The sequence below is a fragment of the Dama dama genome, chromosome 29 (assembly GCF_033118175.1).
Source record: "Dama dama isolate Ldn47 chromosome 29, ASM3311817v1, whole genome shotgun sequence".
In the NCBI taxonomy this organism is placed as follows: Eukaryota; Metazoa; Chordata; class Mammalia; order Artiodactyla; family Cervidae; genus Dama; species Dama dama.
In genome coordinates this window covers 16475314-16763671 of record NC_083709.1, presented here as the reverse complement: position 1 = coordinate 16763671, position 288358 = coordinate 16475314, and the positions used below count along the sequence as shown (strand labels likewise).

The 288358-nt window shown below is 37.2% G+C and overlaps 2 protein-coding genes across 2 annotated transcripts; one reads left to right on the top strand and one right to left on the bottom strand.

Moving 5' to 3' along the window:
- Window positions 1-20624: 20624 nt before the first annotated feature.
- On the bottom strand, window positions 20625-22838 carry LOC133048447 (disintegrin and metalloproteinase domain-containing protein 29-like). Its single transcript, XM_061132110.1, has one exon. The coding sequence runs from the start codon at window positions 22836-22838 to the stop codon at window positions 20625-20627; it is 2214 nt and encodes a 737-aa protein (XP_060988093.1).
- Window positions 22839-95929: 73091 nt separating this feature from the next.
- GLRA3 (glycine receptor alpha 3) lies at window positions 95930-271709 on the top strand. The gene is made up of 9 exons (XM_061132544.1): window positions 95930-96000; window positions 132590-132717; window positions 146376-146443; window positions 190831-191054; window positions 204387-204469; window positions 237559-237696; window positions 239855-240069; window positions 257466-257609; window positions 271431-271709. The coding sequence occupies exons 1-9, from the start codon at window positions 95930-95932 to the stop codon at window positions 271707-271709; spliced, it is 1350 nt and encodes a 449-aa protein (XP_060988527.1).
- Window positions 271710-288358: the final 16649 nt, after the last annotated feature.

The window sequence follows — 288358 nt, the reverse complement described above, 5'->3', positions numbered from 1 at the left end:
TCGCATTCTGGGATTTCTGGCTCTAGGTGAGTGATCACACCATCGTGATTATCTGGGTCATGAAGATCTTTTTTTGTATAGTTCTTCTGTGTATTCTTGCCACCTCTTCTTAATATATTCTGCTTTTTCTTTTAATTCTGTCCAACTCTAAGGATCAAAGAATCAATTGTCTTACACATAGAGTAGTGGGGTCACTCAATAATAGGCAGTTTTATATTTGGGATGGGAGGACCATGGATTGTGACGGGTGTTGTTCAGTTACTTATTTTTTTTAGGAAAAATATTAAGGCAGTTTTATTGGATATTTTCAAAAGATCTCTGCAAAGTTTATGCCATTTTGGAATTTTCCTGTATAATTCTGAAATAAATATTTTCATCAAGCATACAGACTTTATTTATTAGAAGATGTCCCCTTCAACCAGGAGTGCTGTATTGACTGTACTAAGGTTTAGCTAGTTGAAGGACATTGGATACACATAAGCCTCGTTCAGACCCCAAGTCTCTCCCTACTCCTTGCTTGGCCCTGGGTAACTTACTATGCTTTTTTGTGTCTCAGATATGTTTGTATTTGATTATTCTCTTAAGAAGGATAACATGTTCAAATCATCTGGAAATATAAAATTGAAGGAAATCCAATTTGCTGAGAAAGTGAGAGTTAGAGATGGGATCACAGTGGCCTTCTTTATCTACAAAGTTCACTTCTCCAGATTAAACCAGTTGTGAATCAAAAATATGTAGGAAAAAAATCCAGAAAGTTCTGAAAAGCAAAACTTGAGCTGCACACTGACAGATATTTATGTAACATTTGCATCCTATCTAAAACTTTCTGCATAACATTTACTTCATATTAGTTTAAGTAACCTGGAGATGATTTGAAGTATATGGGAAGATGTTCACAGCAGCTTATATGCAAACACTACACCATTTTACATAAGGTCATGAGCATTTGTGGATTTTGGTATCCACAGGGGATTTTAAAACCACTCCCCCATGGATGATAAGGGACAACCATACACTGAAGGCCAAGTAAATGCAGAAAGGCAAGGAAAATCAGTCAGTCACTAAAAGAGGGAGGAAAATGTTGGGGCAGGTATGATTTTCTACAAGGGCGAAGGCATCTAAGTTCCCTCATTTTTAGGATTACAAGGCAACCAACTCCCAAGTTCAACCTTCCTATGTACAAATTTTATAAAAAGAATGTAGCCTACATGAAGAATACCTATGCATAAAGTTTTACAGGAATGACACAAATGTATTATCACATATTTGTAAAAATGAGGAAACTGGTACTTGCACGATGCCTGTCTGCCAACTCTGATGTTACATTCTTCCGTGAATAACATATTAATAAACCACATAATCTGCTTGCATTGTTCTACACACTTAGGAGACATGAAAGAACTAAATAAGCCTAAATAATCTGATGGTCTTGAGCACAAATTTAGACAGAGTGGTTGAGGCAAAGATACAGTAGGTATTTGTAACATTGCATTCACCATTTTACATATAAAATGTCCATTTTTATTTATCTAATGAATAGCCAACAGTCTTCGTCAAATCATTAAAGTACACAGACTGCCTGAAGTAATGATACCAAGAACAGCTGGACAAACTGGAAAAACAGAAGAAGTTGAAGTCACCTTTGAGGGTTGTAGAACACCCTGACCAAATATAGAGTTCATAGTAGGTCTTATAGTAATGCTAATTGCCTGATTCAGGACCTGTCATATCCTGGACTATGTGCCCATTTCTGCTCAATTTTTAAAAAAACCTTGGTTCTATGTTTGATTTCTTTTCTCTAGAATCAGTTTTCTTTTTCTCTTGGAATTTTATTTTCATGAAAAGAAACAGAAACCTCCTCCCTCCTCACACTTCTATCCTTATTCCTACCCAGTTCTATTAAACCTATCTGTCAACAATGTGAAGTCAGCAAAAAAGAAGATTTTTGTGTTTAGAATTCCTGTATGATACATGCACTAGTGTTCTGGTTGCAATTTGCTTGGATTGCCTAAGCCACTTTCAATCCACTAAACCAGTAGCTGTCTCATTGTACTTTTTCACTCTTACACCAACTAACTCTCAATCAATCCTATGGAAATGTCAGAGTTTGGATATCTGTCTGATTTACTGACTTATTAATCACTCAGTTGTGTCTGACCCTTTGCAACCACCTGGACTGTAGCCCACCTGTCCCTGGGGATTCTCCAGGCCAGAATACTGGAATGGGTTGTCATTTCCTCCTCCAGGGGATCTTCCCAACCCAGGGATCAAACCCAGGTCTCCCGCATTGCAGACAGATTCTTTGTAATTTTAGCCATATTTTCTGTGTAATTTTAGCCATATTTTCGTTTAAGCAAGCATGTGGACAACCCATACAACACTCAGGTTATTTTAGCCCTGCAACTCCTTTTCACCTCTGACATTATTTTATTAGCACCCATGACTGTATTGAGGCTTATATAAAAAATTAATTGTAAATATTACTCAATGTATTTATTTGCTCTTCAATCTTTCTAATTTTCTCCAAATTTTTTTTTTTTTCATTTTACTTTTAATTTTCATGGTTACCTCTAGGCTCCATCACTTTCAACCACTGTCACCTAAAATCCTCAGCTCAAACTAGATTAACCCTTTTTGCTTACTTTCCTTATTCCTACAACAAACTGTCAACACTGCTGAAAAATAGAGTGCTAGTGGGGGAATGCGTCAAAGGAGGAAACTACCAATTGGGATGACATAGTCTGATACTTTAGACTAAAGAATGAAGTAAAAAAAATATTTCAACTCTGTATGCCTGCAATAATTTGAGCTTTGTTTTTCACATTCTTCACTTTCTGATTCTAAATTCCTTCATCAATACAAAGGGCTTCCAGCTGAAAGCTCCATTTTCTTTGTGTTCTCAAGTTGTAACTATTACATTTCAAAACTGTTAGTTTTGACTGTAATTCCAATAATTCTGCATTTTGCGGTGTTTAATACAGGATCTGGTATGATACTTTGTGTTTGCTTTATTGCTGCAAATTCTTGGTGGGAGACTTGTTTCAGGCTAAACACTATTGTCACCATTAAAGTGACCTGAGTTCCTAGGGTACTTGGATACTTTTCTAGTACTAAATGGGAGGAATATTTCACAAAATCTTAAGAACCCAGGAGAAGAAAGCATGGTCACTAAATGAAATTTTCAAGGCTGGTATCTCTAAAAAGGTAAGTATAATCCTAACATGCTGGTTTATTCTCCATGTCTCTCTTGGTATATATTTTAGAATTGTTATGGAGTATGAATTACTGTGATTAAAAAATTAAGTATTCATGAGTAACAGAATACTGTCAAGCATGAACTTAAGCAGCATGATATCATCAGAATTTATTCCTAACATCTCACCTTACAAGCAGGTAACAGGAGAACAAACTCCAAAGAATATTTAAGCAATACTCCATTTCCCCCCATTACATTATTTATACAGTGAGTACAGAGGCCACACCTTCTGAGAGAATATAACATTATCATTAATGACGCACTGAGGTGTACAGTGGTACAGAGCCTGCCAAGTAGACTGTTGTATATCATTTTTTATAAATTCTTTTTGTCTCCTCACAGCTTGATCAAATTCATCTATCTTTTGTACCCCAATTACCACACCCTTTTTCACTTTCATTATAGCTTAATTCACTGTTATCCAGAATATGAATAACATAGTTTTGTGGCTCTCAACCAAACAAACCAGAGCAAAATATGAAATAATCAGTGCCATAGTTCCCTCTCACGATCTAAATACTTGGTAAGACTCGTGTTTGTGTGTTTTCAGACACACATAAACGCTGGTGCTACTGTCCTATACAGTCAAATTCTTTGCATGACTTACCAGATGAATTAGTATTTCCTGTGGTCTTTTCTAGCTATAGCCATGTCCATAGAGTTTGTAATGCTTATTTCTATGGACAGAGTTTTTTTTCAGACCTCATATGACAAAGAGAAATCTAAACCCCTTTCTGTTTTGTCTCTAATTTGATTGAATTCTAGATCTAGTTGCTCAGCAACAAGAGTCTCCTAGTTCTACAGATGGTGACAACTGGCTAAAGCCCATTCTCACTGTGGCTCCAACATCTCTTTCAAACTTTAATTCTAATTACTCTTCAGTATGAGTAAATTGGTATGTATTCCTGACTCTCAACCACTGAGCTCCAAACATACATTATAAGCACTTTAGTTTCAATAATTTGATCATTCCCCTACTTCTTTTTAGGTCACTGAATAACTCAGAGACACTTCATGTGTGCACATAATTAATCTCTTATGGAAACATTGTTATTAAAAAGGCAAGCTAAATTTAGAAGAAGAAAGAGTTGAGTAAGGGAACAATGTGGAATAAATTTAACATGCAAATTTACTAACTGGAAGTTAAAACTTGATGTCATAAATTAATGGTAAATAGCAGATTGGCTGGAGTAAACCAGGGAAGCAAGATTACTTATTGATAATCCTTGTGATTTTTATGCCTGGGACCCAGAGAATGTTGTTGGCAAGTCTACAAGTTTGGAGTCTGCTGGTTTCTTTCTGTTACCTTTCCACGTTAGGATGTCTATATCTGTACTATTTCCAATATTGGAAAATTTCACTTTCTCTCTGGCTTTCATCATAGCTACTTTTAAAAATGGCCAAATTGGCTGTGACTTTGTTCATCTATTATTTTACTAGGGCTGCTCTAACAATGTATGGCAAAATGAATGATATAACAGAAATTTATTGCCTTACAATTCTGGAGACGAGAAGTTCAGTATCAGTGAATACCAGTCCAGTATCAGTATCAATAGAACCACAAGGTTCTATTCCTTCTGAAGGCACTAGGGAAGGATCTATCCTACCCTTCTCTCACAGGTTCTGGAATTTCCCTGCCTTGAGGCTGCATAATTTAGTTTTCGTATGATGCTCTCTCCTGGTCCAAAACTATTTCTTTAACTAGGCAACCAGTCATATATTCAGTCTGTCAGCTTACAGCTATTCATCATATTCTCTTATAAGTCTTTGTATATCTGTGGAATCTATAGTTATTTCTCCTCTTTCCTTTTTTAAATTACGAAAGTGTGATAACACATTTACAGGAGACTTGGAAATGCAGAATAAAATTACATATAATTCCACTATATATTACAATTATTTTGTAAGTAGATAAATTAAGATTTATTAGTTGGAGTTTTGATATCAAACTCTCAAAAATTAATAGACTGAATATACAGAAAGGTAGAAGGATATAGTAGACATCAATAACACCATGAACCAATTCAACATAATTAAGATTTATACAATTTTCACACAACAGTAGGATACACACTCTATTCAAGTTCCCCCCATAGATTATAAACTAGGAGACACCGGATCTTATTCAGGGGCAAAAAACAAGGTGTAAAAAGTTCATGGTCTAAAGGTGTTGAAATCATATAGAGTTTGTTCTCTTTTCAAGAAATTATGTTAGAAATCAATATCAAAGGATATTTGAAAATAACCCACAAATTTTCAAGTGCAGTGTGACATTTACCAAGAGAGATCTTTGACTTAGCCATTGAAAGCCTCAATAAAGTTAGAAGACTGAAAAAATAGAGGGTGATGGCAAAGAAGAAAGCATTTAAATGAGAAATTAATATCAAAATGAGAAATTAATATCAAAGGCACTTAAAAAACCCCATGTATTTGGAAATTAAATGTCCACCTTTAAATAATAAGTGCACTTAAGAAGCCATAACAAGGAAAATCAGAAAATATTTCTAGCAGAATAAAAATGAAAGAACTATGGATGGAGGTTTGTAACATTGTATAGGAGGTGGTGAACAAAACAATTTCAAAGAAAAAGAAATGCACGAAGGCACGATGGCTGTCTGAGGAGGCCTTATGAATAACTGAGAAAGGAAGAGGAGCGAAAGCAAAGGAGATACAACCAGCTGAATGCAGAGTCCCAGAGAATAACAAGGGTAGATAAGAATACCTTCTTAAGTGAAGAATGCAAAGAAATAGAGGAAAGCGATAGAATGAGAAAGACTAGAATTCTCTTCAAGAAAATTGGAGATACCAAGGGAACATTTCATGCAAAGATGGGCTCAATAAAGGACAGAAATGGCAAGGACCTAGCAGAAGCAGAAAAGATTAAGAAGAGGTGGTAAGAATACACTGCTGCTGCTGCTGCTAAGTCGCTTCAGTCGTGTCCGACTCTGTGCGACCCCATAGGCGGCAGCCCACCAGGCTCCCCCGCCCCTGGGATTCTCCAGGCAAGAACACACAGAACTACACAAAAAGGTCTAGATGATCGGGATAACCATGATGGTGTGGTTACTTACCTAGAGAGCCAGACATCCTGGAGTGTGAAGTCAAGTGAACCTTAGGAAATATTACTATGAATAAAGCTGGTGGAAGTGACAGAATTCCAGCTGAGTTATTTAAAATCCTAAAAGCTGATGCTGTGAAAGTGCTGCACTCAATATATCAGCAAATTTGGAAAACTCAGCAGTGGCCACAGGACCGGAAAAGGTCAGTTTTCATTCCAGTCCCAAAGTAAGGCAATGTCAAAGAATGCTCAAACTACCGCACAATTGCACTCATTTCACATGCTAGCAAGGTATTGCTCAAAACCCTTCAAGCTAGGCTTCAACAGTATGGGAACTGAGAACTTTCAGATGTACAAACTGGATTTAGAAAAGGCAGAGGAACCAGAGATCAAATTGCTAACATCTGTTGGATTGTAGAAAAAGCAAGAGAATTTTAGAAAAACATCTGCTTCATTGACTATGCTAAAACCTTTGACAATGTGGATCATAGCAAACTGTGGAAAACTCTTAAAGAGATGGGAATAACAGAACACCTTATCTGTCCCAAGAAACCTGTATGCAGGTCAAGAAGAAACAGTTTGAACCCTACATGGACCAACTCTTTCCTAGCCTGTAGAATTTCTGCTGAGAAATCAGCTGATAACCCTCTGGTAGTTTCTTTGTAGGTTGCTACCCTTTTTCCCTGGCTGCCTTTGAATATTTTTCTTTGTCATTGACTTCGACAACTTTTAATCTGAGGTGACTTTGCCATTGATTATAACAGTTTTTAATGTAGTATTTCTTGAAGAAGATCTTTCGCATTGAGGTAATTAGCTGTTTTCTTATCCTCACAGACCTGTATATCCAGTTCCTTCCTCAGGATTAGGAAATTCTCAGTTTTTACTTCTTTAATCTCTCTGCTCTCTTCTCCCTCCCTTCTCCTTACATACTAATGTTGCCCTTCTTGAGAGAGTTTGATTGTTCTCATAGAATTTCTTCATGTTTTTTAGATCTTAATTCTCTCTACTCTCTGTATAATTTCTAGATTTCTATCTTTTTTTTTTCTTTTTTTTAGATTTCTATCTTTTAGCTCGTTATTCTCTCTTTCACATGGTCTGTGCTATTTCTAATGTTTTCTAATGCATTCTTTATTTTAAAAAGTTTGTTTACTTATTTATGGTCTTCACTGGGTTGTCACTGCTGCGTGTAGGCGTTCTCTAGTTGCAGGGAGCAGGGGCTCCTCTCTAGTTGCAATGCATGAATTGTCACTGAAGTGGCTTCTCTTGTGAGGCACAGGCTCTAGGGTGCGTGGGCTGCAGTAGTTGTGGCATATGGGCTTATTTGCTCCACTGCATGTGGGATCCTCTTAGACCAGAGTTTGAACCCATGTCCCTGCATTGGTAGGCTCTTAATCACTGGACCACCAGGGAAGGCCTCTAATGCATTCTTCATCTCACTTATTGAATTCTTCAGTTCCCAAATTTCTGTTTAGTTCTCTTTTATAGTTTGAGTCTCTTTAGTAAAGTATTCCTTCTGTTCAGTAATTTTATCCTTGAACAAAATTTTTGAGTTTTCTTGTAGCTGTATGATTTTTTTTTTTTTTGGTGACAGCTACTTTGAATTCTCTCTCAGACTGCAGTAGTCCATGAGTTTAAGCTTAAGTCTGGTTTCTGGAGAATTGTCATTTTCTTTCTGTGACACTGTGTTAGACAGGTTCTTCATGGTGCTTGATGAGTTGTTCTTCTGCCAGCACATGTGAAGTAGTGAACAAAGTTCTTCTAAAGGAAATCTTTTTTTTTTTTTTTAAACTTGCTGATACTGAGTCAACAGATTAGTAATTAGATGCCTTTTTGTTTTCTAATCGGTGGTGCTATTGAAGAATTGAAGAACTGATGCTTTTGAACTGTGGTGTTGGAGAAGACTCTTGAGAGTCCCTTGGACAGCAAGGAGAGCCAACCAGTCCATCCTAAAGGAAATCAGTCCTGAGTATTCATTGCAAGGACTGATGCTGAAGCTGAAACTCCAATACTTTGGCTACCTGATGTGAAGAACTGACTCATTTGAAAAGACCCTGATGCTGGGAAAGATTGAAAGCAGGAGGAGAAGGGGATGACAGAGGATGAGATGGTTGAATGGCATCACCGACTCAATAGATGTGAGTTTGAGTAAACTCTGGGAGTTGGTGATGGACAGGGAGGCCTGGCATATTGCAGTCTATGGGGTCACAAAGAGTCAGACACGACTGAGTGACTGAACTGAACTGAACTGTGCTATGTAGTACAAGCTTTTATTTTCTCTTAGCTGTGCTGCCTCTGGTTGTATTTTAGAATGGCATGTTTTCCCCTTGACCGGAGGGGCAGAGCTGCAGGCTCTGGTATCCCTGCTGTCAGCTTCCCCGTGGCTGCAGGCACCGGCCTGGCTGCACGCTGGGTGTGGTGTCTGCGGCTTGTCCTGGGGCTACTCAGCTCGCTGGGATTGTAGGCTCAGCCACCACTGCTGGGGGGCTGCGATTATAAGCACCACTCCCATTGTTCTGTGCTTCCAGGTCCTTTGTGTGGTCCAGGTCACCTACCTTTAGAAACACGATGTGTCGGATTTTCTCATAATGGGGTGTGGGGGGCAGAGGTGCCTTTGTTGAGTTATGGATATTTTATTGCTTGTAGACAGAAGAGGAAAGACAAAGGGGACGTCTCATGCCACCAAGATACTGATATTACTCCTGTATTTTCTTCATTTTGATGTAATTATAAGTGGTATTACTTCTTAATTTCTGTTTCTGATAGCTCATTATTACTGTATAGAAATACAACAGATTTCTCTATCTTAATTTTGTATTCTGCAAATTTACTCAATTCATTAGTCCTCATAGTTTTTTGATGGAGTCCTTAGGATTTCCTGTGTATAGTATCATATTACCTGTAAACGGTGATGGTTTACTTCTTCCTTTCCGATTTGGATGTCTTTTATTTCTTTGTCTTGCCTATTTTCTCTGGCTAGGACTTCCAATACTATGTTGAATAAAAGCAGTGAGTGTGGGCATTCTTGTCTTGTTTCTGATCTTAGAAGAAAAACTTTCAGCTATTCATTGTTGAGTGTGATTTTGGCTGTAACTTTGTCAAAAATGGCCTTTAATATGTTGAGGTACATTCCTCCTATACCCACTTTGTTGAGAGTTTTTATCATAAATTGACATTGAATTTTATCAATAAAATTTTATCAAATGCTTTTCTCACATCTTCTGAGAGGATTACATGATTTTTAAACTTTGTTTTGTTAACCTGGTATATCACACTGAGTGATTTGCAGATATTGAATCATACTTATATCCCTGTAATAAACTCCACTTTAATCTTGGTGTATGAGTCTTTTCATGTATTGTTGAATTTTGCTTGCTAATGTTTGTTTGCTTGTTTGTTGGCCTCACTACACGGCATATGGGATCCTAGTTCCCGAACGAGGGACTGAACCTGTGCCCCCTTCAGTGGACATTCAGAGTCCCAGCTGCTGGACCATTAGGGAAGTCCCACTTGCTAATACTTGGATGAGTAATTTTGCATCAATGACACCAAAGATACTGGAAATTTATATATATAGTAAGTTTATTATATATTATATATAATATATCTTATATATTATATCTATATAAACAGTCTCCTGAATTGCAGGCAGATTCTTTACCAACTGAGATATATACATATATATATATAGTACTGCCTTTGGTTTTGTTATCAGGATAGTATCAGTCTTGTGGAATGAGTTTGAAAATCTTTCTCTTCAGTTTTTTGGAATAGTTTGAGAAGTAGAGGTATTAATGCTTCTTAAAATGTTTGATGGAATTCACCTGTGAAATTATTAATATATAGTCCTGGACTTTTGTTTGTTGGGATTGTTTTGATTACTGATTCATTTTAGTTACTTGTATTTGGTCTATTTTTATTTCCTATTTCTTCCTGGTTCAGTTTTGGAGTTTTGTGTGTTTCTAGAAATTTATCTGTTTTTCCTAGGTTTTCCAATCTGTTGATGTATAACTGTTTGCAACAGTCTCTTATGATCATTTTATTTCTGTGGTATCAGCTATAACATCTCTTCATTTCTGATTTTATTTGAGCCCTTTATCTTTTTTTCTTTATGAGTCTGGATAGAGATTTGTCAATTTTGTTTATCTTTTCAGACAAAGGGCCAGCTCTTAAACCAGTTTCATTAATATTTTCTTTTTAGTGTCTATTTCTTTTATTTCTGCTTTGATTTTTATTATTTCCTTCCTTCTCCTAAATTTGGGCTTTGCTTATTTTTATTTTTAAATTTGTTTAAATCTAATGTTTGATTGTTTACTTGTGATTTTTCTTATTCTTTTGAGGTAGATCAATATCGCTCTAAACTTTCTCTTTAGAACCGCTTTTGCTGTGTCCCATTGATTTTTAGAAGATTGGATTTCCATTTTCATTTGTCTCAGGTATTTTTTATTTGGGTGCCCTAGGTGGGGTGGGTGCCACCTTGGAGGTGTCCAGACCTAGGTAAGGTTACCTGCCTTGGAAAATCAGAGCTGCTTTGGAGGCACCTTGACTAGCCTGGGCTGTCTGCTGTGTGGGGCTGAGCAGGAGTTTCTTTAGAGGTGGTGCCGGTTCCAGCTGCGGCCACCCACCGGAAATGGCGGGATAGGAGCCTCTTTGGCCACACCCTGTATGTGTCTGTGTGGATGCTGCTTTGAAGAGGTGGTGGTCAGGGCAGGGAAGTCTACGGTGGAACACCAGGGTAGAGTGGGCAGAGCTAGCAAGGTAGGTGATGAATGTCAAAAGTGGTGCCCGCCAGTGCCAGGTCATAATGGCTGTTTCTTGATCTCATGTTGAAGTTCCTGTATATTCCTAACAAGCCACCCTTGTCTCCTGACCACACTCTATTTTCCTGTCTCTCTCTCTTTTTATTTACCAGTATTTATTGTTGTGGTAACTCAGTAGCTAAGTTGTGTCCGACTCTGTTGCAATCCTGTGGACTGTAGCCTGTCAGGCACCTCTGTCCGTGGGACTTTTCCAGGCAAGCATACTGGAGTGGGTTGTCATTTGCTTCTCCAAGGGATCTTCCCAAGTAGTTAAAATATGCCAGACAGTATCCCTTCTTCACAAGACCCTTGTGATAATTAGATGTTACTGTTATAGAGTGCCTGGTGTATTGTAGGTACACAAAAATGACATTAATATTATTGACTTTTAAACATTTGCTTTACTTCTGAGGGGACCTGTGTTCAGTTGGTCCATGAATGGTGGATTAGAGTCTCTTTCTGGCCAGGAGTTGATACTGCCTAATGTTAGCTCTAGCAGATATGACAGGAACCACAATTACTTCTAGAAACAACAGTAAATACAACCAATTATTCCCATTTCTTGGCTCAAGAAGCACTATCTTTGTATAATAATAACCCTGCATGAGGCCTAGGACAATCTCTGTGAAATTTGACTCCTGAGGTTGAGAGGCAAAGTATTCACACAGGTAAAATCTCCTAAAGGATTGGATCAGTCTTTGTTGGTCAGTATTCACACAAATATCTTGTCTCTCTTCTGTGAATTCAGGAACAAGGGAAGGTATTTCTGGTAGCTTGAACTTTGTCCCTGTGACCACACTCTGTTTCAGTATGAGATCATCAAGGTCCTGGCATACCAGGACTTCCAGGTTTATGTTTTCATGCCTGATCTTTCACTTAATCTCTAGGATCATTTTGGCTGAATGTCTCACATCTCTTTTAAAATATTTGTTAGATGAAAAATAAAAAACACCCTAGTAAGTTAGAAAAATGAAGATGTCTCTCAAAAGATGAATGGATAAATACGATGTGGAGTATACGTACAATGGAAAATATTCAGACTTTAAAAGGAATAAAATTCTGACACATGCTACATGGGTAAACTGAAGTGAAATAGTTGCCCTTGCCTGAGGAGACAGATCCAAAAAATAATGCCAAAGCTGTGTCAAAGAGTGTACTGCCTATGTTTCTTCTAGATGTTTTATAGTTCCAGGTCTTATATTTAAGTCTTTAATCCATGTTGAGTTTATATTTATTTATAATGTGATAAAGTAGTCCAGTTTTTTTCTTTTGCATATAGCTTTCCAGTCTCCCCAACACCATTTATTGAAGGGGCTGTCTTTCCCCCATTGTATGACCTCCTTTGTCATGGATTAATTGCCTATATAAGTGTAGATTCTTTTCTGGGCTCTATATTCTGTTTCATTGATCTGTGTATCTGCTTTTGTGCCAGTACTATACTGTTTTGATTACCATAGTTTTGAGTATAGTTTAAAGTCATGGAGTGTGATAACGCCTGTTTTGTTCTTTTTTATGGTGGTTTTTGCTGTTTGGGATCATTCATATTTTCATACAGATTTTAGAATTATTTATGTGAAAAATTCCATTTGTATTTTGATAGGGATTACATTTAATCTCTAGATTGCTTTGGCGTGTATCATCATTTTAGCAATTTTAACTATTCCTTTTCTTAAAGTTCTTGCTAAAGTAATGGTATGTATTTCTTATGTTTTTAAAGATTTCACTGAAAAAGTTATTTGACTAATTCTCTGAAATGCTAATTAAACCTCTTTAATACTTTTATTTCTAATGTTGATTTGGTAGTTTGACTTGTACAATAAACTTGTCTATTTATCTAAATTGTCAAGTTTTCATTTTTTCATTATACATGTTCATTTGTGATGTCCCGTTCCTATTTATACTCATGATAACCTGTGCTTTTTCTTTATTTTCTTCATGAGTTTTGATATTTTAAGTTCATTTAATGAACCAAATTTTCTGCTTGCTGATTTTCTCCATGTGCATTTGCTTTAATTTCATTGATTCCTTCTCTTGGTTTCTTATGGCTTTCTAATTGCCTTAAATCTAAAGCGTTATTTTTCTAACTTCATGACATATAAAGTTAAATCAGTGCATCTTCAGTCTTTTCCTTTTTTTTTTCAACATATGTATATAAGCCTGTGAAAGTGAAAGTTGCTCAGTCATGTCTGACTCTTTGCGACCCCAAGGACCGTAGCCCACCAGTCTCCTCTGTCCATGGGATTTCCCATGCAAGAATAATGGAGTGGATTGCCATTTCCTTCTCCAGGGGATCTTCCCGGCCCAGGGATTAAACCTGCGTCTCCTGCTTGGCAGGTGGATCTGTACCAGTGAGCACCTGGGAAGCCTATTAAAAGGATTATACTAATTTAATTTGGTTAACTTGTGCAGGACATTTTTTAAAAGTTTTACACTCTATGTCTTTGCCTTTAAATTGTTTCTAATAAACTGCATAAAGCTAGATATTATACTTTATTCACTCTGAAATATGTCAGTCTTCTATTTGGTTGGTAGTGTAGTGGTTTAATCTCTAAGTCATGTCTGACTCTTTGTGACCCCATGGACTGTAGCTCGAAGCTCCTCTGTCCATGGGATTTCCCAGGCAAGAATATTGGAGTGGGTTGCCATTTCCTTCTCCATTTCTACTTGGTTAATGTGATCCATTTTACACAGATCTTATATCTACCAGTCATATATTTTTTTATTCCGCATGTCTGCATTATGTTTGTTTTCCCCTCATTTGCCTGTATTTCTAGAAACAAATGTCATTTATTATGCCTCTTGTTACTTCAGTGAATTTCTTAAGTGTGTAATCCTATTGTTTGAATGATTACCCTAGATTTGCAACATGCACCTGCAACATCATATAGTATAATCCACATCATTAAGTTACCTCTTCCAAGTACTGCTAGAGGCTTAGACCTTTTATCTCTATTTACATACCTCCCAACTTTTGTGACGAATATATTTGCACCTACCTGAACATTGAAGTTTCTTTCTGGTATCATGTTTCTTCTGACTGGAAAAACAAAAAACCCAAAAGTGGTATTTCTTTGAGTGCTAGCCTGCTGGCAATGATTTGTTTTCCAAAGGAAAGTTTTGTTCTTCATTATTGAACAGTATATTCACAAACAAAAGAATTCTAGTTTAGTAGCTTCCCAGGTGGCTCAGTGGTAAAGAATCTGCCTGCCAATGTAGGAGACACAGGAGATGCGGGTTCAATCCCAGTGTCGGGAAGATCCCTTGGAGGAGGAAATGGCAAGCCACTCCAGTATTCTTGCCAGGAGAACTTCATGGACAGAGGAGCTTGGTGGGCTACAGTCCATGGGGTTGCAGAGGATCAGACATGACTGGATGACAGCACAAGAGCACACACAACTGCAATTTACTGAGTAAATATGTTATTTCAGTGTCTTCTGCACTCAGTCATTTTTGTTGAAGTTAATCATCTATTTTATTGTCATTTCTTTTAAGATATGGATATTTTATCTCTGGCTGCTCTTAAGATTTCTCAGTGTCTCTTGTTCAACAGTTTTATTATGATATGGTTAGGTGTGTATTTCCATGTGCTTATTTCGCTTGAAGTTCATTGTTTTTCTTAAAGCAGTAGGTTAATATGTTTTCATACTTTGGGGCAATTCTCCTTCATTATATGTTTTTTATTACTCCAATTCTTTTTCCTCAAATGATACTCCTTTTTAATGTTTTCAGATGTATTGATATGTTTCACATATCATTTCTGCATTTTAATGCTTTTTTCTATGCTGTCACTGATTTATTTATTTATTTATTTATTTTTAGGTTTATCATTTATTTATTTATTTATTTTTTATTATTATTTTTTTTTCCAGTGGGTTTTGTCATACATTGATATGAATCAGCCATGGATTTACATGTATTCCCAATCCCGATCCCCCCTCCCACCTCCCTCTCCACCCGATTCCTCTGGGTCTTCCCAGTGCACCAGGCCGGAGCACTTGTCTCATGCATCCCACCTGGTCTGGTGATCTGTTTCACCATAGATAGTATACATGCTGTTCTTTTGAAATATCCCACCCTCACATTCTCCCACAAAGTTCAAAAGTCTGTTCTGTATTTCTGTGTCTCTTTTTCTGTTTTGCATATAGGGTTATCGTTATCACCTGTCTAAATTCCATATATATGTGTTAGTATGCTGTAATGTTCTTTATCTTTCTGGCTTACTTCACTCTGTATAATGGGCTCCAGCTTCATCCATCTCATTAGGACTGGTTCAAATGAATTCTTTTTAATGGCTGAGTAATACTCCATGGTGTATATGTACCACAGCTTCCTTATCCATTCATCTGCTGATGGGCATCTAGGTTGCTTCCATGTCCTGGCTATTATAAACAGTGCTGCGATGAACACTGGGGTGCACGTGTCTCTTTCAGATCTGGTTTCCTCAGTGTGTATGCCCAGAAGTGGGATTGCGGGGTCATATGGCAGTTCTATTTCCAGTTTTTTAAGAAATCTCCACACTGTTTTCTATAGCGGCTGTACTAGTTTGCATTCCCACCAACAGTGTAAGAGGATTCCCTTTTCTCCACACCCTCTCCAGCATTTATTGCTTGTAGACTTTTGGATAGCAGCCATCCTGACTGGCGTGTAATGGTACCTCATTGTGGTTTTGATTTGCATTTCTCTAATAATGAGTGATGTTGAGCATCTTTTCATGTGTTTGTTAGCCATCTGTATGTCTTCTTTGGAGGAATGTCTGTTTAGTTCTTTGGCCCATTTTTTGATTGGGTCATTTATTTTTCTGGAATTGAGCTGCAGGAGTTGCTTGTATATTTTTGAGATTAATCCTTTGTCTGTTTCTTCATTTGCTATTATTTTCTCCCAATCTGAGGGCTGTCTTTTCACCTTACTTATAGTTTCCTTTGTAGTGCAAAAGCTTTTAAGTTTCATTAGGTCCCATTTGTTTAGTTTTGCTTTTATTTCCAATATTCTGGGAGGTGGGTCATAGAGGATCTTGCTGTGATTTATGTTGGAGAGTGTTTTGCCTATGTTCTCCTCTAGGAGTTTTATCGTTTCTGGTCTTACATTTAGATCTTTAATCCATTTTGAGTTTATTTTTGTGTATGGTGTTAGAAAGTGTTCTAGTTTCATTCTTTTACAAGTGGTTGACCAGTTTTCCCAGCACCACTTGTTAAAGAGGTTGTCTTTTTTCCATTGTATATCCTTGCCTCCTTTGTCAAAGATAAGGTGTCCATAGGTGCGTGGATTTATCTCTGGGCTTTCTATTCTGTTCCATTGATCTGTATTTCTGTCTTTGTGCCAGTACCATACTGTCTTGATGACTGTGGCTTTGTAGCAGAGTCTGAAGTCAGGCAGGTTGATTCCTCCAGTTCCATTCTTCTTTCTCAAGATTACTTTGGCTATTCGAGGTTTTTTGTATTTCCATACAAATTGTGAAATTCTTTGGTCTAGCTCTGTGAAAAATACCGTTGGTAGCTTGATAGGGATTGCATTGAATCTATAGACTGCTTTGGGTAGAATAGCCATTTTGACAATATTAATTCTTCCAATCCATGAACACGGTATGTTTCTCCATCTATTTGTGTCCTCTTTGATTTCTTTCATCAGTGTTTTATAGTTTTCTATGTATAGGTCCTTTGTTTCTTTAGGTAGATATACTCCTAAGTATTTTATTCTTTTTGTTGCAATGGTGAATGGTATTGTTTCCTTAATTTCTCTTTCTGTTTTTTCATTGTTAGTATATAGGAATGCAATGGATTTCTGTGTGTTAATTTTATATCCTGCAACTTTACTATATTCATTGATTAGCTCTAGTAATTTTCTGGTAGAGTCTTTAGGGTTTTCTATATAGAGGATCATGTCATCTGCAAACAGTGAGAGTTTTACTTCTTCTTTTCCTATCTGGATTCCTTTTACTTCTTTTTCTGCTCTGATTGCTGTGGCCAGAACTTCCAACACTATGTTGAATAGTAGTGGTGAGAGTGGGCACCCTTGTCTTGTTCCTGATTTCAGGGGAAATGCCTTCAATTTTTCACCATTGAGGGTGATGCTTGCTGTGGGTTTGTCATATATAGCTTTTATTATGTTGAGGTATGTTCCTTCTATTATAGTTAACTAATTTAGGTAATTTTACAGTGCAGTCTATGATTCAAACTGTCCACTGATTTTCTGAATTTAGATATTTTTAAGCTCTAGCATATGTATGTAACAAGTCTGCATAGATGCCAATTTTCTGGCGAAATGAATCTACCTTCTTTCTGTTCATTTTTCTTCGTTTCTCTGAAAAAGTAGTCATAGGTATTTTTGTTCATTTTGCCTTTTCCACTCTTTGGATCATCCTTTAGCTGGCTTCTAACTTCTTTTTTGCTCTTTGTTGTTGTTTTCCCTTTATTATTGACCTTAATTTCTTCCTTTTATGTATGTAATAATGCTTTGTTATATGCTAGGAGGAGGGCATGGCAACCCACTTCAGTATTCTTGCCTGGAGAATTACATGGCCTATAGTGTTGCAAAGAGGCAGACACAACTGAGTGACTTTCACTTCACTTCACACATGTTCTATATATGAGGAGCCATAGGAGTTCAGAGTAGATGTACCTTCAACTTGAAAAGTTTATATATTTTCTTTGTTTGGAAGATAGGCTGAATGACTGATAATACAACAGAGAATTGACTTTGGTCAGAAATAAGTGTAGTTTTGGAAAGACATATAACTTTAATACAACAGAGAAGTGACTTTGGTCAGAAATAAGTGTAGTTTTGGAAAGACATATATACCTTACTATACTTTCTACTGGGAACCTATAAGCCTGTATTTTCTCAGCTGCAAAACCAATGGGTGACTATGTTCTAATACTCAAATCTTCAAAACTAAATTCTCTAGCTTATACTTCAAGCTCCTTCAAAATCAGCCAAATGTTTTAAAGGGAAGACCTTACATGTTCTTGAGTCAAACTCCCTTCCACTAGGTCTTTTCTCCCTAACTCTACAATAGACTGTAGATAACTCTGTCCTTAAAGACTTCAACCTATTGCCCAGCAAATGAATCTAAACTCAGCAAAAGTGGTGTGGGAAAAACTGATTTTGAATTTGATGCCCTTAAGTGCCTAATTTATCAATCTAGTGTATTCTACACACCAAGAATTTTTCAGGTTTCTTTTTCTTCAACAGAGGAATTACAACTGGGTAGGCCAAACTTGATCATTAATTGATATTCAAAACCATCATGTTACAGGGAACATTTATGTTACAGGGAAAAAAGTACTGACAGTTCAAATTGTTTTCTCTTCCTTGTAATTTTTAAATCTTCTAATCTTCATTTCCTCCACAGTTCTGTGATTTTTCAAAATATATGTCATTTTCAGATATGTACTTGGCATTGTACAGCTGTTATTTTCAGAAAACTTGTTTGTCTACAGAGACTTACCTAAAATGGAAAGTATCTATCTTACCCCATTTTATAATCAAAGAAACTCAGAAATTTAGAGACAACTGTTACCAGTTGTCTGGTAACAGTTACCAGACAAAAATTACCATTCTGTAATTTTAAAAATTTTGTTGGAAACTTGCAGTAAATTTCACTAATTTCCCCAAAATAGTTAAGGGCAGTGGTAAAGAAAAACTCAAGCAAACAAACAAAAAAAATGTATCTTTCTTCAGTCCCACTTTCTTCATTATACCAAGATGAGTTCAGTTCAGTTCAGTTCATTCACTTAGTTGTGTCCGACTCTTTGTGACCCCATGAACCGCAGCACTCCAGGCCTCCCTGTCCATCACCAACTCCCGGAGTCTACCTAAACCCGTGTCCATTGAGTTGGTGATGCCATCTAACCATCTCATCCTCTGTTGTCCCTTTCTCTTGCCCTCAATCTTTTCCAGCATCAGGGTCTTTTCAAATGAGTCAGCTCTTCACATGAGGTGGCCAAAGTATTGGAGTTTCAGCTTCAACATCAGTCCTTCCAATGAATACCCAGGACTGATCCCTTTTAGGATGGACTGGTTGGATCTCCTTGCAGTCCAAGGGACTCTCAAGAGTCTTCTCCAACACCACAATTCAAAAGCATCAATTCTTCTGCGCTCAGATTTCTTTATAGTCCAACTCTCACATCCATACATGACCACTGGAAAAATCATAGCCTTGACTAGATGGACCTTTGTTGGCAAAGTAATGTCTCTGCTTTTTAATATGCTGTCTAGGTTGGTCATAACTTTCCTTCCAAGGAGTAAGCATCTTTTAATTTCATGGCTGCAGTCACCATCTGCAGTGATTTTGGAGCCCAGAAAAATAAAGTCAGCCACTGTTTCCACCGTTTCCCTATCTATTTGCCATGAAGTGACGGGACCGGATGCCATGATCTTAGTTTTCCGAATGTTGAGTTTTAAACAAACCTTTTCACCCTCCTTTTTCACCTTCATCAAGAGGCTCTTTAGTTCCTCTTCACTTTCTGCCATAAGGGTGGTGCCATCTGTATATGTGAGGTTATTGATATTTCTCCCAGCAGTCTTGATTCTAGCTTGTGCTTCTTCCAGCCCAGCATTTCTCATGATGCATATAAGTTAAATAAGCAGGGTGACAATATACAGCCTTGACGTACTCCTTTTCCTATTTGGAACCAGTCTGTTGTTCCGTGTCCAGTTCTAACTGTTGCTTCCTGACCTGCATACAGGTTTCTCAAGAGTACCAAGATGAGTGCTATAACAGAATTCAATCAGAGAAGAATACTCAGTGATTTTAGGGGGTTAGAATTGAATATAAGAAATTAGGTATCAAAGCTACTTAGGAGCAGGTAAAGGGAGGCATTGTGCTAGTAACTGGTTAATAGCCATAAATACAAATTAAAGATGGTGATTTCATTCATGGAGCTGAAGAGTAAAGAGAAGAGGATGGGATACTTGAATCTAGAGTACTGTAGGACTGGCTCCATGGATCTCAACAATGAGACTCAAAGCTTTTCCTGCAGGTACTACTAGGCTAGTGCAAAGGATTTGAGACATTGGTAGAAAGATCAAAGACCTGGGGCTTAGTCCTAGCCAGCTCTGCTGGCTTGTTTTAGACCCACAGTGAGGTTGGTCTGGATTGAATTTTGTTTTTATTTTTCTTTTATTTTGGATTGAATTTTTAAAAAGGATATTGAAACTAAGTATAATTGCCAGTGTAAAATCTGTTATTGAGATAAGATTGACATACACAGATCACCCAGATTTCCAAGTCCCTGGCATTCACCCTACCACAGATCTGAGGGCTGATACCGCAGAAATGTGCTTCCTATGATGCAGAATACAAAATGGGAAGCAGCTTTGGAGCTGAAAAGCAGTAATGTAAAAACTGATAAACCACCCATGTGTCATGCCTTTTTCTAGAAAATATAAAGAAATAAATCTCAGGAAAAATAAAATTTCTAATTGTTTAAAATAAAGAAGAATAAGTAGAAACATTATAGGAGTTATGTTTTTAATGCATATCTATTCAGATACATTTTTTTGGTAGTAATTGTTTTTATTTCCCACGTTGACTCGGAGTTTTTTGCTTTGGATTTTCCTCTTGAGGCTGATTTTTTCTCTTTTTTTCCTTAGGCTTTTTCCTCATACAAAGCAACAGAAGACAACATAATAAAATTAACAATGAAATAAATAGTGCTATTGCCACGTAAATCTTGGGTATTTTCTTTCTCTTAGGGGGTGGGCCACTGTCAACACTACCTCCATCGCCTCGTTTTATGCAGTTGGGAGGGTCCCACTTATAGTTGCAGTGGCAGTGATGTTTATTGTTGCAGATCCCCCTCATGTTACAGAACGTAGGTGAACAATTACTATCCAAGCGAGAGATATGGACACATTTCCTTCCGATGCAGACATGCTCTGGGCCACACTCTGTGCCATCCCTCACTTCACCAATGTCAGGTATGCCCATCCCAAAATGGTAGTCTGTACCCCAGCAGGTGGCACTGTTAAAGCGAGTTCCGTGCATTGTAGAATGCTCTGTCAGAAGAGGAATTTCTGCCACATTATCACACTGAATTCTTCCACAGAAGATGTCCGACATATTGCATTTTAGATATGTAGGGCCTTCGGTTCCACAATTACCAAAACGGTCACCTTGAGTGTTTATTTGTCTGTAGCAACTGTCGTTTGCATTTTTTGCTGTTTGGCCAAAAATCTGCCTACAGTGTGCATTGCGATCATTACATCTCTTTTCATAGCAGTAGGAAATGTCATTACAGGGAATTCCATCCTCTACATATACATCATCTGGGCACATGTGGGATGATCCATTGCACCACTCTGGAAGATCACATTCATTGACCTCCTTTCTACACATTTCTCCTGATGGTAAGAACTTGCAGTCCTTGCAACAAAGCCCAAAAGCACAAACAGACCCAAAACTCAGACTGCAATTTGTCAGACAACAAGCGTCTTTTAAACACTGCTGTAAAGATCCACAGTCACACTCTTCTCCTTCTTCAACAACACCATTTCCACAGCGCTTCCTTGAAAATATGTCCTTTGTATATATAGTGTACCGCAAACACTTTGCCTTCTTTATAGCATATCCCCAAAAAAAAGAATAACTACAGTTGCTAAACTTGGCTATTGGTGGGTTGTCGTAACGCATTATACATCTATTGTAACCTGCTGAACACACACACAATATAGTATCGTGAGTCATTCCCAAATTATGACCTAAATGATGAGCCACTGCAATTCCAATAATGACCAAGGTTTTGTTTGCAAAAGTGACGGCTGCGCAACTGAAGTGTGGTCTGCACATTCCTCTGATAAAGCCTATACCACTTAGTCCTCTTAATGTCTTCTGCATAAAAATATGTGTAGTATCATGTGCTATGCGAGCGTCAATGTTATTAGCCTTCCAGACGCAAAAATCTCTCAGAGCTCTCTGTACAGCATCTATTTCAACAAGGTTTCTTTGAGTCCAGAACTCCAAACCAATTAGTAACACCTTCATACCCATTACCTGATAAATGGAATCCACTATGTTTACAATAGTAAATAAATCCTCTTTCACCTTTGAGACATTCTTTTTAAAATAATCATATAGGGTATAGTCCACCACCACTGCCATTTCAATAAAGAATGAATGGATCCACCAGCCTTCATAATTACTTTGTTTCAGAGTAAAATTACCAGTCTCTTGAAACTCAAATTGCTCTATAGGTTCCTCTTGCATAAAACCAGATTTCATGGTTGGTAACTGGGTCTCTTCACTCTCCATTTTATACACCAGGTGTTCAAATTTGGTAGAAAAAATCATGGGCTTAATTTCATAAACAACATTATTTATCTGTAATAATCCTCGAAAGCCACCAAAACAGGTACTGAGGGCAACAAGGGATTCTGGGTCCCCCTCCACATAACCATGATAGTAGCAGTCATTCTGGACAAAAGGTTGGTCCTTCAGGAGAGCACCCTCTTCTGAGTAGGTGAACACTGGGAGGTGTCTGGACAGCAGATGTTTCTTGACCTTCATGTGGAAAACGTGTCTCTGACCCCCTAAATGCAAGCTGTAAGACAGCCGACCTGGAGGCTTCATGCCTCTGCCAGTGCCAGTTATCTTCAAGGGAATTACCACTTCTGGGGGACTGTGATATTGAAGGTTCTCAGCCCGAGTGTGTCCTGTAAAAAACAGAAACACTCCAAGCCAGTGTAGCAGGGGTATGACCCTCATATACAGCAGAGATTTGATCACAGTCATTATGAAGCTACCATTATTGGTTCAGAGAGGAAGGCAGGCAGGGCTGGGAGTCACCGTTGGTCTGGCTCCTTATTCTGAACTGGTTATTGTGCAGAACTAATCATTAAGTCTTTGTCTTCTGCCAGAGTGGAACCATTAGAACATCAGCACTGTAAGTAAAACAAAATACAACATATGGATGGGGATGGTTAGAAATGGGCCTCAAAGAGAGAAAAGGAAACATATACAATAAAAGTGATTACTGTTTTGATCAAGGAATGACACTAGAAACTACACAGAATTTGTTTTTAAATATTTATAAGGCAGAGAGGCATTGGGGGAGTATATAAGGCTGAAAATTGGCCATAGATTTATAGTTATTAAACTTGGATGATGGGCAGTTAAGAATTCATTATACTGTTCTCTAAATATATGTATGTGTGTAAACATTTCCACAATAAATAGTTCAAAGAAAAATAATCTTAAGGATAAGGCGACCATAAGTCCTGGATTGCTGGAATTATCCTAATTTATATATGTTAAATTGATATAAGTAGTAATACCTGTTTTTTTCAGCCTCAAGCCATAAATTACTCAATTACCTAAGATACATATTAAAAACAACAATAGCGCAATAACTCTGCGAAAGTCTCCTGTTATTTTAAAATCTGTTCTATAGTACCTACCATTACCTCCCTACAAGAAAATGTTTAGTTTTCTTTCATCTTTCTTACATTAATCTCCTCATTAGACTTGTCACATTAGTAGTACTCAAGAGTATTATCTATGTCTTTCATAAATGTTAGTATCTCCTATAAAGTCTAACTAAATTCTTTATATAGTAAATAATGGTCAACTTGACTTTTATTGTTCCTTGGAGTTCTTACTGAAAAGGTATTTACACTTGATTACATTTTAATGTAGAACACTGTTCAATACCTGTAACCAATTTGCTTTTGGAACAAAGTGGTATAGGCCCACGTTTTTCTGCTTATTTTCTCTAAATACAACTAAATACTCTGGATATAATTAAATCGAAGACAAAAAATACCTCTGAAAGCTAAAAAGCAAAAGACAGACTGACTAGAGGTCTCCAGACTTGAGGAATGGCAACAGGGTGCCATAGCTCATATTTATCCCAAATAAGGTGCTAGAGAGGTCTTTAATACAGAATCACCATTAAGCATAGACAAAAGCAGGAAAAAAAGCCTCAAAAATAATTTTCTCCTTCTTGAAAAATGACAGAGAATTAAAAAACTCAACCAAGAACCAGTAAGATGCTCCAGCATCTACTCTTGAGCAAGTCACACGTGACTGATTCACCCAGAGTGACAACTTCAGATATTTGTAGGCCAACTCAAAACACATTCCATAATCAGAGAACTAGTGGACTGTTCAGTCCACTTACACTGGCAATATAAAGCCCTGGCAGGCCAGCCTAACCCTCATTCAACATCTAGGTAACAGATCTGCCTTCAGAGGCAGCAGCAAAATCCCAACAATTTGATCCAACCTCAGCTCAACACTATGGCAGAGAATGGAACCCTATATTAAACATAGCAGTATCATTCACAAAGCCTGAAATATCCCACCCCTTCACCAAATGACATAGGAGACATAGCCTATTGGCTTCTGTTCTTCACACCTCCAGATCTGAATATGGCCCAGTGACACCAGTTAAATCCAGAATGAAGCTTCATTAAAACTGCAAAGTCAAAGACAAGAAAATTTGAAAGTGGTAAAAGCAAACAACATGTTACACGCAAAAGAACCACCATAGAACTGTGAGTAGATACTTCAGCAGAAATCCTGCAGGTCTAGAGGGAGTGGGGTGATGTCAAAATGCTGAAAGAAAAAAACCTATCAACTAAGAATGCCATACTTGGCAAAACTGTCTTTGAAAAAAATAAAGAGGATACAAAGACATCACCAAACAGCAAACAAGAGCTGAAGGAGTTTATCACCGCTACAATCGCCTTACAAGCAGTGCTAACGGGAGTTTTTCAAGTTGAAAGAATGCTAAAGAACAACATGATAGTATAAAAAAGTATGAAATATACATATATATTTCATATAAAAACACATAAATGTAAACTCATCTATAACAAAACTAGAATACTTTATTACTTAATTATGGTGGGTGAACATATGGTGTTCATATGTTGGATATTCATACAGTGGGTGTTCTTATGGTGAACACTTTTAATTTTAGAATCAAAGTCAATCCCCTGGAGGAGGGCAAGGTAATTCAATCCAATATTCTTGCCTGGAGAATCCCGTGGACAGAGGAGCCTGGCAGACTACAATCCACAGGGTCACAAAGAGTCGGACACAACTGAAACAACTTAAAGTAAAAGATGAAAGAACTATAAGTAACTAAAACTAAAAAATACACAGTAAAAATTGATATCTAAGTTGTAACAACAATAACATAAAATGTGAGCTGAAGAGAAGTTATAGTATAGAGTTTTTGTATACAATTGCACTTAAAAACATTGTATACATTAACAGTGATATTTTATGTAAGCCCCAAGTTAACCACAAAAAAATATAGTTATAGAAGTTACACACATACACAAAAAAACCCAGAAAGGAATTACTATATGTAAAATACCAAAAAATCAACAAAATACGACATCAAAGGCAACAAGGGAGGAAGATAGATAAAAGAACAAGAAATATTAATAGAAAATAAAGAATAAAATGACAACATTAAATCATTCCTTATCAAATAATAACTGTAAATATAGATGGATTAGACTTTCCAATCAAAAGACAGAGTGACTGAATGGGTATAAAAAAATAAGACTCAGTTATATGCTGTCCAGTGGAAAAAACATTTACTTTAGACATAAGAAGACCTCAATCAAATCCCTTATGATTATACAGTGGAGTTACAGTGGAGGTGATGGATAGATTCAAGGGACTAGGTCTGGTAGACAGAGTGCCTGAAGAACTATGGATGGAGGTTTGCACCATTGTACAGTAGGTGGTGACTAAAACCATCCTCAAGGTAAAAAAAACACAAGGCGACAAAGTGGTTGTGTAAGGAGTGGTTGTATAAAGGCCTTACAAATAGCTGAGAAGAGAAGCTAAAGGCAAAGGAGAAAAGGAAAGATATACCTATCTGAATGCAGAGTTCTAAAGAATAGCAAGAAGAGATAGAAAGCCTTCTTAAGTGAAGAATGCAAAGGAATGGAGGAAAACAATAGTATGAAAGATTAGTGATCTTGTCAAGAAAATTAGAGATACCAAGGGAAAACTTCGTGCAAAGGTAGGCACAGTAAAGGACAGCAAGAACTTAATAGAAGCAGAAGAGATTAAGAAGAGGTGGCAAGAATACAGACAGAGCTGTAGAAAGAAGGTCTTAATGACCTGGATAACCTTGATGGTGTGGTCATTTACCTAGAGTCAGACCTCCTGGAATGTGAAGTCAAGTGGGCCTTAGGAAGCATTACTACTAACAAAGCTAGTGGAGGTGATGGAATTCCAGCTGAGCTATTTCTAATCATATAAGATGTTGCTGTGAAAGTGTTGCACTCAATATGTCAGCAAATTTGGAAAACTCAACAGTGGCCACAGGTCTGGAAAATATCAGTTTTCATTCCAATCCCAAAGAAGGGCAATGCCAAAGAATGTTCAAACCACTGTATAATTGCACTTATTTCACATGCTAGCAAGGCAATGCTCAAAATCCTTCAAGATAGGCTTCAACAATATGGGAACCAAGAACTTCCAGATGTACAAGCTGGATTTAGAAAAGGCAGAGTGACCAGAGATCAAATTGCCAACATCTTCTGGATCATGGAATAACCAAGGGAATTCCAAAATAATCTACTTCTGCTTCAGTGACTACACTAAAGCCTTTGACTATGTGGAGCACAGCAAACTGTGGAAAATTCTTAAAGAGATGGGAATACCAGGCTACCTTACCTGTCTCCTGAGAAACCTGTACACAGGTCAGGAAGAAACAGTTAGAACTGGACATGGAATAATAGACTGGTTCAAAATTGGGAAAGGAGTAGGTCAAGTATCATCATCCTGCTTATTTAATTTATATGCAGAGCACATCATGCAAAATGCAGGGCTGGATGAAGTACAAGGTGGAATCACTATTGCCAGGAGAACTATCAGCAACCTTAGATTTGCAGATGATACTACTTTAATGGAAGAAAGCAAAGAGGAACTAAAGAGCCTTTTGATGAAGGTGAAAGAGGAGAGTAAAAAGCCTGGCTTAAAATTCAACATTCAAAACACTAAGATTATGGCATTTAGTCCCATCACTTCATGGCAAATAGATGGGGAAAAAGTGGAAGCAGTGGCAGATTTCATTTTCTTGGGCTCCAAAATCACTGTGGATGGTGACTGCAGCCACAAAACTAAAACACGTTTGCTCCTTGGAAGAAAAGCTATGACCAACTTAGACAGTGTATTAAAAAGAAGAGACAACACTTTGGTGATAAAGGTCCATCTAAGTCAAAGCTATAGTTTTTCCAGTAGTCAGATATGAATGTGAGAGCTGGACAATAAGCTTGAGCACTGAAGAATTGATGCTTTTGAATCGTGGTGTTGGAGGAGACTCTTGAGAGTCCCTTGGACAACAAAATCAATCCAGTCAATCCTAAAGGAAATCAACCTTGGATCTTCATTAGAAGGATTGAGGCTAAAGCTGAAGTTTCAATACTTTGGCTACCTCATGTGAAGAGCAGACTTGTTAGAAAGATGCGGACGCTGGGAAAGATTGAGGGCAGGAGGAGAAAGGGGTGACAGGGGATGAGGTGGTTGGATACCATCACCAATTCAATGGACCTGAGTTTGAGCCAACTCTGGGAGATGGTGAGTAACAGGGAAGCCTGGTGCGCTGCAGTCATTGGTCACAAAGAGTCAGACATGACTTAGTGACTAAACAACTACAACAACAAAGCAACAAATAGTTAGTGGTAAAGGCTGTATAACTCTGAATATACTCAAAACCACTGTATCTTACACTTTAAAGGCTGAACTTAATGTATTTAAGGCTGAATTTACTTAATGTAAATTATATCACAATAGCACTATTATAATAAAGAGAAATGCAAGATGATGAACTTTATAAATATTTTATGACCCTAAAGAATGGTATGGTAGGCATGCATCTTCTTGATTTTCTGAAATTGAATGAATATCTCCAGGGTTTTTTCTTCCTTGTGTTAGAGAGAGAACTGTCGGCAACTCAGATTACACTCGGCCTTCTCAGTATTTTCTCTCAGCTTGAATTGATATTCAGAGGACTCAGTATTTTGCCCCCTTTCTTTTCTCTGGAACTTTCTCTCATTTCTAAGGGGCTTGTATGACTTCTAAGCACAGTGAGGAGGGAACAAAGACTCTGTTTTGTGAATGTGTTTTGTCCTTTGGTGGTTGCTATTCTCCTCATGCTCAGGCAGAGATCGCCTGGCATAACCCACTAACTCCAATCTGGCCACTAGTTTTATGAGTCAATGTGTTTTGTTCTCTTGATTCTTCTTCAGACCATATAGGATGTAACTGTGAGGATACCACATCTTTTTTATTTCATTCACCTGTCAATGAATGATGTTTGGGTTTTTTTCTATGTTTTGGCTATTGTAAATTGTGCTGCTATGAATATAGGAATGCATGTATCTTTTTGAATTATAGTTTTGTCTGAATATATGCCCAAAGTGGGATTGCCGGATCATATGGCAGCTCTGGGCTTCCTGGGTAGCGCTAGTGGTAAAGAACCTGCCTGCCAATGCAGGAGATATAAAGAGATGCAGGTTCCATCCTTGGGTCGGGAAGATCCCCTGGAGGAGGACATGGCAACCCACCACAATATTCTTGCCTGGAGAATCCCACGGACAGAGGAGCCTGGCAGGCTACAGTCCGTGGGGTCACAAAGAGCTGTATGTGACTGAAGCGACTTAGCATGTACGCATGGCAAGCCTATTTTTAGCTTTTTGAGGAATCTCCATACTGTTTTCCATAGTGGCTGCACCAATTTACATTCTCACCAACAGTGCAGAGGGTTCTCCTTTCTCTACACTCTCCAGTATTTGTTATTTGTAGACTTTTAAAATGATGGCCATTCTGGCTGGTGTGCGGTAGTAGCTCATTATAGTTTTGATTTGCATTTCTCTAAAAATTAGTGATATGAGTGTCTTTTCATGTGCCTATTGGCCATCTGTATGTCCTCTCTGAAGAAATGTCTGTTTAAATCTTCTGCCCATTTTTTTGATTGGGGTTGTTTGTTAGAAAATAGTTTTTAGACATAACGAAAGCTCGGTTGTAAAATAAAACAAAATAAAATAAATTGGAACTTAATGAAAGTAAAAGCATTTGCTCTAGAATATCTTAAGAGAATGAAAACGCATGTCACAGATTGGGAGAAAATATTTGCAAATAATTGTTAAAGGATTTGTAAAACAAACACCCCCCCCACCCCAGATTTAAAAAATATTCAAAATGTTTCAGCAGACATTCCACCAAAAAGATATAGAGATGGCAAACAAGCATATAAAGATAGTATCTTTATTCATTAGTAAATGCAGTGGAAAATGAGATTGTTTTCTTACTCTCTCGTTTTGATAGTTCATTGTTAGTATATAGAAATGCAACAGATTTTTGTGTATTGATTTTCTATCCTGAAAATTTACTAAATTTATTAGTTACAACAGTTTTTTGGTGGCGTACTTAGGATTTTTTATATATAATATGTTATCTGCAAATATGATAGTTTTCTTTTTTCCTTTCTTATTTGGATGCCTCATTTCTTTTCTTGCTTATTTGCTCCGGTTTAGACTTCTGGTACTAAGTTGAGTAAAGGTGGAAAGGCTAGATATCCTTGTCTTGTTCCTGATCTTAGTGAAAATACTTTTAGCTTTCAACTTTTTAACCTTTTTAACCTTGAGTGTGGGAAGAGCTATAGGCTTGTGATATATTGTGTTGAAGTGTGCCTTTATTGTGAAGAGTGTTCTCCATATACCCAATTTGTTGAGCATTTTTATCATGGATAGATGCTGAGTTTTGTCAAGGGATTTTTCTGCATCTATTAAGTTGATTGTATGATTATTGGCAATCATATTATTTTGTTATCAGTTATCATTGATTTTGTTAATGTGGTGTAAAAATACCAATTAATTTGTGTTTGTTGAATCACTCTTACATCCTGGAAATAAATTCGACTTGATCATGACTTATGATCCTTTTAATGTATTGCTAAATTCAGTTTGTCAATATTTTGTTGAGGATTTTGACATTTATCTTAAGCATGGATATTGACCTATTGGTCTAATATGTCATTTAAGTTCAATGTTTCCTTTTTGATTTTTGGCTTGGATGATCTACCCGTTGATAAAAGTGTGATGTTGGGGTCCTCTACTATTTTTGTGTTGCTCTTTTTTTCTCCCCTTAGGTCTATTAATGTTTGCTTTATACATTTATGTGTGTGCATATATATCTACAAATTTATATCCTCTTTGGATTGAAGCAAAGCTTCTGTCGGCTAAGGAACCTATGACTAGGAGGCAGTGTCACAAAGTGGGTATCAGTCTGCATCATTGTTGCTAGGTTGTAGCACTAGCACTTATGCTTACTAGATGTATTATTAAACTCTCACAGAGTTGGTTTCTTTTTTGTAAAATAGAAATGAAATGTGTACTTCCTGGGATGGTTTTGGTGGTTAAATGAGATAACTGAAGTTAAATAGTTTGGATAATGCCTACCGTGTTGAATATTTGATAAATAATAATTTTATTATTTTTAAATAAAACCTACAATGTTTTCACAAGTTTCCAGTTCATTATGCTTAATGATCTACAACAGATGTTTTCTTTTATACTAAACAGGAAATAATTTTCTGAAATGGATTTGGAGGGAAGTTGATTTTTGTTAAAGAGTGTCTCTGTTTGAAGCAGTGTTTCTATTGAGTGATTCCATATCTTTAGAAACATCTGCACCTTAATACTTTGATTCTGTTTGTTTTTCAGCAAGCAAGAAAACAGAAAATATGTACTGAGAATTTTCAGCTCTTTTCTAAACCTTTCAAAGTAATTTTTGTCATCAGTTTTCCTCTAATATTTTATCTTCTGTTTGGTTCACTTCTCTGCTTTTTTGGGAGCACAAGATTTTGCATAATGAACTGAACAGCCACTTCCGCTTTCCTTTGAAATGGATACTTTTACTGGTTCCTTTTTATTGGTGTAAGTACAAGAGGTGTGAAAACTCTTTCAGATTTAGTGATTTAAAACAAAATATTCCTGTGAACATTTGAGTTGAACAGTTTTAAAAGGGAAAACTGCATAAAGTATTCTGCCCCCCCCATCTCATTGTGAGGTATTTCCCTTCATCTTATTTTTAACTGAAGATCCATTTAGTTAATTCAATGATATATTTCTTAGCCTTGGAGACTTGAACATATGAAAGGAGCAAGATTGCCATGATTATTTTAATTGAACAAAAGAAAAAAAGCAAAACTGCTTTTTAGAACAGTTTTAGATTTACAGAAAAATTGTAAATATAGTACAGAGTTCCCATGTACGCTCATGCCCATTTTTCTCGTAAGTAACATCTTATATTAAATTTTCTATATTTTTATTATATTATATATATTTTATATAATTATATATTAATATATACTATAATTATATATTATATAATTATATATTATATTACCCTTTTCACAGTTAACAAACCAGTATTGACACATTATTAAAGCCCACATTTATTTCAGATTTCCTTATTTTCTACCTGATGTCTGTTTTTATTTCTGAGACTCCATCCTGGACACCACATTATAATAAGCCATTGTGTCGTCTCGGGTTCCTTTGGCTATGGCATTGTTGTTTTTGATGACCCTGACATTTTGGGGAGCTCTGGGCAGTTGTTTTGCAGAATACCCCTCAATGGAGGCTTATCTGATTCTTTAAAAATGATTAGATTGAGATGATAAGTTTTTGTAAGGAAGGTCACAGAGGTTAATTTCCATTTCTTCACATCATATCAGGGGTGCCTACTAACAACTGATATCACTGTTGATGTTGCTCATCTGGCTTGGTTGTTTTTGTTGCTCGTTGTTCAGTCACTAAGTAATGTCTGACTGTTTGAGACCCCCATGAACCGTAGGACACCAGGCTCCTCTGTCCTCCACTGTCTCCCAGATTTGCTCAAATTCATGCCCATTGAGTAGGTGATGCCATCTAACCATCTCATCCTCTGCTGCCCCCTTCTCCTTTTGCCTTCAATCTTTCCCAGCCTTTTCTGGCTTGATAGTGTTGTCTAATTTCTCTACTGTAAAGTTACTCTTTTTTCCATTTCTTCATATTGTACTCTTTGAAAAGATGTCATTTTGTGCAGCCCATATCTAAGGAATGGGGAATTATGCACTTATCCTAAATTCCTAACTCACACTAGTTCTTTTATTGCCTTTTTATTGCATTTTCCAGAATGTCTTGTAACTGAAATCATATTATGCAGCTTTTTCAGATTGTTTTCTTTCACTTAGCAGTATGCACTTAAAGTTCATGCATGTTTTTTGTTGTTGTTGTCGCTTCCTGTGTCTGTGTGTTTGCTCAGTCATGTCCAACTCTTTGTGACCCCATGGACTGTAGCCCTCCAGGGTCCTCTGTCCATGGGATTTCCCAGGCAAGACTACTGGAGCAGTTTGCCATTTCCTTTATAGTTCATTTCTTTTTATTACTGAATGTTATCCCAATGTGTTGATAAAATCAGCATGTTTATTTATTCACATATTGGAAGTCATTTGATTTCTTTTGGTTTTTGGTGATTGTGGATAAAGCTGATAATAAACATTTTTATTATCAAAAAAGTGTTTTAGTTTTGTACAAAACATAAGTTTTCAAATCATTTGCATAAATACTGAGGAGTATGATTGTTGGATTTTATGGTAAAACTATATTTAACTCTGCAGGAAACTTACAAGCCATCTTCTAAAGTGTTTGTACCATAGTGCTTCTACCAGTAATGAATGCGCTGCATCTTTAGCGGGAATTTTTATTGTACATTTTTTGGATCTTACTCATTCTAACAGATGTGTAGGAGTATTTCATTGTTGTTTTAATTTGCAATTTCCTAATGATAAATGATTTTGAGGATTCCTTCCTGTGTTTATTTTCCATTTACATATTTTCTTTGATAACGTGTTTGTTCAGATATTATTTCGCATTTCTAAGTTGAGTTGTTGGTATTATTATCATTGAGTTTTAAAGGTGATTTGTTTTATATTTTGGATCAGATACTCTATCATATTTATACTTTGCATATAATTTGTCCAGTCTATGACCACCTTTTAAATTTTCCTTACAATGTTTTCCACAGAGCAGAATTTTTAATTTAATAAAATCCAGTATATAATTTTTATTCTTTTATGAATCATACTATTGGTGTTAAACCTAAAAAATTTTTGTCAAAGCATTCAGACATTGTTTTATGTTTTCTTCTGGAAATTTTGCATTTGCATGATTTATATTTATGTCTAGGACCCATTTTGAGTTAATATTTATGAAAGTTATAAGACTGTGTCTTTGTTCAATATTCAATCATTTGTCAAAAGATTATCTTTCTCTGTTGACTTACTTTTATTACCTAGACAAAAATCAGGAGATTATATTTGTGTGGGTTTGTTTCTAGGCTCTCTATTTTGTTTCATTAATGTGCACACTTTCACCAGTGCCATGTTTTTTTTTCCTTTTTTAACTATAACTTTATACTGAACCAGATAGAATAGTCCTCCAACTTTATTGTTATTTAAAATTATATCGGTTATTCTAAGTCTTTGGCCTTTCCTTAAAACTTAGAACCTGTTGATAACTATCTATAAAATAGTTTCCTGGGTTTTTTATTGTAATTGTGTTGAATATATAGATCAATTTGAGAAGAACTGATACTTTAATAATATTTAGTGTTTCAATCCATAAACATATTTCTCTGTTTATATCGATATTCTTTGGTTTTTCAAATCAGAATTTTATAATTTTTTCACACTTAGATTCTGCATATATTTTGTTATACTCAAACTGATGTCTTTTATCCATCTTTTTGAACTATTGGCAAATTTTTATATTTCTAAATATTTGGAAATTTTCCAGCTCTTGTTCCATTTTGTTTTTTATTTATAGCTTAACTCTGGTGTGGTTTGAAAGCATGCTTTATTTGAGAAATTGGTAGTCAGAGAAACAGTAAAGTTATTGAAGATGTGAATGATCCTATAAAACATCTTGATCTGCCATTGCTAGGTCACTGTGCCCTATTTGTCTAAACCATACATTCTCTTCAAGTATGCATGGAGCATTCAGTAAATTATACCATAAGCAGTTAAACCAAAACTCAGTAGATTTCAAAACATTGAAATAGTTCAAAGTATGTTATCTAACATAACAGAATCAAATTTGAAGTTAGTACTAAGATATCTAGAAGAGCCTTTAACATTTGTAAACTGAGCCATACACTCCCATATCATCTATATGTTGGTAAAGAAATCTCAAGAAAAATTTAAAAACTGTTTCAAACTGAATGGTAATGAATAATAAAACATCTAAATTATGTAGTTTGTAGCTAAAGCAATGCTTTTATTAGGAAATATTAAACATATGCTATTAGAAAAATAGAAAATGCTATCATTAGAAATTTTCTAATAACAAGAAAGACAATCAGGGAAGAAAAAGAGCAAATTAAATCTAAAGCAGGCAGAAGGAAAGATATAATAAAGAGTAGAAACCAAGGAAACAGAAAATTAGCAAGGCACAATTTTCTTCATTGAAAAAACTAATAAAAATGATATGTCTCCAGTGAGAATAATCAGAAAAGAGAAAGCATACATTACCAATTTCAAGAAAGAAAAAAGTGCTATCACTTCAGATCCTACAGACATTATAGGGATAAAGGGGATATTATGAATAACTTCATGAACTGAATAATTTCCTTGAAAACATACAAGTTAGCAAAAGTAATCTAAGATTACATAGTAAATATCAATTGCCATTAATCTTTCAAAGAAATTGAATTTATAAATCTGCTCTGAGAAAATTTCAGGCACAGATGATGTCAGTGCTATGTTCTAAAATCATTTCAGGAAGAAATAATACCAGTGAAACTCCTTCTGCACAAGGAGGCCAGAATGACCATATCTCAACTTGCTTTATGAGGCAAACTTAACTCTGATATCAAAACTTTTCAAAGATATTAGATATCAGAAGTAAATTTATTAATTATTATCAGACCTAGCCTCAATCTGAACAAAATATTAGCAATCAAATCTATAAAGTGGTAGTATGGCATGTCCCAAAAGGAGTTTATTACAAGAATCAAATTAGCTTGCATTTGGAATGAATACATGTAATCACAGGAATAAAAATTTGCAACTATGTATGGCAACCACTTTTAATTAGATTTATTGTAGTGATTATTTTTTAGAGTTAGAACATTACTTTGCATACCTGAAACTAGTGTTTTGTGTCGACTAAATCTCAATTAAAAATAATAAAAATTTGCCTTGGGGTTTCCCTGATGTCTCAGTGGTAAAGAATCTGCCTGCCAATGCAGAGGGCATGGGTTTGATTCCTGATCTGAGAGGATCTCACATACTGTGGAACAACTAAGCCCATGAGCCACATCTACTGAGCCTGTGCTCTGGAGCCTGGGAACTGCAACCATCGAGCCCGCTTGCCAGCTACTAAAGCCTGAACACCCTAGAACGCATGCTTCATAACAAGAGAAGCCACCACAATGAGAAGCCAGTGTACCACAACTAGAGAGCAACCCTTGCTTGCTGCAACTAGAGATGAGCCCACACAGCAACGAAGACCCAGCACAGCCATAAACAAATGAATAAATAAAATTATTTTTAAAAGTCTGCCTTAATAATAAAAAATGTCAAGAATATAAAATTGAAAAGTATATGAGTATGACAATAACAAAATTTGTGCTCAGTTCAGTTCAGTTGCTCACTTGTTTCCAACTCTTTGTAATCCCACAGCCTGCAGCATGCCAGGCTTCCCTGTCCATCAGCAACTCCCGGAGCCTACTCAAACTCATGTCCATTGAGTAGGTGATGCCATCCAACCATCTCATCCTCTGTCATCCCCTTCTCCTCCCACCGTCAATCTTTCCCAGCATCAGGATCGTTTCAAATCAGTCAGTTCTTCGCATCAGGTGCTGGGTTTAGGCAATTTCCGGCTAGAGAATGAGTCAGAGGAACACTTGGGGAGAGTCTTGGTTGCTCTACGGTTTACATTAGTTTCTAATAAATAATTTCTAAAACACAATTGCTACTGCCACAGAGACACGTATATAGTTAGTATAATAAATAATAACTTTTATGACTTTGTCTTTTGATGTCACTCTGTTTATATCTTTTAGTGATTTGTGTAAGAGCACCATGTAACATATATTAATATGAAAAAGAGGTATTAAAAGTTACATGTATAATAATGTTAACACTATATAAAAGTGAATTTTCAAGACCATTAATGATTTCTCTTTAAAGTGGATTATGAAAGTCAAATATCCTATGTTTGAAAATGACATCTCATTATCATGAATGCTTTCCACCATTTTTAGTCTTATTTTAACCTCATTTTAATAGTTTTATTTTGAATAATGCCAGTATATTTACTTTGTAATTACCCCCACTGTTAAAAATAATAGGTTTCCTTCCAGAGCATTCTCATATATATTAATAAGTCTTCAAAGGAAAGATCCTCCTCAAGTTACACTGGGGTTATGTCCTTATAAACTCATTATTACTTGAAAATATGCATGTCAAAATGCATTTGATACGCCTGATGTACTAAGCATCACAGCTTAGCCCAGCCTGCCTTAAATATGCTCAGAGTACTTACATTAGACTACAGTGAGGGAAAATCATCTAACACAGTGCCTATTTGTGGAATATTTCATGTAATTTATTGAATTCTGCACTGATAGTGAAAAACAGAATGGGCATATGGATAGAGAATGGTGGTAAGTAGACTTAGGTATATTTCCCCTTGTGATTGCACTTTCCTGGTGGCTCAGACAGAGAGCCTGATGAACTATGGACGGAGGTTTGTGACATTGTACAGGAAACAGGGATCAAGACCATCCCCCATGGAAAAGAAATGCAAAAAGGCAAAACGGTTGTCTGAGGAGGCCTTACAAATAGCTGTGAAATGAAGAGAAGCGAAAATCAAAGGAGAAAAGAAAAGATATTCCCATTTGAATGCAGAGTTACAAAGAATAGCCAGGAGAGATAAGAAAGTCTTCCTCAGTGATCAATGCAAAGAAATAGAGGGAAACAACAGAATGGGAAAGACTAGAGATCTCTTTAAGAAAATTAGATATACCAAGGGAACATTTCATGCAAACATGGGCTCAATAAAGGACAGAAATGGTATGGACCTAACAGAAGCAGAAGATATTAAGAAGAAGTGGCAATAATACACAGAAGAACCGTACAAAAAGATCTTCATGACCCAGATAATCACAATGGTGTGATCACTTACCTAGAGCCAGACATCCTGGAATGTGAAGTCAAGAGGGCCTTAGAAAGCATCTCTACGAACAAAGCTAGTGGATGTGATGGAATTCCAGTTGAGCTATTTCAAATTCTGAAAGATGATGCTGTGAAAGTGCTGCACTCAATATGGCAGCAAATTTGGAAAACTCAGCAGTGGCCACAGGACTGGAAAAGGTCAGTTTTCATTCCAATCCCTAAGAAAGCCAATGCGAAAGAATGCTCAAACTACTGCACAATTGCACTCATCTCACACGCTAGTAAGGTAATGCTCAAAATTCTCCAAGCCAGGCTTCAGCAATACATGAACCGAGAACTTCCAGATGTTCAAGCTGGTTTTAGAAAAGGCAGAGGAACCAGAGATCAAATTGCCAATGTCTGCTGGATCATTGAAAAAGCAAGAGAGTTCCAGAGAAACATCTATTTCTGCTTTATTGACTATGCCAAAGCCTTTGACTGTGTGGATCACAGTAAACTGGTGAGAATTCTTAAAGAGATGGGAATACCAGACTACCTGACCTGCCTCTTGAGAAACCTGTATGCAGGTCAGGAAGCAACAGTTAGAACTGGACATGGACCAACAGACTGGTTCCAAATAGGAAAAGGAGTACGTCAAGGCGTACGTATATTGTCACCTTGCTTCTTTAACTTATATGCAGAGTACTTCATGAGAAATGCTGGGCTGAAAGAAGCACAGGCTGGAATCAAGATTGCCGGGAGGAATATCAATAACCTCAGATGCTCAGATGTCACCACTCTTATGGCAGAAAGTGAAGAGGAACTAAAAAGCCTCTTGATGAGAGTGAAAGAGGAGAGTAAAAAAGTTGGCTTAAAGCCTAACATTCAGAAAACTAAGATCATGGCATCTGGTCCCATCACCTCATGGGAAATAGATGGGGAGACAGTGGAAACAGTGTCAGACTTTATTTTTTTGGGCTCCAAAATCACTGCAGATGGTGACTGCAGCCATGAAATTAAAAGACGCTTACTCCTTGGAAGGAAAGTTATGACCAACCTAGATAGCATATTAAAAAGCAGAGACATTACTTTGCCAACAAAGGTCCGTCTGGTCAAGGCTATGGTTTTTCCAGTCGTCATGTATGGATATGAGACTTGGACTGTGAAGAAAGCTGAGTGCCGAAAAATTGATGCTTTTGAACTATGGTGTTGGAGAAGACTCTTGAGAGTCCCTTGGACTGCAAGGAGATCCAACCAGTCCATCCTGAAGGAGATAAGTCCTGGGTGTTCATTGGAAGGACTGATGCTGAAGCTGTAACTCCAATACTTTGGCCACCTCATGTGAAGAGTTGACTCATTGGAAAAGAGCCTGATGCTGGGAAGGATTGGAGGCAGGAGGAGAAGGGGACGACAGAGGATGAGATAGCTGGATGGCATCACCGACTCGATGGACATGAGTTTGAGTAAGCTCCAGGAGTTTGTGATGGACACGGAGACCTGGAGTGCTGCGATTCATGCGGTCGCAAAGAGTCGGACATGACTGAGCGACTGTACTGAACTGAACTGGTGGCTCAGATGGTGAAGAATCTGCCTGTACTGTGGGAGACCTGGGTTTGATCCCTGGGTTGGGAAGATCCCCTGGAGGAGGGCATGGCAACACACTCTAGCATTCTTGCCTGGAGAGTCCCCATGGATAGAGGAGCCTGGCGGGCTATAGTCCATAGGATCACAAAGAGTTGGACAGAACTGAGTGACTAAGAACATTCACATATACACACATACCCTTGTGACTGGGGCTTCTCTAGCGCCTCAAATGGTAAATAATTTGCCTGCAATGCTGGAGATCCAGGTTTGATCCCTGGGTTGGGAAGATCTGTTAGAGAAGGCATGGCAACCCACTCCAGCACTCTTGCCTGGAGAACCCCATGGACAGAGGAGCCTGGGGGGCTATAGTCCATGGGGTCACATAGAGTAGGATACAACTGAGTGCCACACACACAAACACACTCTTGTGATTGCGTGGCTGACAGGAAGCTGTGGCTGCCACTGCCCAGCATCACAATAAAGGATCAGACAAAATATCTAAAAAGATCAAAACTCTAAATTCAAATACAGTTTCTACTGAACGCATATGGCTTTCTCACTATTGGAAAGTTGAAAAATCCTAAGTCGAATCACTGTACTGGAATCGTCTGTACTTCATTGCTGGATTTCATTCATTCAGATTATTCTAGTAATGTTAGAAATGCCAGAGATATTTTTAGGGATTCAAGCACAATATTTTTCTTGTAAAATCACATAGATTCACTCTGAAAGGCCAATATCATATCTAAAGTTACTTTGCTCTGAACTACTAACTACCTGTCCAAATTAGTGACATTTTGGGCCAAGAGTTGGTGGCATTTTCTAGTTGGCCTTGACAAGTCTCTGAACCATAGCATGTAGAATTCACCCTATTTCTGATTGTTTTGTAAAACATGAAGAGGTTGTAGCAGAGGAAAAAAATCCAGAATTCTCCTTAGGTGATTAGGGTTTTGGTCCTAAAATCCAGGTCCAGATGATCTCACTCTAAAATTCATTTAACTAGCTCTTCTGCTGAGAGTGGAAACTGATGGGTGGCAATGGGTGCTAGGCGATGGCCTCACCTACACCCTTTAGGCAGACATCAGTGTAAAAAGGTAACATAGCCCTGTCCAGTTTTGGATAATAGCCAGTAGGCTTTTGTACTCCAAACTCATTATCAGCTGCTGGAGGGCACCCAGTGATTTTTGATCAAAATGCCTTTGTGGGTTTGTCCAGTAATATTTTAAATTTTGTGTACCACTTATTAACAAAAGTCAATGAAATAAATATCTCCTCACTAATGTTGAGTGAGTACAGTGACCAATTTATCCTAGATGTGTGGGTAATAAATATCATGTAAAAATTTTCAAAATTTTTATCTGAGGCTATAAGCAGCCACTCTAACTGTGGAAGGAGTAATTTCCATGTAATAAATGTTTTTTCTTACTCTGGACTAAAGGCTGACATTGTATAATATTTCATAAAATTCTCTTTGATATTCTCCAAAGACATGGTCTCTTTTAGTATTGTGAGGTTTGGGGTCTTAATAGTGATTGCCTGTTTGGCATAATGATCAACAAGGTCATTTCCTTTGGCTTGAGTATCTCTTTATGAATAGCCATCTAACCTGAAAATAGCCAATTCCTTAAAAAAAAAATTAGAGCTATTAAAATGTCCCTAATATGCTGACCATTCTAAATTAGGGTTCCTCCTTAGATTAAGCATCTCTATTCTAAAGCTTTTAGAAATAATAGACTATTTCCAAAGTGTTTCTGCCATTAGTGTGTGTATAAACACCCTACTTTTTTCATTTAGCCAGGAAGCTTATGGGGATCAAAACCAACTTTGTCATCTGGGCAAATTTTGCTTCTGGAAAGGGATCATATTCTAGTGGTGAGTTGAGATCTGTTATAATGTATCCTGCCTGATATTTTCTGGTTCCATTATTAACATATGATCTACAAATAAGATTAAATCTAGGTTCCCAGGCATGTTTTAATACAGCTATTAGGATTGTCTTGATAAATCTATCAGATATTTGAAAACCAGCACTTAGGGACTAATGAGCTTTCCTTCTGTGCAAGAAAAGTAGAATTTAAAGTATTACAATGATGAATGGAAATACAGTAAGTAATATAACTTGGTAGGAAATAGCCTTCCTACTGGTAAATATTGCATAGTTTTGGTAGACAGCAAAATTTAGCAGCTTAAACCATTAAGTTTAAGACAAACCCTAAAAGAAATTATGTTAGCAGAAGCCTCTAGATGTGGCATCTGTGGCAATCAGCTTTAAATTGAGTAGAACTTTGATACTGGGCTAATGGAAAACAGTTACCTGACACTGATCTGTGATAATTCCATAAAGTTGAGTCAGAACACTGAGGGCTTGTTCAGATCTCTCATGTATGAATAGGTAGCGAGATTAGTGACAAGGTAGGCCTATAGTGGGGCTTCCCTGGTGGCTCAGTGGTAAAGAATCTCCTTGCCAATGTAGTAGATGTGGGTTCATTCCCTGGGTTGGGAAGATCCCCTGGAGAAGGAACCCACTTCAGTGTTCTTGCCTGGAAAATTCCATGGACAGAGGAGCCTGGTGGGCTACATACAGTCCATGGGGTCGCAAAGGGTTGGATCCAACTTAGCCACTAAACAACAGCAACAAGGCCCTTTGTGAGAGGTTATTGAATTTTTTAAAGCACAAAATGCCTATTCATGTTTAAACTCCCAGGTAAGAGATTTGGTTAACAAAGATGTGGTTAAGTCATACAGTATTGGCAATTTCTGAAAATTGGTGTGGTAGGCAGAATGCTTGAAACAGCCTCCCAAATTTCCTGATATAACCCTGGTATAATCGTCTCCCCTGTGTGTAGATAAAGGCCTGTGAAAATGATAAATAGCACTTGTGTGATTAGATTTTGTTACATGGCAAAGGTGAAAATATTTTATGGGTATAACTGAGATCCCTAATTAGTTGACTGAGTGATTCAAAAGGGATATTATTTTGGGTAGGACTGACTTAATCAGATGAAAGCTGTAAAAGCAGGAAGCTTGCCTGCTGTCCTCAAAGAAAAAGAAACAGCCAGGTTGAAGGGCGCCAGTGGAGAGCACCAGTCTCTAGAGCTGAGGACATCAATGCTATAACCACAAAAAGCTAATGAGCTTGGAAGAGACCTTTCAACTCTAGATGGGACTACAATGTGGCTGATACCTTGATTTCAGCTGGTAAGACCCTGAGCAAAGCACTCATCTAAGCCATGCCTGGACTCCTGACACACGCGCATTGTGACATTATAAATGTATGCTGTTTTGAGCACCTAAGTGTGTGCTAATTTGCTGTTGCAATAGAAAATTCATACATTTGGGGACCCTTTGCCTGCTATAGCCAATGAGAGCCAGGAGTCATCTGATGATCTTTTAGTTACTAACTTGGAAAAATTCTGAATTGTTACAATTTTTTAGGAATGAGAAATGTACCTCCTTGATATAAATTATGCCCCAAGGAATATACTTTACTTTGATGAAATTTTGCTTCTCCTCAGAAAGTGTATAGCTTATTGGATATAAAACAATAGGCAGAGAGATAGAGTCAGTTCTAGAGCTCAGCTGAATGTGAGTCCAAAAAAGATGGTCAATATATAAGATAAAAACAAAATCTGGGAAAGTAACTCAGGTCTTGGTTGAGAACTTTACTGATTTTCCTGAGAGAGAGCAAAGAAATGACTGAATAAGAAAGATGTCAAATAGCTGTAAATTATGAACCAAAATAAAAGAATATTTGGGTTTTGTACTGTATGCATGTCAGGAAGCAACAGTTAGAACTGGACATGGAACGACAGACTGGATCCAAATAGGGAAAGGAGTACATCAAGGCTGTATGTTGTCACCCTGGTTATTTAACTTATATGCAGAGTACATCATGAGAAATGCTGGGCTGGATGAAGCATAAGCTGGATTCAAGATTGCCAGGAGAAATATCAATAACCTCAGATATGCAGATGAAACCACCCCTATGGCAGAAAGTGAAGAGGAACTAAAGAGCCTCTTGATGAAAGTGAAAGAGGAGAGTAACAAAGTTGGCTTAAAGCTCAACATTCAGAAAACTAAGATCATGGCATCTGGTCCCATCCCTTCATGGCAAATAGATGGAGAAACAGTGGAAACAGTGGCAGACTTTATTATTTTGGGTTCCAAAATCACTGCAGATTGTCATTGCAGCCATGAAATTAAAAGACGCTTACCCCTTGGAAAGTTATGACCAATGTAGACAGCATATTAAAAAGCAGAGACATTACTTTGCCAACAAAGATCCATCTATGGTTTTTCCAGTGGTCATGTATGGATGTGAGAGTTGGACTATAAAGCAAGCTGAGCACTGAAGAATTGGTGCTTTTGAACTGTGGTGTTGGAGAAGACTCTTGAGAGTCCCTTAGACAGCAAGGAGATCCAACCAGTCCATCCTAAAGGAATCAGTCCTGAATATTCATTGGAAGGACTGATGTTGAAGCTGAAACTCCAATCCTTTGGCCACCTGATGTGAAGAACTGACTCATTGGAAAAGACCCTGATCCAGGGAAAGATTGAAGGCGGGAGGAGAAGGGAACGACAGAGGATGAGATGGTTGGATGGCATCACTGACTCAAAGGACATGAGTTTGAGTAAGCTCCGGGAGTTGGTGATGGACAGGGAGGCCTGGCGTGCTGCAGTCCATGGGGAAGCAAAGAGTCGGACACGACTGAGTGACTGAACTGAACTGAACTGAATTGAACTATTAGGATGTAGGAATTGATTACTAGATTTCTACTCCTGAGATTTTGAAGAAATCATTATCCCTGCCTTTTGGATTTTTTTTTTTTTTCCTTTTCTTTCTTAGCTTAGAAAATAGAAACAAAGAGTTTCTATTTTCAAATAAATACAAAGAGTAATACAAGGTTAATGACATTTCTCTCTTTGGTTTTTACCTTGCTACTGATTTCAGTACTTCCTTTGGTTCTGGTTTTAGAGGGTGTGTTCCAAGCCTGGGGAGATGTCTGGGGAGTTCAGCTCAAATAATGTTGGAAAATCAGCATTATTTATGCCCAGAAGTATGATCATTCCTTAGACATGTAACTTCTATTAAGAGTACAGGTAAATCAATGTTTAAATTATCTATGACCTGATAATGATCAAGGAGTCCTCAGGAATGTCCAGGAATATGCCATCAGGAGAGCTTCTTTTTTGGATTAAATCCCCTACCCCACCCCATTTGATAGTGGGTGTGATGTCACAAGGAGAGAAGAATGTTTCTCTCTGAAAGGTCTGAGGGTGACAGCCTGGCCAGGCAAAGTGTTTGAAGGCTATTGAAAGTACCTATCACTTGATTGCTCTTGGCTCCCAGTGAGAGGTTTGATAAGAGTTTCAGGAAATATGACATGTCATGTGTTAGTTACTCAGTCATGTCCGACTCTTTGCGACCCCATGGACTGTAGCCCTCTAAGCTCCTCTGTCCATGGGATTCTCCAAGCAAGAATACTGGAGTGGGTAGCCATTCCCTTCTCCAGGAGATCTTCCTGACCCAGGGATCAAACGCAGATCTCCTGCACTGTAGGCAGATTCTTTACTGTCTGAGCTATAGGGAAGCCCTGTCATACAGCCCATCAATTCAAAATCTGCAAGGTTTTTCTTTAGTATTTAGAGAAACTGACCCTTGAAATAAAAGAAAATTGGTCAGTTGATTCCCCCTTGGAGAAGCTTCATTAATTGCCCCACTTTATTTTTTCTTTCTCTTTTGTGTCTTAGCTAAAAAAATCAGTGCAACTATTTTTCCAATATCCTTTCCATTAAAAATGTATACTATTGAGAAATTAAGGAAGAGTCTATGAGAAAGATTTTTCAAGGACACTCTCCGGCCTTTGATAAGCAGGATTTAATACAGCTTTACTGTCAAATTCTAGCTTTACTTTTTTCTTTATGAAATTTCACATTTTACTCTTTACTTTCCCTCACTTTTATTCCACTTTTATTTTTACTCAAGTCTTGTGAGTATGGTGGTTGCATGTTGGGATTTGGGGGTTGGGCAGGAAGGTACAGTCTCTGAAGTCATCCCAAGTTGCAGTCTTAGGCAGGTAAATGTAAACAGTGGGACCCAGATGTGAGGTCTGATTCACAAGTGATCCTGGCCCTCCTCCAGAGGGAATGCCAGCTTAGTGTTAGATATTCATTCACCCTTCACAGGGGACAGGGTTTTTTTTTTTCTCATTTTTCTCCTAAGTACAGTGTGTTCCCATCTGTGTACCTGGGCATCAGAGTTTGAGGACCTTGTGTATTAAGGCTTTATTTCCATAGGGCTGATAGAGAAGATGAGATTGGGTGGATGTTAGGTATTTGGTATTAGCATATTGGTTTCTGCCATTTCACACCCAGACAACACCTGGAGGGAAACTTTTTTAGGATTTTTTCCAGTTTTTCCTGCAAGTACTTGTGGGGTTCTTGGGTGTAAACTTGGAAGGAAAGTTATGACCAACCTAGACAGCATATTAGAAGCAGAGACATTACTTTGCCAACAAAAGGTCTGTCTAGTCAAGGCTGTGGTTTTTCCAGTGGTCATGTATGGATGTGAGAGTTGGACTGTGAAGAAAGCTGAGCGCAGAAGAATTGATGCTTTTGAACTGTGGTGTTGGAGAAGACTCTTGAGAGTCCCTTGGACTGCAAGGAGATCCAACCAGTCCATCCTAAACGAGATCAGTCCTGGGTGTTCATTGGAAGGACTGATGTTGAAGCTGAAACTCCAATACTTTGACTACCTCATGTGAAGAGTTGACTCATTGGAAAAGACCCTGATGCTGGGAAGGATTGAGGGCAGGAGGAGAAGGGGATGGCAGAGAATGAGATGGCTGGATGGCATCACTGACTCGGTGGACATGGGTTTGGGTGGACTCCAAGAGTTGGTGATGGACAGGGAGGCCTGGCGTGCTGTGATTCATGGGGTCGCGAAGAGTCGGACACGACTGAGCGACTGAACTGAATTGAACTGAACTGGGTGTAAACTTAATTTGTCTGTGTCTCTCTCAGGCTCACCTACTCTCAGACTTGAGCGATTCAACTCTGGTTGATTCTTCCTACCAGCTTATATACCACTCAGCATCGTATGTCTCAGGTGAGCAGATTGGTGGATGCTGCGTGCTTTCACATTCCTGTTTTTATTTTCAATTATTTTCCCATGGCAGTTTTTATTATCTAATTGAAGTTATTAATTTGCGTCTTCAAGGTTTTTTCCTATTGTGAGGGAGGGAGAAACCCTATTTCTCCAAACCTCTGAGAAGACATCAGAATGCAGCAACTGGTTTTTATGCAATTTTCCTTCTATTTGGGTTGAATCTAAAGCATTTTCCAATACTGTGTCTTAAACAAAGCCATTTTCTCTGGAAAGTCAGCTGACCACTAGCTGTGTGAAACTGTTTGGAGATTATAATCAGATAGTAAATTAGAAAATAATGCTGAGTTCTAAGTTCCTATTTTCATCTTTGCAGGAGAAAATAATGCTGAGTTCTAAGTTCCTATTTTCATCTTTGCAGGATTAGTGTAATCAATTTTTATGAAAAGAATGCTTAAAATAAAAAAAATTAACTTTTAAAAATTAATTATATGACTCATAACACTAATTTCAAAAGCAATTTATTTGTTTAGACAGAACCAGAAATTATAATTTTATACTTTAATTCTGTATCCCATATTTTGCAGTGGGTAATTTGTCAACAATGGCTCTATTTATGACAGCATAAGTTCATATAATATTATAAATCAACTTTTAAAATGAATGATACTGTAAAACCAGAGTTTAACCAAAATCCTAACCTTAATAATTCATGTTAATATCAGAGGGGAAAGTGTCATTTCAGATCAAAACACTTGGCAAGACACTGAGAGGTATTCCCACTAATTCTACCAGTGGATTTTATTTATATACATGTTTTTATATATATATAAATATCTATAGGTCTATAGCTCAGTCTCAACATATCTATCTGGATCTTTTTTATGGGTATTCTAAGGTTAAACAAAGCAAGTTATATTTCCCATTTCTTAAATAATTTGAAGTGTAAGAAGTCCTCAGAGGAACTAAACTCTGTCATCTTATTTCTCAAACTTGACTAGCCCACAAGCTTATCTAAAAAGTCAAAGAGTGTGTTGTGTGTGTGATCATGTTTATTATCAAACTATGTGCAATGTTGTTTTGTGAAGCTGGAAACTGTTTAAGAGGTCAAATATTTTAGTTAATACTGTTATGATATTAAAAGATAGGGTTTATATAAAGTATTATCCTTGTTATAATATTTGACCCAGAGTAACACTAAATTTATTTAACTGCTTATGATGTGTTATCCAACTAAATTTTAACAACTCCTCATTTAAATTCCAGATAAAAGATCCTGGATTTCTTTCTTGTTAAAAATTCACCAGTGGCTATCCTACAGGAAGAATGAGTAAAAAGCCTCCATAAAAACACATTTTTATTGTCACAATGCAACTGATGCACCAATGATCAGTTGTTATACTGACAAATACTACTCCCCCCAAAAGCCTCTTCTCAAACATTCAAATCCATCAAAAACAGAAAAAAGAAACCATTAATGTCCAGGATCATCACAAAAATGGCAAGACTTACAGTGAGGGGTGCATCATTTATTCTGTAGCTGCTCCAACAATTAACTCCTGTGACCCAATTTAACATTCCTCTCTCTCCTTCTCGACTGAGTTTCATCAGCTAATTCATGAGTCTGGTATTTAGCAAGGTCATTTCTCACAGGTCAACTCAGCTTCTACTTTATGGAGAAATTAGGATTGTTATAGAAAAAATTAATATCTAAATTTTTTCTTTTTTTACTTTCAAAACATTTTTGGGCATCTAGAAGAGAGGACTTCAAGTGGAGAAGAAGGGAATGGAATTAAAAATCAGAGGAGGGGTTGCATATAACAGTACAAAAGTCTCTGACCTGCCCCAAGCTGCCTCAGAAGTAGAAAAATCTGGTTATTGTCAGGGAGCCCCAATTCTTGAGTATGTGTACCATTAAATATGGTGCCAGGATTCTATTCCTGTAGACCTTTCGTTGTCAATCAAAAAGTGCCTGTTGTGTCCAGAGGCAAGGCAACCTTATATGAGTTATTTTTCCTTTTTATCTTCAAGTGTAAGCTTTATAAGAACAACTTTCTGGATATTGACCTTAGATTACCTAATGTAGCAACTTTCCCTTTTTTCCTATGTAGATAACTGAAAAATAAAGCTTATAGCCCCTAGGTAACAGAGAACAGGGCTTTGATCCTAGACAGTAAGTGGGAATACAGAGGAATAAACCCAAATATGACTTGATAGCACCAACCTGATCTATTGGTTGTGATTAAATCAACATGTTGGCACTTATTATACATGTATGTGTATATAATATTTATAATCCTCAAATTATAAGTTAAAGTTAAGAATTCATGTTGAGATAACAAAAATATTTTGGTCCTTATAGTAGAGGATCTCAAGAAGTATTTCAGGAACATAGTAATTAATGAAAACTTTGCTAGCATGAAAACTATAGTAGTTATTATAGAAAGGGTTTTTAGTTTGTAGTTATGAGATAAAATCACAAAAGATAATTATAGGTTTTTGTAAGAAAAAATTAAACAATTATACATTTATAATACAAAAGAGTAGTATTTATTGACACATTATTATCTGTTTAAATTTATTACCGTTATTAATTATAGTTGTTCAATAATTTATAGTATTGAAGAGTAATAATTTACATCATTTAGAATAATTTTCATGTATAAACAAAGAAAAACTTTCAAATTATAAGATGAGCTTATAAAATAGGCAGAGAAATGTAGAACATTTCAAAGTTGATCATTTTCTTCAGTATTAGAAATTATTTACAAGGTCTAATTCAAATGAGTTCTATGGGACAGCCATGCTTTCTATTTTATAAGAGTTTTCAAGGAAGAATTGTTCCTTAAACATCAGTAAGCTGAGTTTTATCATGTCAAAAAAGTACAATTATTACTAACCTAAAGCATTTACTTTCATTAAGTTTTTGAAAGTCTTATGTAATTCTTCTAAATAAATTTCCCATCCATAGCAAATATATTTTTTTCACTTATAATTTATGAGAAAATGTTATACAAGTTTTTAAGAGAATATTACAAAATAAACTCTAGATTTTCCCAACAGTACTAATCAAAATAAATCAACCAAAGCACTATAAGTCACAGAAACAAAATTGTGCCTTAAGCAGCATTCAATAATTAACAGGGCACTTAGTTTGGGTCTAGTGGTTTTCCTTCCTTTCTTCAATGTAAGTCTGAATTTGGCAATAAGCAGTTCATGATCAAAGCTGCAGTCAGCTCCCAGTCTTGTTTTTGCTGACTGTATAGAGCTTCTCCATCTTTGGCTGCAAAGAATATAATCAATCTGATTTCTGCATTCACCATCTGGTGATGTCCATGTATAGAGTCTTCTCTTGTGTTGTTGGAAGAGGGTGTTTGCTATGACCAGTGCGTTCTCTTGAAAAAACTCTGTTAGCCTTTGCCCTGCTTCATTCTGTACTCCAAGGCTGAATTTGCCTGTTACTCCAGATATTTCTTGACTTCCTACTTTTGCATTCCGGTCACCTATAACGAAAAGGACATCTTTTATGGGTGCTATTTTGAAAAGGTCTTGTAGGTCTTCATAGAGCCGTTGAACTTTAGCTTCTTCAGCATTACTGGTTGTGGCATAGACTTGGATTACCATGATATTGAATGATAGACAGCATATTAAAAAGCAGAGATATTACTTTGCCAACAAAAGTCCATCTAGCCAAAGCTATGGTTTTTCCTGTTGTCATGTATGGATGTGAGAGTTGGACTATAAAGAAAGCTGAGCACTGAAGAACAGATGCTTTTGAACTGTGGTGATGGAGAAGACTCTTGAGAGTCCATTTGACAGCAAGGAGATCCAACAAGTCCATCCTAAAGGAAATCAGTCCTGAATATTTTTTGGAAGGACTGATGCTGAAGCCGAAACTCCAATCCTTTGGCCACCTGATGCGAAAAACTGACTCATTTGAAAAGACCCTGATGTTGGGAAAGATTGAAGGTGGGAGGAGAAGGGAATGACAGAGGATGAGATGGTTGGATGGCATCACTGAATCAATGGACATGAGTTTGAGTAAACTCCAGGAGTTGGTGATGGACAAGGAAGCCTGGCGTGTTGCAGTCTATGGGGTTGCAGAGTCCAACACAACTGAGTGACTGAACTGAACTGAACTGATTCTCTTGTGAGGTAGATCCTATAATCCACATTTGATAGGTAAGGGATGAGTGGTTAAGAAATTTTCCCCAGGCAGGTGGCTCAGACGGTAAAGAATCTGCCTGCAATGCAAGAAACCTGGGTTCAATCCCTGGGTTGGGAAGAATCCCTGGAGAAGGAAATGACTACACACTCTGATATTCTTGTCTGAAGAATTCCATGGACAGAGGAGCCTGGTGGGCTACTGTCCATGGGGTTGCAGAGTCCATGTGACTGAGCTATTAATACTTGCACTTTCAGGATACTCACAGGTGCTTAATTAACTTTTCATTAGGCACAAGGAAGACAGGCTCTAGAGCCCATGTCCTCCCATCGTTTGCTGTGCTGCCCCTCAGGGCATGATGTGGGAGCCACATGCAGCCTGCAAACCCCACTCCCACCATCCATGATGTACTTACCTTATATAGGTTTGAATCATTTGATTGAAAAAACAAAGAGCTGATATAGGGACCTCGAATAAACAATAAGGGAATATTACATTTTTCTTGAAAAGTATTTTTGGTAGCTGCTGCTGCTGCTTCTTCTTCTGCCATACCACACAGCATGTGGGATCTTAGTTCCCCAACCTGCGATTGAACCCACACTCACTGCATTTGAAGTGTGTAGTCTTAGCCACTGGGCCACCAGGGAGGTCCCTTTAGTAACTTTCATAAACCCCTTCCTATTTTCCAGTTTGGACCTACCTGAGAATTAGAGAAATAGACTACATTTTACTCATTTGAGGATACTTTAAATGCCCTAAATGGTCAAGTCTTTCATCCAATACATGCTCCAGTATATACTTTTAAACAATTTCATCTCTTATTTCCCAATTTTTCTTCTTTTCACACTGAAGTCAACAAAGCTGTTTATTGTCTCTGAAGTTTACGAACCCATCTGTGCCTTCATGAATTATGTATTTCCTACTGTGAATGTCTTTTCTCTCAGTCACTTCCGGTTCAATTCTACACTGGCTGCCATAGCATCTATAAAATCTTAGCCACTGGAATTCTTATCTGCTGCTAAGTCACTTCAGTCATGTCCTACCCTGTGCGACCCCATAGACGTCAGCCCACCAGGCGCCCCTGTCCCTGGGATTCTCAAGGCAAGAACACTGGAGTGGGTTGCCATTTCCTTCTCCAATGCATGAAAGTGAAAAGTGAAAGTGAAGCCGCTCAGTCATGTCGGACTCCTAGCGACCCCATGGACTGCAGCCTACCAGGCTCCTCCTTCCATGGGATTTTCCAGGCAAGAGTACTGGAGTGGGGTGCCATTGCCTTCTCCGAGAATTCTTATCTGAGACACAGTAAAACAAGTTTTATACATATATATATATATATATATATATGTAAATATTATCCTTATATCTGTACTTCTGCCTAGCTATATTATGGGCAGTGTTAGTTGCTCAGTTGTGTCCAACTCTTTGCAACCCCATGGACTATAGTCCACCAGGATCCTCTGTCCATGGGATTTTCCAGGCAAGAATACTGGAGTGGGTTGGCATTCCCTTCTCCAGGGGATCCTCCTGAGCCAGGGATTGAACCTGGGTCTCCTGCATTGCAGGCGGATTCTTTACCTCTTGAGCCACCAGGGAAGCCCAGCTGTATTATAGAAAGGGAAAAATATTGTCCCAAATTGTTGTCTTTGCTTTCAGTACAACTTATTTGTTTTATATATACATATGTATACACTATGCATTAACACATATATGATATATACACATATGTTTTATATATATATATACACACATAGAACAGATAAACTATATATAATACACCTATTATACATACATATGTATATATTTTCAACACACTCATATAAACACACACACACATATCATAATCCTAACAAGTTCACAGTATTTCTGAAATGTAATAGTCCGCTCTTGCAAGCTGAGATGAGCCTTCCCAAGCACATCACTGATTGGACTGCTTTGCTTCTGGTGAGCTGCTGCTTCAGATTGCCTGGGTACCTCCAAATAATAGAGATCAAAAATTCCTTTCCAAAAACAGTCCCTCTCTCTAGTACCCCCAGACTCTCAAAAATGGTGAGCAAAGTACTTTCAAACATAGTGATGCTTTATCCTACTTTGTTATCCTTGATGAACTAAGAAAACTCTGCCTATAATGCAAGTAGAGGATAATGAATTAGAAGTTATGAGAGACACTCTATATACTCACTATTTAATATTTCTGAGTTTCCAGGACACTTCAGTTATTTTACATGATCTGATCTGATTAATTATTACCTGAAAACTAAAAATTCTACTTTTTTTTAAATTTTTCTCTGTCTTGTATCATCATCCCACAACTTATTTTATATAGCCTACTGACTCTTAGGGATAGATAAGTTCATTACTCTGTCATTTGTGCCATTTCTAGTTTTTAAAATGTCGCTGAGTAGGTTTAAAAGTAGTATTTAAGACACTACTTCAGTGTTTAAGTAGCAGCACACTACTCACTGTGTTTAAGACAGTCTGGTTCTCCCACTGACTTGCTGTGTTACCTCGGCAATTCACCTGACTCAGTATTACTCCAATCAACCAGACAGGAGATTTGGTGGGGGGAAGCCAAGGAGTAAGTGTTTCTTTCCTACTGCTTATTGGTGAGAGGAATCTTTAAAGATAAAAGATAAATAGTCTAAAAGTAAATTTTTATGTAAAAACAAAATAAAAAAAACCAAACATATAAATAGAGTGTAGAATAGAAATTAAAAGGTTAAATTAAGGTCAGTAAAGTATTATATGCATGCATGTGTGCTCGGTTGCTTTTATTGTGTCTGACTCTTTGTGATCCTATGGACTGTATTCCACCAGGCTCCTCTGTCCATGGGATTTTCCAGGCAAGAATACTGGAGTGGGTTGCCATTCCCTTCTCTAGGGGTTCTTCCCAACCCAGGGATTGAACTCTTGTCTCCTGCACTGCAGGCAGATTCTTTACTGACCGAGCCATCTGGGAAGCCCAATATATATATTTGCTCCCCAAATTAGAACAAATAAAATAATACCAGGTTTTCTTTTAACTGTGTCTATAACAAATGAGAAGGAAAAATAATTTCCTTGAAACAAGTAAATATTTTTATCTCTGACTCATAGTTAAGCATAATAGTAAAAAAAAATGCACTCGTTATATAGGAAAATGCTAGCAATTAAAATATAAAATAGATCTTTAGACATTATTACTTTAGATACATATGAATAAAAAGAAGATGTATATAAGTAAAAACCAGGTATTTCATATGCTCATAAAGACCACTACAAAGAAATGTCCCAATTGTTCTGATTATGGTCATCATCTTTGTCTATTTGGGCAGCTATCCCAAAATACCATAAACTGGGAAGCTTGTAAACAACAGAAATTTATTTCTTACAGATCCGGAGGCTGGAAGTCCAAGATCAGGGAGTCAACATGGTCACATTCTGGTGAGCACTCTTCTTCCTGTTTTACCATGAATGCCTCTTGGTTGTGTCTTCATAGGGTGTAAAGGGCTAGGGACATCTCTGAAGCCTCCTTTATCATTAGGGCAAAATCTATCCACAGGGCTATGCCCTAATAACTTAAGCACCTCCTACTGGCTCTGCCTCCTAACAACATTATCTTTGAGGTTTAGGATTTCAATGTATGAATTTTATGGCGACATGAACACTCAGACTATAGCAATCATATTAATTTAAAAAGATTTTTCACAAATAGAAAAGTAATTAAAATATCACACACACACTTCCTCTCTCTCTTTACAGTGCATAGAGTGCCAGACCCATTTTGGTTAAATTAAGCAGAAAATTTTGTAACACTTTGCTTAGTTTATTGGCGAGAATATTATGAACACTTGTTAAATGAGTGACATGCATTCATTGTTTTCTATTTCTGCATCACAAATTACCATAAATTAGTGTTCTCTGCTCAGAATCTCTGCAGACTGACAATAAGGCGTTTGCCAGGATTGGGTTCTCAGCTGGATGTAGGGGGTCCTTATCCAAACCATTCAAATGTGGATAGAATTTAGTTCGTTGCAGTTGCAGGACTGAGGTTCACTTTTCTTCCTTGCTGTTGGCTTGGGGTTGCTCTTGGTTTGTAGATGCTACCACTTGGGTCATGTGATCTAGCAGCTTCAGTGATGTTATACAGGAGTCAGTGAACTGTTTCTGCAGTCAGTCAGATGGTGAACATTTTAGGTTTTGAGGGCCCTTGGGCCCTGATGCCACTGCTAAACTCTGTTGATGTGTAACTATTCAACCCTGTTATTAAGCAGAATTACTTTACTCTATGGTTGTAGTGCAGCCACAGCCACAGACAATACATAAATGATATGGCTGTGTCCCCATACAATTTGAATTATAAAAATGGGCCCCGAGTCAGATCCGGCCCATGGGCTATAATATGCTGGGGCTTCCTAGGTGGCTTAGTGGTAGAGAATTCACCTGCCAATACAGGAGACTTGAGTCTGATCCCTGGGTCAGGAAGACCCTCCAGAGAAGGAAATGGCAATCCATTTCAGTAGTTTTGCCTGGGAAATCCTATGGACAGAGGAGGCTGGTGGACTACAGTTCGTGGAGTCACACAGAGACGGACGTGACTGAGCACATAGTTGATTCACAATATTGTCTTAGTACATGTTGTCGGATGTACAGCAAAGTGATTCAGTTGTACGTACTCAGGGAAGAGTTTTTAAAGGCAACGTTTGGAGTGAGAGTTGAGGAATGTGTGATCAGCTCATGGACATTCTTCTGATTGGTTGGTGGTGAAGTAACAGGGTGGTGTTTAGAGAACTTTAATCATTGACTTTCTGGTTCCAACCAGTCTGAGACCTTCATGCTTGTGATCTGCATGTAGTCACCATCCCCAACCAGGTGAGGGTCTTAGTTTCACAGAACAACTCAAAGATCTGCATCACATTGTTGCTATATCCCTTTAGGAGGAACTAAGAGTCATGTGACTATTGTTTAAGCTTCTGTTATGTCTCTTGCTTGACTGCTTTCCTTTGTTTCTGCCTTTTCCACTTTTATAATCATCTAGTGTTTGAGTCTGCTCTTTGAAGCTCTGGGAAAACCAAATAAGAAGTGAAGGATACAGAGGGGTTTATACCTAAGTGTATATGTGTGTTAAGTTGCTCAGTCATGTCCATTTCTTTGCAACCCCATGGACTGTAGCCCGCCAGGCTCCTCCGTCCATGGCGATCTCCAGCCAAGATTACTGGAGTGGATTGCCATGCCCTCCTCCAAGGGATCTTCCCAACCCCCAGTGATCGAACCAGAGTCTCTTATGTGTCCTGCATTTCAGGTGGGTTCTTTACCACTAGCGCCACCTGAGAAGCCCTAGGAAGGCTCCATAATGTTCTGCTCAGTTTCATAGTGAATTTGATATCCTTTATTCAAGGGAAAACAATCCATGGATTTGATGAGCACTGCTGCTGCTGCGTCGCTTCAGTCGTGTCTGACCCTGTGCGATCCCATAAATGGCAGCCCACCAGGCTCCCCCTTCCCTGGGATTCTCAAGGCAAGAACACTGGAGTGGGTTGCCATTTCCTTCTCCAATGTGTGAAAGTGAAAAGTGAAAGTGAAGTTGCTCAGTCATGTCTGACTCGTAGCGACCTGATGGACTGCAGCCTACCAGGCTTCTCCGTCCATGGGATTTTCCAGGCAAGAGTACTGGAGTGGGGTGCCATCACCATCTCCATTGGATGAGTACAGTGTCTCACAAATAGTGGAGCACTTCCCAATGGACATGTTAGCCAAATTTCAGAAACAGAGACCTGATAGAAATTAAAATATTTGGGGCTTATCTAGGACTGTCGTGTGGGGAAACACAGATTCTAGGACTTGAATTGTGTTCCCTCGGACTACAAAATGGGGGAGGCTTATAAAGGCAAAAAAGTTGCAAAGTTATATTTAATTACATGACTTGTTCATCAAGAATTATAATTGGAGCTGGCAAGAATTGGGATGCTTGTTAAGTAAGGATTGGTTGGGATCCAGCTGTATAGTTACAAGCGAGACCTTAGGACCACAAGGTCGAAGCTGGCCGGTGTTCTGAATACAGTTCGCGAAATCCTTGGACCCGGAACAGTTCAAAGAAAGTTCAAGTTCTCGTGGTGCAGAGACATGTTTGAGACCAGATCCTCTATTTTTGTGTACCTGAACTGTGATTACTCCATTATGATTTAAATTTGTCATCGAATATTTGGGAAGAGTAAGTTTTATAAAATTTTGGAAATAGCCATTTGGAAACAGGGCGTGATTGGCTTGGAGGTCAGGAGTTTCCTTAAAAGTTGGCAGGTCAGTTGGGGAATAAGGAAAGGGGATTTGATTTAAGTTGATTGGCTGGGGTTGTATATCCAACCTTATTTAGAACCAGGAAATCTTTACAGATTATTGGCAATCGAGAATCAGCTGCCTGGATACACATACTACGTTTCTGGTCAAGCGGACCATTTACAGGGACACTAAATTTATCTAAATTTCAGTTTTCTGACATAGTACACAGGTAGCAGCAGCTCCATCTTGGACTTAACTTATTTCAACACTAGGTTCTCAGTATACATGGAGTGTCTTGTAGTGAGTAAAACAGACATTAAGGACCAAAACAGTCAAATATTATAAATTGTCCTTAAGTGGTCTTACAGAAAACATGAGTACTAAGAGAGAAATAATGAGAACTAATTTAAAACCAGGTTTCTGGGCAAAAGTATCACTGACAAAATGTTAAGAAATATGAAAAATTAGAGGATGGGAGAAAAAGGAAGTAAGGGAAAAAAAGGAAGTAAGGAAAAAAGGTCTTAAGGTTCAGAAGAGCTTGGTACATTCAAGGAATTGAAAGAAGGCTAAAATAAATTATCAGTATGCAGAGATAGGAGGGAAATTTGAGATAAGAGAGGTGGGCATGAGACAGATTTCAGTCTCATGTAGGGCATCCTTCTTAACCAGGGCAACAGTGCCCCCAAGGGGACAAAAATTGGTTTTGGGTCAGGAAGGAGATGAATCTTACTCTATGAAACACAGATACTTACTGTAAATTAATAGGTATAGATTATATCTATGGTGTTATGATTTAATGTAGAGGCCATGATTAGGAAAAAAGTGTCTTAAATAAAAACTTTCTAAGGACTGAAAATGAGTATAAGTTTGAGAACCATCAACTTAGGGCAGCACCAGTCCTATAAGAAATAATTCTCCAATTTTAGTGGCCTAACAGCAGTACATTTCTCACTAATATGTTCATGTGACTTTGCTTTCTTCCACTTGATGATTCAAGCACACACTGCTTCTAAATTTTGGTTCAGACAGTTCCCAACGCCTTAAAGTTCTCTGCTCTGAGCTCAGAATCCAGGATCTTGCTGTCAGGTATATTGTCATGGTCCTATTCTCTATTAAATAAAAGAAGATCATATGCCCTTGTCCCTTCATCCCTCCATTACACAGTTACAGAGCAGGGACAAGATATCCATTATAAAAAATACCTGAACATTCAGAGAGGGGTAGATATGGGGGTGGGGTTGGGGTGGGGAACACTAAAAACGCAGTCCTGTAGCAAGGCACCATGAGGACCTGCCCTGGCAGAGATGGAAAAGTTACTTGATTAGATCCTGGTTCTCATCTGAGACCTAGCGACTGGGAACTTTGTCCTCTATGAACCTCAACTGTATTCTGCCTGGTTTTTCTTACTTCGTTTTCCTGGGTAGTCACAGGTAAAGTGGATGTGAGTTATACACTCCATGCTGGCTGTAAGGTTTTGGCAGACTGCTTTCTGCTTAGGCAAGTTTGGCGATCTGGTGGCAGTTCTAGCAATAAATGTCAAAGGTTTTCTGTGCCGGAATTTGGTTTCTTTGACAAGAAAATCCCCTACAACTTGGGTGGGCTTCTCAGGTGGTGCTAATGGTAAAGAAGCCATCTGTCAATGCAGGTGATGTAAGAGACTTAGGTTCTATTCCTGGGTGGGGAAGATACCCTGGAGGAGGGCATGGCAACCCTCTCCAGTATTCTTGCCTGGAGAATCCCATGGACAGAGGAGCGTGGTGGGCTACAGTCCATAGCATTGCACAGAATCGGGCACAGTTGAAGCGACTTAGCACAAATACACAACTTGGGAAAGTTTTTGCTTCTAGCCAGTTCAGGGTATCAGGAACCACACCATACTTCTTACTTAGAAATAGTCCTCAAGCCTGTCTTTTCTCTTGGTTCCTCTCCCCAACACCCTTCACTCTATGGGACTTTTAGGCTCTGAAATGACAGCTTATATAACTTGGCAGATGAGTAAACAGAATAACTCCCTCTGGTGCCCACTAAAATGGACTTCTTTCTGCACTCAACAGTAGTTGGTTTTCACAAATATTTCCAGGAATCCTCATGTGTGAACTGTCCAGCCACTCACATTTGTTCATCTGTCATTTTTTGGTCAAATTAATGCACATCTTCCACCATTATCACAAATAAATATCAACATTTCAGTCAGTATACTAAAAAATTATTTCTCTCTTATCTAACAGGATGACTGGCTTTCCCTCTTAACCTAAGGACTGTCTTTCATGAAACAATTCAGAGAAACAATTTCTTTCATTGTGTGCTTCTGGCTGGTAGAGGTAAAAAAGGAAAGTGGGAGGGGAGTGAAGTAGGAAATGGCAACCCATTCCAGTATTCTTGCCTGGAAAATTCTATGAACAGAAGAGCCTGGTGGGCTACAGTTTTTGGGGTCACAAAGAGTCAGACACGACTGAACACAAACAAGGGGCCACCCTGAATCCAGGGTGATTTCATCTCAGAATCCATAATTACATGTGCAAAGGTCATTTTTCCACAGAAGGTCATCTTTGCCGGTTCTGGGGATTACAACCTGGACATAACTTTTGTGGACCACTATTGAACCTGGTACAATCTGGTTAAAAAAAAGCCCCCCCAAAAATAAATAAAAGGTGGAGTGGATGAGAGGACAGAACATGCATTTAACTTTCTCCTCTGTCTTGGTCCAGATATAGATATATCACCTTGTTGAGAACTGTGAAAGGTCTGAGAGTTTTCGCTACTTGCAGATCAACAGGTTAGACTGCCACAGCTTCATGAATGCAGACAGAAGGCACGAGATTCCTGAGTCAGAAACTGTGGACAGTCTATCACTTACCCCAAAGCAGGTAAAGGGTTTTGAGTTGTCTTCTGCTGTTTCAATAGAATATCAAGGAGGTCGATGATCAAACTGTATTTAAGTCACATAGGTGATGATTTGGAGGCCCAGCAGTTACGAAAACTTTGCCAGCTGCGTGGTCTGAAGGATCTTAGTTCTGGACCATGGATTCTACTTGAGCCCCCTGCAGGGGAAGCTCAGAGTCCAAACCCTGGAAAGTGGAAAAAAGTGAAAGTCCCTCAGTCACGTCTTATCTTTGTGACTCACTGGACTAGTGAGTAGGTCAGCAGGCTTCTCTGTCCATGGGATTCTCCAGGCAAGAGTTCTGGAGTGGGTTGCCATTCTCTTCTCCAGGAGAGCTTCCTGACCCTGGGATTGAACTCAGGTCTCCTACATTGCAAGCAGATTATTTACCCTCTGAGCCACCAGGGAAGGCCAACCCTTGGGTCACCAGGGAATTTCAGCAGGCAGTAAAATTTGGCATCAGCATATACATGGGAGATATGCCAGAAAGCTGAGTAATTCCCTGAAATTGTCCAAGTGACCAGCAAATATCATCTTCAGCTAAAGACCAAAGAAAGATACCAAGGAGAGAGGAAATTCAATTCAAGGGAAGGTGAGTGCAGAAAATGTTCGGTAAACAGAGGTTGCCCTGCCCTGCAGATAAGTCTCTCAGGTGAAAAGTTATCTTTGATAATACGTCCCTTCCCAGGTGGCACTAGTGGTAAAATAACCCACCGGCGAGTGCAGGAGATATAGGAGATGCCAGCTCGATTCCTAGGTTGGGAAGATCCCCTGAAGGAGGGCATGGCAACCCAACTTCAGTATTCTTGCCTGGAGAATCCCCATGGACGGAGGAACCTGGTGGGCTACAGTCCATGGGGGTCGCAAAGAGTTGGACATGACTGAGCGACTTGGCAGGCACACAGGCCCCTTGCTAGTACAGGTCCCCTTTCTAATGTAAAATAAATGTAGATTTCCTTTAGTAAAGGGTAACCTCTCTGTTTTTAGAGTTTCTCCTATGTCTGCAGCTTTTTTTTTTTTTTTTTTAAATAGCTCAAAACAATCCTTATGCCAAGAAGGCCCACTCTCGGACCATGGAAGGGATCCCCCTTCCTGCAACAGAAGTGAGCTAGCTTCCATGGTTTGGGATGACATACTCTGCTGCCCTGCAATAGTCAAAAAGGAGGGACAAAAAACAAACTAAAAAAAACAAAAAGGAGGGACACTAGGAGGTTCAAAGGGGTCACTGGTCCAGCAGCTCTGAAATACAGCTGGTCACATGTTTCACATCTCTTGATTAGTTTTGAAAACCTGGGGTTAACCCTACCTGTCATTCAGCTCCACTCTTTGGTTTTCTCCTTTTTCATCGAAGGTAGCACACTTCTGTTGCAGGAAGGGGGACCCCTTCCACGGTCCGAGAGTGGGCTCTTGTCGAATACTAGAAATAATCATATGAGGAGACACAGGTGCTAACAAAGCAAAAGACTTTATTGGGAAGGGGTGCCTGGCTGGAGAGCAGAAGGGTAAGGGAACCCAGGAGAACTGCTCTGCCACGTAGCTCGCAACACAGCCTTGGGTTTTATGGTGATGGGATTAGTTTCTGGGTTGTCTTTGGCCAATCACTCTGATTCAGCATCCTTCCTGAGGGCGCTTGCATGGTTCAGTCAAGGGGGATGCTAGTGAGGGGAATCCTGGGAGGTGGTAGGACATATGGGTTGGAGTCTCCTCTCTTGAGATTTCCTGAGTTCTTTGGTAACATGTTAGTGCTGTGTTCCTTACCAGGACCTCCTTTTTAAGATAACTTGTTCAAGTGGTTGTTACTATGGTGACTGTCCAAGGCGGGTGGTTTCAGCGTTTTCCCTAACTCTTCTAAAGCTGAATAATTTTATCAGTGTTCTTCCTGCCAGCAGAATTTTGGAGATTTGACAACTTCCTTTCATCTTGCACTCTGTCTGCCCTTTCAGTCCAATAAGCAGTGTTCACTGCACACCCCCCCGCCACTTTTTTTTTTTTTTAAATAAGCTTTTCAAAAACTTTGTAGGGCTCCCCTGGACTTCAGTGGAGTTAACTTCATTTGATAAAACCCATCTCTACAGATCTTTCCAAATTAATGCCTTCTCTGTTATAGCTTCCTGCTGAGATGGATAAGGGTCAGTGCCCCTTAAACCTCCTGGAGGCCCCTGGTTTGATTAAGAGAATCTAAGAGGCACACCCTTCTTCTTTGCAAAGGATTTTTTGTGTGTGAGTGGATACTTTCTTTTTTCTGCAGTTTCAGCAGAAGTTTAAAAAGTCACATTTTTGGCTTTTTCTTTGCCATCTTAACACCTGAGGATGTCCAAATTCAAGTCTTGGATCCTTTTTGTTTAACAGTTTACCCTCAATTTCTCTCTCTTGTATTTTTACTATAATCAGAAGAAGAAACAGGTGGCACATTTACCACTGGAAAATATTTACTTATTTATGGAATGCAAGATCTTAGTTCCCTGACCTGGGCTTGAACCCATGATCCCTGCAGTGAAAGTGCAGAGTCTTAACCACTGGACTGTCAGGGAAGTCTCCCAGAACATTAAGTTTTATTCAATGGGAATTTTTAGGACTTCAAGCCCCTGAGGCTGCATCTCAAGTAACCCTGAGAAAACTGCTCTGAGGAGGCGAGGGGAGGAGGAATCAGGTTATATAGAAGGTTTGCAACAACGGGAGAAGGAAATGGCAACCCACTCCAGTATTCTTGCCTGGAAAATCCCATGGACTGAGGATCCTGGTAAGCTACAGTCCATGGGGTCACAAAGAGTCGGACACGACTGAGCGACTTCATTTTACTTCACTTCACTTTGCGACAAAGGGAAGGTAGTCTAAACATCAAAAGATGATTGTTAATTAAAGAAAGCCAGGTATCTCAACTTAAGGAATTTATTGCTTTTATATTTATGGGAAGATACGAGTCTGGGCTCATTGAATTCATTCCTTTGATATGCACCTCAGCTATTTGGGGCCAGTCTCCTGTATTCTCACACCCTGAGTTTCCTCAGGGCTCAGCCTAGGGAGGGGCTTCGCTGGTGGCTCAGACAAAAAGAATCTGCCTGCAGTGCAGGAGACCCTATTCAGTCCCTGAATCGGGAAGATACTCTCGAGAAGGGAAAGACTTACACACTCCAGTATTCTTGCCTGGAGAACCCCATGGATAAAGCCTTTATATTAGCTCTCTTGGACTGTCATAAAGTACTACAAACTAGGTGGCTTAAAGCAACAGGAATTTATTCCCTCACAGCTCTGGAGGCTGGAAGTCTGAAATCAAGGTTCCAGCAGGGCTGCATTTTCTCTGAAATCTCTCAAGAAAGATCATCTCTTCATTGCCTCATCCTAATATTACTATTAATATTTGGTGTCCCTGCAGATTCACTCCACTGTTAACCTCCATCATCATGAAGGAGGTTCCCTGTCTTACACCTTCAGATGGTGTCCCCTCCCTGTGTGTCTGTCCAAATGTACTTTTTCTTACAAGGACACCAGCTATTGTACTAAGCCCACCCTAAATCCCTTTGTGTGTGTGTGCTCCGTTGCTAAGTTGTGTCCAACTCTTTGTGACACCATGGACTTTAGCCTGCCAGGCTCCTCTGTCCATGGAATTTTCCAGGCAAGAATACTGGAGCGGGTTGCCACTTCCTACTCCAGGGGATCTTCTCGACCCAGGGATCGAACCACATTTCTTGCATCTCCTGAATTGTCAAGCATATTTTTTTAACCACTGGTGCCACCTGGGAAGCCCTCTGATCTCAATTCATTAGCCACTGAAATTAAAAAAGGTAGGAGTGCAGTATCAAAGTTAGAAGCAACTTTCCTAAAACTCATGGGAGAATCCCTTGACAATATTGGGATGGGAAGTGCATACATATAATATACCAATTCCTATTAGATGTAGAAGCAACCAAAAAAAAAAAAAAAATCATATTGGTTCATAGGTCCCACCCACAAGGTCACATCAGCTTCCCTCACTTACTGTGCCTCTTATGAAAGTGAAAGTGAAAGTTGCTCAGTCGTGTCCGACTCTTTGCGACCCCATGGACTACACAGCCTATGGAATTCTCCAGGCCAGAATACTGAAGTGGGTAGCCTTTCCCTTCTCCAGGGGATCTTCCTAACCCAGGATATAACCCAGGTCTCATGCATTGCAGGAGGATTCTTTACCATCTGAGCCACCAGGGAAGCCCTGACCCCTATGAACCCTATCCAAATTGTATTAACTGTATTTTGGGCATTTCTTCTTTACTGGGCACCCCTGGGCACCTCTTCTCACTTCCATGAAAGTGAGAAGGTTGTCCCTTTGGGTGCCTGATCCTGTAGAGTCACAGAAGTTTAAAACCCTCCATATCCCGAAGTTCAGAGTGTGTATGGCCTTTGATCCTCCTTGGGACCAGAGAGACCTTGGCCCTACCACAAATTCTTTTTATCTTTAAGGCCAATGAAATTGAAATAGAATGGGAGTGAGGGTCCAGTGGGTGAAGAGGGAGATCACAGCTTCACATTGGTCGGCAGGACACATTTGTTTTTAGGTTCAACAGTCAGCCACTCAGGGCTCAACCAAATGAAGTTTTTCTCTTTAAATATTTGTTTGTCTGTCTGCACTGGGTCTTAATTGCAGCCTGTGGGATTTTGTAGTTGAGGTATGTGAACTCTTAGTTGTGGTTTGTAGGATCTGTTTCCCATCAGTAATCAAACCTGGGCCCCCTGCACTGGGAGCGGGGAATCTTAGCCACTGGACCACCAGGGAACTCCCTCAACCAAATGAACTTCTAATGCTTTTACTACATGTAGAGTTCCACATTATATATATATAGCAAGATCCTCATTGCCAACATTATTTCAGCTTAGGAGGTCCTTGGCTCAGGAGCCACAACTGCATCATCTTTCGTATGGAGCCGTGGAACTGTGGAGAGCGCCTCATCTTCCTGATAATACCTCTTCCTCTACTTGCCCAGATAAGAATGAAAATGACCAAGGCACCATTTGACCAGTTTGAATCATATTTCTCATCACTCAGCCTCTTTAACTTCTTTAACAGGCAGGGCACTGCTGCCCCCTCATCCTCCTACCGTCCAGTACATGGGTGACACCACTCAGTAATGAATTCCTGGAAATCAAGCCACTGATCTCAGAGTGTGGGGTCATTGTCCTTTCTCTTTCAGCAGCCCCTCTCCATAGACAGAACCATCAAGAACTGTGAAGAGTTTGAGATTTTACCTTTGTTGTTGCAGTTGTTCAGTCACTCAGTTGTGTTCAACTCTTTGTGACCCCATGGACTGCAGCATGCCAGGCTTCCCTGTCCTTCACTATCTCCCGGAGCTTGCTCAAACTCATGTCTATTGAGTTGGTGATGCCATCCAGCCATCTTGTCCTCTGTTGTCCCCTTCTCCTCCTGCCTTCAATGTTGCCCAGCGTCAGGGTCTTTTCTAATGAGTTGGCTCATCACATCTGGTGGCCAGAGTATTGGAGATTCAACTTCAGCATCAGTCCTTCCAATGAATATTTAGGACTAATTTCCTTTAGGATGGACTGGTTTGATCTCCTTGCAGTCCAAGGGACTCTCAAGAGTCTTCTTCAACACCACAGTTCAAAAACACAAGCCTTCTTTATAGTCCAACTCTCACATCCATACATGACTACTGGAAAAACCATAGCTTTGACCAGATGGACCTTTGTTGGCAAAGTAATGTCTCTGCTTTTTAATATGTTATAGAGGTTGGTCATAGCTTTTCTTCCAAGGAGCAAGTATCCTTTAATTTCATGGCTACAGTAACCATCTTCAGTGATTTTTCAGTTTGAGAGTCACCATCCGCAGTGAAGAGTTTGAGATTTTACCCTACCTACTGGTTAACCAGGGAAAGGGACCAGAATATGCAACCCTAAAACATACTACTTTTGCATAACAATTATTTTGAGTTGACAGCAATTGAGGAACATTGGACACAGGGAAAGCTCTAAAAACAGAGCATACCTTTTTTTGTGTATAAGTAAAGTAATTTTTATAAAGAAAATTTAAATGTGTAAAGATGTCTCCTCTTCCTGGCATGGGAAGAGGAACTCTTCATCCTAAGAAAACAACACCTGAGATGACTCTAGATTCTTATCAGCCATTCTTTCCAAAGTGAAGAAATTCTTGCAAGGCTCTCGGCAGGTGAAATGGTACATTCTACTTCTAACCAATTAGCTTTAAGATTTTTAGTTCAAAAAATTATTTACAAAATCAGGAAAATATTCTTATCTTTTAGTCTCAATTTATTGATACTATTTCATGGCATCAATGTATCATATGTAGATTATATTGAGGTGCTATGGTTTATCTTGACACTTTATAATGCTAAACACAATCATTAGCTATACAGTATTAAAACTCTATTGTTTAAAATAAAATAAAAATTGATTCATGAAGTTATTTTAACTACTACCATATTCTAGGACACCAGCTTTTGCTATTTGTTTTCTATTTTTTGGTGATGGACCCACATTAATCCTCAGAGCTACTTGAGACCAATTAAATGTGTCTGTGAATGGCTAGCCAAGGTTAGCAAAACATCCATTTGAATTAAAATTTATTAGCAGCATAGTTCTAATAGCCTGCCTAACTAGCTATAGACTATCATACACATTGAATATTATTTTAAAACAGAAAAATCAATTAAACCTCTCATTACTCTAAATATATTTAGAGTCAAGGCAGTATATCCTGTTGAAAGCAGCAAGAAATCAGGTCATCTTCCTTACCCCTCCACCCAGAGGTGGGTAAAATTTAATTAATATTCCATACACGAAAGTCAGTGTAATGTAGGTAAGAATATGGCCTTTGGAGTCAGACAGGCATTAGGACTGAGTCATATCTGCTCTCTGCTGTTTGGCCATAAACAAGTTACATAATTTTTCTGTTAAAAACAGAATTCAACTGAGTAAATTTTAAAGGTTTTGTTGACTTTATTCAATGATTCATGAATGGGCAGAATCCAATCTGGCTGATAGAAAGGGGTGCCAAGGAACATTATAAAGTGAAGGATGTTCACGGGCAGAATGGAGTGGAAACAAGGAAGATAACAGGCAAAAAGCAGGCTGGTTATTGCAATTTTACTTTCCTTTGGAGGCTGGCGGTGATCTGTCAGGTGGATTAACTAGTGCTGATCAGGTGATTCCTGATTTTCTGGTTTAAGATTTCATTACAAGGAGACACTGTAGTTAGGTTAAGTCTTAAGTTGGTGACATAGGGTTTAGCATAGGTAACTCCATTTTGGGTCTGTCTTCTTGTTTTTAACATCCTTAAGTGTCAGTTTCTTCTATGTTACAGAAGTCAAATTGGCAACTCCTTTATCAGTTCTTGATAGAATTACAGGAGAGATAAAGTATGTGAAATTTTACCTCAGTACCTGAAAATTAGTACATACACAATCAGAGTTTGCTTTTTAAAAAATATTTTATTGAGTATGTGTTAAGGTTATGAGGCTTCCCATCATAATGCAAATGTCCTAATTTTTACATTCAGTTCAGTTAAGTTCAGCTGCTCAGTTGTGTCTGACTCTTTGCGATTCCATGGACTGCAGCACACCAGGGTTCCCTATCCATCACCAACTCCCGGAGCTTGCTCAAACTCATGTCCATTGAGCTAGTGATGCCATCCATCCATCTTATCCTCTGTTGGCCCCTTCTCCTCCTGCCTGCAATCTTTCCCAGCATCAGGGTCTTTTCCAGTGAGTCAGTTCTTCATATCAGGTGGCCAAAGTATTGGAATTTCAGCTTCAATATCAGTCCTTCCAAAAAATATTCAGGACTGATTTCCTTTAGGATGGACTGGTTGGATCTCTTTGCTGTCCAAGGGACTCTCAAGAGTCTTCACCAACACCACAGTTCAAAAGCATCCATTCTTTGGCACTTAGTTTTCTTTATAGTCCAAGTCTCATATCCATACATGACTACTGGAAAAACCATAGCTTTGACTAGATGGACCTTTGCTGGCAAAGTAATGTCTCTGCTTTTTAATATGCTGTCTAGGTTGGTCATAGCTTTTCTTCCAAGGAGGAAGTGTCTTAATTTCATGGCTGCAGTCACCATCTCCAGTGATTTTGGAGCCTAAGAAAATAAAGACTGTCACTGTTTCCATTGTTTCCCCATCTATTTGCCATGAAGTGATGGGACTCGATGCCATGATCTTAGTCCTTTGAATGTTGAGCTTTAAGCCAACTTTTTCACTCTCGTCTTTCACTTTCATCAAGAGGCTCTTTAGTTCCTCTTCACGTTCTGTCATAAGGGTGGTGTCATCTGCATATCTGAGGTTATTGATATTTTTCCCGGCAATCTTGATTCCAGCTTGTGTTTCATTCAGCCTGGTATTTGCATTTCTCATGATGCACTCTGTGTGTATGTATATAAATTAAATATATGTATATAAGCTAACATGATGTATATAAGTTAAATAAACAAGATGACAATACACAGCCTTGAAAGACTCCTTTCCCAATTTGGGAAATAAGTTGTTCCATGTCCAGTTCTAATTGTTGCTTCCTGACCTGCATACAGATTTCTCAGGAGGCAGGTAACATGGTCTGGTATTCCCATCTCTTTAAGAATTTTTCACAGTTTGTTGTGATCCACACTGTCAAAGGTTTTGGCATAGTCAATAAAGCAGAAATAGATGCTTTTCTGGAACTACCTTGCTTTTTCGATGACCCAGCAGATGTTGGCAGTTTGATCTCTAGTTCCTCTGCCTTTTCTAAATCCAGTTTGAACATCTGGAAGTTCATGGTTCACGTACCGTTGAAGCCTGGCTTGGAGAATTTTGAGCATTATTTTGTTAGTGTGTGAGATGAGTGCAATTGTGTGGTAGTTTGAGCATTCTTTGGCATTGCCCTTCTTTAGGATTGGAATGAAGACTGACTTTTCCAGTCCTGTGGCCACTGCTGAGTTTTCCAAATTTGCTGGCATATTGAGTGCAGCACTTTCACAGCTTCATCTTTCAGGATTTGAAATAGCTCAACTGGAATTCCATCACCTCCACTGGCTTTGTTCGTAGTGATGCTTCCCAAGGGCCACTTGACTTCACATTCCAGGATGTCTGGCTCTAGGTGAGTGATCACACTATTTGGCTATCTGGGTCATGAAGATCTTTTTTGTATAGTTCTTCTGTGCATTCTTGCCACCTCTTCTTAATATCCCCTGCTTCTGTTAGGTCCGTACCATTTCTGTCCTTTATTATGCTCATCTTGCATAAAGTGTTCCCTTGGTATCTCTAATTTTCTTGAAGAGATCTTTAGTCTTTCACATTCTATTGCTTTCCTCTATTTCTTTGCATTGATCACCGAGGAAATCATTCTTATCTCTTCTTGCTATTCTTTGAAACTCTGCTATTCTTTGAAACTCTTGCTATTCTTTGAAATTTTGAATGGGTGTATCTTTCTTTTTCTCCTTTGCCTTTAGTTTTTCTTCTTTTCTCATCTATTTGTAAGGCTTTCTTTAGACAACCATTTTGCCTTTTTCCATTTCTTTTTCTTGGGGATGGTCTTGATCACTGCCTCCTGTAAAATGTCATGAATCTCCATCCATAGCTATTCAGACACTCTGTCTATCAGATCTAATCCCTTGAATCTATTTGTCACTTCTACTGTACAGTCATTAGGGATTTGATTTAGGTCATACCTGAATGGTCTAGTGGTTTTCCCTACTTTCTTCTATTTAAGTCTGAATTTGGCAATAAGGAGTTCATGATCTGAGCCACAGTCAGCTCCCGGTCTTGTTTTTGCTGACTATGTAGAGCTTCTCCATCTTTGACTGCAAAGAATATAATCAATCTGATTTCAGTATTGACCTTTGGGTGATGTCCATGTGTAGAGTCTTTTCTTGTGTTGTTGGAAGAGGTAGTTTGCTATGACCAGTGCGTTCTCTTGGCAAAACTCTGTTAGCCTTTGCCCTGCTTCATTTTGTACTCCAAGCCCAAACTTTCCTGTTATTCCAGGTACCTCTTGATTTCCTACTTTTGCATTCCAGTCCCCTATGATGAAAAGGACATCTTTTTGGGGTGTTAGTTCTAGAAGGTCTTGTAGGTCTTCATGGAACCGTTCAGCTTCAGCTTCTTCAGCATTACTGTTTGGGGCTTAGACTTGGATTACTGTGATATAGAATGGTTTGCTTTGGAAATGAACAGAGATCATTCTGTCGTTTTTGAGTTTGCATCCAAGTACTGTGTTTCAGACTCTCTTGTTGACTATGATGGCTACTCCATTTCTTCTAAGGGATTGTTGTCCACAGTAGTAGATATAATGGTCATCTGAGTTAAATTCGCCCATTCCAGTCCATCTTAGTTCGCTGATTCCTAGAATGTCAATGTTCACTCTTGCCATCATCTGTTTGACCACCTCCAATTTGCCTTGCTTCATGGACCTAATATTCCAGGTTCCTATGCAATTTTGCTCTTTACAGCATCAACTTTACTTCCATCACCAGTCACATCCACAACTAGGTGTTGTTTTTGCTTTCGCTCATCTCTTTATTCTTTCTGAAGTTATTTATCCACTCTTCTGCAGTAGCATATTGGGCACCTACCAACCTGGGGAGTTCATCTTTCAGTGTCCTATCTTTTTGCCTTTTCATACTGTTCATGGGATTCTCAAGGCAAGAATACTGAAGTGGTTTGCCCTTCCCAGTTCTAGTGGACCACATTTTGTCAGTGGACCACCTTAATTTTACATTAACTAGGTTCATATGCCTTTGGAACAAACCCTAAAAAATATACATTTCTGAGTTTTAAAAAGCATCATAGAGAAAAAATTTAAAGTCAGTATACAAAGCCTTAGTGGAATAAACAGCTAGGAATCAAGTGCATTTCTAGTCTAGGTATCCCATCTGGAGATGGGATAAGATTCAGGCAAAAAATACTAAAAGAACATGGAAAAACACTGTGCAGACACTATTAGTCTGCCTAGGCCACTGTAACAAAATAATAAGACCGTGTTTAACAAGAGACATTAGTCTTTCACAGTTCTTAAGGCTGAGAAGTCTAGAATCAAGGTGCTGGCAATTCAGTCCATGGTGAGGACCCCTTCCAGGATAGCACACAGCTTCCTTCTGACTCTGTTATCAGGTGGTGGTTCTGATCCTTTTTCTTCTTCTTCAAAGTGAAAGTTTCTCAGGCATGTCTAACTCCTTGCAACCAACCCCATGGAATATACAGTTCATGGAATTCTCCAGGCCAGAATACTGGAGAGGGTAACCTTTCCCTTCTCCAGGCGATCTTCCCAATCCAGGAGTCGAACCCAGGTCTCCTGCATTGCTGGTGGATTCTTCACCAGCTGAACCACTAGGGAAGCCCTCTTCTTACAAGTCCTCTTCTTATAAGGCTGCTAATCTCTGCAAGTCTCTCATGACTTCATCTAAACCTAATTACCTCCTGAAGCCCCACCTCCAAAACCATCACTCTAGGGGTACTAGAGCTTCAACATATGAATTTTGGTTGTGGGGGGAGGAATAGAAACACTTAGCCCAAACATGTACTCTGGTAACTCCCATTTTTCTATTTAACAAATTGTCATGAACATTTTTTTTCATATTAATAAATGTTCTCTGAAAGCATGAAAAAATTTCTGGAAAAAGACACGTCTCAGGGAGTAGGGTAAAGGTCTAGAAGCATTTAGTCAAGCTTGTTGTAACAGAGCAGTGCAAAAGTTAGGGCTGCATGTCAGGTAGTCTGAGAAATTAAGATGGTTTGAAGGTTGTGATCAAGTTGTTCTTTTAACAAGACATGACCCTGGGAGCCAAGATCAAGAGTTCAGGCAAGAACTCCATCAAACAGGCAGGACACCTACTGTGTAGTTCAGTTACAGTGACTAAAGACCAGAGCTTACGTGAACACATTTGGAGCTACATTTATCCCAAACTAGTTTGAGAATTGGGTATACTGAAACCTCCACATGAATCAAGGACTCTCGGATAGACAGCACTCCTGCTGTGAAAATATGATTTGTCCAAGCTTCCAGCTCTAGGAACAAGGCACACAGGTCATGATTTCCAGTTTGTGGTATATATTTCTTTCCAGATCCATCACTTTCTATTGATTGAAGAAGGAAAAAAGGTAACATTTCTTTCAGTTTGTTAATAAGGAAGCAGTTGTTACTGTAAATGACAGTACATCACAGTCTTTAGGCTAAAATAGTTACTATTTAAATTTGTTTTGTGACAATATCTGTTGTCCTAAAAGATGTGGCTATTCTCATAAACAATAATTCATTTATTTCTTTTGCTATTTATACTGTCTTGTCCTCAGAAGCATAATATTATGCTACTATATTTGCCCTAAAAGTTGAAAGCAAATTCAAAGCACTCTTAGTTGGACAACCATGTGACAGTGAGCTTCTTCCCTTTGTGCACTGTTACAGCTTTTCCAAAGATGCTAATCCAGCTAAGGATGTTCAGCAACAAGATGGAACTGTGTTAGGCATATGCTTGGAGGCATGTAGTTCAGTTCACCTAGTAAGAAATGTGGCCCCTAACAAAGAAATGTTATGAATCACTTTTCGGGTTTCTGATGCTATACTTTATAAGAACTAGACCATAAATTGAGACAATTATGAAGATCCACCTCTTAAATGCCAGAGGACAGATAAAGACTTTTAGGAAGAAAAAATACAAATTGCTTCAGTCACTTAATTGGAAATATTTTCTCCATCTTCCCACTAGACCTTTGTGATAGTGAACTATCATTGTATGATTTCTAATATGTTAACGTTCAGTTACTTTAGTATTGAACCCTTTTATTTTACCCTAGCTGGCTTCCCTGGTGGCTCAGATGGTAAAGAATCTGCCTACAATGTGGGAGACCTAGGTTCGATCCCTGGATTGGGAAGATCACCTGGAGAAGGGAATGGCAACCCACTCCAGTATTCTTGCTTGGAGAATCCCATGAGCAGAGGTGCCTGGCGGGCTACAGTCCATGGGGTCACAAAGAGTCAGACACGACTGAGCGACTAACACACCTATATTAATGTGCCCGTGTGCTAGGTCACTTCAGTCGTGTCTGACTCTTTCCAACACTGTTGACTGCAGCCCACCAGGCTGCTCTGGGATTCTCCAGGCAAGAATACTGAAGTGGGTTGCTGAGCCCCACTCCAGGTGATCTTCCTGACCCAGGGATCGAACCTGCGTCTCTTGCATCGCCTGCATTGGCAGGCAGGTTCTTTACCACTAGCGCTGCCACCTGGGAAGCCCATTATATATTAATATCTTATACTAAAGATTTTGAATAAAAATGAAAGAAAGCTAAAGATTCATGTTTTAATGTGAGTATAGTTGGAAGGAAAGAAAGTAACTAACTATTCATTATGTACTATATATATAAAAATATATAATTTATTAGATCTTTTAGAAATGTTACTTTATAAGTCCTGCTTTATAGATTTATAAATATTCTTATTTTCTTTGTATAAGAAACTGTATTCTTTTAGACATTTTTACAAGAATATAAAATACATAATGTCATAAATTGGAGAGAATCCAATAACAACTATAATATGCACCTGTTTTACCCAGAGCAACATTGGAAAATGATTGAAAAATAAAAGGCATCACCTTTATTTCTGACCATCAGATCTCATCTCTAAGTTCAGAAATGCCCTTTAGCTATTTCTAAATTGAATTCACTCTTGGATAAATGTGAGGATTGAACAATAAGTTTGACTTTAGTGTTCATCTATAAACACAAAATATAATTTTACATGAAAATGTTTTAAGATTTTGTTAGCCTGTAGGTTTTCCAAGAAAGCATGCAGTTTCAATACAACCTATATGCAGGTTGTAAGACTTGGATGAAAAATTATGACTCAGGATCCTGGACCTTAAAGGTAATGCATGATATTCAAGTACTGTTAAAATGATTATCTGTAGAGAGAAATGGTAGATTAGTCTAACTATAAAGTCATTGTAAGAAACAATGTCTTTTATATGATATAGATTAGAGTAAGACACAAGACAACTCACATTACTCACCAACTCACCACAAGAATTTACACAAAGTATGGGAAAAAAAATTCAAGAGCAATGATCACAGTGGATCAACTCAACATTTATTTGTGAAACTCTGTGACCAAGTTGACATAATTTTCACAAGTATGAAAAGCTGACATATAAAACATAGGTAACCACCAGCGCTCCATTTTTAGGGATGGAGACAGCAAAGAGCAATACTCACAAGATTGGGTTGCTAGAAATTTCATTTTGTGCTACAGGAAAGCTAAGCCACCCAAGCAGTGTTTCTATCGGCTTTTTCCTGGAAGAAAAATTACATAACATGATTGGGATATGAGAAAATTTGGAAAAGTGGAATAATAATATTTGTTGTAATTTTTCCTGCATTAAGTTGGAGAGAACTTGGCTTTGAGCTCAAGGCACTAGAGAAAAGCAATTACTCTAAACACCTATGTCCCCCTAATTTATATGGCTAAAGAAAGAACAATTACGTGTTTTGTATTTTTATATTCTCTTGTGTATAGAAAATCCTTAGAGATAGGTGGTTTTTGTTTGGTTTCCCGATTTCTCTCTTGAAGGGACAAATAAGATTAATTACTTACCGAAGGAAACCTTTATTTCTTAGATGTCATTTGACAATTAGAAAGGATTAAAAGCAAGCAAAGTAAAATTTCTCAGGCCCTGTGTGTTCTTATTTATTCTTCAGGAAATCCAGTCTCCCCCTAGATAATCTTGAGAAGTTCCTGGAATTGTCATACCCACTGCTCCAAGAAATGAGTCGTCTCCATGGCTACTGCATGCATTTTAGCACTTTTCTCTTTCTTCTTTTGCTGAGTATCTCAGCTGTTGCTCTTCCCCAAATGTCAACTGTGCTACCAATACCCACTGGAGACACAACTGCTCCTGCTACTGCTACAGAGTCCCACAGCGGCCCCGAGAGCTGGCCTTCGTGCTGACCTTTGCACCAACTACTGATGACTGATAGTGTTGATGACCACAGCCTAGCCCAGGAGTACTCCCAAATTTGCCATCCTTCACCTTTATCTTCACTAATCAGCATAAATGTTGTCTCAGATCTGAGTTCTCAGATTTTTGTGTCCCACATTATAGAAAAACATCTATTTCCCTTCTCTCTGTCCTAGTCTGTCTGTCCCTTTTTTTTCATTGTCTTCCTTGCATGTTAAGACACAGGAAAATGCAGGTGAAAAGTGAAGGAGGATATTTACCTCTTGGACCTTACCTTAGGGGAGGAGAGACAGAGAATACATACATACATACATAATCATTACCTGTGAAGTAAATAAAGTTGTTTATGTGTTAGAAAGTTATAGGTATAGTGTCTGCTTTACACAGTCTAGTCAGGAAAGCCTTCCCTGAGACATGAAGGACAAGAGGAGTTAATAATGCAGAGAGTAAATATTCCATTTAGAGGCAATGATAAATTTAAATTCTTTAGGCAATAGAGAGCTAAGTATATTTAAGTATACTGAAGAACTGAAATGAAGCTAATCTATCACTGAATCTACATGACTTGACTTGAATTTAAAATAAGTTTTTTCCCCTCCTTGGTATTCACTTACACATGTACATAGGCCCTACTGCCTTCTTGAAATGTCCTAAGTATACCTACATCTTATAGTGAATATGATTTAGTCTCAAGTGAAGTCTTCTCTATAGGCCAAAATATGCAGTAATTAAAAAGCCAAGAAATTCCCCAAAATATGGAAATCCCCAAAACCTAAGATCAGGTCAGGTTTTTAAAATACTTTAAAACTATAAGAAACTTCAGCCCTCAGATTGGGAGAAAATAATAGCAAGCAAAGCAACAGACAAAGGATTAATCTCAAAAATATACAAGCAACTCCTGTAGCTCAATTCCAGAAAAATAAATGACCCAATCAAAAAATGGGCCAAAGAACTAAACAGACATTTCTCCAAAGAAGACATACAGATGGCTAACAAACACATGAAAAGATGCTCAACATCACTCATTATCAGAGAAATGCAAATCAAAACCACAACGAGGTACCATTACACGCCAGTCAGGATGGCTGCTATCCAAAAGTCTACAAGCAATAAATGCTGGAGAGGGTGTGGAGAAAAGGGAATCCTCTTACACTGTTGGTGGGAATGCAAACTAGTACAGCCACTATGGAGAACAGTGTGGAGATTTCTTAAAAAACTGGAAATAGAACTGCCATATGACCCCGCAATCCCGCTTCTGGGCATACACACTGAGGAAACCAGATCTGAAAGAGACATGTGCACCCCAATGTTCATCGCAGCACTGTTTATAATAGCCAGGACATGGAAGCAACCTAGATGTCCACCAGCAGATGAATGGATACAGAAGCTGTGGTACATATACACCATGGAATATTACTCAGCCGTTAAAAAGAATTCATTTGAATCAGTCCTAATGAGATGGATGAAACTGGAGCCCATCATACAGAGTGAAGTAAGCCAGAAAGATAAAGAACATTACAGTATACTAATGCAAATATATGGAATTTAGAAAGATGGTAACGATAACCCCATATGTAAAACAGAAAAAGAGACACAGATGTACAGAACAGAATTTTGGACTCTGTGGGAGAAGGCGAGGGTGGGATGTTTCGAGAGAACAGCATCGAAACATGTATATTATCTAGGGTGAAACAGATCACCAGCCTAGGTTGGATGTATGAGACAAGTGCTCGGGCCTGGTACACTGGGAAGACCCAGAGGGATCGGGTAGAGAGGGAGGTGGGAGGGGGGATCGGGATGGGGAATACATGTAAATGCATGGCTGATTCATGTAAATGTATGACAAAAACCACTACAATATTGTAAAGTAATTAGCCTCCAACTAATAAAAATAAATGAAAAAAAAAAAAAAAAAGAAACTTCAGGTTTCTTGTGCAGCCAGTCACTTCATCTCAACAATAAGTGAAAAGTTGAGCAAACTGAAAAATCAACAGCTCTTCTTAAATTCTTAAGAGAAAAGTGAAGTCACAGGGCAAGCCGGTGCCATCAAATTGAAGAGACTAATAGGCAAATACAGAGGATCACAACTTGCTCGAGCAGAAACCCACTAGCAGACACCATCACAGGAACCAGGGCCAGGGAAGGGACGCCTGAATTTGCTCAATGATGAATTGATGGAGACTCTGTATAGAAAAGTCTGAGGCAGAAAAACCCCAGAGGACCCAGAGTCATTGGAGGGTCTCACACTTCTGTGAAGTTTACAACCTGGAACTCTACCAGGTTCTCAGGGTGAATATCAAAGAAAAATCCTCCCATGCTTTCAGCAGGGTGATGGGGAAAGGAACCTTTTTGAAATACTCTAGAGCATTCTGTACTTCTTAACAAGGTCTGTCCTCAGGAGACACTACTTAAGTATAGCCTAACTTACGCTGCTTGGGTTTTATCAGAACCTAATTGATCTGAGGGAGGAGAGATATCCAACTCCAGACCATTCTAGCCGTCTTGTACCACCTAACCTCAAGGGTGGTACAAGAAAAGAAAAAAAAAAAAAAAAACAACTAAGAGGCACTGGTGAAGTTCACTATCTACAGGCTCGTTAAAAGACTGAGAATGAGAACTAAGCATAGAGCTGAAATGTGTCCCCAGCTCATCATAACATTACTAAAATTTTGTGTACAACTAGTTCCACTATTGCAACTGAATTCACTGTCATAACTGGAGAGTTCAGCACACCTCTAGCAGAAAATGGTTTCAGCAGGGAGAAAGTCAGTAAGGACATAATTGAACTAACACCCCCATGAATCAACTGTATATAATGGATTCTATAGACTACTTCATTTAACTTAAGCAAAATACTACATTTTTTTTCAAGTTCATATGAAGCAGTCCTCAAGACAGACCACATTCTGGGCCATAAGACACTTCTTAACAAACTTAAAAATAATAAAAATCACATATCTCTTCTCACTGTCATTGTTTCATCCTTAAGTCAAGTACAACTCCTTTACGACCCCATGGAATGTAGCTTACCAGATTCCTCTATTCATGGGATTTCCCAGGGAAGAATACTGAAGTAGGTTACCATTTCCTTCTCCAGGGGATCTTCCCAATCTAGGGATCAAACCTGGGTCTCCTGCATTGGCAAGCAGATTCTTTACCACTGAGTCATCTGGGAAGCCCTATCTCTTCTTATACCACAGTGGAATTTAAAATAGAAATCAATAACAGAGAGATAATAAGAAAGTCCCATGATACAAGAAGATGAAACAACATACTTCTAAATAGCCCATGGGTCAAAAAGAAATCTCAGGAGGAATTAAAACCATTTTGAACTAAATGAAAGTAAAAGCACAATTTATCAGAATTTGTGGAACACAGGAAAAGCGATGTTTTAGGGAAAGTTAGAGCACTGAATGAATATATTAGAAAGAAAGGTCTAAAAGATTCCACTTTAGGAAACTAGTGAAAGAAGAGCAAATTCAATTCAAAGTAAGCAAAACAGATGCAATAATAAAAATTAGAGAAGAAATCAATGGAATTGAAAGAGTAGGTGAATGAAAAGATAAACTATGGTATATCAAGGTGATGGAATATTTTTTGGTACTAAAAAGAAATAAGTTATTAAGCCATGAAAAGACATGGAGGAAACCTAAATATGTATTAATAAGCAAAAGAAGCCATTCTGAAGAGGCTACATTCTGCATGATTCTACCCGTGTGAAATACTGGAAAGGCAAAACTAGAGACAACAAGAGGTCAATGTTGTCAGGATTTGGAAACAAGAAGGGAGGAATGAATAGGTGGAGCACAGTTGACTTTTAGGGCAGTGAAGCTATTCTGTATAATATTATAATAGTGGATACATGTCCTTAAGACATTTGTCCAAGTCCATACAATATAGTACACCAAGAGTAATGCCTTCTAATGCAGAGGGTACCTGTTCAATCCCTGGTCAGGTAGCTAATGGCTCGCACATGGCTCGCAGCCAAAAAGCAAAAACATAGAATGGGAGCGTTATTGTAACAAGTTCAATAAAGACTTTAAAAATGATCCACATCAAAAAATCTTAAAAAAAACTTTTAAGGTAAACTTTGGACTTCGGGTGACAGTAATGCTTAATGTGGGCTCATCAATTATAACAAGTATACTAGTTTGGGAATGTTGATGATGGGGAGGCAATGCACTTGTATGGGCAGGAGGTAAATGGAAAATCTCTGTGCTTTCTGCTCATTTTTGCTGTGAACATAAAGCTGTTAAAAATAAACTCTATTAAATACAAACAAAGTCTATTGAATAAAAACAAATTAAGTCTATTAAATAAAAACAAATAAAGTCTATTAAATAAATACAAAGTCTATTAAATAAAAGAGAACCATTAGTACTTATATTTGCTAGACATCAAACTAATTTAAGATATCAGGGTCAGTGTATTGTATACAACAAATCTGAAAAACATTATGGTAATGAAAGAAATTAGTCACAAAAGCACACATCTTGTATTACTTCATTTATATGAAATGTTCAGAATAGGCCGTTTTATGGAGGCAGAAAGTAGATTTGTGGCTCCTAAGGGCAGAAGACTGGGGAAAATGGGAAGTGACTATTAATAGGTATGGATTTTTGTTTTGTTTTAGGTGGTTAAAATGTTCTAAAATTGGATTGTAGAAATGGTTGCATAGTTACATAAATATACTTATAAACCACTGAAATGCACATAGAAGAATGTGCATTTTAAAGGGTGTGTAATTTTAAAGGATGAATTTGTAAAATATGAATTGTATTTCAGTAAAGTATACTTACAGTAAATTATGTTTCAATAAAGCTATTTTTTAAAAGATTAATAAAATAGAAATACCTTTAAACCTTAAAATATTTTTAAGTAGATAAAATCAAATAGTAACAAGATTTACAAACTTTCCAGTTAATAACTAGGTTCCTCTGTCCATGGAAATCTCCAGGCAAAAATACTGGAGTGGGTAGCAATTTCCTTCTCCCTCCCAATCCAGGGATTGAACCTGGGTCTCCTGCACTGCAGATGGATTCTTTATCATTTGAGCCAGCAAGGAAGCCCTTTTAAGTAGATAAAATCAAATAATAATATAGATTTACAAATGTTTCAGTTAATAAGTATGGATGTTTCAAGAGAATTCTAAAGAAGTCAGAATTATTTGGAGAAACTGAAGGGTAAAGGAAAATATATAAAACATTGTAACTTTAATTTTATAATAAGTAACAAAAGGATTTTTGTCCAAGATAACACAGAGGTAAAGTGACAGTCCTGGGACCTGAGTATCCATTGCTAAAAATCTTCTTTTGATATTAAAGTTTCCTTAAAATTCCAGTGTCTCAGCAAATAAATATCTTTTTCACCTTAAGTCATATTTTTAGGGGACTTCCCTGGTGGTCCAGTAGTTAAGACTTCATGCTTCCACCACAGGGGCCTTGGGTTCAATCCCTGGTGGGGTAGGTAAGATTCCAGATGCCACACAGCAAGGCCAAAATGAAAACAAACAAACAAAAAGATCATATTTCTAGAACACAATAAAAAATCTATAAGGTGTTAAAAATAAATCCTTTTAAAATATTTACACCTCTCACAAATTTCCTCCAGGACATAAGAAAGGGAAAATGCATATTAAGTATTTTAGATAATTAACATTTCAAAAATGTCCAGAAAAAGACTAATAAAATTTCTTTGTATGCAAACAGAATACTAACTATCATGACAATAGATCTGAAACTGCAGCTGTGAAACAATTGTTTGGTTTTGTGGCATCAAAGCTCCGTTTCATTTGTTTTGGGCACCTAATTTAGGAACTTCTGTTTAAATAGAATCTGTTTAGTATGAAAAATATCCTTTGGTATGAGAATAGGCTGAATTGATGTTTAGACCATTTATTAGTTCTGCTACTACTAAGTGAAGGCAAATCAGTCACCCTAGCTAAAAATTCCAAATTACCAAAAAGATGCTATATAACTGTTCATAAAAATACACATTTTGCTCATTCATTCATTTAAAATATTTGTTTAGCCTCTATTCTGTGTCAGGTACATCAGTAAGTTTCAAAGCTGTGATGTAGACCAAAAAATATATATTGAATATTATCCTTAAAGGAATTTGCAATTCAGCTGAAGAAACAAGCAAGTAAATAAAAACTTGAAATACTTATGATAAATTCTATAATTGGTTTAATTTACCAATTTCATTAAAATGGTGTAATGTTTTAATTTTAGCATAATATTTTCTGCAGCATGCTTGGTGATATTTATTGCATTCAAATATTTTACAAGCATACTGTTTTATTTGTTACACTCAGAAATTTTATCAAATCTTGCCAAACTCCATTAATGATATATTTTACTTCTTAAATTTGCTGATAATTGATTACAATGGCACATTTCCTTATACTGAAAGACCCTTGTCTTCTTCCTATAAACTCCACTTGGTTATAAAGAACTTCTTTCTTGGATAAATTAATGAGTTCTTTTTTTTTTTTTTCTAATAGTTTATTTAGGTTTCTGCATTAGAATCTGTCTGAAAGCTCATAGTGTTTTTTTCTTGATTTTAAACTCATTTCTTGGTTTTAAGCTTTTTAATCTTGGAATCAAGATTGCTGGGAGAAATATCAATAACCTCAGATACTCAGATGATACCACTCTTATGGCAGGAAGTGAAGAACTAAAGAGCCTCTTGATGAAAGTGAAAGAGGAGAGTGAAAAAGTTGGCTTAAAATGCAACATTCAAAAAACTAAGATCATGACATCTGGTTCCATCACTTCATGGCAAATAGATAGGGAAACAATGGAAACAGTCTTTATTTTCTTGGGTTCTAAAATCACTGGAGATGGTGACTGCAGTCATGAAATTAAAAGCTACTTGTTCCTTGGAAGAAAAGCTATGACCAACTTAGACAGCATATGAAAAAGCAGAGACATTACTTTGCCAAAAAAGTTCCATCTAGTCAAAGCTATGGTTTTTCCAGTAGTCATGTATGGATGTGAGAGTTGGTTGAACTATAAGGAAAGCTGAGCACTGAAGAATTAATGCTTTTGAACTGTGGTGTTGGAGGAAACTCTTGAGAATTCCTTGGACTGCAAGGAGATCCAACCAGTCCATCCTAAAGGAAATCAGTCCTGAATATTCATTGGAAGGACTGAAGCTGAAGCTGAACCTCCAATACTTTGGCCACCTGATTTGAAGAACTGACTCATTGGAAAAGACCCTGATACTAGGCAAGATTGAAGGCAAGAGGAGAAGTGGATGACAGAGGATGAGATGGTTGGATGGCATCACCAACTCAATGGGCATGAGTTTGAGCAAGCTCCGGGAGTTGGTGATGTGACAGGGAAGGCTTGCATGCTGCAGTCCATGGGGTCGCAAAGAGTCAGACATGACTGAGCGACTGAACTGAAACTTATTAATTATAGCAGAGTATGCCTAACTTTATTTTCTTTAGAAACCTGCCTCAAACTTAAATTCATCAATCTGATAATTTGGTGATAATTTTATTCTTTATTCAACTCAGTAGGAATTTCCTTCATATATTTGTTACTTTCTTAAACTCTGTCATTTTTTTTTTTTTTTTCTTATGGAAGCCCTTTTTCCTCCTTTTAAGTTTGGGTTTCCCTGGTGGCTCAGATGGTAAAAAATTTGCCTGCATCAGGGGACTTGGGTTTGATCCCTGGGCCAGGAAGACTGCCTGGAGAAGGGAATGACCACCCACTCCAGTATTCTTTCCTGGAGAATTCCACGGATATAGGAGCCTCAAAATGAAGAACTGCTTAGTTTTTTTCCATAATAATTTATACCTGTTTATATAATTTGTCTGTGTTTGAAACATTTCTTTACTAGACCTTTCATATCTATAAATGGGTTCCAGTTTAAGTATAGTGCTATCAGTTTACCTACTGAAGTATTTAGTTGGAAAGTCATGTGATTTTAGTTCCAGAAAGAGTTTGTGATTGAGATACACTTGAGTTTCCTTAAGTGTTTTGTTATTTGTTTGTTCAAGTGACTTTCTATCTCTTGTAGCAGCTCTACTATGTTAGCATGAAACGTGTTTGTACTGACTGGATCTTCCTTTCTCTGGCTATTAGAATGCCTTAGATAGTTTGTGTTTTCTATATTAGCCCTCAGATCTGGTGGAAGTAAACAAGTGGAGACAGTCTGGCAAGCTTTGCAAAACTGAGCTAGTTGTGTGGCACAGAAGGGCTGCAGGTCCCCTGCTGAGGAGCAATAGTGGGATGCAGCTTTCCTGTTCCCAGATCTATAAGCATACTCTCAACTTCAGGAGCAGAGGACCTAGTTGGGCTCCTTCCTGGTCCTCAAGGTCACACTTACTGGACAAATTTCCAGCAATGTCAAAATTTCCTCTGAGAATCTCTGTACTAGGATTTTCCAAGATTGTGGTTAACTTTACTCTACCCCAAGTCTGTTGTGTTGCAGTCCATGGGGTCACAGACAGTAGGACATGACTGAATGACTTCCTTTGTAGAAACAAAGGAAGAAAGACTCTGTACCAGTTCTTTCCATCAAGATCTCCTCCAAGATTAAACCTTCACCTGTTCCCCCATATAAGTCAATTTCAACAGCAATTTGACTTGGAAAAGAGAAGTAGTCAGGAATTTGCAGAAAAGGTTTAAGGAGTCATATTATTAGTTTGGTAGGGCTGTCATAAAAATGTGATACAAGTGGGGTGGCTTAAACAACTGCAATTTATAGTCTTACAGTTCTGGAGGGTAGGATTTCAGCATCAAGGTGTTAGCAGAATTGGTTCTTTCTGAGGGCTGGCAGAAAAGGATTGGTTCCAGGCTTCTCTCCTTGAATTGTTAGATGGTCATCTTCTCCCTGTGTCTCTTTATATTATCTTCCTTCTAAATACATCTAATCTCTGTGTCCAGATTTCTCCTTTCTAAAAGGACATCAGTCATACTGGATTAGAACCCTAAGTGATGATTTGTTGTGACTTGATCATCTCTATAAAGACCCTATCTCCAATTAAGGTCACATTTTGAGGTTCTGAAGGTTAGAAATTCAATTATACCTCTTTTCAGGGGATATAGTTCAGCCCACAATGGCCATGTTTAAGTCAATTGTCCCTGATACTCTACTGAAGATATTAATTAATCTCTAGATTGGTGATGGCCTCAGATGCCATTAAGGAGGGCAAGTTTCACAAAATTCTGGAGATAAATAGAATAATGAAACCGTTCTAGTCCAAAGGACCTGAGGGGATCATGAGAACCATAAAATCATTATTATAAGAAAGTCTAAAATTTCATGTACATACTATGTATTACCAGTTGAAAAATAAGTGAGCATTTATAAAAAGGTGATAGGTTCCAAAATCACTGCAGATGGTGCCTGCAGCCATGAAATTAAAAGATACTTGCTCCTTGGAAGAAAAGCTATGACCAACTTAGACGGCATATGAAAAAGTAAAGACATTACTTTGCCAACAAAGGTTCATCTAGTCAAAGCTATGATTTTCCAGTAGTCACATATGGATGTGAGAGCTGGATCAAAAAGAAGGCTGAGTGCTGAAGAACGGATGCTTTTTGAACTGTGGTGTTGGAGAAGACTCTTAAGAATCCCTTGGATTGCAGGGAGATCAAATCAGTCAATTCTAAAGGAAATCAGTCCTGAATATTCATTGGAAGGACTGATGCTGAAGCTGAAACCCCAATACTTTGGCCACCTGATGCAAAGAACTGACACATTGGAAAAGACCCTGATATTGGGAAATACTGAAGGCAGGAAGAGAAGGGAACGACAGAGGATGAGATGCTTGGATGGCATCACCAACTTGATGGACACAAGTCAGAGAAAGCTCTGGGAGTTGGTGATGGACAGGGAAGTGTGGCGTGCTGCACTCCATGGGGTCGCAAAGAGTTAGACATAACTGAGCAACTGAACTGAACTGAACTGAACTGAAGGGATTGCTAAAATTTTCAGTTTTTTCTAGCTTAGAAATTTATCACTATATATGAGTATTCTTCATTTTCAAATTAATTAAGTCAGAGTTTTAGAGAAAATATTCTATTGAATTTTTCTGAAAGTAATGTTGTTACTTCATTTAGAAATAACATGTTGTAAAATACTCCAATCTGCAGCTGACAACCATAATTCATTTAGTATATAAGACACATATATAATACTGAGAATGAGTATCAGAGTCAAAATTCACCTCAGGTGAAAAATGAAAAGAGCAATCAAGGTTGTGTCATTTGGCGTTTTGTCTATTTTAAAGCTCTTTTATTTTTCTTATATTTATTATATAAGAGGCCTATGATGAAAAAAATCTACATGATAAGGAAACCTCCACAGGAGTTTAGATATGAAATGGAGGTTTCATTGGTGGATGTATTAGTAAGTGGTGGAAGAGGGCATGGCAACCCACTCCGCTATTCATGCCTGGAGGATCCCATGGACAGAGGAACCTGGTGGGCTATAGTCCATAGGGTCACAAAGAGTAGGACACAACAGAAGTGACAGCACATACACACACACTAATGACTGATGAAGGTATCTCCTGACATTACAACCACATTTACTTAGCAGTAACTTTTAATTTTGTTCATTATTTGATGCAGTATCTATGTCCTCTATGATATGCCTGAAACCCGTTTCCTGCTATTTTCCTTCAGTCATCACTTTTTTCCCTACCAATAATATAAATTGTTGAGAAGTTAGATAAAATCTGAAAGTAATTTCTGCCTTAAAATAATAATAGTGTGATATTGGAAAAGCTTCTTAAATTCATGGGAACACATGGTTAAAACATGAATAGGATTATGTATACCTTAGAATCTTGAGAGCAGAAATAAGACATAAAGTATCCAATATAGTAGGACTTCCCAGGTGGCTCCGTGATAGAGAATTTGCTTGCCACTGCAGGAGATGTGGATTAGATCCCTGGGTCAGGAAGATCCTCTGAAGAAGGAAATGGCAAACCACTCCAGGATTCTTGCCTGGAAAATCCCATGGACAGAGGAGCCTGGCAGGCTACTGCCCATGGGGTTGCAGAGTCGGACACAACTTGGCAACTATAAATAACAACATCCAATAGTAAACTGCACAGATATTATTACTCAAATACCATTAACCCCAATTTTTTCTGCTTCTATGATTTGAAGTTTTTTCACCCTTCTACAAAGCTTTCCAGTATACTTTTCATATATTCAAATTCTAAAAATGAACAGTGAACTGGTTTCAAAGCTTTGTTAAATATTCCCCACTCTATCCACAATTTCTAATCTCAAGCTTTCTATTTTGAAATAATGCTTTTGAACTCCCATAGCATTTCTCTTTGCTTCCTTCAATACTTACATTCTATGAACTACTATGAATATTCATGTATATCTTACACACAATGTGGAATTGTAGTTCTCCTATTCACATATGTATCACAGAAAGCTCCTAAAATGGTGCATATTATAAACCTTGTATTTCTTTGTGAAGAACCTGCTTAGGGAAATAATTTGGAAGTACTTTTACAAGTTGTGTTTACTTGAAACCAAACATTCAGAGAAAGAATGAAATATCAAGTCAATTCAGTTCAGTTCAGTCTCTCAGATGTGTCCAGTTCTTTGCGACCTCATGAACCGCAGCATGCCAGGCCTCCCTGTCCATCACCAACTGCCAGAGTCTACTCAAACTCATGTCCTTTGAGTCAGTGATGCCATCCAACCATCTCATGCTCTGTCGTCCACTTCTCCTCCTGCCTTCAATCTTTCCCAGCATCAGGGTCTTTTCAAATGAGTCAGCTCTTCACATCAGGTGGCCAAAATATTGGAGTTTTAGCCTCAGCATCAGTCCTTCCAATGAACACCCAGGACTGATCTCCTTTAGGATGGACTGGTTGGATCTCCCTGCAGTCCAAGGGACTCTCAAGAGTCTTCTCAAACACCACAGTTCAAAAGCATCAATTCTTTGGTGCTCAGCTTTCTTTATAGTCCAACTCTCACATCCATACATGACCACTGGAAAAACCATAGCCTTACTTGATGGACCTTTGTTGACAAAGTAATGTCTCTGCTTTTTAATATGCTATCTAGGTTGGTCATAACTTTCCTTCCAAGGAGTAACCATCTTTTAATTTCATGGCTGCAATCTCCAGTGATTTTGGAGCTCCAAAAAATAAAGTCAGCTACTGTTTCCCCATCTATTTGCCATGAAGTGATGGGACCAGATGCCATGATCTTAGTTTTCCAAATGTTGAGGTTTAAGCCAACTTTTTCACTCTCCTCTTTCACTTTCATCAAGAGGCTCTTTAGTTCTTCTTCACTTTCAGCCATAAGGATGGTGTCATCTGAGTATCTGAGGTTTTGATATTTTTTCCAGCAATCTTGATTCCAGCTTGTGCTTCTTCCAGCCCAGCATTTCTTATGATGAACTCTGCATACAAGTTAAATAAGCAGGGTGACAATATAGAGCCTTGACTTACTCCTTTCCCAATTTGGAACCAGTCTGTCATTCCATGTTCAGTTCTAACTGTTGCTTCCTGACCTGCATACAGGTTTCTCAAGATGCAAGTCAGGTGGTCTGGTATTCCCATCTCTTTAAGAATTCTCACCAGTTTATTGCGATCCACAAGTCAAAGGCTTTGGCTTAGTCAATAAAGCAGAAATAGATGTTTTTCTGGACTCTCTTGCTTTTTCGATGATCCAGTGGATGTTGGCAATTTGATCTCTGGTTCCTCTGCTTTTTCTAAAACCAGCTTGAACATCTGGAAGTTCACAGTTCACGTATTGCTGAAGCCTGGCTTGGAGAATTTTGAGCATTAGTTTACTGGCGTGTGAGATGAGTGCAATTGTGTGGTAGTTTGAGCATTCTTTGGCATTGCCTTTCTTTGGGATTGGAATGAAAACTGACCTTTTCCAGTCCTGTGGCCACTGCTGAGTTTTCCAAATTTGCTGGCATGATGAGTGCAGCACTTTCACAGCATCATCTTTCAGGATTTGAAATAGCTCAACTGGAATTCCATCACCTCCACTAGCTTTGTTCTTAGTGATGCTTCCTGAAGCCCTCTTGACTTCACATTTCAGGATATCTGGCTTTAGGTTAGTGATCACACCCTCGTGATTATCTGGGTCATGAAGATCTTTTTGTACAGTTCTTCTGTGTATTCTTGCCACCTCTTCTTAATATCTTCTGCTTCTGTTAGGTCCATACCATATCTGTCCATTATTGTGCCTGTCTTTGCATGAAACGTTCCCTTGGTAGCTCTAATTTTCTTGAAGAGATCTCTAGTCTTTCCCATTCTATTGTTTTCCTCTATTTCTTTGCATTGATCGTTGAAGAAGGCTTTTTTATCTCTCTCTCCTTGCTATTCTTTGGAACTCTGCATTCAAATGGGTATATCTTACCTTTTCTCCTTTGCTTTTCACTTCTCTTCTTTTCACAGCTATTTGTAAGGCCTCCTCAGACAGCCATTTCACTTTTTTGCATTTCTTTTTCTTGGGGATGATCTTGATCCCTGTCTCCTGTACGATGTCACAAACCTCTGGCTTTAGTACATCAGGCACTCTGTCTATCAGATCTAGTCCCTTAAATCTATTTCTCACTTCCACTGGATAATCATAAGAGATTTGATTTAGGCAGGAGGAGCAGCGCAAGAGTGGCTGAGAGGAGCTACCCCATGTCCAAGGTCTGGAGTGGTGGCCGAGAGGAACTCCCCCATGTCCAAGGTCAGGAGCGGCGGCTGAGATGGGATACCCCATGTTCAAGGTCATGAGCGTGGCTGTGCTTTGCTGCAGCAGCCGTGAAGACATACCCCATGTCCAATGTAAGAGAAACCCAAGTAAGACACTAGGTGCTGAGAGAGGGCATCGGAAGGCAGACAGACTGAAACCACAATCACAGACAACCAGCCAATCTGATCACACAGACCACAGCCTTGTCTAACTAAGTGAAACTAAGCCATGCCATGTGGGGCCAACGAAGATGGACATGTCATGATGGGGAGTTCTGACAAAAGGCAGTTGACTGGAGAAGGGAATGGCAAACCACTTCAGTGTTCTTGCCTTGAGAACCCCATGAACAGTATGAAAAGGCAAAAAGATAGGACACTGCAAGATGAACTCCCCAGGTGGGTAGGTGCCCAATATGCTACTGGAGATCAGTGGAGAAATAACTCCTGAAAGAATGAAGGGATGGAGCCAAAACAAAAACAACACCCAGTTGTGGATGGGACTGGTGATAGAAGCAAGGTCCGATGCTGTAAAGAGCAATGTTGCATAGGAACCTGGAATATTAGGTCCATGAATCAAGGCAAATTGGAAGTGGTCAAACAGAAGATGGCAAGAGTGAACATTGACATTCTAGGAATCAGTGAACTAAGATGGACTGGAATGGGTGAATTTAACTCAGATGACCATTACATCTACCAGTTTGGGAAGGAATCCCTTAGAAGAAATGGAGTAGCCATCATAGTCAACAAAAGAGTCCGAAATGCAGTACTTGGATGTAATCTCAAAAACAACAGAATGATCTCTGTTTGTTTCCAAGGCAAACCATTCAATATCACGGTAATCCAAGCCTATGCCCCAACCACTAACACTGAAAAAGCTGAAGCTGAATGGTGCCATGAAGACCTACAAGATCTTCTAGAACTAACACCCAAAAAAGATGTCCTTTTCATTATAGGGGACAGGAATGCAAAAGTAGGAAATCAAGAGGTACCTGGAATAACAGGCAAGTTTGGGCTTGGAGTACAAAATGAAGCAGGGCAAAGGCTAATAGTTTTGCCAAGAGAACGCACTGGTCATAGCAAACACCCTCTTCCAACAACACAAGAGAAGACTACACATGGACATCACCAGATGGTCAACACCGAAATCAGATTGATTATATTCTTTGCAGCCAAAGATGGAGAAGCTCTATACAGTCAGCAAAAAGAAGATCGGGAGCTGACTGTGGCTCAGATCATGAATGCCTTATTGCCAAATTCAGACTTAAATTGAAGAAAGTGGGGAAAACCACTAGACCGTTCAGGTATGACCTAAATCAAATCCATAATGACTATTACAGGGGAAGTGAGAAATAGATTTAAGGGACTAGATCTGATAGACAGAGTGCCTGATAAACTATGGACAGAGGTTCATGACTTTGTACATGATACAGGGATTAAGACCATCCCCATGGAAAAGAAATGCAAAAAAGTGAAATGGCTGTCTGATAGGCCTTACAAATAGCTGTGAAAAGAAGAGAAGTGAAAAGCAAAGAAGAAAAGGAAAGATATTCCTATCTGAATGCAGAGTTCCAAAGAATAGCAGGGAGAGATAAAAAGTCTTCTTCAGTGATCAGTGCAAAGAAATAGAGGAGAAAAACAGAATGGGAAAGACTAGAGATCTCTTCAAGAAAATTAGAGATACCAAGGGAACATTTTATGCAAAGATGGGCTTGATAAAGAGCAGATATGGTATGGACCTAACAGAAGCAGAAGATATTAAGAAGAGGTGGCAAGAATACACAGAAGAACTGTACAAAAAAGATCCTCACAACCCAGATAATCACGATGGTGTTATCACTCACCTAGAGCCAGATATCTTGGAATGTGAAGTGAAGTGGGCCTTAGAAAGCATCACTAAGAACAAAGCTAGTGGAGGTGATGGAATTCCAGTTGAGCGATTTCAAATCCTGAAAGATGATGCTGTGAAAGTGCTGCATTCAACATGCCAGCAAATTTGGAAAACTCAGCAGTGGCCACAGGACTGGAAAAGGTCAGTTTTCATTCCAATCCCAAAGAAAGGCAATGCCAAAGAATGCTTGAATACCACACAATTGCACTCATCTCACACGCCAGTAAACTAATGCTCAAAATTCTCCAAGCCAGGCTTCAGCAATATGTGAAGCGTGAACTTCCAGATGTTCAAGCTGGTTTTAGAAAAGGCAGAGGAACCAGAGATCAAATTGCCAACATCCACTGGATCATCGAAAAAGCAAGAGAGTCCAGAAAAACATCTATTTCTGCTTTATTGACTAAGCCAAAGCCTTTGACTGTGTGGATCGCAATAAACTGGTGAGAATTCTTAAAGAGATGGGAATACCAGACCACCTGACCTATCTCTTGAGAAACCTGTATGCAGGTCAGGAAGCAACAGTTAGAACTGGACATGGAACAACAGACTGGTTCCAAATAGGAAAAGGAGTACGTCAAGGCTCTATATTGTCACCCTGCTTATTTAACTTGTATGCAGAGTACATCATGAGAAATGCTGGGCTGGAAGAAGCACAAGCTGGAATCAAGATTGCTGGGAGAAATAGCAATAACCCCAGATACTCAGATGACACCACCCTTATGGATGAAAGTGAAGAGAAACTAAAAAGCCTCTTGATGAAAGTGAAAGAGGAGAATGAATAAGTTGGCTTAAACCTCAACATTCAGAAAACTAAGATCATGGCATCTGGTCCCATCACTTCATGGGAAATAGATGGGAAAACAGTGGAAACCATGTCAGACTTTATTTTTTTTGGGCTCCAAAATCACTGCAGATGGTGATTGCAGCCAGGAAATTAAAAGACGCTTACTCCTTGGAAGGAAAGTTATGACCAACCTGGATAGCATATTAAAAAGTAGAGACATTACTTTGTCAACCAAGGTCCATCTAGTAAGGCTATGGTTCTTCCAGTAGTCATGCATGGATGTGAGAGTTGGATGGTGAAGAAAGCTGAGCACCGAAGAATTGATGCTTTTGAACTGTCGTGTTGGAGAAGACTCTTGAGAATCCCTTGGATTGTGGGAAAATCCAGCCAGTCCATCCTAAAGGAAAATAGTCCTGGGTGTTCATTGGAAGGACAGATGTTGAAGCTGAAACTCCAATACTTTGGTCACCTCATGCAAAGAGTTGACTCATTGGAAAAGACCCTAATCCTGGGAAGGATTGAGGGCAGGAGGAGAAGGGTATGACAGAGGATGAAATGACTGGATGGCATCACCGACTGATGGACATGGGTTTGAGTAAACTCCAGGTGTTGGTGATGGACAGGGAGGCCTGGCATGCTGCGATTCATGGGGTTGCAAAGAGTCGGACACGACTGAGTGACTGAAGTGAGTTGAGGGGATTATGGCAAACATCACCATAATTTGGAGAAAAGATGACAGTATGAGAGTTAAAAAATAAATATCATAATACAGTGGGATATATTGTCTTATTTATGAATAAGTCACTCTCAGAGTGAACCAAGGACACACATATAAGCTCAAAGGTTACTTTTACATGGCCAAAGAGTATGTCTGGCAGTGCAATCTAAATAATTTTATGGAAAAAGAATAGGTTAAAAGAGATTAGTAGGAATGACATCTAGAAAAGAAAGAACTAAGGAGCAGAGAAAGTGTCTGCCTTTGTTTATTCACTCAACAAATATTTCTTGATCATTTAATATCTGCCAGACATGTGCCAGGCATAAAGATACAAGTTCTCCATCTTTCAGAAGTAAACAAAGACAAATTATGATTTGATCTGTGAAGGAAACAAATCCTGATATAAAAGTGAATGGGGGAAATTTTATTGAAAGGAGAGAGAAAGAGAGATATTTCAACCATGAGTTAATGGCTAGAAAGAGACTGGACATAGGAAGTCCAAAGGAAGAAGTTTTAAGTAGAGAAATGGTGAGATAAGAAATGGCTCATGTGACTAGTGCATTATGTGGGGAAAGGGGCACCAGTGAACAGTGAGGCTGAGGAGATTGTCAGTCTTTTAGAACCAGCTGTGAAGAGGAATGTGGATTTCAATCTGTTGTAATGGAAAGGCATTGCAGTGTTTTAGGAATAGAAAGGAGCATCATTTGATTTAGTAAAACTAACAAAGTGCAAACAAAAATCCCTTAATATTTACAATGGAGGGCTAATCAAGGGAACTTAGAGATCAAACCAGAGAAACTATTTGGAGACTGTTGCTGAGATCTGTGTGAAAGAAACTTGTGGATTGAACAAAAAAATGGATATAAATCATTGGATATTTCTATCACTATTTCAGAAAAAAAAAAAGAGGGTCATTTGATCAGCTAGCTAGTCACAATTAGTCTGTTCAGTAGGTAGATCTCTATGCAAAGATAAATTCACTAGACACACATACTTGGAGGTGATATCTATCACCACTTAAGATTAATTTTCCTTTACCTAATTTGTATTAAACAAGTGATTTTCTGATTGACTTTTTAAATTAAGACTTTTTTAATCTTCCCAGAGAGTGTTAATTCAAAAAAATGACTGTTCTAATTATTCTAAAAGTGGCATTGCTTTTTATAAGTTTAAAATCTGACATTTCACTCATACACAAGCTTTTGATGAGATGGCTAGAATGACCTAATGCTACTGAATCTGATAAACTCTCAGTAAATGCTTTTAACCCCATACTACATTGAAAAGTTATTTATTATTTATTCAAAAAATAAAGTTTTCATTAAATAGGTCATTTTAGCAATATGTACAAAATATTATGTATGTTTTAGCTCATTGGTAGTAACAAATGAGCATATGAAAAAAGCTTTGTCTTTACATCTAAATCGATCTACTTTTCTGTAGTTTAGGTAATATGCTTATATCTTGACACAGTAGTGAAAATACAACATTAAAGATAGCTCTGTGATTGTATGCAAAATAGTGGACAATGGGCCAGAAGCACCAAATTCAAGTTTGATACTGTCAACTTGCTGAGTACAAAGGTTCATAACCATCACTTTGGGCTATAATTACTTGCTGTAAAAGGAAGATATTAAATATGATGATTAATATCTCATTTAGTTCAAAAAGTCCCATGTCTGTCCAATGTGAAATAAAATCTATTAGTGCAAAAAGGAAATAATATAGACTTGAAGAAGAAGAGTAGAGACTTGGCCATATCAGAATCCAGCTTAATTTTACATGAATGGGCTGGTCAGTTACTCATCAGTCATGAAATGCTTTTTCTTTTCCCTCATAAACATACTCTTTTACCTACCCATAAAATCGGGACTATTAGTCTCAAAAGAGTAAAATTTACAAGAATGGCTATCACACATGCAGTTGTATAAAATTTATTTTGACTTCATAGAAATAAAGAACAAACAATATAAAAATCCATAGGCAATAAGTGGAATTGCTAAATAACTGGTAAATTAATCATCAAATGTTAAGCAAGGCACTACAACCCACTTTGATTCATTTCTAATTATTTAATCAAAGTTAATCTACTAACCAATGCACTGTTACAAGCTTATTTGCTTACTAATTAAAAGTATCATGTTTCTAGTATGATCATGGATACATTTAAAAAATATTGCTTATCAACTATATGCTACTTGCTATGCTAAATAACAGCCATTACTTCACTCTGGTGCAAAAGCCAAACAAATAAATGAGGGAAACAGTAGGTTGTTATAAGTAATTTGAAGGAAGTAATCACGATGATATGAAAAACAAGTAATGTGGGGATTCTAGCCACCCTCTTATATGACATTATATCCAATAAGCTGATTCACTACATATAAATTTGATAAAGTATAGCATTCCAGTGTTTTCATGTTAATGATGAGATGAAATAGCAAACTATCCTGCCTTTAAACTATCGTGTAACATAACTGTCTAGATTAATGTAAACAGAACTGTAAATATTATTCATTAATTTGTTCACTTAAACATTTGTTTGCTCTCTCTTTTGGGCCAGGGAATGAATCTCAAAGTTTCTCTAATTCAATTCCCTCAATTTATTTTCAAAGGCATATTAAGTAAAGATATTTTAAAAGATATATTACTTTTCCAAAGATAGTGATGAAGCAAGGAACCCACATCCTCTTGAAAGACAGTAAGTTTTGTTTTTTTGGTTCTGGTTTTTGAAATGATTACTGCTATTCAAAAATGACCAACTAAACAGCATTTGCACTTAACTTTCAAAAGAGTCACTGAAAAACTGGGTTGAAAAAAATTATTTGAAACTTCTCAAGATGGAAACATCCATAGGCCAAATCAATGATATTCCCTAAGAAGCTTCTGGAAGTTTTGAGATTTTTTTCAGAAAACCAAATGTGAACAGAGACAGGTTTAGTAATAACATATAGAAATAAATCCAAATTTTACTTATACTGAATATAAATAAGCTTGTCCACTAAAGAGTAAAGACTTCTTTTCATGGTGCCCTCATTTGAGAGGGTTAAAAGGTGGTGACATAGTTTTCCAGTTAAATAGAGAACTATGGGATGATTGATATGTCCATTGTTGTTGGATTTAATTGAGAAGAAAAGGTTTGTGAGAAAGAAGAAAACATTCTTGGAGTATAGTTTAGTCATTGAGAAAGATAAGAGATTAAAGTAAGGCTTTCAGAATAAATACCTGAGGGGGTTTTAGGAAAAAGCTAAGATTCAAGGGGTGAATATTTCGACCCTAGTTTGTAGTAAATAAAAGCCACTGTAAGGTTCTAACAGCATGTTTTAATTATTAAAAATCCTATCATTTTGAGATACATGAACATAGAAACATGTGCAAGCTTGCACACACGTACACACTTGCACACACACACACACACACATTCTTTCCCTTCCAGTCTTCCAATCCAGGTTCCTATATAAACAGTCATGGAGGGGAGAGGGAGGAGAAAGATGACACAAGAAAGATGTACCATATGATCTAGTTGTCCCTCTCACTAGAACTTAATGTTTAGACATGGAAAATGCATAAGAAAAATGGTGTGTAGCGTTGTTCCCCACTAGTAGCCATCTCTTTAGATTTCCCACCTTCACCTTTTTTGGACCCTTATTGTAAGCGAATGAAACTCAACTGACAAGTCAGCAACGCTTCTCTGCCAGAAGCTGGCCAGGGTTGTGAGATGATTCTAGAAGCAACTGACTCCGCACCACGTTCTCTGCTCTTCCTTAGCCCTTTCCAAGGGTCTGGGTTCACTGCTGACTCTTGCATTTTGATGTGAGGTTAAAGAGACAGGGTCACTTCCGAAAAGACCTTTTATTACTAAAGTGTGCCTTCTGCCGGAAGGCAACAATGGAGGGTCCCTCTAAGTGCGATTCTGCTACCCAATCCATAGAGGCTGCTGACTCCCCCAGTTCTCAGCGCTGAGGATTCCCTCCCCCAATTCCCTCCAGTCGCGCTTTAGGCTCTGCACCAGTTACTCAATGCTTTTTTTGAAGTCCGGCTAGCTAAGCACCGCCTTCCGTGGTGAGTGGCCCGTCACTCTGCCCCGCTGTGCAGTTGTGATTGGCTGGCAAGGCGGTGTCGTTTGGCCCCGCCCCCGCTTCCCTTTGCCGCGCTAGTGGCTCTGGATTTACCCAAAGGTGGAAAGTGGGATTCCAGCGGGCGGCGCTTGGAGCAGGTGCAGACGCATTCCTGTTCCCGCAGTTGCTGTTTTTTCTCCTCCAGTCGTGAGTCTGAGTCAGGAAAGGACTAGCCTTCTCCCTTTGCCGCTAGAGCTCCAGTGAACTGCTGCCCAGAACCTAGGCACCTCAGACATCTCATTTCATCCGTTATTCCGCGGTCACTGTATAAATCACCTGCACGTTTGTAATCCCGTGAATCTCGCCGCAGCTCAATGCTCAGAGAAGGTGTCGAAAGGGAATTTCAAGAGTTTGAAAGAGAGGGTCTCCTTGGACCGCGGGGAGCTGTCTCAGGTGCTGAAGCTTTCCAGTCGTTGGTCTCTGCCAACACGACACGGACTCAGGCAGCACACTCTCATTCCCGGCTCATTCACGGCTTCCCCATGCCTTGGATAAGACTCATTGCAGAGTCGTGAATATATCCCTCCGTATCATGGCCTACGTGAGACACTTTCGGACTTTAGTTTCGGGATTTTACTTCTGGGAAGCAGCACTGCTACTCAGGTGAGTCCACTTGTATGTAACAGTTGGAGAACTCATTTAAGCCTTACAACCACTTGTCATTGATGTAACTAAGAATGCAACTCGAGGTTGACTTGTTGAAAGTGTCCCCTAAATAGTATTGTTTTCTATAAAGCAATCTGTTTTCTATCTAGCAGTTTGTCTCTTGAGACCTCTAAAATATGTAACTTTGCTTTATTTTCACTAATTAATGTATTTTATTAACTGGCATCTTCTGTTATTTGCAACTGAGGTTACCCTAGGAAAAAAAATATTTCTAAAGCCTAGGATTTTCCTTCTCAAATTGCATTTATAGTTTCTTTTTTCCTAAGTGAATTATAAATTCTGGGTGTTACCCTTGTTTTGAAAGTTAAAAAACATTTAGTAATTAGAAGTGGGACATTACTTACATTTTAGAAGAAAAAAAAATATCTAGAACATAAGCATTTAGTGATCAGAGAAATTCTGAATATTATTTATCTATCCAGAGGTTAATTTTAAATGAATAAAATAATAAAGGCCTTGAAAGTACTGTTTTCTAAAGAACTTAGTTCATGGAAGCAAAGTGATAAATAAATCATTAGATATGTTCTATGCCAAGAAAAATCATTTTGTAGAAAGTAATAAGAAGCCTATTGAACAGTAAAATTGTTCTATGACGTGCTGTTTTCTTATCATCTCCAGTCACATTTGGTAGGCTCTTTTTCCTTGTTTTTCTTTTTAATTAAAAGAGAAGACACGCTAAGCACAAGATCAGTTAATTTAACCCCATTCTCAATGAAACAATATATAAGCCAATGCAAACTTTATTTTACTATTATAATTACTTTAAAATTTCCATTTTATGATTCACAAGCTTTTCAAAAAGATTGAAATCAAAAATTTGAGTACTAAGTTATGTGTATAATGATTTCCATTTGATGTATGTAAATATTCTCTCTGGGTTGCTATGTCAATTTTTCATCTTTAGGCACCTTGAAAAATATAGCATATCTCATAAAAACTACCTTTAGTAACCAGGAACTAATTGTGAAGGCTACTATATTTCTGAAATTACTGATTTTTCCTGAAGTAAAGGGTTGAACCATTGTAAATCAGAATGTTTTCAGTGAAAAATATTTTAACATAATAAATTTTTGTAACTTTACAACTGGTACAAATTTCATATGTAGTGATAAAAGAAAAGAATGTAGAGCTTTTACATTTAAGTAAATTTTATGGAAAAGTGCAAAATTCATGTCATAAGTTGATTATTTTATTATAATTATCTGTTAGTATCTTAGATGATAATATGCATACTTATTTTCTCAAAGAAATCAGAAGAGCTTAGTTGATACTTAGATTTAGGAAGTTTAATGTTGACAACTAAAATATTTTGATCGATGAGGTCAAATTTGTATAATAAAAAATCACCATGGTGTTTGCTATAATATATTCTTAGAAAGAATTCATGTTAATTAATATTAAATAATTTAGTTTAAAATCCTTCTTATGAAAAGTTCAGAAATGTAATCACTCAAAAAAGATATATCCAGTATAGAAATTTGTGCAATACATATATTCTTCATCATTTTCTTTTTCTTTCACAAGTCAAATAAAAATTTTCTTTTTTCTCTTAGATAAAGGTAGCTCATCACTCTGAAGAATTTTTAATCATACATAAAAAAATAAAATATTTTAATTTTTCAGTGATGGTCCTTGAAGGAAAATTTCCTATAGAAATTTCCTTTTGAAAATGAAGCTCCCTCTACTGGAAATAGCTTATAAAATACAGTTTCTTTACAGAAACTCTTTGCTCAGTGAGCCTATGTGTGAGGTATTGAGCAAAAAAGGAAAACATGTAAAGGAAAGATAAATTCAAACAAGTATTGTTTTAAGTTCACAAATGTATCTTTTTAATTTAAAAATACTATTTCCAGGGAAATTTGGAAGTAAGAACAACAACCAGAAACCGTAGATAGTTATAATTAAATGGCATACTAGTAGAAGTATTTTTTTTTATAGGTTTAGTTTAAATTTTTTTTAACTGAAATTATAAATACACACAGAAAAGTACAAAAATAGCCACGTTCCATGTAAAGTGGCACAAACGTAATGCCCCCATGTAAGGAGACCCTGGGTCAAGAAGCAGAATTCTCAGTATCACAGAAGCATTCACCCTGCTCCCTCTTACCACCATATCCCTTCCTAAGCATTACTTTGCCTGAAGATAATCTCTATCCTGACTTATGCAACAATAACATTTTTTCCTGCTCTTGAACTTTCTATAAATACTTATTTGGGTCTGCTTTATTTTATGAATTGTATGTGTTTTAGTTATGTTGTAGCATGTAGCAATAACTTATTTTCATCTCTATATGGTATTCCATTATGTGGGGGGTTCCCTGGTAGCTCAACTGGTGAAGAATTCACCTGCAATGCAGGAGACTCTGGTTCAGTTCCTGGGTAGGGAAGATCCCCTGAAGAAGAAATAGGCTACCCACCCCAGTATTCTGGGTCTTCCCTGGTGGCTCAAATGGTTTTAAAGAATCTGCCTGCAATGCAGGAGACCTGGGTGCGATCCTGGATGAGGAAGATCCCCTGGAGGAGGGCATGGCAACCCACTCCAGTATTCTTGCCTGAAGAATCCTCATGGGATCCTGGTGGGCTACAGTCCATGGGGCTGCAAATAGTCGGACACGACGGATTTACTAAGCCCAGCCCAGCATATTCCATTATATGAAGACATAACAATTTATCCCTTGTCCTACTGAGGAATATTTGGGTATTTTAAAAAAGTTTTTGGTTAGTGCTGCTATGACCCTCCTTGAGCTTGCCTTTTTTGGTGAATATCTGTGAATACGTGCATTTTGGGGACCATGTGAGTTGGGTCCAAGAGTTTCACTGGGCAAAGAATTGCTGTAATATTGGATGGATATGAGTATGTCTAGCTTTAGTAGATACTGCAAGTTTTCTGACATAGTTGTACCTAGTTACTTTTCTGTTAGTAATATATGAAACTTCTTATTGCTATTATTAGTAAAAAATTTTTATCAGTGAAGTATTATTATAAACATTTATAGCACTTTCTTAGACTATTATTGCAAACCCACAGATGAGATTGAAGTTTTTACTTTGGCATAATTTATACATTTTAGTAAATTAGTTTTATTAAAGCAAACAGCAGAACAAAAATATTTACTACTATAGTACAATTAGGAGTATTCATTATCAGAATACACCAGGTTATTAGAAACAGTGTTTAAAAGGGACTTATTAAAGAGGATAATTCTTTTAATAAATACAAGTCAGAAACAGACATAAGAAATCTAAATTTCCTAGTAGTGAAGTTTTTAAAATTTTCACCCTTTGCTCAGATATTGCTGTTTTTGAAAAAAAATTTTCTTTGGCCTTTGGATTCTAGTTCTCATCCTAGTGAAATAAAGAACAAAACGCCAGTGTTCAGCTTTCTTTGAAATGTAAATAAGTGATGGTTATGAAGAGCTTGCAGAGCAATTTCCAAAAGCAAGAAAAGTGCCAAAAGTATTCCATCTAAATTAATTATTTTCACAACATGCAATTTTGTTTTTCATCTTGATAGTTTGATAGCAACATAGACTTGCTATTTGGATAAATTATGGTACATTGTGTCAAAAACTGAATGTATGAATTTCAGGGTTTATGATAATCACAAATAAAATATTTTCTTGATTGACTTCAAAGTCTAGGAAAAACATTTTGGCCTAGAATGTCTTGTTTTTTTCCTTTTGGTATGTTTTGGAAGATGGGGAAAATTCTTTTTAATGTTGGGTCTATTTTCTTATGTAAGACTTTGAAGAAAAATGTACTTTAAGGAACAAAGTACTATTATTTATTCTTCTATTATGATAATTTCTTGTATGTAGGTACTGTAGCAGGATTCTATACAGTAAACATAATATATGCTTCTTTCCTTTGTTTCTATAAATACTCATACATTTTCCTAAGTATAGAAGGCTCATGGCCCAGTTCTTCAGTCAATGCCTCAAGCAGTTTGCCCTGCCGATTCAGGAAACAGGAAATAAAAATATTTTCTCCTGTATATAATTTTTCTCTTCCTTGATCCCTTGATATACTGAGGCCAGTCAATCACCAAGCATGTGTTTAATGTGTAATGTTAAGCAATTCAGCAAGATATTTCACCATATTCTGTGCACACATGTTTGTGCTAGGTACAGGTTTGGCCATGGGTGATTGAGAAATTATCACCTTTTTCATAGTGAAACTTAGAGCCTAGAAGGAAAGAAAATACAAATGTCCAAGTGACAAAACAACAACAGAAGTGGCAATGTTTTAGGGATTGTGAAACAGGGAAGTTCTCCAGAGAATTAGTACTTGCGCTGGATCTTATAAGACGCTTTTTCAATGGGCAGAAGTGAGATATAAAGAAAATATTCTATTTTCTATTTCATTTCCTATCATTAGGAAATGTATAGGAACGTAAAATCATTCCTATGATACAATCCTATAGAATGCTGAGGGAATGGTGATGGCCAAATTCAGTTGAAATATCTCCAGTTCATTGTTTAATTTCATATCTGTTAGCAACAACTATCAGAGAAGGCGATGGCACCCCACTCCAGTACTCTTGCCTGGAAAATCCCGTGGACAGAGCCTGGTAGGCTGCAGTCCATGGGGTCACTAAGAGTCTGGCACGACAGAGCAACTTCACTTTCACTTTTCACTTTCATGCATTGGAGAAGGAAATGGCAACCCACTCCTTGCTGGAGAATCCCAGGGACAGAGGAGCCTAGTGGGCTGCCGTCTATGGGGTCGCACAGAGTCAGACACAACTGAAGCGACTTAGCAGCAGCAGCAAGCAACAAATATAGAGCTCACTACAATAATAAACCTGCTGAAAGGTGGAGGAGTTGCAGTTTCCTTTCATAATGGAATATGGATAAAATTTAGAAGCAAATAATTTAATTATAACTGAATAGTTATCATTATAGGAATGGTCTTGTAACTTGGCTCAAAAAAGCTCTACAAATCCTTCTCTCTCAGAGGTAGCGTTTACCTCAAAATTACAATTAATCAGAAGATTGCTCATAACCATCAGGAATAGTAAAAACTATAATATGTAGACAGACAACAATGACAAGACTACTAGAAGATAATGACAGTCTGCTTGTTTTAGAATTTGGAGATCATGTTTGAATTTATCATCAAAATATGATCTCTCGAAAAAAAGACTGTCAGGTAGAGGATTTGGGTTGTTGGAAGAAAGGATGCCAGTGAACTTGGTTTGGGGTGTTTTGAGTCTGAGATGCTAGCAGTAGATCTGTTGTATTTTGCTGTCAGCTGAGAATGTAGAGACCCTGCCTGAACTGTAGATTGAACAGCTAAACTGTTACAAAGGTGATCACAGTGTGTGCAGAAAAGAAAAAAAAAACAGAAAAAATATTTATCTGAAATGAAGGCAGAACATTTAGAGCAGGCACAGAGAAGTACTCAGAGAGAGTTCTGAGCTAAACTGTGGTGGTGGAACTGGTCATAAACAAGTGACAAAGTAACAGATTTATCATAATTTTATGCTGTCGATCTCAAGGACTTTCTTTTATCAATAGCGTATATCTATCACTTTTCTATAGAGCCTTCAAATGCTCTGTAGGTATGTTATTTACTCAGTCATATCCGACCCTTTGTGACCCCATGTTCTGTAGCCCTCCAGGGTCCTCTGTCCAGGGAAGATTCTCCAGGTAAGAATACTGGAGTGGTAGCCATTCCCTTCTGCAGGAGGTTTTCCTGACCCAGGGATTGAACCCAGGTCTCCTACATTGCAGGCAGAATTCTTCACTGTCTGAGCCACCAGGGAATCAATGCTCTAATTTCAACTAATCTCATAAACTAGTCCACAATCATGGATGGTATATTTTACCCACTTAAGTTTCCCGAGGGGATATTTAAAGGGATTATTTTGGTGAAGATGCATCTTTAACTTTTCTTTACTTCATGAAGTATATAACATGGAGCCTCTTTGATTTTCCCAGCAAACCTGTCTCTTAAACTCTGCTCTAAAACTCTTCTGTTATCCTTATACTTGGATTAACTGTACTTATTGAAAATGAACTCCTGTGCATGCAAGTGTCCATGTTGAAACATGGATGGTTTGTCTTTCTCCACTAGAAGAAAGCTATAGTTTTGTTTTTTTAGGAAAATACATCAAGTAGAGAAACAAGTGAGTCACCTTCTGAGAAGTGGTTCTGGAGTGAAGGCAGGCATTCTAAGACAGGACCAACTGTTTGGTAACAAGCAGAAAGTGTGTGAATAGAATGAGCTGTTCAGCCACAGAAAAGCTGTTCTAACAACTGCAAGGCAGCCACACACACTTTAGGAAATAAAGTTTGAAATCCTTAGATGTTGGCAGAAGAGGAAACAATAGTAAAATAGTTAATAAGCAGCCTCACTATAAAGCTTTCCTGAAATTCAGAATCTCCATACTAGAGATGTTTTTAGAAGGAAGTATTACCAGTTACCTCTCAGACAACTTAATACACAGAGGCCATAACCTCAGTAGTACAATTAAGAATATCATAAAATGGAAATGCTATCAACATCCTCTGACATAGTTTATTGCATGGAATAAGTTCTAATGCAAATGATGAAGAATTCCTAGGAGTTCATGCAAAATTTGCATACAGACAAAAATAACCAATTAGGAATGATAAACTCATATTTCTGATCCTATTTTACAAACATTGCCAATATAGGATGGTTGGGCTAACATCAGAGACAACTAGTTCATCCAATATCCTTGCTAAATTTGAAAATCTCTCAAAAATATCTACAATGGGTAGTCATCCTGTGAACATTTAAATTTCCAACAATAAGGTCCTCTTTACCTGAAAAGGAAAATATTTATCAAGCCATTTTAATAATAAATAAAAAACAAAATGTAATTTTATTTTCTCCTGGCCATAGGAAACTTTCTCTTGCCACCTGTGGTTTCCCCTTCCTGCCAATATTTGTTTGTGTATTTCTTCTTCTTCTTTTTTTAATGTTTGCCTCTTTACTGAAAATGACCCATGGAGAGTGTGTTTTCTATTTGAGGCATGTTTTGAGTCAATAGCCTTTTCCATGTGGTTGCTCCTTGCATGAAGCTTATATGCTCCAGGTCTAGAGTGCCTGTAGCTCTAGAATCTCTTTGTAACATTATAAACATCTATTCAGTAATTATTACATTCCAGGAAGAGTGCAATGTGCTTGGAGCAACAGAATCTCACCTCTCTATAATAAACCATTGTGGGTGTGTGTGTGTGCATGCGCACATCACCTTCATGTGTATGTTTTAGGTTTTCATGCAGGTCTTGTCTCTCCCTCTTAATTGTTAGTCCCATGAGGATTGGGTTGTTTTTGGTCTTGTTTTACTGCCATAATATTTAACTCAATGTCATGCATGGAGTAGAGCTCCACAAACAACAAATAAATACCGAGATGACGCATCTGTCGCCTCTCTTTATCTATAATTTTAGATTTGAATTTTATTTAAATCTGTGTTATTACTTGGAATGAGAAGGGAATCTTGTGCTTTAGACACCATAAAGGATATAAAATCAAATAAGATGCCTTGTAAGACATTACCTGCTCTGAGAAGAAGTTGTAAAACAGATAAAAATTGTCAGCACCTAGTGAAAAAATAATGGATTTACTTCTCCTTATCACCAAGAGAAATTGAAATTTCTATTGTATAATGCATTATTTCTCAAACTTTTTTTCCCATCATTGACTCCTAAAGAGCTTTTTGAGAGATATTTTTAGACTTTCTAATTGACTGCATGAAATTATAATATCGCTGTGTATTATATATTTACTCATGTGTGGTATATAGATACAAATACATAGAGATAGATCTGTGCTTTATATGTAAGAAGAATAAAATTTTTCACCCTAGAATCTGTTTGGAAATAAAAGAATAATCAGTAATACAATATCAAATGCCATAGAAACAAAAAGAAGTGTAGAAGATTATTAGTCACCTTTTCAAGAGCACTCTATGTACAAAAGCACATGTGCAAATGTGTTATCATAATATGAGAGGTGAGTTAAAGAAAAAGATAGGAAAAAAGATTCCCTTTTAAAAATTAATTTTTATTGGAGTAGAGTGACTTTACATTGTTGTAAATTTACATTGTTGTAAATTTACATTGTTGTAAATTTCTGCTGTACAGCAAAATGCATCAGCCATGTGTACACACATAGCTCTTCCCTTTTGGACTTCCTTCCCATTCAGGTCACTGCAGTACATTAAGTAGAGTTCCTGTATTACACAGTATGTTCTTATTAGTTACTTCTTTTATACATAGTATCAATAGTGTAATCCTTATATCCCAAGAGGCTATAACAAGGGAAAGTAACAGTGGACACAGTGAGATTGATAGTTCCTGATTTGTTTGTTTAATTTTGTGTTTACAGTGAAAGGGAATTTGAGCTTGCTTACATCTTGGAGAAAGAAGTCAGTAGATTAGGATAGAAAGACACAAGAAGGTTCAGAAGAGAAGAGGCAATGTCACTGATGAGATGAAAAGAAAGAGTTTTCGAAGCAGTAGTTGAAGGGTAGCTTTTGAGCCAGAAGCGTGTAAGTCTTTCTCTGGGACTAGATGCAGAATGTGACAGGAGTAGAGATGGGAACTGAGATTTTGTAATTCAGCGGCTGAGCACTCAGTTCTCTCTTTGAAGTGGGAGACAAGGTCATTAGTCTGGGATAAAGATGAACAACAAAGCAGACAGGTTTAGGCTGAGTTAGCAGTTACAAAGCATAGAATAGAACCAAGTCCATGTTACTTCTGCTACAAGGCAGGCTGTGCTCCCAGCTCTCCTAGAAGGGTTGGTCCAGCCTGCTACAGCAGAAGCCCCCTTCACCCTGCAGAAGAGCAGAACGAATTCTAGGATGCGATCTTTATTTTTTTAATTGATTGATGATGGGCTTACAATATTGGTTTGATTTCTGTCAGACATCAACATGCATTAACTATAGGTGTACATATGTCCCCTCCCTCTTGAGTCTCCCTCCAAGCTCCCACCCATTCCCATCACTCTAGGTTATTACAGTACCCCAGTGTGAGTTCCCTGAGTCTACAGCTAATTCCCATTGGCTGTCTGTTTACATATACTAGTGTATAGGCTTCCATGCTACTCTTCATTCATCTCACCCTCTCCATAAGTCTGTTCTCTATGTCTGCATCTCCATTGCTGCTCTGTGAGCAGATTCGTCGTCAGTACCATCCTAGATTCCATATATATGCATTATCCACTTAGGACATGATCTTTATTCAGGCCTCGCTCATTTAGGTGGCAAAGCCAGAGATAGGAACCACATCAGCTAATTCAAATGAACTGCTTATTTTTCCAAAGGAGTACAGTGATTTATGTTCTCCTACGGTAGAAAAGATCATACCCTTCTTTAAAAGGTAAAATATGACTCATTGTTAAAATCACAGTAAAAGTTTTTATTAACAGTTTCATAAAAAAAAATCTAAGAATGAGACCCACTTTCAAACTTTCTGCTCTTCTCAGAGATCTATACATGCACACAGTGTAGGTGTATACACCCACATCTCTGACCCTTTTCTTTTGCATCTTGAGAATAGGTAGTCTTTTCCTATGAGGCATTATCTCTGGGGATTTTTTTATGCTTGATTAAAGGAAAACATATATTCTTATAGGAAGAGGAAATAATGTCTATAATCCAGAAGCTTTTATGATCTTTTTGTTTCCCAGGAAACTGTAAATGTCTTGCCCAAAATGATTGATGTAAAGGGGAAGAAAGACTGGAGATGAGGGCTGAGTATTAGCTGAATATTAGCTTTAACTAATTGATATAACTAATTGATTTAAGGTAACTAACCGATTTAAGGTTACAATCACTGATTGTATCTTGCTAAGATCTTCCCTCTCTTAATTTTTAAAATTAATTAATTTATTTTAATTGGAGGCTAATTACTTTACAATATTGTAGTAGTTTTTGCCATACATTGACATGAATCAGCCATGGGTGTACACCCTCTCTTAATTTTGAAAAAAATATAATCCAATAAAACCTTCATATATAGTCTCATTTTCACTAGAGGGAATTGAACAACATACTCACCACTATGTTTACCTTTCCTTACCACTTCCAATTATAAACTCCTTTTTGCTTTATTGTTGATTCCCTTCATTCTGCATTATTTCTCTATCCTTAAAGGAATGTAACAATCAGGTAAATGTAGGGCTTCCGTCACCACAGAAAAAAAATGTCCAGTAACTCAGATATGCTTAAGTCAGAACACATTCCACTGAAAGGTGACATTAACATAAACATTTGTCGTCACACAAAAGGAAAAAGCTACCATAACCTGAATAAGTCAGTGCTCTGCTGGTTCAATATTATTATGGAAGACACCTGAGTATGGCTCTGTTTTATTTATTTATTTATTTTTTTAACCATTTTAAAAAGATTTTTTATTTTTATTTTATTTTTAATTTTTTTTTATTATTATTATTATTTTTTTCCAGTGGGTTTTGTCATACATTGATATGAATCAGCCATGGATTTACATGTATTCCCAATCCCGATCCCCCCTCCCACCTCCCTCTCCACCCGATTCCTCCGGGTCTTCCCAGTGCACCAGGCCGGAGCACTTGTCTCGTGCATCCCTCCTGGGCTGGTGATCTGTTTCACCATAGATAGTATACATGCTGTTCTTTTGAAATATCCCACCCTCACATTCTCCCACAAAGTTCAAAAGTCTGTTCTGTATTTCTGTGTCTCTTTTTCTGTTCTGCATATAGGGTTATCGTTATCACCTTTCTAAATTCCATATACATGTGTCAGTATGCTGTAATGTTCTTTATCTTTCTGGCTTACTTCACTCTGTATAATGGGCTCCAGCTTCATCCATCTCATTAGGACTGGTTCAAATGAATTCTTTTTAATGGCTGAGTAATATTCCATGGTGTATATGTACCACAGCTTCCTTATCCATTCATCTGCTGATGGGCATCTAGGTTGCTTCCATGTCCTGGCTATTATAAACAGTGCTGCGATGAACATTGGGGTGCACGTGTCTCTTTCAGATCTGGTTTCCTCGGTGTGTATGCCCAGAAGTGGGATTGCTGGGTCATATGGCAGTTCTATGTCCAGTTTTTTAAGGAATCTCCACACTGTTTTCCATAGCGGCTGTACTAGTTTGCATTCCCACCAACAGTGTAAGAGGGTTCCCTTTTCTCCACATCCTCTCCAGCATTTATTGCTTGTAGACTTTTGGATAGCAGCCATCCTGACTGCCGTGTAATGGTACCTCATTGTGGTTTTGATTTGCATTTCTCTAATAATGAGTGATGTTGAGCATCTTTTCATGTGTTTGTTAGCCATCTGTATGTAGAAATGAATGAAAATGAAAACACAACAACCCAAAACCTATGGGACACTGTAAAAGCAGTGCTAAGGGGAAGGTTCATAGCATTACAGGCTTACATCAAGAAACAGGAAAAAAACCAATTAAATAACCTAACTCTACACCTAAAGCAATTAGAGAAGGAAGAAATGAAGAACCCCAGAGTTAGCAGAAGGAAAGAAATCTTAAAAATCAGGGCAGAAATAAATGCAAAAGAAACTAAAGAGACCATAGCAAAAATCAACAAAGCTAAAAGCTGGTTTTTTGAAAAAATAAACAAAATTGACAAACCATTAGCAAGACTCATTAAGAAACAAAGAGAGAAAAACCAAATTAACAAAATTAGAAATGAAAATGGAGAGATCACAACAGACAACACTGAAATACAAAGGATCATAAGAGACTACTACCAGCAGCTCTATGCCAATAAAATGGACAACTTGGATGAAATGGACAAATTCTTAGAAAAGTATAACTTTCCAAAACTGAACCAGGAAGAAATAGAAGATCTTAACAGACCCATCACAAGCAAGGAAATCGAAACTGTCATCAAAAATCTTCCAGCAAACAAAAGCCCAGGACCAGATGGCTTCACAGCTGAATTCTACCAAAAATTTAGAGAAGAGCTAACACCTATCTTACTCAAACTCTTCCAGAAAATTGCAGAAGAAGGTAAGCTTCCAAACTCATTCTATGAGGCCACCATCACCCTAATTCCAAAACCAGACAAAGATGCCACAAAAAAAGAAAACTACAGGCCAATATCACTGATGAACATAGATGCAAAAATCCTTAACAAAATTCTAGCAAACAGAATCCAACAACATATTAAAAAAATCATACACCATGACCAAGTGGGCTTTATCCCAGGAATGCAAGGATTCTTTAATATCCGCAAATCAATCAATGTAATACACCACATTAACAAATTGGCTCTGTTTTAATATTCTGTGTATACATCTTTTCAGATTCAGAGACCCAGAGATTGGTGCTTTAAAATATCATTCTTTTATGCCCTCAATCTGGTTGATTTGGGGATTTATAAAAACACATTTTATTAGTAAGCATTCATTGATGCAAGCACGATCAGTTCAAAGTCAAGCAGTACTATTTCTGCTGTATCACTTCTTTTGTAAGTATAACTCAGTTAAATATCTCAAGTAAAAGGATGATTTCTGTATCACTCACTTCTGGCTGGTGGGATTACAGTGCTTTTACCCCCTTATTTTTACGATATTTTTATGAAATTTTGGGTACAGTCGACATAGACTAAAATGAAATTTACAGAATGTTTATAAAACAAGTTTTATGCACATTTTAAAGGTCTAAGAAGTGTTTTGTCAAATAAGATTCAGAAGAGAAATACAGTTCTTAACATTCCCTGCACATTGGTTTGATGTAATTACTTCTTAATCATCACTAGTTCCGAAACCACACACTTCAGGATGGGGAACACATGTAAATCCATGGCTGATTCATGTCTATGTATGGCAAAAACCACTACAATATTGTAAAGTAATTAGCCTCCAACTAACAAAAATAAATGGAAAAAAAAATCTGTTAATAAATAATAAAAAAACAAAAAACCACACGCAGTGATGTTTGGACAAGTTAAACTGGTTGAGGTATATTTGGAATAGAAGAAACAATATACTCTTGGATTGAATTTCAGAATACTCACACTTTATCAAATTGAGCTGTTGTTGTTTAGTTGCTAAGTTGTATCAACTGTTTCACGACCTCATGGACTGCAGCCCGTCAGGCTCCTGTGTCCATGGGATTTCCCAGGCCAGAATACTGGAGTTGTTACCATTTCCTTCTCCACGGGATCTTCCTGACCCAGGGATGTAACCTGCGTCTTCTGCATTGGCAGGCAAATTCTTTACCACTGAGCCACCAGGGAAGCCAGTGAAGTTGTATATTAGTGCTATTTGTTGATTTAGTTCCAGTGAGATGATGAGTAATGGGATCCAGTCTCTGCTTCATTACCCAAAGTTTCCAGCTAGCAGAGGAGATCATGGCATGAAAGTGTTAGGTGTCCACAATGGAAACGGGTGATTGATAAGAACAGATGGCCTGTAAGAATCCAGTGTAGAAGAGACCAGTTCCCACTCAGTTAAGCTAATAAAGGCAATGTGGAGGACCTGGCATTTAAGCAAAAGAACTAATAAAATTCTTTAAGACAAACATGTGATTGGGGCACATTCTTGGTTTTGAAGGATTACCACTGAAACTCCTAGGGTGCCCTGAGTGTTTCCTGACTGAAGGAAAATTAAGTCTGTTCTTCCAAGAAGATTTTACCTTTCTAATTTTGATTTTGTTGATGACTCAGTGTTTTTATTGGCTTTATTGTCCAAGAGTACACCGTACTCCAGAGTCAGATAAAAATCCCTGGTCATTTTTCAGTTGCAAAAAATAATATTTAGAGGTGGTGAAGTAATTTATGCCTCCTGGTGTGTGTGTGTTTGTGTGTGTGTGGTGAGTGGACACAATTTAAATAAGAGAGTTTCAGAAGATCATTTGTAGAGATTAGGGTTTAGAATCAGGCTAAAGGAGGACTTTTTTTTAGGATAAGTCAGAGTGAAAAGAAAGAATACCCATTCCCAGAAGCAAGAGAGGGTCAACATTATTTTTGAAATTCATGATTGGCTTGAAGAAATCAAGTGGTATTTCACTGATTTGACAAAGAAAAGGTGATATTGCTAACATATTTTCCATTGAACTTTGTCATTGGACTTCAGAGTGTAACTAGTGTTTTTTTGAAATGCTAAAGTATGCAACTGCTGTAGCTAGCAATTGATGTTCAAAACCCACCCATCTGTATTTATAATTATGAATTTAATCATTATAGACACTTAGTTAAAATCAGTTTCCAGGGGTTTATGTGAATCCATTTTACTTAAGTAATACATGATTGTGTTTTTGGTATGAAAATTCAAATATTTCAGGTAGATCAACACCCTCCCCCACTTTCTTCACCACTGCTCTTAGTCCTTTCCTTAGATGAATGACTGAAATGATTTGGCGTGCTTTTTTTCCAAGATCATATTCCATATATTTATATAAATGTATGTGCACATAAAGAAACACAGAGTGATTTTTACATTTTTTAAAGAAAAAAGTTTTGATTAGAGGAAGTATACAGTTTGCCCACTTCATGTGTTTTCCTTCAGGGAGTGAGAGGTCCCATTGAGAATTTGTTTTGACCTTTTACCATCCTCTTCTTTATTCTACCCTAGAAGAGAAAACTTAGTCTTCTATTTGAGGAGTTTGGAAGGAAAATCTGGGCAAGTGTAGCCTGGGGCCCATCTTTGTCCTTTTTATGTGGGGCTTTGAATGAGGTGGGGCACGGAGGTATCATTTTCAATTCAACATTAGGAAGCCAGTGTGTCTTCAGATATCAGATAATTTCCCCCAAGTCATCTTTGTAACATCAGTTTGATCCCAAATTTTTTTATCTTTTTGAAAAAAATTTCTTGAGTTGTTTGGTATTTTGAGGAGTGGAGGAGAGGATGCTAATTTGAAGTCTCTTGGATCTCAAGAGTTATATTTAATAATAACTATCATTTTGTACTTGCTATTTGTTTCACTCAATGATATTTCTTTAAACACTTAATACTTCAGAAAATGTACAATAGCCTTATTTTGCTTTAGTTCAGTTCAGTCACTCAGTCGTGTCTGACTCTTTGCAACCCCATGAATTGCAGCACGCCAGGCCTCCCTGTCCATTACCAACTCCTGGAGTTTACTCAAACTCATGTCCATCGAGTCTGTGATGCCATCCAGCTATCTCATCCTCTGTTGTCCCCTTTTCCTCCTGCCCCCAATCCCTCCCAGCATCAGGGTCTTTTACGATGAGTCAACTCTTCGCATGAGGTGGCCAAAGTATTGGAGTTTCAGCTTCAGCATCAGTCCTTCCAATGAACACCCAGGACTTACCTCCTTCAGGATGGACTGGTTGGATCTCCTTGCAGTCCAAGGGACTCTCAAGAGTCTTCTCCAACACCACAGTTCAAAAGCATCAATTCTTCGGCGCTCAGCTTTCTTCACCGTCCAAGTCTCACATCCATACATGACTACTGGAAAAACCATAGCCTTGACTAGACGGACCTTTGTTGGCAAAGTAATGTCTCTGCTTTTTAATATGCTCTCTATGTTGGTCATAACTTTCCTTCCAAGGGGTAAGCGTCTTTTAATTCCATGGCTGCAATCACCATCTGCAGTGATTTTGGAGCCCAAAAAATTAGTCAGCCACTGTTTCCACTGTTTCTCCATCTATTTGCCATGAAGTGATGGGACCGGATGCCATGATCTTAGTTTTCTGAATGTTGAGCTTTAAGCCAACTTTTTTACTCTCCTCTTTCACTTTCATTAAGAGACTCTTTAGTTCCTCTTCACTTTCTGCCATAAGGGTGGTGCCATCTGTATATGTGAGGTTATTGATATTTCTCCCAGCAGTCTTGATTCTAGCTTGTGCTTCTTCCAGCCCAGCATTTCTCATGATGCATATAAGTTAAAGAAGCAGGGTAACAATATACAGGCTTGACGTACTCCTTTTCCTATTTGGAACCAGTCTGTTGTTCCATGTCTAGTTCTAACTGTTGCTTCCTGACCTGCATATAGGTTTCTCAAGAGGCAGGTCAGGTGGTCTGGTATTCCCATCTCCTTCAGAATTTTCCACAGTTTATTGTGATCCATACAGTCAAAGGCTTTGGCATAGTCAATAAAGCAGAAATAGATGTTTTTCTGGAACTCTCTTACTTTTTTGATGATCCAGCGGATGTTGGCGATTTGATCTCTGGTTCCTCTGCCTTTTCTAAAACCAGCTTGAACATTATTTTGCTTACTGCTATACAAATCTAAAGTAGGATTACATTAGAGATTTAAGAAAAAACACATTGATAGCTATCTAGGTGATCTTAAATTTTTATTGATGCCAACAATGGTACATCAGATAGTGGTGGGTCATAAGGAAGATGTGTCAGTAATTTAAATACACACCATAAAGTTCCCTCTTACAATGACTGCTTATGCTGCCTTTCAATGTATTGTATAGACTGCATTTAAACAGCTTTGCTGTTTTCTTCTCTCCTTCCCCATCTCTTCTCTTTCCCTTTGTACTTACTTCTTTGGTCACCTCCTCTAGTCACAAGGCTTCAAATATCAAATATTTGTCTATAGTACTTTCCAAACAATAAAAAAAAGATGTCCTTTCCCAGTCTTTGGACCCAATCAACTAACTGCATACTCAATATCTAGGATATCATATGGACATCTCAAACTGCACACGTACAAAATCAGTCTCTGAAGTCTTGCTGTAAACTTGCTTCACTCACCGTTTCCCCCATTTCAGTTCATCAAATTTCTTCAGTTGTGTAGGCCAAAAATATGAACTTCTCCTTGACTACTCTCTTTAATCTCTTAGAAAATCATCTTACCTCAAGCCTCAAAATACATCAAAATATGACCAATTTCCATCACCTCCAATATGACAACTCTGTCTGAGCCACCATCACCTGAACTCTGGCTATGATCTAACTGATCTCTGCCAAACATCTGGGCCCCACTCTAGTCTGATTTAATAGATCAGTCATGGTGATTCTTCACAAATGAAAGGCAAGCCATTCCAGGTGCCTACACATTGCTTTAACAACTTCCATTTCACTCAGAGTAAAAGCAATTAGCTTATAAAGACTCATATGTTCACAAGTGGTTTGTTGTTCCATTTAATCCTCTGATCTGATTTCTCTCTATTATCCCCCCCTTCTAACTTGATTTTGGTCCCTTTTGGTTCTGTGAATACATCAAGTGTGTCCCTGGCTTAGACCTTTGCACTGGTTGCTCTCTCTACCTGGAATAGATACTTTGCTTCAGGTGGCCACCTCTGTGACCTCCTTCAACACCTAGATAAAATGACCCTTCCTCAGTGAAGCTTACCCTAACAACTCTATGTAAAGTGTTCACAGGTCCCCCAAGTCCTGTCACTTCTGTTTATCTTTTGCTTTGCTCTAAATTTTCCTTCCTTTCAAAATAGCAAAGAATTTACTACTTTGTAATAGTTTTTGTTAATTGTGTCCCAGTCTGCTGAAATATAAAAGCATGGAAATAAAGGATTTTGGTTTGTTTTGGTTTTTGCTGAATTCAAAGCCTCCAAACAATGCTAGGCATATTGTACATTTTTCAGCATCTAACAAAGACAAAGAGTAAGTGTAGGTACTAAATGCATCAGCCTTCCTTTTTTATCTTGCCTTGTCCATGACAAGTTATAAATAAATTCTTGTATTTTTAAAATCCTTTACTATAATCTTTTTTTCAAAGTATAATTTGCATATGGATTAAAAATCAAATGGGACAGAGAGCTGAACAGCAAGAACTTTGCTGGCTTTTTCTTGTTGTCTGGTAGCATATACAAATGCCCATTTGCCATTCTTTTGTGTTTTCCTTTTTCTTTCAAATTCCTTTGGGATCTTCTCTTAAATCTTAATGTTTGGCAATTTTTCAATAATAGGTCTACCATAATTCTCTATTTGGACTCAGTGGGCTCATTCACTTTGAAAATATATGTTTTTATCTATTTCTGAAAATTCTCCCTCACCTCTGTCTCTCCATCTATCTCTCTATTTGTTCCTCGTTTCTCATCTTGTAGAACTTGTAGGAATCTCTTACTTGCTGACATCTCATTCCTGTTGTCTTTTAATTAAAGTTTATACCTCTTTTGGTATATTTGGTGTTATTTTTAAAAATATTACAAGAAAGAGGGAATAAATACACATGCTTGCTCTTAAACTATTTAAAAATATACATTTCATTATTTACATACTTACACTTAGAGCTTTAACCATCTGAAAGTAGTTTATATTCATGCTATGAAATAGATCAAATTTGTTATTTTTGCCAATAATATGTGGTTGGTTGTTGCTGCATTGGTGGTCTGAACCTGTTACCTCTGCCTGAGACATCCTTGCCTTTGCTCCCACTCAGCTCACATTTCAATCTCTTAGAAAGTCTTCATCAACCATGCCATCCAGCATGGCTGCTCTCATTTATTTTGTTTTGTCATCCTGGATATTTTCACCTGAGAACTTAGAGCAATCTCTAATCATTACTTATGTGTTCCTTTATTGTCTGTTTACATACATATATTTATATGTTACATATTAAATAAAATATACAAGAACAAATCCTCTTCTTTGTCTTGTCTTGGCAACCTGCTCATTTTACTCTTCTATAAAATTTTTGAAATTTTTTTGTTGATATATTCTTAGATTCCTAAAAACTTGCTTTTGTTGGTATTTGGGAAATTCAGTGTACTTTTACTGAAACACTTATGCCTACAGTGATTAGTGTAATTATATATGTGTATAAAACTAAAGATTTAAGTTTATAATTTTTAAACCTAATTATTGTAAATGCCCACTTCACAACTTTGTTCTCAGGTTAAAAAAAATGATTTACCAAGAGTATTTAAAGGGAATAAGAGCATGAACTATAATCTTCAGAAGTTTTTGCTGTAGCTTGCTCCTGATCTTTTCAAGGAAGATATTTTTTTTTTGAAAGAATATATAAAGTAGCATCTGGACAAAGGCTCTATGTGCTCTACTTCCCAAAGAGACAGCAATATTCTAAATCAAATAAAGGGTGCTTTTATTGCTCTCTGGAGCTACAGTAAAGTTGAAAGAGCTGAATCACTGACTTTATCAGATAGCATCAATGGGAAAACATATCCTTACTTGAACTGCTCTCTTGAAGACCTAATGTCTGTGAAAATAATAACACATTATATGATTTATTGAAAGCTTACTGAGTTCCAAATCTTCTTGATTATATATATATATAAATAGTTTATCCATCTTATGACATAGTTCAAGTACTATTTATTCATTTATTCCAAAAAAATTATATAATATCTCCTATTTGCCAATCAATGCTCCAGGATTTGGGGATACAGTAGTAAGTAAGCAAAAATCCCTGCTCTTATGATGTTATCTTCTAATAGAGGAAAACATCAAATTAAGAGGGAATAAATAGTAATTTTAGCTCACAATATATTTTATGGAGAAAAGTAAAGCAGAAACAGGGAAGAGAGAATATGTGAGAAGGGAAGAGAGAGTATGTGAGAAAGGAAGACTTTTTCTTTTTTTAAATGAATTTTTATTGGAGTGTAGTTGATTTACAATGTTGGGTTAGTTTTAGGTGTACAACAGAGTGAATCAGTTGTACATATACATGTATATATGCATTCTTTTTAAATATGACCCATGGCAGTGTATTGAGTAGAATTCCCTGTCCTATACAGTAGGTTTTTATTAGTTGTTTGTTTTTTATATGTGTATGCTTAGTCACTCAGTCATGTCTGACTCTTTGTAACCCCATGGACTGTAGCCTGCCAGGCTCCTCTGTCTGTGGGATTTTCCTAGGCAAGAACACTGGAATGGGTTGCCGTTTCCTACTCTAAGGTATCTTCCTGACTCAGGGATTGAACCTGGGTCTTCTGCAAGTCTCCTGCATTGCAGGCAGATTATTTACCCACTGACCCATCAGGGAAGCCCATATAGTAGTGTATATATGCAGAAGAGAAGACAATTTCAAAGAGACCTTTTGAGTGAAGACTTGAAGGTGATGAAGGAGCAATATGGTAGATTCTAGATGAAACTGTCCTAGCAGAAGTGGCAAGTGTGAGGGCCCTTAGATGCCAGCATGCTTATTAAAACTTCAAAGAAAGCATCCAGTAAAAAATCATCAAAAAAATTTTTGTTTTTCAATGGAGATAACCTATTATACTGGGTAAATTTCTCTTAGATGTTTTAAAACCATACTTTAATTCAACAGGTCCAAAATTGAACCCACTGTCATACTTTCAAAGCTGGTCTCCATTTACACACTGTCCTATATCAATGAATGATGTTTCCATCCATTTGGTTGCTCAAGCCAGAAAGCTAAGAGTTGATGTCACTTAACTAATGCTGTATAACACATTATCCTGAAATGTAGTGGGCTGAAAGAAAAATGAATAATTAGTCCACGGGTCAGAAGTTCAAGAATGGCTTAAGTATTAACAGATGTTCTAGGTAAGAATCTTTCATTAGGCTACTGTCAAGATGTCAGCCTTGGTTGCAGCTACATGAAGGCTTGACTGGGGTAGAGAATCTGATTTCAAGGTGTCTCAGTCTGATAATTGGTAGGTTGGTGAATCCTACTGATTTTCTTCCATGTGGCTACTTGAGTGGCTGAGGAAGAGTGAACAATCCAAAAGAGAGCTGAGTGGAAATAGCAACACATTTTATGATTGAACTACAGGATTTGCATCATCAAGCAGTTACTTTGCATAGGGATCATTCAAGAGGAAGAAGATTAAGTTCCACCCTTGAAGAGAAGAGTGTCAAAAAATTTGAGTAAACAGATTGGTAGGTTGTACCAAAGGAGCTGAAGAAGATAGAGATGTCGTTGGATTACTGATAAAATTAGAAAGTAGGACAAACTGGATGGATATGAATATGATATGTGGAATCCAAGAATAGTTGAGTTATCAAAGATTTTCCTCCTGAAAAATGTAAAGATGGAGTTGCCATTAGCAAAGTTTGGGAAGAATGGAAGAGAAACAAGCTTGTGTGAGAATAGTAAGAGTTTGCTTTATGTTTGCTTTTGTTAGAGAGCTAGGCTGCTGGCAATCTGTGACTATTTTATTCCAGTTTCAGAAACAGTGAGGATTTCAAGGGATGCTTAGCTTCCTGCTAAGACCTCTGTATTTTTGATTCATTCTTATTCAACAGTTGTAATTCTTTGTGCTTTCAAACCAACTCATAGGTATTCACTCCTTTTTATGTCCCTAAAATCCATAAAGCTTTCAAAACGTGTACACAGATTGTTAACCACTCAGCTGGTACTCTGAAGTTTGCTGCCATCCCTAAAGTACCTGGTTTACTTCTGTGGGTTGACTTTGTCTTGGATCTTGTGCTATGGTGTGCTGAGTTGCTTCAGTCATGTCCGACTCTCTGTCCCACCAGGCTCCTATGTCCATGGGATGCTCCAGGCAACAATACTGGAGTGGGCTGCCATGGCCCCCTCCAGGGGATCCTCCCCACCCAGGGATCGAACCCCACCTCCTATGTCTCCTGCACTGGCAGGCAGATTCTTTACTGCTAAGTCACCCACCAGGGAAACCTGTCTTAGATCTTAGCCACATGATTTTTTTTTCACTGTGTTTTTAGCTCTCTTATGCATGGTTTTGTTTTGTTTCCTTTTGAACCTAGTCTAGTGTTTTCAGTGGAAAGTTTAATTTGACTTAAAATATTGGCTTATAAATTCAATGTCTGATTGGCCTGGGGAGAAAACACCCTGTAGTTTCTTCATCTGTGATACAGAAGTAATAATAACTAGCTAGAAAAGTTGTTATGAGAAAAAAATGATACCATATTTATATGAATCTTGTGCTTGATAGATTAGGAAGCAACTCCATTTGTACTGTTAGGTTAATTAAAATATCCCAGGCATCACCAAACTGCAGGGGGAAACAAGATCATTTTAAAATGATAATTATATTTCACTGGCACATCGCTCACAATGGTAAGAATTAAGATCCCAGTATTCTGTTAATTTTTATTTATATCTCTGAATCTCCAAAGATGTTCTAGAATCAGTCCAGTCAGTTCAGTTCAGTCGCTCAGTTGTGTCCAACTCTTTGCGACCCCATGGACTGTAGCACGCCAGGATTCTCTGTCCATCACCAACTCCCAGAGCTTACTCAAACTCATATCTATTGAGTCGTTGATGTCATTCAACCATCTCATCCTCTGTTGTTCCCTTCTCCTCCTGCCTTCAATCTTGCTCAGCATTAGGGTCTTTTCTAATGAGTCGGTTATTTGCATCAGGTGGCCAAAATATTGGAGTTTCAGCTTCAGCATCAGTCAATGAATATTCAGGGCTGATTTCCTTTAGGATGGACTGGTTGGATCTCCCTGCAGTCCAAGGGATTCTCAAGAGTCTTCTCCAACACCGCAGTTCAAAAGTATTAATTCTTCAACGCTCAGTTATCTTTATAGTCCAACTCTCACATCCATACACGACTATTAGAAAAACCATAGCTTTGACTAGATGGACTTTTGTTGGCAAAGCAATGTCACTGTTTTTTAATATGCTGTCTACGTTGGTCATAACTTTTCTTCCCAGGAGCAAGTGTCTTTTAATTTCATGGCTGTAGTCACCATCTGTTGTGATTTTGGAGCCCGACAAAATAAAGTCTGTCAGTGTTTCCATTGTTTCCCCATCTATTTGCCATGAAGTTCTGAATGTTGTTTTAAGCCAACTTTTTCACTTTCCTCTTTCACTTTTGTCAAGAGGCTCTTTAGTTCTTTGCCTTTTGCTATGAGGGTGGTGTCATCTGCATATCTGAGGTTATTGATATTTCTCCTGGCAATCTTGATTCCATCTTGTGCTTCATCCAGTCCAGCATTTCTCATGATGTACTCTGCATATAAGTTAAATAAGCAGGGTGACAGTGTATAGCCTTGATGTACTCCTTTCCCGATTTGGAACCAGTCTGTCATTCCATGTCCTTTTCTAACTGTTGCTTCTTGACCTGCATACAGGTTTCACAGGAGGCAGGTCAGGTGGTCTGGTGTTGCCATATTGCCATCTCTTGAAGAATTTTCCAGTTTGTTGTGATCCACACAGTTAAAGGCTTTGGCATAGTCAATAAAGCAGAAATAGATTTTTTCTGGAACTCTCGCTTTTTTGATGATGCAACAGATGTTGGCAATTTGATCTCTGGTTCCTCTGCCTTTTCTAAATCCAGCTTGAACATCTGGAAATTCATGGTTCATGACCTGTTGAAGCCTGGCTTGGAGAATTTTGAGCATTACTTTGCCTAGTGGGTGAGATAAGTGTAATTGTGCGGTAGTTTGAGCATTCTTTGACATTGCCTTTCTTTGGAATGAAAACTGACCTTTTCCAGTCCTGTGGCCACTGCTGAGTTTTCCAGATTTTCCAAACTTCCTGTGTCATCACAGCAAACAGTGCTTCCTCTTTAGGAAGGAATGATGCTTTAGTGCAAAATGCTCAAAACTGCACGTGTTCTCAGATGTCTCAGTTTCTCTTTAGTTCTCCTGTAAAGAGACTAAAACCATAAAGAACTGGGAAGAACTGGCTCATTTCTCCCATTCTGGGTTTTATTTTTCAAACTGAGGCTTGAAGTGTCAACTGCTTGTTCTGACAACCCAGAAACTTACAAGTAATGATGTGATATTTTTTTTTGCCCCCACTAAGAATTGTAACCCCATGGGACTGGTTTCTAAAGCTAGAGAATACATGTCCAACTGTTTTTCTCCCATATACCCTGAACCTTCTCTACTCAGGAGTCTGAGCACTGATTTATTCCCCACAGGTCACTTTTTCTTCTGGGCAAACCAACTCAGGAAAACAGATACACAAAGATTTGTGCCCCCAGGTGCCAAGACTTGTCTCAAACCCACATTATGTTTCCCAGCTACAGCTTTCATATTTTCTCTCAATTTTAAGGTGCATTTTGGCAGGCAACTATATTCATCTTTAAAGCATCTATTATTTAGTGGTTATTTCTGTTTTCCAAACTTGGGTATATTTTACTTTCTTGTCTCATCAAAGAGGAAGGGAGGGAGTACAAGGGAAGGGAAAGAGACTTATCTTTTTGATGAATTTTGATATTTGATTTTAATGCTTAAGAAAATAAGTTTCTGTCAGTCTTTCAGAAATTGAATTCTCTGAACTTTCAAGTGGCATATCATTATAAAAATAATAATATATAAGATTCTTAAGTGAAAAAAGTGTTCATGATGTGAATGTGTATGAGCCCACATAGAATTTCTGAGAAAGTTAATAGTAAATTTAGTATTTGGTACAGCATAGAAAAGACAATCCAAGTGTGAAAGGCAGGCAGATCAGTGCAGAGATTTTTCATAAACAAAAGACTCCTAAAATATCCAAAGATGCTTCCTTCAAAAGTATTGATCATGAGTGATTTGCTAACAACTTAGTAACTTGCTGTAGATATGACAGCTGTGTTGAAAGTATGAGGTTTAGACCAAAGAAAAAAGTTTCCTATCCAAAATTCAATCTAAATGCATCTTAGATTTCTTCTTATTGCCTCCCCTTACCCTGAGTTTATGTCTTTTAAAAAAAATTTTTATTTTATATTGGATTATTTTGGGCTTCCCTTGTGGCTCAGCTGGTAAAGAATCCACCTGCAATGCAGAAGACCTGGGTTCACTCCAGGTCTTGGGTTGGGAAGATCCCTTGGGGAAGGGAAAGGCTAACCACTCCAGTATTCTGGCCTGGAGAAGTCCATGGACTATAGTTCACGGGGTACACAGAGTCAGACACTATTGAGCGACTTTCACTTTCAATTTTCATAGTTGCTTTACAATGCTATGTTAGTTTCAGGTGTACAACACAGTGATTCAGTTATGCATATATATATATATATATATTCTTTCCCTTTAGGTTATTACAGAATATTGAGTAGAGTTCCCTGTGCTGTACAGTAGGTCTTTGTTGGTTATCTGTCTTCTATATGTAGGATGATGTTTATCCCAAGCTCCTGATTTATCCCTCCCTCATCCCTTTTCCCTTGGTAACCATAAGATTTTTTCCACCTGTGTGAGTCTGTTTTTGTTTTGTAAATAAACTCATTTGTATCATTATTTAATATTCTACATATAAGTAATGTTATATAATATTTGTCTTTGTCTGACTTACTTCACTTAATATTGTAATCTCCAGGTCCATCCATGTTGCTGTAAATGGCATTATTTCATTATTTTTAATGGCTGAGTTGTATTCCTTTGTATATATGTACCACATCTTCTTTATCCATTTCTCTGTTGATGGACATTTAGGTTGCTTCGATGTCTTGGCTATTGTTAACAGCACTGCAATCAATATTAGGGTGCATGTATCCTTTCAAATATATGCCCAATAGTGGGATTGCTGGATCATATGGTAGCTCCCTCTACCCTGAGTTTTAATAACTTGAGAAACATAGTTTTGAGTATATATGTAGAGATGATGTTGACTATTTAAAAATTAAAATAAGATTCCAGATTGGTCATGTGGAGTGTCACATTATGTATGCATGTATTTATTACCATCAGCTCTCTTAAATGATTGCAGTTCTTTGAAGACAGTCTACTACAGTCTACAGTGTTGTTTCAGATATTACTGTAATTGGAAGAAAGATCTAGAAAAAATATACCAGAGCAAGAATAGTAGGTGATTGGAAGCCTGCCCATATGCACAGCCTCCATCACTTTCAGAAGTGGAGGGATAGCCTGTGTAGAAATGCTTTTAAGCCAAATAACCAATGTAATTTTGCTGATAATTCCTTTTGAGTCAAAACTGTGAATCTTTAGAAGTAAAAGATTAAAATTAAAATTAATTTAAATTAATATTAAAAGATTAACACAATAATTTATTAACCTTAAAAGAATCGAGAACTATTTCTTCTTATTCAAACAATAGTACTCTTGCTTTTATTATTTAATTATTCAAATAATTTGAGATAATTCTTGGTAATAGAGTTTAAGACATTCCACCAGGAATTTGGGACAGTGCAGGTATAATGTGTGGGTATGTGTTCTGTGGAAGAGGCTCAGTAACTATCTGGTAAGATGGTGGTGAGTCATCTTGCTTTTAGTCAGATACATACAAACAGGAAGCAGGTAGAACACAGCATACTGTTGCTACTCTCTATTTCTTTATGTTAAAAGTCAAGTGCAGAAATAACCATTAGTGGAATCATACATTAACCACAGAAAATCTTATATGTTGATTGTGTAATCCTGTTATCTTCCCCTAGGGGTGCAGGATTCCTGGGGTTCTTAAGTAATGTGATGATACACCATACAAGCTACAACATAACATGTCTCCAGCGTGTTAGTACTGACCACTAGCTTGAATGTGGGCTAATAATTAGAGAAAAAGAATATACAGTGGCATCTCTAACTACTGGGAAATATTCACTGTCTCATTCTGCACATTAGTCCAAATATGAAACTTTTATAATAACCCATTACAATGAATAAATGATTGCTTGATAGGAAAGGAAAAGTTTTTTTTTTAATGTTCTTATTCTATTTTAACCCTTAAAAATATTTTTAAATTGAAGGATAATTGTTTTACAGAATTTTGTGGTTTTCTGTCATACATCAACAAGAATCAGCAATAGGTACACCCATGTCCCCTCCCTCCCGTCTCCCTCCCATCTCCCTCCCCACCCCACCCTTCAGCCTGTCACAGAGCCCCTGTTTGAGTCCCCTGAGTCATACAAGGAATTCCCATTGGCCATCTGTTTTGCACGTGGTATTGTAAATTTCTGTGTTACTCTCTTCATATATCCCCCTTCTCCCGCCTCTCCTCCCACCTTGTCCATAGGTCTGTTCTCTATGTCCGTTTCTCTATTGCTGCCCTGAAATTAAATTCATCAGTGCCATCTCTTCAGATTCCATATATATGTCAGTATACGATATTTATATTTTTCTTTCTGGCTTACTTCACTCTGTATAATGGGCTCTAGTTTCATCCACCTCATTAGAACAGATTCAAATGCATTTCTTTTTATGGCTAAGTAGTATTCCATTGTATATATGTACCACAGCTTCTTTATCCATTCATCTGTCTGTGGACTTCTAGGTTGCTTCCATGTGTTAGGTATTGTAAACAGTGCTGCAGTGAACATCGGGGTACATGTGTCTTTTTCAGTTTTGATTTCCTCAGGGTATGTGCCTAGCAGTGTGATTCCTGGGTCTTATGGTAGTTTTATTCCTAGCTTTTTAAGGAGTCTCCATACCATCTTCCATAGTGGTTCTATCAGTTTACATTCCCACCAGCAATATATGAATGTTCTCTTTTCTCCATACACTCTCTGGCATTTATTGTTTGTAGACTTTTTGATGATGACCATTCTGACTGGTGTGAAGTGGTATCTCATTGTAGTTTTGATTTGCATTTCTCAGATAATGACTGATGTTGAGCATCTTTTCATGTGTCTATTAGCCATCTGTATGTCTTCTTTGGAGAAATGTGTCTTCAGGTCCCTTTCCCACTTTTTGATTGGGTTGTTTGCTTGTCCGATATTGAGTTGTATAAGCTGCTTGTATATTTTGGAAATTAATCCTTTGTCAGTTGTTTCATTGGCTATTATTTTCTCTCATTCTGAGGGTTGTCTTTTCACCTTGCTTGTAGTTTCCTTTTCTGTGCAAAAGTTTTTAAGTTTAATTAGGTCCCACTTGTTTACTTTTGTTTTTATTTCCATTACTCTAGGAGGTGAGTCATGGAAGATCTTGCTTTGATTTATGTCATCGAATATTCTGCCTATGTTCTCCTCTAAGAGTTTAATAGTTTCTGGTTTTACATTTAGGTCTTTAATCCATTTTGAGTTTATCTTTATGTATGGCATTAGGTAGTGATCTAGTTTCATTCTTTTGCATGTAGCTGTCCAGTTTTCCCAGCACCACTTATTGTAGAGGCTTTCTTTGCCACATTGTATATTCTTGCCTCCTTTGTCAAAAATAAGTTACCCATAGGTACGTGGGTTTATCTCTGGGTTCTCTGTCTTTTCCATTGGTCTATATTTCTGTTTTTGTGCCAGTACCATACTGTCTTGGTGACTGTAGCTTTGTAGTATAGTCTGAAGTCAGGAAGGTCTATTCCTCCAGCTCCATTCTTCTTTCTCAAGACTACTTTGGCTATTTGGGGTCTTTTGTGTTTCCATATGAATTGTAAATTTTTTTTGTTCTAGTTCTGTGGCCATTGGTAATTTGACAGGGATCACATTGAATCTGTATATTGCATTTGGTGGTATAGTCATTTTTACAATATTGATTCTTCCTACCCAGGAATTTGGACTGTCTCTTCATCTGTTGATATCGTCTTTGGTTTTTTTCATCAGTGTCTTATAGTTTTCCGTATACAGGTCTTTTGTTTCCTTAGGTAGGTTTATTCCTAGATATTTTATTCTTTTTATTGCAATGCTGAATGGTATTGATTCCTTAATTTCTCTTTCCGATTTTTCATTGTTAGTATATAGGAGTGCAAATGCTTTCTGTGTATTGACTTTGTATCCTGTGACTTTGCTGAATTTGCTGATTAGCTCTAGTAATTTTCTGATAGTTTCTTTTGGGTTTTCTATGTATAGTATCATGTCATTTGCAAACAGTGAGAGTTTTACTTCTTTTCCAATCTGGATTCCTTTTATTTATTTTTCTTCTCTAATTGCCATAGCTAGGACTTCCAAAACTATGTTGAATAATAGTGGTGAGAGTGAACACTCTTGCCTTGTTCCTGATCTTAGAGGGAAAGCTTTTAGGTTTTCACCATTGAGAATAATGTTTGCTGTGGGCTTTTCATATACGGCCTTTACTATGTTGAGGTAGTTTCCTTCTATGCACATTCTTTGAAGCATTTTTATCATAAATCCATGCTGGATTTTGTCAAAGGCTTTTTCTGCATCTATTGAAATGATTATATGGTTTTTATCTTTCAATTTGTTGGTGTGGTGTATCACATTGATTAATTTGTGTATATTGAAGAATCCTTGCATCCTGGAATAAACCTGACTTGATCATGGTGTATGAGCTTTTTAATGTGTTGTTGGATTCTGTTCGCTATAATTTTGTTGAGGATTTTTGCATCTGTATTCATCATGATATTGACCTGTCATTTTCTTTTTTTGTGTTGTTTTTTCCTGGTTTTGGTATCAGAGCGATTGTGGCCTTGCAGAATGAGTTTGGAAGTGTTCCTTCCTCTGCAAATTTTTTGGAAGAGTTTCAGAAAACTAGGCATTAGTTCTCTAAATGTTTGATAGAATTCCTCTGTGAAGCCATCTGGCCCTGGGCTTTTGTTTTGGGGGAGATTTTTGATCATTGTTTTAATTTCAGTGTTTGTAACTGAAATGTTCATAATTTCTACTTCTTCCTGGCTCAGTCTTGGGAGGCTGATCTTTTGTAAGTATCTGTTCACTTCCTCTAGGTTGTCCATTTTATTAGCATATGGTTGCTCATAATATTCTCTTATGATCCTTTGTATTTCTGTGTTGTCTGTTGTAACTTCTCCTTTTTTATTTATAATTTTATTGATTCAATTTTTCTCCCTTTTTTTCTTGATGAATCTGGCTAGTGGTTTGTCAATTTTGTCTATCTTTTCAAAGAACCAACTTTTAGTTTTATTAATCTTTGCTATTGTTTCCATCATTTCTTTCAGTTATTTCTGCTTTGATTTTTATGATCTCCTTCCTTATGCTGACTTTGGGGGTTTTAGTTCTTTTTCCAGCTGCTTTAGATGTAGCATTAGGCTGTCTGTTTGATGCTTTTCTTGCTTCTTGAGGTATGATTGTATCACTATAAATCTCCCTCTTAGAACTGCTTTTGCTGAGTCTTATAGGTTTTGGGTCACTGTGTTTTCATTGTCATTTGTTTCTAGGAATCTTTTGATTTGTTTTTATTTCTTCAGTAACCTCTTTGTTATATAGTAATGTATTGTTTAATCTCCATGAGTTTGTGTTTTTTTGCCATTTTTTTTTCCCTGTAGTTGGTATCTAGTCTCATAGTATTGTGGTCTGAGAAGATACTTGATACAACTTTAATTTTCTTAAATTTACTGAGGCTTGACTTGTGGCCCAAGATGTGGTCTATCCTGGAGAATGGTCCATGTGCACTTGAGTAGAAAGTGTATTCTTCTGCATTTGGATGGGAAGTCCTGAAGATATCAATTAGGTTCATTTGGTCTAATGTTTCATTTAAGGTTTGTGTTTCCTTATTGATTCTCTGTTTTGGTGATTTGTCCATTGATGAAACTAGGGTGTTAAAGTCTTCTACTATTATTGTGTTGCTGTCAGTTTCTCCTCTTATGCCTGTTAGTGTTTGCTTTATGTATTGAGGTGCTCCATAGGTCTATGCATCTATGTTGGGTGCGTAGATGTTTGCAATTGTTATGTCTTCTTCTTGGATTGATCCCTTGATCATTATGTAGTGTCTTTCTTTGTCTGTTAGGATATTCTTTATTTTAAAGTCTATTTTTGTCTGAAAATAAGGATTACCACTCCAGCTTTCTTTTGGTTTCCATTTGGATAGAATATCTTTTCCCATCCTTTTACTTTCAGTCTGTATGTGTCTCTAGGTCTGAAGTGGGTCTCCTGTAGGCAGCATATATATGGGTCTTGTTTTTGTATCCGTTCAGTCAGTCTGTATTTTTTGGTTGGTGCATTTAATCCATTTCCATTTATGGTAATTATTGATACGTATGTTCCTACTGACATTTTATTGATTGTTTTGGGTTTGTTTTTGTAGGTCTTTCTTTTCTCTTGTGTTTACTGGCTATGTAAGTCCCTTTAGTATTTGTTGCAAGGCTGGTTTGGTCATGCTGAATTCCCTTAACTTATGCTTATCTGTAAAGCTTTTGATTTCTCTGTTAATTTTGAATGAGATCTTTGCTGGGCATAGTAATTGTGGTTGTAGGTTTTTCTCTTTCAGTACTTTAAATATATCCTGCCATTCCCTTCTGGCCTATAGAGTTTCTGCTGAAAGATCTGCTGTTAATCATATGGGTTTTCCTTTGTATGTTACCTGTTGCTTTTCGCTTGCTGCTTTTAATATTCTTTCTTTGTGCTTAGTTCCTGTTAGCTAGATTAATATGTCTCTCAATGTATTTCTCCTTGGGTTTAACCTGTAGGGAACTCTCTGCATGTCTTGGATTTGATTGACTATTTCCTTTCCTATGTTGGGGAAGTTTTCAACTATCATTTCTTCAAAAATTTTCTCAGTGCCTTTCTTTTTATCTTCTTCCTCTGGGACCCTTATAGCTTGCATGTTGGTGCATTTATTATTGTCCCAAAGGTCTCTGAGGCTTTCTTCAATTCTTTTCATTCCTTTCCCTTTATTCTGCTCTTCAGCAATAATTTCCACCATTCTATCCTCCAGCTCACTTATCCATTCCTCTGCCTCAGTTATTCTGCTATTGGTTCCTTCTAGAGTATTTTTAATTTAAGTAATTGTGTTGTTCATCTCTGTTTGCTTATTCTTTATTTCTTCTATGTCCTTGGTGATTGTATTAACTGTGTTAAATGCTTCTTGCATTTTCTCCATTCTATTTCAAGTCTTTGGAGCATCTTTACTATCATTATCCTGAATTCTCTTTCAGGGAGATTACTTATTTCCTCTTTGTTTATTTGGTTTTTGTGAGTTTCTACCTTGCTTTTTCATTTGTGCTGTATTTCTCTGTTTTTTCGTCTTTTTTTTCTAACTTGCTCCATTTGGGGTCTCCTTTTCCCAGGCTTTAGGGTTGTATTACATCTTCCTTTCGATTTTTGCCCTTGAAGGGAAATGTTGGTTGGGTGGTTTGTGTTGATTTCTTGTTGGGGGTGACTTGTGTCTGTGTTCTCATTTCAAGGAGCTTGGCCTGTCCCCCTGGAGGCCTGGGGTCTTCTGCTGTCACCCAAAAGTTGCTTTGTAGGAGTTGTTCTGTATCTTGATGAGTTTTTGATGTATTTGGGGGGAGGCTTGTGATCTTCCCATCTTACTCCTCTTCCATCTTCTTCCCAGCCTCTTATTCTATTTTAAGATTAATGTTAGATGTAACATTTGAAAAAAATCATTTTATAAGTAGGTTAATAAAAGGTATTAGGAAAAGACAGACTTTTTTGGAAGTTAGGTACTGTATGAATGCAAGCAATTATCATTAAAATTTAGCATTTATCTGCCTAAAGAAATCAAATTCCTTCTGTTTTGCTAAAATTGTAGGCATGCAGTATGAATCTTAATTACATGTGTTGCCCTTCATGGTTTTGTTTCTTTAATGTGCTATATAATACTTAATATATCTGAAAATATAGGTAGCCAAATTTTGAAAATGATCAATTAACATTTGTCATATTGATATTTAACTTATGTTGATATTTCTGTCTTTCTCATTCCCCTTTCTTCTCTCTTATTGGTAGAATATTTACTGGTAGTTAGTTAATTAAAATTGTTGACTATTCATTATGGGGCAACCCAAAAGGTAAACTCTGTGTCTTTTCTTTTAAAAGCAAATCTTTACATTACTTACAAGAAAATATTTTTAAAGAGTTCTACAAAATAGTATTATGGGAATTAGCTGTTACCATGGGAGTAAACACAATTACCAAGCAGAGAAAGATGGAGGGAGCTGTGAGCAGTGTGGTTCTTTAAATCATAAATACAATAAAACAAATACAAAAAGGAATCTGGGAAGACATTGTCAGAACAGTGATAGCAAAATTAATGGAATACCAACTTCCGTAAGCTCCTTCCTCCATGAGAGCAATGAGAAAATTGTCGAAAAAAGTGACAATCGGGGTTCTCAGAACTCTGGTAATTAATCAGAGACTTTCAGTAATCCATGAAGTAGTTTAATCAAGGAAAACATCTGAACCTTGGTAAGAACAATGGGATTTCTGGCTTGTAACTTGCCCTATTCCCTTCCTTTCTTCTGAGCTCCTTGGTAGCGTTGTAAGCCAATAGCACACAGTCACAGTAAAAACAGCAGCCTGGCAGCTACCAGAGGGGACAGAATGGAATTTGAATTTCTTTAAAATCATATTATTGGAAAATTGCCCTGATTTTACCTTTCTGGAGGTTTTCTGGGAGACTCCGTTTGCTTTTTCCTGAAGACGTTTGTGTATTTCTTAACTTCACGGGTACCTGAGGCAGTAGAGAACAGTGAATGCAAACAACAGACTAACCAAGAAGCTTGAAAGAAAAAGCAGTGGAAGGATAAATATCCATAGGGGTTTTGAAAAGCCCCACATATTCCTGGGCATCTACAAGTCCACACATATGTCTGTGGTCATGAGATCCAGTATAGTGGGCTGAACTGCATGTTTTCAAAATTTACATGTTGAAGTTCTAACTCCCAGTGTCTCAGAATGTGACTTTATTTGTTGATAAATAAGATGTAATGAGGTCATATTGGTAGACTCCAACCTAACATGACTGGTGTCCTTCTGGTAAGAGATTAGGACGCAGATGCAAGAGAGGAAGGACCATGTGAAGACACAGAGAGAAGACGGCCACCTAGAAGCAAGGGAGGGAGGCTCTCGAAGGAAACTAACCCTGCCAACACCTTGATCTTGGATTCCTAGCTCCCAGAATTGTGAGAAAATTAATTTCTGTTGTTTAAACCACAGTCAGTGGTACTTTGTTAAGAGAGCCCTAGCAAACGAATACCAACATGACCCTGAGCTCCCTCTGGTGTCTTTGGATCTTTTACACAAATAGGAAGTAAGGCTACAGCAGATTCATCAACTGCATGAGTCAATGTTGAAGAATAGGCCCATGAACTTAGGGCCCCCAGAAAATACTGGGAGACTTACTAGCCCTAGGAGTTTAAAAAAAAAAATCACTGTCTAATTATTAGTTGGTCTCTAAGTCAACTAAACAGATATTCCCATAGTCATATATGATAAAGAATGTAGATTTTACTGAATTAGTTCAGAAAGGTCACTAGCCAAAGACATAAAATCAGCTGTTTTAAATATGTTCAAAGAACTAAAGGATACCATGCCCAAAGAACTGGAAAGAAAGTCATGACAATAGTATCTCACCAAACACAAAATACCAACAGAGAGATGGAAATTACAGAAAGACACAGATGTAAAGAACAGACTTTTGCACTCTAGGAGAAGGAGAGTGTGGGATGATTTGAGAGAATAACATTGAAACATATACATTGCCATCTGTAAAATAGATGACCAGTGCAAGTGTGATGCATGAAGCAGGGCACCTAAAGCCCGTGCTCTGGGATAGTCTGGAGGGGTGGAGTGGGGAGGAGGGAGGTGGAAGGGAGGTTCAGGATGTGGGGGAAACGTGTGTACCTCTGGTCGATTCATGGTGATGTATAGCAGAAACCATCACACTATTGTAATTATCCTCCAATTAAACAAATAATAAAGAAAATAAATTGCAGGAAGAACAGAAGAGTAATTCTTCAGTTGAAAAGTGGAGTAAAAAAATTCACCAGAAGGCTTCTATTAGATTCCTATGACCATTGTAACAAGTTGCTACAAATTGGGTGGCTTAAAACAACAGAAATTTATTTCCTCACACTTCTGGAGTCCAGATGTCTGAAATGAGTTCACTGGGCTCCAGGCAAGATGTGAATAGGTCCGCCCTCCCTCAGAGGCACTATGGGAGAATCTGTTCCTTCCTCTTCCAGTCTCTGTTGATAACTGGCATTCCTTGGCTATGGGCACACCCCTCTAATCTCTGCCTCTGTGACCACACCGCCTTTCCTCTTCTACTCAGAATCAAATATTCCACTGCATCTCTCTTCTAGGGCTATATGTCACTGCATACAGAGCTGACCCAGATAACCTATGATAACCTTCTCCACAAATTCAAAATGTGAGTGCTTGCCAGTTCAGGGTATGCAGTCGTCTATTATTTTTTAAAAGTTGATGGGCAGAGTATTGAGATCCAGGTAAGTTGGTTTATTTGTTGGTAAAAAATGTAGAATTTTATTTTCTAACAACCGAAAGGAAGGGTTTTGCAAAGGAAACCCAGGGTAGTTTAGAAGCAGCAGTATGTAGACAGGAGAACCCCAACAATGCCCTTTTCTGCTCACTGTTCTTGGGCTATGGAAAATGAGCAAATGCTGAAGGACAGGCAAAAGTTTCTTAAAGCCAGATGGTAGGGGAAAGTTCTAGAGTTATTGAGAAGAGAGTAGGTTTTTTTTTTTTTTTTCCATGATGATTATTATGACTTTAGAATAAACTTTCCAGAGATCACCATGGCAAGCAGTTCAACTGACCAGTAATGATCAGAGATAAAGGATTACAAAGTAACATGGAGGCAACAGAATAGGGAGAGAAGAAGCTTCTGTTTAGAGAGAAAGCAAGAGAGACAGAATGAGAGTTATTGGGAAGATAAGTGACTTAGACTGTCCAGAACTAGATACATCCTCTAGAACAGGACAAGAGTTAATAGATGCTGTTAGCTGTGATACCATACTTTCATAAATATTTTTCTCACATTATCATTGATATTAGATTTTACAGTTATGCTTATTAATTACTGAATATATGAGTGTAGTAGGTAATTTAATGGTTATGGCTCTAAGCCTATTTTCACTACTTGTTGGAAATTCTGGCAGGAGGAATTTAATAACTTGATACTTCTGAGAGTGACCACAAAGGTTCAGAGTTTGATAATGCTCTGAGTGACAGAGCTGAGGATGCGATGACTGACAATCTCTAGGAAGTAACATCAGGTCAAATATATATTTTTTTATTTTTATTATTATAATTATATATATATATATATATATATATATATATATATATATATATATAAAAAACACATGTGTCCTCAGAAAGTCTACTTCACTTTCTTGAGCAAATCTCTGTAGATAAAAAGATTCATTTGACACTAGCAAGCGGGCCCAGACCTTCTGGGGACTAGCCGAGGTAAATGAGGAGCTGAGTGGGGGTGTAGTCACTTGTGGGCTTCTAAGGAACATGTTTGAATGAAAAAAAATCACAATAACCCTCTACCTTTCCCGGACACAGCTTCTCATTGGATAATAGCCAAGTACACAGAACCACATTTATGGTAATTTCTCAATCTCCACGCACACATTTTAGATCTGAACAAAATGTACTGTAGAAGAGAGACACACAGTGAAAGCATAATAAATGTAACTGAATATGTTACTAATATAGGAAGCACTCATTCTGGTTGATGAAAAGAACATTATTGTTTAATATTTAGGGCAGAAGTTTTATTGCTGTTAAGAAAAATTCTCAAAACCCAAAAGGTGGTGTGTTTTTCCTCTATAAAAGCTATAGGAGCTATATTTCACAGCTGAACATTCACATTTTCTTATGCTTGAATCACACAGGGTAATTTTAGCTAAAAATTGCAATCAGAAATAAAGTTTGGATAAATACAAATTTTGAAAGCCTAATACTTTGGAGTAGCTTTGTTTCCAGACTTAACACAAATACTGTCACTGCTAAATACATGTGAAAACGTGTGAATTCTGACTGTAAATCTATAAATACCTGTCATGATAATATTAACTCTACAGTATATAAACCTTTTTTGGGGTTTGATTTCAAAGGTACTTTGTGCTTAGCATTTTAATATTACATTTTAAGGTAACAACTGTTAGGAAGACTTTTTGGTAAAAATCTTTTTTTTTTCTTTCCTCACTTGCAGTTTGGTTGCAACAAAGGAAACAGAGAGTGCAAGGTCTCGAAGTGCCCCAATGTCACCCTCTGACTTTTTAGATAAATTAATGGGAAGGACGTCGGGGTATGATGCCAGAATCAGACCCAATTTTAAAGGTAATTGTTCTGCTTACTACAATATATATAATTAAGCAAGATAAATTTCCAAATTGATTCTCCCCCAAATTCTAATACTTATTTCCAATAATCCTCCAAGCACCATGTTGGTCAAAGAAGAAATATATTCTCGTGTTAATAGCTATCACAATTTGCCTTCTTTGGGTCGTACAACATTACGTTGGTTTTAAGTGTACAGCTTCATGATTCAATTTTTTATACACTATAAAGTGATGGTCACAGTGACATTAGTTAAAAAAAACCCTTAGAGAGTTTGTGGGAGAATGAACACATGTGTTGAATGTATGTATGGCTAAGTCCCTTCGCTGTTCACGTGAAACTGTCACATTGTTAATCCACTATACCCCCATACAAAATAAATTTTTTTTAAAGGAGAAAGGTGACAAAAGAAAACTCTTAGAAAATGCCTAGATAGATGATTAGACAATAGGAAGTGTTTTTAAAATATAAAATTCTTGGGAAAAACATGTGTGTTTGACCTCTCAGTAATTTATAAATTTTGAAAGAAGAAAACAAAAAAATCTTGGTAGAGACATTCTCAGACAATTTGCAAAAATTAAATAAGAATATTCAATCTAATTAATAGTCAATGAAGTTTAAGTTGTAATAATGTGATAGCACTTTCATCTTTTAAATTATTAACATTTAACAATAAGCAAGGTGAAAAGACAGCCCTCAGAATGGGAGAAAGTAATAGCAAGTGAAGAAACAGACAAAGGATTAATCTCAAAAATATACAAGCAACTCCTGCAGCTCAATTCCAGAAAAATAAATGACCCAATCAAAAAATGGGTCAAAGAACTAAACAGACATTTCTCCAAAGAAGACATACAGATGGCTAACAAACACATGAAAAGATGCTCAACATCACTCATTATCAGAGAAATGCAAATTAAAACCACAACGAGGTACCATTACACGCCAGTCAGGATGGCTGCTATCCAAAAGTCTACAAGCAATAAATGCTGGAGAGGGTGTGGAGAAAAGGGAATCCTCTTACACTGTTGGTGGGAATGCAAACTAGTACAGCCGCTATGGAGAACAGTGTGGAGATTTCTTAAAAAACTGGACGTAGAACTGCCTTATGACCCAGCAATCCCACTTCTGGGCATACACACCGAGGAAACCAGATCTGAAAGAGACACATGCACCCCAATGTTCATCGCAGCACTATTTATAATAGCCAGGACATGGAAGCAACCTAGATGCCCATCAGCAGACGAATGGATAAGGAAGCTATGGTACATATACACCATGGAATATTACTCAGCCATTAAAAAGAATTCATTTGAATCAGTTCTAATAAGACGGATGAAACTGGAGCCCATTATACAGAGTGAAGTAAGCCAGAAAGATAAAGACCAGTACAGTATACTAACACATATATATGGAATTTAAAAAAATGGTAATGATAACCCTATATGCAAAACAGAAAAAGAGACACAGATATACAGAACAGAATTTTGGACTCTGTGGGAGAAGGCGAGGGTGGGAAGTTCTGAGAGAATAGCATTGAAACAAGTACACTATCAAGGGTGAAAAAGATCACCAGCCTAGGTTGGATGCATGAGACAAGTGCTTGTGGCTGGTGCACTGGGAAGACCCAGAGGGATCGGATGGGGAGGGAGGCGGGAGCGGGGATTGGGATGGGGAATACATGTAAATCCATGGCTGATTCATGTCAATGTATGGCAAAACCCGCTACAATATTGTAAAGTAATTGGCCTCCAACTAATAAAAATAAATGAAAAAAAATAAAATAAAATGTCAAAAAGAAAAAAAAAGAAAGTGAAAGAGGAGAGTGAAAAAGTTGGCTTAAGGTTCAACACTCAGAAAACTAAGATCATATCATCCAGTCCCATCACTTCATAGCAAATAGACAGGGAAATAGTGGAAACAGTGGCTGACTTTATTTTTTTGGGCTCCAAAATCACTGCAGATGGTGATTGCAGCTATGAAATTAAAAGACGCTTGTTCATTGGAAGGAAAGTTATGACCAACCTAGACAGCATTTTAAAAAGCAGAGACATTACTTTGCCAACAATAATCTTAATTATTTCAGTCTCAAATACATTATTATAAAATTTATTTCTGGAATACTGGTTTCAAATTTGTGGTTGTTTTCACAAGTACATTTGCATTAAAGTAGAATCTATGTTGTGGAATTGTTCTCCATATTGGGAGAACAATATTAACAAAAATATTTAAGATGACTTCATTAAAACATAAGTTTGTATTTTCTCTTTTATATACTACTAACTTATAAAAACTGTAGATGTAGACATTTTTCTTTAAACAAAATTGTGATACTTATTTGTATGATTTTGTGTAATTTCTCTAAAATATAGTACATTTTAAAAAATTTGATTTGCTTGAGATTAAATACAAAAGTAGAAATAAATAATTCTCTTAATTTACTTTAAATTGGTCCTGAGCACAGATAGAATGGTCTCTTCCATTGAAAATTATCTTAGTAAATAATTAAATATAAATGTTAGCTATTTATAAAAATAAATATTTAAAGACATTAAAATACTTAGATGTCTAACTTACTAAGATTATTATTTTTTTCCCTTCCACGCGTTAATCAACTATTCTCTTCCCCTCCAGAATAGTCATAATTCATCTTAAACCTTTCTGAGAATCAGGTTTCTCCAAGAAAGACTCTGTGCCTTTACCATAATTGGAGTATGAAATCTGTTATGTTTTAGTCCTATTAAATATAATGATTTTGAACTATTATAAAGAATGTGTTTAATAACTATAATTGGGTTTAGAAATAATCTTGGAGTCTGCTAAAAAAGAATTGGCAAATAAAGCTCCATATCTCACTAAATTAGTTAATCATTCAAAAGAAATCAGAGTTTTGTACAAATCATTTAAAAAATTTGGTCTTAGGCAGAAGAAGTGATGTTTATAGAAGTAGTTATTTCCATTTTGAAAAAAAATAATAGGTAAATGCTAGTACTTCTTTCCTGGAATTTGAAATATTCCTTTAGAACTTTCTATTTAGGGAAAAGCAGGAATGGAAGAGGCACAATTTATCAGGCAGAAGCCACACAAACTGCAGAAAGCTGGTGCTCCAGGTTGCTAGGCAGATGCTACTTTATATGTTTATCTGTTTGTTGTTTTATGACAGTAGTAAATATCATGTACCTGAACTTGGTAAAAACTAAATTGTCCAAAAATATTAATGATGAACAGCTTCAACAGTTCTTCGGCACAATTCTACTTCTTAGAGGCAAACACTCCAGAAGGAAAATTGGTAATTTGCAGTGAGCATCTGTTTAATCTCTGATGGCTTTTTAGGCCCCTTACAAAGAAGGTGTTATGACTAGTTCTTTGCACTAACTAGACTGCTAATTGGATGCCTCCATTCTTGCATTCCACCTTGTCTGTTTGACTTTTTTTGGGCCAATGATTTTTCTTCCTGCAGGAGCAATATTTATTCATCTTGTTCACTATCTTTCAGTTGTTAGTTTTCTTGCATGTAATAGAAATGCTCTGTAGTTTAGGAGGGACCAAGTCCATTAGACTGGGTGCTGATACATGTTCTATCTGCTCTGTGTGTGTGGAAGGAGGTGGTTTTGTGCTATCTCTCTTGGGGAAAGGACATGTGACAGAGATGGTTCTGCCCTGGGCACAGCTTTGCTTCAGGTGAGGGCTGAGTTGCTAGGCTCTGGTCTGGGGTTCTCCAAATGCCAGAATAGAGATGACTTTAGTTTTGAGGTACTGTCGGGAACTCTTTTTTTCCCAATCATTTTTATTTATTTATTTATTTTTGCAAAGAGAAGTTGAATAAATTCTGGGAATCTAATGCATAACCTTGAGGTTATAGTTAATAGTTCTGTATTATATACTTAAAAATTTTTTTTCTGAAGTACATTTTAATTTATTAATAAATTTTTCTGGAAGTATAGTTGCTTTACAATGGTGTGTTAGTTTCTGCTATACAGCAAAGTAAATCAGCTGTCTGTGTAAGAATATCCCCTCTTCCTTGGATTTCCTTCCCTGTAGTATACCACAGAGCGCCGAGTAGAGTTCCCTGTGCTATACATTAGGTTCTCATTAATTATCTATTTTATGCATAGTATCAGTAGTGTATATATGTCAGTCCCAATCTCCCAGTTCATCTCACCTCCACAATCCCCCTTGGTGTCCATATGTTTTCTGTTTTGCAAATAAGTTCATCTATGACATGAAGTGAAGTGAAAGTCACTTAGCTGTGTCTGACTCTTTGCGACCCCATGGACTATAGGTCCATGGAATTCTCCAGGCCAGAATACTGGAGTGGGTAGCCTTTCCCTTCTCCAGGGGATCTTTCCAACCCAGGAATCGAACCCAGATCTCCCACACTGCAGGCAGATTCTTTACCAACTGAGCCACAAGGGAAGCCCAAGTTCATCTTTACTATTTGCTAATAGAGTAGATCTTAAATGTTCTTACCACAAAATGAAATAGTAAATATGTGACATGATGGAAGTGTTAGCTAATGCTAACGTAATAATCTTATTGCAGTATATAAGTGTACTAAATCAACACATCGTATTGATGCATTTTAAGCTTATACAATGTTGTATGTCAATTTTATCTCAATAAAGCTGGAAAAAGAAAACACTTAAAAAGTTAGCATTGCTTACAGACTCATATTATTTCGAATCACCTTCATAAATTATGTCTGCAAAAAGAAAAGAAAAGTGCATCCTTCAAACCCATGGAAACCACAGGCCAGCCCTATTCTAGGGGACAATGGATGGCGGCAGGGAGCTTTTTGGAACAGGTATCCATGGCCTCTGCTACTCCATCTAATGCCCCACCTCCTTTCCTGTTAATGGTGACTGAATTTTGTGCCTCTTAGCATGTTAGCTTCCTTCTCCTTGTTGTACTAATCATCACTTATTTAGGCTTTTCTCTGTTTCATGTATCAACTATTTTCTTCTGCCTTCTATATTTTATATCATTAAACCAATTCTGACTTTCCTGTCATTCTCTTTGGTGTGATATGTCTAGTCTCAGTTTTATTCACTAATATCATTTTTATGTCCTCGGAAAGTAAGACAACCATGCTCAATCTTCCATCTTGAAATAGAAGCTTCCAGGAGTCATTTGAAACTAGAAGCCAGTTTAACAGATAAAAAGCAATCAAATAGCAAATAAAAGTACATCCATAGGCAATAAAATATTATTTCACCAGACTATTTTGCTAGCTTTTTCTAGATTTTATTTCTTTTCTTTGACTCTTTTGTTTAGGTCCTCAGTTGGTCTTTATAACCTTAAATCTAATTTGGATCCAGGCAGAAAGGACTGCCAGCAGTCACCTGTATGTGTATTCCTCCTGTACATTTACCACATTTGTGTTAAGTTTTTTATTGTTTCCAGTGACCATTCCCTTTATCCAGGAATAGCATTGTTTGCCTTCACTATGTCTTTGTGTTTGCTGTCTTCTCATCTGTGATATCCCTCTCTATTAATCCTTTTACCCCATTTCATAAATCCAATTTTCATATAGTCTATTCTGCTATAACACATTCTATCCCCAGAGTGGTATATGTACCCAATACTCATTTCTGCCCATTTTTTTTCAGGGAAAGTGTTAGAATCTGTTTATCCATTTTAATTATTCCTATCCATCCAGACACTACTTTTCTTGAATAAAATTAAGTTTTTTTTAAAAAGCTGTATTTTCTATTTGCATTTTTATATCATGCAAGGTCATTTTAACAAGAAAAATCCCTAATAATAAATCTTTCTAAAATTGTAGACAAACACCTGAGTCACAGATTTAAACTCTGCACCATAAGTTTTTAGATTTTGTTTGATTATTCTTTAATATATTCTCTCTGTAGTGGTTATTTCTCTTTTTTGTTTTAAAACAATCTCAGACTAACAGAAGATTTTCAAGTATAGCTTAGCACAGACTATTTTTTCCCCAAACCACTTGAAAGTAAGTTGTTGACCTGATGCCCCAATAGTTGGATGTATCATACAGATAAGAATATTATCTTAGATAGCTGCAGTCTGATCACCGAAACAAGGAAATTAGCATGGATATATTGTGCTCAGTCATGTCTGACTCTTTGAGACCCCTTGGACTGTAGCCCGCCAGGCTCCTCTATCCATGGGATTTCCCAGGTAAGGATACTGGAGTGGCTTGCCATTTCCTTCTTTAGGGGATATATTGCCACCATTTAATTTAGAGCTCCCATTCAGATTTTATCAATTATCTAAATAATGGCTTCATAGCAAAAGAATCCAGTTTAGAATCACATCTTATGTTTCATGGGTCATTTCTCATTGTCTTCTTTAGGCAGAACAGACCCTCCTTCCTTTGTCATGATCTTGGCATTTAGAAAATATTATTCCTTTATTTAACAGAATGTTTCTCAATTTGCAATAGTCCAATGTTTCCTCATGATTCAGTTTAGATAATGCATCTTGATAGGAGTATCACAGAAATGATGCTATGTTCTAATTGCACCTTCTTAGATTGTGGACCTTGTAAATTTTTACCATGACTGATGATGTTAATTTTTATTAACTGCTAAGTGGATTCCTGATAGAATGTGTCTCTATATACACACATATACATGTAAGTATTCATATACATACATATTAATTTACATCTATGTATTTATATCTCTATCTTTTGAAAACCATGAGTTGTCCCTGATAGCTATACTACCCTACATTTATTCTAGTTTCTGAATTTCCATGTTTTAACTCCTTCATTTGACAGTAAGGCTCCCATTATTTTCTTTCTTTCTTTATTTGAATGCACTGGATCTTGGTTGCGGCGTGTGGACTCTTAGTTGTGGTTTGTGAGACCTAGTTCGCTGACCAGGGATTAAACCTGGGCCCCCTACATGGGGAGCATGGAGCGTTAGCCGCCGGACCACCTGGGAAGTCTTGGCTCCCATTATCTTTAATATAATTACATGTTTGATCAATACATAATGAATCTCCTTTGTCTGTTGCGACTCCCTCTCCTGCCTGAGTCCTGATCAGACTGTCACTCCCCTTGCCAGGATGCCCCCATGTGGACATGCTCCTCACCCTTCTCTGGTTCTAAAATCCCACACCTGGCTGCCTCACTCAGGCTTCAACACCCGGTGCTGGTGCTGTGAAATCCTTCTCACCCTGCTCTAGTTGACCACACTCCTGCAGCCATCCCCAGCTTGAAGCCTATTGTATACTGCCCAAGTGAATGGCTTTCGGCTACGTTTTTCAGGAAAGAAAGGTAAAGGGAAGGATAAACTGGATCCTATTTTTAGGCCATCCTTTTCAAACCTTTTTTCTAGTATCTGAAACATAATTGAAAATATGGATTTAAAGTCATCAAATATGCTTTTGTCAATCAAAATAAAGTATCTTTCCTCATAATATGGCTACTATATGTGTATGTATATATATAATAAAAACAAATCTAAACATAAAAACAAAATCTAAACAGATTTTTTAAAAGTTTAATCTTTCGATTGCATTCTTGTATTTTTAATAAGGGTGAGGCTTTAATGCAACATTACATTAAAAATGTTTAGAGTCATTTTCATGAACACTTGGATTTTTTTTTTTGTCTATTTGTTTACTCTGTATCTGCCTGGTGAGCAATTCTTCCCCAACATGAATGACAATAAGGTAACTGCCAAGGCTTTGCATTGTACTTTGCCATTTTGCCTTGGTCCACCTCTGAACTTAAAAGCCACATTCTATTTAAGAAACATCTAAAAGAAAACATGCTGCTGAAAAGGTCTGCAGCTACTGTAATTTGCTTTTCAGGCCAATGATGGCTAATGCAGTGAACAATTTTAAAGCACAACTTGCCATATAGATCCTATAGCAGTTATTTGTTCTGTTGCTAAACATAGAGGTATATCAGATGGATGTAATAGCTTTTGCTTTGGCACAGAAATAGCACATTGACCAACGACTGCTAAGCAGGTGATCTCTGTAATGGCAATAGAAGATCTACAGTCTTCTCTGAGCATCATTTTCTACACAGCTTTTTAATACTGTATATATAATCAGGTCAGTTCAGTTCAATTGCTCAGTTGTGTCCAACTCTTTGTGACCCCATGGACTGGGGCACACCAGGCTTCTCCGTCCTTCATCAACTCCCGGAGCTTGTGCAAACTCATGTCCATCCAGTTGGTGACGCCATCAAACCATCTCATCCTCTGTTTTCCCCTTTTCCTCCTGTCTTCAATCTTTCCCAGAATTAGGGTCTTTTCCAATGAGTCAGCTCATAGCATCAGATGGCCAAAGTATTGGAGTTTCAGTTTCAGCATCAGTCCTTCCAATATATATTAATAATGAAGGTAAAAAGATTTCTCCATGACCTGCCCTGATCTGACATGGACCAGAAGCTTAACATGCAGAATATACTGCTTTATAAATATTATGGTAGTGTATCTATCTTGTTCCTGGTAACCTATCTCCACTGTCACTGTCCTTGGTCAGGGCCATTCTATTTCCCATCTGAACAGTTACAATAAATCTGTTTTTTTCTGTCTCTAAGCTTTTGCTATACATTCAACCGTTCACCATGTTGTATTGGTTTACTTCATTCTCATGATAAAGAATCTTGTAATGACTCCATCATGTTCATGAAGTAAATTACAAAATACTGTGATTTTACTTTGTAGGAATTCTATGATCTAGCCCAAGACTATCTTTAGAAACAATAGACATTTTTTCACATTGCTTCATAATATATTTTTAAAATTAAAAAAATTAATTCTATTATGTTTTTTTTTAATTAGTTGGAGGCTAATTACTTCACAACATTTCAGTGGGTTTTGTCATACATTGACATGAATCAGCCATGGAGTTACATGTATTCCCCATCCCGATCCCCCCTCCCACCTCCCTCTCCACCCGATTCCTCTGGGTCTTCCCAGTGCACCAGCCCCGAGCACTTGTCTCATGCATCCCACCTGGGCTGGTGATCTGTTTCACCATAGATACTATACATGCTGTTCTTTCGAAACATCCCACCCTCACCTTCTCCCACAGAGTTCAAAAGTCTGTTCTGTACTTCTGTGTCTCTTTTTCTGTTTTGCATATAGGGTTATCATTACCATCTTTCTAAATTCCATATATATGTGTTAGTATGCTGTAATGTTCTTTATCTTTCTGGCTTACTTCACTCTGTATAATGGGCTCCAGTTTCATCCATCTCATTAGAACTGATTCAAAAAAAAAAAAAAGAGAAAAAAATAAATAAAAAAATTAATTCTATTATGGATATGTATTTCAGATATATGCATATGTACATATCATGTGGATATATATATATATATATATATGTATATCTTTCTAGTGAATGCTCTATTTTTGAAATTAAGATTTGGTGTCTGCGTGCACCCCAATGTTCATCGCAGCACTGTTTATAATAGCCAGGACATGGAAGCAACCTAGATGCCCATCAGCATACGAATGGATAAGGAAGCTGTGGTACATATACACCATGGAATATTACTCAGCCATTAAAAAGAATTCATTTGAATCAGTTCTAATGAGATGGATGAAACTGGAGCCCATTATACAGAGTGAAGTAAGCCAGAAAGATAAAGACCAATACAGTATACTAATGCATATATATGGAATTTAGAAAGATGGTAACGATAACCCTATATGCAAAACAGAAAAAGAGACACAGTTATACAGAACGAACTTTTGGACTCTGTGGGAGAAGGAAAGGGTGGGATGTTTCGAGAGAACAGCATCGAAACATGTATATTATCTAGGGTGAAACAGATCACCAGCCCAGGTGGGATGCATGAGACAAGTGCTCGGGGCTGGTGCACTGGGAAGACCCAGAGGAATCGGGTGGGGAGGGAGGTGGGAGGGGGGATTGGGATGGGGAATACATGTAACTCCATGGCTGATTCATGTCAAGGTATGGCAAAAACCACTACAATATTGTAAAGTAATTAGCCGCCAATCAATAAAAATAAATGGAAAAAAAAAGAAAGAGAAAAAAAAAAAAAAGATTTGGTGTCTGAATCCCTTCACCTTTCCTTCTGCTGAATAAGAGAACATTTAACAAATAAGCAGTAAAACAGAAACCAGATCTGCTGTTTGTTTGTACTAATAACCAGGTGAGGAACACGTCTGATAACTGATGGATTGGACAATAAAGCTTAGACATGAAAGCACTGGGATTTACTTTACTATACATCAAACTGAGCTTTTGAAGCCAGGTTGCCTTTCTGTTGTTAGGAAGATTATATTGCATCTGGTGGGAGGCATGTTGGAGAAGCAAGACCTGGAGTCTTGTTCATTCGATGTGAGGCATCATGCTCCCAACGGTTAGGGCGGGTCCTCAGTAGCCACTTCTCCTACAAGTGACCATGGCTGTTCTGTGGAAATGTGCTATTTTAGAGAGAAAACAAGTGCACCCCAGGAGCCCTCCTTCCAGCACAGTGCTTAATACTGTTCCTTGCAGAATTTTTCTGGAGTCATTAGGTGGTACCGAACAACGTCTGATCCCAAGGAATGCATCAGGACACACTTTATCAACTTCAGGTTACCAAAGCCTACACTGAATTTTCAACTTTAACCCAGTTTTTCACCAATTTTACCCACAATTTTATACATAATAATTAATTTAGAGGATGAGACCAAATAAATAAATAAAGTGCCTGTTCCTTGCTAAGTTAAAATAAGAAAATCATCTTCCCACTGTTTTATTTATTCCAATTTCAGCCAAAGAGATTGCACTCAGATTGAGCTGACAGTTCTGTAGCAGCAGTTACATTTGGGGTCATGTTTCCCCAACATAGATGTACCTGAAGTCGCATTTTATTGGAAGGTGAATTAACCCAATACTAAAACATTTGCGTTTTCCTTCTTCCAATGGATTTGAGTCAATAAAGCAACAACAGAATTTATCTTAAGCAAAAGGGTATCCCCCAGATTCACATTGCTGTCACCAGCAAAGGAAAATAGCAGAGTTTTAGAGTTCGCAAGAGAAAAAGAGAATAGCTTAGCTTCCTTGGTGGCTCAGAGGGTAAAGAATCTGCCTTCAATGCAGGAAATGCAGATTTGATCCCTGGGTCAGGAAGATCCCCTGGAGAAGGAAATGGCAACCCACTCCAGTATTCTTGCTTGGAGAATTCCATAGGCAGAGGAACCTGGAAGGCTACAATCCATGGGGTTGCAGAGTCAGACACGACTGAACAACTAACACTTAGAAAGTATCAAAGATTGGTTTTTAGTTTTTCAAGATTTCAGTCAGCCTGTGCATAAAGCAGAGACATTACTTTGCCAAAAAGGTCCATCTAGTCAAGGCTATGGTTTTTCCAGTAGTCATGTATGGATGTGAGAGTTGGACTATAAAGAAAGCTGAGCGCTGAAGAATTGATGCTTTTAAAGTGTGTTGGAGAAGACTCCTAAGAGTCCCTTGGACTGCAAGGAGATCCAACCAGTCCATCTTAAAGAAAATCAGTCCCGAATATTCATTGGAAGGACTGATGCTGAAGCTGAAACTCCAATACTTTGGCCACCTGATGTGAAGAGCTGACTCATTTGAAAAGACCCTGATGCTGGGAAGGATTGAAGGTGGGAGGAGAAGGGGACAATAGAGGATGAGATGGTTGGATGGCATCACTGACTCAATGGACATGAGTTTGAGCAAGCTCTGGAAGTTAGTGATGAACAGGGAGGCCTGGCGTGCTGCAGTCCATGGGGTTGCAAAGAGCTCAGACTGAGTGACTAAACTGTAACTGTAACTGTGTATTTATTTTAGAGTTCACCACCACTTACATTAAGTAAAATGCATATATACATATATAACCATATATATGTATCTTCTAACCATTAATTGTGACTTCATATTTCTCTTATGATGGGATAAATTAACCATAGAATAAAATATCTGTGCTTTTTCTTCTCTTTAGTCAGTTCAGTCGCTCAGTCATGTCTGACTCTTTGCGACCCCATCAACTGCAGCACACTAGGCTTCCCTGTCCGTTATCAACTCCCGGAGCTTGCTCAAACTCATGTCCATTGAGCCATCCAACCATCTCATCCTCTGTCGTCCCCTTCTCCTCCTGCCCTCAGTCTTTCCCAGTATCTCTCCCAGTCAGTTCTTTGTATCAGGTGGCCAAAGTATTGGAGTTTCAGCTTCAACATGAGTCCTTCCAAAGAATATTCAGGACTGATTTCCTTTAGGATGGACTGATTTGATCTCCTTGCAGTCCAAGGGACTCTTAAGAGTCTTCTCCAACACTGCAGTTCAAAAGCATCAATTCTTCAGCACTCAGATTTCTTTATAGTCCAACTCTCACATCCATACATGACTACTGGAAAAACCATAGCTGTGACTAGATGGACCTTTGTCAGCAAAATAAAAGAAGACCTTTGTCTGCTTTTTAATATGTTGTCTAGGTTGGTCATAGCTTTTCTTCCAAAGAGCAATTGTTTTTTAATTTCCTGACTACAGTCACCATTTGCAGTGATTTTGGAGCTCCCTAAAATGGAGTCTCTCAGTTTCCATTATCTCCTATAAGAGGATGATGGGAGAGCAAGAATGACTGTTATGCTCTAGGACAATAAATCTAGAATGGAGTAAGCCTGAAGGAAGAGAGAGTTAACAGAATATCTGATGAGTCTGATATGGAAGATTAGACATTTCAGAACTTGTGGATAATCTGATGACACATATGGAAGAAACTATATGAAATATATAAAACAATTATCCATTTCAAGAACATGTTTTGCAGAAAAGAAACAGTGATCATAGTGTATTATATGGTTAGTTGGCATACTATTTACTTTGTCATAATAATGTAAAACTGGGGGCTTTCCTGGTGGTCCAGTGGCTAAGACTGCATGTTCTCACTACAGGGGGCCCAGGTTTGATACCTAGTCAGGGAACTAGGTCCCACATTGTTGTTCTATCGTCCAGTCATGTCTGATTCTTTGTAAATCCATGAGCTGCAGCATGCCAGGCCTCTTTGTCCCTCACCATCTCACAAAGTTTGCCCAAGTTCGTGTCCATTGCATCAGGGATGCCATCCAGCCATCTCATCCTCTGACACCCTCTTCTTCTTCTGCCCTCAATCTTTCCGAGCATCAGGGACTTTTCCAGTGAGTCAGCTGTTCATATCAAATGAATAAACTACTGGAGTTTCAACTTCAGCATCAATCCTTCCAACTAGCATTCAGGGTGAATTTCCCTTAAGATTGACTGGTTTGATCTCCTTGCTGTCCAAGAGACTCTCAGGAGTCTTCTCCAGCACCACAGTTTGAAGGCATCAGTTCTTCAGCGCTCTGCCTTCTTTACAGTCCAGCTCTCACAGCTGATTGAGAACTCAACTATGTTCATGTGAAAGTGAACTAACAAAAGAATTAGCATTAGGTATCAGTTTTTGTGATTTTATCTGACTTGCTGAGACAAGATGAACTGAATTATTTGAATGCCTATCACACAGTATTTCAGTGTTTTTTATTTATATAGCTATCAAGCCTAATAACAAGGCTTATATAATATCAAGCCTAATAACAAAGTTTGTAGCCAGATAATGAAATGCTTTGAATTCTTTTTTTAAAATGACATATAAGATGCATAGAATTATTTGAAAATATTTTAGATAAGCATCCAATGAGCCCTTCTGTTTTAATCTCTCTTTCAGGCCCTGCAGTTAACGTCACATGCAACATATTCATAAACAGCTTTGGTTCTATTGCTGAGACAACCATGGTAGGTAGGCCTGTTGACTTTATAATGAATTGCACACTGGAGTAATTTATAATCATGTTCATGTCATTTTTTTCTGCTAATCTTATGTAATGTAAAGCTAAAATTCATATAATGAGATTTTAAAAGATAAAATTGATTGTATAATTAAACTACAATCAAGGCAGGTAATGTGTTTCATTTAGAGATGGTATATTAGAGAATAAAAGTAAGTGAAAACACAATTGATCTCTCCCATTTCAGTAACTATTAGATCTCACATTAAAACTAAAATTTAAAAAAAACACTAAAATTTTACCATATGAATTATTCATTTGCAATGTTCTTTAATAAGCAGAAATAAGCATAGGAGTAACTAATGTCATGTTTAATTATTCTGTATGCTTAAGTGTACTCATAATGTTATTTTAAATATTTTGATTACTTTTCCAAATAAATGTGGTATCTGCTTAAATATCATAAATATTTTGCAAATTGTGGTGTGTGCTTTAATTTAACTAAACTCACTGAACTGAGACTTCATTACTGCGTGATTGAGAACTTAATCAAGTTGTTAAAGCCCAACAAATTATCATTCTAAGCCCAACTTATTCTGCTTTGGATTTTATAACTTTCTCTAAATATCATGTTGTATCTTTTCTTTGTCCTATATTTTCATTGTGCATTTTAGGGAAAATAAAAATGCAGAGATAGACTCATGAATCACTGAATATCTGTTAAGATTATCAGGGACATTTTTTAAAATTGAAACTATGTATTGTGCTTCTTAAATTACCTAGAGTTATACTTCATTCCTAAATTTAGCAAATGTAATCCAAATTAATTTTCAGAGTTGCTTTTAGCTAAAATATGATATGAAGAACTTAGATTTATTAGCTAAAACCATTATTAAAAGAGTTATTCTTATTTTACATGTATCAGAATAACTTGAAGCAAATTTTCTAAGGAAAAATAATCTAATATGTAAATTATTTTATGGGGAGCTGTGTGGAGTTGTGTGTGTGCACATGTGTGTATATATGTGTACAGAGAAGATCTTTCTCAACAGGAAGAGATTTTATTCAGGCACCGCTTTTTAAAATGCTGTTTTGCTCATGTATACATTTAGTCATTTACCAGCATCTCTGTGGTTCTATTAAAACTCAATACAGTGTAATTACAATAAAAGTATCACTGGAAAAGAACTGAACTCATTTTGGGGAAATTGCATAGAATTTTCTTCATTGGACTATGTAAGTTAACCCTTAGGTGTGTACATATGTGTAAACACAGAGAAAATTATATTATTTGCTTGTATAAGAATACTGTGGTTCTGGTGCAAATTTGACCCAGAAGTCACTATAATCCCGTTTCAGAAGTTGACCTATTATGGATTCTTGTTGAATATATGGCCCTGATTTATAATCCTATATTTGTCCATACTCCATTCAAATCATATTCATAGATAAAGGAAACTCTACTGAATTTTTTTCTAACTAGACTTCCTAAATTATATTTCTAGCCCTGGCAACTTTCTCATTTTAATTGCTATTATACAACACTGTGTCATCCTGAAAGCCTGGACATATGTTTATACTTTCTCTTTTGCAAGATCACTTCAGTGAAACAGTTTCAACAGCAATAGTTGGAAAGGTTTCTAGCCTGATTTGTTTTTGTGGGATGGAGTAAGGGATTTGGAAAAAAGAGAGAATATGGCCAGATTTCCTCATTAAAACCTCAAAAACTGTCATGTTCCTGAAGGTCTCTGCTTTTTGTGACATAATTCATCAGTCTACCACCAAGTGGTTATAACACAAACTTCATAGGATGACTGTACCTGCTAAACTTCTTACCCTTGATAATTTTAAACAGATTTCTTTGCAGAATACTACTATACCCAAAGCTTGAAAAGTATTACAGATACACCTTCTCAGGGACACTCAGTTTTATTTCCCTTCTCCAATGTAGAAATCCTGTCCATTCTTTCATCCTCTATCACAACGTATCACTTTCAAATCATTTTTAGCATCTATCATCTTCTTCTCCAGTTACGAGCAGCATCAGTGAATACTAACGAAACACCCTAGAGGTAAAATATTATAAAATTAACTAAGTCCACCTTAGTATCTTTCCTTTTAGTCTCCAAGATCCCTAAATATGTGACATTATTTTTATCCACATAATCAGATTCAGTTTTTTTTTAAAATTAATGGTTTTAAATATAGTATCTGAAATATGGTGTCTGTCTATACAGGCATAGAGAGAAATTAGAACTTGTTGTTATATCTTTTACTTTAAAATCTTAAAATATTTTGCTACACTTAATTACTTTGATGTATTATATGCATCATTTACAACATCACTGATTTGCAACTAAACTTTATTCCATTGTTTTACTTGCCATAATATTAAGTTAACTTATTTTTACAAAGTCGTTCATCCATTTACTCAACATTCACATTTTTTATACAAATATACTTTTCTTTTGTTCTTACAATAAATAACTGAATTCAACTAAGACAATGTGTTACATTGAGAGGACGGAATTTCAAATGACCTATAATTGTTAACAGATATCTTTGCATCTGAGAATTCATATCTAAAATAAAGCTAAATAATTCTCCCAATCTTGTCTTTGCTTAACAAAGGCGTTAACCATGCTCAGTGTTTTTACCAACCAACTAGATAACGCTCCCTCTACTGATCTAGTCTCTAACCTATTGTATCTCTCCCCATTTAAGAATAAACATTAGTCCATTTGAAGTAATGATTTGATTTTTGAGAAAATTTCTCTAGCTGATATTCTGCTTATTTAGCCATTTTTTTGAAAATTAAGTTAATTCAAATCTTTAACTTATTTTGCACCAACTTTGTTTTTCTTAATATTGATGTGCATTTCTTCCCAATAGCATGAGTTCAAACTTCTTTTAACTATGAAACTCATCCTTTCCCGATGTTGATTAGTCTAAATAATACATTACCAGTCATTCTCACTTGAGTACAATTTTATTATTCTTGAGATAAAATCATTGAAATTTTTCTATGTATGTAGTGGAAATACTGAAGTTCCTTATTTCTCTTATGTTAGAGCCCTGGTGGCTCAGCTGGTAAAGAATCCACCTGTAATACGGGAGACCTGGGTTCAATCCCTGGATTGTGAAGATCCCTGGAGGAGGGAAAGGCTACCCACTCCAGTATTCTGGCTTGGAGAATTCCATAGACTGTATAGTCCATGGGTCACAGAGTCAGACACAACTGAGGAACTTTCACTTTTTTCAGAGTCAGATGTCATTATGTGTAATGAGATTCTCTAAGGATTTGTTCAGCTTCTATTCTACCAAATTCATTTACTTCTTTGGCAGGTAATGATTTAACAATTGTCGGAAACCACAGTTCTTAAAAAGATTAAATTAAAAATATAACTTGTTTGCTATCAGGAGTCACCCTTCCATTTTACAGCATGGCCTTGATGAGAGAGGTGCATTTATCCTGACTTTTAAATGGGGTGACAAGAGGAGCTCATAATTGTGTTTTTTTTCAGTTCCCCAAATAATAATTTATTCTGTATTTACAGTAATTGTTTTTATTGTTATGATGAGGTGAAGCTTAACATCTCTGCATTGAGTGCTTCTTGGTAAGCATACTCCTGTAAATCTGTGGTGAGTTGTGCATAAGGATTATATGCCAGGATGACAGCGTTTGTAAGTTGGGCTTTTAAAAAAAAAAAAAAAGCCTCATATATACCTCTGCAGCAGTTTGGGTGTGTATATAGCATAGTATTTCAAAGTAGATGTATTGGCATAACCTCCTGCCTTCAGCAAACAGATGGCTCTCCATCTCGCCACACATATGTTGGAGAGAGAATTGCTCTGCTGTGTGCCTTAAGTCAATATTTACTCAGTGAACTGTGGCTTTTCACCAGAGCCCACAGAATAAATTAATTTTACAAAATAAAAACAAAAAAGGTGAGATGTTTGGTATAATGCTTTTTCAGATGCCTGTCTACGGAGATGTATGGTGGGATGGGTGAGAGTGTTTGAGGGTCTGCTGTGATCTCACAGAATGGTCGGACTGTACGCTTTTTCCATTTTCCACACAAATTATAGGTTCACATTTTAGTTGCAATAGTAATCATGCAGATGTAGGTGTTACTTCAAATCACTGGATCATTAGATTCCCCAGAGAAATCTAAGCTAATATGGCATAAAAAATTGATAGTGTCATTTTCATGTTCTTAATGGAATCTTTAAAACTCATACACTGTCTTTTTTTCTAAGTATATTTTTATCAAATAAAGTTATGTACTTTTTTCAGAGCTATTAATAATAACATAATGCTCATGCAACTGTCACCATCTTAAGAAACTAAACATTACAAATACAAATTGAAATTGACTATGAACTCTTGCCCAAAGCGCATTTCTCTACCTTCCCAAAGAAAGCTTTGCTCCTGAATTTAATATTAAAATTCATTCTGCATGACTGAAAATGTCAATAGGATTGTCATACTGTAGTGCTCACATATAACTTGATTTTTTTGGTTCAAATGTATATTTTTTGAGATAAGCCTTGTTTTTAGGCTTATCTTTCACTTTCATTTGAGCAAATATTCCATAATGTGGTTATCTGTTCTACATTAGTTGGACTTTTCGATTGTTTGTAATGTTTTGCTTCTATAAAAAACTGTGCCTTGAAAATTATTGCACATTATCTCCCAATATACATACGTCGGCTATTCTGTAGGGTATGTGTGAGTGGTGTGTGTGAGTGTGTGTGCACTCAGTCACTTGGTTGTGTCCGACTCTTCGTGACCCCATGGACTGTAGCCCGCCAGGCTCCTCTGTCCACGGGATTTCCCAGGCAAGAATACTGGAGTGGGTTGCCATTTCCTTCTCCAGGGGATCTTCCCCACCCAGGGGTTGAACCTGTGTCTCCTGCATTGGCAGGCAGATTCTTTACCACTGAGCCACCTGGAAAGCCCACTTCTACACGGTATATACCCGGAATTGGAATAATTTGGTCCAAGTTGATATTCTCAGGCATAAAATCACTTGGTTCAGACACTGCTTTCCAAATTGGCCAGTCTGAAATACCTACTAGCAGATTTATGAGATTTCCTGTTTTATGTTTCCCACAGCTAGTATTTACCTACTTGGGATTTACTTGTTTCTTATCATATACTTCCTTGATTAAGAGTGAGGTTATGCATTTTTTTTGAGTGTTTTGGAGTCACTTTGGTGTTCTTTGTGCAAAATGCCTCTATGCATCGTTTCCCAATTCATATTGATTTGCTTTTATTGTATACACACAAATGTAACCTCCAGCCCACCCACACACGTACATGCATTATTCCAAAGGTGAAAGAATACTTTGTCAGTTGCATGCATACAAATACCAATTCTGCTCTTTTCAATGTGTTTATGATGTCTTTGGATGTATAAATAATTTTAATTTTTGTTTACAAAATGTAACCTTGTTTTACTTACTGGCTTGTGTTTCTTTATCTTAACAAATTCTTCTCTCACCTAAGTTCACAAAGATATCTTCTTATATTGTCTCCTAAAAATGCTTTGCTTTTCCTATCTAGGTTTGAATTCACCTGGAATTTTGTGCAGTTCTATGTGTGTATGATGTGCAGGAAGCATTAATTTTCATTTACTTCACAATTGAGTAATTCTTTCCAATAATCCATAACTATACATCTGTCATATATGTTCCTAAGTTGAATGAGTCTGTTTCAAAGTTCTCAGTTCTGTGCCAATGATCAATGTGTCTATGCTTATCAATGTCATATTGTTTTTATTTTATATAGTGTTAAATTAGACTCGATATTTAATACCTCCCAAACACACCTTTTATTTGCACATCTTCCCTTCCAATTTCTATGCTTTAAATCTTTCATTCTTTTTCTCTCCTTCTCCTTTTCCTACTCATCTTCTCTCCATTTTTCCTCTTATCTTACTGTACTAATTCACAATTTATGTATGATGCTAAAAAAATGGATGAAGATTAGCCACCTTGTCTTTTTTTTGATACCAGTTAGTTAGCATACAATATTTCACAATGAAGAATAGTATTAATTTTAGGTTTCTCCTAAATGATCTTTATCACACTGAGGAAGTTTTTTCCCATTAATTGGATGCTGAAGTTTTTTTCTTTAACTGTGAAGAGGCACTGAATTTTCTTCAGTAGTATCTCAACATTCATTTTTAAATGATTGCCTTCTCTCTTTTATTCTGTTAATATTATGGACTATATACAAATAAATTAATTGATTTTCGAAGAGTAAATCATCTTGTACTCCTTGGTTAAATCCTACTTGATCACGATTATCCTTTTGTAGTTTACTTGATTTAATTTTCTAATATCTGGTTTAAGATACTGAACTACGAATTTCTTTTTTCTACAGTGCCAAGAGCACAGTGTGGTAAAAATATTATGCTATGTTTCAGACAATTAGGAAGTATTCCTTCTTCTACTCTGTGAAATAGTTTGTGTAAAACCAGTGTTATTTCTTCTAGAAGTATTTGGTAAAATTTAACAATAATGCTTTCTGGGTTAGTCATTTTATTTGTTGAAAGATTTTAAATGACAGATTTCATTCTTTGAACAAATATCGGACTATTTAGTTTTTCTATTGTATTGACAACTAGCCAATCTGATCACACAGACCACAGCCTTGTGTAACTCAGTGAAATTAAGCCATGCCGTGTGGGGCCACCCAAGATGGACAGGTCATGAAGAGGTCTGACAGAATGTGGTCCACTGCAGAAGGGAATGGGAAACCACTTCAGTATTCTTGGCTCGAGAACCCCATGAACAGTATGAAAAGGCAAAAAGATAGGACATTGAAAGATGAATTCCCCAGGTCAGTACGTGCCCAATATGCTACTGGAGATCAGTGGAGAAATAACTCCAGAAAGAATGAAGGGATGGAGCCAAAGCAAAAACATCACCCAGTTGTGGGTGGGACTGGTGATAGAAGCAAGACTTGATGTTATAAACAGCAATATTGCATAGGAACCTGGATTGTTAGGTCCATGAATCAAGGCAAATTGGAAGTGGTAAACAGGAGATGGCAAGAGTGAACATTGACATTCTAGGAGTCAGTGAACTAAGATGGACTGGAATGGGTGAATTTAACTCAGATGACCATTATATCTACTACTGTGGGCATGAATCCCTTAGAAGAAATGGAGTAGCCATCATAGTCAACAAAAGAGTCCGAAATGCAGTACTTGGATGCAATCTCAAAAACGACAGAATGATCTCTGTTCGTTTTCAAGGCAAACCATTCAATATCACGGTAATCCAAGTCTATGCCCCAACCAGTAACGCTGAAAAAGCTGATGTTGAACAGTTCTATGAATGCCTACAAGACCTTTTAGAACTAACACCCAAAAAAGATGTCCTTTTCATTATAGGGGACTGGAACACAAAAGTAGGAAGTCAAGAAGCACCTGGAGTAAGGCAAATTTTGCCTTGGAGTACAGAATGAAGCAGGGCAAAGGCTAACAGAGCTCTGCCAAGAGAACACACTGGTCATAGAAAACACCCTCTTCCAACAACACAGGAGTAGACTCTACACATGGATGTCACCAGATGGTAAAGACCGAAATCAGATTGATTATATCCTTTGCATCCAAAGATAGAGAAGCTCTATACAGTCAGCAAAAACAAGACTGGAAGTGAACTGTGCTCAGATCATGAACTCCTTATTGCCAAATTCAGACATAAATAGAAGAAAGTGGGGAAGACCGCTAGACCATTCAGGTATGACCTAAATCAAATCCCTTATGACTATTACAGGGGAAGTGAGAAATAGATTTAAGGGACTAGATCTGATAGACAGAGTGCCTGATGAACTATGGACGGAGGTTCGTGACATTGTACAGGAGACAGGGATCAAGACCATGCCCATGGAAAAGAAATGTAAAAAGGCAAAATGGTTGTCTGAGGAGGCCTTACAAATAGCTGTGAAAAGAAGAGAAGCGAAAAGCAAAGGAGAAAAGGAAAGATATACCCATTTGAATGCAGAGTTCCAAAGAATAGCAAGGAAAAACAAGAAAGCCTTTCTTAGCAATCAATGCAAAGAAATAGAGGAAAACAATAAAATGTGAAAGACTAGAGATCTCTTCAAGAAAATTAGAGATAATAAGGGAACATTTCATGCAAAGATGGGCTCAATAAAGGACAGAAATGGTATGGACCTAACAGAAGCAGAAGATATTAAGAAGAGGTGGCAAGGATACATGGAAGAACTGTACAAAAAAGATCTTCATGACCCAGATAATCATGAAGGTATGATCACTCACACTAACTTAGAGCCAGACATCCTGAAATATGAAGTCAGGTGGGCCTTAGGAAGCATCACTATGAACAAAGCTAGTGGAGGCAATGGAATTCCAGTTGAGTTATTTCAAATTCTAAAAGATGATGCTGTGAGAGTGCTGCACTCAATATGCCAGCAAATTTGGAAAACTCAGCAGTAGCCACAGGACTGGAAAAGGCCAATTTTCATTCCAATTTCAAAGAAAGGTAATGCCAAAGAATGTTCAAACTACAGCACAATTGCACTCATCTCACACACTAGCAATGTAATGCTCAAAATTCTCCAAGCCAGGCTTTAGCAATACGTGAACCATGAACTTCCAGATGTTCAAGCTGGTTTTAGAAAAGGCAGAGGAACCAGAGATCAAATTGCCAACATCTGTTTGATCATCAAAAAAGCAAGAGAGTCCCAGAATAACATCTATTTCTGCTTTATTTACTATGTGAAAGCCTTTGACTGTGTGAATCACAATAAACTGTGGAAAATCTGAAAGAGATGGGAATAACAGACCACCTGACCTGCGTCTTGAGAAACCTGTATGCAGGTCAGGAAACAACAGTTAGAACTGGATATGGAACAACAGACTAGTTCCAAATGGGGAAAGGAGTATGTCAAGGTTGTATATTGTCACCCTGCTTATTTAACTTATATGCAGAGTACATCATGAGAAACGTTGGGCTGGAAGAAGCACAAGCTGGAATCAAGATTGCTGGGAGAAATATCAATAACCTCAGATATGCAGATGACACCACCCTTATGGCAGAAAGTGAAGAGGAACTAAAAAGCCTCTTGATGAAAGTGAAAGAGGAGAGTGAAAAAGTTGGCCTAAAGCTTAACATTCAGAAAACTAAGATCATGGCATACAGTCCCATCACTAGATGGGGAAACAGTGGAAATAGTGGCTGACTTTATTATTTTGGGCTCCAAAAATCACTACAGATGGTGATTGCAGCCATGAAATTAGAAGACGCTTACTCCTTGAAAGGGAAGTTATGACCAACCTAGACAGCATATTAAAAAGCATAGACATTATTTTGTCAACAAAGGTCCGTCTAGTCAAGGCTTGGTTTTTCTAGCAGTCATGTATGGATGTGAAAGTTGGACTATAAAGAAAGCTGAGAACCTAAGAATTGATGCTTTTGAACTGTAGTGTTGGAGAAGACTCTCGAGAGTCCCTTGGACAGCAAGTTATTCAACCAGTCCATCCTAAAGGAAATCAGTCCTGAATATTCATTGGAAGGACTGATGCTGAAGCTGAAACTCCAATACTTTGGCCACCTCATGTGAAGAGCTGACTCATTTGAAAAGACCCTGATGCTGGGAAAGATTGAGGGCAGGAGGAGAAGAGGACAACAGAAGATGATATGGTTGGATGGCATCACCGACTCGACGGACATGGGTTTTGATGGACTCCGGAGTTGGTGATGGACTGAGAGGCCTGGCGTGGTGCAGTTCATGGGGTCATAAAGAATTGGACACGACTGAGCAACTGAACTGAATTTAAGGCCTTTTCACTGCTTTCTGAATCTATGATTAATGTTAATCTTCTAAGAATAACACTACTCAAATTTTATTCCTCCATTTGTTCCTTCTGTGAAACCTCATTCTCTCCATCAGAGTCTCTCTTTTTATTTCTGTGCTGCATATTTCCTGTCTTTAAAAATTATCATTAGTAAATACATTACAAGGAATTAATGAGTCCCAAATAAGGTGTAGTTTCATATCAATCCATTTTAGATTCCTTCAGTACAAATAACTCAACCACTTACACAAAGAATATTTATTCACACACTACAATGATGATTGCTTAAATGCTACTTTGTCTCTGTTAGAAAGTTATTTAACTCCTTCTTCTGATTATCAAATTGACTTCATTGACATCCTATATTTTATCCAATTTACTTTTAAGTTTTATTCATCTTTTCCTTTTTAATATTTTGTTTAAATCTATGGGCATTAAAATTTTTGTTGTTGATTATAGGCTACATGGAGCACAGTCCACTCTGATAAATTAATCATTATATCATTAATAACTAGATTAGTCTTAGCACAAAGTAGCTCTTAAATATATTTTGTTGAATATATATATGTACACATATAAATGGATATGTATTTGTGTGTGTGTGTGTGTGTGTGTGTGTTAGTCATTCCATCGTGTCTGACTCTTTGCGATCCCATGAACTGTGCCCTTCAGGTTCCTCTGTCAGTGGGGTTTTACAGGCAAGAATACTGAAATGGATAGCATTCCCTTCTCCAGGGGATCTTCCTGACCAGGGATCGAATCCAGGTCTCCCACTTTGTAGGCTGATTCGTTACCATCTGAGCCACCAGTGAAGCCCCATATATTTATGTGTGTGTGTATACATATATATATATATATATATATATATATAGCTTGTATATACATATATAGGCTAACCAGAAGTATTATTTCTAAAAAGAGAACTTTGCTATTGTGTACTTAACACAAGTGGATAATTTTTTTTTTTTTACTGTTTTTCAGTATGATCTGTTTTTATAGTCTGAGTCCTGGTCACCATCTTAAATTGGTGCTAAAGTTTCTAAAACAGGAGCTAAGTAACTGTTGTACATAATGCTGGCTCTTACTGCCCAAATGTACTTGACTTTTTAATTCACATGTTCCCATGGAATTTTATAATCTTTCCTCAAAATGGATGTTTTCAGCTGTATTGATAGATAAATTCAGTAAGAATGCTAAAATACAGTGTGAGAAGTTCTCTATGATAAGAAATAAAAGCTACCATATAGTGCTTATGGTCATTGAAGAGTAATGTTTCAAAATAAAAAATATCAGGATGCAATTATTTCAGGTATCAACTAGGTTTCACAGTAATGTTTTCTTTGATACTAGGAATGAAGTGTGTATAATTTGAAAAGTCCATTTTTTCCTGTTTTTTTGTAACCTTTCCCCAAATGAGTCAAGGGTCCTCTAATTTTTTTGCCAAACAATTCAGTTATTGTAAAAGAAGTTATTTAATGAGTGCCATAATAGTGTTCAGTGACTAGTTCTGTCTAATTAAATCTCAAAGTTAATAATGTGAATATAACATATAATTAGATAAATACTATTTAACTTACTTTAAGAATAACCTGAAAGCATCCTGCTATCTTTTTCACAATGTATCTGTTAATATCTTATCTTCACTGCCTTATTTTTCTTACTTTGAGAAATGGGTAAAGCCTCAACAGATACAGCAGTGGCATTGGTCTGAAAGATTTTTAATTTCAAGCATGAGTAACCAGTGACTGGCAGCATGAATGTGTTCTGAACTCTCATTTATAAGCATGAATCAGAAACAGGCCATGTTTATGGGGGAGGTTGCAGAAAGATAGGTATCATGAAGGTTACACATCCTGGTGACCCCATAGAAAGAGGAATAAATCTCTGCCTAGTGTAGTCATCTACAAACCATCCTTATAATTACTGTATCCCCAAAAAAGACAGTCTACATATCCTATTCACCCAGGTAAATTTTTCTTATAAAGCATATCAAAAAGAATACAATTGTCCAGTTGTGCCACAATATTGTTAAAACAAACACAAAGTTTGAAAGCATATTTTCAATTCTGTGGGGGGAAGTGCCAAAGAGAAACTAATTCGAGAAAACAGAAATAAACTATTCAGAGCAGGGAATTCTTGGCACATAATTCTGTAATTTATCTCCTTCCTTTGAACATGTGTTCTTATATTAACAGTTTCCTTTTACTCTGGTGGAGTAGATTGAAAGATTAATTGTATTTTGTTTTGAAATATTTGGGTTGGGAAAAATGAAGACAACTATAGGGGTAAATTTAGTATCAAAGACACATGCCACTTAATTTAACTCTGCTCTCTCTGCCTTACTGTAGACAAATATGCAATAGAAAGTGACTATTACTTGCACATAGTCCTCCCTAGTGGAGGACATTCTATAAAATGAATGTCTATAATTCTATAGAATTTACTGTCACAAGATCAATTAAGCACTTTTGTTGGCTGCCTAACAAGACATAGAAATGATCCGAGTCCAAGAATGGTTCACAACAATGGTGTTCCTCTTCATGGCATTTATATTAAGAGGTTTAATGAACAAAATTGATCTTACAACATATATCAACACTAAGAAGATAAAATGCAGATATTAACAAATCAGTCCTGGGTAGCCATCATCTGTCCAACCCATTCAGTTTTTCTGTAGATGATAATAAAGTCTTGTTTTTCACCTTAGGGTAGGGAAGACATTTGTGAGTGCTTGTTTCTTAAGTCTTCCAGCCCAACTAGGACTCTTCTTTTCATTCATTTTTTCCTCTTGGAATTAGTGAAGAATCCGCGCCCCGCCCCCCCCCCCCCCCCCCAACTTTAGCCTACTGAGCTCTTATCTCCTTCTCTATCCACTGCTCTTGCCTCCATCCCTTTAATGGTGTTAGGCAGTGACATTGTTTCACTTCCAGACTGCCTCTTCAATTTGACTTTGAAACTACTATATTTGACCATTCACACTCCTTCCCTGTGTAGGCTTGTTACACACCAGGGCTCTGGTCCCTCCATTCATCTAAGATTTTGGCAGCTGTCCTCTGTCTCCAGGTCAGCCTTAGTTCTAAGTGGGTGCAGCATCCAACATCTCCATCCCCCAGACCTCATCTTCTGTAAGCATCTTTCTCACTTCCATCACCCGCCTCTATGGATACCCGGGACTTGGTCAAAAATGAAATCTACTTGAAGGTTTGAACAGATTCAGACATCTCAACCTTTGATGTTAATTTCAAATCTCTTTTTGTCTCCTTTCAACATCAACTTGCATAAAAACAAAGCATACTCTAGTTATTTTAGGTTGAAATGGATACAGTGCAAAGATGAAAATTCTTGTAAAAGTGTTGGAAGGATTGGTAGAGACAGCTCCAGGTTGATCATCACTCAGATCATCACTAGATCACTAGATTATCAGAATTGGCAGTCTCATGGTTACTTAATGAATGGGCAAAACATCATACACAGTGTGGTTTGTGTTGCTGCCATAATTCAAAAGGACCCAGGCAGGTCATACCACAACTCTACTCCAGTAAAAATTAATTAAAATAAAAGGCCCAGGCACATTGTAAAGCAATTATACTCCAGTAAAAATTAATTTAAAAAGCAGCACAATCAATCAGTATTGCTTCTCATTCTTCATGGGAAGGAAACAACTTGTAAAAGACAAGTTTTTTATTTAATTTTTAAAAAAATTAAATTTTACTGGGATATAGTTGGTTTACAATGTTATGTTAGTTTCTACTGAACAGCAAAGTGAACCAGCTATGCATATACATATATGCTTTCTTTTTTGGTTTTCTTTCCCATTTAGGTCATCATAGAGTGTTGAGTAGAGTTCCCTGAGCTATGCAGTAGGTTCTCATTCGTGATCTGTTGTATACATGCTGCTGCTGCTGCTAAGTCACTTCAGTCGTGTCCGACTGTGCGACCCCATAGACGGCAGCCCACCAGGCTCCCCCGCCCCTGGGATTCTCAAGACAAGAACACTGGAGGTTGTATACATAGTATCAATTATATATATACATATATATATATATGTATATATATATATATGTCAGTCAGTCTCCCCATCAACCCCACCATCTCTCCCTGCTTGGTGTTCTTGAATTTGTTCTCTTTCTCTGTGTCTCTATTTCTGTTTTGCAATTAAGATCATGTATACCATTTTTTTTTAGATTCCACATATATGTGTTAATATATGATATTTGTTTTTCTCTTACTTCACTTACTGAGTGAAGTGACTTACTTCACTCTATATGACAGTCTCTAGGTTAATCCACATCTCTACAAATGACCCAGTATTGCTCCTTTTTATGGCTGAATAATATTACATGTCCTTCATTTTTAGAGTTATCCAGTCATACTCTAATCCCTCTATGCCCTAAAACATTGCTGAAGTCTCCTGGGGCCTATCTTCCATTCTCTGGCTCTTCCCAAGGCATCTGCTCTTTTCTACTCACCTATTCTATCAGCATGGTATCTTCAATATAGCAGACCAGTAGGGTGTCTTGTGAAGGTGGATGATCAATGTTCTCATAGACTTAGTCATGGCACAAGGCTGCAGGATTGGATCTATTCTGTTTTTGCAAAGCAGCAAAGCTAGCTCTACTGGATACAAGTTGATGGTTCTGATGTTCTCTGCTTTAGGATGTAGAAAAAGTATATCATCAATTCATCAATCATAAAGCAGGTGCCAGTGAATGTAAAATAATTTGCTCTGATAAAGAAATTAAATATAGAACAACAGCTATCATGGAAGTAATAGCTGAATGAAATTAAGATTGTCTGATGTCATTTATCAAGATTCAAGTATCTTCTCCATAGTCTGAAAGGAAAGTTAGATGGAGATGTGAAGGGAATCACTGCTGCACCATGATACAGACTTTTGAAGGAGTCACTCATTTCTTTGGCTCCCTCAGGAATTCCATGCTGCTCTTCCTTAGCTATACTGAGAAGAAAACAGCTTCAGAAGATTCCATGTGCATCTTCCCATCTTAATAATTCTTACTTCATAGGTCAAAGAGATTATGTCAGGATTCTGCAGTTGGTGGGGTTTTATATACACAAACTCTATAGCCATTCGTTTAGAAAAAAAAAAAAACATAAAAAAAAATAAATTCACAGAATCATTGAAACCAATGTGAGATAAGCTCTCATCAAAATTTAATGACTATCTGAGAGTCTCCCATAACTTGCTACTCTGACCAGTTTACATAGTAGTATTTTGTATGTCCAGGCACTGGAATTAACTAAGAACTGTGGTCCAACATTTTCAGAAGCATTGATCCTGTAGTTCCTGTTTCTCAGCATATATTCATAATATATTGCTTCTGAGTTCTGTAGAAGAAACACAGCATGCATTTGTGATGTACTAAAGGTCCTTCTCCAAGGGAGCTTGACTCTGAATTCACTCACGTCTTCTAATTAAATGACGTTTGTGTGTCTCAATAACTTGAATAAATCTCTATTTTTCAGCCTTCAAGTTCTTTTGATTATTCATAGCAAGTTGGATATCCCTTAATGAGTCACCCATATAGCTCAAGCTTATTGTCCCTGTGATCAACCATGTACCATCAAAGACCACTGTGATTCACCTGTTCTGAATAGGAACTCCAATTCTGCTCCAGTTATGCGAACTAAGTCTGCTTTGTCTCTGGGGTTAAGTATAATAAGTAATGCTAAGTGATGCTTGTCACCCTGGCAACTATCTCACCACTAAACTCTAGGAGCCTTTTCAGTGGCCATATCTTATGATGGCAATAAGTTTCAGAGCACACCCATCCCAGTGCTTTTTAAAAAGATCCCGTTCTGAAGCTGAAGCTCAAATACTTTGGCCACCTGATGTGAAGAACTGACTCATTAGAAAAGATCCTGATGCTGGGAAAGATTAAAGGCAGGAGGAGAAGGGGATGACAGAGGATGAGATGGTTAGATGGCATCACCAACTTGATGGACATGAGTTTGAGCAAGCTCCAGGAGTTGGTGATGGACAGGGAAGCCTGGCGTGCTGCAGTCCATGGAGTTTCAAAGAGTTGGACATGACTGAGTGACTGAACTACACTGAACTGAACTGTTCTGAGGGAGGTGGGAGGGAGATTCAACAATGAGAGGACATATGTATACAAATGGCTGATTTATGCTGACTTCTATTTGGCAGAAACCAACACACACACACACACGCAAAATAAACTTTCTAAAATGTGGGGAAAAGACCCTGTTCTGTCATTCATCAGTGTATTTTCCAAGAATACAGAGCTGGCTACATCCCAATTCTTAAGTCTTTCGAGATCTTTGATGATTGACTAACAAATGTATAGCATACCAGCCTCATTCTGCACATGTCCCTGGTGGTTCTAGCTTTTAGTTAACCAACTCAGCAAGCAATTGGAACCACTCCTAACTCCCTGAGCTCTAACACACTAAATCCAGAATCTCAGTAAGTGCACCCAAATCAATAAATTTAACCAGTTCTAAAATTTCATTTCACACGCCATGGTCTAGTACTCTCAGAATCCATTCCATGTATAAATATTTATGCATATATAAATTAGGAGCATCTAGCAGTGCCTTGGGGTGTAAAACTTCTCCTGGAATTGGTTGTAACTGACTTGCTGACTGCTTTCTGAGATCTAATCTTAATTACAAGGTCAAGCGGGGAGTGTTGGATGGTAGAGATAGAGTCCAGTGAGAACAGGCATACCCCTCATCACTCTGGCCAGAAGAAGTTTTTGCAAACACAGGAGCAGTAGAGTTTTGTTGCTCAGCATACTTGGAGGTTTCTAAATCCTCCCAACCCATTCAAATGCTTGAAGCTTCACACCTTCTCAGTCAAGGCCCTAACGTTAACATATGTCACTCTGCAAAGAAGTGAGTCGTATGTTCTTTCTGGTTTAGTATCCCACAGGTTCATCCTTTGCATCTATTTTTTAGTCATGCAACCCTCACCCATGAAGCTATAGAAGATAAGACACTATTTTACTTGCCAGGTTTATTCACAATAAATGTTTTACCTCAACAAAAACAGACAAATAATTGAAATCAGCCAGGATTTGAGATGGGCAGACCCCCGATGTAATGCACACAGTAACAGATAAACTTCACTGTAGCATTACTGGGAATAACCCTGGAAGACACCACTTACCTAAGTAATCCAGCTTAACATTACAAACGATGAGGTGTGGCAACATTGACTGTCCCTGATGGCATGCACTTGGAAGAAAACAATATTCTTTCAGTGGATATTCTTGTTACAAATGAACAATATCAACCCAATTGTGAGACAGTATCAGACAAACTAAAATTGAGGGACATTCTGTAAAACCACTGGCCAGTATTCTTCAAAAGTGCCAAGGATATGAAAGCCAAGAAAAGACTGAGGGCCTCTCACAGACTGGAGCTTGTGGATAGCTGAATGCATTGTGGGATCTTGCACTGGATCCTAGGCCAGGGAAAAGAAAGACGTTAGAGGGGAAAATTCTTGAAATTTAAAAGAAAGTTTGATAGTATGGTATCAAGGGGCTTCCCAGGTGGCACTAGTGGCCCCAGCCTGCCAGTGCAGGAGCCATAAGAGACGCAGGTTCGATCCCTGAGTTGGGAAGATCCCCTGGAGGAAGTCATGGCAACCCACTCTAGTGTTCTTGCCTGGAGGATCCCATGGACAGAGGAGCCTGGCCGGCTACAGTCCATAGGGTCGCAAAAAAGTTGGACACTACTGAAGTGACTTAGCACAACACAGCACAGTATGGTGTCAGTGTTAATTTTCTGGTTTCAAACACTATATTATTGTCAGAAGATAATAACATTAGGGGAAGGTGGATCACAAGTGTACAGGTAACTCTCTAATATTTATGTAAATCAGCAAGTCTAAAATCAGAATGAATTTATTTCTGGATTTATTTATTTACTTTATTTCTGGATTTCCTAAGGAAATGTTTTTATTCTACAACTTATATGGAAGTTTGTACAGTCCAACAGGTTGTTCTTTCTTGCTGCTGTGAAATGAGAAAAATGCAGGCAAACAGAAGAGGCAGCAGCGTGGACCTCTAGGCATCTGCCATCTCTCCTCTGTGCCATTGTTCTTTCCCATCAGCTCTGTTCCTTCGAGTGGGGGTTGGGTTTCATAAGGACTTGGTGTCTTAATAAGAGGATGTATTCACAGAAATTCTCCTCCTGGAATCCATGACCTTCTGGGAAAGCTGATCAAACGGCTCTAAGAACTGTCATTTGTCTGCTGTGATCATGGTGACTTTGCAACTTGCAAACAGCTTACATTTCAAGTCCGAATTCCTGCCTAGCTTTTTTTTTTAAACTCTTGAAACAGAGAGGAAAAGTCAAACATTTCAAATAGGTGAGGGGTATTTTACCTTCTTAAATTTCTGCATCAGTTGAAGCAGGATCTTGCCCTGTAAAAAGCCCAGTGGCTATTAGATTCAAAAGGCAATATGTTTTGTAATCCTCTTTCTTTCCTGGGGCTTTGATTTCTTATTGCTTACCAGGGCTAAATTGTTTGCCCTTGACAATTTTTAGTACTACAGTTATTGAGGATTATGTTATAAAACTTAATCCATTCTGACCACGTCAACAGTTGAAACAAGCTTCACTGCTCTTACTTTTCAAATCATATTTCTCAATATATCACATATATATTAAAAACACTGAATGATTTGTCTTAACCTCAAATTATTTAGATATGCTTCTGGTCAATATGAATGCAGATATTGAACCATTGACTCAATTTTGGCTTCTCAGCTTCCTAATAAAATTGTTTCTTAAGATTTTAAAATATTTTCTTCCTATTTTTCCTTTAAAAACAACGCAACAGTTCATTAGTTGCATTTTCTGTTTCCCACATACTGAGATGACAGCATTACCAAACATTCTGCTGCTACAAAATAAAGGTTTTTTTTTTCTTCCTTTAATAACAATTTCCTCCTCATACTTTCAGCCCTTGCGTAAGTCTCCAAAACCCTTGAAACTTCTGCCTGCTACCTGGTTTCAAAGTCAATTGCATGTGTTTTACAGTTTTCTCACTGGAGGACCCATTTCTAGTTACCCAACTGAAGAAGATCAAACCACTCAATCCTAAAGGAAATCAACTCACTCAGTCCTAAAGGAAATCAACCCACTCAATCCTAAAGGCAATCAATACTGAATATTCGCTGGAAGGACTGATGCTGATGCTGAAGCTCCAATACTTTGGCTAACTAATGTGAGGATCCGACTCAATGAAAAAGACCCTGATGCTGGGAAATATTGAGGGCATGGGGAGAAGGGGATGACAGAGGATGAGATGATTGGATGGCATCACCGACTCAACAGACGTGAACTTGAGCAAACTCTGGGAGATAATGGAGGATAGAGGAGCATGGTATGCTGCAGTTCATGGGGTTGCAAAAAATTGGACATGACTTAGCAACTGAACAATAACAAACTCCATTTCATGTACTGCTGCATGGCAAACTCTCCCAAAACATGGTGGCTTACAAAAACAATAATTTCATAATTTTGTAGGTCAGAGTTTGGGGCAGTTTTTCTGGGCCTTTTTCACATGATTTCGACAGACGTCACAGTGGGATTGTGCTGGTGGGTGGACCAGCAGAGAAAGTAATCAGCCAACACAGAAGAGGGCCGCCACCCTGGCTTTGAGCTGGCATTGTCTGTAGTAAGTAGTAGACTAAGACTCATGCAGTGAGGGCTGAAGGCCTGAATGAAATTGAGGGAGATCTCAGCATTTGTTCTTGTCCTATAAAATGACATCAGTGAAGACAATTTATTCCATGCATACTCACCAGTAAAAATAATTTTCCTGTTATGAAAGCATTCAAAATTCAGTAGCAAGCTAATTCAAAGGGAAAATAATACACCAGGAGATTAAAAAATGAGCCAGGAAAAAACTAGATGTGGAAATTAAATAATCATAGATAAGTATTCCTAGAAGTTCTCACATCCAAATTGTGCTAAACCCACTCCAGAATTTGCATTTAATAAAGAATGTGTGTCCGTGAGCTTACAAATTCAAATAGAAGAGCCAACCTACAACTTGCCAAATATTTTGTCAAAGTGAAAACACATGGAAACTTGGCAATTTATATTTTGCCTGTGATGTTACCCTACACCTGAATACTTTTAAATATATAAGCATCATCCTAAATATCAGTAAATATAGAAATATTGAAATATTTAATGTTTTTTGCCCAAGAAGCAAAATACCTAGTGATTGACTACATTTTCTTTCTGATTTTTGTGGGTTGCATATGTGTTATAATATTTAGGTAATTGCCTTAATAGTAACTTGTGGATTTTTTTTAAGGAATTGTTTCATTTGATACAGAAGAAGCAAACACTTCATCTGTTACTCTTAAGAACTATCCTAAATAAGGCTGTAATTGTAATCATTTCTAAAAGAAGCTAATTCCTCTACAGCTTTAAAGTGCAATTAATAGCCTCCACACAGCTTCTTGGCCAATCTCCAAATCATCAAACAGCTAGTGGAGAATTATCTGGATTGCTCAGAAGGAAAACATTGTTCTAAATACAATTTAATTTTGTCTTGAACATTTAATATATGTCTCACTAAAACTTCTCCAAAGTGAAATTTTTTCTTTTAATAATCAACATCTACCATTTCAAAGTAAATAGTATGCAATATAAGCCCTCATGAATTAAAGATTCTCCAAAGTCATAGGAGGTTTTTCAGAAAAACCAGTGAAAATTTATATATTTATTAAAATATAAAGTGTTATATTTTAAGTTTCAGTGTTAAGAACAATTTAAAATTACTTAAACTATTTATTGGAATAATTTGTTTGCATGACCAATTTTTTCTACTGAGGACAAGTGTAAAAACACAAAATTCCTTTGTCAATAAGATATATTTATTTTTATGTATCAAAGCATGTTTTTTCCCAATCCAAGCTGTGTTCAAATTTCATTAAAATTATGAAGGGAAATGTGAACATTACTGCAAAATAATAAATGTAAAAATTGTGCTGGTGTATAACTAAAAATCTAAATATACTTAAAGTTCAGTTCAGTTCAGTTGCTCAGTCTTGTCTGACTCTTTGCAACCCCATGAATCGCAGCATGCCAGGCCTCCCTGTCCATCACAAACTCCCGGAGTTTACTCAAACTCATGCCCATCGAGTCAGTGATGCCATCCAGCCATCTCATCCTCTGTCTTCCTCTTCTCCTCCTGCCCCCAATCCCTCCCAGCATCAGGGTCTTTTCCAATGAGTCAACTCTTCACATGAGGGGGCCAAAGTATTGGAGTTTCAGCTACAGCATCAGTCCTTCCAATCAATACCCAGAACTTACCTCCTTCAGGATGGACTGGTTGGATCTCCTTGCAGTCCAACGGACTCTCAAGAGTCTTCTTCAACACCATAGTTCAAAAGCATCAATTTTTTGGCACTCAGCTTTCTTCACAGTCCAACTTTCACATCCATACATGACGACTGGAAAAACCATATCCTTGACTAGATGGACCTTTGTTGGCAAAGTAATGTCTCTGCTTTTTAATATGCTATCTAGATTGGTCATAACTTTCCTTCCAAGGAGTAAGTGTCTTTTAATTTCATAGCTGCAATCACCATCTCCAGTGATTTTGGAGCCCAAAAAAATAAAGTCTGACACAGTTCCTACTGTTTCCCCATCATTTTCCCGTGAAGTGATGGGACTGTATGCCATGATCTTAGTTTTCTGAATGTTAAGCTTTAGGCCAACTTTTTCACTCTCCTCTTTCACTTTCATCAAGAGACTCTTCAGTTCTTCTTTGCTTTCTGCAATAAGGGTGGTGTAATCTGCATATCTGAGGTTATTGATATTTCTCCCAGCAATCTTGATTCCAGCTTGTGCTTCTTCCAGCCCAGCGTTTCTCATGATGTACTCTGCATATAAGTTAAACAAGCAGGGTGACAATATACAGCCTTGACATACTCCTTTTCCTATTTGGAACCAGTCTGTTGTTCCATGTCCAGTTCTAACTGTTGCTTCCTGACCTGCATACAGGTTTCTCAAGAGGCAGGTCAGGTGGTCTGGTATTCCCATCTCCTTCAGAATTTTTCACTGTTTGTTGTGATCCACACAGTCGAAGGCTTTGGTCTTCAAAGTAGCCTATTGACTACTATTGGTAGTCAATAAAGCAGAAATAGATGTTTTTCTGGAACTCTCTTGCTTTTTTGATGATCAAACGGATGTTGGCCATTTGATCTCTGGTTCCTCTGCCTTTTCTAAAACCAGCTTGAACATCTGGAAGGTCTCGGTTCAGGTACTGCTGAAGCCTGGCTTGGAGAATTTTGAGCATTACTTTACTAGCGTGTGAGATGAGTGCAATTGTGTGGTAGTTTGAGCATTCCTTGGCATTGCCTTTCTTTGGGATTGGAATGAAAACTGATCTTTTCCAGTCCTGTGGCCACTGCTGAGTTTTCCAAATTTGCTGGCATATTGAGTGCAGCATTTTCACAGCATCATCTTTCAGGATTTGAAATAGCTCAACTGGAATTCCATCACATCCACTAGCTTGTTCATAGTGATGCTTTCTAAGGCCCACCTGACTTCACATTCCAGGATGTTTGGCTCTAGGTGAGTGATCACACCATTGTGATTATCTGGGTCGTAAAGATCTTTTTTGTACAGTTCTTCTGTGTATTCTTGCCACCTCTTCTTAATATCTTCTGCTTCTGTTAGGTCCATACCATTTCTGGTACTTAAAGTAGGAATACCTTAATGTAAAGAAAGGATTTGCATAATTTATTTACTTTGGTAGCGTTTAATGCTATATAGGTTCAGTATAAATCTTCCTTCCTTTGTTAGTCTGTTTTATAACATTAGTCCCCAATTTCAGGTAGTGGTAAAATAAGACCTGATTGTTGGGAAGTGACTAGGTAATGCTCTGACAACATCAGACTCTGCTATCAGGAAAAATACTTGAAATGCAGGGTGAGGCTGTTAGTCATTTCCAAGATTAAATATATTCCTGAAGACTTGTATGCAAGGCAGATTATAATCAGTATTTATTTTCAATTATAAATTTTATCTAAGGCATCTAGTTTCAAGCCTGAAAGTTAGTAATCATTCAGTTTACATAGTTACTGTTTTCATCTTTTATGTTGATTGTGGAGATATATATATATATTTGGCATTCATTTCCAAAAACATTTATATCTTCAAAATTATATCACCTTGCAAATATCTCAATGAGATTCTTCAGTTTTCTGTAAATTAAACAGATGATTTCTATGTATTTTTAAACACACTTTAAAACACCCATATAATAAACCATGGGAATATTATGCCAAGTGAAAGAAACCAGATGCAAAAGACCATATATTGTATAATTCCATTAGTATGAAGTCTTCACAGTAGGCAGAGCTGTAGACACAGAAAACAGGTTAGTGGTCACTTGGAGGGAGGGAAGATGAAAAGTGACCCCTTAGTGGACACTAAGTTTTCTGGAACTAGATAGAGTGATGGTTACACTATATTGTGAATGTATTACATGTCATTGATGTAAAATTTAATTAATTAAATTTATTTAATTAATTATATTTAAATTTCAATAAAAAGACACATAAAATATAATACAGCTTACATTAGATGTTCAAGGAAACATGGAAGATCTTCCAAAAATTACTATTCTATGGTTCTGTTACCCATCTTTTAGACTAAGTGTCCCTCAGCTATCCTTGGAAAAGTATTCTTCCTGTTAGAGGGTCCTTAGAATTTCTTGTTTGATTTGAGGAGCTCCAAAGTGACAATAGGATGTTCTGAAGACCAAATGATAGCTCGTTTTCCAGGAGAATTTGATCTTTTTGTTTGTTTGTTTTTTGACTGCATCATGAGTCTTGCACGAACTTTGTTCCCCAACCAGGGATGGAACCCAGGCCCCCTGCAGTGGAAGCATGAAGTCCTAACCACTGGACCACCAGGGAAGACCCAACTCTGATTTTTTTGTAATGCAAGTCATATTTCCAGTAGTGAAACAATTACTTAATGGAAGACCTGAAGATAAATTATAATAAGTCACTGCCAACATGTTATTCAATATACAAACTGAAAATTAAGAAGCGATATATGTAAAGGGTTAGGTTAATTTTAACATGCCAATTTTGTGATTAACATTAAGTAGAAATACAAAAAACAAATGAGCACATTCTATGTTGGTATAAATTTTGATAGAAATTTTGGGTCATGAATGGAAATGGTAGTGACAACATTTCTATGTCCGTGTGACTTCAACCAGCAGAAACATATAAACTTCCTCTCCTACTTGGTATAGTATAAAGTAGAGTGAACAAACATTTTAGGGGCTGATTTTGGCAGAAATATAAGGCAGGAGATGATGCCATTTTCTGCCATCTGTAGATTTGTTGGTATGACTTGGTGTGAAGGAGAGAAAGCATTCTGCTTGACTGTCTGGCACAGTTTGTGGGAAGGCTGAGCGTTGGGCATACAGTTTACAGATACCAGCGGGTAGAATAAAAAGGCAGGAGAACCCTGGGGACAGAGGGCATTGCTGGATAAACGGAGCCTTGTGGAGATTGAAGGCAAAAATTCCTTTGTGACGTTACAACCAAAGAACAACATTAATTACTGGTTTTCATTGAAAGGAAGCAACTATTGGAAGTACTAACTTTGTGCAGTCTTTTTTTTAAAAAAAATTAATTATTTTGGAGTATAAGTTGCTTTACAATGTTGTGTTGTTTTTTGCTGTACAGCAAAGTGAATCAGCTACATGTATACATATATTCCCCTCCCATAAGATCATGGCATCTGGTCCCATCACTTCATGGGAAATAGATGGGGAAACAGTGGAAACAGTGTCAGACTTTATTTTTTTGGGCTCAAATATCACTGCAGATGGTGATTGCAGCCATGAAATTAAAAGATGCTCACTCCTTGGAAGGAAAGGTATGACTAATCTAGATGGCATATTAAAAAGCAGAGACATTACTTTGCCAACAAAGGTCCATCTAGTCAAGGCTATGGTTTTTCCAGTGGTCATGTATGGATGTGAAAGTTGGACTGTGAAGAAAGTTGAGCGCTGAAAAATTGATGCTTTTGAACTATGGTGTTGAAGAAGACTCTTGAGAGTCCCTTGGACTGCAGGAAGATCCAACCAGTCCATCCTAAAGGAGATCAGTCCTGGGTGTTAATTGGAAGGACTGATGCTGTAGCTGAAGTTCCAATACTTTGGCCCCCTCATGTGAAGAGTTGACTCATTGGAAAAGACCCTGATGCTGGGAAGGATTGGGGGCAGGAGGAGAAGGGGATGACAGAGGATGAAATGACTGGATGGCATCACCGACTCGATGGACATGAGTTTGGGTAAACTCTGGGAGTTGGTGATGAACAGGGAGGCCTGGCATGCTGTGATTCATGGGATTGCAAAGATTCGGACACAACTGAGCGACTGAAGTGCATTGAACTTTTGGATTTCCTTCCCATTTGGGATACCACAGAGCACTGAGTAGAGTGCCCTGTGCTATAAAGTAAGTTCTCATTAGTTATCTATTTTATTATAGTATCAACAGTATATATTTGTCCATCCCAATCTCACAATTCCTCTCATTCCCCCTTTTCTCCTTTGGTATCCACATATTTGTTCTGCATATCTGTGTCTCTATTTCTGCTTTGCAAAGAATATCAATCCCTTAACTTTATGTTTCCAGGTTTGTATATAGTTAGATTTTCTTAAAAATTATAATTTTAAGTAATTCTTCCCTTTTTTAGAGTATAACTAAACATATGGATAATGAAGAAGTCAAGGGGAGATTAGAAATAACCTTTCTGAGCCTCAAAAGAATTCTTATGAAACTGCTTTCTTCCCTGTTGGTGTAGCAAGTGAGAATGGAAAAACATTTTCCCAATGGGCCATTATTTCACAATCAGTGGCCCCAAATGACCGTCCCCCTTGTGGTGAGGTTCCTAGAGCAGATGGTACAAGCAACAAGGGCTTATGTTAGGAGCAATTATTCCACTATTGCCTATTGTGTTCCAACTTTGTGAAGCATGGTAACCTATGTTGGCAGTACTGAATTAGAAAATCTTATAACACTAAACCAGAGAAACATTTGTTAGGGAGTTTGCACTTTATCCTTGTTTCTTTTAGAAAGAAAAGCTATTTTCTGATTATTTGAAATTAGGGCCTCTGATTAGGACTTTTATAAACAGAAAGCATTCTAAATTGTTTCTTTCACTTGTCTATAAATCCAGTGATTTTTTTTGCCTTACATGTCCTACTTTCTTGAATGACTAACAAAAAACCCCGAAAAAACAAAAAAACTTGTTCTAGAACTGTCTTCAAAAAGTGAGGATGAGAATGTATGGGATTTTAAGGGACACACACACACACACACACACACACACACACACACATATCTGTCTCTTAATGCTGCTGTAATAAACTGCCACATACTTAGTGGCTTAAAACAACAAAGGTGTATTTTCTTATGATTCTGGAGGTCAGAAGTCCAAAATGGATTTTACTGGGCTGAAATCAAGGCTTCTGAAGGGCTTTGATTTGGAGGCTCTAGGAGTGAATTCACCCCCTTGCCTTCTATAGCTTCTGGGGGCTGCCTACATTCTTTGGCTCATGGTCCCATTCCCTCATCGTAAACCAACCCATTCCCACACTAGGTCACTCTGACACTGACTCTGCCTCTTTTTCACTTCTATGGATTCTTGTGATTACATTGAGCCCACCTTGGATAACTCTCTAGGTTCTTAGTCACATGTGCAAAATCTCTTTTGCCAAATAAAGTTAACACCTTCACAGGTCCTGAGGATTGAAATTCAAATGTCTTTGGGCCACCACTCTACCTACAAAATAATATAAGATGTGCATAGAAAGATGTTAATAAAAAATGTTATAAATCATAAAATATATCACATTAAGTATATAAAGGGTTTCCCTGTGGCTCAGCTGGTAAAGAATCAGCCTGCAATGAGGAAGATCTGGGTTCAATCCCTGAGCAGTAAACACCTTCCAACAATACAAGAGAAGACTCTACACATGGACATCACCAGATGGTCAATTGATTATATTCTTTGCAGTCAAAGATGTTGAAGCTCTATACAGTCAGCAAAAACAAGACTGGAAGCTGACTGTGGCTCAGATCATGAACTCCTCATTGCAAAATTCAGACTTAAAGAAAGCAGGGGAAACCACTAGACCATCCAGGTATGACCCAAGTCAAACCCCTTATGATGATAGTGGAAGTGACAAATAGTTTCAAGGAATTTGATCTGATAGACAGAGTGCCTGAAGAACTATGGACAGAGGTTCATGACATTGTACAGGAGGCAGTGATCAAGAACATCCCCAAGAAAAAGAAATGCAAAAAAGCAAAATGGTTGTCTGAGGATGTCTTACAAATAGTTGAGAAAAGAAGAGAAGCTAAAGGCAAAGGAGAAAGGGTAAGCTATATCCATCTGAATGCAGAGTTCTAAAGAGTAGCAAGGAGAGATAAGAAAGCCTTCCTCAGTGATCAACACAAAGAAATAGAGGTAAACAATAGAAGGGGAAAGACTAGAGATCTCTTCAAGAAACTTAGAGATACCAAGGGAACATTTCATGCAAAGATGGGCACAATAAAGGACAGAAATGGTATGGGCCTAAGAGAAGAAGAAGATATTAAGAAGAGATGACAAGAATACACAGAAAAACTATACAGTAATGATCTTCATGACCCAGATAACCATGATGGTGTGATCACTCACCTACAGCAAGACATCATAGACTGTGAAGTCAAGTGGGCCTTAGGAAGCATCACTATGAACAAAACTAGTGAAGGTGATGGAATTCCAGTTGAGCTATTTCAAATCCTGAAAGATGATGCTGTGAAAGTGCTGCACTCAATATGCCAGCAAAATTGGAAAACAGCAGTGGTCACAGGATTGGAAAAGCTCGGTTTTCATTCCAATCCCAAAGAAAGAAAATGCCAAAGAATGTCCAAACTACTGCACAATTGCACTCATCTCACACACTAGCAAAGTAATGCTCAAAATTCTCCAAGCCAGGCTTCAACAGTATGTGAACTGAGAAATTCCAGATGTTCAAACTGGATTTAGAAAAGGCAGAGGAACCAGAGATCAAATGGCCAACATCCACTGGACCATAGAAAAAGCATGAGAATTCTAGAAAAACATCTACTTCTTCTTTATTGACTACGGCAAAGCCTTTGTTTGTGTGCATCACAACAAACTGTGCAAAATTCTTAAAGAGATGGGAATACCAGACCACCTTACCTGTCTCTTGAGAAACCTGTAGTAGGTCAAGAAGCATCAGTTAGAACTGGACATGGAACAACAGATTGGTTCCAAATTGCTAAAGAATTATGTCAAGACTGAATATTATCACCCTACTTATTTAACTTATATGCAGAGTACATCATGCAAAATGCTGGGCTGGATGAAGCACAGGTTGGAATCAAGATTGCTGGGAGAAATATCAATAACCTGAGATACACAGATGACACCACCCTTATGGCAGAAAGTGAAGAAGAACCAAAGAGCCTTTTGATGAGTGTGAAAGGGGAGAGTGAAATGATGGCTTAAAATTCAAGATTCAAAAAATGAAAATATGGCATCCAGTTCCATCACTTCATGGCAAATAGATGGGGAAACAATGAAAAAAAGTGACAGACTTTGTTTTCTTGGGCTCCAAAATCACTGCAGATGGTGACTGCAGTCATGAAATTAAAAAATGCTTGCTCCTTGGAAGAAAAGCTATGGATGAACCTAGACAACATATTAAAAGCAGAGACATTACTTTGCCGACAGAAGTCCATTTAGTCAAAGTTATGGTTTTCCCAGTAGTCATGTGTGAATGTGAGAGTTGGACTATAAAGAATGCTGAGTGTCAAAGAAGTGATGCTTTTGAAATGTGATGTTGGAGATCACTCTTTAAAATCCCTTGGACTGCAAGGAGATCAAACCAGTCAATCCTAACGGATATCAGTCTTGAATATTCATTGGAAGGACTGATGCTGAAGCTTAAACTCTAATACTTTGGCCACCTCATGTGAACTAACTCATTAGAAAAGACCCTAATGCTGGGAAATTTGAAGGCAGGAGGAGAAGTGGATGACAGAGGATGAGAATGGTTGGATGGCATCACCAACTTGATGGACTTGAGTTTGAGCAAGCTCCAGGAGTTGCTGATGGAAAGGCAAGCCTGGCTTGCTGCAGTCCATGGGGTAGCAAAGAATTGGACATGACTGAGCAATTGAATGGAACTGAAAATATGTAAATGGAAACACACTACAATGTGTAGGGTATTACCCTGAATTAACATGGTAGTTCCAATGGGCATTTCCGGTGATTAATTTCATATTCATGTATTGATATTTTGGTAAGTAGTTACATAAATCATGTATGTGACAGTGTATAATTTAATAACACACTGTTCTATCACCACCAAATTTCAAAACTGAAACATTACCAATATGAAACATACCTATATAACCCTTCCCTAATCCCATTCTCCTAAGGTTTCCCTAGGTTACCATTGTCAACCATTTTGTGTTTATAATTGTTTTGCCCTCAAAATTTTATTAGAGAGATGGAAAGAGATACAGATAGATAGATAGACTGGTAGGTATGTAGGTTGGTAGATGAGAGAGAGAGACACATTGCTTGGTTTTTAATTTTACAAAAGTGGTGCTATAACATATTTTTTATTTATTTATTTTTACTAAATTTAACATTTCTAAAATTTAGCCTCATTGCAAATAGTAGTATTAATTCATATTCACTGTTATATTGTATCTGATTTTTTTTGACATATTATAATATATTATACATTTTTCTGCCAATGAATACTTGGATTGGTTCCAGTTTTTGTTTTGTTTTTCACTATCACTAACAGTGCTGCTATAAATATTTTGTTAATATCACCTAGTGTGCAAGTGGAAGGATTTCTTAAGATTTATACTTAGAACTAAAATTTTGGTATCTTGAATTTCACAGATCAAATTTACAATACAGTTTTTGCAATTAAAAAATTGCTGTCTCAATTTCCCACACTTTTTCTACTTTCAGCTGCAGTATATAAGCTATCATTTGGCTCTATGTTTTTGCCAAAATCTGTGTCATCAAACCTCTTATTTTTAACAATCGAGTAGGTTAAAATGGTATCTCAATTTCCAGTTTTTTAAGGAATCTCCACACTGTTCTTCATAGTGGCTGTACTAGTTCGCATTCCCACCAACAGTGTAAGAGGGTTCCCTTTTCTCCACACCCCCTCCAGCATTTATTGCTTGTAGACTTTTGGATAGCAGCCATCCTGACTGGCGTGTAATGGTACCTCATTGAGGTTTTGATTTGCATTTCTCTGATAATGAGTGATGTTGAGCATCTTTTCATGTGTTTGTTAGCCATCTGTATGTCTTCTTTGGAGAAATGTCTGTTTAGATCTTTGGCCCAGTTTTTGATTGGGTCATTTATTTTTCTGGAATTGAGCTGCAGGAGTTGCTTGTATATTTTTGAGATTAATCCTTTGTCTGTTTCTTCATTTGCTATTATTTTCTCCCACTCTGAAGGCTGTCTTTTCACCTTACTTATAGTTTCCTTTGTTGTGCAAAAGCTTTTAAGTTTCATTAGGTCCCATTTGTTTAGTTTTGCTTTTATTTCCAATATTCTGGGAGGGGGGTTATAGAGGATCTTGCTGTGATTTATGTCGGAGAGTGTTTTGCCTATATTCTCCTCTAGGAGTTTTACAGTTTCTGGTCTTACATTTAGATCTTTAATCCATTTTGAGTTTATTTTTGTATATGGTGTTAGAAAGTGTTCTAGTTTCATTCTTTTACAAGTGGTTGACCAGTTTTCCCAGCACCACTTGTTAAAGAGGTTGTCTTTTTTTCCATTGTATATCCTTGCCTCCTTTGTCAAAGATAAGGTGTCCGTAGGCATGTGGATTTATCTCTGGGCTTTCTAGTCTGTTCCATTGATCTATATTTATGTCTTTGTGCCAGTACCATACTGTCTTGATGTCTGTGGCTTTGTAATAGAGCCTGAATTCAGGCAAGTTGATTCCTCCAGTTCCATTCTTCTTTCTCAAGATTGCTTTGGCTATTCAAGGTTTTTTGTATTTCCATACAAATTGTGAAATTATTTGTTCTAGTTCTGTGAAGAATACCATTGGTAGCTTGATAGGGATTGCATTGAATCTATAGATTGCTTTGGGTAGTATACTCATTTTCACAATATTGATTTTTCCAATCCATGAACACGGTATATTTCTCCATCTATTAGTGTCCTCTTTGATATCTTTCATCAGTGTTTTATAGTTTTCTATGTATAGGTATTTTGTTTCTTTAGGTAGATATACTCTTAAGTATTTTATTCTTTTTGTTGCAGTGGTGAATGGTATTGTTTCCTTAATTTCTCTTTCTGTTTTCTCATTGTTAGTGTATAGGAATAGGCATACACACCGAGGAAACCAGATCTGAAAGAGACATGTGTTCCCCAATGTTCATGGCAGCACTGTTTATAATAACCAGGACATGGAAGCAACCTAGATGCCCATCAACAGATGAATGGATAAGGAAGCTGTGGTACATATACACTATGGAATATTACTCAGCCATTAAAAAGAATTCATTTGAGTCAGTTCTAATGAGATGGATGAAACTGGAGCCCATTATACAGAGTGAAGTAAGCCAGAAAGATAAAGACCAATATAGTATACTAGCACATAAATATGGAATTTAGAAAGATGGTAATGATAACCCTATATGCAAAACACAAAAAGAGACACAGATGCACAGAACAGACTTTTGGACTCTGTGGGAGAAGGTGAGGGTGGGATGTTCTGAGAGAATAGCATTGAAACAAGTATACTATCAAGGGTGAAACAAATCACCAGCCCAGGTTGGATGCATGAGACAAGTGCTCAGGGCTGGTGCACTGGGAAGACCCAGAAGGATGGGATGGAGAGGGAGGGAGGAGGGGGGATCGGGATGGGGAACACATGTAAATCCATGGCTATTCATGTCAATGTATGGCAAAAACCACTACAATATTGTAAAGTAATTAACCTCCAACTAATAAAAATAAATGGGAAAAAATGGTATCTCAATATCTTAATTAGCACGTTTTTATTTACAAATGAGTTTGAACGTTTTTTCACATATTTATTGGACATTTGTGATCTCTGTCCAGTGAAGCATTTCTTTTTTTTACTGTAGTCTGCTCAGTTGTTTGTCTTTTTCTCATACATTGGTGTGAGACTTTTTATATTTTGGCAATGGCCAATCATAAGTTCTACCACTGTGGCAAATATCTTTTTCCATTGTGGTCTGTTTTTTCATTATCCTTAAATAGCCTGTTGGTGAATAGAATTTCTTAATTTTGACATCATAGAATTTATTAAAAAATCTACCTCACGTCAAGGCCATAGAATATTCTGCTATATTTTCTTCTATTTTTTCAGTTTTACTATTCTGCTTGAACTTTTAATCTACCCAAACTTGATTTCTTGGGTGGTATCATGTAGACATAGAATGTGACCATTTTGCCATAGGCAGAATCATTTATTAAGCACCCAGCTCTCACCTGAAAACTTTTTTTTTTGTCAAATAAGGACTGTTTTCAGGCTCTTCCTTTAGTCCTATTAGTCAGTTTATCTTTGCACCAGTATCATAATCTCTTACAGCATTTTAGTCATTTTAAGCATCTATTACATGAAATCTCTCTACATTTGTTCTTTATTTATAAGCATGTCTTAGCTATTCCTGGATCTTATAATCTATAATCATACAATTTATAAGATTTTCTTGTCAATTTCCTCAAAAAACTTGGTGGACTTTGATAAAAGTTGCACTGGATCCAACAACTAATTTAGAAAGAATTGCTCACTTCATAATATTTAATCTTTTTTGTTTAATCGTGGCATCTCTCTCCATTTAAATATTTACATTGTAAAGAAATTATGAAATGTTCTGCATGAAAGAGTTTAACATATTTTAGAGGTATCTCTACGTATGATTTTAGTCTTAGTATATGATAATATCTTTTCAATTTTTCAGTTCATTTGAACCCCATAAATTCAAAGACTAGTCAAATTTATATCCACTTGGACCAGTTCGCATTCATCATTTCTTTTTGCATTTCAGAACAGAATTCTGTGGGTTTTGTACTGTCTTTTTAAAGTAAATTAATTAGAAGTTCATTTTGTAAATGTTCAAGATTAAACTGTGTATTTTTCTGTACTGACTCACCTTCAATTTTGAGATTATATTACTGAGTACACTATTCAAAGTTAACTATAATTTCCTCTTAGTACTTTGAGTAATTTGAGTACTTTGAGTAAATTGAGTACTTTGAGTATTGTGAGTTTCATTATTAATATTGAGAAGTCTGCTGCCAGTCTAAGTATTTTCCAGTGTAGGTGATAAGTGCTTACTGTACACATGCCAGACAATTAATCTAGCTGAAATTCTATAGACTTAAGTGATTTTCAGTATTCACACAGTTTGGCAAACATCATCACAGAGATTTTTGGATATTTATTTTTCCCTAAAATTCATGTCACTCCCTGCTTCCCCTCAACTAAGAAACTATTTACTGTCTTTTAATGTGGGATATTTCTTTAGCTGTAGATTCAATTCAAATTCTGTTTTCAACTGATTCTTATATGCTTTTACATATTCACTATATATTTAATATCAACAACTATATTTTCATTCATTTATTATTCTACTTGATTATTTTAAAAATATATCTGGTATTATAGCTTCCTACTATCAACATTATCTTTTATTTCTTAAAATGCATTTTATATGTTTATTTTCTATTCTTGATATAATATTCCAATTGAAGTCCATGCATATTCATGTCTGTTTTCGTCTTCAGTAAAATATTATCATAATAAAATAGCTATCTCTTCCCTGTGTTTCCATAGCTTGCTGTGCACTTCAACATGGCCCTTTTAATGGAAAAAAATTATGTTTACAGTTTGTCTTTTATAATAGAGTGAACAATTTGAGAACAGACATTATCTTTCAATATTGTATCATCAGCATTAACTGCATTGCAGGCTAGCAACACATGATAAATAAATGTTTATTGGACAACACTAAATAACTTTGATCTTTTAATACTTTTAACTTGAATAAATTCTGTTGAGTTTTTGGCTAAGATAATATATTCTATGTCAACTTTTCAACATCAGTTCAGTTCAGTTGCTCCACCGTGTCTGACTCTTTGTGACCCCATGGACTGCAGTATGCCAGGCTTCCCTGTCCATCACCAACTCCTGGAGCTTGCTCAAACTCATGTCCAGTGAGTCAGTGATGCCATCTAACCATCTCATCCTCTGTCATCCCCTTATCCTCCTGCCTCAATCTTTCCCAGCATCAGGGTCTTTTCCAATGAGTCATCTGTACCCAACAGGTGGCCAAAGTATTGGAGCTTCAGCTTCACCCTCAGTGCTTCCAACGAATAATCAGCACTGATTTCCTTTAGGATGGACTCTAAAGCTGTGGTACATATACACCATGGAATATTACTCAGCCATTAAAAAGAATTCATTTGAATCAGTCCTAATGAGATGGATGAAACTGGAGCCCATTATACAGAGTGAAGTAAGCCAGAAAGATAAAGAACATTACAGCATACTAACACATATATATGGAATTTAGAAAGATGGTAATGACAACCCTATATGCAAAACAGAAAAAGAGACACAGAAATACAGAACAGATTTTTGAACTCTGTGGGAGAAGGTGAGGGTGGGATGTTTCGAAAGAACAGCATGTATATTATCTATAGTGAAACAGATCACCAGCCCAGGTGGGATGCATGAGACAAGTGCTCGGGGCTGGTGCACTGGGAAGACCCAGAGGAATCGGGTGGAGAGGGAGGTGGGAGGGGGGATCGGGATGGGGAATACGTGTAAATCTATGGCTGATTCATATCAATGTATGACAAAACCCACTGAAATGTTGTGAAGTAATTAGCCTCCAACTAATTTAAAAAAAAAAAGAAAAAAGAAAAAAATATAATTAATTAAATAAATTTAGTTAAATTTAATTAAATAAATTTAATTAATTAAATGTTACATCAGTGACCTGTAGTACATTCACAATATAGTGTAACCATCACTCTATCTAGTTCCAGAAAACTTAGTGTCCACTAAGGGGTCACTTTTCATCTTCCCTCCCTCCAAGTGACCACTAACCTGTTTTCTGTGTCTACAGCTCTGCCTACTGTGAAGACTTCATACTAATGGAATTATACAATATATGGTCTTTTGCATCTGGTTTCTTTCACTTGGCATAATATTCCCATGGCTTATTATATGGGTGTTTTAAAGTGTGTTTAAAAATACATAGAAATAGGATGGACAGTCCAAGGGACTCTCAAAAGTGTTCTACAACACCACAGTTCAAAAGCATCAGTTCTTTGGAACTCAGCTTTCTTTATGGTCTAACTCTCACATCCATACATGGATACTGGAAAAACCACAGCTTTGACTAGATGAAACTTTGTCAGCAAAGTAATGTCTCTGCTTTTTAATATGCTGTCTAGGTTCATCATAGCTTTTCTTCTAAGGAGCAAGTGTCTTTTAATTTCATGGCTGCAGTCACCATCTGCAGTGATTTTGGAGCCCAAGAAATTAGTCTGTCACTGTTTCCATTGTTTCCCCATCTATTTGCCAGAAAATGATGGGACCAGATGCCTTGATCTTAGTTTTGTGAATATTGAGTTTTAAGTCAGCTTTTTCATTCTTCTCTTTCACTTCATTAGGCTCTTTAGTTCTTCTTCACTTTCTGCCATAAGGATGGTGTCATCTGTGTATCTAAGGTTATTTATATTTCTCCCAGCAATCTTGATTCCAGCTTTTGCTTCATCCAGCCTGGTATTTCTCATGATGTACTCTGAATATAAGTTAAATAAACAGGGTGACAATGTTCAGCCTTGATGTAATTCTTTACCAATTTGGAACCAGTTCGTTGTTCCATGTCCAGTTCTGACTGCTGCTTCTTGACCTGCATACGGATTTCTCAGGAGGCAGAAAAGGTGTTCTGGTATTCCCATCTCTTTAAGAATTTTGCACAGTTTGTTGTGATGCACACAATCAAAGGCTTTGTCGTAGTTAATAAAGCAGAAATAGATGTTTTTCTAGAACTGTCTTGCTTTTTCTGTGATCCAGTGGATGTTAGCCATTTAGGCTCTGGTTCTTCTGCCTTTTCTAAATCCAGCTTGAACATCTGGAACTTCTCAGTTCACTTACTGTTGAAGCCTGGCTTGGAGAATTTTGAGCATTACTTTGCTGGTGTGTGAGCTGAGTGCAATTGTGCAATGCTTGAGCATTCTTTAGCATTGCCTTTCTTTGGGATTGGAATGAAAATTGAGCTTTTCCAGTCCTGTGACCACTGCTGAGTTTTCCAAATTTGCTTGCATATTGAGTGCAACACTTTCACAGCATTATCTTTGGGGATTTGAAATAGCTCAACTGGAATTCCATCACCTCCACTAGCTTTGTTTATAGTGATGCTTCCTAAGGCCCACTTGACTTCACAGTCTTTGATGTCTGGCTGTAGGTGAGTGATCACACCATTGTGGTTATCTGGGTCATTAAGATCTTTTTATATTCTATCTCAACTTTTCAACATACAGAAAATAAATATATTCCATCTCAGCTTTCAACATACACATGCTCAAATACATGTATGTACTGTTAAATATTCACATCTTACTTTTTGCAGAAAGTAACTGAATAATTATATGCTGGGGCAAAATTTTTACCAAGTTAAAAATTACATGAATATAAAATATATTTCCAATAGTTTAATCAAGCTAAGTACCACTTCTTAACAACATCTTTGATAACATCATCAATAACTTTAAAAATAGGGATATCAACTGAGCTCTTTAACCTGGGAAAAAACATCCTTTTCAAAATTTAGTATGTGAATGTATAATTTGTCAAGCCAATCTCATTAAATCAAATTATAAAGAAGAAGGGCAGTGATAATTGCCACTATAAACCCAATTTTAGAGCTAAGTTTTACAGTCAATTGGGAAATATTCAAGTGATCCAGAAAAAAATAGCCTCTTTGGTGTTTCTTGTTCTATTTTGTAATGATTATTTTTACAATACCATTTTCAAAGTCTTGTTTTAGAAATATCTTCTTTTTTTCAACATGATAAAGATTTATACAGTTTTCACACAAAAGCAGGATACAAATTCTATTCAAGTTCCCATTGATTATATACCAGGAGACACTGGAACGTATCCAGGGACATAAAACAAGGTGCAAAAATTTCATAGTCTAAAGGTATTACAATCATACAGAGTCTGTTCTCTTATTTCTGTGGAATTATATTAAAAATCAATATCAAAAGATATTTGAGAATAACCCATATATTTTTAAGTGCAAAATGACATTTACCAAGAGAGATCTTTGACTTAGCTATTGAAAGCTTCAATAAAGTTAGACTAAGTATGAACAGTGGAGAAGGAAATGGCAGTCCACTCCAGTATTCTTGCTGGAGAATCCCATGGACAGAGGAGCCTGGTGGGCTACAGTCTGTGGGGCTGCAAGCGTCAGATACAACTTAGCAACTAAACCACAACTACAACCACAAGTATGAACAGAATGCTAGATTTCCAATTTATATTCACTGAAAATTTTGATATAGTTCCATTTACTCTGGCATTTAATATTACTGCTAAAAGTGTAGAAAGCTTATTATTTTAGCTTTTTAAAAACCTTTTTGTTTCCAAAAAGTAATTTTTTTATTTAAAAAATTTTTGAATAAGACTTGAAGCTTCTAATCCAATTCTGAATATAAATACTATGTTGTTTTTAAAAAGCCTAGTAAATTAATATGTGATACAGTGTTATTAACTAAAATACAGATTTTATTCAAATTTCACAAAATTTTATGCTAGTGTCCATTATTTGTTTTCACACCTTATTCAAGATTCCATGCTATATTTAGTTGCCTTGGGCAGTTTCAGCTTCATGCAACAAATTCTGATAAATTATTTTTTCATTTTTATTGTTACATATATTTTCTAATTTTCCTTGTTATGGCCTCTTAGATAAACCCATCATTTAAAAGTGAACATTTAATTTCCAAATACATGGAGTTTTTAAGTGTCTTTGACATTAATTTCTCATTTTGATATTAATTTCTCATTTAAATGCTTTCTTCTCAGAAATATTATCTTCTGATAATATGCTCCACAGATTCTTTGTTAAGTATTTTATAATACTAATTCTTGCTCAGATTTATTGAGACATAAAGAAAAAATTTCTTTGGCTATTGAAAATAAATGAGCACTTAAGTTTTTTCACAGATTGCATAATTCCATATGCACTAGATCCTATTCAATCATATGAAAAAGTATTTGTGTTAAAAAGTGCATCATATAGCCACTGGAATGATGAATAAGAAGAATACCAGGAAATGCTAAACTACATTAAGTGAAAGGAAAGATGCAAAAGTGCAGCTAGGATAGAATTTCAACTGTGTGACAATGTGTGGGAAAAAGAAAAGAAAGAAGGCAAAGGTATCAAGTTATCAACAGTGCTAGCATTGTTGACATCTTTTTTTTTTGGATCTGTAACAATACAATGTAAACACCTGCACACAACAATTAAACAGAAACAGCAGCAGGTCCTAAAGAGGTAGTAAGGTTGGGTGTGCCGTGTGCATGTGTGAATGAGGGACAGGAGGTGAAAGATGAAGGAGGAGACAGAGACACAGAGACAGGAATAGAGAAGGAAGGCAGGGAAGGGTGGGGGGCAGGCTTAGTTGCTGGGTTAGAAATTTCCTGAAGCACCAGAGAATTTAAAAAATGAACTGAATTATGGATCACAGGAAAGAGAAGCACTTAACTTGCTTTGTTAACATTAGGCTATTATTTCTCTCTACTATTTTTTTTGTTTTTCTAATTGGTCATTTCAGTTAGTTGCTAGCAATCATATACATCCCTATAAGACAAAAGATGAAAATAATATTCTATATGTCATTCTAGCTGATCTAATACATAGTGTTATGTTTTCTACTAAATTTGTTCTCCCACCAGGGTACCTTTTATAGAGAAATGACAACGTGGCAACTATTATTTAGTCTGGGCACACTTAGATTTAGTGCTTGTAATTTACCATCAGAGAGCATGTTGATCAGTAAATCCCCAAATTCCTTACCAAAAAATCCCCACCATTAACCCCATAGACCAGAATCTGTATTTGTTTATAAAATGTTTGGTTTGCATACAGGGGAATCATGAATGGCTGTGGGTCACACAGTCAGTAAGTACATTTGTTAAAACTCTGGAAACACAACTTCTGGGCCTGAATTACTGCTCTGCTATTGATAGGTCTGTAATCCTGCTGAAGTTACTTAATGTGTCTTTGTTCTGTTCTCCAGACCTGTGAAGTTAAGTACACCTAATAACACTTACTTTATAGATTTTCTCTGAGGATAGTAGAAGTAATCCATGGAGCACCTAGTGTAACATTAGCACAAAGTGAAATGTGAACTGTACTTACTGTGATGGAAAAGAGCCTTATATACTCAAAAAAAATTTAATATATGTATATGTATGTATGTTTATATATAAACGGGGGAGGAAGGTCAATAGAATAAACAAAGAAAATATAAAAATACAGAAATGTTGAAATACAAAAGTTAATGATATTTATCATAATAGTCTTGCAAATTTTCAAAGATATTTTTATTCACCAGATTTCAGCATTACAGTTATCCATCCCATGTTCTCTTCCATGGCAAATTCAGTTACCCCAAATTCAAATAAAAATGCCACTAGTACTTCAAAACTAATTTAGACAGAAAATACAAGAAAATTTCTATTTACTATGGCTGTTAATTTTGAGAGTCGAACATTTAGTGAGTGTGGTTCCAAGTACGTGACGTAGATCAATCCAGTGCTCACAAGAGCCCTATCAGGGGAAGTGGTGTTATAATCATCCCTGTCTCACCACTGATCAAAGAAGGTCCAGAGAGAATAGAAAGCTATTCACTACATTTCATTCCTTTGTATGGCTGAGTAATATTCCATTGTATATATGTACTACATTATCATCTGTAGAGACATGGCTGGACCTTGAGACTGTTATAGAGAGTGAAGTAAGTCAGAAAGTAAAAACAAATATTTTATATGAAACAAATATCACATATATGTGGAATATAGAAAAATGGTATAGATGATCTTATTTGCAAAACAGAAATAGAGACACAGATGTAGAGAATAAACATATGGACACCAAGGGGGGAAGAGGTGGGTGGCATGAATTGGGAGACTGGGATTGACATATATAGACTGCTATGTATAAAATAGGTAATTAATGAGAACCTACTGTGTAGCTCGGGGAACTCAGTGCTTTGTTGTGACTGATATGGGAGGGGATACATGTGTATTTACAGCTGATTCTCTTTGCTGTGCAGTAGAAACTAACAACACTGTAAAGCAATCATACTCCAATAAAAATTAATTTAGAAAAAGAAAGCTATTTGCTGGGAGAGCTGACATTTGATACCAAGAAGATTTACTTCTGAGTCTAGTGTATTAATCATTATAATATTAACCTAATAGAATTACTATTTACTTGTATCTCGTAATGTAAAATTTCAGATACTAGGAGAGCAAGTGTAGTGTGGTTCTGTAATTATTTACTATGTGACATACATAGGGAATTTAAAGTACATTTTAATGAATGCTTACTTTCAAATCCAAATGTGGTATATAATTTTACTTGATCAACAGAATGTTTTCGTGCACAATTGATTTAAAGTAGTTAGAATAACATGATACACTCTATTCTAATAATAATAAACTTGAATTCCAAAATGTCAAAATTAGTCTTTATATATTTATGAAATAATGATTATGCTTCTATCACTGTTGTGTAAGATTAATACACTGGTATAACATTTAGAAACAACTTATTAATTATATAACATGCAAAATGATGAAAAAATAAAATTAACTTCTGAAGGGTTTGCAAGTATATATATATTACTACAAAAGACATTTCCAGGGGAAAAGAATCATTAATGTCTCTGTCCTAAAATATGATTCCAGGCATGTAAATGTCAATTCAGACTTAGGAATAAATTTAATAAATGGGTAGATTTTAGAAATGTGAGATAAAAATATTGATTTTGCTATGATGTATTATCTCATTTTTTTTAAACTCACATATGACCTTTCTACATTTTCTCCCTTATAGAAGCAGAGCCAGGAGAACAGGGAAAATCCTATTAATAAAACACACCTGAAACTAACACAAAATTGTTAATAAAAATAAATAAATAAAACAGAAAACCACCCAAAACAAAGACACTTAGTCTTTAAGTATATCCAAGGAATGACTGAATTTTTAAACTGACTTTAGTAAGTCCATTTAACGTTTTTTTGTTTTTTTTTCCCTCCATAGGCTGCATACACATTTATTGGTCTCTGTTTTGCAAAGCTGTTTCCTTCCTTGATCTATGATCTTTTGTTACAAACAATTTATTTCAAGTTGAGTTACATGGATAACAAGTTGAGTTACTCTTCTTTTAGAGTGGTATTATTTGAATATGTTGTTTTATACCCTTTTCTTTGCACATTTTCACATATGATCAGGATTCAAAAGGGATCCTCTGGTGGCTCAGACAATAAAGAATCTACCTGCAATGTGGGAGACCTGGGTTCAACCCCTGGGTTGGGAAGATCCTCTGGAGAAGGGAATCACAATCCACTCCAGTATTCCTGCCTGGAGAATTCTATGGACAAGAGGAGCTGGCAGGCTACAGTTCATGGGGTTGCAAAGAGTTAGAAATGACTGAGAGACTACACTTTCACTTCCTTTCAGAATTCAAAAGTAATTAATATAATAGGTTGCTGAGCATAGATGGGATACACTGGCTTGAGGAGTTGGGCTTAAAAGTTTATTTTCAAAAAGCTGAAGTTGATTGTTTGATAGGGAAGCTTCCCGTCACAACGTTCATTTGCAGGCAGGTCAAAACCTAAACTGTGTGGACTGTTAAAACCTAAGTTTCTGGGTTTTCAGGAAATAGTCATTTTTCAGTTATGCTTTGGACTCTGGCTCTAAACCATAGGCCTAGACATGTTAGTAAACAAAGATAGTTCTGGTTATTCACAGAAGGAGCACACTGGATATAGGAAAACATTTGGCTGTGGTGACAGATGACAGTTGATATTTTCCTTGTGTGAGTTACAAACAAACTGAAGGCTACTTGATGTCTTTTTTCCCAGCTCATTCTTGGAGCAAAAAGTGTTTCTGGAAGAATCTGCTATTGTATGTATCAAATTTATCACTAAATCAATCATGTAAAGATGAGGAGAATCAACCAAATTTTATCACATATGGGCAGGCTAAGTTGCTTCAGTCATGTCTGATTCTTTGCGACCCCGTGGAGTCCTCCAGGCTCCTCTGTCCATGGGATTCCCCAGGCAAGAATACTAAAGTGGGTTGCCATGCCCTTCTCTAGGGGAATCTTCTCAACCCAGGGATTAAACCTGTGTTTCTTAAGTCTCCTGCATTGGCAGGTGGGTTCTTTACCACTAGGGCCACCTTATCGCATACACTGCAGCTTGAAAGTTCTCAGCATTGCAGAGTACTCCATCAATAAATTAGTTACAATATAAAAATAAGTCAGCTTTTTAAGAAAAGTCTTAAGAATCAATCTTAAAGGAATAATCAGTTATTTTTCCTGGCAGATATCATCATAACTTGTCTTGTTTTAGTCTTTCCCTAGAGGTCAGGCAGAGGCAAACTGACTCTACTCCCATCACTGATGCGTTTGGTGGCAGTTAGGGTGGAGGCACAGATTACAGGACAGTGAGGGATATGGGAACTGACCACCAGCCATGAAACTATACTTCTGAGCCCTATGTTAGGGTAGGATGACCTATCCTTGTGGCTTGTGAGATTTCCACATCAATATGAGTTTTGTGGTAGAAAGTTGAAGTGATCTCTGCTCTGTTGTCACTTTGGAAGATAAACGGGGCAACTGGAAAGCAGAAAAGTACTATCTGGTGTGTAACCTCAGTTCCAGTTAGAATATAAGAGTCCCAGTGCAAAAATAATGATCAAGGGAACATATATATTTGTAACATTCACTTCAAACTCTGAATTTGACCTCATTGCAAGATAACCAATCTTTGGGTCTAATATTATGGAAGCATTTTTTCTGATTGTTTGGTTACTCAATTCTGTTGACTGGTAATTTGGTGTTTAAAGAATGATAAAATAGATGAAAACAGATATTCAGTTTCTCTGAATATTTCCAGCCTTAGCTATTTTCCATGGAAATTAAGCTTTCTTAAAAATGCTCATTTTACTTATGCTTGTACTAAGTCTGCATGTTTATTTGCTCATTTCAAAATTTTTTAGTCACAGATGGTACTTACATACTGTGTACGAATATAACACAAACACATGGTTGTCGATCTTTGTCACTCTATACCTTAGTCAAGGCTATGGTTTTCCCAGTGGTCATGTATGGGTGTGAGAGTTGGACTATAAAGAAAGCTGAGTGCTGAAGAATTGAAGCTTTTGAACTGTGGTATTGGAGGAGACTCTTGAGAGTCCCTTGGACTGCAAGGAGATCCAACCAGCCCATCCTAAAGGAGATCAGTCCTGGGTGTTCATTGGAAGGACTGATGCTGAAGCTGAAACTTCAAAACTTTGGCTACCTGATGTGAAGAACTGGCTCATTTGAAAAGGCCTTGATGCTGGGAAAGATTGAGGGCAGGAGAAGGGGATGACTGAGGATAAGATGGTTGGATGGCATCACTGACTCGATGGACATGAGTTTGAGTAAACTCTGGGAGTTGGTGATGGACAGGGAGGCCTGGGGTGCTGCGGTTCATGGGGTCGCAAAGAGTTAGACACGAGTGAGTGACTGAACTGAACTGAACTTTAGTCTGGAAACTGTAAGCAAGAATTTGATGGGAATCTTTGACTTTTCTTTCATTAATAACTATGAAAGATCTAATTGGGAAATCTCATAAGCCAAATCTTAAAGGATTACTGGCAATAGCTTTCCTTTATTATTCCAAAACCACCTTTTATTTTTACCACTTCACCAGTTTCATAGAACCTTTGTGATATATTAAATATGAGAAAATGGGGCTTTATTGTAAAAAGTGCATATGTTTATTTTCACAAAATAAGCAGCTTTCAATAAAATTTTACTAAATGCATCCTGGATGCTAATGGATACCTACAAAAAGAAGTGATTCTAAAATATTTTATTCTGAGTGTCCAATAGCAATTCAGTATTTTATTCAAGAGAGTAAAATTTGAATGGCACAGCAAAATATAAGCATGATAAAAGTGTGGTCTTCTGTGACCTTTTCTTTGGAGGCATGTAGAAACATTGGCAAAGCCTCAGAAGTAGAGACTCTTGGTGGTAACGACTGAGGATTGAGGGGTATAGAAATCTCACATGGATGTCAGCAGTTTTTGCTATAATTCAGAGAAGCCAAAAGACTAACACATACAATTCTAAGCTTTTAAAAACAAGCCTTTGCCCCTCTTTCTTTCTTCTGTCACAGGATTACAGAGTGAATATTTTCCTTCGTCAGAAATGGAATGACCCGCGTCTTGCATATAGTGAATACCCTGATGACTCCTTGGACCTAGATCCTTCCATGTTGGATTCCATTTGGAAACCTGATTTGTTCTTTGCCAATGAAAAGGGAGCCAACTTTCATGAAGTGACTACAGACAACAAGTTGTTAAGAATTTTCAAGAATGGGAATGTTCTTTATTCAATAAGGTGAGCATTTAAGTGAAACACAGTAGTGGTTTGTTTGTTTTTAGCTTTTAGGGAGTGTTTTGAATGTTTGAGTAAGTGCTTTCATTGTCCCACTTAAGTTCCTATGATATACCATTTCCCAAATATATTTAATCAACATTAAGACACCAAGTTCCAGATCCAGGAACTATATGAGTAATTCTTGGAAATCCACTTTTTAAAATAAATGGCCTAGGTTCTTACATCAGGCAAATTGGTGGGTGGTTTAAAGGTAAATTGAATATAGTTTGAATCATATGTTGTGATTACATTTTTATGTATGCATACTTCCTTTAAATATTTATACATGAGGTAATATTTAGGTTTGCTTCTCTGGGATCCATTTCCCATAAATTATTTATCAGGTGTATGTAGTTTTTAAAGATGTCCTTGAACTTCTGTGGTCAATCTTTAGAAAAAGATCTAATTTACATTTTAGTTATTTACTATACATTTCTCAGAAGACCATGTAGCCTTTCAAAGCTAATACCAAAACATAGCAATAATATCAAAATATAAACACTAATAGTAACATTTCTTGACAGTTGAACTTTGGAACTCATTCAAATTCAGCTTTGCTATTTATACCTAATATCAAATAGGTATAAATTCAGTAAATAGGTACTTACACTAATCTACTTGAAGAATTGTGCTCCATCTGAAAAAAGTCTAAAATAAAATGACTGTCTTATTTATTTTAATTTTATCTTAATTTATCTCAATTTTCTTAATTTATCTTAATTTTCTCTTAATTTATCTTGATTTTCCATAATTATTTTTAGTCACTTAGTTAATTTTTTTGAAAAAGAACAGAAGGTTAGGATCAGAATTCATATCATATTTCTTAGAAGAGACAATATACTCTATAGCAATAGGTAATTGCTTCAAAAATATGTGTATCACCAGTAACATATTTTAAAATTATCAAGGTAAACTAGGCATTGGATCTATAGCTTGAAAGTTAAATCCTTAGATTTTTACCTCTCTATTTTCTATTTTTTTAACTTTTCTTTTCACCAGGAATAGGTATATTTGCTTTTGAGTTCATCTGCCCAATATCAGGTATAGTTGTTATTTTTTCCATGAAATAATATAAAATAGAAATAACAGGAATGAAAATTTAATCTTACTACCTTAGTGATTTTGAAAACATTTTTATACAAAGTTGTTTTGTAAATCATGCTAATTCCTTATCCCAATATATATGATTTTCCTATTTTTTTTATCCCATGTGAAAAGAGGAAAGAACCAGTGAACTCTAAGAATAATAAAATCACACATTCTAAACAACAGAGAAATGATAGATTGGGGGCCAGTGGAGGACACCTCAGGCACCAGTGGCAGTATAACAAATGATCTAACATTTGTGTCACTGGAGTCTCAGATGGAGACAGAGAATAAGGTATAGAGCTACAAAAAATATTAAAGGAATTAATGGCTGAAATGTATATATTTTGCAAAAGGCATAGATCTACAAATTCAAGATACTGCCTAAATCCCAAAGATATTAATACCAAATCACATCACACACAAACTTCTGAAAACTAAATAAAAATACAGATAATATTGAGAGCAACAAAACCTTACATGCAGGGGAAAAACAATTGAAATGATAACTAATTTCTGATCAGAAATCATAGAAACCAAAAAGAAGACATGCATTTTTCAAGTGCTGAAAGAAAGGAACTGGTATCCCTAGAATCTTGTTCAGTCACTTAGTTGTGTCTGACTCTTGACGACCCCATGGACTGTAGCAGCACACTAGGCTTCCTTTTCTCCTGGAGTTTGCTCAAACTCCTGCCCATTGAGTTGATGATGCCATCCAACCATCTCATCCTCTGCCACCCTCTTCTCCTGCCCTCAGTCTTTCCTTTCACCAGGGTCTTTTCCAGTGAGCCAGCTCCTCAAATCAGATTGTCGAAGTATTGGAACTTCAGCTTCATCATCGGTCCTTCCAGTGAATATTCAGGGTTGATTCCCTTTAGGATGGATTGGTTGGATCTCCTTGCTGTCCAAGGGACTCTAAGAGTCTTCTTCAGCACCACAGTTCAAAGGCATCAGCTTTTCAGTTCTCAGTCTTCGCCATGCTCCAAGTCTCACACCCATACATAGCTACTGGAAAATTCACAAATTTGACTATATGGACCTTTGTACCTGGTGAAGGGCTTCCTTGGCGACTCAGCCAGTAAAGAGTCTGTCTGCAATGTGGGAGAGCTGGGTTCTATCCTGACGTCGGGAAGATCCCCTGGAGAAGGAAATGGCAGCCCACTCCAATATTCTTGCCTGGAGAATTCCATGGACAGAGGAGCCTGGTGTCACAGAGGTGGACATGACTGAGTGACTAACGCTTTCACTTTCACCTGGTGAAAATATCCTTTAGGAATGAAGGGGAAATTGAGACATTCTTGGATAAAGGAAAATTAAGAGAATTTGTCACAAATAGACCTCATGGCGCTGCTGCTGCTGTTAAGTCATGTCAGTCATGTCTGACTCTGTGTGACCCCATAGACCTCAGCCCACCAGGCTGAGTGGATTGCCATTGCCTTCTCCCCCTCATGGCACTAGTGGTCAAGAACCTGTCTGCCAATGCCAGAGATGTAAGAGAGGCTAGTTTGATCTCTGGGTTGGGAAGATCCCTGGGAGGAAGACACTTCAACCCACTCCAGAATTCTGGCCTGGAGAATCCCATGGACAGAGGAGCCTGATGTGCCACAGTCCATAGCGTTGCAAAGAGAGTGGGACACGACATGACTGAAGTGACTTAGCACCAGATAGGTGGGCAGACTTCCCCTCAAAGTACAGCTAAAGGAAGTTTTCTAAACAGAAAGGAACCAACAAGAGAAGAGACATTGAAGCATCAAGAAAGAAGAAAGGAAACTGTCATCAGAAATATGAGCAAATATAATAGACTTCTCTTCTTTAATTTTCTAAATTATGCTTGACAGTTAAATCAGGAATTATAACATTGGTGTAAGAAAAAGTGCCAAATAAGAAATAAGAGAACTTTTTATAATTACATTGGCAAAAATTAATGAGATGTAATATTTAGTGCTAATACCCTTTTGTAGGCAGATGACTTGATATTAACTTTCAGAAAATGATTTGTTGGGTTATATAAAAATGTAAAATACATTTATCCTTCAACTCAACAATTCTGCTTCTAGGAATTTATTTTATTTATGTGTTCATGTGTACAACAAGACACATTTACAAAGATACACACTACACCACTGATATAGCAACAAAAGACCCTGTATATTCACTAATGAGAACAAGGCAGAACAAAATTACAGCCCCAAATCATGAAATACTCTTCAGGATCTAGACCTAAATGTATTCATAAGAAAATGCCTTCAAAATATCCTTAAGGTTAGAAATGTTTCATGCTTAGTTTTGTTTAAAACATTCTGTATATTTAAGCATAACAGTGTATGTAAAAACATACCTATATCTGGGGGGAGCTGGACAAACTGGGAGAGCAGTGTTGACATATGTACACTTACTATATACACGTATAAAGTAAGTAGCTAGTGGGAAGCTGCCGTATAGCACAGGGAGCTCAGCTCCATGCACTGTGGTGACCGAGAGGGATGGGGTGCGGGAATGGGGTGGAGGCTCAAGAGGGAAGGGAGATATGTATACATATGGCTGATTCACGTTGTGCAGCAGGAACTAACACAACACTGTAGAGCAATTATACTCCAGTTACAAAAAACAAATAGACATTGTTCCCTTAACTGAAAAAAATAAAATAAAATATAAAACAATACACATATATCTAATTCCATACAAGAAGTTCAGAAGGATGCTCACAATTTGTTAAAAATAATCAATTATGGAAAGGAACCATAGAGTTTAAGTAGAATTAAAGGTGAGCTATAAATTTCCCTATATGTAAGTTTATATTATTTGAACTTTTTAGTAAGAGTTATATTTTACTTATGAATTAAATACCTATATTTTAAGTGACAGAGGCTTTTAACCTGAAGTCATGGTCTTGATTCCTCTGTGATGTGACTTTGTGATGGCTATCAGGGGATCCATAACAGGCATAAACAAATCAAATTTACTTCTTTTTCTGAAAACAAACTTTGTGGAAGATATAATTTGTTTTTAATTTTAAGGTGCTGTTTCATTTCAGAGATTTTGGGTGTCACAAATTGCAAGAACATATCACCAAGTAGCTTGGAAAATCATTTTGCAAAATTATAATATCTAGATTTGTTGAAATAACAGTGTGTGTGTTTTATTGTATCCTGTATGATTATGGCTATTTAGTTGTTTATATCAAGTCTTAATGGACTTGGAAAATGGCGCCATCCATTATAAATTGCCCACATTTCTTCTAATATTTTGAGAAAAGTTATAGAATAATTCAGAATTGCATCTTTCTTCTTTCAGTATGAGTTCAGATGAAACAAATGATGTCTCTTGGCATCTAGTTTTTGTTTGCTCTATCCTGGCTCACATGATCAAAGACTAAATTCATGTTTTTTTCAGTTGTTTTTGGAAATTTCACAGGACTTTGAAATTTCAAATGGCAAGCAGTTTCTTTGTTAACAAAAGTTGTGCTTGGGAAAAAAAATCTTATTCGATTTACAAATGGAGCACCTGTGATGTTTCATGAGCAATCTGCTTTCTTGCTTGTTCAAAGAAAGAAGAATGTCCTGGCAAACCTGACCTATTGAACTTACTATTTGTCTGTACTTCCTCCTTAAAGCCACTAAAACAAAGAAAGAAACTGAGTAAGGAATGAAATGACATTAACACACAGGAAGATGAAAAGAATGTGAAATAAGAGTGACAGATGAGTGATGACGAGATATTTTAGGAAGCTTGAAAATGAATGCACTTGTGAAAACTGACTTCACAGAGAGAGCCAAAACCTAAGACAGAATGGGGGAACCTAAAAGGAAGAAAATAATATCCTCAAATTTTTAGAAATTAAAGACAGCTAAGACATCAGAAAGAGGGGGCTAGAAAGGAGATTAAAAAAACAAAGAGTTGAGTGACTTCCCTGGTGGTCTAGTGGTTAAACATTCACCTTCCGGTGCAGGGGGTGTGGGTTCAATCCCTGGTTGGGGAGCTAAGATCCCACATGCCTCTCAGCCAAAAAACCAGAGCATAAATGATAGAAGCAATATTGTAACAAACTCAATAAAAGACTTTAAAAATGGTCCACATCAAAAAATCTTTAAAAATAAAAAAAAAAAATTTGATGTAAACGTTACAGGAACAACAGTGAGCCCTTTATCCTCACTTTCTTGCCCATGTTTCCCAGACTAGGATCTGCTTTTATGCCTTCTGATCTGGGCAGAAAGCAGAAGGACAGAAAACTCCAACAAGGGTGTTCCACGAACTTCTGGAGTAGGGACTACAGGCACAACTCGTTTGTCACGAAGCATCACAGCAAGGAAATGAGTACTGGGAGGTTTGCACACCTGTCCTCTGCAGAATGTCTAAGAGGAAAGATCTACAGACAACTGGGGAATCACCAGTGAAAAGTCTGAGCAGCCATCCCATGATGAATGAGTCGTGCCATTACTCAATGAATCATCTTCTGCTCATTGAATTCCAACTAGTTTTTATTACCTCATTCTTAAATATAAACAGACATTGGAGGACATCCTATAATAATAACAGTAATAAAAAAAAGAAGCAGAGGTCAGAATAAACATGCAGAGGAAATAAAGAGCAAAAAGAAGAAAATTAAAGAAACAAAGAGAAAAAAAAAATTACTCAAGAGAAAATGCAAGAAGCAGAAGAGACCATGACAAGAAATCTCTGGACAGAAATTAAATAGGAGACTTTCAGGAAAGGAGAAATGAAGTCATTCAGAGCATAGGAAAGTACAGATAGTAAACCAAAGTAGAAAAAACATTAGTGGAATATTTGAAAGATGAAATGGAGAAATCTGCCAAGAAGCTGAATCAAGATACTGAGAAATAGGAAATAGGAAAGAAAGGATATGAAAAGCAGAGTATCAATACAGAGGTTCAATATCTGACTTGAAAAGAAATAGAGACCTCCATGAAAAATAAGGAAGAGATCCACTGTCTGCTCTGTTTAATCATTGAGAAGGCCTTGGTTCTGATAAGGAGTTTGTTGAGTTTGAAGTAATAGTAGGGAATAGAAACTGAAGTGATCATTAAAGTAAGACAGTTATTAACACTGGGGTAAACAAGCACCATCCAAGAGCTGTAATTATGGCAAACAACTAAACTATGAACATTTATTGCATATTCACAACATGTAAACACTGAATATTAATTTCACCATTAATTTTTACATAATTAAATTTTGAATTCTGCTGAAATGTTAAGTACATAGAGTGTAGTATAAGGGAAGTAAATTCTTATTTTCCTTTGTAGCAAATTAACAGGAAACTTCACACATCTTAAAAATCCAGCATAATGTGATAGCAATTTAGATACAGAATGTAAATCCCAAACAGATTTCCAAAGAAGGCTGCCTCTGCGGAGCTAGAACTGAATTGGGGGTAGGGATGGGTGGGGCAAAGCTCTTTTCCACATGTTTTATGTAATTGTCAAGCTTCTAAATGACATCCGTGAATTACACTGATAAATTTTAAGTAAACTGTATTAACAACTTCTATTATAATTTTTAATTATGTTGATAATTTTTCTGTTCTTTTTTAACATGATTTTTATTCATTTACTTGCAAGAGAAGAATTCTGCATTTATGTCAAATTTTAAAAAAAATTTTAAAAAATGACGTTGTGTTAGTTCTGCTGCACAACAAAGTGAATCAGCTGATTGTAAACACATATTCCCTCCCTCTTGGAGTGGAATGCTTTTCAAGAGAAGGTGTTGGGACAAGCCACGTGATTTTGGATTGTCAAGTTTGGGATTTGACTTTATTTTACTTATAAGGTTAGCTTATTATGTACTTCATGGGTGCTGACTGCAGACACAGGTCTCTGGGATCAGAGACAGAGGAATGAATTACTCACTGCAGCCAAGCAGCAGGCACCTCAGCACATTTGCCCAACTTCCTCATTGTCCTCAGGTCTTGTGGGAACAATACAGCAGACACAGACAGACACAACACATCTGGGGATCTGCTACACAATTGTGGAACCCTGAGACAGGGGAATCCACTGCTTTCATAGCAAGCTGCAAGCAAGCCTTCTCTTTGTCCACGGGAATGTGATCTCATCTCTCAGAATTAGCAGCTACACAAACAACCCTGAGAAATAAATGGTTCAGGAGAAAGTATCGTCAGGGCCTTCCATTCTCAATAGACACAACAGGAGGTAAATGTACTTACTGGCTGTGGTTTGGGACAGGTCTCTTTACCTGTGAAAGGCTCATTTTTCTTACATGCATGATGGTGAAAATACTAAATACCTTGAGCTTGCAATCATCTACGTAAATCACCTGGATAGTGCCAGGCATACAATTAGCACTAAAGCTCTTATTTTTATCTTTCTGAAAAGAAAACAAAACCCCCAAAAGTTTAAATTCTGGTCTTTTCCAGAATCCATGAATGAGCAAATTTGTGAACTTTTGCAAGTTGTCAGTCTAAGCCTTGGTTTTATCACCTGTGAAATGGGAATGGCAAATCCTCATCACAAATTAATGAAAGCACATTATTGGTAGTTCAGTACTATCTACTGCTTCCTTTAAGTGAAAGTGAGTGAACTCGCTCAGTCGTGTCCGACTCTTTGCGACCCCGTGGACTGTAGCCCACCAGGCTCCTCCATCCATGGGATTCTCCAGGCAAGAATACTGGAGTGGGTTGCTATTTCCTTCTCCAGGGGATCTTCCCGACCCAGGGATCGAACCCAGGTCTCCCACATTGCAGGCAGACACTTTAACCTCTGAGCCACCAGGGAAGCCCGGCAACTGCACACTAAGACGTCCAACTGTACTGTTTATACTGCAGAAGCATGATTGTATTAACCATCAAATACCAGGAAGAAACTTTACCTCAAAAATACCATGCACAGCAACTTGTCAAAGATAGTAACACAATTTCAACTTTTACTTAGGCTAACGGTGATCACAGTTCCATATACTCAAAGCTATGGTTTTTCCAGGAGTCATGTATGGACGTGAGAGTCAAGAGCCAAAGAAGGCTGAGGGCCGAAGAATTGATACTTTAAAATTGTGATGCTGGAGAAGACTCTTGAGAGTCCCTGGGACAGCAAGAGATCAAACCAGTCCATCCTAAAGGAAATCAAGCCTGAATATTCATGGGAAGGACTGATGCTGAAGCTGAAGCTCCAATACTTTCGCCACCTGATGTGAAGAGCTGACTCACTGGAAAAGACCCTGATGCTTGGAAAGATTGAGTGCAAGAGGAGAAGGGTGTGACAAGATGAGATAGTTAGATGGCATCAGCAACTCAATGGACATGAGTTTGAGCAAACTCCAGGAGACAGTGAAGTACAGGGAAGCCTGGCGTGCTGCAGTCCATAACAGGACTTAGTGACTGAGCAACAATATTTATTATTATCACTCTTTCTTTGAAATTTGGTTGTGAAAATAATTAAAGATTACTTATACAATATATACTTTTTTGAAATTAGTCATTAATTTTTAAATAAAAAAGCAAATATTTCAATTGATGCTTTTTAAAAATTTTCTAAAAATTTATGTTTAATTGAAAGATAATTGCTTTACAGAATTTTGTTGTTTTCTGTCAAACATCAACATGAATCAACAGTAGATATACATATGTCCCCTCCCTCTTGATCCTCCCTCCCACCTCTGTCCCCATCCCACCCTTCTAGGTTGATGCTGAGCCCTTGTTTGAGATCCCTGAGACATACAGCAAATTCCCATTGGCTATCTATTTCACATATGATAATTTAAGTTTCCATGTTACTCTCTCCATACATCTCACCCTCTTCTCCCCTCTCCCCATGTCTGTAAGTCTGTTCTCTGTGTCTGTTTCTCCATTGCTGCCTTGCAAATAAATTCATCGGTACCATCTTTCTAGATTCCATATATATGCATTAATATATGATATTTATCTTTCTCTTTCTGACTTACTTCACTTTGTATAATAGGCTCTAGGTTTATCTACTTCATTAGAACTGACTCAAATGCATTCCTTTTAATGGCTGAGTAATATTCCTTTGTGTATATATACCACAACTTCTTTATACATTCATCTGTCAATGGACATTTAGGTTGTTCCCATGTCCTAGCTATTGTAAATAGTGCTGGGGTGAACACTAGGGTACATGTGTCTTTTTCAATTTTGATTTCCACAGGGTATATGCCTAGGAGTGGGATTGCTGGGTCATATGGTGGTTTTATTCCTAGATTTTTAGGGGATCTCCACACCGTCTTCCATAGTGGCTGTATCAGTTTACATTTCCACCAACAGTGCAAGAGTATTCCCTTTTCTCCACACCCTCTCCAGGATTTATTGTTTGTAGACTTTTTGATGAGGGCCATTCTGACTGGTGTGAGGTGATGCATACCTCATTGTAGTTTTGATCTGCATTTCTCTAACAATGAGCAATGTTGAGCATCTTTTCATGTGTTTGTTAGCCATCTGTATGTCTTCTTTGGAGAAATGTCTGTGTAGGTCTTTTCCCCACTTTTTATTGGGTTGTTTGTTGTTCTGGTATTGAGTTGTATGAACTGCTTGTATATTTTGGAAATTAATCCTCTGTCAGTTGTTTCATTTGCTATTATTTTCTCCCATTCTGAGGGTTATCTTTTCACCTTGTTTATAGTTTTCTTTGCTGTGCAAAAGTTTTTAAGTGTAATTAGGTCCCACTTGTTTACTTTAATTTATCTTTGTGTATGGTGTTAGGAAGTGTTCTAATTTCATTCTTTGTGGATGCTTTTTAAGATGCTGTTTATTCAAGGGAAATTGGTTTACAATGCCATAAAATATATGTTGTAAGAATATTTTGCATGTGTTTGATTATGTACAGTCTTTTGAAGAGGCCCATAGCTTATATTAGCTTCTTAAAGGGACCATTAACAAGACTGAGATTGCACAGGTGATGAGTTAATAAGCTATGATCATCTCTATAATCAGAGGACAACAAGACTCCAACTAGAACACTAGTTCCAATCTTCCTTCTAGTGCTCCAACAATATGATCTCCTGAGAGTTCTTTACTTAGTTACTCTTTATAGAATTATTCATGATGAACTATCAAATCACCCAAGTAAATATGTAAAATCCATGGGCAGATTTCTTCTATTTTCTAAAGTTTAATGACTAAGTTTCTTTTTGAACAAACCACATATGTCGTTTACTTTAAAAACTCATAGTGTATGAAAATCATCATTTTTTATGTTACAGAAATGCACATTTTCAAAGTCATGTTAATTAAAGAACTCATTTTCATGAAAAGCACTCTAATGCCCTTGAAAGGCAGTAGACTTAAAGGTTAAGGGCATAGAATCTACAGCTAGGCTCTCAGAGCTATTGATTCAGCTCTCTCAATTTCTGCTTTATGTATCAGGTGAGTTAAGTCTTAATCTCCTCATCTCTAAGTAAAGGTAACATCACTTAGCTGTGTTATAAATTCATATTAAGAAATAAATGAATTAAGGCATATATGAAGTATTTAAAATAGTGCCTGTCACACAGTAAGCAAAAAGTATTACCTAGTATGATATTACAGATAATATTTCAATGCTGATAGTTGAGGCAATTGTCCTTATAACAGTATGTTTAGAAATATTAAAAGTTAATAAAATACTTATCATTTGCAAATAAAGCCTAAAGTGGAGTCAAAAAGCCTTTTTTACGAAATACTTCAGTTACTGGTTGGGACCACATATTCTGGGCAAACAAGCAATGCTTGTTTAAAAACTGGTAATACCTTGATTTTAATGAGGTGAATTATTTAGAATAGATTATAGTCATCATCTTTTTTTTTTTTTTTTTTTTGACATTGCTGCTTAACTAAGCCAAGATGTTTTAAGGGAAAATGAAAGAAACGCACATCCTGTTTGTGTGTCTTGTTTCATAAAAGAGAACTCCATGTCCTCTCTTACACAATATTTCCTAAACAGTAGAGAATGTGATTAGTTACATCTTGATTTAGTTTTCTTTTGATGTGGTCAGGACAAATCTTTAATTTACATGTTTTAATAAAGAAATGCAGGATCACACTCACCAAGGTGACATATTTTTTCATCCCTGTGCTGTTAAAGAAGTTATTGTATTATACCTTAAACAAAAAGAAAGTCAACAAATAGATTTTTATTCAGGGTATGATTTATGACAGAAATCCTACAAACAGTGTTTTTCCTTGCCAAATAATTCCTTCCAAGTATCTTTTTTTTTTTAAAGAATTATGCAATGTCTATTTTTTTTTACACCAGAAAAATAGCGAAGATATGAATTTGACATCACATGCATGGTGAGAGCCTGGAAAAGATTCTAAGAATGCTATTTACTTCCATACAAAAGGTCACAGAATTAATTCTCTAAGCCAATATTTGAAACTGACTGGCTAGAGAGTCTTGGATGTTTGGGAAATTAATGAGTGTACATTCAAATTGTACTTGTGCATATACTTCTAATAACCCTTTCCACAAGACAGAGAGCATTGTGCCCAGCAGAATTTACAGTTGCCTTTTGAAGAGAGAATTTTGCAGATGGACAATATCACACTTGCAGGATCACTTAACCTAGCTGAGTTAGGAGAAAACTTGCTTTTGAAGAATCAATTCCGTGGATTCTTTTAGTGTGCTATGGACTCTAACTTGAATGAATTGTCAGATGATCCCCTGGGACTTTTAAAAATTCAGCAGCTTCACCTCTGTCAGCTTATGCCTCTCAAATGACATCACTGGGACCCCACCAAGAGTATTCACTGTCAGATGTACATCATTATAGCTTTATGTCTATGGCCTACATAAAAATGCTACTTCAGAGAATGTGGTTGCATTTAGTAGAGCTGATGGCTAGTTTTTGCTAAAACTTAATTTTTTTAAATAAGTGATTTAATTCTGTCATCTTTGTGTTCATACTGTATAATTTGGGGGAGGAGGAAATGGGGAAGTCTGGGGTAGTGAGAATGTGCTAATAATCCTTAATAACTAACATTGATTGTTTACTAGGTGTCAAGCACTTGACTGAGCATTTCACAGATTAACTAATTGCTCACAACCTGTCTCCAGAATAGGTATTATTATTACCTTCCTTTTGGAGATATGAAAACTGAAATAGAGTGAAATGACATAATTGGAGACCATAAAGTCTTTGGTCACAGAGTTTAGATGAATGACTCAGTCTAGGATATCTACTAATACACTGCAGTTCAGTGGGAAAGCTTTCAATAAAAGGGGCTGGCTAGAGAGTTCTTAGAAAAGAACTTCATTTGAATAAATTTGGATTTATTTGGATCTGGTTTCTTTTTCTCATATCCAGAAACTACAAATTCTTGGAAATCCATGAAGATAAGTAATCCCTGAAGTCATGTACTCTTTAAAGGAAAAAAAACAAAACATTCAAGTAGTGAATTACCTGGAAAGTCAACATTATAATACATTCTGAAATGAGGAAAAGTAGGGTTCACCATCATGTCGTCTCACTTTGTGTGAAGTTACATCAAAAGTTTGTTTGGTGAACACAGAATATGTCACACATGTTTGAGAGGGCTATTTTGTGGACCTAATACAATGTGGTGAAATGCTCTAATTCCACAACAGGGAAGCCCTAGTACTGAGAATTTTGGAGTCCTCTAGATCCAGAGTTTTTTCCGCTGGATGTTCACTGAGAAGATCTTCAGTGTAGTTAAAAAGACAGTAAAAGATGTCACATGAAATTACTTTCTGGCACCCAGACTTTTCACATCCAGATTCCAGACCTTGTATCTATTGGGTTGGCCAAAAAGTTCATCTGGGTTTTTCTGTAACATCTTATGGAAAAACCCAAATGAACTTTTTGGTCAACCAATACTTGCCTCAACCATATCGTCTCTATGATTTGGGGGAACTGTGTCTTTTGGCCTTTGGTATTAATTTTGTAAAGCTTACTCTCAAATATCTTTTTTAAAAGGGTCTTTTCTGGAAATAGAGACCACTCTTAGATATCTCCATCACTATCTAAAGGAAAGCATAAATATACAAAAAAATAACTGTGATTAGATGTTTATATATACAGCTTTTCTTCCCTCCAAAACCAGATTTATTTAAAGGATACAGTTATTTCACACTAAATAATATATACAAGCTGGAGCAAATTTTCTTGAGTAGATGTTAGCCACAACCAAAACAGCATTGTTTTCCATTGTATCCTGAACAATAGACTATTAATATGACATTATAAATTTCTTTGTAAAATGATTACTTCGAATTCTTTCAGGTTGACATTAACACTCTCCTGTCCAATGGATCTCAAGAATTTTCCGATGGATGTACAAACATGTATAATGCAACTGGAAAGTTGTAAGTAAGAATAACATATGTTTTCCTGAATATTTAAAAAAATATAATAGATATAGATACTCTCAGATTACTCTCTGAATATCATTCTCAGAATACCATCTCACCCTCCTTCTCTCAGAATTCCCTTATACTCTTTCTCATGGATAATGAAATCAAACCCTCCCTCACTCAGATATCCTTTCACCAAACTTCTCAAAGTAATTCCTGTTATCATTCTTCTAAAAATTACCTCTGACTCTTCTCTCAGAATTCCGCAGACTCTCTTCTTTCTCTTAGAATTCCCTCAGACTCTACTTACTCTCAGAATTCCCTTGGAATCTCCTTCTATCTCTCAGATTTCCCTGACTGTCAGTCTTTCTCCCATAATTACATGAAATCTCATTCTTCACAATAATATCTCAAATCTTATTTTCTCAAAATTCAATTTAAAGGTGTAAAAATTCCTCTACACTCACCTATAAGCAGGATTCCTTTCACCAAACCTCTCTCTGAAATAAGTATAAAATTCCTTCACTCAGAATTTCCTCCTACAAACCTCACTCAGAATTTACTTAGAAAAGTCCTACTTTCTCTCAGAAATCTTTCATTCTGTCAGATTTCCCTCAAAGAAAAGTCCTTCTTTCTGTCAGAAATCTATCTCTCAGGTTCCCCTAGAAGAGACCTTCTTTCTGTCTTTTATAGATATCTTTTTAGATATCTTTTATAGATATCTTCTTTCTATCAGGGTTCTATCAGAAAGGGTTTCCCTGATATTCAGTTGGTAAAAATCCTCCTGCAATGCAGGAGACCCCGGATCGATTCCTAGGTCAGGAAGATCTGCCAGAGAAAGGATAGGCTACCCACTCCAGTATTCTTAGGCTTCCGTTGTGACTCAGCTGGTAAAGAATCTGCCTGCAATGTGGGAGACCTGGGTTGGGAAGATCCCCTGGAGAAGGGAAAGGCTACCCACTCTAGTATTCTGGCCTGGAGAATTCCACAGACTGTATAGTCCATGGGGTTGCAAAGAGTTGGACACGACTGAGCAACTTTCACTTCAATCAGAAAAGTCCCTCCTTTTGTCAGAAATCTCCTTCTTTCAGTCAGCTTTCCTCAGAGAAGTCCCTCTCTCAGTCAGTAATCAGCTTCTTTCTGTCAGGTTTCTCTCACAGGAAAAATCTTCTTTCTGGAAGAAAACTTCTTTCTGTCAGTATCCCTCAGAACTATTCTTTCTGTCAGAATCACCTTCCTTCTGTCAGGATTCTCTCCCAGAAAAGACCTTTCTGTCAGAAAACTTCTTTTCATTATGTTTCCCTCAGAAACGTTCTTCTTTCTGTCAGAAATCCACTTCTTTCTGTCAGGTTTCTCCCCTCAAAAAACACATTCTTTCTATCAGAAATCTCCTTCTTTCTGTCAGTTTTCCCTCAGAAACATCCTTCTTTCTGTCAGAAATTCTTTCTGTCAAGTTTCTCTCCCAGAAAAGACCGTCTTTCTGTCAGAAATCCCCTTATTTGTGTAAGGTTTCCCTCAGAATCATCCTTTTTTTCCTGTCAGAAATTGCCTTCTTTCTGTCCCTATTTGTCTCCCAGAAAAGACCTTCTTTCTTTCTGATATCTCCTTCTTTCTGTTAGGTTTCCCTCAGAAACACCCTTATTTCTGTCAGAAATCTCCATCTTTCCATTAGGTTTCCCTCAGAAATATCCTTCTTTTTGTCAGAAATTTCCTTCTTTCTGTCAGGTTTCTCTCCCAGGAAAGACCTGTCTGTCAGAAAACTCCTTCTTTCCATCAGGTTTACCTCAGAAACATCCTTCTTTCTGTTGGGTTTCTCTCCCCAAAACATATTCTGTCAGAAATCTTCTTTGTGTTAGGTTTAGCTCAAAAATGTCTTTCTTTCTGTCAGAAATTGCCTTATTTCTGTCAGGATTCTCTCCCAGAAAAGACCTTTCTGTCACAAAACTCCTTTTCATCAGGTTTCCCTCAGAAACGTTCTTCTTTCTGTCAGAAGTCCCCTTCTTTCTGTCAGGTTTCTCCCCCCTAAAAACACTTTCTGTCAGAAATCTCCTTCTTTCTGTCAGGTTTCCCTCAGAATCATCCTTTTTTTTCTGTCAGAAATTGCCTTCTTTCTGTCACATTTCTCTCCCAGAACAGACCTTCTTTCTGTCTGATATTGCCTTCTTTCTGTTAGGTTTCCCTCAGAAACATCCTTCTTACTGTCGGAAATCTCCTTTCTGTCAGGTTTCTTTCCCAGACAAGACCTTCTTTCTGTCAGAAATCCCCTTCTTTGTGTCAGGTTTCCCTCAGAATCGTCCTTTTTTTTTTTTCTGTCAGAATTTGCCTTCTTTCTGTCACATTTCTTTCCCAGAATAGACCTTCTTTCTGTCCGATATCTCCTTCTTTCTCTTAGGTTTCCCTCAGAAACACCCTTCTTTCTGTCAGAAATCTCCATCTTTCCATCAGGTTTCCCTCAGAAACATCCTTCTGTCAGAAAGTGCCTTCTTTCTGTTAGGTTTATATCCCAGAAAAGACCTTCTTTCTGTTAGAAATACCCTCCTTTGTGTCAGATTCCCTCAGAAACTTCCCTTTTTTTCCTATCATGTCAGAAATTACCTTCTTTCTGTCAGGTTTCTCTCCCAGAAAAGACCTTCTTTCTGTCAGAAATACCCTTCTCTGTGTCAGGATTCCCTCAGAATCGTGCTTCTTTTTTGCCAGAAAGTGCCTTCTTTCTGTCAGGTTTCTCTCTGAGAAAAGACCTTCTTTCTGTTAGAAATCCCCTTCTTTGTGTCAGGATTCCCTCAGAATTCTCCTTTTTTTGGTCAGAAATTGTCTTCTTTCTGTCAAGTTTCTCTCCGAGAAAAGACCTTCTTTCTGTCAGATACCTCCTTTCTGTTAGGTTTCCCTCAGAAACACCCTTTCTGTCAGAAATCTCCATCTTTCCATCAGGTTTCCTTAGAAACATCCTTCTTTCTGTCAGAAATTGCCTTCTTTCTGTCAGGTTTCTCTCCCAGGAAAGAACTTTCTGTCAGAAATCTCCTTCTTTCCATCACATTTCCCTCAGAAATGTCCTTCTTTCTGTCATGTCGGAAATTGCCTTCTTTCTGTCAGGTTTCTTTCCCCCAAAAAAGGGCCTTCTTTCTGTCAGAAATCTCCATCTTTCTGTAAGTATTAGCTCCCCCCAAAACACATTCTTTCTGTCAGAATTCTCCTTCTTTCCATCATATTTCCCTCAGAAATGTCCTTTTTGTCAGAAATTGTCTTCTTTCTGTCAGGTTTATCTCCCAGAAAAAACCTTGTTTCTCTCTGGAATCTTCTTTCCATCAGGTTTCCCTCAGACACATCCTTCTTTCTGTCATCTGTCAGAAATCTCCCTCTTTCTGTAAGGTTTCTCTCCTAGAAAAAGACGTTCTTTCTGTCAGAAATCGCCTTCTTTCTGTCGGGTTTCTTTCCCATAAAAGACTTTCTGTCAGAAATCTCCTTTCTATCTGGTTTCTATCTGAATTCTCCTTTTCCCCCCAAAAAATTCTAGAAAAAACATGTAAAAAATTAGTAGATTTATAAAAACGGATGGTATGTATTATTTGTTTTTTAGTTTTTTTCTGACATTTACTGAAAAGACATGTTATTTTGCACCTGTTATGGATTGGTATCTGTCTTACATACACTCTATACACTCTATGCTGGTATTTAAAGTAAATTTGAAACTACCATTTTTGAAGATTAAAAAATATCTATTCTCTTTATATGCATCAATGGTAAAATGGATGCTAACTTTGAAAAATATGGTACTTTTTAAAAAATTGAGCGCGTGCTGAAATACAAATCTTGTTATGTGTTATTTCTCATACACACAGCAGAACTGTTTTTATTGTCATGTTTCCACCTGTGTAAATCGTTACTTTGACTATTTTTACTCCAATTTATCGAGGTGATAAGTACCAACTACGCCTTCTTTCTGTCAAGTTTCTTTTCCAGAAAAGACCTCCTTCGGTCAAAAATCTCCTTCTTTCTGTCAGATTTCCCTCAGAAAAGTCCTTCTTTCTGTCCAAAATATTAACACATGAAAACTTTAGGTCCTTTTATTTCTTTAAACTTATCTGTTTATTACCCCAAAGTTGGTTGGTTTTCAGTTTTTAATGCCATACACAAAGATGACATTATGTAATTTTTTTAAATACTCCGTCATACTCAGAAAAAAATGCCTGTTTGACATATTCTTTTAGAAGAAAATTGCAGCCGGAACTTCAGAATTGGGTGGCATGAGTCCAGGCCTGTAATGTGGTAAATCTGCCACTAGAGGGCATACCTACTTCGTAGGGGGACTTGCTGCCAACCCTGCACCCTGGTTTTCTCTTAAAGTAAGGAAGTGCAAATACCTATTTCTCTGATAATAAAATTTAGAAGATAATATAATATCTTCTTGTTAAATTTAAATACATTATATAAGTAAGTGGATTAATTTAATTAATATAAGTTAATTAATGTGATTATATTAACTTAATTAATATTTACATTTTATTAACTTAAATATTAGTCACATCCATGGAATAATTACTAAATTAAATGTAAGGAAAATAAAAATTTAGTTTTAATTGGGAGATCTATTTAGCAATAAAAATGGGAGGTTGGAGTTGGGAGTGGGAAGCAATACAGGATTGCTTTTCCTAGCATTGCAATTCCTAGCATTGTTGATTTCTAACTCAACCTTGAAGGCATTCTGAGGACAGGTATCTTTGTTGCAAAATTAGGTACATGGGAGAGTGTGGAGGAAAAAAAATTATTTGAAAAATAGTCTAAGACAGACTTGTTCCCAAATTATTAATTCAAGAATACTAAATATTATCCAATAGTGAGGAGCTGTGGAAGATTTAGGAGCAAGAACAGGAGTTGGTTAATATTATGCTCTTGAAAATTCTCTCATACAGATGGACCAAGTTATTTAAGAAGGTTCTATAATACTCCAATAAAAAGAATAAAAGTAGGAGCAGAGAGGAGCAGTGTGGAAGGTAGATACAATACAGACTGATGCTATAGAGGAGGCAAAATGTTATCTTTACCTTCTTAGACTCCTCAGTCTTGGCCTGAAAATTAAACAGAAATAAAACATGAACAGAAGAAAAGGATACAAATTTATTTAATATAAGTTTTACAGAGGGAAATGAATAGTCAAGGAAGTGGCAAAGCCTAAATGCTTTTATATCAGGTTGAACAAAGAAAAGCGAGAAGCAGCTGTGGAAAAGTAATGCTATGTGAGGAAGCGAAAGGAAGGTGAGAATTATTTTAACAAGGTCTGTACAGAATTCTCTTGGCTTTGATCCCCTGTTGAAGAGTGTTTCTTTTTCTCCTAGTACAAGGAATACATCTTTCACATGGAAGATTTTACTCTACTGTTTTCGGAAAGAAAAGGAGAGATTAGAATGCTCTTCTCACACCTGCTGTTTTTCAGGTGCCTTTAAAATAATTCTTCTGCTGAAGTGGCATATTTTGGGGGTGCATATTCCACTGCTCTTCATTCACTTTAATACAAAGTGGATGCAAAGTCTCTGAGTGCCCACTTAGTCAGAGACAAAGAGCTTAGATAAGTAGAATCATTTTGGAAATACTGACAGAGAAAAAAACAGAATGAGAAGTAAATGTTAAAAGGAATATTGATAAATCCAGTTTTAATATATTTGTGATTTGGGAAATGTACATAAAAAGCCAAAGGAAGGAGTTAGAAATGAAGAGGTACTGTTTTTTTGTAATTTATTTTTAAGTGAAGGATAATTACATTACAATGTTGTGTTGATCTCTGCTGTGAAACAAGGTAAACCAGCCGTAAGTATACACACATCCCCCCCTCTGGAGCCTTCCTCCCACGCCCCATCCCACCCCTCCAGTTCATCACAGACACGGAGCTGAGCTCACTGTGTTATGAAGATGTACTGTTATGAGCCATCTACAGAGTAGTTCAACAAGATGAAATTTCTAAAGGAGAGAGTATAGAGATGCAAGCACACCCACAAAGAAGAACCAACTCTTAAGAAAGATCTACATTTAGAGGTGGTTGTTGTGCAGTTGCTCAGTTGTGTCCAACTCTTTGCTACCCCATGGACTGAAGCATGCCAGGCTTCCCTGTCTTTTACAATCTCCCAGGGTTTGCTCAATTTCATGTCCATTGAGTCAGTGATGCTATCTAACCATCTCATCCTCTTCCCCTCCCTTCTCCTCCTGCCCTCAGTCTTCCCCAGCATCAGGGTCTTTTTCAGTGAGTTGGCTCTTTGCCTCAGGTGGCCAAAGTATTGGAGCTTCAATGTCCTTCCAGTGAATATTCAGGGTTTACTTGTTTGATCACCTTGCAATCTAAGGGACTCTCAAGAGTCTTCTCCAGCACCACAGTTTGAAAGCATCAATTCTTCTTTCAGCTCTCACATCTATACACAACTACTGAAAAAACCATAGCCTGACTATATGGACCTTTGTTGGCAACGTGATGTCTCTGCTTTTTAATACACTCTCTAGGTTGGTCATTGCTTGCCTTCCAAGGAGCAAGTGTCTTTTAAGTTCATAGTTGCAGTCATCATCCACAGTGACATTGGAGCCCAAGAAAATAAAATCTGTCATTGCTTCTACTTTTTTCTCCTTCTATTTGCCATGAAGTGATGGGAGCAGATGCCATGATCTTAGTTTTTAAAATGTTGAGATTTAAGCCAGCTTTTCCACTCTCCTCTTTCATTTTCACCTAGAGGCTCTTTAGTTCCTCTTTGCTTTCTGCCATTAGAGTGGTATCATCTGCATATCTGAGGTTGTTGATGTTTCTCCTCGCAATCTTGATTCTAACTTGTGATTCATCCAGCCCGGCATTTCACATGATATACTCTGCATATAAGTTAAATAAACAAAACGACAGTATACATCCTTGTTGTCCTCTTTTCACAATTTTGAACCAGTCAGTTGTTCCATTTAAGGTTCTAAATGTTGTTCCTTGATATGCATACAGGTTTCTCAAGAAATAGGTAAAGTGGTCTGGTATTCCCATCTCTTTAAGAATTTTCCAGTTTTTTTTTTTTTTTTTATCCATACAGTTGAAGGCTTTAGCATAGTCAATAAAGCAGAAGAAGATGTTTTTCTTGTATTCTTTCCTTTTTTCTATGATCCAATGAATGTTGGAAATTTGATCTGTGGCTCCTCTGCCTTTTCTCAGCTCAGCTTATACATCTGGAAGCTCTGGGTTCGTGTACTGCTGAATCCTAGTTTGAAGGATTTTGAGTATAACTTTTTAGCATGTGCAATGAGCGCAACTGTACGGGTGAAGGGGAGGGAATGGGAAATCACTCCAGAATTCTTGCTGCGGGAACCCCATGGAGAGTATCAAAAGGAAAAATGGAAACTTTACCCTCAGATTAACCTGGAATGCTAAATCCTATCACTGAGAATTCCACTAAAATAAAGGAAGAATGTTGTCCATTTATATGGCCCAAGTTCAGATCTTTCCCTTATGAAATCTAAAGGCCTGTCGCATAGTCCAGGGGTCCCCATCCTCCAGGATCTAATGCCTGATGATCTGAGGCAAAACTGATGTAATAATAATAGAAATGAAGTACACAACAAATGTAACAAGCTCGAATCATTCCCAAACCATCTCCTCCTTCCCCTGGTCTGTGGAAATACTGTCCTCCACAGAAATGGTCCCTGGTGCCAAAAAGGTTGGAGACCACTGCCATAGTCTACTTATTCCTCAAATCTCAACAGATGTTTAGCCAACTACTTTTATTTACCCAAAATTTTAATATACCATTTCTTATGGTCTTGAATATCCTTCATTCAACCTCAGAAGAGAATTCTGAAAAAAATACAGTGAATGCTTGCTTTGGGGTGAAAAGAAATTGTGTTAGCTTATTTTTCTTTCTTCGTAGTAGTCAATTTTTCACTCTCCAAGTCCAGCCAGAAAATACAGGCCAATTACCTTGACAATTTGCATTTTCCAAAATTTACATCAGTAGAAACCTAATAAAATATTAAATAATATACACTACAGAGAGCATTCTACAATGAAGCCCGGCTTTTTGTTAAGTGTTTTGTTTAATTTTTAAAGTAATCTATAACTTGCATCCCAATTTTTGCTGGCAATATATAAAACTGAGTGGCATTTCTAGTGAAGATGAAATAAATATTAAAGTGATCACAACTTCGCTTCTGAGAATTAGATGTACTAATTTAGTTTACTGAAGTTCAAGATTCAATACATGATTCATTTTTTTTTAGTTGACTATGAAGTAAGTCAACTAAGAAAAAACAAAACAAAACATACAGTTGACTGTATGAAGTAAGGGGCTTCCCTGGTGGCTTAGAGGGTAAAACATCTGCCTGCAATGCAGGAAACCTGGGTTCAATCCCTGGGTCAGGAAGAATCCCCTGGAGAAAGAAATGGCAACCCACTCCAGTACTCTTGCCTGGAAAATCCCATGGGCGGAGGAGCCTCGTAAGCTACAGTCCATGGGGTCACGAAGAGTCGGACACGACTGAGCTATGATGACACAGATATGAAGCAAAACATAGGGCTATCTTTAAAAAAAATAAATTTTTATGGATATTACTGTTTTACTTATAAAAGCATCTTACTTGTTTCCTTCATAAATAGCTAATCTATGAGGGAAGGAAACATAGCTATTTTATAATTTATACTACACCCTTAAGGAATTTACAGTGCAAATCAATGTGCAGAAATAGGGGTAAGGAAAAAAAGATTTAATTTTCAGCTTTCATTTATGCCATAAAGAAACTTTCTAAATGTGCAATTTTTTTCCCTAGTTTAAAAAAAAATAGAGGATATGTTTAATCTTGAAAGTACTTTCTTTGAGTCATAATAAAGCTTTCTTGTTCATTAAAAGACAGTGTTGACTTTAAAAAATGTACAACATGAGAGTTGTGAGTTAAATTTTATTTGGGACAAAATGAGGACTTAGCCCAGGATACATCATATCAGATAGCTCTGAGAAGCTGTTCCAAAGAGCCAAAGGGGCAGGGGAAGAATGGGTATATATGTGATTTTGGTGAAGAGGGAATACATGCAATCAAACACATATTTTTTATAGGTTTCTGTTAGTCACAAGAAACAGTTATCTCCATGAAGGATTGTAGTGCTTTTCTAGTTATGAGGAAATATGACAACTGGGCTCATAAAATTGGCTCCTGAAAGTATCTGTCTGAAGCCCTGTTCTGCCAGTTTTTCCCTGAGCACAGAATGCCTCATTTCTATTCTCCACCCTGAACTCCTTTCAGTGGGTGTTGAAAATCAGCAGCTGCAGCAGCACGTGATTTAATCTTTGTAGAGGGCTTCCCAGGTGGCTCAGTGGCAGAGAATCCACCTGCCAATGCGGAGGTGCAGGAGATATGGGTTCAATCCCTGGGTTTGAAAGATCCACTGGAGAAGGGAATGGCAACCCACTCCAGTCTTCTTGCCTGAATTCCATGGGCAGAAGAGCCTAGCAGGCTACAGTCCATGGAGTCACAAAGAGTCAGACACGACTGCGTGACTAACACTTTCTTTCAGAGGTAAATAGCAAGTGCCTATGGTGAGTGCCAATTTGTAGTTGGCGACAGTATGACATAGGATACATAAACTATCACTATATTCAATAAACAGTATAATTATGTGTTTCACATCTAAAGAGGAATGTAGGTAACAAAAAAGGAAAACATCACCAGAGAAAGTTAAAGAAATTTTAATTATTCAACTTGGAAAAGAAAATATGAGGAAATAATTCATTGATGAAAGAATTCTTTCTGCAAAGAACAGTCTAAATCCCTAAAATTACAGTAAAAGTTACTTATAAGAGTTAAAATGAATAAAAATTACTGACTGAAATTTTAAGAAGCTTTTGAAATATACTTTAATGAGGTTTTCAAATAGATATATCTAAAATAGATGGGAGGTCTTTGCTATTTAATTTTTCAGATTCATTTCTAAACCATGTCTGATAAGATTCAGATTGGTTACTCTGGAATTTACGTTAAGACTAGTTTTGAAGAAGGTTACAATTATTTCCTAATAATTTCTATTGTTATTCAAGCTTTTTCATAATTTAAAAAAGGTGTGAATATTATTCAAAATAATATTATGCTTTTTGCGTGGCTAGTTAGAGATACAAATTGTTCTTATTTTCTGAGTAGTTATTACTTAAGCCTCTGTAGTTACAATGGTGGTTAGAAAGCAAGTATTCACTAATGAACTAACTAGCTACTTGGAAAATCAGTTCCCACTTAAGCATTAAATATTCCATTATATTTAACACACTTATTTAACATATTCTATTTAACTCTCCTAATTTGTCCATATATTTGTAATTTGAATTTTTGCTAATTATCAGATAATCAGAGTGATAATCTTTGCTTACAAAGCTTAAGAGACTTTCCCAAAGTCACACAATTAAGAAGTAGACAAAGCAAATTCTTGTGAATTAATAGCCCACAAACTTACATCAAGCAGCATTCATTCAGTCACTTTGAACTCTATCTGACAATTTCAAAATATTTATAATGTGTGACTATGGTATACATAATTTAGCTCTACAGCTAAATATACCCAGTAATTTTACTTACTTTCTCAGATGAAAAGGCTTATAGTTCCTTCTTCTGCCTGTTTCTCCTCCCCTGAATGTCTTCCCTTGTATTATAATTGGCCTAAACCAAGTTGTGGGTTTCTCAGGTGGTTCTAGTGGTAAAGAACACACTTGCCAATGCAAAAGATGTAAGAGATATTGGTTCGATCCTGGGGTCAGGAAGATGGAGGATCCTGGAGGATCCTGAGGACAGAGGAGCCTGGAAGGTTACAGTCCACAGGGTTGTAAAGAGTTGGACATGACTGAAGCCTCTTAGCATGCACACAAACCAAGATGTACTCCTCCCCACCCACCAACGCACATCCCCCCACCCCCCTTCCACCTTGGCTGACAATGCCAATCATTTTGTGACATGCCGTCTAATATTTAAGATCACAGGGAGCTGCAAAACACTCTTGACCCAGACCACATCTACATCAGCTACTGTAGATACCACAAGTAAGTTCTACGTGTCTTGTTTCATGTCTACCCAATTGGGTGGCTTTTTTTGACTAATTACAAGTTTGCCTTTGCCCCAGTTAAACATCATTATGTTAGATTCAGCCCATAATCCTTACCTGATGATCTGTATCTTTTCTGGTTAATAGTCTAGAGAATTGAGCAACATACCATTATACAATCCGAAAAGGGCCCGTCTGAGAAAGTTCTTCAACAATGCCCTAGAGGTATTCTTCTAGATGGAGTACTACTCAAAAGAAAAAAATTAGCAATTGTTCTTTAAATCAGTTATAAATCACTTATGTGTATTATCCTTAACAGTATTTTGAAATCCTTGTTCATAAGGATAACCTAAGAATTCATTCAATATCTACATTTACCTTAGAATTCCAGCACACTTGGTCATAAGATCATGATATGATGTTAATAAGCATGGCTTTTCCTTTATGACGCTATTGGCATCTACTGACCATGGATGGCTTCCTAACTTACCTGCTCACAGGCTAAATTTTAACCTCTCCAGAATTTTGTGAGTTTTGTGTTAAGATCCTTTATCTTTAATGCACAGGCTACCTGTTAATAAACTTGAATATATTCTCAGCTTTAATCTCATAATAGCTTAGCAGTTCTTCAGGCCACTTCTGACCACCTTTTCTCACAAGTCACTCTCTATCCAATTATATTTTTGTATTTCCTTAATAATAACTATCACTATGTTTCCTTTATAATACCTATTATATTTCCTTAATAATACCTATGAGTTCCACCCCTGCCGCTACATCCAAGCTCCTAAAAATTGTCTCTTTTGTTTGTAATTTATTATTCCCAGAAATTATGATGAAAATTAAGATAATGTTCTCTTTCTTTCTCCTAACCACAGATAATCATGTGTGCATGTCTTACCTAGAGCAGTTAAGGTGGCCCACTGTGATTATATTTAAACCATGGATTCTTTATTTTATTGGAATATAATTGCTTTACAATACTGTGTTAGTTTCTGCTGTACAATGAAGTGAATCAACCATATGTGTACATATATTCCCTCCCTCTTGAACCTCCCCCCACCCATCCCTGTCCCACCCATCTAGGTCATCACAGAGAACTAAGCTGAGCTCTCTCTGCTTTACGGCAGCTTCCCACCAGCAACCTATGTTATGCATTGTTGTTGTTCCGTCCTTCAGTCATGTCTGACTCTTTGCAACCCCATGGACTGCAGCACACCAGGCCTCCCTGTCCATCATCATCTCCCAGAGTTTGCTCAAACTCATGTCCATTGAGTCGGTGATGCCATCCAACCATCTCATCCTCTGTCATCCCCTTCTCCCTCTGCCCTCAATCTTTCCAGCTTCAGGGTCTTTTCAAATGAATCAGTTCTTCACATCAGGTGGCCAAAGTATTGGAGCTTCAGCTTCAGCATCAGTCCTTCCAATGAATATTCAGGGCTGATTTCCTTTAGGATTGACTGGTTTGACCTCTTTGCTGTCCAAGGGACCATCAGGAGTCTTCTCCAACACCACAATTTGAAAGCATCAATTCTTCGGCGTTCAGTCTTCTTTATAGTCCAACTCTCACATCCATATATGACTACTGGAAAATCCATAGCTTTGACTAGATGGGTCTTTGTTGGCAAAGTTAAGTTTCTCCTTTTTTAATATGCTGTCTAGGTTTGTCATAGCTATTCTTCCAAGTAGCAAGCATCTTTTAATTACCTGGCTGCAGTCACCGTATGCAGTGATTTTGGAGCCCCCCAAGATAAAATCTGTCACTGTTTTCTTTTATATTTTGTCCTACCTCCTTTAGAAGACAATGGGCTGCTTTTCTGGGTGCCTGATGTCCTCTACTAGCGATCAGATGTTGTTTTGTGGAGTTTGCTCAGCATTCAACTGTTCTTTCGATGAATTTGTAGAGGAGAAAGTGGTCTCCCCGTCCTATTCCTCCGTCATCTTAGCTCCTCCCCCGTCTGTCACTCTTTTCACTTTTTTCCCATCTATTTGCCCTGAAGTGATGGGACTGGATGCCATGATCTTAGCTTTTTGAATGCTGAGTTTTAAGCCAGCCTTTTCACTCTCCTCTTTCACTTTTATCAAGAGGCTCTTTAGTTCCGCTTTGCTTTCTGCCTTTAGGGGGGTATCATCTGCATATCTGAGGTTGTTGATATTTCTCCTGGCAATCTTGATTCTAGCTTGCGGTTCATCCAGCCCGGCATTTCGTATGATGTACTCTGCATGTAAGTTACATAAGCAGGGTGACAATATACAGCCTTGATGTACTCTGGTAGTGTATATATGTCAATCTTTTTCTCCCAATTTATCCCACCCTCCCCTCCTTGCTGTGAACTCTTTAAAGAGATTATCAATTAGCTCTGTGGAACAAGTGCCCTCTCTACACACAGTGAATGCCTTGTGGCTAACATTATCATTTTACCCATGCTCTACTTTTAACTCATGCCATGATACCACTAAGGTCTTCTATAAGCTATGCTGTCCTCATTCTTCTTCTGCCTCAGACTTTCAGGAGTTTTTGTTTTTAACTTTTAATTTGGTAAAATACACATATGCAAAGGCTTCCAAGGTGGCTCAGTGATAAAGAACCTGCCTGCCAATGCAGGAGACATGGGAGACGTGGGTTCTGTCCCTGCATGGATAAGATCCCCTGGAGGAAGAAATGGCAGCCGATTCCAGTATTCTTGCCTTGGAAATCCCATGGACAGAGAAATCTAGCGGGCTATAGTTCAGTGGGTTGCAAAGAGTCAGACATGATTGAGTGCCTAGACAGGCATGTACACATACATACTTAAAATTCACCATCTTAACCATTTTCAAATGTAAAGCTCAGTATTGTATAGCAATATCGCATTGCTATACAACCAGTCTCCAGAATTTTCTCATCTTGTGAGACAAACTTTGTACCCATGAAACAACTCAATATTTCCTCCTCCTTGTAGCCCCTGGAAACCACCATTATATTTTCTGTTTCCATGGATTTGATTACTCTAGATACTTCATATATGTGAATCGTACAGTATTTGTCTTGTTGTGAGTTAACATAATACCCTCATGGTCCACCCATGTTGTGGAATGTATGAGAGTTTCCTTCATTTTCAAGCGTGAGTAATATTCTACCATGTGCCACATTTTGCATCTGATATACTTGCAATTCATTTATTTGTTGATGGATACTTGGATTGCTTCCACCTTTTAGCCACTGTGAATAGTGCTGCTATGAAATGGGAGTAGAGATATCTCTTCAAGACCCTGCTTTTAATTCTTTTGGCTATATATCCAGAAGTGGAATTTCTGAATCATAAGCTAACACTATTTTTAATTATTTGAGGAACTGTCATCCCATTTCCCATGATAGCTGCACCATTTTGTGTTTTCACCAGCAGTGCACAAGTGTTCTAATTACTCCCATCCTTGCCGACACTTGTTATCTGCATTTTTTTAGTAGCCATTCCAATGGGTAGGAGTTTCAGTAATCCTTTTAGAATACTCAAGATCAACCTAGAGGGATGGAATGGGATGGGAGGGAGGTTCAAGAGGGAAGGGACATATGTATACTTATGGCTGGTGCATGTTGATGTATGGCAGAAACCATCACAATATTACAAAGCTATTATCCATCAATTAAAAATAAAAGGAGTACTCAAAATCACCTTCAATTTAAAGTGTTATGTCATTTTTCTGGGATCCTACCATTTTCTATTTACAGCTCAGAGTTGTCACAATTTTCTTTCTTGCTTAATTAATCCCCCAAGTAACCCCAGTTCCTCCAGCCCTCCTATTTACCACCTACTCCAAATGATCTTTCCAGAGTATGCTTTTTTAAAACTTGAGTAATCCCTTCTCCAGAGGTTGTCCTATGTTCAATCTCAATAACTCCTTAAACTGTGCAATGCATTGCTACTACCTATATAAGAGAACAAATTCAGGAAAATTCATTGTACCTTTGTCTTTCATTAAGAAACTATGTAAACTATGTAGATCTACTATTTTTCCAAATATTCAGTTTTCTCTTTTGTAAGATAAATGAACTGCATTAGATGACAACAAAGGTTCCCTCAACTCTAGGATCCCATACATTTTTCAAATATGCAAGACCATAAATCTGACATGTAACACTAAAAACATCACATCTAAAAATCATGGTGTATCTACAAAAAGGAATTGAGAAAAAAAAATGAACAATGAAAAAAAATTATAACTTGAATTATCTATAATGAAAATCAAGAGGAAAACAAGCCAAACTAAAACACAAAAAAATGAAAATATGAAAGAAAGATAAAAATATGTAATGAAAGTTTAGAGAAAATATATTTTTTTTAATGGAACACAAGAATGTGATTAAAGAGTTTACATGAATACACTGATGAGATGGTCTTTAGAAGCATTTATAATGCAATACTGAGGTCAAAACTCAGGACCAGTGGTGATGACAATGCCCGTGGCTGATAAATTCACTTTTCCCTCTGGGGCAGCTATGGCCATAGATTGCTTGTGTCATGTTGTACATATCCTGTTCACTTTCCAGAAGATTTTAAAGTCTCTAAGGCATTTATAGAATGCTTAATCAAATTTCTGGAATCTCTTAAGTCCCAAGTAAGCTTATGTCTTTTTCACAAAATATCCTACCTGTGGTAGCCAGTCCCTAGAAATTTGTTGATTTCTTTGCTTTCTGCATCAGAGTGGAAAGAGAGTCCATATGCAAATTTATAAAACAGAACAAAATGAAAAAAAATAAAAAGCCAAACCCACTACCAAATTGTTAGCACTTGTTAGGAGTAAGGACTCATATCATTGCCAGTCCTTAGGTCTGCTGGAGAACTTTTGACTTAAAATAATAAATACAATCATTATAATGAGTTCATAAATGTGAGCAATTTCTGCAGTATGCTCTTTATATATTAATATGATACAAATATGCCATCAATAGGGGCTTCCTAGGTGGTGCTAATACAAAACCTGGTAATGAACCAGCCTGCCAGTGCAGGAGAGATAAGAGGTGCAGGTTTGATCCCTGGGCCAGGAAGATCCCCTGGAAGAGGGCATGACAACTTACTCCAGTATTCTTGCCTGGAGAATCCCATGGAAGGAGGAGTCTGGTGGGCTGCAGTCCATGGGGTCACACAGAGTCACACACGACTGAAGCCACACATGCCATCAGTAGAAGTCAGAGCTTTGTCTAGGAATAGTGAGTTTTTTCCCCTAAGTTAACAGCAGTTTCATAAAGTTTTCCAAAATTACTCTTTTGGAACTGATGTGAGTAGTCTGGACACAAGTTCAATCACTCAGTTTTGTCTGACTCTTTGCTGTCAGCCCATGGGCTGTAGCACCCCAGGCTTCCCTGTCCATCACCACCTCCTGGAGCTTGCTCAGACTCATGTCCATCGAGTTGGTGATGCCATCCAACCATCTCATCCTTTGTCATCCACTTCTCCTCCTGTCTTCAATCTTTCCCAGCATCGGGGTCTTTTCCAGTGAATCGGTTCTTTGCATCAGGTGGCCAAAGTATTAGAGCTTCAGCTTCAGCATCAGTCCTTCCAATGAATATTCAGGACTGATTTCCTTTAGGACTGACTGTTTTGATCAATGTTTTGATCTCCATGCAGTGCAAGGGACTCTCATGAGTCTTTTCCAACACTGAGTTCAAAAGCATCAAATCTTTCCTTATGCTCCAAATCTCACATCCATACCTGACTACTGAAAATATCATAGCTTTGCATAGATGGACCTTTGTTGGCAAAGTAATGTCTCTGCTTTTTAATATGCTGTCTAGGTTGGTCATGGCTTTTCTTCCAAGGAGCAAGAATCTTTTCATTTCATGGCTGCAGTCACCATCTGCAGTGATTTTGTAGCCCAAGAAAATAAAGTCTGTCAGTGTTTCCATTGTTTCCCCATCTATTTGCCATAAAATGATGGGACAAGATGCTATGATCTTAGTTTTTTGAATGTTGAGTTTTAAGCCAGCTTTTTCTACTCTCTTCTTTCACTTTCATCAAGAGGCTCTTTAGTTCTTCTTTGCTTTCTGCCATAAGGCTGGTGTCATCTGTGCATCTGAGGTTATTGATATTTCTCCCTGCAAACTTGATTTCAATTGTGCTTCATCTTGCCTGGCATTTCACATGATGTACTCTGCATATAATTTAAATAAGCAGGGTGACAACATACAGCCTTAACGTACTCCTTTACCAATTTGGAAAATCTGCCTGCAATGCAGGAGACCTGGGTTCAATTCCTGGGTTGGGAAGATACCCTGGAGAAGGAAATGGCAACCCACTCCAGTATTCTTGCCTGGAGAATCCCATAGACAGAGGAGCCTGGCAGGCTACATGGGGTCACAAGAGTAGGACACAACTTAGTGACTAAACCTAAACCTTACCACTTTGGACCCAGTCCATAATTTCATGTCCAGTTCTAACTGTTGCTTCTTGACTTGCATACAGATTTCTCAGGAGGCAGGTCAGGTGGCCTGGTATTCCCATCTCTTTAAGAATTTTCCACAGTTTATTGTGATCCACACAGTTAAAGGCTTTGGCATAATCAATAAGGCAGAAAGTGAAAGTGAAGTCACTCAGTCGTGTCTGACTCTTTGCGACCCCATGGACTGTAGCCTACCCGGCTCCTCTGTCCATGGGATTCTCCAGGCAAGAATACTGGAGTGGGTTGCCATTTTCTTCTCCAGGGAATCTTCCTGACCCAGGGCAATAAGGCAGAAGTAGATGTTTTTCTGGAACTCTCTTGCTTTTTCTATGATCCAATGAATGTTGGCCATTTGAGTTCTGATTCCTCTGCCTTTTCTAAATCCAGCTGGAGCATTTAGAAGTTCTTGGTTAATGTGCTCTTGAAGCCTGGCGTGGAGAATTTTGAGCATTACTTGACTAGCATTTGAGGTAAGTGCAGTTGTGCAGTAGCTTGAACATTCTTTGCCATTGCCTTTCTTTGGGATTGGAATAAAAACTGACCATTTCCAGTCCTGTGGCCACTGCTAAGTTTTCCAAATTTGCTGGCATTTTGATGCAGCACTTTCACAGCATCATCTTTGAGGATTTGAAATAGCTCAACTGGAATTCCATCACCTCCACTAGCTTTGTTCATAGTGATGCTTCCTAAGGCCCACTGGACTTTGCATTCTGGGATGTCTGGCTCTAGGTGAGTGATCACACCATTGTGGTTATCTGGGTCATGAAGATCTTTTTTGTACAGTTCTTCTGTGTATTCTTGTCACCTCTTCTTAAGCACCTCTGCTTCTGTTAGGTCCATACCATTTCTGTCCTTTATTGTGCCCATCTTTGCATGAAATGTTCTCTTGGTATCTCTAATTTTCTTGAAGAGATCTCTAGTCTTTCCCATTCTGTTGTTTTCCTCTATTTCTTTGCACTGATCACTGAGGAAGGCTTTCTTATTTCTCCCTGGTATTCTTTGGAACTCTGTATTCAGATGGGTATACCTTTCCTTTTATCCTTTGCCTTTAGCTTCTCTTCTTTTCTCAGCTGTTTGTAAGGTCTCCTCAGACAACCATTTTGCCTTTTTGCATTTCTTTTTCTTAGGGATATTCTTGATCACTGCCTCCTCTACAATGTTACAAACTTCTATCCATAGTTCTTCAGGCACTCTGTCTATCAGATCTAATCCCTTGAATCTATTTGTCAGTTCCACTGTATGATCAAAAGGGGTTTGATTTAGGTCATACCTGAATGGTCTAGTGGTTTTCCCCACTTTCTTCAATTTAAGTCTGATTTTTGCAATAAGGAGTTCATGATCTGAGCCACAGTCAGCTCCCAGCCTTATTTTTGCTGACTCTATAGAGCTTCTCCATCTTTGGCTGCAAAGAATACAATCAACCTGATTTCTATTATGACCATCTGGTGATGTCCATGTCTAGAGTCGTCTCTTGTGTTGTTGGAAGAAGATGTTTGCTGTGACCAGTGCATTCTCTGGACAAAATTCTGTTAGCTTTTGTTCTGCTTCATTTTGTACTCCAAGCTCAAACTTGCCTGTTATCTCTTGACTTCCTACTTTTGCATTCTAGTCCCCTATGATGAAAAGGATATCTTTTTTTTTTTTTTGGTGTTAGTTCTGGGAGGTCTTGTAGGTCTTCATACTTTAGCTTCTTCGGCATTAGTGGTTGTGACATGGACTTGATTTACTGTGATACTGAATGGTTTTCCTTGGAAACAAACAGAGATTATTCTGTTATTTTTTAGATTTCACCCAAGTACTGCATTTTGGACTTTTTTGTTGACTATGAGTGCTACTCCATTTCTTTGAAAGGATTCTTGCTCACTGTAGTGGATATAATAGTCACCTGAATTAAATTCGCCCATTCCAGTTCATTTTAGCTCACTGATTCCTAAAATGTCTGTGTTCACTCTTGGCATCTCCTATTTGACCACTTCCAGTTTACCTTGATTCATGAACCTAACTTTCCAGGTTCCTGTTCAATATTTTTCTTTACAGCATTGGACTTTACTTCCCTTCCATCACCAGTCACTTCCACATTTGGGCACTGTTTTTGCTTTGGCTCAGCCTCTTCATTCTTTTGGAAGTTATTTCTCCACTCTTCTCCAGTAGCATATCGGGCACCTACCGACTTTAGGGAGTTCATCTTTCAGTGTCATATCTTTTTGCCTTTTTATACTCTGTATGGGATTCTCAAGGCGAGAATACTGAAGTGGTTTGCCATTCCCTTCTCCAGTGGACCACATTTTGTCAGAACTCTCCACCACGACCCGTCCGTCTTGGGTGGCCCTACACAGCGTGACTCATAGCTTCATTGAATTAGACAATGCTATATTCCTTGTGATTAGTTTGATTATTTTTCTGTGATTGTGGTTTTCATTCTGACTGCCCTCTTATGGATAAGGATAAGAGGCTTATGGAAACTTCTTAATGGGAGAGACTGACTGTGGGGGAAACTGGGTCTTGTTTTGATGGGCAGGGCCCTGCTCAGTAAAACTGTAATCCAATTTTCTGTTGATGGGCAGGGTTGTGTTCCCTCCCTGTTGTTTGACCTGAGACCGAACTGTGTTAGGGGTAATAAAGATAATGGCGGCCTCATTCATAAGGACCTGTGCATGAACTGTTGTATTCAGCGCTCCCAACCCTCCAGCAGACCACTGTCAATCCACACCTCCACCGGAGACTTCGGGACACTCACAGGCTGCGTCAGTCTGCTAAAAATTGCTCTGGAAGTAGTTGACATTCTCATTGGTGATTAAACCTTCCTTCTCAGCCTGTAATGATCACTGTTACTCTCATCTTCAGTAGCAAATATCCACGATATAATCCTCTGGATGCAAAAATCCTCAATTCTTAAAATTAGTTTTTCATGTTTACTTAGCATTCAGCTAGCAACTAGTGACTTAGAGCACAAAAATACTCTGGTAGCATGAATTACAATAAAATTGAATAATTTAACAAAAAATTTTGTTAAATAACAAATATTAATTATCTCAAATAATATAAAGATATTGCCAACTGAGTAAAGCTTTAAACTTCTGGTTCATTTGTGATGAGTGATTTAAGACACATGCAACTTTAAGTAGTAAAGCCCTCAACACCTTTGGTATGATGAGTCCATCAACAGTCCATCCCATTTGTAAACATACTAGTTTAGTTGAAATTTTATTATTGCAAGTTCTCACAACTGTATTTATGGTTCCTATAAATCTACCTTTTATGAGTCAGTGCTGATTTTGCGGCATAATTTATTTGAGGATTAAAAAGAATAAAGTCATTCACTTCCTGTTATTCAGATACTTCTCTGCACAGATGTCACTTTCATCTTAGGTATATTTGATGTTATAGATGTTGACCTAACTAAAGAAGTAAACAAAAGCAAGCTCAAATGACCAGAAATTGAGTTGACTGGGAATAGCAGAGGAAATGCAATTCGAGAAATCCATGCTGTAGCAAGTTCCAAGATGTCCATAGAGGGTTTTGTTCTTGGAATGCCATTTATGGGCAAGGAGTGCAAAGAGGGACAAGTCCAGTAAGAGTCCAAGTGGGAAGTTCATTGTCTTGAGGGTGGGGAGACATTCTTGGTGGATGTTTGTTGGTCAGGAGGTAAGTCTCCATCTCTGTAAATAAGACTTTTGCAGAAAATCAGTCTCTCAGTTCTTAAGTTCCTTTCTGAGGGTACATGCCTGAGATTCTCCATTTTATATCCTCCAGATTCATTTCATTTTAGATAGAAATTTTTTTCACATATAGGCATTTATTGCATATAAAACATCAGCTATCTTTTACCGCATTTGGCAATGCTTAAAGTTCTAAAAATAATTAAAAAGATTAAGAATAGAAAAAAATATATAAATTCCAAGAGACCTGAGAGGAAAAATGTAGTTTGTTTATATGGAAAATTGTAAAATAATAATTCTATATTTCATTTTTGTTGTTCTATGTATTAAACGTGAATTTCAACATTTGACATCCATTTATTACCATAATGCTAATTATATTGTCTTGTGTACGTCAATGAATGTATTGTAGTGAGAGACATTTTATAATGAAGAGAAGTTGAACTAAAATTTTTAAATTTTATTCCAGCCGTGTTAAAATTTCTGCTATTTTGTAATGATACTCTTCAAATGCTTCTGGAACTAAGATTCTCAAATGGGTTCTCTTGCTAATATCATGTAAGACTTCCTTCTCTAAGGTTAACCTAGCTTTTGGTTCTTGTGAATGATTAGTTATACTGACATATCAGGCATCAGGAAAGCTTTGGTCCAATCAAAGGTTTATAGCGCCTTCCTGTTCTTTACTCAAACCTTATACAACCTTTGCTGCTGCCAAGTCCTCAGTTGTGTCCGACTCTGTGTGACCCCATAGATGGCAGCCCACCAGGCTCCTCTGTCCCTGGGATTCTCCAGGCAAGAATGCTGAAGTGGGTTACCATTTCCGTCTCCATTTACACAGACTTAAGGTGTTGCAAAACTGATGTTGGCTCACAGAGTCTGTTGGAATTGTTTGGGTCTATGAAATAAACTAATCAATTTATAAATTTGAGCAGATCTGAATTTCCAACACTCTGATAGGCAGACACAAAGTGTTTTTCCAAAGAGGTAGACAGGCAGAGCCCTCCCATACCTCTCCCAGGGCAGAACCAATTATACACCTTTTCCTCATTAAAATGGGATCAAATTAGGTCCTTTTCTGACTTTAGTTGAGATTTCTCATAAGAACTTTAAAACATGGTACATTCAATGTGTGATAATTTTGTGAAGTTTCGAAAAATGTGAGCAAAATTATCAGAGTGATTGTCACTTGAGAAGACCGACTTGGAGTCAGGAATTTCATTTCCAACATTATCCTAAGAGAGAAAGAGAGAAAGCTTACACGGATGATCTATGATAAAGTATTTTGGGTCTTCAAAGACAAATGTAACCAAAATATTTGTAGAATAATATTTGTGCATGTTAAGTCGCTTCAGTAGTGTCTGATTCTTTGTGACTTTATGGACTATAACTGGCCAGGCTCCTCTGTCCATGGGCTTCTCCAGGCAAGAATAACTGGAGTGGGTTGCCATGCCCTCCTCCAGGGGATCTTCCCAACTCAGGGATCAAGCATGCATCTCTTAAGACTCCTGCAATGGCAAGTGGATTCTATACCACTAAAGCCACCTGGGAAGCCCAGGATAATCATTATAGGTTATTTATACCAGGGAATTTTAGTGAAAATAGTTTAACAAGCCTAAGAACTTAAAACCACATGTAACAGTCTGGTTTATGGTAAAATTATTCAAATGAAATGCACACATTATGAATTACAACGTTTTAGTTAAATACATTTTGACATGGCAGTCAAATATATCAGGTCAATAAAATTTACTGAAGTAACAACTCTTCTGGACAAAGACTGACAGCATCTGCCAAATGTGAGCATTTTCTTCCTTTAGTTTTTAAAATTCCAGCTGTTCATTAAGAACAGGAGATTTCAAGCTGGATTAAATCCAGCTCCGTCTCTCTCTCTTTCTCCTTATCATCAGGGTGACCCTATAATTTATCTTCAAAATGGGGATGCTTATGAGGATAAATGAAGGGCAATACAAGTATTTAAATTACTGTATCTTTGTAATATCTATTAACTGATGTTTTTTATATTAGTGGATGACTATAGTTCTAATGTATAAAATATAATCCTTTCTAAAGATATATACAAAGTATATAAAAGCAAATCAAAGTAATTTGGAGCCATCTTTAAAGCTGAAATTTTTGTACTAAATTTGTAATTGTTGATGCCATTGGTGGACCCTACTGTATAGACTATATGGTCTTATTGAGAAAATAATCTCTATGTAGTTGAGATGGCTAAAGTATTTGATAATTTCAGAACTTAATTTCTTTGTATTGAAATATTAATAGCCAACTAGTTCAACCCATATATTTTTACAGATATTGCCTTTCTCTTCAATAAGTAACTTTTATCAAAAAAATTTTTATAGGACAAAGCTCAGTCAAATTAGTCACTTTTATTTAGGAATCTTTACAAATTTTCCACCTAATTTACTTGCTGGAAAATATGCCTTCTGAATTTCAGTATAAATTATCCACTTAAAAACAAACAGTCCATCAATATAATCTTCACATAAGATGTTCCAAAATAGATTTATTACATAAATAAAAAATAAATATTGTACAACATTTGAGACCTCAGTGTTTCTCTCTTTCTGTTGTAAGGATTAATCTCAATGTGTTACTGTTTATAAACATCTTATTTATAAGTCCCGTTTGCTAAGAAGCTTCAGAATCTAAAATTTTAGTGCTGCATTTGTAAAATAATTTGACTAAACATTTTTGATTTTGAATAAAAGCAACAAAAATTTGGAGAACCTATTTACTGAAAGTTTAATACCATTGCAGAATATATGAGCTGATTTATAAAGTAATTCTTCAAATGTTCAAATTTTTAAAAAAAATTTAGCTGATGACAAACAGTAAATAGAACAACATGTTATGCCTTGAAATAAAATGCCTTGTTTTGGTTCAACATCAGCTTTGTCACACACACAGAATTATAGTTCAGTCACTTGGTGTTCATATAAAAATGTACAATTTAACAACTACAACTTCTTTTAAAAACAGACTTTTTAAAAGCAGTTTTAGGTTCATGACAAAATTGAACAAAAATTAACAATTTCTTGTATACATCTCTGACCCCACACATAAGTACATCCTCTGCCAGTATCAACACCCCACTCCAGAGAGATACACTGATTACAATCCATGGACCTACACCAGGGTTCACTCTTGATGGTGTGTATCCTCTTGAGTTTTGACAAGTGTATAATGACTTGTATTCCATTATAGTATTGTATAGAATAGGAAATGGCAACCCACTCCAATATTCTTGCCTGGAAAATTCCAAGGACAGAGGAGCCTGGCATGTTATAGTCCATGGGGTTGCAAAGAATCGGACGTGACTGACTGAGGGTGCACACACACACACAGAATAGTCTCATTGCCCTAAATATCCTCTTTGTTCTGCCTATTCACTCCTTCCTTGCCCCAGGCCCCTGGTTACCACTGAGCTTTTCACTGCCTCCATAGTTTTACCCTTTCTAGAATGTCATGGAGTTGGGATTATATAGCATGTAACCTTTTCAGATTGATTGACTTCTTCCACTTAGTAACAAGCATTTAAGTTTCCTCCATATCTTTTCATGATTTGATAGCTTTCATGACTTGGGTCTATGGGAGTCTTGAACCAAAATCTATCAGACTATTACGGCCATGCTGCTGCTTCTCCTTATGGGTATCAATGTCACCACCAAATGCTGAACATTGGGCATTTTTCTGGCATTGCCCACTCTTGACTAGCCCCAGAGGTACCACTCAAGACGTTCAGGCTCCAGAAGCTTTTTCTGAATCTCTCAAGATTACACCTATGTCTTACCCTAACCCATAGACATTCACATGGCTATGTTGCACTTGATGCAACATAGCCCACCTCTTACAGTGCTGCATGCAATTGGCAGAACTTTTCAATGTTTATACATGCTTAGATATCTTTCTAAACTTTGTCTTTGTTTCCTTTGATCAGTCTTTCTGTTTCTATAACAGTTGTTGCTGCTTAGTCGCCAAGTTGTATCTGACCCTTTGCTACCCCATGGACTGCAGCCCACCAGGCTCCTCTGTCTAGAGGATTTCCCAGGCAAGAACACTGGAGTGGGTTGCCGTTTCCTTCTCCAGGAGCTCTTCCTGACCCAGGGATCGACCTGGCATCTCCTGCATTGGCAGACAGATTCTTTACTACTGAACTACCAGGGAAGCCCTTCTGTAACAGTAATTAACCATTTTCTATTATTTTAAATTTTTAGTTGGAGAATAATTGCTTTACAGTGTTGTGTTGATTTCTGCTTTACAACAATGCGAGTCAGCCATAAGTATATACATAAATATATTTATGTATATCCCCTCCCTCTTGAGCCTTTCCCCACTACCTCCCCATCCCACCCCCGCTAGGTCATCACCAAGAACCTCGCTGAACTCCTCTGCTTTCTACACATGGTAGTGTATATATATCAGTGCTATATTCAAGTTCCTGGTACATGCTACATACTATTTTAGGTACTGGAAAAACATGCCAGTGATTAAAAGAGAATAATCTCTGCTTCTATAAAGTTTAAATTCTAGGAAGCTAGATAGAAAACAAACAAAATAAAAAGTTGGTGACTATCTACCATTTCAGAGCTTCCCTGATAGCTCAGTTGGTAAAGAGTCCACCTGCAATGCAGGATACCTGGGTTGGATCCCAGGGTTGGGAAAATACCCTGGAGAAGAGAAAGGCTACCCTCTCCAGTATTCTAGCCTGGAGAATTCCATGGAGTCCATGGGGTCGCAAAGGGTCAGACACGATGTCAGGTAGAGAGAAGTTCACAGAAAAAATAAGCAGGAAAGACTTACTGAAGAAAAGTACTTTATAAGATGGTCAGAGGAGCTTACTCTACTCACATTCTATGTCAGCGAAGAACTGAGGCATAACTGTGTGACAGTGACTTAGACTTGAAACTGTGAAAAGTTCTATAACTTCTTATTTTCCCTTATCTCTATATTTCCCCCCCATTTTGACAAAATGGTCTACTAAAGTATCACCTCTGACTCCCTGAAGAAACATTGAGGAAGAATGAGAGTTTTTTCTTTACCTTCTCAAGAATGCAAATATACCTTTTAAAATGTATTATATTGTGTTTAGAACACTTTGCATGAGATCTCCCTTCTTAACAGATTCTTTAAATGTACAATACATTATTGTTGACTGTAAGTACAATGCCGTACAGCAGTTGTCTAGAGCTTATTCATCTTGTTTGACTAAAACTTTAGGCTTGTTGATTTTTCTCATTTCTCCATTCCTCGTCCCCTGGTAATCACCATTCCATTCTTTGATTCTATGAATATGATAATTTAAGATACTGCATATATGTGAAATCATGCCCTATCTGCCTTTCTTTGACTGGCTTATTTCACTTGACACAATATCTTCAAGCTTCATCCATGGGTTGCAACAATGAAAAATGACTATCATATGATCCAGTAATCTCACTTCTGGACATCTACTGTAAAAGTTAAAATCAGGATCTTGAAAAAATACTAGCACTGTTGTGTTCATTGCAGCACTGTTGACAGTAGTCAAGATGTGGAGACAACTTTCATATCCATTGACAGATGAATGGATAAAGAAAAGGTAGTATGTACATAACAGTGGGGACTGTTCAACCTCTAAAAAGAAGGAAATTCTGTAATATGGGGGAAAGTCTTTTAGTCTCTAGAGGTGGTAGTTTCTTAAAGACTGGTTGCAATGTGAAATTGGAAACCACTGCAATGAATTCTTTTTGTTGAAGTGTAGTTGATTTACAACATTATATTAGTTTCAAGTGTACAGTAAAATTCAGCAATTTATCTGAAAAAATACATATATATTTTTCAAAGTGGTATGAATCATTTTGCTATACACTTGCAATGAACTCTTCAGACTCTTGTAAATTAAAATCTGTTTGTCCGTCTTTGATATTAAATGGATCTCTTATCTATGCATGATTTATTTATCTTTTATTTTTTATTGAAGGATAATTGCTTTACAGAATTTTGTTGTTTTCTGTCAAACCTCATCATGAATCAGCCATAGGTATACATGTGTCACCCTTTTTAACCTGCCTCCCATCTCCCTCCCCACCCCACGCCTCTAGGTTGATACAGAGCCCCTGTTTGAGTTTCCTGAGGCATACAGCAAATTCCCGTTGGCTGTCTATTTTACAGATGTATGGAAAGAGTAACATTACCATATGCATGATTTTTAAAATTATGCCTTGATCATTTGGAAAACAATGGCTTAATGAGTTATTCAGATATTCCAAACATTAACACATGACATTATACAATATTGAAAAGTCACATTTGTTAATATCACCATTGAGCTCATCAAAAAAAAATTTTTTAGGGGATGGAAAAAAAATTTTACCAAAAGTCTAATGTTGAATAAAAAGCTCAAAATCTACCATAGACAACAAATACTGTCTGTTTCCCTCAACATGAGAGTTTCACTCACTTCCTTTACTTTCAAGAAAATGTTTGGTCATATTCCTAAGTGTAATAACCACAGCTTTTAATAATTAAATTTATTGATTTTTAATTGAAGGATAATTGCTTTACAATATTGTGTTGGTTTCTGCCAAACATCAACATGAATCAGCAGTAGGTATACCTATGTCCCCTCCCTGTTGAGCCCCCTTCCCACCTCCCTCCCCACCCCCCATCCTCTAGGTTAATACCCACAGTTTGCCAGTCATTTGTTTTTTCAAGTAAAAATAGGATTTCAAGCAAAACAAGTTGACTTGCTTGCAAATCAGTCACACCAGTGCTTTTCCTTGAAACAACCATTGTGTTTACCGTGTGCAGCTGAAGTGTTTTATCCATACTTTCCATTTTGATACACAGAATATTAAAAGGACATGGACATAGGGGTAAAAATTTAATGAGATTGGGATTGTTACTATTTTTATCTAGGATTTAGGGCATTCTTAAATAAAAGTGGTAATGTTTATAATGCAAGATGTGGCTGTAAAGAATACAGTAACCACTAGCACAGTTTGGTGCCACTGTTTTTAACTATGCTAAACACTAGAAAAGGGAAAGTGAAGTCAGTCATGTCTGGCTCTTTGCGACCCCATGGATTGTAGCCTACCAGGCTCCTCCATCCATGGGATTCTCCAGGCAAGAATACTGGAGTGGGTTACCATTTCCTTCTCCAGGGGATCTTCCCGACCCAGGGATCGAACCCAGGTCTCCCACATTAGAGGCAGATGCTTTAACCTCTGAGCCACCAGGGAAGCCCAAACACTAGAAGTTTTGCTTATTATTATTTTTTTTTAATCATCTGGGCAAATGTCAACACAATGAAAAAGGCAGATAATGTCTTATGAGTATGAAAGCAGTTTGGATCTTATACATCCCATGAAAAGATTCTACTAGAGTAATGTTTCCAAAGCACAGTTTTTGTCACATCACTGCCCTGCTCAAAAAGTTTCCAATTGTTTACCATTACCCACAGGGAATTTTTAAAAAAATCAAACTTTTCAACCTTGAGATTAAATTTTATATGATCTTACATTAATTCATCTTTTCATTCCATATGCTTCTTCATGCAAACTGGCTCTATTGCTATTCCTATTATAAACCTTGAAAGTTTGTGATTTCTTTCAACCAATCATACTATTTCCTTTGCATGAGTGTCTCACTTTCTCTCATATTCTTTATATACAGGTCTTGCCTTTCTTCAAGGTCCAACTCAAATGAGGTTTAAGTGGATATTATAGATCCCTCTTCTGAATGCACATAGCACATTGTACCTCACCCATGACACTTACTTTGTACCTGGTAATAATGCTCGACATCCCCAGTAGGATGCTTTTACATATTGTCAGTGTCCAATAAATACTTGAAGAAACAAGTGTTTGGTTTCACCGAGTCATTTGTTTACATGCTTCCTTGCAAATCCCCTATGAGATTGTTGGCTGAATGTAGGGTTAATGTCTTTGTTCCCTCAATAAAATATTCCTTCTTCTGAAACTCATTATGATACAAGGCAATTCAACTCACAGCCTTGAACTCATTAGCTAGTCTGTTCACCTTGGCAATTCCCAGAATTGTATAAAGTTCTGCCAGTCAAAAACATAAGGATGCTAAGACACTGTGCACTGTGTGGAAAAGTATTGATCTTTTTAAAGTTACGTTTGAAGGCTTATTGAGGCAAAATTATCATTCATTTATTTTCCTTGAACACCCAGTAAATTACTTAATAAAAGTATTACCCCCCTAAACTTGCCATCTCACTGTTTTTCTTCTCACTTCAAACTTAAATAGTTTAAGGAAATAGCATACTCTGATTAGGATATGTGGAGAGTGTGTGCATGCTCAGTCCTGTCTGACTCTGCGACCCCATGGACTAGAGCCCATCAGGCTTCTCTGTCCATGGAATTTCCCAGGCAAGAATACTGGAGCAGGTTGCCATTTCCTCCTCCAGGGTATCTTCCCGACCCAAGGATCGAATCCAAGTCTCTTGTGTCTCCTTTATTGACAGGTGGATTCTTTACCACTGTGCCACCTGAAAAGTGCCATGGTTAGGATGTACCCAAGCCTTAAATTACCTAATGTGGATGATTATTATAAGAGCAAGTTATGTATGCTGCCTATAAACTGCAGCAGAGACTAACTAAAGCTTGTCTTTGAGGGAATTTCAGAGAGCTACCTTCTTTTCACAGAAGACTCTAAGAAAAAATTAGAATGTAAAAAACAAAACCGAGTTTCAGTTCATTTCTCCATTCATCTAAGTTGGGAAATGTCTCACATATTTTGTCTTTAGGGATTGCATGTGTGAAAGAATAAGGTACCTGTTTACCTAGAAATAGGTAAGAATCAAGGCATGTTTTGCTAACTCTTGGTCCTTGAGAAATGTGCATCTATTTTCTCCCTAGGTGAAATGATATTTACAATGGCTATATCAAAAGACTTACAAGTAAAACTGAAAGCCTTCTATTATTATCCATCGAATCATTCATTGCAGGGTTCAATGAAATATATCCCAGTGTAAGAGAGTCTTTGCTGTGCTGTCCAATCATCTGGAAGACAGTCCTGCAGGTTCTCATATGTCTTCGGGAACCAGAATTACTTGACAACCTCTACCAAATCACGCTTGCTCTATAATAAACTATCACATGGCAGCTGCTGCTGCTAAAACTTTGATAGTAGGATCCCAGACAGTCTACACAGACTCTCTCACCATGGACGCCCTTGGTATCACCTTCCCCATGTCCAGTGGAGATGATGTGAGGTGTGCACACGGGTCAGGTGGGTGGGGTAGGTGTCAGGCTTCAGTTGCCACCACCATGGCTGGATGCAATTCAGCTGTTTCAGGGACGTCCCATTCCAGGTGTTGTGGGAGGAGGGGGGGTGATCAGTTCCCTTCCAGACACATCACTCTGTTCAGTCTAATCTGTGCATCACCAGCTATTTCTACTATTAGCACACACACAGCCTCCTGTCTACAACATTAACTAGCAGAGAATTTGTTTGGGAGTTTCTCGTATTTGCTGTTTTCATTCACCTAGAGCTTTTGCTTCCTTTTTTTGACCCCTTGACTTAGTTCAAAAAAGCAATGGCAAACCACTGCAATATTCTTGCCGTGAAAACCACATGAAGAGTATGAAAATGCAAAAAGATATGACACTGAAAGATGAACTCCCAGGTCAGTAGGTGCCCAATATGCTACTGGAGGCGTGGAGAAATAACTCCAGAAAGAATGAAGAGACAGAGCCAAAGCAAAAACAACACCCAGTTGTTGACATGACTGGTGATGGAAGTAAAGTCTGATGCTGTAAAGAGCAATACTGCATAGGAACCTGGAATGTTAGCTCCATGAATCAAGGTAAATCGGAAGTGGCCAAACAGGAGATGGCAAGAGTGAATATCAACATTTTAGGAATCAGAGAACTAAAATGGACTGGAATGGGCAAATTTAACTCAGATGAAAATAATATCTACTACTATGGCAAGAATCCCTTAGAAGAAATGGAGTAGCCCTCATAGTCAAGAAAAGTCAAGTCATAGTTCCTCTGCTTTTTCTAAATCAACTTGGACATCTGAAAGTTCACGTTTCACGTACTTTTGAAGCCTGGCTTGGAGAATTTTTTGGGCTCCAAAATCACTGCAGATGGTGGTTGCAGCCATGAAATTAAAAGACACTTACTCCTTGGAAGAAAAGCTATGACCAACCTAGACGGCATATTAAAAAGCAGAGACATTACTTTGCCAACAAAGGTCCATCTAGTCAAGGCTATGATATTTTCAGTTGTCAAGCATGGATGTGAGAATTGGACTATAAAGAAAGCTGAACACTGAAGCACTGATGCTTTTGAACTGTGGTGTTGGAGAAGATTCATGAGAGTCCCTTGCACTGCAAGATCAAACCAGTCAATCCTAAAGGAAATCAGCCATGAATATTCTTTGGAAGGACTGATGCTGAAGCTCCAATACTTTGGCCAGATAATGGGAAGAACTTATTCACTGGAAAAGACCCTGATGCCGAGAAAGACTGAAGGCAGGAGGATGAGGGGATGACAGAGGATGAGATGGTTGGATGGCATCACTGACCAATGGACATGAGTTTGAGCAAGCTTCGGGAGTTGGTGATGGAAAAGGAAGCCTGGCGTGCTCCAGTTCATGGGGTTGCAGAGTTGGACACGACTGAGCAACTGAACTGAACTGACTGACTTAGTTCAGAGGCCAAACTGTGCTTCTTCTTTGGCCCTACCTCCAGGGCTGTTGTGAATGTTGGCAATCATCTTCCCCCACAGGTTGCATTTCACGTTGACTCCTTCTCTGCAACAGTCTTCAAGTGTACATTTCCACAGCTCACTCACAGGGAAGAAAAAGATAAAATTCTGCTTTTCTTGGATACCACTACCATAGACAGAGGACTTCTCTGGTGGCTCAGTTGCCAAAGAATCTGCCTGTACTGCAGGAGACCTGGGTTTGATCCCTTTGATCCCTGGTTCGGGAAGATCCCTTGGAGAAGGAAATGGCAACCCACTCCAGTACTCTTGCCTGGAAAATTCCATGGACAGAGGAGTCTGGTGGGTTACAGTCTATGGGATCCCAACAAGTTGGACACAACTGAGTGACTTCACTTTCATTTTCTTTTCTTTCTATAGACAGAGGACATTTTAATTTACTAAACCATGCTGGCTTACTGCAAAATACATTATTTAATTCTGTTCTAAATTGACTCATTGCATGTACAAGAGTTTGTGGAGTTTGTCCCTCCACAAACTTGTGGATTTTTTTTTTTTACACTGGCTATCAAACATTTCTATCTAAAATACCCTTTTGTCCACTTTGGGACTCGGGACATAGAAGCAGATGCAATAAGCGAAAGCAGTTAATGATTAAACCAAGAAAGGGATCAGCACTGGATTCCCTCCCTGGATGTTATAGTTCAGGTCATTTCGTAACCAGTGACAATTTCAGCTTTGTTTGAAAGGGTCCTGAATACTTTGAGAAAAGGTGAGGGAGACCTAATGGATTGGAACCAAAATGAATCACTGAGTCAATGCAGTATCTGCCTATCCTAGGGAAAGGATGTATATGCTATACTTATTATTGCTTTTTTGCTTTATCCGCTCAGTTGTGTCTGACTCTTTGCAACTCCATGGACTGTAGCCTACCAGGCTCCTCTGTCCATGGGATTCTCCAGGCAAGAATACTGGAGTGGGTTACCATTTCCTTCTCCAGGGGATCTTCCCAACCCAGGGATCGAACTGGGGTCTCCCGCATTAGGCAGACGCTTTAACCTCTGAGCCACCAGGGAAGGTCCCAATTAGCTTACTACATTTCCTTATGTTATTTGATAAACATTTCATATGAGTAGACTCCAGTAGCCTGAAATTGTGCAATGCATAGCTCAATCAATAGAGTTAAGATGACACTATTTGGTCTTCTCATTCTATGGGAAATCTACAAGTGATTTGTTAAAATTTCTTACCTTTGAATGCCTTGTTACATTCTAAATATTTTTATTATGTTTTGCCTAGTTGGGTACACAATGAATGATCTCATATTTGAATGGCAAGATGAGGCACCTGTACAAGTGGCAGAAGGACTCACTTTACCCCAGTTTCTGTTGAAAGAAGAGAAAGATTTACGATACTGCACTAAACATTACAACACAGGTAGGGGTTGAGTGTTCTTTATTACACTTATGACCTATAGTTATATGCTATCCAGATGCTTCTTATAGTGCTAGGCTAATTATTTCAGCAATTTATAGCTGAATGTTTTTTATAGTCATCGAGCAGAGAATGGACATCTTTAAAACTTACAGAAGTTTTGACTCATTGCGTGTTGCTATATAATTGGTTTGTATGAAACAAAAGAAATGCTTGGAATCAGTTATATTTAAATAATTTCTCTTTTTTAAACACCTATAGTTAAAATAATAATGCTCTTTTCAAAAAAGTTCCTTTAATTTCTACGTGAGCAGTAAAATGTACTTTTTAACTTTCCTATGTCATAAACATTGTGTTTGCTAACAAAATGAAAGAGATATCTTTTTCTTTTTTAAGGCTTCTCTTGTCTAATTTTTTATTTTGGCCACAATGTCATGCATAACAAGATACTTACTAAGCACTTACCACTCACACTGATGCAGTAGCCTGTTACCTTTGAGGATAAATATCAGATGCAGTTATTAACATCAAGGACTGCAAAACTTGTACATTCATGTTATCTGTTCACCTTTCTCAGTTGGCATGGGATATTCCTGTAATATCTATTCTGACTCCTAACCTACTCTTACAAGTTCCCTTAAGCTGTCCACAGTTGAAATATTGCTCCCTTGTGGTGAGTAAATGCCCTTCCACTAATATCCTTAGAGTACCTATGATTCCTTTGGGGCTCAACACTTCCAGAAATGTGACCTGACTTTCATTGTACTGTCAGTCTTCCATATCCACGGGCTCATATCCAAAGATTCAACCAACTGGGGAATGAAAATATTTGGAAAAAAAAATTCCAGAAAGTTCCAAAAAGCAAAGTTCTCCCTGTACCGTTTATTTTTTATTTTACTTTAGTTTCTTTTTTGAAAACATAATTTTACTTATTTATACTTGGCTGTGCTGTGGGGGCTTAGTTGCTCCACAGCATGTGGGATCTTCCACGATTGGGGATTGAACCCCTGTCTCCTTCATTGGCAGGTGGATTTTTATCCATTGAGCCACCAGTGAAGCCCTGTACCATTTATTAAAGAGATCATTCTTTCCCTACTGAATAGTCTTAATCCTTTTTAAAAAATCGATTGACCATAAATGATCAGTTCTTGACTTTCAGTTCTATTCCATTGATCTGTATATCTTTACTTATAACAGTACCACACTTTGTGATTATTGTAAATTTGCAGCATGTCTTGAAATTACAAAGTGTGAGTTCACCAAATTTGTTTTTTTCCCCTCAAGGTTATTTTGGCTATTGCATTTTCATACTAATTTTAAGATCAACCTGTCAATTTCTACATAAAAACCAGGTGGGATTTTAATAGAAATTGCAATAAATTTGTAAATCAAGATGGGAAATATCACAATTTTAACCATAAAAGTTTTCTGATTAATGGCTACACAATGACCTTTTTTTATGATCTTCTTTAATTTTATTCAACTTTTGTTATTTTTTTTATTGTATGTTTTGTACTTTTTGTTAACTTTATTTCTAAATATTTTATTTGGTTCTTATACAGATGGAATTATTTTCTCAATTTAATTTTTGGATTGTTCATTGCTAGCATACAGAAATACAATTGCTTTTTCTATACTGGTAGTGTATCTTGTAACCTTGCTGGACTTTTCAGCTCAAATAGATTTTTAATGAGTTTTTTAGGATTTTCTAAATACAAAGTTAATGGCTTCTGCTTACAGAGATAGTTTTGCTACTTACTTTTCAATCTAAATGCCTTTTATTTTTTTGCCTAATTATCCTGGCTAGAACCTCAAGGTACAGTGTTTAAAAGAACGTACAAAAGCAGACATGAATCACATGAAATAATAGACCTTTTAGTACTTAGGCAACTATGAAGTGCTAATAAAATGTGAAATAATAATTTTATATATTATTTCCTGAAATAGCACACTTTTCTATTACATTGCTTCTAGATGCCAACATACAAATAAAAAAAAATATTTTTCAGAAACCAATTTGCATATATGGCTTAGGATCCCATTTCATTATAACATTATAATGTTTAGGGCAAAATTGTTATGAAAGCAGCATTGTGACCTTTGATGCAATAGTGAAGACCTGTTTTTTACCAATTGCTGCATTTATTTTGCAACCAATTAGGAAAGTTTACATGTATAGAAGTGCGATTCCATCTTGAACGACAAATGGGCTACTATCTGATCCAGATGTACATTCCAAGCCTCCTGATTGTCATTCTCTCCTGGGTTTCCTTCTGGATCAACATGGATGCTGCCCCAGCCCGGGTAGCCTTGGGAATAACCACTGTGCTGACCATGACCACACAGAGTTCAGGATCACGGGCTTCCTTACCAAAGGTGAGTGCCCTGAAACGGCAGACACACATACGTGCACTCATTTGTATATGTATCATTATTTTTGCCAGATCCTTTTCAGGGTATTTACAATTGGTCTCTGATTTATGACAGTTCGACTTAAAGTTTTTGGACTTTTGTATGGTGTGGCAGTAACAAGCATTCAGCAGAAACCACACCTATCCAGCCTTGAATTTTGATCTTTTCCTGGGCCAGTGATGCATGGTATCTGCTCTCAGGATGCTAGGTAGTGGCTTCTACAGCATCTATCAGTCATGTGATCAGGGAAGGTAAACAGTGGATACACTCACAACCCTTCTGTACCCAGACAGCCATTCTATTTTTTCCTGACAGTACAGTATTCAATAAATTACATGAAATAGTCAATACTTTATTATAAAATGTTGGGAAGATCCCCTGTAGGAGGAAATGGCAACTCATTTTAGTATTCTTGCCTGGAGAATCCAAAGGACAGAGGAGCCTGGTGGGTTGCCGTCCATGGGGCTGCAAAGAGTCAGACACGACTGAGCATCTGAGCACACAGGCTTTGGGTTAGATCATTTTGCCCACTAAGTGTTCTGATCATGTTTCAGGTAGGCTGGCTTAGGCTATGATGTTCATAGGTTAGGTGTATTAAATGCTTTTTCAACTTAAGGTTATTTTCAACCTACAGTGGGTTTATCTGGATGTAACCCCATCATAAACTGAGGAAGATCTGTATTCATCACCAGTTTTTAAAGTAATATATAATTGAGGCAGAAAAAACATAAAACAGAGACATAGGTGAAGGAAAAAATTCTACCAATAATATCTCTTATCCATAGTTAGTTATGACCACCAATTATTTAAGCATCAATAATACTCTTATGCTCTATAGAATTTATTGTCTATAGATTTTTAAATATTTAGAAGTTTATCAAACTTGCATGTAAGTTAAATCTGTAGAGTAACTAAAGGGCAGTATATGACTCCATTATATAGATGTGTCATAATAATCTATGCACTATTAGGACTAATACAATAATGAACATTTGTATAATGATTGTTATATACATGAATATATATGTGCAAGTATGTACACACATATATATACACGGATATATAACTCTACATGCATTTTGTATTATTTTTTTAGTATTAATTCTTAGAACTGGAATTGTTGCATTGATAGCTGTATGCATTGATCTGTATTGCCAAATTTCCCTCGAGAAAAATTTATAGCAATTATACTCTCACAAATATTGTATGAAAATGCCAGTACCTTACACCCTGGGCCAAATACAGTGTTTACTTTTTTTTTTAGTGTTTACTTTTTTGTACGTGTGTTTGCTTTGGCTTTTTAGCAGCCATAGGTCAATAAAAAGAAAAACTTTTCTAATACTTACATAATATTTCAGTCTGTGCTGAGCTGCCAGAATTAAAACTATTCCTGTATGAGGTTTGTAAAAGACCCAGTACTGTTTTTTTTAAAGATGTGGTGAAATAAAACATAGAAGTCCTTTTTATCCATTTAGCAGCATATCAACAGAAAATTATTTTCTTTTCCTAAATGGTTCCTAAGAAAGAAATTTCTACTATCTAAATTAAGTAATCCTGTCTGGCCTCCAGCAAGCCCCACTTTATTTTCATGACAGTGATGTACATGAATGTAATAAAATCATAGTAAATCTTCTTGTGTATTTGACGCTGTCTTCCCACCATGCTGAGTAAATGATAAGTCTGTTGTCATGGCTTCCTTCATCCCTTACTATGGATTGCACCTCTGACTAATTTATTCAGTTAAATAGATAAATAAATAAAAGTTGATGGCATAATATTTTATTAAAAATTTTACTTACTATTGAAAGAATTAATCAATAGCAAAGCTCACTCTGCCTTGCTAAGATTGAATGGTTGTCTTTCAAAATAAGGTCTACTTTTATTAGCATATAATTGTCTTTCAAAATAAGGTTTACTTTTATTAACATATAATTGTATTTTCAAAATGATCCATATCAACTAGTGTTTTATAAAATATTCTCTAAATGAAAACTATAAATCTGTTTAAAAGATTCAGTTCAGTTCAGTCGCTCAGTCATGTCCGACTCTTTGCAACCCCATGAGTCACAGCACGCCCGGCCTCCCTGTCCATCACCAACACCTGGAGTTCACACAAACTCATGTCCATCGAGTCGGTGATGCCATCCAGCCATCTCATCCTCTGTTGTCCCCTTCTGTTGCCCCCAATCCCTCCCAGCATCAGGGTGTTTTCCAATCAGTCAATTCTTCGCAGGAGGTGGCCAAAGTATTGGAGTTTCAGCTTCAACATCAGTCCTTCCAATGAACACCCAGGACTGATCTCCTTTAGGATGGACTGGTTGGATCTCCTTGCAGTCCAAGGGACTCTCAAGAGTCTTCTCCAACACCACAGTTCAAAAGCATCAATTTTTCGGCGCTCCGCTTTCTTATAAGATTAGGTGCTTATTTATACACATATAAATGTCTCAAGGGCTCTGAGTAATAGTTGAAGTTCCATAGTCGATTTGTAAATGAAGTTACCAGTTTACTCATTGATTTTCCTCACTGAGCTCAACAGAAATGAAAGTTCATTCATTCCATATGTTGTCATCCAGAAAGTGGGGGTACTTAATGATCTGTTTAAGGAAACTACAGATTCTATGAGGCATAGCACAAACACATCTGGATAAAGAGATTAAGGTAGAATTAGGAGAGCATGAAGGGGTGGGTGGATGAAGCAGAAATAAAGAAAGCAATAAATTAAAAAGAAACAGAATGGAGACAAGAGGTTTTTTTTTTTTTTTTTTTTAAGGAAGAAAGGTCTGAGATGACTTCATTCTTTTTCTCAAGAAATTTTTTAAAAGTCATTAATTTCATCATGATCTCAGGGAAGGAATAAATTTTCAAGTATGAAGTCAATTACATTACATACATCAGTTGAGTTCAGTTCAGTTCAGTTGCTCAGTCATGTCCGACTCTGCGACCCCATGACATTACATACAAAGATGTATACAAAGTCTATCTCTCAGATCATAGAGACACTGGAAGTATGATAGCAGATTTATTTTTGACCCATAAAAAAGAATTGATTAGCAAACAGATATCTTGAGTTAGTAATTATCTTAGCCTTTGTGATATTTAGGGCACAGGTTATGTGCAGCAGTTATGTACATTAGAATTCAGGATGGTATATGCTGAAGTCTGAGAATAAACAAAAATTTTCCTATTGAATGAGATCATTCAAAAGGGTAGAATGTCTCTTGAAAAAAATACACTCCTGATATTGTGATTTGGAGAGGCAAAGGGCAAGGGCTCACACTGGATTTAGGAATAGAAGTCTGATACCATGCACCTTAAGATCTGCTATGCTCACCCTCACAAAAGAACCCTCAGATGCCTGAAAATCTTGCCATGGGAACATCCTCCATTCTCCTACTGATGAAATCTAGGAAGGAGGAAAACAAAATTGAATTCAGGAAAACAATAGGGGATTATCAGACATGGGAGGAAGAAATGATAAATCACTAATTTATGATCATCGCTAAGTGTTTTGTCAGGCTCTGTGCCAGTACATCTCCTGTAGATAAGAAGGAACTTGGAGATATGTCAAATAAAACTCAAAGTAGAAAATCTCTGAGAGTGTACTTGAGCCAGCACCTCGTGAACTATAGACCTGAGACTCCTCTCTGAAATTTCCTGTTGCACTGGCCTCAACAGTGTCATAAATCAGGAGTATAATAGCCCAAAGCAAGAATACGCCTGTGGTTCATTTCTTGGAGCTTGGAGCAATCTGGCCTTTCCGCAGTGCCTGCACTCGGTGAGAAGAGGGCGCCGATGCATCCTACTGCCAGCAATTTTTCAAAGTTAGAAAACTTTAGGAATACTTCCTAACATTGTTTATTTGGAGTAGAATGAGTGAGGAAAAATGGTGGTGATCACAGAGTCAGGTCATGGAGGGTTTTATAAAACTTGGTAAGCATAAAGTTTATTTTGGATGGATTTTGGAGGGATTTTATTGAGAGGAGTGATCACTCCCATTTCTATGTGAAGATCAGATAGAAGAGGTAAAAATGGAAGCAAAGGGGCTACCATGAAAATGATACTTCAGAGCCGAGGATGATCTGGCTAGGTTGGTAGCTGCAGAGATGAAGCATCACAGGTGGAGTTAGAAAGATGTAGATTTTTTTCTTTTTTTTTTTAGAGAAAATATATTTGCAGATGAAAGAGACAGGATTTGCTTCTGAACTGAATTTTGAGGGTTAAGGGAAAATCAGGAGTCAAAAGTGGCCTTCAGCTGGGTAATGGCATGTAGTGGTAATATTTACTCGTGAGGAAGGTCAGAGAGGTATTAGTTCTATGGCTAAGCATGTTAACTTTGAGATGCGTATGATAGCCACATTGAATTGTCAAAAAGTCAGAACTTCCAAAGTTCTGACCAGGGACATCCAGGCCTAAGGCTTCAAGGAGTGAACTACAGATTGATAGGGAAGCAGACCAGAGATGATTCTTTTAAGAGCAAATGAAAGTCCAGAAAGAAGAGGAAGTATATTCAAAGTATATTTTAGTGTATATACTGTATATTCAAAGTGTCTTCCCTCCTTTCTTCCTCTAGGACTCTGTCTCCCCCACGCACAAGAAAAGGTTATACAGCCTAGTTACAGCCTAGACCCACTTACCTCAAAACCCTTCTCACAAACTCTTTGAGATTCCCAGCATTTTGTGAATTTTTTTTCTTTAGATGTGGAAAGGCAATACTCCTTGGGAGAATTAGATTTTAACCCAGGTGAAAGAGAGAGTAGTGTTAGTCATTAAACTATTTTGAGTATATATTTGATTTATACTAATATGTTGTTAAAATCTTGACACTGAAGGAATTATTCAATATATTTTTTATTCAGTATTGAGATGGGTAGGAATAAAGAAAATAATAAGAGGGACAAAATATAATTTTAATTTATAAACTATGATTCTAGAAAGAACTGCTTTAGGAAACTCCAGGAAAGCCTGTGTATACAGCAGTATCTTCCTTTATTCGGTCTGTCTGTGAAACCCACCAGGAGTAGCTTTTTGAGAGGATAGTCTACCCTTTACATATTTTATCCTCAGAATGTGATACAGGTCTATAGAGTAAATATCATGCAGATATTTAAAGACAATGTGAATTTTTAAACTTTGCTTAGTGGTTAACTTAAAAAGCAAGAACATGCCGTTCTTTGTCCCTCTAAAAAGAATGTAAAACTCAGTTGAATTACTTTTTATTTATGAAGAATCATATGCGCCCCTGAGAATCACCAAATTAATGAAAAAGGTATTAAATATTGCATGTATCTACCTTGCAGTATAATAAAAACAATGGTTCTTAGAAAACATCACAATAGCTTTCATATTAACTTTTATTCTTCTTGAAATCATCAACTATAGAATTGATTACAATGACTAGATAATATAAATCTGTCTGAGATATTTATAATTGGATACCATGATTATGTGGGCACATGGAGGCCTATTGGCATTACACTGAAAAGATAGGGGATGGGGAGGAAAATGAAGTATTCGTATTCACTATTGCCATTTCTAATTAGTTCTCATTCTTCTAAAAAAAATAATAAAAACTGCCCTGCAGTTTTAAAGGAGAGTACATTGTAAATATCAGCAGTAATTAAATGGGGAGAGGAATTGTATAGTAATCAAGTTTTCCTATTGATAACTATTACTGTCAATAATGTTTTGTTCCTCACTATTTGAATATAAGATTCTAATATTGGGTCTTCCCTGGCGGTCCAGTGGTTAAGATTTTACCTTCTAATGAAGGGGGTGTGAACTCTGTCCCTGGTGGGAGAGTTAAGATCCCACATGTTTGGGGCCAAACAACCAAAACATAAAATAGAAGCAGTATTGTGACACGTTCAATAAAAACTTTAAAAATGGTCCACATTAAAGAAAAAAAACTTTTGAATAAAGATTCTAGTATCTATTCAAAGTATAGTTAACAAAATTTACTTCAATCAAGTTCAATACAAACATGATACAAGTGGGCTCATTTTTAATTCATTAACATGACACAATAGTTATTAAGTATATTTAACTTTATAATACAGTATTTGATGTGAGTAATATATTTAATTTAAAAGTGTTTTCATTGAACATGTTAATAGTTTTTTCCCTGTCTTATTCCTGTAGGAAAAAGAGAAAGAAAAAAGGTGCAAAAATTTAAAAAATTATTTACTCCTGCCCTTTCTTTTAAAAGCAAAAGGTATACTACATACGAATATTATTCAATTTTATTACTGTTTTTTCTGTCTTCAGTAAATTAGTAATTCCTAAACATATGTAGATCCCATAGTAAGAATAGAAATTGATAGTTGTCTCTGGTTCTATATTTGATCTTAGTGCCTACAGTTAATAGGCTTACTAGGTCTCATTAAGCTGAATTTAACAATTATCAAGCAGGTCCTCTGTGGATGCCATAGACACAGAGCCATGACATAAGATCTTAAATCTGATGGCACAATTTGGAGAAAATATATGATCAAATCACAAAGTTTAAAAATTTTTGAAATGACATAATACAGGAGCTTTAACATCAAACTAAATTTACAAACAAAAGCTGTTTATGCAACTTGGAGCCAATTTTACTCTATTTAATGTCTTAAGCTCCCTTTACTGTATTCACATAAATCCTACAGTCATACCATGACCCCCCTCCCCGCCGACAGATAAAATCTCATGTAAAACTCCCCCTTTGCCAAGGGAATAAAGAATTTGGTCCCCAAATCAGTGTTGGACATAGCTTACAAGTTTTATCTGTCTTCCTGATTTCTGGTTGAAGTTAAATATGAAAATGTCAGATCTTGAGGTGCTGGGAAAAGGGATTGGAAAGGTATATAGGTATAATAAAGATGATGTTCTAGAAATACAAAACTTCCAGTGCAAGAATGCACAGAGGAGAGAAGTCGCAAATATAATTCAACTTTCCTTAAGCAGGTCACACAAAAAAAATGTTAACACATGTCAGTAACAACGTGCACCTAAGTAGCATTTCTAGCAACATTTAGATTTTTTGCTAGTCTTAAGAATCCTGTCCTATAGAAAAGATGGCAGTAAAGCTCCCATAATTGAAGCAAAAGTCAGGGACAGTGGAGTGACCTTTCAAAATACCTTACCCTTTTTAATTGTATTTTTCTCATCTGGTGATTGGAAAGATTTGTCAAGTTCATGACTTAGGATATAATGCAGTTCTGCCATTATGATTCTCTGATATACATTTCATTTCTTAAAGTAAAAGCCTTTACATGGCAAATAAAGACTCTATGCAAAGCATCATTCATTTACTAAGTTTATGAGGATCGTAATTAGTATGAACGTAATGTGTAGGATTCTGCAGTTGCGAATTGCCCTCCAGGATGATAAACATCAGAGTTCACAAAATCTGTGTGATTCACCACCTAGAATTCCAAGAATACAGTTCTGCAGACAGTTCATTTTCTTTTTCAGTTTGCTTCATTTTACTTTAACACACACAAAAAAGGTTATTTTTTTTTCATCTCTCTGGCTTTTAGTCTTAAATGAAACTCAAAATAATTTTGAAACTAATATATTTTTTCCTATAAATGTTACAATATTTAAAATTCTTATACAGCTTTTACACTGGAAGAAATGAGGGACTAAGTGTACTACAGTTTGGTTTTTACAGATCCAAAGATAAATAAATACCAATGTGATCTGAAACAAACCCCCCTAGGAAAAAAGCCATGACACAAGCAGGAAATTTTTCAGCATAACTCATAAAAAAACCTTTGAGCCACTTGCCCATTCCACAGCCAGAATTACTCATCAGTTTGACAAGTTAGAGGAACTGGGAGAATTTACCAGGATTGATCATCATCCAATGGAGAATAAATCATCCTATTGAAAGAACTGTTTCAACTAATCAAAAGCAATATACTATGATGTTTTGTTATACCTCTTTCTTAAATAAAAAGCAAATTTGGACTGAGAGAATTGAGAAAATGTTCACTGTCCTGGGATATTAACCTTGTAGAATGCCTGAGTGTTGGTTTGCATTGGATTTGGAGATTCAAACCACTTTCTGGTTTAATCAATTTCTTATCCTTCGAAGCTGTGCTTCTTATAAGTGCACTATAAATTTCTATTTCTAGAAATTCTTGATAATAGTAGTCTGGGTTATAACATAAATTAGTAAGTATAATTTGCTATAATTAGGTAGTCTGGCTTATAGTCTAATCAATATTTACCTATTCATGCATTATCATCTACCAGCTGTAGTTCAGGACAGCATTTGTCCTAAGGCAATCTATTTGATCATTTCTATGCATGGTAAGATAAAGTTATGTATCTTGACAAGAAGCCTCTCAACTACAGCAGACGGTGCCATTCGTATAGTTTAGCTCAGTCAATGATCTTGTAAAGGAATATAATCTAAAATTGTTGCTACTTAATTATCTCACCAAAAACTTGCCTTACATTAAATTGATTTATGAAAAATTGCATGATATATGTGCAAGCCATCTCCTCCTCTGAATCAAAGAGGAACACAACCAGATGACTTTGGAGGGTGTATGCACACATAAATGAACAGTTGGGTCTGGTGGAACAAGTAAGGGACAAGGATGAGTATTAACTGGTGAGGTGTGGCCCATACTTGGAGGCACAGTCTTTTTCTCTTTTTTTGAGACTCTGTGTGGTACAAGCACACCATTCCTATGCTTGAATTTGCCTGGCAGCCTGCCTGTCTTTATAATCTAAGTAATCTATTACCTCTGCTAGAGTAAATCAACGCTTCAGAGGACTACCTGGACTCTTTTGTAACCCGCTTATGACTAATTTTACTGAACTCTGACCTGACATGGTTTGAACAAATGTGGAGTTAAAGATCAGTACTGTTTGTTTTTTTTTCCCCCCTCTGTCATCCTCTCATTACTCAACAGCTGCTCTCTCTAAAGCAGTGAGTTTTGCCCTTTAACAAAGCTGTTCTGTGAGCTGACTGTGGCTCAGATCATGAACTCCTTATTGGCAAATTCAGACTTAAAGTGAAGAAAGTAGAGAAAACCACTAGATCATTCAGGTATGACCTAAATCAAATCCCTAATGACTATACAGTAGAAGTGAGAAATAGATTTAAGGGACTAGATCTGATAGACAGAGTGCCTGATAACCATGGACGGAGGTTCATGACATTGTACAGGAGACAGGGAGCAAGACCATCCCCAAGAAAAAGAAATGCAAAAAAAAAAAAAAAAAAATGGCTGTCTGAGGAGGCCTTACAAATAGCTGTGAAAAGAAGAGAAGCAAAAAGCAAAGGAGAAAAGGAAAGATATACCCATTTTAATGCAGAGTTCCAAAGAATAGCAAGGAGAGGTAAGAAAGCCTTCCTCAGCGATCAATGCAAAGAAATAGAGGAAGACAATAGAATGGGAAAGACTAGAGGTTTCTTCAAGAAAAAGAGATACCAAGGGAACATTTCATGCAAAGATGGGCACAATAAAGGACAGAAATGGTATAGACCTAACAGAAGCAGAAGATATTAAGAAGAGGTGGCACAAATACACAGAAGAACTGTACAAGAAAGATCTTAAGGACCCAGATAATCACAATGGTGTGATCACTCACCAGTGATCACCAGGAATCAGACATCCTAGGCTGTGAAGTCAAATGGGCCTTAGGAAGCATCACTACAAACAAAGCTAGTGGAGGTGATGGAATTCCAGTTGAGCTATTTCAAATCCTAAAAGATGATGCTGTGAAAGTGCTGCACTCAATATGCCAGCAAATTTGGAAAACTCAGCAGTGGTCACAGGACTGAAACAGGTCAGTTTTCAGTCTAATACCAAAGAAAGGCAGTCCCAAAGAATGCTCAAACTACCGCACAATTGCACTCATCTCACACGCTAGTAAAGTAATGCTCAAAATTCTCCAAGCTAGGCTTCAACAATACATGAACCATGAACTTACAGATGTTCAAGCTGGATTTAGAAAAGGCAGAGGAACCAGAGATCAAATTGCCAACATCTGTTGGATCATCAAAAAAGCAAGAGAGTTCCAGAAAAACATCTATTTCTGCTTTATTGAATATGCCAAAGCCTTTGACTGCGTGGATCACAATAAACTGTGGAAAATTCTGAAAGAGATAGGAATACCAGACCACCTGACCTGCTTCTTGAGAAATCTGTATGCAGGTCAGGAAACAACAGTTAGAACTGGACATGGAACAACAGACTGGTTCCAAATAGGAAAAGGAGTACAACAAGGCTGTATATTGTCACCCTGCTTATTTAACTTATATGCAGAGTACATCATGAGAAATGCTGGATTGGATGAAGCACAAGCTGTAATCAAGATTTCCGGGAGAAATATCAATAACCTCAGATATGCAGATGACACCACCCTTATGGTAGAAAGTGAAGAACTAAAGAGCCTCTTGATGAAAGTGAAAGAGGAGAGTGAAAAAGTTGACTTAAAACTCAACGTTCAGAAAACTAAGATCATGGCATCCAGTCCCATCACTACACGGCAAATAGATGGAGAAACAGTGGAAACAGTGGCAGACTTTATTTTTGGGGGCTCCAAAATCACTGCAGTGGTGACCAGCCTAGATAGCATATTAAAAAGCAGAGACATTACCTTGCCAACAAAGGTCTGTCTAGTCAAGGCTATGGTTTTTCCAGTAGTCATGTATGAGTGTGAGAGTTGGACTATAAAGAAAGCTGAGCACCAAAGAATTGATGCTTTTGAACTGTGGTGTTGGAGAAGACTCTTGAGAGTCCCTTGGACTGCAAGGACATCCAACGAGTCCATCCTAAAGGAAATCAGTCCTGAATATTCATTGGAAGGACTGTTGTTGAAGCTGAAACTCTAATACTTTGGCCACCTGATGCGAAGAGCTGACCCATTTGAAAAGACCCTGATGCTGGGAAAGACTGAAGGTGGGAGGAGAAGGGGACAGACAGAGGATGAGATGGTTGGATGGCATCACCGACTCAATGGGCTTGAATTTGAGTAAACTCCAGGAGTTGGTGATGGACAGGGAGGCCTGGCGTGCTGCAGTCCATGAGGTTGCAGAGTTGGACATGACTGAGAGACTGAACTGAACAGAACTGAAAGCTGCTCTAGTTCTCCCCTCAAGATATCACAGTGATCAGGTCACAGTCCACACTTGTCTTCAATCCTGGGCTTGTCAGAATTCTTGTTTTTTCTTTTTTTTTTTTCATACTCACAGAATAGACCCTTCCCCACCTCCACTCACTCTGCCACCTGTGAGCTTTGTCTCCCTTCGAGACACAGGATGAGGTTGCACCTCTCAGATCTGTTCTTGTCGTGTTGACTGTAAATAGTTCTGGCAAATGCTAAGGCAGGAGACTCAGTTCCATCCCTGGGTCTGGAAGATCCCCTGGAGGAGGAAATCATGACCCACTCTAGTATTCTTGCCTCGAGAATCCCATAGACAGAGGAGCTTGGCAGCCTGCAGCCGATAGGGTCACAAAGAACCTGACATGACTGAGCATACAGGCACAAACAAATAAACAATGAGTTTTGAGCACAGTGATCTGTGCCTCTTCTAGCCTGGAGTATTTATTACCAAATGTGAGACGACCTGTGCCCTAGTTTTCCTCTGCTGTGGTCACCACCAGTGTTCCAGAGAGTGACCACACTAGGAGCTGAGGTCACGGTGTGACGACACTTGTTCAGAGTCACCATTCAGCTCTGAGTGGACATGGATTGACCTTCATTGTTTCAAGCCAGTGAGATTTGGGGTTGTTTGTTATTCTTATCAAATCATAGCTAGAATCCTCCTATGCCCACTTCCTTGTATCACTGGAAGTAGATATAAAGAAATTTATGCTTAGGCAAGTTTCCTGAACACGAATGCTTCCCAGAGTCAAGGGGACTGGATTCCAATCTTTATAACCAGGATAAGTAATAATGCTAAAATCCAATATGCATCTTTTCAGGACTCCAGAAGCAGATTTTCTCTGTTTTCTAATGATAACATTGCAAAGTATTGGGTTGGCCAAAAAGTTCATTCAGGTTAAAATAGAGGATTTATCTGGAAAAAAAAATCACATGATCTAAGAAGTCTGTAGAATCAATGATGCTTATATTCCTTCCTCACATTATAAAACTTATTTTTTAAAGTGAAAAAGATAAGGCTTTGCACATTCAAATGTGCAAACCCAGCTCTGCACATTCAAATGATAATTTATCAAGCTGATCTCTTCCCAGATTATCACATGGCAAGTAGGCAACTGTCTATAAAAACACTTCACTATAACTAATGTGAGAATATTGTTGAGGGGACTCTCATTGTATTTCAAAGGATAAAATGTTTCCCTGATAGAGTTTTGCTTCTGCAGAGCAAATATCTGGTTTTTAATGTGGTAATTACATTCTCACAACTCCTTTTCTACATTGTCTACTAAGAAGTTGATTGTCAGATTTTAGGATCAGCAAACATACAGAACCCTCCAATGTGCATGCTATGTAATGACGTCACCCTTAACTATCATGTAAAATTTGAAGAGCCTGGAATATTAAGATACAGACAATTATTTCTACTTAGTGTGCTCACAGTTGTTAAGTTATGGTGGTAGCTTAAATAGAAGGAGCCTAATAACCAGGTGATGTAGAATAGTAGTTGAGTTACAGATTTTTTTAGCCAGATGACCAGTATTCAAATCCTAGCTTTGCAAATTGGTAGCATCCTAAGTTTGTCCAGGTTTCTATGAGAATATCGTAGATGAGGTGGTTTATAGACAATAGAAAGTAGAGCCTGGGAAGTTCAAGATCAAGGTGCTGGCAGATTCAGTGTCTGGTGAGAGCCCACTTCCTAGTTCATAGATGGCAATCTACAGGCTGTGTTCTTTCATAATGGAAAAGGCAACACACTCTCTGGGGTCCTTTTTATAAGAGCACTAATCCCATTTATGAGGGCTGTACCCTCATGACCTGACCACTCCCCAAAGATTCCACCTCCTATTACCATCACCTTAGAGGTATATGTCAACATCAGGATTTTTGAAGGGCCATATTCACTGTATAGCAGTAGCTATGTGATGTTATTTTTTTTATTGAACTGTAATTGCTTTACAATATTGTGTTAATTTCTGCTGTACAACAGCGTCAATCAGCTATACTTACATATATACTCCCTCCCTCTGGAACCTCCCACCCACCCCACCCCTCCAGATCATCACAGGACACTGAGCTGAGCTCCTGTGTTACACAACAGCTTCCCACTAGCTATCTATTTTACACAGGGTAGTGTAAAGGGATGGCAGAGGATTAGATGGTTGGATGGCATCACTGACTCGATGGACATGAGTTTGAGCAAGCTCTGGGAGTTGATGATGGACAGGGAAGCCTGTCATGCTGCAGTCCATGGGGTCACAAAGAGTCGGACAGGACTGAGCTACTGAACTGAACTGAACTGAGTGTATGTAATGACAAGTTATTTCACGTGTCTCAGTCTCCTCACCTTTAAAAGAGGAATAGTTGTGCAAATTAAAAGTGTTACTTTCAGACAATTACTAAGAACACTCAGTAGTTCTACAGACACTCCTAAGAACACTCCTGGCTTGTTAGTTATTATAATTATTTCTCTAATAATAAATGGCCAGTGGTTGCAAGTCACTCCACATGGTTCAATCAATTGAATATTATCTGAGAGCCCGTCATATAACTGGCACTGTGTTAGGTCCTTGAAACAGAAAGGTGGATAAGACCTGGCCCTTGCCTCAACTCACAAGATACATTAGCCTAAAAGGAGAAAGATATGTAAACGGATAATGATGATACAGTGGGGCAAGGTCAATAATAAGATTAATTATTTGGTGTTTGCTGTCAACACATAGTTTGCTAAAATATCAGTATAGATATTTCACCTTGAAATCCTCAGGGACATACTCATTTTTGCATTCTTCTACCCCAAGTTTTAGGAAAATGGCCCTTAGGGGTTGTGGAACAGAGTAATTAGCTGCAGGGTGGGGGGGATTTAAATGATGCTCTCCAGAAGTCACCTTGTAAGAACTACCCACAGATAAATATCATTACAACTGCAATGAGTCATCTGAGAGATGGGTTCTAGGAGGAAAGTGGAGGTAAGAAGGTGAGAAGGGCTGTACTGATTTGAGCATTTGGAGAAGGTTTCCCTGAAATCATGGCTTTTAAGCTAAAGTCTGAAGGATTTAACAGGGGTTCCATAAAGGAAGGTGTGTTTCAGACAGTAGTAACAGGGAGTTCAAAGCTGCTGAGGCAGGATGGAGCTTGTCCATTGGTCTCTTTGCCAAGAACTAGAGGACGAAACATGAAGAATGATGGGCAAGTAAGAAAGTGGCCTGAGATGGTTGTTGTATCACACCCTCAGAGAGGCCTTCAGGGACTGTACCCACCTAACAGCCCCCTTCACACTGTCCCTTTCCCATGACCCTACAGGGGTTTCATTATTGCAGTTCTCTTAAATTATCTTTTTTTATGTGATTATTTTTGCTGTCTATTTCCCCCCTCTTGAATGTTGGTTCCAATAGCACAGGGAACTCAGTTCAGTGCTCTGTGATGACTTAGAGGGGGATGAGGGGTAAGAGGGAGGTCCCAGATGGAGAGAATACATGTATGTGTACATATAGCTGATTCACTTTGCTGTATACAGCAGAAACTAACACAACATTGTAAAGCAATAATACCCCAATTTTAAAAAAGATAGACCTTGTCTGTCTTACTATCTTTGTAACTTCAGCCCTAAGAGAAACTGAGAAACAGATTATGGTGGTTGAGATCAATACACAATACAATGTCAGTAAGAAAGGACAGAAAATAATACATTTCAGAAATAGCAAAAAGGTAGGATTCCCAGACTTGGTTTTTTTATGTGAGATTTGGAGATGAATAGAATCTAGCCTTTAATGAGGAGGAAGAGGCAGTTGTGTGTGTTTGCTGGTTGAGTCCAGCAGAGATTCCTAGCTTCTTTCTCAGTCAAATGAAGACTGAGGGGCGTGAGACATCCAAAAGCTACTGTCACGTAAGAAACTGGCCAGGGGGAGGTTTTGTCAGGAAATGGGAGGCTGGGGGCTTTGAGTGCAAAGGAGGAATTGGATCCAAAGTAATAGTTAAGGGCTGAAAGTGACAAGTTTCAGTGTGAGAACATAAGGGGCCCAGGCCGTGTCTCTGAGGATCTCAGAAAGAAGAGGAGAGGCCTACAGAGCCGAGTGGGGTGGGGTGGAGGGAGGAAACCCAAAGAATGCAGGTCAAGGAGCCGGGGAAGAGCGCGCTTCAGGAAGGAAGCGGTCTTCCACATGTGGCTTTGGATTGGTTTCCAGGACAACGGTCCTCCCGGCCAGTGTGTCTAGTCAGCAGACATTTAGGCTTCATTTTCTCATGCTCCTGTACCCAAGGAATAACACGAAGGAGAGACTGTTACCTAAAATAAGATCACATTTCCAATAGCACGGTGAACGATGGGACCATGGCAAGGTGGTCCGGGGGACTGGCTGGATTAGAATGAGGCTGCTACAAAGGACAGGGGCAGGAGTGGGTGGAAACAAGGTGGTACCAGAATCACAGGGGATGAGTGTCGTGTGTCATGAATATGTTGTCAATGTGTTGGTGAGGAAACTGCTGTTTTATTTTAGTTTTTAAACAGGTAGAATTATTTAAATTATTTATTTATTTATTTTTGTTTCTTGGCCACACTATATGGCATATAGGATCTCAGTTCCCTACCCAAGGATCAAACCCATGCCCCCTACATTGGAAACACAGAATCTTAACCACTTAACCACCAGTGAAATCCCACTGCTGTGTTATTTTAAAGTTACTAGTGCTAGAGTCCCAAACCTTCCAGGGCCTGTGCTTGCTGTCCTTGGAGGGTCAGTGAGGATGGAGAAGAGAGAGAATTGAAGTTGGTGGGAGTCAGAGGAGAGGATGAGGAGAGTTGACTTTTCAGTCTCAACAATCAAGTATTGATCGCAAGAAGCAGAATGTGGGCTGCATAGGTGATGTTTGCATAGTTCTATTGTCAAAGGAAAACAGTTGTCAGGTTCATTTGAAAACCAAATTTCTTATTTGATCTCTTGGCTCATGTCATTATAGATCCAGGTTGTTGAAAAAAAATGCACACACACTTTTTCCAAGGAATGGTGTAGCTTGAGATGGTGCCTGTGAAAACTGTATTACATCTTCTGGGACCGTATGCATTTGAAGGCAGCCAGAAATTTCTGACACAATTGCACAACTCATGAGATTTAAATCTATCTTTACAAACATATGGATACTTAGCACAACCATGGAATAAACTGAGGGCATACATCTCTCTGCTTGGTAGAGTTCTTTCTGATCAGCAGAAATCACACTTAAGATACAGGAGGAGATGCAGAGGGCCCCCATGTTGGCACATCTCACATATAAGTTGACACCACTGGAAGTGGTGTAAGTTGACACTTCTTTTTAAAAGAAAATCAATTCAGTTCAAGGTATTAACAGAGCATCACTCGAGATAGTGAATTTCCACATGAGTCATCATCTTATGGCTCCCTCCTCCCTAGTGTTTTAACATTTTGCACCTTCATTTATCTGCTCATTCAGTCAGCAAATATGCACACACACTACTGTGATGGTGAACAAAATGAATGCCATCTGTCCTCAAAGAGTTCACATTCTAAACAAAAAGAAAACAAGAAATAAGCAATTACAGTGCAGTGTGTTCAGGTAAGCACAGATGTCATAGGATTCAGAATCAGATTTTGGCAAAATTTATCCTGAGACCTGAAGGGTCAGTCAACTGAGTGTGTATAGGAGAGTGTCCTTTTCTTTTAGAAAAACACCTAAGTATCAGGGCATCATGTCTGCATATAATAGTCAAATAATTCAGGGAGAAAAACATGAGATCGAAATTAAGGGGAGGGAGAGAAATGTAAATAAACATTAACAACTGTTGAACTTGGGAGTTCTTTTTACTCTTCCACCAACATGTCTGTAAGGTTAAAATTATTTCAAAGTAAAAAATAAATTTTAATTAAGAAAATATGGAGCTACAAGTTCAACAGTATTTTCTGTATCTCAATATTACTTCAGACTTTTTCAAGTATTCTGCTACTCTGCAGGTATCTTTCAATGTTACTGCACACTTTTCAAGTATGATACTATCTTACCCTGAAGATAAAATTATATTTCATCTTATTTTCTTTCATCATACATTTTGTCTAGTGCTTCATTTGAAGAAAAAATTTGTTAGCAAGAAATACACATTTTAATGTATGACTAATACATAAAACTTGCAAAAATTTTAAGTAAAAATTTCTAACATATAAATGATATAATTTAGGAACAGACGTCCATTTTTGTTCTCCATGGAAGTAACAAGTCGATTTTCTCACTCTCTCTTTCCTGGTTAGGTCTCATATGTCAAAGCTATTGATATCTGGATGGCAGTGTGCCTCCTTTTTGTGTTTTCAGCACTTCTGGAATATGCAGCGGTAAATTTTGTATCAAGACAACACAAAGAACTTCTGAGATTTCGACGAAAGAGAAGGAGTAAGGTAAGTGATTAAATGCATGAAGTTCCTTGGGATACAATTCTCCCTGGAAAGTGAATTTGTTATGTTTAATGGGAATGTACAGAAAGAAAATGGAGACAGGAACTCAAAGAGAGGACTGTCCTTTGATTTTGTCCAACTGAAACTTACATTGTCAAAAATTGCTTCAGGGAGAAAATAGTAACATCTAGCTGCTTTATAATACTTTACAGAGCAGATCTGGTGACATGAGAGCTTTATCAATTTCTTTCTAGTATCTGTCCTGGAATAACATCATTTTTTGCTTCAACTGATAAAATCTATCATTTCTTATTTGTAATGCTGTAATGTTTCTGATGGCTTTACTTGACACAAGTCATCAACTATTGCTATTAATTTTTTCTTTTTTTGAACTAATTCCTTGAATGTTTTAATCAAACATTATTGATTTATTTTATAATACTCTGATGTTCACATAAAGCTATGTGGTCTCTTTTTTATACATATTTTTGTGTTTTTGAGACATTTCTTCTGGATCCCCACTGGAAACACAGTAAGGTGTATTTTTGCCTTGCTGTCACCTGATAAATCAAGAACATCCTTGGGAGACCACAGGAATCTGTAGAAGTAATCTTCTAATTGGATTTGGATGTACAGGATGAGGTTGTTCCCCTCTAATAAGACTTATAAGGTCATCTCTCTTTATATGCACATAATTTCAATCAACCCTTTTCCTTTTCTGAAAGAGTTTCTATCAGCCAACCTATCTTTCAGTTTACGTTTAATGTGAATGTGCCAGCTGACATTTTAAAAAAGCAAATAGACTCAAGCTATAGAGAAATGTCAAAGTCACATATTACAGGGGAAACTGTGACCAGAATCCAATATACTGAGATATTTAAGTCGAAACATTCTCAAATCTTAAAATGAATAGTCTAGTTTATATATTGCATGCATTTTTAAGAATTTAATTTTTAAGGAATTTCTTATCGTTTCTGAAGGACTGACTGTAATTTATATATTTATAAAATGTTTTAAAAAACCCTAAGCCATGATCTCTCAGTGCTGAGTCTACTCAATTTAAACATCAGAAGCAATAATTTATTCAGTAGTATCTAATTGACTCCTCAGAATCATCACCTGCTCCGGTAAACATCCCAATTCACTGTAGCATGGGAGAAATTTCAGCATTGCAATACTCTGGGTAAGATGACTGACAGAAAAACAATGCCAGAGCTTGTATTTGACCAATTTTTTATAAACATTAAAACACATCATTTATATATTAACATATATTTTCGTGGAGAGATTAACTTTATCTCCTGCCCCAACCTCTCCTAGTCTGCTGGTGTCCTTACACTTTTCTCACCTGCCTCCGTGTCTCTCCCCTCCCCTTCTTTCTAACCTCCCTTACTTCTCATTTGCTCCTCTCTCTTATGATACCTGGCACAGGCTGAAACATGGTGATAAGACAGAGCATTCTGTATCCCAGGAGTGAAGGTGTGGTCATTTTTTTCCCTCCTGAATGACTGATCAAGACAATTTTTCCTTCCAACATCATGAATCAATAAAGCGTCACTTATTTCCCCTCTCATTTTGATTCACTTTTTCACATTCTACATTTTTCTACCTTTCTTCTCCTTCCTTCAATGTAGGATGTATCAGCCACGTGCTGCCAACACCAGAAATGAGGGGTGTACACAGGTGGTGTTCCAAGGGGAGATGAGAGCTCAGACCTTTTCTGCACCCACCGCATATCTGGCAGTCAGAGCAGCCAATGGATAACATAATGCTCTACAAATTTAGACACTCATTTCTGGTTCTTCCTTAAAAAAAAATCCATACCACAGCAACTCTTTATTCAGTTTTACCACCTGTAAGTGTATTGGGATAAAGATATTTGACACCCTTTATTATTCAGCTCACAGAAAGACAGCAAGATTAATTTTTCCTGGCACTCTAGAAAAGTGTTGAAGTGCAAAAATAGTAACATCTGATTATATTTCTAATCACCATTTGAAATACTCAGCGAACATATATTGTAATTAAGATATAGTGCAGTAAAGAAATTTTTTTTTTTTTTTTTAGTTCACACTCTGGGGCTGGATAGCTTGTGTATGTGAGAAACTATTAATTGATACATACGTTTGTTTAGATGATCTGTGCAATGAAAGCCAATTGTGCAATTATATTTTAACCATCTATGACTTGATTCTCTGGTTTCTCAATCCCTGTTGGTCCATTTTACCTTCCCACAGACAGAAGCTTTTGCATTGGAGAAGTTTTACCGTTTCTCAGACACGGTAAATTCATTTTCTTAACTCTAAGTAGAAGAATGTGGTCATCAGTTTAAAAAAAAAGCAGACAGCATCCTCTGCACTCAGGCAGTGTTGGGTGGGGAAACACAGACCCCTGCACACTTAAAGCTGAACAACCACCAATCCCCTTCAGCTAAGGATATTCTCTTCTTCTAACAATTCCCTTTGTCTCTCTTCACTCAGTAAAAAAAATTTGAAATGTTATTTTTCATTCTATGAACTGAGCTATTTGTTTGGTCAAAATAATTTTTAAATATATATTAAACAGAAATATCACATGTATCTTATAATATTATCTGTAGAGAAAATAATCATACACTTTGACAAAAATAGTTGCAAAATAGATGGGACGTTTATTTGTACAAATAAGTTCTAAAAACAGCTCCTCTTGCCAGAAAATAGACCTAAAAATAAGGCAAAAATAAAATGCTTTCTCCAGCTTATGTATCTTTAGAAACTATTTTTAATGTTAAGATATGTTGAGATTCTTTAGAGTAAATGAATGATTTTGGTTTTGACTTCAGCATCCTTAAAAATGTTTGATTAAAAATAGATCACAAGGACACACCTCCAATTAGAAGGGCTAAGTGTTTAGAAATGTAATCTACAGTAGAGCATATTAGTAATTTGACTTGGAGATCCATAATATATGACTCTTATTAAATTTTAAATATACTCAAAGCCAAGAATTTAGCTTGGGAAATCATATTCAAACAGTCCAGTCTACTAAATTAAAATTTCTGGAATAAAGTATATTAAAAAATACCTCTCCTGATGATTTTTACCACAAATCTCAGTTAAGAATAGACATAACTAGGTGAATACACAACAGACATACTGTTGGATGAATAGTGAAGTGATCTTAATTTCATAACAAGTATCTAGATCAAAGATTATTTTAAAGCCGTTATTAATTATATTCCTATATTATAATACTCCCTCTATTATTTTTCTTTTCTACTAAAATTTCATAGCTGTTCCCACTGTAACTACCTACTTCAATTTTCATCCCTGGGGGGAAAATTCACATGATCCAATTAGTTTTATGCGATTATCCTAACTAATGTTTTAAAAAAATTCATTGCTTTGAATTTTCATAATGACGCATAGTTGCCTCTTTGGGAGAGGTATACATTTAAATTTTCAGTAACTAAACAGTACATAAGGAGTGTTAGTATGAAATATATATTCAATTAGATATTGCATGACAAAACAGTGCGAAAATAACTCTGATGAAAATACAGATTTCCTTTGCTAGCACTCAATAAATACTTATTTTTTAAAAAAGAAACAATATGGTTTACTAACTATATTATTTAAGAAAATGCAAATACATTTTACAAATACAATAAATGAAAATACATTTGATTAGAAATATATGCATCACATTTATTTTTATAACATTCTAATTATCATTCAGGTTGATGATAATTAAGGTTGATCATTTTCACTTTTTGAAAACAATTTTTCTCAACCTATAGCCCTCTGGGCCAAATGAATTCATCATTAAAAAAAAACCCAAAAGTATCTACTTTGCTTAGTGACAGTCTGAGCAATCTAAATTATTAAATTAATATAATCAAGATAAGTCTAAAAATTAACTGAATACCCTTTCCTTTTATGAGTACTGATTTGCATGTTTTTCATAGTGTTTTAATTTGGCAGAAGAAGCAGTAAATAAAATTGCCCCATTATAGAAAACTTCACATAACAAAGGGCCTTCCACTGATAAACATATTATTCCGGGGAAAGTTTTAACTTGGTTTAGCATTTGGCCTAGGCACTGCATGCGATCTTTTACACCTTACCTTTTCCCCTGTAAAGGCACAAGGGATCCTTTTTGTATACTGTGAAAGAATACACGTTCACACTTGTATCCAAATTTCCCCACCCCACACTGTTTTAGCCTGCTGTGTGCCAATCACACACCACCGCACCCTGCCATAAATGCTTATCCCCAGTGCTGTGTGTGTGGGTGTATGCATGATACAGAAGTATTTTGGTTAGAAGCTGCTCTTCCCATGTATGATATCATTACTTTAGTCCTGGATGGTTTAAACACATGCAGAAATATTTCTGAACATATGTAATTTGTTGAGAAATATGGATGATATGGGATTGCTTTAATGCATTTCATACAGCTTTTGCTTTGCAATGTAATAATGCAAGTTTGCTGAGCGAAAATACATTCATGTGGTGTTCTAGTATATCTTCCTGCTTATTCTTGTATATTGTTACTTGTGTATGCAAATGAAATAAGAATGGACCACAAATTCTAGATTCAAAAACTAATTGCCAAGTGTATATTTTTGCTTGTTTCCTTTTTAAAATAATTGACTGTATTTTGATTATCTGTACAAAAACTTGTTTATGTATGTATTTATGTCCTGTATTACTTTAAAAAGTAACTCAAGGTAACTATTAAGAATAACAAATAATTGATTTATCTGCCTTGTATTAATACCCTTTGTGAGGTTTAGAATATAAATGTGAAAATAAATATAAATTTAGGACAGATATAAATATGAAAAATGTGAAGAAAGCGTTAGTCGCTCTGTTGTGTCCGATTCTTTATGACCCCATGGACTGTAGCCCACCAAGCTCCTCTGTCCATGGAATTTTCCAGTCAAGCATACCAGAGTGGATTGCCATTCCCTTCTGCAGGAAATCTTCCTGACTCAGGGATTGAACCTGGGTCTCTTGCATTGCAGGAAGATTCTTAACCAGTGAGCCACCAGGGAAGCCCAATTATAAATATACATATATATACTATTTTGGTTGAGTGGATGAGGCTTCATGGTTGGAAGCAATGTAGTACCTATATACATGGAATTATTTTATAAAGTTTCCATTGGAGGTCAGTTTATGCTATATTCTAAAATAGAAGTTATTCTTTCAATAGGTAAGTATTTGATATATACTTGAAAAAAAGTAGTTTCTCAACAATTTCAAACTAAATTCTACTTCAATGACTGATGTACAGGGGTTAGAAATTTCTTCTTATGTAAAAGAAAAATTATAAAAATTTGATTATTTCCTGCAACAAGTATTCTGAGTGTATGTTAAATACAACTATTTCTTAATCTCTATCCTCTCTGAAATATCTGTTTAGGAAAATAATATTCAATATAGTAATATAGTCTCTACTTAAGTTCACATGCTGTATAGTGACTTCCATCACACAGTTAAATAAAATAGGCACACTGCTTTTTATATATGCTATCTACTGTAAAATATTATCTTATGTCACACTATGGTGATAAGTTGGCACTGAAAGAATCTAGAACATTAAGTTAGAAACTGATATGCAGATTTTTAAAAAATATTTCATTGACTTTTCAATTCCCCTATGTATGTATATATATTTTCATAAAGTTTCACCTAAAATATTCATCCTTTTAAGCTTACATTTTACCATTCAATAATCTCCAAACCATTTCTGAATCTAAATTCAATACACCAAACATAAATTTGGCTAATTTATAACTACTTCGTGAAAGTGGAAGTGTTAGTCACTCAGTCGTATCTGACTCTTTGTGATCCCATGGACTGTAGCCCACCAGGTTTCTCTATCCATGGGATTCTTCATGCAAGAATACTGGAGTGGGTAGCCATCCCCTTCTCCAGGGTATCTTCTCAAGTCAGGGACTGAACCTGGGTCTCCTGCATTGCAGGCTAATTCTTTACTGTCTGAGCCACCTGGGAACCCAGCTAATTCATATGTCATCTATAATAAATGCAAGGTTCTCCTGGGAGCTAAATTTCAAAGAATTTTATATTGACAATTGACTTGTAAATCTAAAGTATTTTTAACATCATACATAGTTGTATTCTTTTAAGCCTTCCATATTTGGGTGGGTGATGTTTAATAAACAGGATTTTTGTTTTAGGCTGATACTTATTTTAGAGAACAACTTTTAATTCATTCACATACCTCACCTAGCCTTAGAATTTTCTAAGTGATGCTTATTTCTCTCAACAAAAACAAGCCATTGTTTTGTTAATTAGCAATTTTCAAAAAAATTTAAAAACGTTAAAAAAAATCTACATACTTTGAAATCATATAAATGGGAATTAATATCCATTTACTTTTCCTCCTTCTGTCATTTTCCTATTTGACAATTAAAAGTTACAGGGAGTTATTTAAACAAAACAACCTTTAGGATAATTTACTTAACCTCTTCATTGTATAAACAGCATCTCAAAGGTATCCACTAGGGGGAAAACATCAGGATGAAAGTAACATATTTAATGCTGTTGTATCTCACAGCAATTGTTATAATTAATCATCACTCAGTCTGGGTTATATGATTAGTAATTTGTAACTACTCACTAGCAATCTTCATGCTTTCACCATGCCAGCAAACAGATAAGATTCTTTTGTTGCTATTTTAAAACTAAGAAGAGGATAGGAAATTAATTCTTTTCTCATATACATGATAGTATATTATGTTTGATGATAAAGATGAAGAAATTCAATTGAATAACTATATCTACCCATGAATTTTCTTTCTGTAATAATTCTAGTTATAATATGCATGTTACATGAGTCAATCTTTGGCATAATTCTCTAAATAAAGTGGAAAAGCACTGAGAATGTTTCACAGAATGGTATTGTTGCTTAATTATTGAAACATTTTTCTCATTTCCATATTTAGTGAAAACAGGTCCTCCTGTAGAAAGAATTATGCACCAACAAAATGACTTTTTATATTTTTTATTGCCTATCCTTCTAACTTGCTTGAAGCATATTGAGATGATTGACTTGTGGGTAAACTAAGCTGTTTCCTCAATTTTACTTCTTGAATCAGCCATGTTCTTTAGTTCATTTTGAATTCATTCTATTTAATTTTTATTATTGTCTATATTTTGAGTTGTAAAGGGGCTTAATATCATGAACTTTAAACATTGGCTAACCTACAGTGAGTCAAAAGTTTTAGATGTTTGTCTAAACTTTGCTTTTGTGGCCTTCACTCTATTAGAAAGCCAAGCTGAAGGTAGCTCCAGAAAATTGAATTATCTCAAAAAAATATTTGAGTGCTAATTGGAATAAAGAATATCACTGCACTTGTAAACATACATAAACACAGGATAATCTTTTGCCTGAGTTTTACAAAGCAAAAAAATTAGTTGTCATAAAATAACTTGATATACTTTTTAGTTATGTGCTTAGTCACTCAGTCATGTCTGAGTTTCTGTGGCCTCATCAACTGTAGCCCACCAGGCTCCTCTGTCCATGGACTTTTCCAAGCAGGAATACTGGAATGGGTTGCCATTTCTACTCCAGGGGACCTTCTTGCTCCAGGGATCAAACCTGCGTCTCTTGCATTGGCAGGCAGGTTCTTTACCACTGTGCCACCTGGGAAGCCCCCCATAAATGTTTGAATGACAGGTTTTAACAAGGGAAATATTTTTACTGAAATGGAAGATTTCTATTTCTTCACCTCCAAAATTAACAGAAAAGCCACTGATGATATATTTGTTAGTGAAATCATATCCCAGATGCTTTTGAAAATGATATAGCACCAAATCACATTATAAAATGTAATTGTCAAAATTCTATTCCTAAATATTCTTTGGTCCATCATAAATTTAAAAATGAATAAAGATACAGTTCACATAAATAGGCTCACATACAGCCTCTCCTAGACACAGCCTTACTTAAAAACAGGAATTGTTAAAAAATAAAATAATACCTCAGTACTAGCCCAAATGTCATTACAGAGTATGTTTTCATAAACTACCACTTAAAATTTAAATTAGAAAGTGTTAGAGGAATTCAAAAAATGTTACATCACCATGAATTCCAGCTAACTAGGATAGCTGCATTGTGTCTTTTGGGAATTTTTGTTTCTACACATTTGAGCATTATGATCACCTGGAGAGCTTGGAAATGCAGATTACAGGAACAACCTAAATGTTAATGAGTGAAAATCTGTGCAATTGAGATCCAGAAAACTGGATCTCAGCCATGCCTCCAAATGATTCTGAAACAGCTGTTGCGTGGACCTCAGTGTGAGAAGTCTTGTCCTGGCCTGGACTGTCATTATTGCATGCACATAGAATATGGTCATTTTACAAGTTGTGGCCAGGTTTCATGCTAGGCCAATGCTGCATGATGATGTTGAAATTTCAATTTTTCAAGTGTCACTTTCTATTAAAATCAATATTCAAAGTAAAGTGGCTTTGTCAGCGCAGCTCCATAGCTGTGATTACAGGTTTGAGGAGGCATTTGTACTTTCAAGACAGAAATAAGCTTTGATCTCATATGTCATTTGCTCAGCTATTCAGTAGGATAAGAAGCAAGAGAGACAGCAGATAAAGTTTCTTCATCTAAGTGGGAGGCCTTCCAACTACTCAAGCACACAGGACTTTTAGATCCCGCTTCCACAGGGAGCATGAATGGCTTTCTAGTCTAAGTAAATACATATAGTATGATGCGTAGAAATGAGCCCTTCAACTGGGAAATACAGCTGTAGACCCAAAACCACGACATCAGGTGATACAAAAGGATAGAAAAGGGAAACCTGTGAGCTGGGACTGAGTTAAGTAATAGCCTTCCTATCCCCCCCACGCCCCGCTGCCAAACACACACGTCCACTACCAGAAACCAGAAACCTTTCCAAAGACACTTGCTTCTTACCGTCACCGCGTGGTCTGCGTACTAGTCCAGTGAACCAACCAGCCAACTGGTCATGTCCTCACCATCCTGTCTTTAGTGATAATGGTGTTTCTTTCTTTCTTTTTTTTTTTTTTTTCAGATTTTTATTTTTTGTGTGGGTTATTTTTAAAGTCTTTATTGAATTTGTTTCAATACAGCTTCTATTGTTTATGATCTGAGTCTTATCCACTGGACTACCAGGGAAGTCCCTAGTAATAATGTTTTAATTTCTGTTTAAAACACTGCTCTGTGAGCTGATGGAATTTGATATACCCTTACTATGTTGTGCTCTTGGGCCATTTTATACACTGATCATTTGTAAATGTGTTCCTTTATCCAAAGAGATCTATTCCAGGGGCCCAGACTGATATAAAAGTGCCTGTTTCAAGCCATAAATAGTATTTTCAGCTGTGGCTTTTGTTATAGTGTAAACAAAGCCCAATATGGACTCTCTCTCTCAAAGTCACTCAGTTTTGTCCAACTCTTTGTGACTCCATGGACTGTAGCCTGCGATACTCCTCTGTCCATGGAGTTCTTCTGGCAAGAATACTGGAGTGGGTAGCTATTCCCTTCTCCAGGGGATCTTCCCAATCCAGCAATCGAACCCAGATCTCCCACATTGCAGGCAGATTCTTTACTGTCTGAGCCACCAGGGAAGCCCTATTTCTTCTATAGTCAGTTGACTCCTCTAAGAGCCCTGGGCAAAGACCCTAGTGGCATTCCATCTGTCAGCTTTGTGTTAGCGCTTGTCCTCGGGAGATTGAATCCAAAGGCAATTTTCGAGCAATTTTTTTTTTAATCTTGTTAATATTCTGGACAAGCTCTGACCACATCAATGGCTTCAGTGGGCAACAGAGGGACATGTTATATCCATTGCCGCATGGTTCGGACACCACCATGACTATGTCAAAAGCCAGTCTAAGACATCTGCCTTGGCACATAGTTTCCTTCTGAGCCAGCAACTAGATGGGGACTCTATCTAGTTTCTACCCGGGAGTTCCTATAATGAAACTCCTAAACAGTTTTTGCCATGTCCATCTGGTAGAGGCTGTTGGGGGGATTTCCTTAGTGAACTCAAGTGTTCAGCCATCAAAGAGCTGGACATGACTGCATGCAGCAGGCATAAGGAACCATAGCCCAAGATTAGGCTCAAGACAGAAAATGGCTAGGCCCTTCATTCATGGTCACATCCTTTCCAATTATATTAATACATTTAGTCGTTGGCTGATGCCACCTACTGGATGTATCTTGAAAGTGAAAGTGAAAGTTGCTCACTCGTGTCCGACTATTTGCAACCCCATGGACTATACAGTCCTTGAAATTCTCTAGGCCAGAATACTGGAGTGGATAGCCTTTACCTTTCTCCAGAGGAGCTTCCCAACCCAGGAACCAAACCAGGATCTCCTGCATTGCAGATGGATTCTTTACCAACTGAACCATCAGGGATATATCTTGGTGGTGGTTTAGTTGTTAAGTCGTGTCCGACTCCTGCAACCCCATGGACTGTAGGCTGCCAGGCTCCTCTGTCCATGAGCTACAAGGGAAGCCCACTAGATATATCTTAGTCCCTTATTTTCCTATCTGCATGTCATCATGGTCATTCTACTATGACTGTGATGCTTATGAACCCAGCATCACTGTGCCCCATCAGCTTCTTAATATTATTCTTAATATCATCTTCTCATTTTCCAACAGTCTGATTGCACATGGTACACCGGCTTCCACCGTCCCAAAGAGCTGTTTTTACCACCCATGGCTATTCAATGTTAACCATGGCACAGTCTGGGACCCCACTCAGAACTGGGCAAAGAGAACTTGGTCTTCAGACTTCTTTCTGTCTTTGCAGATGGAGTCAGTTCAGCCACCCTGTCAGCCCCTTTGGTTTGCATTCCCATTGGCATCACTGGATTAACTTCTGAGATGAAAGCAGCAGATTGAACAGGGTTCCTTAAGGGAAGCAGCTGCAGGAACTTGAAGCCATTTCCTTCCTCCCGACTGGCGACAACCTGCCAGGAAACCTTTCATAGGAATCCTGTCCATTTTTGCTCTTTTCAGTCTGAGTTTTAAAAGTCACCTCAAGAGAGCTGACAGATAGATTCTTCTCTAGCCAAGCTCTTTCTTCTGAATGGCCCAGATTTTTTTTTTTTTTTTTTCCCATCAGTGAAACCCAGTATGTCAGCTGCTGGGGTAAACTCCTCCACAAATCATACATCCCCTCCTTCCTTGCCCAAAGGAGAGCCTCCTGGGAAGCCAGGCCTAGGGCACTCCCTGAATCACCGTGTCTACCAGAGTGTAGTTAAGAGGATAAGGCTTGAGGAATCTAATTTATTTTCCTTCTATTATTATTATTAATTTTTGTTTAGTCACTAAATCATGTCTGACTCTTTGAGACTCCCATGGATTGTAGCCTGCCAGGCTCCTCTGTCCGTGGGATTTCCCAGGCAAGAATACTAGAGTGGATTGCCATACCCTCCTCCAGGGAATTTTCCAGACCCAGGGATGGAACCCACATCTCTTATGTCTCCTGCATTGCAGTCAGGTTGTTTACCACTGGAGCCCCCTGGGAAGCCCGTTGCACAGGGATTATCAATTCTCAGTTATATCTTGAAGCACTTTCCCCTGTTTTATAACCTAGTTTCCCACTGGTTTTATCTCGATGATCACCCTCCTGCTAATTCAACAGGGCATACAGCTGTGTCATCCTGTCTCCCAATAGTACAATTTATCCCCAGTATTTTCCCTGCAGGGTTTGCTATTTCAAACTCAGGGAGGATCAGGGTCAAGTTCTCACCAGAACTCCCTCCCAGAAACTTGGGCCACATTGAGACTGAAAGGGTCTGAAAGCCAAGTCACCTTCCATCACCACCGCTGAGGTTTTGGGTTCAAACTGTCAGTCAGACCCTCCAGACACAATAGACTTTAACCTGGTATTGTGTTTATTCAGTCCTCTAGGCGCAGACAAGGCAGATAATGCACCAGACGCAGCATCTCCATCTTGGGGGTGGGGAGGCAGCCACTCAAGCGTGTTCTTGGCCCCCGGCTCTTCAGGCCACCACAGCTCCCCCAGGGCAGGAGCCACCGCACAGGGCACAAACTCCTCATTCCTGTTACCTTAAGGTCATTGTTTTCAAGGAAACCATCATGCAGTACACCTTAAATTCATACAGTTCTGTGTCAATTATTTCTCCATAAAGATAAAGAAAAAAATCAAAGAAAACAGTTATTTAGCCTTAACAATCCCACAGAAGTGAAAACTCTTGGCAGTATAAATGAACATCCTTTTTAAAGATTGCTAAGAAATCAATTTCCAGTTTTTTTGTAAGATGACAACAGTTACGTGTACTTTGGGTCATCAGCTTTCATTTCAGACTTATTTACTCAAAAGTCAATTACTTATACATCTTCCATTCAGTTCAGTTGCTCAGTCATGTCCGGCTCTTTGCGATCCCATGGACTGTAGCACGCTAGGCTTCTCTGTCCATCAACAACTCCCAGAGCATACTCAAACTCATGTCCATTGAGTCGGTGATGCCATCCAGCCATCTCATCTCTGAAATCCCCTTCTCCCACCTTCAATCTTTCCCAGCATCAGGGTCTTTTCAAATGAGTCAGTTCTTCGCATCAGGTGGCCAAAGTATTGGAGTTTCAGCTTCAGCATCAGTCCTTCCAATGAATATTCAGGACTGATCTCCTTTAGGATGGACTGGTTGGATCTCCTTGCAGTCCAAGGGATTCTCAAGTCTTCTCCAACACCACAGTTCAAAAGCATCAATTCTTCAGTGCTCAGTTTTCTTTATAGTCCAACTGTCACATCCATACTTGACTACTGGAAAAGCCATAGCTTTGACTAGATGGACCTTTGATGGCAAAGTAATGTCTCTGCTTTTTAATTTGCTGTCTAGGTTGGTCATAACTTTTCTTCCAACGAGTAAGCGTCTTTTAATTTCCTGGCTGCAGTCACCATCTGCAGTGATTTTGGAGCCCCCCAAAATAAAGTCAGCCACTGTTTCCACTGTTTCCCCATCTATTTGCCATGAAGCGATGGTACTGTGTGCCATGATCTTAGTTTTCTGAATGTTGAGTATTAAGCCAGCTTTTTCACTCTCCTCTTTCACTTTCATCAAGAGGCTCTTTAGTTCTTCACTTTCTGCCATAAGAGTGTTGTCAGTTGCATATCTGAGGTTATTGATATTTCTCCCAGTAATCTTGATTCCAGCTTGTGCTTCATCCAGCCCAGCATTTTTCATGATGTACTCTGCATGTAAGTTAAATAAGCAGGGTGACAATATCCAGCCTTGACATACCCCTTTCCCAATTTGGAACCAGTCTGTTGTTCCATGTCCAGTTCTAACTGTTGCTTCTTGACCTGCATACAGATTTCTCAAGAGGCAGGTCAGGTGGTCTGGTATTCCCATATCTTGAAGAATTTTCCACAGTTTATTGTGATTCACACAGTCAAAGGCTTTGGCCTAGTCAATAACGCAGAAGTGGATGTTTTTCTGAAACTCTCTTGCTTTTTTGATGACCCAACAGATGTTGGATAACTTATTAGCCAAATAGAATTTTTTCTTGCCCAGTTTATTTAGATGGTCTGGCAATATGTAGAGAATACCAGAATATTTAGTTTTTCCATTAAAACATAACACTTGAGAGTTTTATTGAATGGACTCATGTATATGATACAGCAGGATAAATCATTAAAACTTGACTGGGAACAAAAGTCAACTCACCTTGGTATGCTTTATCTTTTCATTATAATAATGTTATCATTTATCATGATAAAGCCTCAGTTATGGTTCTGAAGCACTTGTTATACATGCCTTGCCTTATTCTATGACTTCAGTGCTTCTGTTTTTCTTATGACAGGATGATGAGATAAGGGAAAGCCGGTTCAGCTTCACAGCTTATGGAATGGGGCCGTGTCTGCAAAGCAAAGAAGGTGTGACCCCAAAGGGCCCCAACCATCCTGTCCAAGTAATGCCGAAGAGCCCAGATGAGATGAGGAAGGTCTTTATCGACCGGGCCAAGAAGATTGACACCATGTCCCGAGCCTGCTTCCCATTAGCCTTTTTGATTTTTAATATTTTCTACTGGGTTATCTATAAAATTCTTAGGCATGAGGATATTCATCAGCAGCAAGATTAAGTCTCGGGGAGTGTGCAAGTGTGCAAACTCAATCAAGTGTGGCAACTCAGAGGGAAGGCTTTTTGCCTAAGGGTGTTTCTGTGTGTGTACGTGTGTGTGTGTGTGGTATACAAATGATGACCATTGTGCTCAAGTGACGTATGGAAAGGTGTGATTATGACTTGCTATGCAAAGTCATGAGGCAGTTATGATTCCTTTAATGAATACAAAATATATGTATTATTGGGATTCTATTTCATTAAGATGATCTGTTCTTTCACAGTAAATTTTACAAGTGGACATATTATTGTAAATGTGTTTGTGTGTAATATGATGTCACATAATAGTACATGTGAAAACTGCTTTAAAATTCTTTGATTTTTCAATTCAGTATTAAATATCACAAAAGTTAAATTTGCACAGAAAATTTTTAAAAAGGAAAAACAGGAAATGTTGAAGATTTTAAAAATGTAGCTTGAGGCTTTAAAATATTTTCTTATACTTACAAAACAGAAAAATAATCAGATAGTTAAGTGACAAATTCACTCAATAATAACAGAAAATTGTACATACAAATGCTATAGAACCAACTTAAGTAATAGAAAATCAAAAGATTAAAGTAAAAAACTTTTATTGTTTATATACTAAATTTAATTGTTTAAAATATCAAATTTCCCTCTTTGGAAATGTTTTTAATGGCCTAAGCAATCATATTATACATAAAATCTACTTTTCTTAACTTTATATATCTGTGAATGAATGTAGATATACTAAAAACATTATTGTTTTTAAAAAGTGTTATAGCTATGTATTTTTCTTTGTTGCCAAACACTGAAAAAATTCAAGCCAGCATCTTTGTTTTGTTAGATTTTTAATAGTTGGTTAATCATCTGTAAGTAATTATGTTTATTGTTTTGATGTAGTTGAACAAAGTTCAGTAAGACTTTTATATTTTAGTTTAGAACGAGGCTTTAAAATTCAGTAGGATTATAGTATTTACATTTTGGTAAAAATGAATTTAATGAAAACAAAAATAGATTTAGGAAGATTTTTTAAAATAAGAACGGACTTCCCATCAAAGTTATATGGGTTCTAACTCATAGCCCTAAACATAAGGAAGGAAGATTTTAATTCTAAATTATATAAATAAGTCACTTCTATACATGAGAATTGATTGTTTTGTATTTATGAATTAATAATTTCAATATATAAGACATCCACTAGTTGTGAATAATTCTAAATAAAAATTTTACTTAAAACTTATCAGCAACCCCATGGAATTATTTCAACTACAATGGGGCATTAACTCATTTCGTGCAGTGTAATTAGGTACAAATATATGATAGAGTTTTGGGGTTAAGTTGAACCAGACTCTGATTACAGTTTTGCTATTTTTTGCATCAGTGTTGTATTTTTAAAAAGCTCTATAATCCTTTTTAAAAATGTTTAATTACTGGTCAGATTCTCTAGATGGAAACTCAAGCCAAATTACTGACAGAGAAAGGTTTAATCATGAAGAAAACAACTAAATCAGATTTAAGAGGGATAAATAAGGCACTTTTGAACAAGATGGTACTATTTTCTGATCTTTAACTGTTATTAAACTAAAAGCAAGAGCTTCCATTTAAAGCTAAAATGTTTCAATGTTATTGAACTTTGGTCTACCTAATTGTACTTTTAAAAAAGCAAATTTAAAAATAATGTATATTTGGCAATTTTTGCTACTAAAACACCAAATTTTCTTACTTTGTAGGTAATTTAAAATACAATTAGGGGGAAAAAAAGGGTTGCCATTAAATGAAAATGCCACAGCAGAAGATACTACTAGGTACTTTATTTTTAGGACTCTGCATCTCAAAGTTAAACATGTCCTTCTTCATTGAGTGTTTATGAACCAAAATCATGGAAATATATTCTTGTACTAAAGGTAGATTAAAGCTTGATATGTTGTTTGTGTTCTCTGAGGATAAGCTAGTGGGTTTAAATTGATGATAAGCTATGTGCTGTCTCAACATATCTCTGAAATACTTGAATACATTTTTCTATACTTCATACATCTTATTTTTAAAGTTCTTCATCATTGCTTAAATTAAATGAATTCTGCCAAAGCAAACATACAATGTTTGCTTAGACATACATAGACATAGGCAATGAATCTACGCCCCTAAAGAAATTTATGAAGATCACTTGTTTTTACATTTGAGAATATTAAAAGTGTCTCTTTTTTTAAGCTTGAAACTTGGAATGTTTCCAATACATATACTATCCACTAGTATACAAAAATACTAGCCATGAAACAACTTTTTCAGCAAGGGCGTTGATATGGTAGAAATCGCTCTATCTCAAAAGTATTAAATTTTACTTAGGTATATATACTTATATATATGCAAAGAAAATACTCTGAAAAAAATTATTTTTTAAATTTAAAATGGGAGTTCCCTGGCAGTCTAGTGATTAAGATTCTGTGCTTCCAATGGAGGGGGCACAGGTTTAATCCCTGATAGGGTAACTAAGATCCCACATGCCGCATGGTACAGCCAAAAAAAAAAAAAAAATACTCTGATGTTTCACTCATATGGCAATAGTGACATCACAAATATATCTGAATCCAAAAAGTTTAAAGGAACCTGTCCCCTTTAATGAACTCCTCAATTCAGATCAGTTCAGTCGCTCAGTTGTGTCCGGCTCTTTGTGACCCCATGGACTGTAGCAGCACACCAGGCTTCCCTGTCCGTCACCAACTCCCGAAGATACCTTTTAAAACGAACTCCTAGATACCCTTTAAAATGGTGAAACTTTATTGTAATTAGCATCCTAAGGCAGTATTTGCCTAAATGAGCCTATGTCAAACCCTGATATTTCAAATTAAACCAATTGCAAATCTATTAATGATGTGTAAATTAAAATGTGTGCATATGCCCTGAGTACCCACACATAGGTTGAAATTCCATTATGGATATTCTGAAGCATTTTGAAATGGTCACATTAGAAAGTTTGTTATTTTTCTACATGCAATTTGCTTCACTTTTTTTCTAATTTTGTATCTCACCCACTGAAATCTGTGGTTTCATGTGAATTTTAGGAAACCCTGTATTGATACCTTAGCATATACTATGTAACATCCTTTTCTTTCCCAGCTATTAGAATTGGAGTTTAAGTATAGTGAGGACCTAGAACTTTCTTTACTATTTAAAACAGATTCCAGAAAGTTGCTGTAGAAGCAGAAAGCCAAGAGTTTCTAAAATGTCTCCATACTTTCTGGATGTTTCTCCAGAACACTTACTCACCTGGAGAGCCTATGCCTCCCTCAGTTGCTGAGTTTAAGGGGCTGTACTGACTACTGATCCTATAGTCAATTCCTATTCTATAGGTATATTCATTCTAACAACTTTTACTTTAATTTTAAATTACAGATGCTTTCAATCTGTATATCCCTAAAATATGGGTACATTCATTGTGCTTATAAATTCCCAGGATCTTATGGAAGATAATGGAAATTTTAGGGCAAAACAGTGAGAAAATGAGGCTGCATGTTTGATGGAAGAGAGAAAGTTGTTAACTGTTTTAGCGCTCTGTGCAACTTATGTAATTATGATTTTAAGAGAAAAATAAGTGTATCCTCCATACTATACATTCCCTTTTCTGAATGTCTTTCACCCTGTTTTTAAAGATATAGTTTTCTATTCTTAACATGATATACCTCAACCTGCTTCACTTTGGAAGACTGAGTTATATTGGCAGCTAAATTGTTCTTTCATCTACAAAGCCCACATTCCATGAAAAATACTCAAGGAAAGATGGGACTTGCCAATACTAAACATAGAAAATTTTTCAATATTAAATAAATAGGAAGTGGGCAACACTGACATTCACAGGTGTCCTCTAACAACCAGTTAGAGCTCTCTCAGAATGAAACTCAGAAGGCATATAAGCCACAGTTCTTAGACCAATGAATCATTAATAATCTTTGAGGTCCTGTCTCCAACTCTAAATAGATTTCACAGACCTTGAAACATAGATAACAAGAGAAGTTCTCAAAATTTATGAGCATATACCATCTGTATTTCTCATCTAGTTGATGCTGACCTAGTAAAGAAAAGCAAAACACCCTAAGGACACAGCACTGACTTATATAGTCTGTCTGTCCATACTCATTAATGCTGACAAGGCAAAGACTGCAAGGTAAAGAACTTGACTGAAACACATGAAAAGAATAAGCATGGGTTCCACCTCAAGGCATTTTAATTTTAACAGTCTATCCAAGGCAAATACCATCAATGAAACTAGGGCCTATGCATTAATATTTATGTTAGATCATTTAGGGGATTAGTTGGAAATTGTTCCAGTGACTCAAAGAGTAGTTTCTGCACCTTTATAATTGTAAACTTGTCTTTTGAGTTATATTTACTTATCAAGAACAATTATGATAATGACATTTTGCTTGTTCATTTGGGTATTCAGTTTTTAAAGTAGATCATTATATTGCCTATCCTTGGCTTTTGGACTGAGTTACACGCAATTATAGAGATATAGGAACTTTTAGCACCATCATCAGCTCTGGCAGACTATACAGACTTGCCACTGTCATATGCATTTCAGAGAAGAATTTGCAAAAACTGCACAACTTTTTAAAGTGACAAATTTCAATATTTCTTAAGACTGTATCCTGAACTAATTTGCTCAAGCGAAACTAAAGGATTTTCTGGTGCAGTTTTTCCAAAATTTTTGACAAGACCACTTTCCTTAGCTGAGCCTGCCTGAACAACGAGCAGTGGAAAGGTAAGACCATGAGGATTAGAATTCCAAAAAAGACTGCAATTTTGAATATAATGGCAACCATATCTTCTTCTCCACAATGCCTACATAATTCCTTTTTTTTTTTTAAATTATTTATTTATTTTTTTTTCCAGTGGGTTTTGTCATACATTGATATGAATCAGCCATGGATTTACATGTATTCCCAATCCCGATCCCCCTTCCCACCTCCCTCTCCACCCGATTCCTCTGGGTCTTCCCAGTGCACCAGGCCGGAGCACTTGTCTCATGCATCCCACCTGGGCTGGTGATCTGTTTCACCAAAGATAGTATCCATGTTGTTCTTTTGAAATATCCCACCCTCACATTCTCCCACAGAGTTCAAAAGTCTGTTCTGTATTTCTGTGTCTCTTTTTCTGTTTTGCATATAGGGTTATTGTTATCACCTTTCTAAATTCCATATATATGTGTTAGTATGCTGTAATGTTCTTTATCTTTCTGGCTTACTTCACTCTGTATAATGGGCTCCAGCTTCATCCATCTCATTAGGACTGGTTCAAATGAATTCTTTTTAATGGCTGAGTAATACTCCATGGTGTATATGTACCACAGCTTCCTTATCCATTCATCTGCTGATGGGCATCTAAGTTGCTTCCATGTCCTGGGTATTATAAACAGTGCTGCGATGAACATTGGGGTGCACATGTCTCTTTCAGATCTGGTTTCCTCAGTGTGTATGCCCAGAAGTGGGATTGCTGGGTCATATGGCAGTTCTATTTCCAGTTTTTTAAGAAATCTCCACACTGTTTTCCATAGTGGCTGTACTAGTTTGCATTCCCACCAACAGTGTAAGAGGGTTCCCTTTTCTCCACACCCTCTCCAGCATTTATTGCTTGTAGACTTTTGGATAGCAGCCATCCTGACTGGTGTGTAATGGTACCTCATTGTGGTTTTGATTTGCATTTCTCCGATAATGAGTGATGTTGAGCATCTTTTCATGTGTTTGTTAGCCATCTGTATGTCTTCTTTGGAGAAATGTCTGTTTAGTTCTTTGGCCCATTTTTTGATTGGGTCATTTATTTTTCTGGAATTGAGCTGCAGGAGTTGCTTGTATATTTTTGAGATTAATCCTTTGTCTGTTTCTTCATTTGCTATTATTTTCTCCCAATCTGAGGGCTGTCTTTTCACCTTACTTATAGTTTCCTTTGTAGTGCAAAAACTTTTAAGTTTCATTAGGTCCCATTTGTTTAGTTTTGCTTTTATTTCCAATATTCTGGGAGGTGGGTCATGGAGGATCTTGCTGTGATTTATGTCGGAGAGTGTTTTGCCTATGTTCTCCTCTAGGAGTTTTATAGTTTCTGGTCTTACATTTAGATCTTTAATCCATTTTGAGTTTATTTTTGTGTATGGTGTTAGAAAGTGTTCTAGTTTCATTCTTTTACAAGTGGTTGACCAGTTTTCCCAGCACCACTTGTTAAAGAGGCTGTCTTTTTTCCATTGTATATCCTTGCCTCCTTTGTCAAAGATAAGGTGTCCATAGGTGCGTGGATTTATCTCTGGGCTTTCTATTCTGTTCCATTGATCTATATTTCTGTGTTTGTGCCAGTACCATACTGTCTTGATGACTGTGGCTTTGTAGTAGAGTCTGAAGTCAGGCAGGTTGATTCCTCCAGTTCCATTCTTCTTTCTCAAGATTACTTTGGCTATTCGAGGTTTTTTGTATTTTCAGACAAATTGTAAAATTATTTGTTCTAGTTCTGTGAAAAATACCGTTGGTAGCTTGATAGGGATTGCATTGAATCTATAGACTGCTTTGGGTAGAATAGCCATTTTGACAATATTGATTCTTCCAATCCATGAACACGGTATGTTTCTCCATCTGTTTGTGTCCTCTTTGATTTCTTTCATCAGTGTTTTATAGTTTTCCATGTATAGGTCTTTTGTTTCTTTAGGTAGATATACTCCTAAGTATTTTATTCTTTTTGTTGCAATGGTGAATGGTATTGTTTCCTTAATTTCTCTTTCTGTTTTTTCATTGTTAGTATATAGGAATGCAAGGGATTTCTGTGTGTTAATTTTATATCCTGCAACTTTACTATATTCATTGATTAGCTCTAGTAATTTTCTGGTAGAGTCTTTAGGGTTTTCTATATAGAGGATCATGTCATCTGCAAACAGTGAGAGTTTTACTTCTTCTTTTCCTATCTGGATTCCTTTTACTTCTTTTTCTGCTCTGATTGCTGTGGCCAGAACTTCCAACACTATGTTGAATAGTAGTGGTGAGAGTGGGCACCCTTGTCTTGTTCCTGATTTCAGGGGAAATGCCTTCAATTTTTCACCATTGAGGGTGATGCTTGCTGTGGGTTTGTCATATATAGCTTTTATTATGTTGAGGTATGTTCCTTCTATTCCTGCTTTTTGGAGAGTTTTAATCATAAATGAACAAAATTGACAAACCATTAGCAAGACTCATTAAGAAAAAAAGAGAGAAAAACCAAATTAACAAAATTAGAAATGAAAATGGAGAGATCACAACAGACAACACTGAAATACAAAGGATCATAAGAGACTACTACCAGCAGCTCTATGCCAATAAAATGGACAACTTGGATGAAATGGACAAATTCTTAGAAAAGTATAACTTTCCAAAACTGAACCAGGAAGAAATAGAAGATCTTAACAGACCCATCACAAGCAAGGAAATCGAAACTGTAATCAAAAATCTTCCAGCAAACAAAAGCCCAGGACCAGATGGCTTCACAGCTGAATTCTACCAAAAATTTAGAGAAGAGCTAACACCTATCTTACTCAAACTCTTCCAGAAAATTGCAGATGAAGGTAAGCTCCCAAACTCATTCTATGAGGCCACCATCACCCTAATTCCAAAACCAGACAAAGATGCCACAAAAAAAGAAAACTACAGGCCAATATCACGGATGAACATAGATGCAAAAATCCTTAACAAAATTCTAGCAAACAGAATCCAACAACATATTAAAAAAATCATACACCATGACCAAGTGGGCTTTATCCCAGGAATGCAAGGATTCTTTAATATCTGCAAATCAATCAATGTAATACACCACATTAACAAATTGAAAGATAAAAACCATATGATTATCTCAATAGATGCAGAGAAAGCCTTTGACATAATTCCTTATTGTATCCTCTTCTTGGGACCATTCATAGCAGTGCAGAAACAATCTTGTCCATCTCAATGATCAGTGAATAACAACCTTTAACTAAGCAAACAGTCACCATCTCAGTTTCCATGACTTATTTTAGACCTTCAAGTTCACCAACTCATCTCTTTAATGAGGGATGCTAAAAAATGATAAGAATTAAAGTTTGTGTCCAGAAGACAGTGGGCTGCTTTTCAATTAAATATTTTAGAAACTACAGTGTATATGAATACACAGGTTCCCCCTTGATTGAATACAAATAAAACACCCATAATATCTGATCTGTCTTCCTCAGCAGATGCATTGGTTTTTATTTTCTGGTTCAAGTATTACAAACAGTGATGAAAAGTGAAGTGAAAGTGTTAGTTACTCAGTTGTGTCTGACTCTTTAAGACCCCATGGACTGTAGCCTGCCAGGCTCCTCTGTCCACGGGATTCTCCAGACAGAAATACTGGAGTGGGTAGCCATTCCCTTCTCCAGGGGATCTTCCTAACCCAGGGATTGAACCTGGGTCTCCTGCATTGAAGGCAGAGTCTTTACCATCTGAGCTACAAGGGAAGGCCCAACAAAGAGTGATAAAATATAGCAATCTTGTTTTATTCTTTTTGTTTTGTTTTGTTTTATTCTTATTGCTATATAAACTCTCTGTGAATAAACAAGTAGGACACAATAGGAAGGAACTGTGTTAATTTAATAACTTTAAAATTAAACTTTTATCCCAGCCACCATTCCTCTTTAAAAATATACTCAACTTCCATAAGGAAACAGTTGTTGTTCTAATTACTTAAAAAGTGAAGCACGTATTCTTTGATAACAAGGATGCCTAGAGTCCATGTGTAAAATATAGCCCCTGAGGATTTGAAAATAACTCAGGCAGGGAAATATCTGCAGAAGCTTCTATCAGAAATCAGCCTAAAGAACAGAATCCTGAGCCAGTTGCTAAGATACTCTTACTCATTCTTTCTTCTACCATTTTTATGTTGCCTTCATCTCTTTCCTCCCCATCCCCCAAACACACATGTGCATGTGTGCACACACACTTATCATTGCTGTTGTTCGTGGGATAAATGTCTTCAAACTGGAAATGCAAAAAAAAGTCAGCTTTTCTAGGAAGATGTTCTTAATTCTGTGATGTGTTTTGCAATATCAGTGATTTCTGGTGGGAAATACAAGCAGTGCAGTCTTTTGATTTGGCCATCTCTTATTTATGAAACCAGAATATTTTGGCTCAAAAACATAAGAACAAAGCTATGTGAGTCAAATTTTTCTCCATCTATTAATGATAGAATTATAAAACACTGCTTGGACTGTGTTTGAAGAATGACTAAATATTTGTCAAACAATTCTTCCGAATGACAATCAGTAATAACTACTACTACATTTAAAACACACTAAAAGGGTTTTGATAGTGGTAGAGTATTATTTTAAAAAATAGTGATTTTGATTCCTGGCTGTACGTTAATATCCCTTACACACATTTTTGAACATGTATACACGCTGGTGTTCAACATGAGATTATATAATTCAATGATTGGTTTAACAAACATTCCTGTAGCACCTTCTAGGTACCTGGCATTGTTTTGAGTGCTGAATTTGGTATGTTCCAAGTAAGTATGGAATTCTGGGTTATTGACAAGAGTTCCACAAGTGAAAACAATTGACATGAACATACACAAACTTATTCTTCTAATAATACTCAATTTATCACTGAATGTTTTATAATTTTTCTTTCTTCATATTCATTGTAATTATTTCTCATTTACGTCTTTATAATTAAAAATTAAAGATAAACCTTTGAGTTGTTTCAGTTCAGCTTTCCTTCCAGTGTCAGAATCATTACCATCTGTGGTACATTCCTGGTACAAAATGTACCAGAATGCTCCTGAATTACCCACATTCTCCTGAAACTCTTAGAGCAACCGAGAGTTCATTATTCTGAATGCAGCCTCTTCCGCTGTGACACAGCTTTAAGTGATTTAAAAAAAAAAAAAGTTTATCAAGAGATGACTTTTACTTAATATATTCCAACTAAGTAAGTCTCCCCCATCCCCTTAAGGACAGTGCATCATGTGTTTTTTCATATCTACTTCCTGTGTGGGGGCTTCATCAATATTCCTTTTTAATCTCCTATCACTAGCTTTATTCTAATTTCAGTAAATTATTGATACACTTTGTGCTCAACAATGAGATGTTTCAGGTGCATAAAACAATGAAATATAAAATTGTCTTTGTCAATAAATAGAAATTGATAAAATTCTATGTAAATCATTTGTAGTATCTTTAAATGTCTTCCTATAATGTGGCAATAATTTTCAATTAAGTGTTTAACAATGTATTTCATGATATGAAGCTGTTAAAAAAAAACAAAACACCCTAATGGGGCTTCCCTAGTGGCTCAGATGTAAAGAATCTGCCTATAATGTAGGAGACTGGGATTTGATCCCTGGATCAGAAAGATCCCTTGGAGAAGGGAATGGCTGCCCAGTCCAGTACTCTTTTCTTTTTTAAAATTTGGTTGCACCAGGTCTTAGTTGTGGCATGTAGGATCTAGTTCCCTGACCAGGAATCAAACCTGGGTTCCCTGCATTGGGAGTCTTAACTACCAGACCACCAAGGAAGTCCCATACTCCTGTATTCTTCTCTGGAGAATCCCATGGACAGAGGAGCCTGGTGGGCTGCAGTTCACGGGGTCTCAAAGAGTCAGACATGATTCAGTGACTAACACTTTCACTTTATCAGTCAAACATAAAATTTTCAGAGCAAAGCTATTAATATAATAAAAATGTAATGAATGAAGTTGTTTTAATTGTTGCTTTTTTTTTTTCTGGGATGGTTTTAACCAAGGTGTCTTCAGGCAAACCCACTACATATTCATTATTCAGTCTGGCTTGTAATGTAAATGAAGAGTAAGAACCTGTGGGTCAAAGTTCAGGAAAGGTTCAGAGTGAGACTGTATTGAACATGCTTGAATAATTTTGCACTCCTTCACTTTCATCTCTATGAATTATGCAATGGCTTTTCCTTAAATTTGTATTTTAATGTATGATAGATTATGATACTTGGGAAAAATAGAACTAGACTGCCTTTCTATGAATATTATATAAGCTGCTGTGGAAAACAAAATGAAAAGAAAATGTGCCATATATTTTCAATGTACTATTATAATGTCATATACAGTGATTTATTATTCATGAGCCAAGATGTTTAAAAGACTACCAGAAAAAGTACGGCTATTCTATGGTGTTATTTTTTTTCTGTAGATTTAAAACACGTCTTCCTGAGTCTGATGTCTGTCTACTTTCCTGTCCAGATGATATCATATTTTTCAGGAAACTATGCTGAAAATATATTTAAAATTGTATGCATTGTTTTATCAACTTGTTCCTCTTTGTATAATCTTTAGTTCAGTTCTGAAAGTTACAAATTCTCAAATCAGAGTCATTAACATGTACAGTATATAATATTTATCATGTAACTAGATAATTTGATCAGAAACAATAAAAATTAACTCTTTTCAAGAATATGAATAACTCTTCTGTCGCATTTTTTTAAGTTTTATGAAAGGGTCATGTTTTCTGCATTTCTGATGGAAGTTATTATACAGAGATTACAAACTTGGTAATACACCATTCAGAGAAGACTTAATATATGTATATCATTACAGAAAAAGTACAGGAAAGAGGCTGGTGAATGGAACTTTTCAACTTAGAATGAGAGAAGACATATGACTATTTAGAAAAATTATTTCACATTATTTTTTAATAAGTTTTGTTTGTTTGAAAGTCTTTTCCTTAAAATCTCTTTGTTGAATAAACCACTTCTATGTAATTTGCCCATAGAGACCATTTCAGAATAGAATGTTGGTCTTTTCTATTTTTAGAATTTCCATGTGGTGTTTTCCTCTATACAGTGAGGTTAGAGTTTAGTGATAATACAATAGTTGGCAAAGAAATAAGAAAAATTAATGTGTCAGAAATTAAGAAATTATTGCAATATGATCTGTGATAATTGGTCTCTCATTTTCAAAGTACTTATAATTTAAATGTAGTTTTGTGTTTATGGAATGCCCAAGATTCAGGAAAACTGATGGACTGGAAATTGCTTGCTAGGTTGGCATTGTGTTTTCCTTAATAACCTGGCCTTTACTAACTTCTTGAGTTGCAGTTGAATGGTTCATACCACAGTGTAAGTGGAAACTCTTGGCTGAAATGCTGTCATAGACTCAAGCAAGGTCATCTCAAAGTATTAAGTGCTAGAGATATCCATGGTAAAAGATGTTTAACCAAAATGTATACGAATAAGCATCACATGCACAACTTATTGATAAACTATAACTTAAAAAAATCAATGTGTATTTTCTTGGTTTAACATATTTTCATTATTCTCCTATTTTCTATTTTCAGTACCACTGAATTGTTTGTTTTTTCTTGGTATTTTATTCCAATTTACTCCTGCTGACAATTGCTTTCCTGATAAACTTATTTTCCCTTTATATATGTATTTCTTATTTCTAACTCTACAGTTTCCATCACTAATTACCTGTTCATGGAAAAATTAAATAGGAATGAGACTATTATTAACTGAACCATGGTACACTGAAAATATGTAGCTATCTTATATTGTTTCCTTATATTTGACTTATATTTATATATATATATATATATAAGTCAACATATATATTTAAGTTTTCTCAAAATATATATTCAAAACTTATATATATTCAAGTTTTCTCAGGAAGTAGTCTTTACCCCAGTGGTGTGCTGCTCTGAAAAGCCCACTCAGGACACTGGGAACTTGGGGTTGTTCTCACTCATGGTCCCAGATGTGACAAGAGGCATTAGCGGCCTAAAGACTTATTCTCCAAACAAGGTATACTAATTAGAAATCTAATGACACATCTGCCTGTCTAGCCTCATGGCTCCTGGTCTTCCAAATGGGTCTCTGTTTAAGCCATCCAAAAAACAATCACTCAATCTTCTGAGATAATAATGTCAGATTCATTTTCTTCAGAGTAAATAAACAAATTAGAATCTTTTAAATAGTTACAGAAGCAATCATATTTATAGATTTATAAGGTCTTTTTTGAAACAGTTACTTTTCTCCAAAAAACTAATTTTGTACAGAATGACCTAGCTTGAAATACTTATTCTATGAAAGATTATTCTTGTGAGTGCAACCTTGCATTTACTAAGTGACTAGTCAAAAAATATGGAATAAAATGTAAATAAGACAGCATGGGAATTTATTCAATTTCCAAATTATTTGAAACAGAGTAGAAAATCCAACAGTATAGTTTTGTGTTTTTTTAGTTACTAGGAAGTTTGCTGCTAGGAGGTTGACCATGGATTATTGCATCCCTTGAAAGAAATAATGTTTTAATCTGCTACTTCATATTTAATAAATACCAGAAGTCTACCTGTTGGTAATATTATCTCTGAGTAATACTATCCTTCTTTGTTCCCATCATCATCAACAAACCTTCCTGAGTCCCTCCTGATTTAGGCAGTGGAAACCCCAAGCGGTGGTGAACAGGAAAGCTGCTTCAACATTCAGGAGCAAAGCAAGAAAGAAAACATTTGCAGGAACCATGTGTCATGGATCAGAAGCTTATTTCATGCACAATTCATGTTAGTACTGTTTATGAACAATAATTAATCTCTATACAAGACCTTTTCTAAAATTAAGGAATTTAATGTGTTGCATTTAATAAAATACTTTCCCAATTCATATTATTGATTCCATTTTTTCCATATTGAATGAAAAAGAGGAAGCATGAGAAATAACTGGAAATAACATAGTCTTTGTAATATACATTGAGTCTGAAAAATCAGAACCTATTTGCTGATGCTAAATTGGTTATGTTAAAAATGTCTTTTTCATACTGTCTGCAAAGTTGACTAGTGAAAATATTGGGATATATAGAAAATGTTATTTTATTTATTTAAAGAAACACATCTAGGGGAAATATATTCATGTGATTTATTCACCTGACAAGCATTATAATTTAGTTTCTAAAAGGGAAATTTAAGAAGTAATATTAATGTGGTAGTATTTAATATTATTAACATCTTTCTATTAACTTTTACTTTACATTGGTATTATTTATGATAAACATGCATGCCTTCTAATATGTGTTATACATTGTATTCTTAAGCAACAAAATATGAAAAGTTCACATGCCTTATCAGCATAATTAACTCTCTAACTGATCAATGTGCTTGATTTTTATGACTCAGAAAAGTAATTACAGAATATAAAGGTAACATACAATTGTCTGTTTTAATATCATTATTCTGCATTATTTCCTAAGTGAGATGGCCAAAACACCTTTGGCATCTTCAGTAAGCATTACAACTACTAACTCAGTACATACTGAAATGTCTTTGCTAAATAAGAAAATAAATCACAAACATCTTGTGCTAGGCCCTATGTACCCTTGGTTTCAATTAAGTTCCCAGAATCGTTTAAAGAATAATTACTCATACCCAGAATTTTCTTGAAATTTCCTGTAAATGAAGACTTTAGATTATGTTCATAATGTATTTATTATATTTATTATGTATAATTATATTATACATATATATTTGTTATTTATTATATTTTCAAAGAATATACATGCTTTCCTCTTACAAATGTAAGCTGCTCTGGGTCTAAACCACAAGATGGCTCCCTCCCATTGGTTTGGGAATTTTAAATGTCATTTCATTGAGTATTTAGGGCAATATTCTTGCATACAAGAGTGTATTTATATAGACTGAAAATAAATTACATAAATCAGTATAATACTGCTCTTTAACAGCTTTGTTAAGCAGAATTTTGAGGGATAACCTACTCAAAACCCTTATGTTACAAGTGATGAAATGGAGCCTAAAAATAGAGGCGATTTTGCTCCATGCTTCGGATCCCAGTAACTACAGAAACCAGAGCTATCCTCTCAGTTAGTCCTTGTTCTTGATCTTCACGTGGAGATAAGAAGGCCCTGGTTTGCTGTGGTCAGAAGTTCTAAGATAAATATTAATATCTTTCTGGAATGACAATTTCACTACAGAGTCTGAGACACCTGTATCATGAAAGAAATAAAGTTAAAATGAGTATCAGATACTAAAGAGAAATTCCAGTGTCACAGAGAGAAAACTGCCATGGTACCCATTTTATTTTTCAACTCCATTCCAGTTTTATCAGGGATTCTTGCTGGGAGCAAGTTGTTGCTCCTGAGCTAATATAAGAAGTATAAATACAGAGTCGGCACCACTGAGGATATATATTAAATCTAAAGACAAGAAAACATATGCAGGGGTCTCACCATCATCTACATTGCAACTTTCAGGTTTCACTTCTGTGTGCTTTGTTTCATGTCCACTCACTCTTCCACAACTGACTGGAGGCCAGACAGCTGGAAACGCTGCTTGTGTGCTCGGCTGCTCAGACATGTCCGACTCTGCAACCCCAGGCTCCTCTGTCCATGGAATTTCCCAGGCAAGAATACTGGAGTGGGTTGCAATGCTCTCCTCCAGAGGATCTTCCCAACCCGGGGATTGAGCCCATGCTCCTGGGTCTTCTGCACTGGCAGGCAATTCTTTACCACTGAGCCATCATGGAAGCCTCATGCAACACCAGGAGATGGTACCTAGAGACAAAAAAAAGGAAAGACAAAAGCCGTTACTCTGTCTCTATACTATCCCAGCATAGGAAGCAACTCCATCTTAAAACATTGACAAGATTGGTTTAATTTCTTTGACTGAGTGACCTGGCCACTCATACTGTAGAAGTCATAGGCCCACATATCAAATATTTAAGAGAGGTGATCTGTGGAAAATTAAAATACATTTTCAAGATGACCTAGTTTTAGTTCAATCATGAGTCATATTATTTGTCTGTTTCAATGCAGGATTTAAAATCTATACTTTCAAAATAGCAACGGTGTCCTAATCATATTCCTTAAACTACAAAAACTTGTTAATTTACATGTTTCCTTTTACTTTTTCTCTCCAGCTTTTAATATATGGATACATTTCATTTGTAATTGCAGTTTCAATTTAATAATAAAAAGGAGACTATTTTAATTAGACATTAAAAATGTTCATCTCATGCACAAATCCCTGGGTTTGAAAAGCATTTAGATAAGATCTCTTTATTCATCTCTGTTCTATGACATCCCAAGTAAAAATAAATACATTGCAAGTCAATTTTTGTAAATGGTAAATTTTTAATTTAAGAAAAAAATTATAGATGACTTACTCCAATTTCAAAATAATTTAAAAACATAGGAATTGACAGCAGCCTTGAAATACCATGCTAAACCTGCTGAAACTGCAATAAGTAGAAATGCATCAGAAGAAGAAAATAAACATGAAATTATTTCGATTGTCCTGGAATGTGAAGTCAAGTGGTCCTTAGAAAGCATCACTATGAACAAAGCTAGTGGAGGTGATGGAATTCCAGTTAAGCTATTTCAAATCCTGAAAGATGATGCTGTGAAAGTGCTGCACTCAATATGCCAGCAAATTTGGAAAACTCAGCAGTGGCCACAGGACTGGAAAAGGTCAGTTTTCATTCCAATCCTAAAGAAAGGCAATCCCAAAGAATGCTCAAACTACCGCACAATTGCACTCATCTCACACGCTAGTAAAGCAATGCTCAAAATTCTCCAAGCCAGGCTTCAGCAATATGTGAACCATGAACTTCCAGATGTTCAAGCTGGTTTTAGAAAAGGCAGAGGAACCAGAGATCAA

Coding starts and splice junctions, on each gene's coding strand:
- GLRA3 (XM_061132544.1), top strand. CDS start 95,930: ATGGCCTACGTGAGACACTTTCGGACTTTAGTTTCGGGATTTTACTTC. Junction 191,055..204,386: donor AATGTTCTTTATTCAATAAG/GTGAGCATTTAA, acceptor GAATTCTTTCAG/GTTGACATTAACACTCTCCT. Junction 240,070..257,465: donor CACGGGCTTCCTTACCAAAG/GTGAGTGCCCTG, acceptor TTTCCTGGTTAG/GTCTCATATGTCAAAGCTAT.
- LOC133048447 (XM_061132110.1), bottom strand. CDS start 22,838: ATGACTGTGATCAAATCTCTGCTGTATATGAGGGTCATACCCCTGCTA.